The sequence below is a fragment of the Parasteatoda tepidariorum genome, chromosome 10, assembly GCF_982258835.1.
Source record: "Parasteatoda tepidariorum strain Cologne lab strain chromosome 10, Ptep-v5.0, whole genome shotgun sequence".
Lineage (NCBI taxonomy): Eukaryota > Metazoa > Arthropoda > Arachnida > Araneae > Theridiidae > Parasteatoda > Parasteatoda tepidariorum.
In genome coordinates this window covers 93889395-94136219 of record NC_141764.1, presented here as the reverse complement: position 1 = coordinate 94136219, position 246825 = coordinate 93889395, and the positions used below count along the sequence as shown (strand labels likewise).

At 30.0% G+C, this 246825-nt stretch overlaps 8 protein-coding genes across 10 annotated transcripts; 6 read left to right on the top strand and 2 right to left on the bottom strand.

Annotated features, from left to right (window-relative positions):
* Nucleotides 1–8117: 8117 nt before the first annotated feature.
* Nucleotides 8118–60525, bottom strand: LOC107454668 (cathepsin S). 2 transcript variants are annotated; one of them, XM_087153364.1, is made up of 9 exons: nucleotides 60387–60525; nucleotides 34264–34383; nucleotides 30433–30603; nucleotides 28034–28315; nucleotides 26523–26643; nucleotides 23367–23488; nucleotides 22272–22429; nucleotides 10979–11098; nucleotides 8118–8626 (listed from the first exon to the last, which is right to left on the bottom strand). In XM_087153364.1, the coding sequence occupies exons 1-9, from the start codon at nucleotides 60393–60395 to the stop codon at nucleotides 8254–8256; spliced, it is 1476 nt and encodes a 491-aa protein (XP_087009490.1). In that variant the 5' UTR covers nucleotides 60396–60525; the 3' UTR covers nucleotides 8118–8253. The 2 variants fall into 2 exon arrangements, with proteins under 2 accessions (XP_087009490.1, XP_087009491.1); XM_087153365.1 differs by lacking the exon at nucleotides 34264–34383.
* On the top strand, nucleotides 42011–67109 carry LOC107454671 (2-Hydroxyacid oxidase 1). The gene is made up of 11 exons (XM_016071943.5): nucleotides 42011–42151; nucleotides 45554–45739; nucleotides 48763–48809; nucleotides 51140–51271; nucleotides 52779–52930; nucleotides 57168–57429; nucleotides 58378–58496; nucleotides 60428–60519; nucleotides 63112–63279; nucleotides 65327–65396; nucleotides 66953–67109. The coding sequence occupies exons 2-11, from the start codon at nucleotides 45587–45589 to the stop codon at nucleotides 67012–67014; spliced, it is 1257 nt and encodes a 418-aa protein (XP_015927429.3). The 5' UTR covers nucleotides 42011–42151; nucleotides 45554–45586; the 3' UTR covers nucleotides 67015–67109.
* Nucleotides 67110–70570: 3461 nt separating this feature from the next.
* On the top strand, nucleotides 70571–96019 carry LOC107454672 (2-Hydroxyacid oxidase 1). Of its 2 annotated transcripts, XM_043048921.3 has the most exons (11): nucleotides 70571–70772; nucleotides 74905–75099; nucleotides 77144–77190; nucleotides 82850–82981; nucleotides 86281–86432; nucleotides 87344–87605; nucleotides 89333–89451; nucleotides 90685–90776; nucleotides 92699–92866; nucleotides 94800–94869; nucleotides 95871–96019. In XM_043048921.3, the coding sequence occupies exons 2-11, from the start codon at nucleotides 74989–74991 to the stop codon at nucleotides 95930–95932; spliced, it is 1215 nt and encodes a 404-aa protein (XP_042904855.2). In that variant the 5' UTR covers nucleotides 70571–70772; nucleotides 74905–74988; the 3' UTR covers nucleotides 95933–96019. The 2 variants fall into 2 exon arrangements, with proteins under 2 accessions (XP_042904855.2, XP_071040379.2); XM_071184278.2 differs by lacking the exon at nucleotides 74905–75099 and having other exon boundaries at nucleotides 70572–70772.
* An 8604-nt stretch (nucleotides 96020–104623) lies between these two features.
* On the top strand, nucleotides 104624–114402 carry Mdh2 (malate dehydrogenase 2). Its single transcript, XM_016071939.5, has 8 exons — nucleotides 104624–104757; nucleotides 106303–106497; nucleotides 109187–109354; nucleotides 111603–111728; nucleotides 112628–112804; nucleotides 112889–112939; nucleotides 113031–113132; nucleotides 114158–114402. Exons 1-8 carry the CDS (start codon nucleotides 104686–104688, stop codon nucleotides 114284–114286), a joined length of 1020 nt encoding a protein of 339 aa, XP_015927425.1. The 5' UTR covers nucleotides 104624–104685; the 3' UTR covers nucleotides 114287–114402.
* Nucleotides 114403–116272: 1870 nt separating this feature from the next.
* On the bottom strand, nucleotides 116273–140923 carry nmo (serine/threonine-protein kinase nemo). Its single transcript, XM_016071938.4, has 10 exons — nucleotides 140412–140923; nucleotides 135911–136040; nucleotides 133326–133381; nucleotides 128647–128753; nucleotides 126950–127035; nucleotides 124978–125187; nucleotides 123497–123685; nucleotides 120981–121179; nucleotides 119798–119894; nucleotides 116273–119169 (listed from the first exon to the last, which is right to left on the bottom strand). Exons 1-10 carry the CDS (start codon nucleotides 140582–140584, stop codon nucleotides 119115–119117), a joined length of 1302 nt encoding a protein of 433 aa, XP_015927424.1. The 5' UTR covers nucleotides 140585–140923; the 3' UTR covers nucleotides 116273–119114.
* A 36442-nt stretch (nucleotides 140924–177365) lies between these two features.
* Nucleotides 177366–182531, top strand: LOC147803088 (uncharacterized). The gene is made up of 4 exons (XM_087152889.1): nucleotides 177366–177620; nucleotides 178452–180981; nucleotides 181115–181155; nucleotides 181230–182531. The coding sequence occupies exons 1-4, from the start codon at nucleotides 177366–177368 to the stop codon at nucleotides 182529–182531; spliced, it is 4128 nt and encodes a 1375-aa protein (XP_087009015.1).
* Nucleotides 182532–236331: 53800 nt separating this feature from the next.
* LOC122270649 (major centromere autoantigen B-like) lies at nucleotides 236332–236775 on the top strand. The gene has a single exon (XM_043048917.1). It carries the CDS (start codon nucleotides 236332–236334, stop codon nucleotides 236773–236775), a length of 444 nt encoding a protein of 147 aa, XP_042904851.1.
* A 529-nt stretch (nucleotides 236776–237304) lies between these two features.
* LOC122270650 (uncharacterized) lies at nucleotides 237305–237784 on the top strand. The gene has a single exon (XM_043048919.3). It carries the CDS (start codon nucleotides 237305–237307, stop codon nucleotides 237782–237784), a length of 480 nt encoding a protein of 159 aa, XP_042904853.3.
* The last annotated feature ends 9041 nt before the right edge of the window (nucleotides 237785–246825 follow it).

The following is a 246825-nucleotide window of genomic DNA, read 5'->3' as shown; positions in this document are numbered from 1 at the left end:
TTGTTTTATTCTTCATTTTGAACTCTTATATATATATATATATATATATATATATATATATATATATATATATATATATATATATATATATATATATATATTATATATATCCGACCAAGATGGATACTATGTTGACCTAAACAGAGTAACTTTAACTATTAATTATATAATAATAATAGCCATGCATTATTGCATGCTTACTAAGGTTTTTTTTAATAGAATCTTTGGAGTGGGTTTTTTTGACCCTGTTAAAGATGTCAAGTCTTAACCTGTTTCTTCTCCTTTTTTTATAGATCGAAATATGTCTTATGTTCAGTCATTTGGCTTAGAATGAAAATAAAACAAGCATCAAACGAGTTAAGAGAACGCTCAATTACTGAAAAAACACTTCATGGCAAATTCTGCTTGAACCATATTCGTAATTTAAAATTTAAAGTAAAGGAAAAAAATTAGTTCAGATAAATTAAAAAAAGTGAACCATTGTGTTTCAAAAGCTGAAAATATCTTCTCGAAATCTCAAATTGTCAACGAATTATGTCAGGATTATTTCTACAACGGGAAAATCTTATTTAATCCTACCATAATTTGTTTGCTTTTTGAAATTAGGAAGAAGAAAAACATTTTCAGCATTTGAAGCTTCATATTTTTGATGATGCTTTAAATTGAGAATTAAACATCAATTTGCGCTTTTGACCTGAATTTAGATAAAAATGGATGGTATTGATATCCTTTATACGTTTTAGTGGTTGTAATAACTTGGATAAACCTGGAATCAGTATATTCTTTTTACTGTTTAATAATGGTTTAATAATGGTTCAAGTATCCTACAAAACCGAGAGAGACGTGGGTCGAATTCGTGTCTAACACGACTATTTGACATCGGCGTTAAAAAATTTGAAGGGATTTTAAAAGATTTAATTATTTCTTTGAACATGGAAATAAAACTATCTGGTGGTTATTAATAAGTGATATGTAAGCAAGGTTTGCAACTCTACAGATGTTTCCACCTCGCGTTATTTTGATGCTGTTGTTGTTGCCTATGCCCACTTGACCAACAGAAGCATTAAATCAAGTCCATGAACTCATCCAAAAAGCTCCCAAAGCTATTGCAGCAGGGTAGGAGAGCAGGTGGCTCTTTTGGCAGCCAATACACGATACGATGTGGCCAGAAGCAGACTGGTTCACATTGCACTTAGGGCAGGGTGGATAGACTTTAAGGCCCGCAGAGTGACGTTGGGATCGAGTGTGTCTGCTTCTAAATCTGACAAGCGCCGTTCGGACACGCCTATTGCTTGCCCTGATCAGAGCAAGACCAGGCCGGTCTCCCCCATACCAATCATGCACAGGAGCTTTTTCCATACAGGAACCAATATCTTGCCTAGTCCGGGTTGCTATTTCTGAGTAACCATTGATTACTCAGATTATTGATTAGATTACTCAGATTGATTGATTACTATCATTATTTTGATATAACTATTGTTAGCTCATCTTGTGCCTCAACTGAAAAAGTAAAAAGATAAGATGCAACAACATGATTTATGAATCGCTTTTCTAAATATATTAAAAATCTTACTGATACAAAATAGATATTTTTACTTAAAAAAAATAGTCTCTAAAACTCTAAAATGAATATTTTTTCCGACTTAGGGTCAAAATATCATGAAATTTTGAAGGGTACCTTTAAAAGTCTCTTCTAATCAATGTAAGGATTGATTTATTTTTAATGATGTCATCTGGGAGTTAGTCGGGGATTTTTTTTTTGATCGACGTGTTATGTTTGAATTTATGCAATAAATATTAAAAAAAAGTTAGAAATATTAATTAAAAAAAAGTCATTGTTTTATAATCCTCATCATTTTCCAGAAAGACTAAGCAAAACAATAGAAGGAAATACGAATATTACGTAGGCACTAATTTTAGACTAATTAACATAAAGTTTTATCTTCCTGTTCTGAGTTGTCAAATTTCATCAAAGATTTGAGGGAGAGATTAAATGAGAGTTATAAAAACGATGTTGCTTCACTCTGACGTATGACTTCATTGCATTGTCAACTTTTATATTTTATTATTTTTTTCATTCACGAAATTCGAAGTATCTTTGAATAACTTCGTTTCTACATTTGGGTAAATTTGTTTTTGTCAGAAATAAGGATTTTGAAGTTGGAAATTTTCAATAAAAATACTTATTAAAAATGAAAACTTATTGCTTTTTAATCCTCCTCACTTTTAGAAAGGCTAAACAAAACAATAAAAGGAAATATGAATATTAGGCATTAATACAGACATTAATTTTAGACCTTAATATTATTATAGACATAATAATTAACATAGACATTAATTTTAGACTGACTTTACATTAAGTAAAAAAAAATCACCTGCTCTAACTTCTCGAATTTCATCTAAAATTTGAACCAGATGCTAAATGAGAGTTAAAAAAACGATGTTGCTTCACTCTGACGTATGACTTCACATTGCAATATCAACTTTTACATTTTATTAATTTTTTCATGCATAAAAGTCGAGATATTTTTGTTTCGTCGACATTTAAGTAAGTTTGTTTTGTTCGAAATTGAAGTAGAGATCAATAAAGGTTTTTCAAATTTCTCTTCGAAAGTTAATAAGGATAAATACATACTTTGTAAAACTGTATCAAATTCCCACAAATCTTAATTATATAATGCGAAGAATTCATTTTCCACTTTTTTTAATGGTATTTTGCTGTAGAATGGTAACTTTTTGTTTAAAAAAAAGTATTCAAAACAACAACAAAAAAACGAGTAAATGGAAATCAAACAATTCAATTTTAATATAAAATATCAAGAGATAACCCTTTGACGTAGAATTTTTATTAAACATATTTTCTATACTTTTATCATTAATCTATATTAATTTTGGACAAAATAAGTAAAAAATATTATGTTATGAAATGAAGAGGTATAGTAATTTAATTTATTTGTGTTAAGTTTTTTTAAAAAAAAATTTATGTTTAACTTATCTTCCAATATTAACACTGTATATGCTGTTATAGATTTTGTATTAAAATTATATACTATAGTAAGATTGCATACTAATGATATGCTATGTTGCATACAAAAAGAAATTAAAACCCGAAAAAACTCAATTAAATCCAAAATGAAAACAATGAAATTCAAGAAAACCAACTTGGGTTGGTTTTTTTTTAAAAAAAAAAACGGGTTTTTTCAGCCCTCATAAACACCCACACACGATGATAAGCGAACAATGAATGAGTGATTTAATGAATGAGTGAATCAGCAAATAAATGAAATCAACAAACCTATAAATCAGTGAATAAATTTCTGCATCTATGATTCAGCAGAACAGTGGATGAGGAGGTTAACATACCATTGAACTATCTATGAATGAAAGGAATAAATATTTTGATAAACTGTGTTATTATGCTAATTATTCAATTCTTTGCTGATTCCTTGAATTAATCATTCATTGATTCGCTGATTGCTTCCTTGATTAAATTATTCGTTTTATCCCACACTTTAAACTCCATTTCATTTCTAATTTGTTTATTTTAATACACCATTATTCAATATTTAACTATTTTGTTATGCATGCACACTGTGAAAAATTCCGGATCAAATAGCTGTATGAAGTACCGGTACTTTGGGTGCATCATCCGTAAAATCCATTTTACCATAAAATACTATAAATTTTTCTGTAATATTCATTTAAACAGAGTGATTCAATGGTTTTTACGGTAGTTATTACTTCAAAAATGGCGGTATATTAGATTTTTTTTGTTGAGAAACATGTTCCACCAAAAATGGATTTTATAGAAAATAGTGCCTGCATACTGAGTGCCTGCACTTTTTACTATAATTTGCTCCGGAATTTTTTACTGTATAACCAGAGCAGGTTTTCACTAAAAGTTGCTGTAAGTTTCCGTAATAAAATTTCAATTCGGTTAAAATGTAATGCGTATTCTTACTATGTGAAAAAAGAAGGCGAAATAGATTCTCGAAGACTTGAACATTTAATTAGGCGTAAAAACAAAAATCAACTAGAACGAATTATATTCTAACGAATTCAATGTGCAGTACGGCACAGTACACAATTAACTTCGCGTTAATTAACATTGGAACTTACGAGGAGAAACTCAGCTCAACTTTAACACACCATTTTGCTTATAAGCAATTAGCTGACGCTGACGTTATATGTCACATGTGTAGGTATCTGTGATCATCTTCTTCGTGAAGTGCTAGCACCCAATTGACAAGTAAGAGGCCTGATTGCTAGTTTTACTGATTTCATTAAACTCTGTCCCGCAGTGGACTGATCGTTAAGACACGGCTCCCAGCAGATCACGGAAGTCAAGCATCACTGACTGCGGTCAGTGTGCGGGTGGGTGACCACTTGGATCAGTCTGCGTAGGGACCGAGGGTGTGCGGTATTGGTCCTCGTTAAACTGTTCTACCGTAAAGTGCTCGACTTCGCGTGCAGGTCGTTGGGCTACCGAAGCGGGGGTGCCATCACCTCTGCAGAGGATCAAAATTGTGATGGCATGTCTTCGGATCATCCTCAGGGATGTTTCCCAGACCATCGCCAATAGCCCCTTGTGCAGCTCTAGTGCGACGTAAATGAACAAATCAAATCAAATCATTAAAGTCTACATAGTTAGTTCTGAATATATTCAACAAAATTTGGAAATTCTTTTAAATTTTAAGCATTGTATGAAGAATAAAGACAATGTATTTATCTCAATACTGAGAATCATGAATTGAAGAAGCAAAATAAATTTTAAGACCTGAATGTGTATTTGAAAACATAACTCATATTTATTTAGACACGTGTTTCTCTAAAAATATTATCATACTTTTTTGTGGCAAATGATTTTTACTTTACTAGATTTCGTTGATTGTTTTTTTTTTTTTTTTAGCTTAATGAGTGACAAAAATTTTTAAATCTAAGTATAACAAATTCCGTTAAACCTATTATGATCGCATTGTAGAGTTGTAAACTTTATATTTATACCATAATTGCTTATTTTAAAAGATTATAATTGTACCCCCTCAAATCCTGCTAGCTGCCTCACCGTGGCGAGGGGGTGCCACTGGGCGGAATGGGCGAAGTACGTCGGGAGCTTAGCTCCTGGTAGGGCCACCCTAGGCGTGAAGACCATTCCATTATGCCCAGCTAATGCTAGCAGGTGAAACTATGGAGCTAAATCAGTCTTCTACCTTTGGTGCTCCAGGTCACTTTCGGCCAACAGAAGCTGTAACACTTTCCCCTGTACCATGAGTCTAGCTCACTGCATCGATTTTAAGATCGACGAGGTTTTTTCAAAACCTCATCTGTTTTTAGACTTTCTGGACATTTTTGGACTTATGGAATTGGTCTAATTAGGATGGACCTCTTGGGGATTAGAAACAACAACAACAAAAAGACCATAACTGTTTATTTTAAAATTTGTAGACGCCCGGTGGCTGAGTGGTAACGCTTCACGCACCATGGGGTCCTGGGTTCGATCCTCGATAAATGAGTACCAAGCATGCTTGGGAACTAAACACTGGGGGTTCCGTATTCAGCTGACCACCTGACCGGAACATCTGCTCCTGCATCCCTGAGCCCAAGCTCAAGGTAACTGAGATGGGCACAGTAGGCCTTGGCCCTCTGTGGGCTGTCGCGCCACTGAGTTTAGTTTTTTCTTAGAAATTTATAACAGTTATTGGAATTTAAATTTGGTTTTATCCAACAGAAAATGATATTCCCTATCCCAACTTCTGAATAGTAGCTGGGCGGAAATTTTCAGGCTACTATTTATAAAGCTCTCATTCAGTTCCACCAGAATAACTGCATTGGTTCAATCTTCCAGAATAACTGCATGTCCTTTTTTCCATCAGCAAATAGAAAACAAACCTTCTCTTAGAAAAATGCTGAAGAACTTGACAAAGCAATCTAGATCATCCGCAAATCTAAATTTGAAACAGGAAGCAAGCAACATTTCTAAAACGTTTTTTCATCAATGCTTTCCTTATCAACGAACTTCCAACATTATTTTGGTGAACTGGGATCTCTTGATTTCATAATCGCATAATACATATTACGAATGTATAATACGGTAAAATATTATTTTTTTTGTCTTTTTACAAATATTTTTTCAAATTGTTTTCGATATTTTTTCTTTAAAAAAAAAGAGATTCTACTGAGAGATCTACATTCTATATTGTCCCCTGCATAAGAAGGGATATCAAACATTTTTTTTTTCAAATTTAATGAACCGCAATAAAGAAGGAACGGAAACATGCAACATTGAAAAAATCTCCAGAGCAACTGAACGTGTTGTTCTACTTCTGCAGCCATACGTCTCAAATAATAACGCCCCTTATAAGTCGTTGTCATTCGAGAATCGTTCCTTCGAAATGACCTTGTCTACAAATTGTCGAAGAAAATAACAATGTCGATGAAACAACCTGTCGACGAAAGAATCTGTCGACGAAATGACCCTGTCGATGAAATGACCCTGTCGATGAAATGACCCTGTCGACGAAATAGCCTATCTACCAAATGATCCAGTTGATGCAATGATATGTCGATGAAGTGATTGTCGTTGAAATGAATTCGATCCGATTAAGTTTAAATAAGGACATTTCGATGATTCCAAGATTGGATGAAATTCATAAGTTATGCATAAAATTATAGTTCCTACCGTATAAGTACACCTATATTTGTCAAAATAAAGTTAATCTGTTGTGATTTTCAGTTTAGAAACCTTGTTATTTGTTCACTTTTTAATATTCAATAGTAAGTCTAAACTTTTGACCTGTACTATATGGGTCATTCTCGCGAAAACTGTCATTTTTTAGTTCATGAAATCCCAAAAAAGTAAAGTGAATAAAAAGCTCTGAAACTTTTTATATTAATGGAAATATGTAATGGCATTATAAAGAAAGTAATATACTTAATAAATTATACTTAATACTTAAATTAATTAATTAATTTCGCTATTTAAAAGGTGGGGGAATGACATTTTATTTTAATACATGTTTTTCTCTAAGTTACAGCTACTTCAAGTTTGAAAATGATAACATGCTAAGTATATATAATATTTATTGTAATTTAGTTTTATATATTTAATAGTTTTTACAGGTTTGGGAAATAAAATTGACTGGCACGATTGAACAAAAAAAAATTAATAATATTTTTCATCTTGAATCATTCCCTCACTTCAGCATCATTCCCTCACTTTATACACTAGTGAGGGAATGACAAATTTAATAAAATTTAAAAATAACAGTTAGGCCTAATTAATTTCTGAAATCAATCACATACAATTATATTGATGCAAGAAAGCAACACATAATTATCCACTTTCTCGATGAAGTTGTATTTTATTTTACTCTAAAAAACGACATGAGGGAATGACAAATGTAAAAACTTTTACCTGGTTTGATTCATTCAAATTTATTCCACAGCAAAGTTTCTTTAAGTTGAAGATGGATACATACTGCAATTTTGTTCTATGATGCCAGTTGTTAATTGCAAGAATTTTTATTAAAATATTTTTATTCTAAGAAGATTGCAAGTGATAAAAACATTGTTGTGAGGGAATGATGCGAAACACTAGGGACAAAGTTTAAAATAGTGCTGTGTTAATATTTTTATCAGAAATTAAATTTAAAATTGATTTTCTGAATTATATATTTCAATATTCTGAAATAAAAAACACGAATTTGTAAATTTTTTTTAACCTCAGAAACAATTTTTTTCTTTTTCTAAATCAATAGTGGGGACAAGTGAGGGAATGACATATTGGTATATTTTAATTACCTAAAATAAATAAAAAATAAAAATTTATAATTTCATTTTTATTCTTTTATTAACCTGCATTCTGAAGGACACTTTCCCTAAAAAAATTTTCCCGTAAGTTGTAAAACAAACATAAAATGTACTGGGGACATGAAAGTGACTGTTTTTGTGAGAATGACCCATACATGTAAACATTCTGCTTTATTTACATAAATGAGTAAAGTGCTTTATTACACAGTAGAGGGAAATTTCAGGTACGATTTTATAAAAATTGGAAGAAAAAAAAAGAGTTCCAAGTTTGTTTTTTTTTCTTTTTTTTAAATAAGAAAGGAAAAATAACACAAATAAAACAGTAATTTATTATGAATATTATATAACAGATCCATTATTACTTGGTATCATTCCTTCTTGGAAAAAAAATATGTTATGAAATCAGAAGTTTTGTTGCGATTATTTTGAGATGAGTATCGAACATCATCCTAGTATCATTGACAGGATGTTAGACACACCGGGAAGAAATGTGCTCTTTAATCTATCAAATAGATTTAAAAACTTAGAATTCGGTCGTCTTTTTGGTGACTTTGTAGTGGGTTTTGTGGTATATGTTGGTGACTCTGATGCAAATTTTTCATTGTTAGAGTATATTGGTCTTGGTTTTGTCGTATATGGTGTTGACTCCGACTCAGGTGAAGATATTTCAAAGGATGGAAAGGTTTCCTCAAAATTTGTAATCCAACCATCTTCTGGCGTTGGAATGATTGGAAGATAAGCAAGACTTGCAACACCACAGATGTTTCCATCTCTCTTTATTTTGATATAGCCATTGGCAGCCCATCTTTTCCCCCAACTAAAACAGTGAAAAATTAAATTTCAACAAAATTACTTTAAAATCTAAATATTTAAATATTCTAATGTTCTAAATATTTTAATATTCTAATGTTCTAAATATTTTAATATTCTAATGCTCTAAATATTTTAATATTCTAATGTTCAAAGTATTTTAATATTCTAATGTTCTAAATATTTTAATATTCTAATGTTCTAAATATTTTAATATTCTAATGTTCTAAATATTTTAATATTCTAATGTTCCAAAATATATATTTAAAAGAAATCGAATAATAATAAAATGACGAGTTTATCGCCTATAGCGTTCTAAAATTTGAACACTGGATGAAAGGGGCATATTTAACTCCAGATCCTGAAATTCGTTCAAACATTTCAGTTAGATCACTCTTGAGAAATGTTTTAAAATGGAATTTTCTCATTGGCTTAGAATTTCGCCCTTCAGGTAAAGTAAACTGCAGACGAAATTTTTTTTCAAATATTTTAATGAAAGAATCAGTGATGGTTTATATCTTATAGCCCTCATTAATAAGGAAGCTGTCTTCGCACGTTGTTTAATATCTAATTATCTTTTATTTGTGATGTCAGATGAACTGAAAGACTAATATGAACCTGGGTATATAAACGGCACTAAATTAGTATTTCTAAAATATATGTGCTCATTTTATTTATAGTTATACATTAAAAAGATGACTTTGTAAAACTAAATAACTAAAATCAATAGTTTTTTTTAAATAAATTATAAAATCGTAAAACAAAATGAATGGGTAAATAGTGCTAATTGTATTTAGAAGAAGCGTACAAATTTGTCAATCTACAAGTAACATCAATGATGCTTGATTAATTTCGGTAATAAGTACTTCTTGAACTAAAAAATAATCTTGAAAAAAATATGAAGCAAAATTAATTTAAAAAAGGTGAAAGTAATATAGAAGAAGCGAAAAAAATCTCCGTACTATTATTGACACCGATAATATTTATTAATTTGGTAAAAGTAAGCTATGTACTGTAAAGCAAGGTTAATGTAGAAAATTTATTTATTCGTTTAGAGGGACAGTAAAAAATCTCTATATAAACTATTACTTGCCACTGTGATGCTTTATTATTTTTTGTAAGAGTTTCAAGTTAAAGGGAAGAAATGAACTATGTACTTAAAAGCAAAATTAATGTATAAATGGTATTAATTCATCTGAGAGAAGAGCATTAAATCACAAAAATATGATTGACACCAATTATGTTTAACTAATTTTCGAAATAGATGCTAAATCAAATAAGAAAATAAAATTTATACTAGAGAGCAATATTAATAAAGAAATTGCTCTAATTCGTGTTGAAAAAACGTTGAAAACCGCTATACTATTTATTGACGCTAATGAAGTTTTATTAGTTCTAGTAATATGACCTACTGATATTACGGTAATTGGTGTAGTTTTGATTAGGGTACAAGTATACAAATAAGGGACGGCTTATTAAAATTGCATCAAAACTGTACAGTTTTAGTATAAATACTGGGAAAAGAGTTTTTTTTTACTGTTCCTCGAAAGGAATACGTGTCGGACAAAATTACTTGATTTTAGTAAATACATTAAGTTCAATATATTAAAAGCAATTAAAAATAATACTTCCAATGGAAAAACACGCTAAGCAGCATAAAATCAGAAAGGAATTGAAACAAAAGAAACAATGAAATATGAAAAAAATGAATAAATATGACAACCGAAACTGACGTCTTCAGGGGGTACCAGCTCCGGAAGTCATAAAGGCAAAACCTTTTCTATCGAGAGAGCAAGACAAAAGTCTTAAATTGCTCTCTCTCTCTCTGTACCCTGAAGGTTTTGCAAAAGTCCAAGACGACAATACAATACAAAATATAAAATACATGAAGCAAATACAGAAGAATAAAAACAAGACAAATATATAAGAAAAGTGCGCACAAAAGCTAAAAGCTAAGAGCAAAGTCTGAGAGACTCAAGTCTGTTTTAATAAAGAGAGTAAAAGCTTTTATCCCTAGAATTTTACACATGTTCTTATAGAACTCTTTTTCATGTTATAGTATTAAATTAGATACTTTTTGAATAATCAAAACCCATAATGTCTGCACAATTGGCGCATTTGTGCTTCATTCTAAACAAAAATTGAAAGCCTTTTTTTCCAATTTTTTGAAAGGTATTTCAATGTAAAATGATGTTTTTCTGCTTAATGCTTATTATGAAAAAAACTGCGATTAAGTTAAAATCAAAAACATAAATTTATATCTAAGATAACAAGGGTTAACTGGGTTGCACAAAGACAGTTTTTTAAAATATTTCCATATTATATTTCCATTAAGCGCTTTATTTATTATCTGTCTTACCTATTTTTGATTAGCCAATAACCAACACCATTTTCAGTTCCATAACCAACTAGAAGTCCAGTGTGAGTAAGGGGCCCATATAATTCGCTACAATATGGATCATCATAAACACCAACACCCCTAAAAGAATAAAATAAAAATCATAATCCAGTTAGATTAAAAAATCATAATTTCCGCCTAGGTAAGTAATTATACAAGTTATTTGCTTATAAGCAAAATCAGGGAAATCTATGAATTACCATGTAAAAATTTTAAAAAGATCTTTACATGGAAATTGAAATGGGAAATCTGTTGAAATTGCTTTAGGATATATTTTTGATGTTGCTTAGAAGGTAGAACAACTATCAAGGTTTTGTGTTTTTCCATCTTTGCGGCATTTGTATTTTTTCCACTCTTTTCTTTTAAGAAATGAAAATGAAATTAAAAACGCAGAAGAATTCGTCCATTCTAGTTCTGTCCTTGATAGCAGTGAAGGTGTAGAGGCGGATATTAAAAACAAAGCCATCCGTGCAAGAACATCTTTTAGAAACCTGGAATGGAGAAGTCAACGAAGCATTTAAGACTCAGCCAAAATAAGTATCTATAAAACAATGGTCATAGCAATTTTATTATATGGCTCTGAAACATGGTGCCTTTGAAAGTCAGGCATTCAAAATCTTGAGGATTAAAAAAAACTGCTTTCAAAAACTTTTCAAAATATTTTGGCTTGTTGAAATTGGAAGCAAAATAATATTAGAAAAAGCAAACCTAACTACAATAGAACAGGTAATCAATAAAAAAAGGCCGAAATAAACGGGACACATATTGAGAGTGCCAAGAGAAAAATTAGCGAATGTTTTTGTTTCTTGGGACCCTGACGGTAAAGAGAAAAGAAGAAGAGTAAAAAGGACTTGGCCGCGACAAATGAAAGTGGATTTTAAAATAGAAAAATTTTAAGTATTAGAGGTTTCCGGATCCCAAGCCAAAGCCTGGTGGCCAGATCCAAGTCACCGGACTCTGTCTAGTAACTACTCGCTCTCATTTTTAGAGATTTTCCTCTAGGCTGTAGTTCGCAATAATAATGCAAACTTTAATTTATTTTAACTGTTGCTTGAACAAAAAGACAGGAAAAGAATATTTATTTATTTATTTATTTAAGAAAACTTTAAACCGAAGAGCGAGTCGTTAAATGCCCCTGGTTTGGAAAATCGCGTTTGAGAATTCAACGGAGAAGTAGACTAAATGTTTGCGCCAAATTGTGGCAATCGAGAGTCAAGGCCTACCAGTAAGGTTGTGACGTCATCCACGAAAGTGCTAAGGAACGCGTTAATCAGATTTGTAATTTTTTTTGCTTTAGCTTTATTATTGGCAATAAAAAACTGCTAAGTTGTAAATTTTTAATTTTTTACTATTATGAAATTTAATTATTTAATGATTTATTATTTAACTATTATTAAATGCAAGTAATATTATTTGTTATGAAATAATATTATTTACATTACATAACAGAAAATGATTTTATAAGAAAAGTTTTCCTTTCACTTTCAAATCATGATTCATCAAAACTATTTTTAATATCAAAAGAATGAGCCTCATTCAAATGTGTCACTTCTTAGTTTTTAAAATCTAATGAAATATTGGATTTAATCTTGTATTCGAAAATAAGAAATGATGCATTTAAAATGGGATTACGTGACTAAGATTAAATAACACGTCGTTAGTTAATATCTAAAATAATATATTATATTATATTAGAAAAGAGACAAATAAAGAATTATTGGCATATTCATTAAATTGCCCTATTGAAGCAGGTTCTAAAAAATTCTTTTAGAACCAAATGAAAAATATTTAAATTCCAAGTGAAAATAATCTAAACGTAAACGCAATTATTTCAAATTAATGTCGCAGATAATTTAAGACTGTGGCAAAATAATTTTACAAAGTATTTTAAATCTGAATATTGTAAAACTTTATAATAATATTTATTATTTTCGAAAACTATTGGGAGCACAAATTAGTTCGGTCCGTTTTTAAAAGATGGCTCTGGCTGTTATGAATGTTTCATAGTGACAGCTGGTTTCGGTGGTTTCAGAGAGGTTAGACATCTGTCAATAATATTCAGTTCATATCGCTTTGAGTTTCATGCAAAAGCCCTGTTTTTTACTTTGTTGTATATGTCAAATTTTGTGGTAACCAAGGAGCATTTGCGGGAGGTTTTATGTTTCTGCTTTAATTGGAGAAAAAAAGTGCAGTTGAAGCGCATCGAATACTAGTAGAAGTTTATGGTGACAATGTTCTAATTGATAAATCATGTAGGGAATGGTTTCGACGTTTCCAGAACGATGAATGCTAAGTGAAGAATGGTGAATGGTGTTGTATACTATGAGCTGCTACAATCTGACGATTCCATTACGGGCGATCGGTATAAGCTACAACTGATTCGTTTGAACAGTGCATTACGAGAAAAATGGCCGGAGTACGAGAAAAGACATAACAAAGTTATTCTTCTGCCTGATAACGGTCTGCCTGATGCCGCAAAAGTCGTAAAAAATTATTTAAAAACGCTCAAGTGGAATATTTTACCGCACCCGCCATATTCGCTGGACATAGCTCCTTCTGATTACTGGTTGTTCCGACCGATGCAGTACAATTTGGCAAGTCACCGGTTCACTTCTTTTGCAGAAATCGAAAATTGGCTCCTAACTTAGATTCAAAAGACGAGACATTTTTTCTGGATGGAATTAGAAAATTGCCACAGAGGAGGGGAAAAGTAGTAGCCAGTGATAGACAATACTTTGATTAATCTGTTCATTCATTTTGTTCTGTAATAAATGCATTTTTGAGCACAAAAAAACGGACCGAACTAATTTGTACTCCCAATAATTAAGCTTTTGCTTTAATTTTTTCAGTCTTCAACCAGTATCAAATGTTAATTCGCAACAAAACACATCATTTGTCTCCTTCCGCAATCAAACAGGTTTAAATGTTTCATTTAACTGCCTCTCTCAACTGCGAATTGTAGTATTTCGTAAGTTTTTGTTTTCTAAAATATCAATTTGCAGCAAATAATACGTAAATTTTTTAATTTTCAACTTTGATAAAGATTAAAACAATTATATCATGGGCGTTATTTATGAAATACCCTGCATATATAAGTACAAGAAAAAAATCTTATAAAAGAAAATCTGGAATTCTTCCGAATCTAAAAAATGCAAATGGTTAATGCTCGATGATAAAGAGGTCAAAGTACCCTCAGAACAATTATTATTTTTCAAATAAAATTAAAACAATCATTTTTTCAGTTGCAAGACGTGCACATTTAAATAAAAAGACAAATAATTTCCAGGTGGCTCAGATTTGGCTCAAGTTTTGTCAATATGGCTCAGATTTCTTTGAAAATTCAAAAAATAGCTAAAGAATTCTCCAATTTTAAATTTTTAAAGCTGCAAGTTTCTAACACTAACTCGGATGTTAACTTGATAAATGTCGCGTTTAAGTTAATGTATCAATTTCTGTATGAGCTATTTTTTAGGGGGGGGGGGCTTTGCGAACTGAAACTTTCGGGCCATTTTTATAACAGCCTTTTCACAACTATATAGCATGTTTAAAATTTAGATAATAACAGATGTAAAGAATAGCATAACAAACGAAGTTGCTCAATGTCAGATATCTGTTAAGAACTACTGTCTTTCAAATGATATCCAAATAGCGTGTTACAACAGAGGATAGAGCGTTCCAGTGAAGTGACTGGGCTTAAATCCCAGTGATGGCTGGTCGAAACGAATCCTGCTTGCATTGACCACAGTGCTGACGCAAAATATCCTCAGACGGATCATGGGTCCTCTTTCCATCAGGCTAATTGTGGGAGGTTTTCCTCTTCATGTAACGCAAATTCTGGTTAGTTCCATCAAAAAATCCTCCACGAAGGCAAAATTTCTCCTAATACTTGATCCAGGAGTTCCCTTGTCTTCTAATTACAAGCCTACGGAGTTGAGCATGAGAAGTCGTAAAGCCAAAATTAGATCGGCTGTGCAACGACGGTTATAAAATAAGATAAAATAAAATAAAATGGCATGACGAGCCTAAGTAATAGCATTTTGTAATTAAACAAACCAATGAATTCACTTTGGAAGTGAACATAATTGTGTAAAACTGGAGGGCTTTATCAGCCCCTGCTGATCACTTGCTATGCCCCCTAATTGCTACGCAATTATTTTTTATTAGCTACATACTTAATTGTTTTATCGTATTTTATGTGGAATTTTTTACAGTGTTGACATAAAACAGTTGAAATTATTTACTTACATGAGTACTAAAAAAAATATTTTTTGCTTGTGCTTCCCACGTCCAAACATTTCCCTTAGGATTCTATTAAAGTTCCTGGTTTCTTAGAACAGGTCGACGTTACAAAACGTCAGCTTGAAGCGAGTGCTAACCCCTGATTGGTCATTTTGTGAGTTAGACAGCACACGTCATCGAACGCTCAGCTTGAACGACGACTGACGTCCGAATCAACTGCATTTGGATTACAACGTAACGTTAACGACCGAAGCAATGGCGGACAACATCCAACAGACCATTGAAATCAGCCAAGAATTTGATTTTAACATTAAACATAGCTTCTTCTTCCTCTTCCTCTTCATTTAGCTTAGCTATAATGTGTTTTTTCTTGGACAAAGTCATTATTTGTTCTCTAAAGTACTGTTCGTCAGTAACAAAATCAATACAAATTAAAAATAAATATTTGTTTACGTTATTAGCGCATGCGCAAAGTTAGATAATGTCTGAGTTGGACCAATTGCTCACTCCAACAAAACAGTATTTTGTTGGCATTAGCGGTACGTCAACTTCCCGCTGACGCCCAGAAAAGGCGCTTGTCTTAAAGAAACCAGGTCTAAAGAACTATAAGTGAACATAAATAATTTTGCTGAGTAACAATTTTTAAAATAACATTCAAAATTAAAGGCATGTTGTTAGAACATATTTGGTGAGTTTTACAACTGTCATTTAATATTTCCGATTGCCAAACAGGTTGATACTTATACAATTTTGCCCACGTCATCACACTGTGCGTGAAGCTGATCGTTCAGCTCTAAATCATTTTTCAAATCGCTTTAGCAGTAATTTATTCCAACATGTTGATGTAATGCACTGTCAGCAAAAATAAAAACGTATCACTCTTACAATTTTTGAACGGTTGGTTGAATTTTCATTCAGTAAAATGCTTTGTAATATCTCAAAATAGAAAATCTATCAAAATATTATAACAGTTACCTGTAACCGTGGCTGAATATGCTTATTTGGACTTCGAAAAAAAAGCACTTTTTCTGTAGAAACATACCTTTTTTTTCATCAAATATGGATTTATCATCCTCAAAAAAAGATTAAAAAAAAGCTGGCTTTTATAGTTTAACCCCTATAACGGTTCAAAAATTTGATCCTCTAATGTTACTTTAATGTGTCACGTATCTTTTGATATCTTTAGAATGATTGATTAAACTACAACGAAGATATGTAATATGATTGGGAATTTTAATAATTTTAATAATTTTTGTTAGATAAAAAAAATTTAAACTGTAAGGTATAAAAAATTTTATTTATTCAGAATTTTCATATTTTTTCTAGTCTAAATCTGAATTTTCATACCGTTTTATTCGATTTTATAGCCGTCATTGAACAATCGATCCAATTTTGGATTTGTGACTACTGGTGTTCAACCCCGTAGTCTTGTAATTTTGAACCCTATCCGGAAGATAAAGGAACTCCTGGATCAAATAATGGGAGGAATTTTTGATGGAACTAACCAGCATTGCGTTACATGGAGAGGAAAACCACGAAAACCTCCCATGCTTAGCCTACCGGCAAGAGAACTCTAACCCATGATTTTTCTGTCACTGAGGATATTTTACATCAGCAATGTGGTCGGTGCGAGCCGGGTGCGGAATTCTTATCGACCAGCCATCGCTGGGTTTCGAAGCCGGTTTACTTCAGTGAAAGGCGAAAGCTCTATCATACCATTTGATCAATAAAATTGCTTAAAAACTAATTTTAAAAAAATAATTATGAAATAGTTTTGAAATTACATCCTATTTTGAAATTACATGCCCAAAGTACAGTACGTCATATTAAACGTCATATGAGTTAACCAAAAAGTGAAATAATTAATCCTTTCCTTAATGATTTAAAAATGTGAATTTAAGAAGCGTCCATATTTTATAAATTTTGTAGTTAGAAAACTGGTAGATAGTCATATATTTTTTTTTCTTTCCTTCTTTAAATTATATGTTTTAGTTTTTAGAATGTACTTCTAAACGCCTTCATTAATAATAAAACAATACATTCATTAAAAAAAAAAAATTCTCTCCCCAATAGAGCTACTGCCTTTAAATTTTTGAGGATTACGCTTTCAGAACCTGCTTCAGGTAAAACTGTTCAAAGGTGGGATCATTGTATTTTTCACTAAAACATGGTTGTTATTTCGCAAACAACCATTTTATTTTAGTGTTTTAGAATAAATGCTAATAAAATATTGAAGAAAGTTCTGAAACGAAGCTAATTTCTTTTTATTTTTCTACGTAGCTGCTGACTGTCACTTTTGTTATTGAATATGATTTGAAAGGACTTTAAACTTCGGGATATATAGATTAATAAGACATATAACTAATCTGATAATTATATATTCATGTTTATAAATGATGACAAAAATGAATCAATTTCTGTCATATAGATAGTATTTAGTTACGCAAATACTAAAGAAAAACATCTTCTATGTGAATGTGCTAACATTGGAGACTATATGCTTTCTTTGTATGAAAAAGTTATTAACTACAATATTCAATCGTTTATAAATACTTTTAATAATTTCAAACGTAAGTGAAATGAGCCACGATGGCTCAGGGGATAGAACGTTCACCTTCCAATGAGGTGAACCGGGTTCGAATCCCGGCGATGGCTGCTCGATGCGAATTCCACATCAGTCTTGCACAGATCACAGTGCTGGCGTGAAATATCCTCAGTGCTAGACGGATCATGGGTTTAAGTCCCTATGCCGTCTTGCTAAGCATGGGAGGTTCTCGTGGTCTTAATCTCCATGTAACGCAAATGCTGGTTAGTTCCATCAAAAAGTCCTCCACGAAGGCAAAATTTCTCCCAATACTTGATCCATGAGTTCTCTTGTCTTTTGGATTGGGTTCAAAATTACAAGGCTACGGGGTTGAACATTAATGGTCGTAAACCAAAAAATTTTGTCGGCTGTTCAACGACGGTCATGAAATAAAATAAAAACGTAAACGAAAGGCTGGTATTGCTGAAAAAATCATTGAAAGTACAATGTAAAGAGTATTCACGCAAATATCATTTTATCATCTTAGTGCGCATGGTCAACTTATGAAGTTTTAGATCTGTTAAGAATTTAGCATTTTTAATATTAAAAATATAATTCTTACTCCACTATTTTTATAAGAAAGCAATTTAAAAATTTATTTAGAAAACGTTAGCATATCAGATATCATATTTTGTATTATTAATGTTTTAAATTTAAAATTACCACCTTTCGAGAGGATAATGCGGGGTTTAAATTTCCGTTTGTAGAACTTTAAAATAATAATCTCAAAATGAATACAGAAAAGCCACCCATAAAAACTAAAGTCACATTAATAAAATCTTTGAAGAAATTCTTGCTTCGAAAATGAGAGAAGTTAGCATTGACGATATTTTTTATTCAAATTATGTAACTGAACTCTTTATAAGGCCGTGGTAAGTATACTTATCACCAATTTCAAAAATCCATGATAAACTATTTAAACATTTTTAATTTGGATTTGCTTAGGACTTTAGCTCTGATGAAGTATGAAGTCCGCATGCCTGTTTTGGAAAACATATGATAAGTTTAAATAAGCATGATTTTTTTGCGGTTTGTAGTTTTAATAAAATTTATTAATAAAAAAAAGTCAGTAAATCCCTTATCTTTCTATAACACCTAATGGACCGTGATAAACATACTTATCAAAAAAATGGCGTTAAAATTTAAATCAATTTTATCTAATAAGCTGAATGAGTTTTCGTTTCTCATGCCAATTTTAATTCAAAAAATGTTTTTATTTACTTTTACTAGAAATAAATTGCCTATTGAAAGATTAAAACAATAATAAGATGAATTCCAATTATATTTCGTGCATTGGCACACACAATAATAATACAAGAACAATAAATACAAGAATAATAAATAGTAATAGATTTAATAAGGAAGATGCTCCCATTATAAAAGTCGTTTCATGTTTACATTTAAACTAGAAGAATATTAGTTTCTGTTTTAAATTAATAGCGATGAATGTGCACACGATTTCTTATGTGTATAAAAATTTATGGTAATGGTTAATAAAGTTCATGGTTAACCCATTGGTTAAAGGTTAGTGGGTTAATGCTTAATTAAAGTTTAGGGTTATGGTTTTAATATTTTATGGTAAATACAAATGATTTGCTCAACGCAGATAAATGTGAATAATAAATCATGCTAATATCACTAATAACTTTCCGTTAAAAATACCGTCTGTGATAAAAAGATGACTAAGCAGTAACGAGTCAGTAAAAAATCGGGAAAATAAAACTTTCTATATGCAATAATTATCTATTAAAGCTCTGTTTTGTTTTCTTTGCAATGGTGCAAAAAGTGATAAATAAAAGGAATGATAGTATATTGATGTGTATATAATAAGTAATTCTTTATTATGTAAGCTTTCACTTAATCTGTATAACTTAATAACAACATCATTCGAATTCAAAGCTTTGCAGTATTTACCTGTCTCTGTCCGCACATATTACATAATTTTGAGCTCTTTATTTAATATGATAAAAACCATGATGTTTTCATATTTTTTAATACTACGGACGCAGGAGCAACCCCTGTTAGGGTTAATTTCTGTCTTTAAAAGCATGCTAGTTTCAAGGCAAAGAGTAAACTGTGCAAACATCAATTTTTATTTTTTAATTCCTACGTTTTAAACGATTGGGAAGAAAAAAATTCTTTCGGTAACGGAATGTTTTGTTAATTGCAAGGTAAAATCGCTCCGTCCATTTGAATTAGAACAGCCAAGAAAGGAAGCAGTAAAATACTTTTCTCCTAGTTTTTCTTTATGGAAAGAAATCTTAATACATCTTTTTATTTATAATTTCATGCCAACTTTACTGGATTTAGCCAGTTTCTCCTGGTCTACTGGTTTAATAAAAATTCTCCTTGCTTTTATTCATGTTGAATTATTCCCAGAAATTAAATGAGTTTCCTAAAAAAATCCCTGTTGGAATAGAATTTTTACACAATTTATTGCTTACACAATTTATTGCTTGCTTGAATATTTAAATAAGTATTACTAATACATAATGCATTACTAATACTAACACTTAATGCAATAAGAATTACTAATATATATAATGCATAGAGCCTCATTTATAGTAATCATTTTAAAGTTTTTTTTTATTTTTTACTCTAACATTTTTAGTTTATTTTTATTCAGAACTCCCTTTTTAAATAAAATGAGTTAACACAATAAAAACATTTTAAATTCAAGTCCATTTAGTGTCAATCATAAATGGGAAATATTGCAGACCATTTGTAGTTATCAGTGTAAAAAATTTTATACTTTGACGTCAATAAAAATCCGTAAAATTCTTTCTACGTGAAATATTTAGTATATTATGCAACATTTAACATAAAATTTATGTTATTTCGTTAAAACTACTGGTTGGTAGCGGTGTAAATTTTTGTTTTTATCTGGGGTCAGATTTAAAATTGATAATTGATAACTTACGGTTAATTGATAACTCGTCGGTTAATCGTACGGTTAATTGATTACTTTACACAATGAACAGCCTAAAAATATTACCACTACTTTTTATTAATTTTAATTTTCTGTGATCAATATACTTATCCGCTTGTGTTCACAAGTTTAGGCAATGAATTACCAGCACGATTCCCAAGTGTTGCTTCACAAAAATCTATTTCTACCAATGCCAATTCTTAGAGACATTCCATTTTTATGTCCAGTGTTCATACGAAGTGTTCATTTGTCTTTGTAGGCCCCCGCCAAGATAGTTAGCATTTTATGAAGAAAAAAATTTATATGTTATTTTTGAACTCTGAATGGAATGGAATGGAAGCTGAAAAAGTTCGTTTTTCAATCAAAACAAGCATTCGTCACGGTTACAGATAACTTTTGTACACAATTTGAAAGATTTCTTTAAGATATTGCCATAACACTTAACAGAATGAAAATCCGTCCAACCGTTTAAGAGTTATAAGGGCAATCTGTTTTTATTTTTGCTGACTGTACAGTGCGCGAAATAAAAAACAGACCACCCTGAACTTATGATCTAATGATCGGACCTTTACGTTCTAGGATTCATTCTTATTGGCTCGAGGGGGGTGACTTCAAATATGCTAACTAATAAGTGAAGACGATATTTAAGTTATAAAATCAGACAAAAAAAAACACACTTTCTCTTAATAAACATACCTTTTTTTCAACGGATACGTATTTCTGACCCCAGAAATATAGGGGGTAGCCGCAATCTGGGAAATATGGTCTCAATAGTTAGGTCAGGAGAACGCTCCAAAATTTGGAATCCTTAATGTCAGTTTTACTTTTTGCACGTTTCGCTATATCTCGAGAACTTTTTCAGCGAATTGAAAACTTTTTGAGCACAATTATAAATTTCGTTTATCCAAAAATAATGCCACGAAAAAAAATAACTTTTAGAAAATATTTATTATTTTATATTATATTTTTAATATTAGTCAAAAACATTTTGAATTGTAAGGTATACAATTGTTTGCACCAGTTTGAGGAATATAATTTTACATGACAAAATATAAAAATTGAGGGAAATCTGTCGAATAGCTCCTGAGAAATTGAATTTTAAATATCTGACACTTTTGAATCCATCCTGAAGTTGTTTTGCTATTTATTTTATTACACAGATATATATATATATATATATATATATATATATATATATATATATATATATATATATATATATATATATATATATATATATATATATATATATATATATATATATATATATATATATATATATATATATATATATATATATCCATAGCTGCTACGACTACGATATGGGTTAAAAATATGGGATGGTAGCAGAGTACAAGAATAATAAATAGGTAATAGATTAAAGTTATTACCAGGTTACACTTTTTACTTTCAGTCACAATATTGCTTTTCTACAACTATTAGAAATAATTGCAGTTAAGAAACGTTTCGTTTTTGTACAATGGCTTAGGTATTTTACTTACTCAAAGTATTGAAAGGATGGTTGAGATGCATGAATAGTTACAGCCACTGGACCCATCGTATCAACCATTAGTTTCAGAACCTTTTGATTGTCTCTTGGGAGCACCATATAACCATCTATAGGTGAGACTAATTTTTTTCTCTTCTTACACCTTCTCGTCTAGAAAATTAACAAGCGTTCTGAAATATTTTCATGTGTAATGTAAGCTCATTAAATCATAATTTCAAATATGATCTTAAAATGAAGGTTTCTATTAGCCTCAAATAAGAAAAAAATTGTGGAAAAAATATTTTGAACTCTAATTTTGAGTATTTGAACATAATTTTCGGTGGAATTTTAATTTTTAAGAACAAAAAATTTCATGAAAATCTCAATGCTTGATGAAGTTTCCCAAAATTTTTTTAGTTCAGTAAACGTGCATTTGATGGTTTAATCTGTATCTTTTCAGTTTTTTTTTCTTTTCAAAAACACATAACTGAAATATAGTAGAACTGCGATTATTTCATCCGAATTTGTATATTGAGAGATTAACATTACGCTCATTATCCAATTATTTCGATTTCCTGATGTAAGTCTGGACCCAATTACTTTGAATAATCGAGGTTTTATTGTAATTCAAATATTTATATTTGAAATTGTTTGTCATTCAGTTTTCGTTAATTCAGTTTATTTTCTTTACCATCTGTCTAATTTGTAATGTAAAGAGAAACAATTCTTAACTAGTGAGAAATATTAGAGTTAACATGAAACATTATTAACTTAGTTCGTTGTCGCTCACCAATACCTATTAATCACAACGTTTCTAATTATTATATTGAATTTCAAGACTTTAAGTCACAACTTTCGTCAGAAATTTCTAATCATTAGGGGGACCGGAAAGTATTGTCATTTAGATACATTTGATATTTGTTATCAAGATTTTATTTTTAATCAATAATGTATTCACCTTCTTTAGCAACAACCTTTTAATGCCGGATCGAAAGTGAATCGAAATGGAATTAAAAAAATAAATTGGTTTTCAAGATTAACGAGTATTTAATACGCCAAAATGGCATTACTTTCCGAACCCCATAATACTTCATTGTAAATATAATACCCTTTTAGAGTAAGGATAATCTTCGTCCAATGCAACGCCACCATTCTTCATCACCCAATGTAAAGTGTTATTTATGTAACCTCCAAGGCAACCGAAATTTCCACGAGTGTCCCATTCCTCTTCTATAAATAAAAATAAAAATATACATATATATATATATCATTTTAGCAATCATCAATGCGTCACTGTTATTGTACAGAAATGATTGACTCAACGGAACTATGCACTATGTGACCGAGAAAAACAATAGAATAGGTGGTAGGAGCAGTGACCGAGAAAAACAATAGAATGGATGATAGGAGGAGTGACCGAGAAAAACAATAGAATAGGTGGTAGGAGGAGTGACCGAGAAAAACTCTAGAAAAGGTGATAGGAGGAGTGACCGAGAAAAACAATAGAATAGGTGGTAGGAGGAGTGACCGAAAAAACTCTAGAAAAGGTGAAAGGAGGAGTGACCGAGAAAAACAATAGAATAGGTCGTAAGAGGAGTGACCGAGAAAAACTCTAGAAAAGGTGAAAGGAGGAGTGACCGAGAAAAACTATAGAATAGGTGGCAGGAGGCGTGACCGAGAAAAACTGTAGAATATGTAGTAGGAGGAGTGACCGAGAAAAACTATAGAATAGGTGATAGGAGGAGTGACCGAGAAAAACAATAAAATAGGTGGTTGGAGGAGTGACCGAGAAAAACTATAGAATAGGTGATAGGAGGAGTGACCGAGAAAATCAATAAAATAGGTGGTAGGAGGAGTGACCGAGACAAAGTATAGAATAGGTGGTAGGAGGAGTGACAGGGAAAAACAATAGAACTGAGGTAGGAGAAGGAAGGAGTAAGGCACGTGAAATGCACAAATGTCTCAGACTGCAGTCGCTTATCATTTTCACAACTTTCATTCAATGTGTGAACATCATTGTTGTACAACATAAACGGTGTCACAGAGTTGAGACATTACATGACACCATGGATATCGTCAGTTAACGCATGGTATCGGTGTACGGAATCAAAGCATTCTAAAGCCGTACAAATCACCGCTGGCTGGCAAAATTCAGCAAATAAAGTAGAAACCACAGTCAAACTGAGATTTAGAAAGTTAGTCAGGTTCAACTGTAGCAAGTAGGCTCATAATATTCAACAAGATGCAGAAGGAAACTGGACATGCTCGTTGCCATGCTTGTATATGCATGACATGCAGTTGGAATGACATGCAGTTGTCTGTCGGTGATGCGTTAACACTCCCATAGAACGTTTGACCAAAGTTATCCAGGAACTCCCAGCTAATTGGCCGAAATACACTGACTTGGTTAGAAAGTATATTAGAATGATGTACTTATTTTCTTCTTTTTTTGTTATATGTATTTTGGCTTGGGCAAGGATTAATCTCACTCATTTCTATATTGCCAAAATTATTTAAAGTAAAGAAAAATTTATTCATCTTTAAAAAAAAGCTATTGAAATTTATACCGTAAGTTCCAGTTAACTTTAAAACTTAATTTAACTTGTCTTCAAAAGAGTCTTTTCAAAAAAGTTTCTTTTTCATTAAAAACAAAAACTTTTAGAATTTTTGTTTATCTGACATCAGCTGAGACTGCCATTATTATCATAAATTTAGGAAAAAATCACAAAAAATGATTATATGATAACTTATTATATGATACAATGATTATTTGATAACTTAAAAGGTTACGCAAAGAATTGAATGGAATTGACACATATTATAGTGCACATAATAACGTATAAAATAGAGTAAAAAGTATGAACTAGACTAGACAATTACAGAAAGTAGCGTGTTTATTAATTGAATAAATCAGATGTGTCTATTTGGAATAAAGAGGGTGCCTTCAATATGGAGTATAATCACTTCTAGCAGCAACACAAATCATACAGCGATGTACAATGCTTTCCAGTTTGTGGTTTACCAGTTTCCGTTGGAAGTGCGAGCCATTGTTCCTGCAAAGCTGTTGTAAGCGAGGCAAGGGTTTGAGGAGGAGGATTGAGAGCAAATACACATCTTCCTAAGACAACTTAAATATTCTTGATAGGAGTCATTTTGAGCTGGCTACTCCATCCGCTGAATTGTTTGCTGCTGAAGATAATCATTCTCGATGCGAGCTCTGTACAGTATTTCCTTATGGTCCTGTAGCACGAGATCTTCCCCTATTGCACGAGCATAAGGACGCTCATAAACATCAAGGATGTCATCTCTAAACACGTGTTCCAAGTGGAAAAACATGCAGGTCTATTCGTTCCCACCCCACACTCAGACACTGCCTGCTTGGTAGACATCTCTTTCACGGATGTTTAATGGATTATATCGGGTTCCAGGTTTTCCCCAAATCAAACACCTACTGTCACTGTGGAGGATAAACCTAGATTCATCTGAAAATTTGTGAAGAGAACAGCCCGCCTTTTCTCCGCCGTCCAGTGGACATGTTGCTGTGCCCACCTTGAACGTTTTATGTTATGGCGTGACGAGAGTGGCACACAAATAGCTGGTCTTCAAGGGAACAAACTAAGCTCGTGAAGCCTTCTGCACTCTCTATGCGTTCACACCAATCCATCGTTAGTTGCATTACGAGAGTGTCTGACCTGACTCGGATATGACATTCTATCCCTTTGATAAATATCGGTCATCTGCACTCATCGAATTATTGGTCATCTTTGGCTGAACCTTCCGTCTCCCGAACCTGTGGTTAGAAATTGTTGCTAGCGCTTATGAAACACATAAGGACGCACATTTAACCATTTGACAATTCCTATCACAATTTGTCCTGCGTCTAGTCTTCGAATAGATCTCCATCGAAGTTCTTTGGACAAAGGATACCTGCAGGTCATTGTTACAAATTGGTGACCTCAAATTTCTAATTTTAAAAGCATATTAAGATTCGCCGGGATTGCGATCAAATGTACAATTTTATGCTTAGTCCTTTTGACGTCATTCCCCTGCAGTGCCACTAATTTACATATTTCAGTTTTACTTAGCAACTCTTATTGGACAACACATCCGAATTATATTGGAATTGCATTATTTTTGGAAGAGTTACCGCTATTTTTGTAATTTTTCTTGATTCATGATAACCAGTGTATGAATTTATTCATTGATTAGTACTATATAATTAATACTTTTAAAATTAAATACAGAAAGTATAAAAATTGATTACTTCTTTTTGAACAATCAACTACCATTTGCACACTAAGTTCTTCTAGTTTCCCTTTTCTAAGTGCATAGCCTGCTTCTATAGCGTTGAGAGCTGAAAATGCGTAACATGATCCACATGATCCCTAAAAATATAAATAATTCAATTAAAAAAATGCATTTACTCATTTTATTATATAAAATTATTTGGATGAAAAACACATTTTTGTCCAAAATTTTAGGAAATATCGGGGGAAACGACAGTTCGAAATCCAATAAGAATATTAAACACATAATTTGATACCATGAAGTTCGTGGCCGTGAAAAACCGTAGTGAGTAATTTAAATAGTCTTTCACACATTTACCTGTATTTCTCAAATTTAGAATAAATTTTTATAATTCTTACAAAACATTTTCACATTTGGCTGCGCTAATTAATATTTATGCTGAAAAACACCAATTGCTATCGAAATCTGACGAATTACTTGCGCAGAGATCGGTTTCTGTGTTTTCCCAGGAAAAAAAAGCAGAGGAATAGGAAAACAATCATTAGAAACGCCTTCCCATTTTATCAGGAAATCGATCAGGTTTAGGGTCGGATAGCCTGGTGTGTAGGGCAATGGGCTCAAGTTCAAGCGGTCGTGAATTCGATCCCCGCCGGCCGAAGACTCCCGGTGTAGTAAAGGGCAACTGATGCACGTTACATTTGTCGAGCCGCAAAGTCCTCTGTGTTCCCAAAACAAATCATACCTCTGAGGGAACTGATCCAAGAATTCCCTTGTCTTCTGGATTGGGTTCAAAATTACGAGGCTACGGAGTTGAACATTAGTAGTCGTAAACCCGAAAATTGGGTCGGCTGTTCAACATCGGTTATAAAATAAAATAGCCTAAGTAAAAGCATTTTTGATACTTAAAAAAACCAATGAATTCGCTTTAGACGCAAACATAATTATGCAAAACTAGAGGGCTTCATCAGCCAGTGCCGATCACTTGCTATACCCCCCTAATTACTACGCAATTGATATTTTCATTCATACCTTCCTATTCGTTTCAGTCAATGACTTTAATATTAGTTTGCGAGCCCTAAATTGTGCACTCTATACTCACTCACATATTTTAAAAAGGTTCTAAAATATATATTTTAGGAAGTCAGGGAAAGAATACGCTGTCCTCTACAGATTACCTAAATCATATGTTGTTATTGACGTATGCCATTAAGGCAGAGGGGGTGAAATTGTTCTTGTTTTCCAGTGGCGCCATCTATGGCCAAGAATTCGACTTCTGCCACACTCATACGTCACACACCTGCTTATAGGGTGGACCCATTCATACATCCATTCCTTCATCCACAGATCGTAATTTTGACCTGAATCAAAGATTTATCAATCTCTCCAATTCAGTACCCCCAGAGGTATTGATTTGTTATGGGAACATGGAGGACTTGAAACTCGACAGATTTAACGTGCATCAGTCACCTGTTACATAAATCATATAGCTTCTATATTAGATTTTTCAGAAAACTTTGATCTTCTTACCTGGTATCGAACAGGCGATATAATACCAAAGTCCCTCCAATCAAAATCTCCCCAGTCTTTTAGTCTAACAGAATTGTTTTGGTAATCATTTACGTCGACTTCAATAGCTTCCTCCGTTATTTCATCTCCGTCTGTAGTAATTTTTATTACTTCTTTATATAAATCATCGATTTCTCCATTGCCTCGATTTACATACTTAAATAAGGAATGGCTGTCATCTGAATTATAACTATGTAAATCTGGTATTCTCAGCATTTGATGGGCACCCTGTTCTTCTTCAGTCTGTAAAAAAAAAGCAGAGCAAATTATTTATGAATGTAATTGGGTAAAAATATTAAGAAATCTAAATCTAAAAATCACGTTTTTCTTTATTTTTAAATTTTACACCTACTGTCCCTAGGTAAATTATTAGAGGCACTTTAAGATTCTATGTAAAATTTTAATTATCAGTTGATATTATACAGCTGTATAGTTTTTTCGCTGCTGAAACCAGTTTACACTTGCTTATGTTCGTGCATCAATTGGTTAACATTGTAATGTAACATGCTAAAAATAAATCTAATAGAAGTATATAAAAAAAATTACTGAATAAAAGACCATTACATGCACGTTCAAATATAAAAGTATTGGATATAAACTTGTACAAACATGTCATTTTTAAAACCCTACAGTGTGTCTAATAATTTGGTCTAATTATTATAATATAAAATAACTGATATAATAATTATTCTATATTTATATAATAATTATTCCATATTTATATAATATATCGACTAATTTAATGAATTGATACACGAACGAGCAAGCCTGTTTCAATCGCACAAAAGCAATAAAGCTGTTTAGTATACCCTTACAATTAAAATTTTACATAAAATGTTATAGTTAGTCTAATAATTTGGTCAGGGATACAATCTTATAGTTAGGTCTAATAATTTGGTAAAGGTTACCGTAACCATTTTAAATGGTTACGGTAACCTTTAATTTTTAAAACGAAAATGTTGAGAATTGTGTTGTTGACTTCATGTGATATTTTCTTTTTTAGAATATAATACTTCTACTAATTGTCAAATGCAAGTCACGATTGACTACTTACTTTTACTCCGATTCACCGGAAGCTGTACTTTCTTTAAGTTTTCCAGAAAAATGAAGAAAACATTTATGAGTAATTAGAAAATCCAAGCAACAAATACTATCCGTATCATTACCGTCCATTATAAAATCAAAATTTCTTTGTCTTGAAAAGTACTGAAATGGGCAAAAATCTCGTTTTAAACCTCAAGAAAAAATTTTTTTCCTCTAGAGCGCTTTCTTAATGTATTCAAATATCGCGCCACCATATACAATGCGAAAAAAAAAACGGACCACTCTGAATAACTTTTGATCTTATGATCAAATTTTTGCTTTCTAGGACTGAATCTTAAATGTTCGAGAGGGTCACTTCAAATATGCTAATGAATGAGTGCAGACGATATTTTAAGCTACAAAATCAAACACAAGATCATACTTTCTTTGAATAAACAAACATTTTTTTTCTATGGATACGGGTTGCCACAATCTGGAAAATCCATAGTTTGATCAAGAGAGTTATCCAAAGTTTTGACCTCTTAATGTTTATTTTATTTGTTGCGTATTTTGACATATCTCGAGAACGTTTTAAGCTAATGGAGAAATTTTTGCACACAGTTATAAATTTCGTTTATCGAAAGATAATGTCAATTATATCCAACATTACTCAACTGAACTCAAAATATTGTCAATGCTAATTTACTAGCATGATTTAGGCTAAACTTTCTAACTACTGAGATTGGTTCCTTGTAGGCAAAAATCCGATCATTCAATCAAAAATTCAGATCAGTTTCTCTTTATAATTCGGACAGTGTCGATAATTAACTATTTTTTTCTAAAACTTCCAAGAGATTAACCTTTCATCATATGTTTGTCCTTAACCATCTGAAGATATACATAAATTCATTTGTAACTTTGCGTTCAAGCAAGTTCTTTTTTAGAACTTTTCTCATTATGTGTGAGAACGCCACTATATCTAGAGTTCCAAAAATGACTGAAAATTTGACCTCAAAGAAAAATGGAAAACGAGAAATGAACATTTTCCTATGACATTCTTAGGAAAACAGAAAATTTTTAATCCAAACAAATTTTGTTACAAAATTCGTAAAGACGTGTTTTAATTTTGTTCTTTGACACCATTATGTGTAAATTTTGAATATTTAAAGGAAAACATTGTTTCATAGTTTTATCAGTTAGCTGTGCCACCTGTCGACGAGCTTTGTAACTAATAGTTACGAAGTTTACAAACAGTTTTAGATTGTTTGGTCAAATAGTTCTATGCTTCAATAAATGAATTCATTTCTGTAAACAAACTGAAGTTACTGTGTACTTACCATTGCAGACATAAAATTCACACCCAGCTTAAAATTATGTAGACTACGCTCATATTCTTCATTCCACTTTTTAACATACATCAAATTTTTCTCGTATTGTTCCTTTCTTTTGCTGTCAAATGTATTTAAGTTGACACCCAACTCCTCTTTGTATATTTCACTGTAGTTTGCCTTGAAAAAAAAAGGTATTTTTATTTATTTGTAGATGCATGGTATCATACATTTATAAAGGGTTGACTAGAACAATCAGGATGATTGTTATAGTCAACCCTGATTATTATTTTCAATGATTATTATTTTGTAATGCAACGCTATCTGTACTAGAAAACCACCAAAAGTGAAATTGTGCATGGAGATGTATTGATTTATGGTTACTAGATAAACTTCTTCGGGGAGCAGAGGAACACAAATGTGTCATGAATGCAGCAAAAGTGGGAAATCAAACGGGAGACATACCAACACGTTTTTTCCAAAAGTCAGCGATAAACTTTTAAATTGTGACTTTTACATAAACCAATTCTATACCGCCCACGGAGTGTTCGGAGAACAACAATCGAGATTTTTTCAGAAATCATCTAGCTGCAAATACTGCGGCAAAAGCCAAACGGTTCAACATCTAATTGCAGAATGTCCTAAATTCTCGACACTCCGGGGGAATCATATTAACATCAGGGAACCAATCGAAAAGTGGTGCAGAACAAAACAACAGCAACAAATCATTAGAGAAATTATTAAAAGCACACTAGAAGATACTATTACAATGGACGATCCGATGGACCCTATACACTTAGGTTGACTTGATGTCTCCCCTCAATACCTGAACTGCCAATCCACTTCTATTTTAACGCGTCATTCCCCTTTTATATTTTTCAAACTTGAGCATCCTGGGGGACTCCGTTGGTCTTCTGTTCTATTTCCTCATCACTAATTTTAATTCATCTTGTTGTTTTTACTCACTTGTATATTCGCTTTAAGCGTTTTTATCAACAAAAATAGACGGAAAAGGAAAAAAGAAGAAAGTTTTTTTTTTTTTATTGTATTCATATTTTTAATTGTCTTGTTTTATTTTAGATGTTTATATCTTGTAACCACTAATTATGTATTGTAACACATACTGTATTCTCTGTAAATTTGTTGGGGTCTTTAATACTATTGTAATTTGGCTCAGTATAAGGGTGGGCCGTCGGCTTTAAGCACTATATGGCGGCCCTTCCAGCTGTTGGCATATGACTCTTGTATTTTATGCACTTTTTGCTTTTTATGTTCTTTTCTGTTTTTACTTAGTTTTAATAAACATTTACCCGTATGCCCTGAATTGGGGCAGGTCGGGGTAAATATTTTCATGAATGCAAAAGTGTCATGAAATTCATCCAACTCTGTTTTCCTCTCTTTCGTTTGGAAACCTTTTAAATAGAAGCGTTTAGAAGCCCATTTCTTTCCACTTTCTAAACTCATAAGTGGAAGGAAAGTTTTAACTTTTCCAAATAAGATAAAGTTTGCATCTTCCATCGATTGTTTTTTCCCCAATGCCCCCCCCCCCGATTGACACTCATCATTCAGGTATCAGTAGGGCAGATTTGTTGTCCACTTTCTTAGGGGCGTCATATTAGGTGGACCAATGTTGCTCTCGTAGAGACAGAAAATCATCCTTACAAACATAAAAGAACATCCATGCCTTGTCCGGGATTCCAGCCCAGGATCGATCCGATCTGAGGTCAGCTCCCTGTCACTACGCAGTCTGTTTGGCATTTCATCGATTATTACAAAAACAGAATGTCAGAGATAGACTTAGAATTTTAACAATAGTCTTGTGGGAAATGGCGCTTACTAAAAACTATGTAATTTTTCGGATTTCCTAAGGGCTTATTGAGCAACCCTCTTATCACACAATTACAGTTTCTTGTCTTAAAATCAACCAAATATTTGAAAACACACACACACATATATATACATATATATACATATATATATATATATATATATATATATATATATATATATATAGAAACTATACTATATATATATATATATATATATATATATATATATATATATATATATATATATATATATATATATATATATATATATATATATATATATATATATATATATATATATATATATATATATATATATATATATATAAACTATACTCTAAAACGCTGTTCTTAAAAAGCGTTTCTGACTTATTCTAAGAGTTATCTAGATATAATGCTAATATAAAGTTACTACTAAATATTTCAGAATAATTTAGTTGTAGTATTTATACTAAAATTAGATAACCTAATAACTAGATAACCTAATTACGAGAGATACTTTTTCAGGGAGTAGGATATAACGAGATATATTTTTTCAGGGAGTAGGATATAACGAGATATACTTATTCAAGAAACAGGGATTGTGACGTAGAACAACTCTCGAGTCAATCACAATTTTTTATCTTCAACTCAAACAAATATTTGAAATCGGGTACATACAAGTATTGAATTTAGATTACGATGAAATGTCCGTTTCTAAAAAAAAAATGCTTTCGTTTTATTTTAAGAGTTTTCTATACCTGGCGCAAAATACTGCGTAAAGTTGTCTAGTTACAGTATTTGAAACTATAATTAGATAAACTAGAGATAAAACTTGTCTATATAACTCGAAAAATATACCATAACTTATTTTTTGTTCTATGCATATACATGCTTACATCATACTCAGAAAATGCTGTGTAGCCAGGTTTATATGTTGTATATCAATGTTAAACTTCCAGAATGTGCTTCTTGAAAGTTTTCAAAGTCTAAAGAGAATTGACTTCAGGAATCTCTTAAGCTTTATTATTTTAATCTATGATTAATTCACGAAAATTTAAGTCACTTGCCTTTATTCAATCCCTTTTTCTTATGAAGACATTTTCCTTTTTTTTTATAAACTTTCAAAACCGCAGTTAGAAATTTTAAAAGCTTTGGATTTATGACTAGCTAATTTTGACATAGCAACGTTAGTGTTTTGTGTGATAAAAGCATCTTGACGTGTGTGACACGTTCTTCCATCGAGAGTGGCTACATGTGGTTTCTAGCGAAAGGTCATTGTATTCCCTTCTCAATTGTTAAATGTTGTGATTGTTAATTTTGATAATTTCGGCTGAATGGCAAACAAATTATCTCGAACCCAAATTTTTTTGCAAGCTCCTTCGACTATATTTTAATTTAATATGCGATCTATAAAACCATTTAGGAAAGTCAGAATTTTTTAATAAAGAAAATCAAAGTTGTATTACATAATCAAATATGACCGTTAGTAAATATAACCAGAAAGAACATACAAAGCAAAAAGTCCCTATAAAAATTTACAACAAATTTGCACGCCACTGCCGTATGGTTCAACGTTTTTTCAACATTTTTATCAAACTACTTATTTTATCAAACTCTGTATTTTGTTTCATATATTGTATCATCATCAAATATAACCAGAAAGAATTTGCAGAGCGAAAAATCGACTTAAAAAATTTACATCAAATTTGTTCACTGGTGTCTTTATGGTTCAATGCTTTCCAATATCTTAACCAATGTACTTACTTGTATATATTTTTCATAAATTATAGCGTCATCAAATATGCTAGGAAAATTTTGTTCACCAAAAAGTCACCTTAAGAAATTGGCAAGTCATCAAATTTGCATGCGGGTGCCGTATGGTTCACATTTTCCCAATCAATGATCCTAATCAAATACGACCAGAAAGAACTTGCAGACCAGTAGGTCACCTTAAAAACTTTACATCACATTACCCAATAGTGTCTTTTTATGGTTCAATATTTACCAATATCTTAACCAAATTACTTACAACATAGTCAGGCCAGTAATAGGGAGAACCTGGTTCATCTATTTCCGGTATAGTAGAAGAAGCCTGTTTGAAATCAGCATAAATACAAAGAAAAAATAGGTAGACCGCGATCATGTCCTCCTGAGAAAAAAAACAATAAAAATGATTTTCACTTTCAAAATTTGCAGAGAGAGGGAAACTAGCGTAAACATGGGATTAGAGTGAAGATTTTTAAAATTTTTTTTGGTGGCACCAGTGTGTACAAAAGCAAGTTTTTACAAAAAAATTACTATGGAAAAACTGAAAATTTTTTTATTGAGAAATACAAACGCAAATCAGATATTTTAATTAACGAAATTGAAAGGGATTTGAAATAATTTAAAATAAAACAAAACGCATTGTAACTCAAAATGAGATGCAAAATACAGTTCAATATATTTTTAACTTTTGGACCTTAATATTAGATGAATTATAATAATTTTATGAATGTTAAATCGTAAAACGGAACAAAAGAAATGGAAGCAAATTTCAAAAACATTAAACAGTTTAAAAATCCACTTTCGTATTTTGTGTTTTGTAATAATATTAAATTAAAAATATCAAGATTAAAAAGTAGGAACTGCCAAAAAAAATTTTGAAAAATAACATGGATTGACCATGCAATCAGCACACAAAAAGCACGTTCAAAGTGATAAACGTCTGATTCGAAGATCGCAAATCGTAATATTTTATTTAATATTTTATAACCGTCGTTGAACAGACGACCCAATTTTTAAGGATTAGCGACTACAAAGGTTCAACTCCGTAGCCTTGTAATTTTGAACCTAATCCAGAAGACAAGGGAACTTCTGGATCGATTATTGGGAGAAATTTGTCTTCGTGGAAGACTTTTTTGATGGAGCTAACCAGGCATTTGCGTTACATGGAGAGGAAGACCACGAGAACCTCCCACGATTAGCCTGATGGCAAAGGGGACTCTAACACATGATCCATCTACCACGGAGGATATTTCACGTCAGCACTGTGGTCGGTGTCAGCCAGATGCGAAATTCATATCAACTGGGATTCGAACCCAGTTCGCCTCATTGGAAAGCGAATGCTCTATCCCCTGAGCCATCGCGGCTCAAGTCTTAATATTAGGCTTTTCGAAACCCAGTGGAGTAACCGCTGAAAAATTATTAAAAAAGAAGGCGAGAAAAAACTTTTAGATTTGCGATGAAATCGGCACAAAATAAAGCGTACATTTAAAAGCACGTTTCGAGTGACATATGAATAGATATTTAAAATATTGGGATTTTAAAAAAGTGTAGAAATTCGTTTACGGAATGCTGAAAAAACAAAACAAAAAATAGCTTGAGTTTACGATAAAATTGACACTAATAAAGCAAAGTAATTGTTATTTGCACAATTCGAAAGTCGCAGGACATAATAATATCGGATTAGAAAGAGTGAGATCTTAAGAAACACCTCGAAATTCAACAATAACGACCGAGAACGTGATCGAAAAACCACTTGGATTAACCATGAAACGGATTCAAAGAGCCTCAAAAGTGATAACTGACATTCGAAATTCACGTATCATAATTTTGTTGTATTGTTAATATTGGGATTTTTAAAGCTTATGAAATTTGTAGCTGTAAAAACCGAAAAAAGCGATCGTCAGACTACATTGATTTAGATTTGGCTCGTCAAAAACTTAAATGCGCAATTTTATAACTGTCGTTGAAGAGCCGACCCAATTTCGGGCTTACATCTACTAATGTTCAACTCCGTAGCCTTGATATTTTGAACTCGATCCAGAAGACAAGGGAACTCCTGGATCAAGTATTGGGAGAAATTTTCCTTTGTGAAGGATTTTTGATAGAACTAACCAGCATTTGCGTTACATGGAAAGAATAACTACGAAAACCTCCCTAAGTTAGCCTGACAGCAAGGGAACTTTAACCCACTGTTCGTCTACCGCAGAGGGTATTTTACGTCACTGTGGTCGATGTGGTCCAGGGTGCGGAATCCGTTTCAACCAGCCGTCGCTGGGATTCAAATCCAGTTCACCTCATTGGAAGCCGAACCCTCTATTCCCTTGGCCACCACGGCTCTAAATGTACAATTTAAAATTTCTGTTTTTCTTTTATATTAAAATTTCTTTTTTAGTATGTTCAGGTGCAAATGCGGGCCACGCATCAAAAACTGACGAGCTGCAGGTTGTGCACCCCTATATGTATTAGTTCTCGATCCCGCGTCCTCAAACTTCGTGCCCCCTCCACCCTCTCACTGGGGTTGAGCAACCACGGCTTTAAGTGCACAATTCAAAATTTTCGAGTATTTTTGTTCAATTTTCAGAAAGAAAAAGAAATGGAAAGTCTTTTTAAATATAATAATTTTATCGAATTGTTGAAATTCTATGATGTGCTCGCGTAAAACTATTTTTTCATTATAAAAAATTATTGACTATTTTTAAAATATTAGATGCTTTCCTGATTTCACTCCCTGAAAAGAAATTCTACAGATTTCTTTGATTTTTTTCAGTGTTTTGTTAAATAAAATTTCGGATGCTGAAAGAATAAAATTATGTAAACCATTTCTCAGTTTAATATCAGTGGGAAAAAAAAGTGAAAGAAAATTTACGAAAGTATGTCATTTGAATATTTTTAAATAATTTTCCACACTGTCAAAATTATTACAGAAAATGACTAATAAAAATTCAAACAGTAATTCCATTTTAATCTCGAATAAATCTTTAAATAAAGCTACTTTCTTGGAAATAAGTGACATATAATACACATTTTAAGATTAGACTTGTAAGGAAACAAATATTGTTTTTTAGTTAAATTTTCACTCAATTCAAATTTAAATATAATTTTACAACTATATATTGTATGTTTTTATAATAGAATTTCAGAACATGCGAAATTACTAATGACTGCAGTGAAAGGAGAGATGATTAGAATAATGACTTTTCATAAAACATGACTAACATGACTAATAAATAGAAATATAATTAAGATTTAATATCAATTTTTAAAATTTAATTTCATAAACACTTAATAGCAATTTTTCAATCCCTGTTCTAAACTCTTTAAGACTAAATATTTTTATATTAGAGCATCTATTTGTTTTTAAAATATTGAATGAGAATTGAGAATTTTTCTGTTATTCATTAAACAAGAGTTACTATTAAAATATAAAAACTCAGCTTTTTTTAAACTATAAAATATTTAACTTCAATCGTACTTATTGCTTGTAATCGATAAACAAAAATGATTGCATTGCAATAAAGGAAAAAGATTTTTCTGTTTTATGCAAAACTGCCTTCTTATAAAACGTGAATATGATAATTATCACAAAAAAGCTGAAAATTATCAATGGTAAAATAACTTTTAAATAAACTATTCTTACCTCTTATTCAACGAGTAAGTAATATATTTTTCGTCTCAACTCGCGTATTTTAAAGCTAACTTCCATACTGAAGGCCAAATAGTATATATAGTATAATAACAATACAAAAAAGAAAAATTAAGTTTTGCAGGAAACTTAGTGACTTTCGAAATGTATAACGTAATGTTTTACCATAGTTTCAACTTTTTCTTTTATACTTTAATTGAGAATATTACAAAAAAAATATTTATCGAACTTGGTGAAGAAGGATATATTCATTAATAGGATAAGAAACAATGCTCAGTAATATTCATTTCCGTTTTCTTTTTAGAATTATTTAAATAAATAAGGAAATGAGGGAAAGAAATAATGAATATAGATTTATGAAACCTCATACATGGAGAAAAAAGTTAATAACAAAAAATGAAGTTACTTTCGTTTTAAATTGTTTGTCGATATTCAGGCTCTATTTATTTATTTATTAATTCATTGATAATATAACTAACAGAATGAATATAGGGTAAACTAACCAGTGAAGGAACACTTAAGCTTCGCTTGCCTTTTAAAAAATCATATTAATTTCAAAATTCGTAATTTTAGTTAAATGACTGTTTCAACATATTTACTAATAATTGCAAATTTTGTAAAAAAATTGTAGAGAACTTACATAATATGGTTTTAAAGTTCTGGAGGTTCAAATAACAAGTAGTAAGAAGACCAAGTGAAGGAACAGCTCTTACCATTGACGGAACACAAAATTTCCCAGTAAAGGAACACAGAACTTCCCAGTAAAGGAACACTTAATTTTGGTTATTTTTTAATGCTCTTTATGAATTTGTATGCCATATAAATATCTAAAAACAAGCCTATTCTTGAAATTATAACATACAAATACTTGGAAAATGTTAACTTATTTTGTAATCATGAATTGAAAAGTAAAGTGTCAACATATTAACACATACTGTTCATTCACTGGGAAATCTATGCCCAGTAAAGGAACATGCCTGTTCCTTCACTGGTTAAAAGTTGTTTTTTGTATTTTTAACATACTTTTGATGCAAAACATCACTAAAAGTACAGGAAAATTAAAGTTTTTCTTTCATTTTCATTAACTTAGAAAAAAACCAGTAAAGGAACACTTGTTTTTTCACTGGTTTTTCATCGTTTGGTGATCCAGTGAATAAACACCCCCTTATCTCAGTACTTGATTATGATATGATGCTTAAAAAAATAAAACGTAACTTCAATAACTATATTTTGAATTCTTATTTTCACAGTGAGAAAAATAAAACTATTACATGCAATTAATTTCACCTCAAACATATAAATAGAAAATCTAGTTCAAGGAAACAGGGTGTTGCAGAGATAATAACAAATTTAAAAAATTTTCCAGAAAAGTCTACGTGACCAGGTAATCCAAAACATTGCTAGATGACTTCCTATTGTTTGGCAGTAAGCTATTTGTTACCAATCAATCTGAAGAAAAACTTTCAAATTCTTATTTTCAATCAATATATACGAAATGTTTCTTCACTGGGTATTGTTCCTTCACTGGTTGGTTTACCCTACTTAAGTTATATAGTTTATATCAGTAAATGCGTCAAGAATTCGATCTACTCTTTAGTTTATGTACATTTAAGATTCCTTTTATACTTCATTCTTTCTTAACTGTGAAAGTTAAGGGAAGGCAGTGAAAGTAAAGTTAATGAATGATAATCATTAACATTGAATGGTAACGGATATTGAATAACTTTCTTTTATTCACAGGTAAGACCCTATAGTTTTGCAAAGATGAGGAAAACTACATTATATACAATCATCCACACACCCGCCGAATATTCACTTTATTATTTAGCAAAACGCGTTCATTAACTAAATAAATATGTCTTAATAGGGCTTTTCCCACACCACATCTACTGTTTTTCTCCCAAATATAAGAATCCTTTCAGCAATTTATCCCTCACTGTCAAATTTAGTAGACTGTTATCAGCATTATCATACCTTATTATCATTATCATAGCCACCGAGAGTCAAAATCTATCAATAAGTTTGTGACGTCATCCCAGCGAGTACTAAGGAAAGCAAGAATCAGATTTGTTTTAAGAGAAAACTATAATAAGTAGTTCAACTATTTTAGTTTATTAACAAAGTAAAATGTTTTTGCTTTAGCTGATTTATTGGCACTTAAATGATTTTAGTTTTTCATTAGAATGGCTGAATATTACTTATCCCGTCAAAATGAATATGCAGGGTTAGTTGGTGTTATGAAACAATATTATTTGCATTTCATAGTAAAAAATGATTTCATAGGAAAAGTTTTCCTTTCACTTTTAAATCATGATTCATCAAAACTATTTTTAATATCAAAAGAATGATCCTTAATGAAATGTATCATTCCTTATTTTCTAATATGTAGAGAAATATTGGATTCAATAATATATTAGAAAATGAGAAATGATACTTTTCAATGAGAAGAAACGATTACGAGACTAAGAAAATTATGTTAAGTTAGAAAAGAGATAAATGAAGAATTATTGACACATTCATAAGATTTCCAATTTTAAATTTAGCTTTAAAGAATTCTTTCAGAACCATGCGAAGCACATTTAATTTTCAAGAGGAAATAATATGAACATAAACACTACAATTATTTACAAATATACGAAGAATATAAAATAAAAATGATTAATAATTTTGACGTTAAGATTGTAAATCTTTAAAATAGTACTTTTTATTTTCAAAAATAAATTAAAGTTTTTTTAATATTTTAATTCTGAACTGGCATGAAATGTTAATTCTCAGCAAAATATAATTTTTATTTCAAAAATTCTTGTTAAAAATGAAAACAAAAACGTGTTCTCATTTGAAGTCTTAAAGAATTTCTTAAGCTTGGAAAAAAACAAAAAAGTTATTGAAACGAAAGCAAGTGTCCATACAGGAACGCTAAAACCTGTTTGATTTAAGGTTAAAATATGAAAGTGTTTATAGTTTCTAATAAACATGTTTTATCTCTTCTGCGTCCTCTCACAATCAAACAGGTTTTTGAATTTTAATCTTTACATCTGATAAGGATTCATAATTGAACACGGAATCATCAGTATAAATATGGAATCATCTGTATATAACCATGAATCACTAGGATATCTATTTTCAATAGTTGATGAAGCTCTTGCCAGCACCTATAGTTCGTGAGCATGTTTCCTACACACCTCCTTGTCCAGATTTAGGGGCACAGTTCGCGTTCCATAATTTAAGGGCGAGGCTGAACAAAGGCCCCAGGACAAAATTATCTACCTCTTCCTCAAAGTGCAAAAATCTTATTTTCATGTGTTGTAAAAATTTTGAAGACCCTTCACATAAAATTGTAGTTTTTATATAGGTACAAAAAAATTCTCTGCAATTCTCTTTAAAAAATTAATACACTATACACATAAACACTATATTTTTTGTAAGAAATTTTAGTCGGGCCCCCTCTACCCGGGACAATTGTCCCTCTACCCCTCCTTGTTTAAGGGGCAAATGGGGCCACTGTGAATCTGTGGACTAAAGTAAACGTCTAAATCAGTGGCCGCAAAATGTGGATTATGGATTAAAAGTTGGAGATTAAGATAGATTGAAGATTAAAATAAGATTGGATGAATGACTATAGAACGTTATAAAAAGTTCTTCAGTGGAATGTTGGTGGTTTTTTCATACGAGAAAAGAACTTCACAGTTGGAAAAATTAATTTTGTTATTAATAATTAGACAATATTTCTTAGTATAACCACAAGTAGGATCATAGTTTCATAAACTCTGCATAGATAAACCTTTGAGACGAGCAATTAAGCATACTTATACAGAAGCTAGACAAAACACCACTTTAAAACTTTGAAACTACATATAAATAAGAAAATAAAAAAAATTCGACGTCTTGAAGTTTCAATAGTAATAGAGGTTATATAATCTTTCATATAAGCAGTTATTTCAACTATAGATATAAAAAGAAAGGTGCATTTATCTTTCTAATCCTAGTCAAGCCTCAACGAAAAACAAAACTCAACAATTTTACTTTTAAAGTTGCTCTTCAATTGTGAAAAACGTAAGCTAGGTTTTTTTCCATTTATAATTCAGTTATTTTTGGGTACTTTGAAGTTAAATCAGCCTTGAAATTTAAGAATGGTAAAACCTAATTTTTAGCTTTTAACGTCATTCCTTACCAAGCTAAAAATATATATCATATTAACTTTGTATGTCTGAGTTATTCAGTAATATTGGTAAGGTTGGTTCTTATCTGATTTAAAATAAGAAAGGATTTTTATCAGTAGATGACTCTATTAACATACGTGACTTTCAAAAACACATTTTTTGATGAAAAAAAACAATAATTTTAAAAGAAACAAAAAAGCAAGCTATAAAAGCAAAGTTGCATGATAAAACTTCCCACAGAAAATAGTTTACAATGTTTCAGGTTTTATAATCATTTATATGATTCTACATTTATTGTAGTTCCCGAAATTTAGACTTGTGTCGACAAAAATCCTTTATATTGGCAAGTGAGTAAATTTCTTGATTCGTTTATTTTTCCGCTGCTAAGGATATAAGTTTAAAATTCTTCTTGTATTTTATTTTATTTCATAACCGTCGTTAAACCACCAACACAATTTTTAAGGTTTACGACTGCCAATGTTCAACTCCGTAGCCTTGTAATTTTGAACCCAACCAAGAAGACAGTGTAACTCCTGGATCAAGTATTGGGAGAAATTTGCCTTCGTGGAGGACTTTTTTATGATACTAACCCGCATTTGCGTTACATGGAGAGGAAAACCACGAAACTCTCCCGCGGCTAGTATGACGGCAAGAGGACTGTAACCCATGATCCGTCCACCTATGAGGATATTTTACGTCGGCACTGTGATCGGTGCAAGTTGGGTGCGAAATTTGAATCGACCAGCAATCGCTGGGGTTCGAACCCGGTAAATCTCAATGGAAGGCGAACACTCTATCCCCTGAGCCATCACGACTCCTTCACGTGTTTTGTCTAACAAAGTTGTCTTTAAAATCTTAAACTCAATTCATTTATGGAATTTCCTCGATAGTAATGAAAAGTAAAAGTACTAGTCGCGTGTCTGTCTTAAACTCTAAAATTATTTTGAAATTTGGACAACGGGTGCTAAGGATATTTTAGCTCCGTATAATAAAACTCATTCAAAATCCTGAAGAATGGATATTCAGCTGGTGAGTAATAATGAATTTTAAACTTAGTATTAAAACTTAGCTTCTGAAGTAACTGAAATTTAAAAAAAAAGACTTTTAAATTTAAAATGTATTAAATGTATTATAATACATGAAAATTACATCACTAAGCCCACAAATTTATCAATTTCGTTGCAAATAAAATTTGGGAATATTTTTTTCTTTGTTTTTTTAGAGTAAGGTCAAAACTTAATTTAAATTAACAGTAGATTATACAATATGTATTCCTTCAAAATAGAAATTGATTATTAATTTCATTTACACGTACATACATCATCATAACAGATGTAGTTTACAGACGACTACACAAATTAAAGTATAGTAATAGTAAAATAGCTCACCATAAACATTGAAAAAATTGTGAAATTGTTGGCAATTTTCTGGGCTCGACTTTACGAAGGATTAATGTGCACTGCAAGAATATATATATATATATATATATATATATATATAAATATATATATATATATATATATATATTAAAAAATAATGTAAACGCACCGGATTACATAAGCGCACTTCAGGGTGCCTGTACATTTTACCGTAAAACCTATTTCTACCGAAATGTTTATTAAAATTTATTGAAACTGACACAGTGATTTTTACAGTCACATTTGTAGAATCACTAATTCACTAAATATTATTATTAAAATTACGGTATAAAATTTTAACGTACTTATTCAGTAATTTTTTGAAAGTGCAGTAATTATAGCACACAAATCTCCTTCAAGAAATAAATTTTGAATTATAATTTATTTAAAAAAAATTTCATAATAATAATAATTGTCTTATAAAGAAAAGAGTATGCTTATGATTCAGGACAGATATATTTAATTATATTTTATAGCCGGCGTTGAAAATCCGATCCAATTCTGAGTTTAAAATTGTTAATGTTCAACTTCAGAGTGTTGTAATCTTGAATTAAGCCACAATTCCGTTACATGGGGAGGAAAACCTTTTACTGTTTGACTGTTGGCAAGGGGATCCTAACCCACGATCCATCTATCTCTCAGGATATTTTTACGTCAGCACTGCTGTTGATACGCGCCAGGTGCAGAATTCGTACCAACAAGTCATTGCTGGGATTCGAACCTAGATCACGTCATTGGGACGCAAACACTCTATACCCTAAGCCAGCGGATCGTATAGATATATTATCAATGTTAAGATTATAATTAAGACAAAATAAAGATATATTTATTTTAAAAATACTTTTTTTAGCATTGGCTTTTCTGTCGAGTGTTTCCCGAAGTTTTTGCCGAAGTAAATAGCACCTTATAGCGAATATTATGCTATTTTTTATAAATGTTGTGAATTTGAAACACTGCTAGATTGATGAAATTTATGACTGCTAAGCTAAGTTTTGTCTCTATTTAGTAAAGCTCTCTATACTAATTATGAAAATGATGAAAAATGTTAATACAAAGGATATTTACAGTTTTCAAAGAAGAAAAGCTTTTGTGATCCAATTTTTTAATATTTTAAAAATAAATTCAACGTCTACTCGCATAAAAGTATGCTGAAATCGAAAATGATTTTATGGTTTTAATAATTTTTATATGGGCAGAAACATTTTTAAAAATTAGGGTCATTTAATGACGTTATATAATTTTTTAATATTGCATTTAAGCTATTTTTCTACCTGTTCACTGTAAATTCTGTTGAAAGAAAACCGCTTAAAGATAAATGCTGATATTTGTTAAAATTTTTAATCACGCTACAATTTTTTTTACGGATTTTCTTTGTTGATTTAAGCGGTTTAAAATTATTTTTCCCAAAACAGTTTTTTTTTCTGTTTTTTGTCCTAATCAAAAATGATTTAAAACTGCCCATTCAAATTTAAATTTTTTGCACGCTGTTTTGCTTACCATAAGACAACTTTATCTTATTTCTCGTATGTATCAGAAATTATGTATGGTTTTGAGGAGCGTATATATAAAGTGAGACTCGACTTCATTGTCGAATTGTTACTTGACCTCATAATTATCTGTATTTAGTTATAATTTTTCGGTAAGCTAAATCGAGAGACTTTTTAATAAGGGTCGTCCACCGTAGTTTTTAACGTTTTTATTCTTAAATATGATTTCAATAAGTAAGACCTTTAGGATAAAGACAATTTAAGATTTTCCTTCATGAACAAACAATAGACCTGCCGTGGCTCAAAAGACAGGGCGCTCGCCTTCGGTGACTGGATTCAAAACCCGGCGTTGACTGTTCTTTCGAATTCTGCTCTCGTCTCAGGGCCGACTTCAATGCTCGCATATTTTTTTTTTTTTTCTTGAAATAGCAGAGTTTGTATTTTAAAATAATTGTCTGTTTAAAAAAAGAGGCATCCGTTTTTTAAACAACATTATTTTTTATGTGAAATAAACGGTTTTATACTAACACACAAGCTGACAATTTTTTTCTATAAAAAAAATTTTTTTTTACGGTGTAACCCAGATATTGCTTTACGGTAATGGATTGTAAGCGTTTTGAATCTAAAGTATGACTTTTTTTTTATTTTAGTTAAAGAGCTTTTAAAAAAACCATAAATCCTCTCCTCTCCAAGAATACTATTTTGTTGCTACTGTATTAATATAAGTTTCGTAAAATTAAAAAATAAAATAAACGTAATAATTTTTATCTCTGTATCACTCTTCTCCTTTATTTTAATATCATTTTCCTTACCTTTTTTTTTATTTTTTTTATTTTAATTTCAGACCTGAAGCTAATATTTCAGAAATATCATAATTATGAAAGCTACTGAAAAGTTGGTATCAACTAATGCACTACTGATGTCTGTTTCTCTTTTCAAAATCCTATTAGTTAGTTTAAACTTCAAGTACCTATTCGCTTTTGAACCTAAAACCTTCTGCCAAAATACTGGAGTAGATATATGGAATTTTGTAAGTAAATACTGCCATATTACAATAAACTATGTAAGTAAATACTGAGAAATAAATTTGTGCCTGCTGCTCATTTTAAAGATCTAAATTGCTGACAATGGTAGTTAATAATACACAAGAAACTGGCCTCCCAAAACATGACGAAATTTTGAAAAATCAATTAAAAAATAATGGTTGCACAAAAAAATTAATGGTTTGCTGCTTTTTATCAGGAAACCAAAAATTTTTCTCACCAAGTCAAAAAAAGTAGTAACAAAGCTTGTCAACAGATGTCGCTGTTGCCTGAAAAAACTTTAAAACTATTGGACTATTCCAACTGAAATATTTGATTCGGCAATTTTGTATCCCAACTGAGTCACGTTGTTGCCGTTTCTTAGCTTTTCTTAGTAAGTAAGTAGCACCATCTGTTGTCAAAATAAGTAGTTAATTTAGATACGTAGTAAAAATAAATTACTGGTTTAATAAGCAGAATGCAGCAAACCATGCATTTTTATCTTTCTCCGTTCTCCTATGAGTGATATTTTTTATCATATCCTGGTTTGTAAGCAATATATCGATAAAGAAATCCTACACAGAGCTAGTTTAAGCACTTTTTATATAATTTTGGATACTCATTTTGTAATGAGGAGTTTATTGTTTGTAAAAGAGAACTCCATTTTAAGGCTATTCTGCTCAGTTTATTTACGTTTATCATATACTAAATGAAGGAACAATGAGGCGACCACGTACATGCATTCACGGACGTTAAAAAACTAAAACTTTATATTATATTTTTTATTTAAATAATTTTATCAACAAGAAAATGTACCTTAATTTTGATGATTAAAATTTAGCATCTTCTAATAAAATACTAGATATTAAAAATCTAATAATAAACAGCGCCATTGTGCTTGAAGCTCCATAAAAAAAAATTCCTTACGCCTTTAACAATAAAAACTTACTTTCCAAAAGTGTTTATCTAAAAATTTTAAAAAGAAACATTATGTTAAGGATCTATAACAATACCCATCTTTCCGTCTGAAATGTCAAAGTTGAAGTATAGTATGGCTTTGAGGTGCTTTTCCTCCTCTGAGGCGCAACTCTTCCAGAGTGTAAGTCTGGGACTGTCTACTGCTATGGTAACAAGCGAGAGCAGATTTCTAATGGGGGTGAACAGGGGAAAAAAGGTGTCGATTGGTTTACTCACGACGACCTACGCTAAGATTAAGACAAAACTATTCACCCCACACCCCTATTCGAAGTGACCTTTCCTCGTAACCATAGTACTCGCCACGACGCGAGACGGTTGTCTGGCGGAGTTCTCCTGAAAGCCGCACTATACTTTATCCTCTATGTACCCAGGAAACAATTTTAAGGGCGATTCTTGTTTTATTAATTATTGTAGTTCTAGTTCTACCTGATTTGATAATGTATTCCTTGTTTAGGAATTTTATTCTCAATAACGATATGATGGTCTTAATTCTCGAGAAATAAATAGCGGATCAAAAATTCTAAAATTACACAGATGAAAAGTTTTCAAAAGATGAATTTACTGATACCAAACTTAATCCCCTTAACCTCACTCGTTGAGGATTTCTTCAAATTCTTAGATTTTTTTTTTTTTTTTTTGAAGACTCACGGCTTCATGGATTTGGTATAGCCCCGCTATCCCAGATGGGATTGGAAACAACAACAATTCTTAAATTAATATTTATTGCACATTTGGATTTTCGGAAAAAAATGTCTACAATTACAGGCTGTTACAATTTGGTTTTCAGACAGGGCTTCAATACAAAATGAAAAGGGAATACAAAGGTTTATTAGAAATACATATCCGATTGAAAATATAAAATTCAGCATGCTCGATATTTTGACCTTCCTTGAAAGTCACCTTAGCCTCAAGTTCTTGCGTTTCATATCATTGAATGCATCTTTTGGAAAGATTTCACACAAGTGTAATTTAAGAACTTTAATACAATGCTTAGATATTCGACTGTTTCTATGCTTTTGGAACACCCTGTATATACTTAATACAGAAAGCAAGAGTAGTAAAAAAATCGTGTTTGGTGTCATCTAAGATTGAGTCCTGGGTTCATAGAGAAAAGTAAAGTCCTTTAACTTTGACATTTCAGAGTGGTAGATGGGTAATCTATTACTCGGCGCAAAAAAATTAACGAACCACCTTGAATAACTTTTGGTCTAATGATTGAAAAGTAAGTATCAGATCAAAAATTCTAAAACTACACTTGTGAAATTTTTGCAAAAGATGCATTCAATGATACCAAATGCATCTCCTGCCCAACTGCTATGTCAAATACACTGAGTTTTATTTTTATAACCAGATTAGTATTCCTAGAGATATCTCCATTGTAAGCCATTTGTATCCCATTTTGTGATTACAGCGCCATCTGTAAACAGATTTTAACCGCTTGTAATAGGTACTTTTTTTAGAAAAATCCAAATCTGCAATAAGTTTTAGTTTGAAATTTTAAAGCTTCCCCTAAGGGTGAGATTAAAAGACGAAGTTTGGTATCATGGAATACTTCGTTCAAAATTATTTCACAATTGCAATCTTAGATTCAATTGTGATAGATTCAATTGTGATCTTAGATTCAATTGTTGATACCATGCTTATTTCTCTTGTTATAATACCGTTATATCTTTATTGAAAATTGAATTTTCAAATCAGGGAAATAATGTCAATTCATATAAAACTAGTACTGCAGTAATAAATATCTCATAAATTTTACAGCGTTACTTGAACTCTAAAGCATAAAAACTACGGTTTCTGATTTATGCATATCAAAATAGTACTCTCATTATATATCCTAACCGTATAGCATTTTATAACAATAAATTTTTATACAATATATATTAACCTACAACTCTATTTAATTAGTCTTTGTTTATTTTTTTAAACTTCATATACATATCAAATGTTTCTAAAAACAAACGGTAATTCAAATAATATTATTACTTATATAATATTATATTCAAATAATATTATTAATAATATAACAACTAAATATTATTTCTCTCATCAGGTACCCTGTGATGAATTCTACCAACCAGAGAATTGCATTAAAGATGAGTAAGAACTTTTATTGTTAAACAAACAAAATAATTTCGGGTACTTTTCTGTTAGCCGGCGAAAAGAAATTCAATTTTTTTTTTAATTATTTTATTTTATTTTATTTTAGAAGGTTAAAGAATACCTGATTTTGTTATCTGCTTATTTATTTATTTATTGCACTTTTCGGTTCGCGGGGCACAAGGAAATTCAACTTCTTTTCATTTTATTTTATTTTATTTTATTTTATTTTATTTTATGTGTTAAAAAATAAATTAAATAAAATAAAACTTTAAGAAAATGTTGGCGGATGTCTATATTTTTTGAGGACTTCCTCTTGCACCCGACTATTAGAAAAATAATTTCTCCACTTTTATCACACAACTTGTCATCTGAGTTTTTCCTTAACTTTAACAGAGCAAAAATTCTATAACTACACTTGTGAAGTCTTTTCAAAACATGCATTTAATGTTTTTAAAGGTAATCCCTGCCCAACTACTGTATCAAATACACTAAGTTTTATTTTTCTTAACCAGATGCGTATTTCTCGAGATATCTCCCTTGTAAACCATTTGTATCCCATTTTTATTTTGTGATTACAGCGCCATCTGTAATCGCTTGTAATAAGTACTTTTTTTAAAAAAATCCATATCTGCAATAAATTTCAGTTTAAAATTTTGAAGCTTTGAAGTTGGTATAGTTAGTTTTTTCTGAGTGATTTCGGCAGCGTAACTCAGAAAAGCAACAAGGCTCCATGGAAACGAGAGCATGTCCATAACTAGTCAGCGATTACTAATAATATAGCATGACAAAATTTTGGGATGTAGTTGCTTTCTTTAGATAAATCACTTAATACATACTCATACTTCACTTTCAATGAAATGACTTTGAATTTAGAAATTTTCTACTTTAAAAATTTTTAGGGGCTTAAACTTGCACAATATTCATTTTTCGTAACCTACTTTAAAGTTCAAAATAATGGCTTTTAAAGCCCTTGCTTCAACCTTTGCACTTCATGAATGAAGTATGAAAAACCAGTGATCTCTTTAGATTTTGGAGATATATCGTCAAATATCGATAGTTTAAAATTATCGTGAAAATCATACGCAAAATATTTTTGTGCTATATCGGAAATCCGATAGTTATTATTGACAAACAATAAATATCGATAACAGATAATATCAATAAATATCGACAAACGATAATATCGAGAAATATCTTTAAATGATAATATCCTGAAATATCGCCAAGTGTTAATATCGTTAGTAAAACTCTTTTCGTGAAGAAGAAAAAAAAATTTCTTTCCTAGATCAGTGTTTCATAGTTTAAGGACTTTGGCGACTAAGCTGTTAAGCTCTGCTTTGCTTGACGCTTTTCCGCTTAGTGGAGCTGGAGGTAAAATGGGTGCATCAACGGATACATCTTTACGGAAATATTTTGACCAAAACAAAGAAAATTGTTGTATTAACGTGAATATTAGAAAATGAGCTATCGAAAAAAAGGAGACCACTCTACTTCTAATTGGTACCAAAATCTTCTGCTAAAAGTTACTTTTTGCAATATTTTGAAAGAAAAAAAAATTGAAAAGGAAAAATTATCAATGAAAATCTTTGCATATATAGATCTCACTTAATTAAATTATCATTACTTAATATTGTTATACTTAGACTCTTTTATTTTACTTTCACAAGTAATCGAAATTAACTCAAAAAAAGTCTTATTAATTATTCATTTGTCTATTTGTGCACAAGGTGTGTGGTTCTCAGTAAAGTACAAATACTTAGGTAGACTTGGTTCTTACAAGTCATACCAGCTGAAATTCAGAAAATCAGTAGGTTTATATAGTTTTTCCAACTCTATTTACCACACAGAAAATACCTGATGTAGCATTCATATCTAAAGTTATGGTCCTCAGTAAAAAAGACATTAAAGAATTTAGACTTAGTTCTTACACAACTTCTACTTAAAATCTCTGGTCACTTATAAAATGAAACCTTCTACCTGTATCAGACCTTGATAAAAAAGCTAAGTAACTCAAACATTTTTAACTATAGCCAATAAATCTGGTTCAATTAAATCAAGAACTGGGCAGAAATATAGCATCGTTCTTTTCTGTATGATATATAATGTGAGGAAGGTTCAACAACCGATTGTCTGATTTAATTTCAACATTTGTGACAAATTCTCAATTAACATTTTGTTAATCTAAACTTACACACTTTCTTGAATCAAGTATCCAGTGATTAGACTTTTCAGATGTTTGCCAACTCTTTCGTTCTCACAAAAATCAATCAAAATATTTTTATAATCTCCTTTGCAAATTATATAAAAAGACTTCTTCTTACTTTTAGGGCTGCTTTTACAACTCTGGAGGACTTCGACAGATGCAGTCCTTCCTACTTGTCAAAGTTAGGAAGAAATTATTACCTGGGAGCATCAGGACAAAGAGAAACATACATGGAAAATAAAAAATCTTATTTAAAGTAAGAAAAAATAATTATTAGCACTCGTCTGGTATTTTAAATCACTGTTCCAAAAGCTGTTTTTCGAACGCTCTATCGTCATATGAAATTATGCTTTTTTGCGAATAATATGCTATTTTCATAACTGCTGTGCGTTTGCAACAGTTACTCCTGGCTGTTAGGTTAAGTTTAGCCAAAGTAAAGTCAGTGCTGTCGATGCTTATTTTGAAAATGGCGCAAAATATCTGAAAAAACCCTTACTCTACAAGAGTGCACAAGTATTTACAGCAATCAGAAATAGTACATTCGATCCAAAGTAATTTAATGTTTGACCTAGATTCTTCAAATGTATACTAAAGAAAGCTTTTACGGAACTTTTAGTATATTTAGTTATTTTTCAAATTTCAAACCAATGTAATTTTATGTCAGTTTAGCATTTGATACCTTTCTTTGAAGCTACAGATAGCAGAGGGGAAGAAGAGTCCCTCGCGTCACCTCTGATTATGCAATCAGTCTAGCTAGTTGTTACGTATCTTTCTAATTTTGTATGTAGTTGTATATAGCTTTATTTCCTGTATATAGTTCGTCCCGATTTTGTTTTAAGCATCTCACTTTGTCTTACGATTGTACATTTTTTGTAATCATGTTAATTGCCGTATATAGTTGATTTGCTACTTTTTTTATATATATAGTTTTTTTGTTTGTGGTGTGGTGGCCGTCTTACGCTTGCGGCGACCAGTCTCGTGCTCCATCTTGCGAGTCCTAGAATCCAAATCCCACATCTCCTTTGCCCGTTGACGATGACGTACGTGTTCTCCTTCTCCGACGTCAAGCCATCCCTTTTTTTGTCACTCTCATTGCTGTGCAGGTACGAGCGCGCTCTTTGAGTCATCAGTATAGTGCGGCTTTCAGGAGAATTCCTCCCGACATCAGTCTCGCGTTATGGCGGGTACCATGGTTACGAGGGAAAGTCACTTCGTATTGGAGTGTGGGTGAATAGTTTTGTCGTGATCTTTGCATGGGTCAGCGTGAGTAAACCAATCGACACCTTCATTTCTCCATTTCACCCCCCATTAGAAATGTGCACTCACTTGTTACCATAGCAGCAGACAACCCCAGACTTTTACAGACAGCCGCACTATATCTTCCCAGGTGCCCCCTACAGGGACGGGATGAGGCTAAGCTACGTATATAGTTGGTACTTGTATTTCTCTTCATGTGTATTTTATCTAATCTGATTTTACTTCATTGCATTTTGCTTATTTTTGACGATGCCGACTACTCCAATTGGACGCCTTTTTCTTCACGACACTTCTGGTGTGATTTTCTTGATTTTCAAGATCACTTCTGACCTCACTATATCCCCTTTCCCTTTTTCCATTCTATTTCCTACGCATAATTCCATTTCATATTTTTTTACTTATAATTCTGGTGAATCGGTAGGTGCCGCCATCGGCAGCAGATTGTGTATACATCGCGAACTCGCATTAACATTTGATTGAATAATATTTTTTCATATTTTTTATAGGATCAAAATTATCCCTCAAGCACTTCGAGATGTAACTAAATTTAGCACAAAAGTCACCGTCTTGGGTACAGAAGTCGATTACCCAATTGGCTTCTCTCCTGTCGGTCTTCAAAAGTTAGCTCATCCTGATGGCGAATTGGCAACAATATCAGGTAATGAAATCTAAGAATCATAATAGAACCAAGGCAAAATTAATAGAATGTGGGAAAAAATTTATTTTTTCCAGCAATACAGAATATCAGAAAATAAGCTTTAATTAATACTGTGGCGTAACTACCACTAAGAATATTAAACATCAATTCACTGGTGTATAAGACATGCTAACTTGATTCAATCATGAGGTACCTTTTGATAGATGACAGTTGGCATTGTCGATAACTCCGCCTCCCACATTGGTGACCCGGACGTGATGTAACCACGCCTACCTTGGCAAAAAAACGCCCACTTTGATCTGGATACGCCTACATCGGCAGTAACGCCTACTTCTTTGGACGGTCCACATTGAACAGTTGACTTGCTACTTGTGACTGCATCATTATCCACCTCCTCACGCAGTTGCTACTCAGTCTCATCTCGATCACACACAACGTTGGTTTGCATACACTCGACTGCTAACGGCAACACAGGAGCGAGTACAACCGTGAAGTTAATACACCTCTCACATTCAGCACTCAAAAAAATACGGTGATCTTAATACAGCTCTCCCGGCTTCTCACAAAACAGCAATGAATCAACTAGTGGTATTCGTTCATCGAATTCAATCACAAATATAATTCTAGTGGGGGAGTACTGTAGCGTATCTACCACTACAAAATTACAACTACAATTCACTAGTATATAAGACATGTTAACTCGACTCTATGTCGGGGTACCTTTTCATAGATGACGGTTGACATGGTCTGTAACTACTCTCCCGGAGTAATGTGGCGTAACTACCACTAAGAATATTAAACATCAATTCACTGGTATATGAGACATGCTAACTTGATTCAATCATGAGGTACCTTTTGATAGATGACAGTTGGCATTGTCGATAACTCCGCCCCCCACAATACTATTTTATACAGAATTCCGATGTATGTCTTGATAGTTACATTACTTTATACTTTTTCTTGATATTTTTACTTGTTTTCTATTGTTGGGAATTATAAATCGACTATGTTAACCTTCATCTATCAAAAGGTACCTCGTGATAGAATCAAGTTAACATGTCTTATATGCTAGTGAATTGGTATTGAATATTTAAAGTGGTAGTTACGCCACATTACTCCCCTTCCAGACTTTTATCTGTGATAAAATTCGATAAACGATTACCACTAGTTCATTAATGCTGTTTATTTATTTATATCATTTTTGCTCATGATACTTTTATTCATTTTTTTTTGTTTACAGCATTTCACTAATTTTTTTTCTATATTGTTAATTACTGGGAGACTTTATTTACTTCACTGGATTTTATTTCTTCGAGCAGTATATTTTTTAAGCAAATCAACTGTTTAATGTGGATCATCCATCAATTTGGGCAAATTCATATCTTGTTCGCATGTCACCAATGTGGGGAATTATAAAGCGACTAAGTCAATCTTCATCTATCAAAAGGTACCTCGTGACAGAATCAAGTTAACATGTCTTATATACCAGTGAATTGGTATTTAATATTTATAGTGGTAGTTACGCCACAATATTCAAGTTACTTTCGATAACGTCATTTATTTAATGATTTTATTTAATTGAAAACACATCAATTCTTTTGAAAAACTGTTTTATTTTGACTTCTAATAAATTTTACATCAAGTTAATAAAGAAAATTATTAGCACAACGGTATTTAAATTTGGTTACCTCACAGATCTGCAACCTCTTAAATTCAGAAGGCAAGCTAATCTAGTGAAATATTACAATAAACTTTCCAGTTTAGACCAAGGCAATTTAACTGCTATTTACCTAAATAACTGGACCTGCAATCAAAGGCTAAAGAAAAACAGTCCTTTTAGTCATGTTAATTCACAGCTGTTAATCGCTGAAAATATTGAACCTCTTTATCTTCATAGCAATCTTAGTACTTGCTTGGATCTTTCCAATGTTAGTTTCCATGAAAGCCTCCCTACCATGCTTGACAAGAAGGACTGTGTGCCTGACTTCCTCAGACAATTGTCCCTGGAGATCATCAATAAAATCCCTCCAAACGACATCAAAATATTCTCTGATGGCAGTAAAATGGATAGACAGACTGGCAGTGGGGTATTTATTGAAACACCTCGAGAGAACTACACTCTTCATCAACGAAACCCCGATTTTTGCTCCGTCTTTCGAAGCGAACTAATTGCAATCGACAGGGGACTAGAGAAAATCTTGAGTGAAGGGCACCTTGGAAATACTTGGATACTATCTGACAGCCGTAGTTCAATTCAACACCTCAAAAATTGGGCCCTCATTGGAGATAAAACCAGTTTTTCGATCTTACAAAAAGTAAAGCTCATTTCCCAACAGCATGAGGTCCACTTTCAATGGATCCCGTCCCACGTCGATATCCACGGCAACGAGTTAGCTGACACTCTTGCAAAGAAGGGACTAGACCATCCAGTCCCCTCCACCTCAGAGCTTACATACCTTGAACTTTTTGCAAGGCAAAAGGCCCAGAACAAACAAAAGTGGCTGCTTCCACCTATTCACTATTGGTATAAGGCAAAAAGACCAGGACTCTCTCTATCTCTCCCTGGTGACAGGCAAACCAACACCTGCCTATCCCGACTGGCCAGTGGACACCTGAAAAGTCTCACTTTTTCTGCAAATCAAAAGATCTTTCCTCTTTGCCCTAAATGCCAACAAAACCAGGCATCACCTGAGCACATCTTGATCTGTTTAGGGCTGGACTGGAACGATATTCATTCCTCTCCCATTCTGCTTTCGGATTTTCTCAATATCAACGGATTCATTGATCTGGTCTGACCCCGTCAGACCAGATGGGAATTAGCAACAACAACAACAAATTTGGTTTAAGCGTGTGTAGAATATAGTATGCTGTCTTATTATTATTGTTATTATTATTTTAAATTTGAAAGAAATTTAGGGTAATTGCTTAAATTTTATTTGCTTTGATTTCCATCAAAGATAAATTTCTTAATGAATATTAACTAAATTTATGGATTTTTGAACTCAGAACACTTAGAAAAATTTAGTAAATTTTATATTTTTCTGCTAGATTAGGCGTACCTTACAGGTTATAAACAAATTTAATAAAATTATTCTCTAAACACTAATTGAGATCAGCAGATTTTATGTCACACTTAATCTGCACACTTCGCACTTCTTCACACTTCGCTCCCACCTTAAATGCTTGTTCTATAGCAGCGTTTTTTTTTCCTTCAAAAAATCAATTCTTTTCAACAACAAAAAAAATCAAGGAACATTTTGTTTACAAAATATACAATTCTTAAAGTTTTATAAAGGAAACATTTTATCATTATGTTACTAAACTTGTAATGAAATGAACGATCATCTGGATTTTAAAATAGTGATTTGTTTGTTCTCAAAAAAATAATCTAAAGAATGCGAAATAAGCAACTTAATAGAAAATGAAGATAAAATAACTCTCTTCGCTGACGACATTTATGACAGTTAAAATGGGGAACTGTTTTTATCTTTCTTGAATTAATTTTTTTTTTAAATTCAATATAAATGCTAGATCTCTCCCTCTCTCTAACAGTCCTGTAAAACGGGCTATGACGTATATGTATGGCAGAAGTTGAATTCTTGGCCATAGAAAGTGCCACTAGCAAACAAGAAGAAGCGCACCCCCGTCCTTAAAATAGGTTTGTCAGTATCGGCAAAAGGCATAAGACAACTAAAACAACTAAAGCCGCCATGGCTCTAGGGATAGAGAGTTCGCCTTCCAATGAGGTGAACCGGGTTCAAATCCCAGCGATGGTTGGTCGATACGAATTCCGCATCCGGCATGTACTGACCATAGTGCTGACATTAAATATCCTCAGTGTTAGACGGATTATGGGTTAGAGTCCCCTTGCCGTCAGGCTATCCGTGGGATGTTTTCGTGGTTTTCTTCTCCATGTAACGCAAATGCGGGTTAGTTCCATCAAAAAGCCCTCCACGAATGCAAATTTCTCCCAATACATGATCCAGGAGTCCCCTTGTCTTCTGGTTCAAAATTACAAGGCTACGTAGTTGAACATTAATAGTCGTAAGCCCAAACACTGGGTCGGTTACTCAACGACGGTCATAAAAAAAAAGAAAAAAAAAAAAAAACACTTAATTTAATACTACTACTGTCAAATATAATGCTTTGAAAACAAAATATGTTTATTTAACTAAAACTGAGTGCAATATTTATTATCTATTTTACTTTGGCTTATAATTAAAATTGTAATTTCTAGGTTTACAAAACTATAATGGTATCTTGATAATGAGTAGCTATGCCACGCATACCATTGAAGATGTTGCTGAAAGAGCCAATGGATCCTCTTTAACCATATGGATGCAGACTTACATCTTGAGGAATATCTCCCATACATTGGAAATTATACGGAGAGCTGAAAGGAGTGGTTTCAAAGCATTAGTCATCACTGCAGATGGAAATCTGAATCCTACAGAAACATGTGGTGCTAGGAATGGTCTGGTCCTTCCAGAGGGAGTCGAGTAATCAAAAAATTTTTAATATACATTTATAGATTAATTTATCTGCAGAAAAGCACACAAAAATTATTTGATTATCAAACATTAAAAAAACAATTCTGATAAAAGTTTGCTTTTATGAACGGATTTTTACGAATTGGAATGCAAATTAAATATTTGAAGGAACATGCCGTAATTTTTTTTAAATAAGTGCAGGTGATATTTCAAATGAAAAGGCAAGGCAAAGATACGTATTTCTACTAAGTCTATAAGCCTCTGTAAGGTGATAATACGTAAGTTACACCACTAGAGTCATCTATTACGAGTATCTAATAGAAATTTATTAATCATATACTAGCCTAGGTCTGTAGAAGCATAAGTTCCAGATTCCGAACATATTTGAAGCTGTATAGGAGCATTAACAATCTACGAGGGGATACACAGCACTTAATAGCTATACATCGAGTAACGGTATTTTGTTATAAATTTTAATAAAATAAAAAATTCCCTCAGAAGCCTGTTGTTGGCCAAATGGGTTTCGGCAGTTAAGGCTCTAAAATTCTGTGACCAGCGTTATAATGGCGGCACTAGGGCCAGCGTTGCACACCAGCAGCCTTTAAAGCCCAAAAAAGTTTGTGTCCATCGATTTGTAGCTGAATGGACTTCAAACTGTCGCCAGAGATTCAATCCCAGTTTTTAACAATGACAATTCAGTACTTTAACCTTTGGACCACCACATATCGCTCATCAATTTCAAGATTATTCAATCAGATATCCTCGAAAAAATTAGCAATTACTTTTCGTATTGAAGGTAATTTTCGTTGCAAATGGATTTTATTTTTAAAAAAATAATAATTAATTATATTTATTTTCAATGATACAAACTGAAATTCTATTATAGCTTCATAGTGTATAGATATTGTTTTACTTTTTATTATTTTTAGAAATTTTACATGCATTTTTATCTTATAGAGTGATTAATGTTGGCAAGGACTTTTTAACTGCTATGGCTCCAAATGCAACATTCGATGACATTGCATTCATCAAAAGTAGGACAAATCTACCAATTGTTGTTAAAGGAATTCTGTCAAGTGAGCAATTTCTTTAAATGTGTTTTCTAGCTAAAAAACAAACATAATCTAATAGACGTTTGTGTTAACATGAGAAATTAGTTACACTAATACTTTTTGTAAACAAGAGTCTCAAAGTTACACAACTACTTCATTCCCCTGCCCGTTGACATCTACTGTCCACACTAGTTTAGTCCAACGTCTTACTGAAATGTGTACTGGCGTGGTGAAAAAGCAAGATTTGCCGAAATCATAGTAACAGAAAGGGGGGGGGAGTCAACAAGTCTTGTAATATTGAGATGCCTCTTCTATTTATTAGGGGGACAGGAAAGTAATGTCATTTCGGAGCATTTGATATTTGTTATCAAGATTTCATTTTTAATAAATAATGTATTCACCCTAGTTAGCAACAATCTTTAAGACTCCCCGTGTAGTAAATGGTTACTGGTGCTCGTTAAATCTGTCAAGTCATAAAGTCATCCATGTTCCCATAACAAATTAATACCTCTGGGGGTGCATTTTGGAATGGGCCCACCCTATAAACGGGTGTGACGTATGGGTGGGGCAAAAGTAGAATTTTTGGCCTTCAGGCCATTGGAAAACAAGAACAATCGCACGCCCTTCTTCCGTTATAGCTGACGACAACAGCAACAACCTTTCAATGCCAGATCGAAAATGAATAAACATGGATTGAAAAAAAATTAATTGGTTTTTAAGACTAACGAATATTTAATGCGATGAAACGACATTACTTTCCGGTCCCTCCAATACAAAGATTATAGCTACCGAAAATCATATTTAAAGATCAAGAAAGAATCTAAAAAAGCACTTCAATTATGATACATTAAAAAACTGGGGGGGGGGGGAGTCACAGCATGTAACATATTTATAAAAATTTTGCTGTTGTCTAAAAAGTTGATTATTGTCAAAAATGACGCATGAGAAATTTTATTGTCAAAGATTCTGCGTGTTCCACAATCCTTAACGTATGTCTTTAAAATCAGTGGCAGAACTGACGCATGCACTTTACCGCTCTCAAATTAATATTCAAGCAAGGATAACACAGAAAAGCAATCGAAATTAAACGTATCTCTACTGTAAAGGCATGACTCATAATATAAAAACCAGTTTGGTTATCTCAAGAAAGGTCAAAATTTCCCTTAAATTTCATCGGATAATCAAATATCTGATTATTTCTTCAGTAATGATTCGTTTAATTTCGCCATCGCTTAAGTGTTTTCGGCTTTTAAATATTATTTATAAATAAATATTATTGTTATTAATTATAAATTAGTATTATTATATTTATAAATTAATATTATTATTAAATATTATTCGACGTTTAAATATTATGTGTATACTGTTCTAAAAATATTTTTTAAGAGCGAAAGTAGTAGATCCCCTTGTATATGTTATAAATGAAGCACGTAGTTGGAGGTATTAAAAGCTGCACACGCCGGGATAGCCTGGTTGGTAGGGCGCTGGGCCCATGTCTGAGAGTTCGTGGGTTCAAACCCCGGGGGCCGAAGACTCCCCATGTAGTAAAGTGACTGATGCACGTTAAATCTGTCGAGTCTCAAAAGTCCTTCATGTTCCCATAACAAATCAAAACCTCTGGGTGTACCGGATTGGAGATCGATCGTTCTCTGATTCTGGTCAAAATTACGATCTGTGGATGAATGAATGGATGTATGAATGGGTCCGCCCTATAAACAGGTGTGACGCATGGTGTGGCAGAAGTCGAATTCTTGGCCATAGATGGCGCCACTGAAAAACAAGAAACGCACCCTCTGTCTTAAATTTGCTCGGTTTCACCAAGCAGGCTTGCTAGTGTGGCAAGTGGCGTTAGAAACAACAACAAAAAAAAAGCTGTAGAGTTAATTTAGCACAATATTTTAAATTGCTACTTACCTTCTTCATTCATTAACTGCTTCAACATTTTTATACTGTAGCGAGAGATGCAATCAAAGCCATCCATGCGGGTGCTTCTGCTATATTGGTTTCGAACCATGGAGGTAGACAGATGGATTATTCTCCTGCCACGGTGAGAAATAAGTACATTTGCTGAAATTGTATCTTGTAAATGATCATTTATTTACTAAAAACTGACCTAAGTTTTAAGGGGGTAGTACACAGTAGAAGCCTGAAAAAGAAGGATTTTTTAATGAACTTTGCAGCTATTGTGACAAACTTGATACACATTTTTTTGAAAAATCTTATTTACACATTTTAATCTTCATTTTATCATGTCACAAATACAAAAATTTAGACAACTAGCGGTTATATAATATAATGTTTATTACATATTTTTCTTAAATTTTCCGTAACTTGCTGTGCTGATAAGTTGAAAATAATCTTACAAATTTTATTCCGTTCTGATTTTTTCTAATGAATGCAGTTTTCGTTGCACGTAGGATTCAGTAAAAAATAAATTTTTCACAAAGGGATGGAGTTTTGAAAAAAAAATTAAGAAGATGATATTAAATAATTTACATTTTCGAAAATTACTCAAAGTCAATCAACGCAATCTTGATATTTCTACCTGCAACTGGAACTATAGTTATAGTGACCACTTTATCAAAATTTTATAGTGAGCATTTTAACAAAATTTTTAGTAAATCTGCTGAAAGCTGTATTGAATAGAGATACAGCAAATCAGAGAAACATAGTATTTCGAATTTGAAAATGTGTGTTAATTTTGTAAATTTTCTTATGTTAAGAGGCTAAAAATCTTGGACGGACCCTAAATAAACAGTTTAATTAAAAAATTTGCAAGAAAGTTACGTAATTTGAGAAGAATTGGGAGGAGAAAAATTACACCTAATTTATTTCTTACGAAAGAATTGGTTTGGCGACATTTTTGCTCACTTGGCGATAATCTTGGAAACTTGGCAAATCGATAGTTCTGGAAAATTCGAATTTCGAAGTGATATGTGTAATATTTACGGAGTTATGCGAGAATTACCTAGAATCATGTCGAAATTACCGGGGTTTCCTCGCCATGGCTATATAAATAGAAGATAGCCACGTCAGAGAGAGAGAAGATTATTAGTCTACTTGATTCTATTACTATTAGTCTACTTTACTATTAGTCTTGCCTGTGTTAAAGATATGAAATGATTTAGCTCATTTTCCCTTATGAGGCTGCAAAGCTTGTGTTTCGTTGTGTACTATACACTGTTCTGTAATTGAGAGCTTGAAATAACTGTATTTTCTGAAAGATTCTGCAAGTAAATGTGCGGAGTCTTAACAATTGTTTTGCTCATCTCCAGTCAAAACGAACTCCTATGCCCGGTACATTTTTGGAAAACAGGGAAAGTAAAATTTAAATAAAAATAAAAATATTGGAAGTAAGTAAGTAGCAAGTAAGAACTTAGAAAGTAAGTAGGTTTGAAAAGTTATATTTCTGGAATTACTTTGTCGCTTTATTTCACAAAGTACTTTATATTTTTGTACGAAATATTTTATTGAAATTGGACTAAAGTGAAAATTTTCTTAACGGGATGCACAAAGAGTTTCTATTATTATTTACTTAATTTAGTTCAATTCGTCCTAACCATTAAGAAAACTTTGTTTATTGAAATTAGTTTTGAAAATTATTGAAAACCTACGACGGCTATGTGCATTCGAACATTCTTTTTTCAATATAGTTCGAAAATATTGAAGTTTGAACCCATCATTCCTCTTAATTGTATTATACCAAGCACTAGTGTTCATCTCAATTGGAGATGAATAATCAGTCCTTAAGACTAAAAATTTATTTGCAAAATCTTTCAGTATGTAACTACTTCAAACACTTAATTACAGCTTAAATAGCAGTGTAGTACACAACAAAACAAAGACTTTATAACCTCAGACCACTCAATGAACTAACTCTAGTCAGAACACAGCTTGGCGAGAAAATGCCGGAAATTTCGTCAAATCTCGAATAACTCCGTAAATATAACTCCTATTTGCCTTGAAACTCGAATTTTCCGGAACGACCATTTTGACCAAGTATCACCAAGTCGCAAATATAATCGCCAAGTCAACAAAAACATTTTCAAACGTCCTCTTTCCATAAGAAATACTTTAGGCCTTATTTTCGTTCTTAATTACGTTAAAAATTACCAGACTTTCTTACAAGTTTTCAAATTAAACTGTTTATTCAGGGTCCGTCTAAGATCCTTAGCCTCATAACGAAATATTTACAGAATTATATACAAATTTACAAAAGCGTAACAACAGATCCGAGTAAATAGCATGTTAAGTTTTGTAATTAATATGTTTCGGGATCAATAACAATACAATACCTTCACAACAACAACAAAAAAAAAAACAATTCCTTTTGAAAAAAATTCTGAAAAACATTTTTTATATTCTCCTCTTCCATTTGACTGTTTTTTAAGAACTTTTATTAAGATGAGGTATGGAATAAATTTTTAAGCTTGATCGTGTATGTAGCATAGATAAGCTAAGAACTAAAAAAATTAGCATGCACAGTTTTTATTATTGAATCGTAACTACAGCTAGTTAATTAATTTAATTATTTTAATTGCCTTTTTATTTATTCGCCTCCCATATAGCTTTATAAATATTTTTTTCGAATTTGATGTACAGTATTTAAATCATAGACTTTTGTCTTTTTTTTTTTCAGATCGATGTTTTACCTTTCATTGTTGACACTGTAAAAAAATATTATCCTCATATTGAAGTCTACGTAGATGGAGGCATACGAAATGGTTATGACATTTACAAGGCTCTTGCAAGGGGTGCAAAAATGGTTTTTCTGGGACGACCCATAGTATGGGGTTTAGCATATAATGTATGAAATTCCTTTTATTTATCATAAATATCTCTTACTTTCATAATAGGTTGTATGAAGAAAAAATATGTAGAATTCAAAATAATAAGATAGAAATTTGAAGCTGTGATCACATAGCCGAACATAGTGATCACGTAACCGAAACAAAAATACTTTGCTTCATTGCAAAATGTTACAGAATTGGCCTAAAGTATCATTTTTTGTGGTCACAAACGTATATTTCAATTATTTTGAAGCATAAGTTTAACTTTAAGTTCAGAAATGTAATGTTTATATGTAAGTAACAGTGGAAAATTACTTATGAAATGCAACTAATAACCCTTTCCTTCTCGCTCCCGTGAAAATGACGGGGTGAGGTTTCGCCCTCTATTTCTCGCTCCCGTGAAATTTCCGAGCTGGAGTGTTCAGTAGTAACGCGCCAATAAGAATAAAACTAATTCATTTCTTTCGCCTAGTAAGCATGTCATTTCTCATTTTACACACCAGGTGGCAGTACCAGGATATTTTTAAGGTAATTGTAGATAGTTAGTTTATTTTAAACTAGATGTCAGCACAAGATGTTTGGCTGTCAGAAAAAAATAGGCACTTTTACGACCGTTTTCGTGAAAATTAACCGATCGTTAAGGGGTTAAGTCTCCCGAAATCTAAATGAACACCTAGAATAAAGATTGGGTTGAAAATTGAATCATTCGTATCTATTAGTTATAGAAAACAAAGATTTTCATTGTAGAAAATAAAGAAGGCGAGGGAAAGTCGAAAATAGATATGATAGAATAGACAAATAATATGAAGAGGCAATAAACATAAGACATGATTTTATTTTTTAACACAATACACAATATGAATGTGGCGGAGCTTTTCTATTGTTTCGACTCCTGTATGTTTGTTTACGTCATAAGTAAGGCAATCACCGAAGCAATGAAAGAGGTTCAACCGGTTCTGTTACGTAATGATCTTTGCTTTGTGTCATATCGTAGACAGTGGTGTTGTGGCGTAATTTCATTTTTCCTCATAATACACAACTCAAGTCGATGAGAGCCTCTTGACTGTTTCATCTTGAATGTTTGTTTGCCTCACGAAAGGCCTCATAAGTTATGTCAATTCAGCGCCGACGAAATGAAACCGGTTGTGTTACGTAATGAGCTTTGCTTAGTGTATTTATGAGGACGAAAAAACCTCTTCCCAAGCTTTAGACCCGGTTTTTGGTTATATGCAGAGCTAAAGACTTGCTTTTGTGAGAAAAATATTTATATTTTTCTTTAAGCTGGGTTAAAAGTTAACTTGTAGTGAGGCTTTCAGGAGAACTCCTCCAGACACCCGTCTCGCGTCGTGGCAGGTACTATGGTTACGAGGAAAGGTCACAAATCAAAGAGGGGTGAGAGAATAGTTTTGTCTTCATCTCAGCGTTGGTCGTCGTGAGTAAACCAATCGACACCTTATTTTCTCCATTTCACCCCCATTAGAAATGTGTTCTAGCTTGTTACCACAGCAGCAGACAGCCCCAGACTTTCAGTCGGGAGGAGTTCTCCTGAAAGTCGCAACATCAATAATATAAAAGATTGACTAGTTAGCCGCTGCTAGGTAAGTTGAAAATTTGCAATGCGCCTTTATAAGCTTCAAAAAGATGTCCAGCAAGAAAATCAAGACTTTGCATTTGGAAGAAGCGTTGAGTGGCTTGCGTGACATTAACATTGCTTCTGTCGATATTCTTCAAAGCCACTAATAGGAATCACTAGTTACGAGAACAGGACTGTATGGAGGGTGGTCAATGCGCTGCCAATAATGTAATTTAGCATTACGGAATGTGGTCTCGCATTGTCATCCATCTGACATTGATTGTGATTGGCCAGCCTCTCACGTTTGGTGACATTCATATAATGACTCGAAAATATTTTGGAACGATTAAATTTTTACTTTCTTTATAAGTTGTATCTTTAAATTTAGATATTGACTCTTTGCAAAAATTTAACTCTTTTTATGGGATATTAAATTATTGCCCTCGAATATTCAATATTTATAATTCCGTCAAATTTCCTTTTCGTTTTAGGGCTCAAGTGGTGTCAGTCAAGTGGTGGATATTATAACAAGTGAATTTCAAGAAGTTATGACTGTGTCAGGTGACCAATTCCTTCTTCATTACATTAGCGGATTTTTACTTAATTAAGTTTGAGATAATTATTCTCTCGAATAATTTCGCGAAATATTACATTCATATTTCTTAGGTACAAGATATTAACGTGAAACAATGACGAGACATAAAAATTTTGAAACATAATTTCTTTCTTTTCATTTTAATGATAAATCATTGTTCGAAATTGTTTCGAATTATTGTTTTAAAAAAAAAACAGGTAATATAAGGTTTTTGATAACTTTGACTTCATCCAACTTATTTTAAGTCAATTTTCCAATAATATCATATTTATAAATAATTTTTAATCAACTCATATAAAATTTTACTTATTTTGGTATTGATTTAAGTTAAAGTTATAATCCCCACCTCTTCTTTATATTACTTATTAACATTAACAAATGATATTTAACCTACAACTGCATAAATTTCAAATTTCTTTAAATAAATATAGGGAATTAAAGATACGATTTTATTAAATAACTGAACCAAAACTTCTATAGACATTTTTTTCCAGAATAAATTTTTATACCAAAACACTGTTCAAATAATAAATAATACTCTTTCATCGAAGGAATACTAACAAGATATAAAATCCAATTTGAAGTAAAACTGAATTTAAAAGAATGCGATTATTATTACATTCCATTTTCAAACAAAACACTATTAGTTTACAGCGACAGTTAAAAAGTAGACAGTTAAAAAGCGAAACAGAAAAAAGGCTATGCTTACAACAAATTTTTTTTTATTTTTTCGTTTGATTCGGGTTTTTGAGTTTTCGAAATCAAACATTCCAACTTAGTTACCTGATTTTGACGATATTTTCTCAGTTGTTCTTATAGTTCAGGGGTGGCGAACCTTTATACACCAACGTGCCATTTTTTCTAAAAAAATTTTTAATGAAATCACAGACGTGCCGTCAAATAATTTTGACTTCATGGTTATTGGGAAAATAATAATACTAAATACTATCAACTCAAAACTCTTTATCTACATTGAAAAGAAAATACATTTTGCAATGTCTCAGTTATACGCGTAATTCTAAAGTAACATCAGTGGGACTTCTGTTCTTGCAGATTAAATGACAAATAACTTTTATTAGGTTGTAAGATATTAGTTTAAGCAGGACTGTTGATTTTTTTGTTAGTTAGTTATTGTTAGCTTGTTTTTTATGGTTATTATTTGTTTTTTTTTAAGCATTAATTGTTAATTTTTTTATTTATAATTGTTTATTATTTTGTTTGTTTTTTGTGAATTTTAATTTAATTGTTACATATGCTTCATAGTGTAATAACATTTGTGTAATAACAATTCATAGTACAATAACAATTGTGATCGGTGGTGTGCCCAAAATATTGTGTCGCGTGCCATTGGTTCGCCATCCCTGTTATAGTTCATTAATGAACCTTCTCATCCTCGCATTTTCATGGTTAATTCTTAAAAAAAAAAATGCTTTTAATATTTTAGAAAATGTATGTTTAGTCTTATTCTTATTATTTATTTTTATTATTATTGGTATTATTGTTTTTATTATGTTTCTTGCAGGTCACACACATCCTAGTCAAATTGTCAGAGACAGTATATTGCCTCCTTTCCCAACATTTTAGAGACGAAATCAGGCGCCAACATTTATAAATTCCTAAATAAATAAAAAAAAAACTTCTTTCTCATTTTTAAAGCAATAAAAGTTTACTGAAACTTTTGCGTTGGACTATATTTTATGTATTGTAGTGTAACTTTATTCTTTTAAGATTTAAAAAGTTCTCCTTTGAATTTTATAATTTTTAACAGCTATGCATGGACATGGAGTCTAGCCAACACCTCCTAGAAGAAGGAAGGCCTCAGCGCGGATCAATTTAGTAGTCCGATGTGAGGACGTTAACTGCGCAGTACATGAAAAATAAGAAATATGTCATAACGTTCGGGGTACTAAGCTGCGCAGTGGTTGAAAATACGAAATATGTCATTGCGTTTGGACTACTATAGTCTGTTCAACGTGAACTGATAGTGAAAGTAAACAAAGCGGCGTGCTATTTGGCGCAATACCGTTGTCAACTTGGCGTCGGAATAATGATAAATAGCGCCTATCAGTCAAGCAAAAATTCTACTTTCAAAAACCTATTGAATTCGAGGTTTACAAACTGTTTTTTTTTATAGGTTAAGTGGGTATATTTTTCTTAACAAAAGATTTTGTGAGACATATAAAAAAGTTCCAAGTTTCTTTTAGTGTAATTATTTTCGTTATACTTCCCTTAGAAAAATACAGATAACAGTTTAAAAATACAAATAAATGCAGTTCCTTCAAATATAAATCAATCGGTGAAACATTAAACTATTTTAAATATTATTTAACTTTTAATAAATTTTAAAAAAAATTGTAATTATGAAAATAAAGAGTATTTTTTCAACATATTATTTCATTTCTATGCGACTTTTACGATGGGATTATAAAAGTTATGTTTTGCATAGATATTTATGCAAAATATATTAAAACTAATTTAATCTAAAATTTAAAAAAATAAAAAATACATTAAAACTATTCTCAAAATAAAATTATGTGCTTACTGAAACAATTAGAAATGTATTTTTATGTACATATTTTAATTTTACTCTTTCTCATTTAATTTTAAGGTATCAAAAACCGAATATCGTTTTCGTTTTTCCATGAACGAAATTGCCCATTCAGCGAAGAAAACGTTGAAGTGGCAAACGTTGGCGATCAAACAGCAACCCTTATGTTTACTTCCACTATCAGTTCTCGTTGAATAGACTATAAAGGATATTTATGGTAACCCGTGCTGAGGCCTTCTCTTTTCTAGGAGGTGTTGGTCTAACAGGGAAACGCTAAAAGATATCAACAATAGCAGCATAAGTCGCAGGCAAAACTTTATTCAACTTTTATCTGATTTACTTAGAATAATTAAGCTATATTGAAATAAGAACTTAATAACTTCAGAATCGAGGAGTTCAATTCAGAACATGGCCGTTGGGATTCTTCTAGCATGAGCACTTTTGTTATTATTAATTTTTCAGTGAAAATATCTAATCCCAGCATTTATGAGATTACTCTGCGCTTATGGAAAGCCACTAAAATAACTATCACGAGATCACCCTATTCACATGATCTTAATTTTGTGACTTGCTTTCGTAAAATATTAATAAAAAGAAAATTTACTCACACAACCCAAAATCATCACTCTTGTTCAAATTGTCAATCAGGAGGAAATCATTACATATATCTAAACTAGACATAGTTTTCTTTCATTCCTTTTTAAATTTGCATAAAACTTTTGATTTAATTAGAAAATTTGATTTAATATTGTTCAATACCTGTCACGCTGTATAGCAATATAAAACCTTGATCATTTTATTTATTTATTTATTTATTATTTACTTATTTATTTACTTTTATTTATAATTACTTTTTTGCATGTAGGGTTTTTACACGCGCGTATGGATACACATTTTTACATATACGCGGCAATGCAAATACGTTACATATTTTACGACATTTTCTTAGTTTCAGTTTTTACTTTTAGTCAAACTGCACACTGAGGGAGCTAGCGAGATGCATACTAGAGGCGAATTCTTGTACCTTTGTATTACATGTATGCATAAGTTCCGCATTAATGCAAATTTATGATGATTTAACGCTTGCACGTTTTTTTCCCTTTTGCACCCTCTATCCTAGGCTTAGCGTAAATGAAATATTTGAGGGATCACATGGATTTATTTTCTATAATCATTAATCACTATTTTGTAAATAATTATAATATTGAAATATTATAATGTGCATAAATTAAACTAAATAATTACTTACTTTTGAGATCAACTAAAATGTTTAAATTCTGTTTCCTTGAGATAATTACGATCATATTGAAACAATGTTTCCAAAACAAAAACAAAAAAATTATTGAATTGTTTTTAAAATACAACTATTGTGTTATAAAGTGTTAAGAATAAAATTTTGTATTGTGCTGTTATAGATAAATTGCCTAAAATCATTTATTGTTCTTATGAAATAAAGTGTAGCGTTTTTGGAAAAGGATTTATATTAAGAAATAATTAAAAAACTTACCATACTAACTTTGGAAAATTTTTGAAAATCACGTTTCCCCCCGCCCACCACTTTCCCGAAACTATGCTTATGTCTTTAGCTTGCTATTAACATTCTTGCATGTACTTACGGAACAGAACTTTAAAAAACATCCACTGTTGTTCTTTTTATTTATTTAGAAATTAAGATATATATATTCTTTACCAATAAAGTCCTCCACAAAGGACTTTCTGATGGAATTAACCAGCATTTGTGTTACGTGAAGAAGACAAGGGCGAACACCTCTCATGGTTAGCCTGACGGTAAGGGGACTCTAATTCATGATTCGTCTACCACTGAGAATTTTTATGTCAGCATTGTGGTCAGTGCGAGTCCAGTGTCGAATTCGTATCGACCAGCCATTGATGGAACTCGAACCCGGGACACCTCATTCGGAGACAAGCACTCTATCCCCTGAGCCACCGGAGCTCAGTTGAACAGATTTCGTTTTATTTTGTTTTATAACCGTTGTTGAACTGCTGACCCAATTTAGAGTTTACAACCACCTACGTTCGATTCCGTAACCTTGTAATTTTGAGCAAAATATGGAAGACAAATTAACATAAAAAATTTATAATATTAGCTTTAATGTAAAAAAAGGAAGAAAAAACAGCTAATATTATGTACTTGGCAATAAGCCTTACTAAAAAACTAATTATTCCTTTTGGCAGCGAATTCAAATAATACCATTAGCCTGAGATATAAATTATTCAGTAATATTAAAGCTGGTATTTATCTTAATATTTATATTAAGAAAAGGATTTTTATCAATAGCTGAATCTTCCGTTTATGACTTTCGTACGTGACTTTCAAAAACATGTTTCCTGTTGAGAAAAAAAAATATTAAGAAAAAAAAGCACTATTAAGCTAAAAAAAAGAAAGTTTAATGATAAATATTTCTCTGAAAAAATAATTCGTGATCTATCAGTCTTTATTATCACTTATATGATTCTACAATTATAGTAGTTCACGAAATTTACACCTATTTCGACAAAATTCCTGATCATTTTGTCAGGTGAGTAAACCTTGTAATTCTTTCGTTTTTGCTGCAAAGCATATAAGTTTTTAGTTTCTTCGTGTATTTTGACTAACGCGCGATCTAAGGATATTTTTATATTCTTTAAATCAGTTCATTGGTTGAATTTCATCTCTAATAATGAAACAAAAATATTCTGTGTCTGTCTTGAAACTAGAACAGTTTTGAAATTTGGACAGAGAGCTCCCGATACTATTACACATTCAAACTCGTGAAGAACGGGTATTCAGCTAGTAAGTAATGCATTTTTAAATATAGCATTAAAAAAAAGCTTTTGAAGTAATAAGTAGAAAAAAATACGTTCAAAATCATTTAAATTCTAAGTGTAATTAGAAAGCAGGAAATTAAAATAAAAATTTTAAACCTACAAATTTACTAATATCGTTTCAAAGATAATTTGGCAATATGCATTTTTTCCCCAGAAAAACGTCAAAGTTTAATGCAGATTAACTGCAGCATCGAGAGCCATCCAGAAAAACTCTTAAAAGGACCTCAAAAATGGCCTTAAAATCATTTAATAATAAAAAATATCTATATTTAAATGAGAAAAGAAAAGAAAAATGAGAGAAAAAATACTTTTGAAATCATTTAAATGCTAAGTGTATTGAATGCAATTACAAGCTAGGAAATAGAAATTAAAATTTTGAGCCTGCAAATTTACTAATCATATTTCAAAGAGAATTCGGCAACGTACATTTTTCTTTTTAGAATAACGTCAAAGTTTAATGCAGATTAACAGCAGCATTGAGAACCATACAGTAAAATTCTTAAAGGGACCTTTTAGAAAATTGGTACACACGCATACCTGCCAACTTTTAATCCCTTCCATTATCATTTTTCCCAGTGGTATTAAAATGGAATTAAAACTTCAATTTTAAGCAAACAAATACGTTGCATTTGAAAAAACTTAAGTTGACAACCATGATAGTAACGCATATTAATATATGTGCTTCATTTTTGTAAGAATAGTGGTGATCAAAATCATTTAAAAATTAAGTTTATAAAAGTAAAAATAGTATATATTTACTACCACTTTAAATATGAAAATAAAATCTTCCGGAAAATCCGGAAGAGTTGGCAGGTATGCACACGCTCTCAGAAAAATAAAACCCTCACTTTTAACAATTCAGCAAGCCTTGAGCTGTTGATTTTGAAAATCATTTCTTCACAAAATCACGTGATTTGTGATGGAACGCGAACTCTCAAATATAGCACTAATGTAACTGAAATATAGCACTAGTTTACATAGTGCACTAATGTAATCTATAGTGCACACATATATATAGTGATAGGACTCCTACGTTATATGACTCATCAGTTTTATATTCATAAATTATGATACAAAACGAAAATATAGTCTTGAAAAGGAAGCTTGTAGAATTTTAGCAATGGTATTGATAATTATTTTTAGGATTGGGATATATTAAGGAAAATAAAATCATTCCTTTTAACACGGAAAATATCTAGATTAATTTTAACACCGTTCTTTTTGTTGGTTAGTATGTTTAAAACAGCCCATCGTGAAGGGAAGTTAGGGATTTTTTATTTACTTAAAAAATATATTTAGTAAATAATACAAAAACTTAAAACTTTCCAATATATCACAAGTGTGTTGTCTTTTTATTAGTCTCAATAGAAAACAAACGACAAGATAATGGAACATTTATTCCTTCGAATTGGCAAATGGTTACTAACTTTATTCAAACACTAACTGAATGCCAGTTCTTCGTACGGGATTAATAAAAAAATCAATTAATCAATACTGAACAACATTACAAAATAGTGCACAAAACTAAAAGGCATGCACCGACACAATTGAAGAACTTAGTGGAAGAACCAGGGTAGGTGACATTTTTAGGGGTATTTATGAATCAGTGAAAATTACAAAGTGAGCAGCGATGACTCAAGTGATAGATCGTTTGCCTTCCAATCAGGTGAACCGAGTTCGAATCCAGCGATGGCTGGTGGATACGATTTCCGCATCCGGCCTGTACCGACCACAGTGCTAAAGTGAAATATCCTCAGTGGAAGACGGATCATGGGTTAGAGTCCCTTTGGAGGTTCTCGGTATCTTCCTCTCCATGTAACGCAAATACGGGTTAGTTCCATCAAAAAGTCCTCCACGAAGGCAAAATTTCTCCCAATACTTGATCCAGGAGTTCGCTTGTCTTCTGGATTGGGTTCAAAATAGGCTATGGAGTTGAACATTAGTAGTCGTACGCCCAAAAAAGTTGGGTCGGCTGTTCAAACAACGGTTATAATATAAAATAAAAAAGTGATTGCATCAATATGGGTGTGTTTAATATAACATAATTGTTTTTGATTTCACTTTAATCTTAACTAACCCTCATTAGTTTTTAGTATGCTTGTAACTGCATTTATACATTATTACGTATAAACTGAATTTAGCATCACTTATCGTGATGATATTGTTCCCAGCCAACTCAACCATTTTTATTTTCTCCGGTACAATATACCGAATAAAAAAGATATCAACCTGAATAACTTTTGTTCTAATGATCGGATTTTCACGTACTAAGTGTCAATCATAATGGTTCTTTCAAATATGCTAATTAATTACTTCTAACTGTTAATTAAGTTATGAAATCAGACACAAAAACGCCTTTTCTCTGAATAAACATACATATTTGGATTTCTGATTCTCGAATTAGGGGGGGAGGGATAGCCGCAGACTAAAAATTGTGGTCTTAATAGTTTAGTCAGGAGAGCAGTTGAAAGTTTGGTCCCCTTAATGTTAATTTTACTTTTTGAGTTTTTGGTTTTATTTTTAAAACTATTAGCGCAATTTCAAAGAAATTACACACACCTATGAGACTCGTTTACCCAGAGATAATTTCAAGCCAAAAATTTTTTTTAATAATTATTTATTACTTTTTATTATTTAATTTAATACTGGATAAAAAAAAAATATTTAAATTTTGAGTCATAATTTTTTTTATACCATATTGATCTACAAATACTTCTATAGGGAAATTTAAAGTTTCAATAGTTTTTATTAAGTAGAGGAAAAATTAAAATTAATAAGTTTTAAAAAAATAATTTAGAGACAATGAAAACAATAGTTAAAGTTAGCGATTAATGCCTAAGTTTGGTAAAACTTTAAAGGAACTTGACTTACGCAAGCTCAGCTCTAGTTTCATTCATGATTTTTTATTGTTTTGATTCAATTTCGTTTTCTTTTCTTTCTTTCTTTTTAATTACAAAATACGATGTTCCTCTTTAAGTCGTCTGTTAATTTATACTTAATTTAGTAAAGAGATTTAAATAAAATTTATATTTAACGATTTCCCCCTATTGAGCCTGTATGAGCAATGGCCTCTTACGAGGTGTTCGACACCAAATGTTCATTACATACAGCTCTCGTCGCAATGTTATCTAGCTAAAAGGGTGGGAGGGACCTTCATTTACTATCTGAAACAATTCTTGCTGAGTTTGGAAGCGATTTTGATTGGCAAGTCGTGAAACACGTCTCCGGTCCCTTTCATGCAGGATCTTTTTGCGTCCACAATTCTGACGTCGTCTTTCGTGACCACGTGTATTACACCACTGCTTGTAGACACGTTGAACAGCCCGCATCAAAACCCCAACAAATCCAGCAAATTTCATTCACCGTATGACCCTGGGCACGGCCTAACACAATTGCCCCTTTTTGCCACCACATCCTTACACTTGCCCATATATATTTACACAAAATTTCCGCTTAAAACAAAAATATCTCACTGGTGGCTACTTGCCTTTGATCACGTTGAGGCAGTGAGCACGCAGTTGAGCCCGTCACTTGACCACGGCCTCATCTAACAAAACCTAACTATTCATCGGTGCTTGCGCACTAGGGTGACTAATTTTTTGTTCGGTGAGCTTATTTAACCCTATATAATATTTATCACTACATAATGCTTATCACTACATAATGCTTATCTCTATATAATATTGATGCCGGCCAGGTGGCCGAGCGGTTAGCGTGCCTGACTGCGAAGCCATAGGCTGCGGGTTCGAATCCAGCTCTGGGCATGGATGTTTGTCTCTCTCTTTGTGCTGTCCTCTGTTGTGTGTGTGTATGATGTGCGAATGTGGCCCACCCTATAAACGGGTTTGTGGCAGTGTGGCGTGGGCAATGTTGCTCGACTCCGTGACTTTGGTTCACAGGTGCCCACTGGGTAACACGAAATGAGCAACAATTCTGGCATAGTATAGGCAAAGATTCAAATTCAGTGCCTGCCATTGGAAAAAAATATTAATATCGTTTTCAGTATCCAATGTTCTAGTTTCTATGTTTATGTATATGTTATGCTTATATTCTGCTATTTTATGCTCAGTATTCTATGTTTAGTATTTTAATTTCAGACTTCAAGCTAACATTTTAGAAATATCATAATTTATGACAGGATTTGTGAAATTGAAAAGTTGATATCTACTAATATACTACAGATGCCTGTTTATCTTTTCAAAGTCTTATCAGTAATTTTAAACTTGGAGTACCTACTCGCTTTTGACCCTAAGGCCGATTGCAATAATGTTGGTGCAGATGTGTGGAATTATGTAAGTAATCAGGAATTTAAAACTCTGCCTGCTGCTCATTTTAAAATGCTGATAAATTTAATTAATCATGCACAAGATACTTGGTTTCTCAAAGGATAACGAATTTTTGAAAAATCAATAAAAAAAAAACGCTTGCAAAGAAAGTTTTTTCCTGTTTCTTTATCAGGAAACCAGAAAATTATTCTCAATAGGTTGAAAAAAATAAGATACAAAGCTTGTCATAAGATTTCTCAGTTGACTGCAAAACTGTCTGTCTAAAAAAATTATCAGACTGTTCCAAATGCAATGTTTGATTGGATTTGGCAAATTTGCGCATCCAACTGAGTCGCATTGTTGCTGCAAATGAATTGCTGCATGCTTTATTAAAAGCATTGCTTTTTTTTAGCTTTTTCTAATGAGTATCACCATCTACAGCTATAACAAGTACCTAATTGTTAAAATAAGTATGAATAAATAATTGGTTTAATGGGAAGAATGCATCAAACCATACATTTTTATCTTCTTGTGTTTTCCTTTAAAATATTTTTTTAAACGTCACCCATTTCGGGAATACCGAAATATATGGAGAAATATATAGAGAAGGAAGATGAAAAGAATTCCGAAATATATAGAGAAAGAAAATGATACTCAGACATAGATTAAACACTTCTTATATCATTTTGTGTACTCATGTTGTAAAAAGGAATTTGCTTTTTTTCGTTAAGTTTTAATACTAACTATAACTTTATTTCAATTTAATAGATCTATTGAAATTATTTAACTTTTAATAATTTCTTTCGCTTAGCAAAACATAACTCGTATGAGTGATGTTTAACAACCGGTGCAACAGCAGATGTAACCTATAGAGGGTGTTCAAAAAGTAGGGAGACACTCGAATTTCTAACGTTCAGATTAAAATTTTAAAATTACTCTTTTCAAAAAATGCAATAAATGATATAAACCGCAGCCATTTTATAACAGTCATAGAACAGTCGACTCAATTTTTGAGTTTACAACTACCAATGTTCAGCTCCGTAGCCTTGTCATTTTGAACCTAATACAGAAGAAAAGGGAACTCCTGGATTAAGTATTGGGAGAAATTTATTGTTATCATGAAATTTATAATATCGAGTATTGGATCATCGTGGTAGACTTCTTGATAGAACTAACCCACATTTGCATTACATGGGAAGGAACACCACGAAGACATTCCACCGTTAGCCCGACTCTAAGAAGACTATAATCTTTGATCCATCTACCACTAAGGATGTTTTACGTCAATACTATCGTTGGTTCGAGTCGAATGGGAAATTCGTATCGATCAGACTCCGCTGATACTCGAACTCAGGGTACTTCATTGGTAGATGACAGCTCTGTCCTCTGAGCCGCCACGGCTCTAAGCGCAACCATTTGAGGCTATGGTGACTTTCAAGAAAGGGATATATATTCGAAGTCGAGTATAGTGTCCTTAGATATGTTTTTCAAAATATTAAATACTCTGAACAGAATGTGTATTTCTAGAGTGCTATCTGAAAACCAAATTGCAAGAACCTGTAACTTTAATAACTTTTTGGAAAATCCATATCTGCAATAAATTTCAATTAAAGATTTTGAAGCCACCCAAAACTGTGAGATTAAGGTAATAATATCATCGGAAGCGTTTTGTGAAATATTTTAAACGTGTAGTTTTAGAATTCTGATCTGATATTTAGTCCTTGTGTTATATAACCGTCATATCTTTATTAAAAATAGAATTTCAAAACAGGGAAATATTGCCAAATCAGATAAATGAACTCCAATAATTAATATCGCATAATTTTTTCACCGAGACTCGATCTCTAAAGCACAGAAACTATTATTTCAGACAATTTGATAAATATCAAAATACCCTCTATTATATATCTTAACCCTATAGCATTTTGTAACAATCAATTTTTCAATCAATATGTTTTAAGCGACAACTAAAATTAATAAGTCGTTATACATTTTTTTAAACTTTATGTACACATTAAATATTTTTAAAATAAGTTGTAATTCATTATCTAATTATCATATCTCCTTTCAGGTACCCTGTGATTCATACTATCAACCAGACAATTGCTTTTCTGATGAGTAATGTTCTTTTAATTACCTTAACATTTTTCAAACAAGCTAAATAACTTCGCTACTTATAACTAGTCACCTGAGACGACCGGCAGGTTCCCCTACACGAAATCATAACTTCGCCGTTCCACATTATCTTCAGCCTTCATCAAGTCACCGCTTCGCGGCTTCACATTAATTCTGACGCATTTGGCAGCATTGTACAAATTCTATGGCATTGGTATTTTAGAAGCAAAAAGGAAGGGATGGGGTAAAAATCACGCACGTTCTTGTCGCCTTGGGTCTTCCTCTTTCTATTTCTCTACACGAACTCTCCACTTCAAGGCACCACATTGACCCTGCTGCCTTCGGTGGCATTTACATTAGCATGTTAGTAGACATTGATATGAATAGAAAGTAGGGGTAGTTTTGCTTTAAAATTATTTTTAATTCTACTTAAATGTTCTTTGCTTTAATATGTACGTGAAAACAAATACGGTTATCAGTGGAAGTATAATATAATGAGACCTGCTGATATATAATATAATATAACTTGAAACATATTTTCAGCCAAAAATATCAAAACACTTCTCTATTTAATCTGAATATACAGTGTTCATACTTACTGAAGGGTCCTAGTCATTATGATTTTTATGCTGATGGGACAAACAAGAAAAAAAATGAAGAAGGTTGAAATGAAAAGCATCAATGTCATTTTGTGGTAGATTTTCTAACCAGCATCCCTACATATACCCATTTTTTCTCACTTATTTTATTTAGGTAAGCAATAAAAATTAACGATGTTTTTTTCTATCTCTTGGTTAATAAATAGTTAAATTTTTAAAAATACTTCATTATTTATAAAGTTATGATTAATAAAATTGTTTTAGGAAAAAAAAGTAATTTTGTAACGAAAACGTTATCCAAGACAAAAAACAAGATATTAGCTACATTGAAATACAATGGTGGACAAAATTAAGAGATGGAAGACATTTTCCCAAATATCTCAAAAAATACTGAGTATAAATAAATGAAATTTGGTATGGATATAGCTTATTCCATGATAATGAAGTATGCAAAACAAAAATGAAAGTGCCATTCACTGGCAAAACCTATTGCCAAAAAATCCAATGTAGTCTGAACTTAAGGATAAAAGATGACAATAAAAGTCAGGCTTGTACAGTGTGTGTTGCCTCTAGTATGGTGTATGGTCTCCCCTGACAAACAGACAGCATGCACAACGAGTATGCATGCTGTTAATAAGGGAATTAAGGAGGACTTGTGGAAGACCCTCCCATTCTTCCACCAGAGCAATTTTTAACTCCAGAATGGTTCTGGGGGGAGGTTGGCGCATCGCAATTGCTCTCCGAAGAGCATCCCAAGCATGTTCAATAGGATTCAGGTCAGGGGATTTGGCTGGCCAATCCATTCGTTGAATATCCTCGCTTTTCAGATATTCATCAACCATGAGAGCCCTATGTGGTCGCGCATTGTCGTCCATAAAAATGAACTCAGGGCCAACAGCACACCTGAAAAGACACACATAGGGCTCTAGGACCTCCTGCCTGTACCTCTGGGCATTCACGGAACGATTGTCAAACACATGGAGCGGTGTGCAGGTATCTTGCATGTGCGAATGAATGTGCGAAAATGCTTTCCATCTCTTAATTTTGTCCACCAGTATATATCGCGATATGTCACGAAATATCGATATCTTCTGGCGATAGTCTGGTATGATTATGCGTGTATCTTTCCCTCTTCTTCCCACATAACACCAGAGCCCTCCCATGTAACACGAGAGCCGTTTTTCCTAGGGTTCGGAAATTCGGTGCATGGTTGTATTGGAGCTCCCAATTCTAAATATCGTTCAACACTTTAAAATATTCCGTTCGAGAGAGACGCTGGGGGAAAAAATGCCTCATTGATTTAACATTGGGCATTGCTGCTAACTAAATTGCAAATGATTCTGTTATTTATCTCAAGCATTTAAAATAAATTCTATCATTGTGAAGTAGCTGAAATATTAATGTTCTTTATGAAATGGATGGATATCTGTGTAATCTCGATATTTGGCTCGAAGCTCCACTGACCGATTAGTCTTCACTAGTATGAAATATAAGTAGAATGTCAATATTAAAGTCATATGCTGGTTTCTTTATAAAATATTTTTTTTTAGATTATTATTCTTTGTTTCTTTTTTACAACTGGTAAACTTTTACGAAAATAAGTTTACTACTCGCATATATACTTCTTTTCAAAATAGGATAAATTATTTGTAACTGAAACGCTTCCTCGGTTTGATCAAAAAAATTTAAGTTTATTTTTCCCTAACTAGATTTTTTTCCTAATCAACCTATATAAATTTGAGTTCTTGGTGCAATAGGTACAGTTTCATAAATTGTAAGCGAGAACCAATTGAAATTATGAGAAACAATAGGTTTGTTTATTTTTTTTCAACACAATCACACAGAAAGTAACTGATTCTTTATTTAATGCCCCTAGTATATGGTCCTCAGTAAAAAAGGCATTTAAAAATATTGTTAAGACTTGGTTCTTTCCCAAGTCTTTCAATTATAAACGTATTAAAAATGCTTGTCACTTATAAAGTGAGAACTTTCCACCTGTGTCGGACCTTGATGCAAAAACCAAGTAAGCCCAACATATTTTACTATAGACAATATAGCTGTTTCAATTGAATCAGGAACTGGGCAGAAATGTAGTATTGTCTTTTCCTGCTTGGTAAAGAGTCTGACAGAGGTCCTATAAACCGATTGTCTTACTTCCTTTTGGCTACTGTGACCATATATGGCAGTACTTTTACTTTCGTTACTTGTACCGCCGGTACAAGTAAAAAGTACGTACTTTTACTTGTACTTCGTTACTTTTTAAATTTAGTACTTTTACTTGTACTTTCGTTACTTTTTTAGGGAAAAAGTACAAGTATTTGTAACGGAAATGTCGAATGAAATCGTTACTTTTTTCTAAAACTCGGTAAGCTTTCTAAAAAAAAATATTATTAAAAAAAATGCTTATGTTTTTTTAATTTATGAAATTAATGTGCAATATATATGCATTCACAGCTAACTTCGTGTTTAAGTACCTTGACCTTTCAAAATTGTCATTCCTGAAAGGGAAAAGACGGCTCTTTTGAAGAAGAGCTTCATAGTAACATTATTAAAACAACAGTTTGTAAACCTTTAAACAAAGCTCTTTTAGATGGCGTGCGCGAAAGGTTTCGCGATGTGAAATCGCAGGACGATTTATTGTTTGCTGCAGGTCTGGTACCTTGAATCAAATTTAATTGGTTGAGAGAAAAAGCTAGGGAAGAGGCTGCAAAAAAATTGGAAAGAATTGTCCAAGCTGAACACCCTGCTATAACTAATAACTAGAGCCCGGATTTTGATGACCTAAAAAATCTCAACTAATGCCCTTAAAAAGTGCAAAAAATGCCCTTAAAAAGGGCGAAAAATGCCCTTAAAAATCCAAAAATTGCGCAAAAAATGCCTTAAATAAAGTAAAAATATTGAATTAAAAAAATGTTTTGCTCTTTAAAATTATTATGAGTCATTTAAAAAATATAACGCAATGCAATACTTGTTCTACGTTCATTAAAGTTTGAAAAATTTGTTTTATATCCTAAAATAACAAAAAAGGGAAATATATTGACACCAAAATATTTTTATTTTGTATAGAAACTTTAATTGATATAACAACTTCCTTCTCATAATATTACTAAATATCAGAATTACATTAGATTATTAAATGTTTTTTGATAACTTGAAATGTAAACGAGCGTCTCTTGTCTGAAAGTAAATTTTCATTCCTGCAGAAGCTTCTTTCAACGTCTACTGATGTTATAGGTGCGTACTTGAAAAAGACGGTCTCACTTACTGACAATTGTTCTTCAATTTGAAAAAAATTTGCTTCACCTGTTAATATTCTGTAGATTTTCTTCATTGTTTGGAAGCCAGTGTAATAATGAATATTGATAAAAAATAATAAAAATTGGAAAAAATTAAGAAAAAACTTTAAAAAATGCATTAAAATGCAAAATACGCCCCAAAATTTAAAGAAAAATGCCCTATAAATCTAAAAAAATGCTCTTAAAGACAAAAAATGTGTCCAAAAATGCAAAAAATGCAAAAAAATGCTAATGTCATCAAAATCCGGGCCTTACTAATAACGTAACAGAAAAAAACCCAGGGATTTTAAATTTTCTAAAGCTGAAAACATCATGCCAATCACCAGCGACAGAAGAATTTATGGCATATATGAGCTCAAATTTCGAAACCGAAAGCATATCAATTTTGAGTCGATATCCAATCGTAAAAAAATTATATGTGAAATATAATACTGCAGTACCTTGTAGTGCTCCCGTGGAGCGCTTATTCAGCGTGGCTAAGCACGTTCTGAGAAATTCTCGCAGCAGACTCAGTGACACCACTTTCGAAATGCAATTATTTCGCAAAATGAATAAAAATATTAATTAGCAAGTTATTTTCATTCATTTTCGAGTTTTATGCATTTATTTAATACATTTTAAATAAAAAATTTTGGATTTTGTTATTACGTTTTTTAATTTTCTTTTTGAACTCACTAATAATTCATTTTTGTCTTAATACATTTTTTACTAAATACATTTTTACCTAGTACATTTTTTACTAAAATTATGTTTATGCCCGACCTTGTCAAACAACGCCCAGTCAAATCTCTAAGAACTTCAGAACTATTTGTGCTATTGAAAAATATTATAATTACTATTTTAACTCTTGAAAACTCGAAGGTATTAATTAAGCCGCTGATACTAAAATTCGTTTACAAATTTTAATTATTCCGTTAGGCAGAAATGTTCGGAAAATGATTTTCTCGCATGACTTCAGCATTAGCCATTGTTACAAATAAAACTGTTGACTGTTCTGTTTCACATTATACTGCATATTCAATTATTTTTTACTAGCTCAAAGATCACAAAGCTATCTGAAACCCGTGTTTGCCTTGTTTATGTTTGTGCTTTTAAAACGAGTTTCTATAGAGTAAAACAATTTTAAATCAAGGGTAATTTAAATAAATAAAAATAAACTAAAAATTAAAATCAATAGATAAAATTTCTTTTTCGTGCAAATACATAAAAAGTTTGATATTAAAATTATATCTGATTTTAAAATTATATTATACGATTATATTATAAAGTTATATTATAATATTCTTCCGAATTTAGAAATAAATTAATGTCCATAACTTTCAAAATTAAAAATAATTAAATAAGTAACAACAATTTTGCAAAAACATTAAAGAACATAAAAATATTATTCAATAAAATTTTAGGTTACTTTGAATTTTCGATTTCCTAGAAATGTACTTTTAAATCGTTACTTTTTTGCTTAGTACTTGTACTTTTACTTGTACTTTTTACTCGTTACTTTTTAAAATAAGAACTTTTTACCTTTTACTCGTTACTTTTTTTAAAAATACTTGTACTTTTACTCGTTACTTTTTAAAAGTAACGTTGCCATATATGACTGTGACCAACAATTTGTGAATCTGAATATACCCAGTTTCTGGAGTCAAGTATCCAATCATTTTTACTCTTACTTCCTTTGCTAACTTTTTCATACTCTCAACAATGAATCTAAATATTTTTATAATCCTCTTTTTCAAATTATACAGAAAAGTTTATTTCTATTTTCAGTCTTGCTGTTGTAAATCTGGAGGAATTCGACAGATGCGGTCCTTCCTACATGCCAATCATAGGAAGGAATTATTACCTGGGATCATCAGGACAAAGAGAAACATTCAATGACAACAAAAGCGCTTTTAGAAAGTAACATTTTTTTATTAGTACTCATCAACATTATTATTATTATTATAAATCACTGAGCTCTATAGGTAACTGGTAACTGGAATGCTGATACAGAACAACCTGAACAGTGTAAGAGAATCCCGCCAAATTCACTAACTCTCTCTGAGGTTAGGCTTAGTTCTTACTTTAGCATTAATGTTAATGGGCACTCTTAAAAAATCTTTTTAAAATTACCGAATCATTTCAATTAAAAAAAAAAACAGATTTGTTAGGTTTTTATTTTTATTCATTGTATATTCTTTCTACTTATTGGCTACATTTCTGTTATTTTTATCGCCAAGAATCACGAGCATACCTACCTTAAATTGACGTTCAAAGATCGATAGTGCTGTATTTCTGTGTACCTTGGCTTCCTCTTATCCCAGTTCTTTGCCAAAAAGGTCTTTAATCTTACAACATTCCAGATACCTAGTTGAGATCCGCACGATAAACTAATATTATCAGAAACTATTTCCACTATACTTATTATGAACTATTATTTTCTACGTGCTTTTAACGTAGTTGGTTATCGTAGATTTTCAAAATTTCTATAAGCAAATTTCAGTTAACGAAGCTTAGTTAATGGTCATGACGAATCGAACTAAATCAATGAAATAAAATTTAAGAAAAACTCTTTATGCTATCCATTAAGAAAATTTTCAAATTAGTCCAAATAAAGTAGGGGAGAGTCGGGTAGCCCCGCTCACTTAAGGAGTATTGCTTATATTTCTGTATAATATTGAGTAATAATCAATATTTTTGTATGTTTCTATTGCTTGACCATATAATTAAATAATGCAAAGAGAATAAACCAAAAAAAGAATAGTTTAACTTAAAAAAATGGAAATTTAAAAAAACATGTTTTTCAGCTCTTTTCAAAATGCGTCGGGTAGCCCCGCCCAGTCACAAAAATTATGTTTTTTGGCTGTTTTTTCAGGAGTAAATGAAAGTGACCAATGTATTGACAATAGATAAACCTCATTTATCATTTTTATCAAAAAATTATTTTATTTATTACATATTTATGTACTTTAAGTGAATTCTATCATTTAATAACAATCATTTAATAACAACAATATTTGTTGTTAAAAATGCATATAATATTCAAATTTGAAGCAATAAAATAATAATCTTTGCAATCGTACATTTATCAACGAAATAAAATTGGGCGGTGATACCTGACATTCATGTGAGCGGGGCTACCCGAAATTCAATTTTTTTGTAAATTTGTAATTACTCGAACAATTTTTCAAAAATAAACTTCTTTCTTCGTGCAAATTAAACCTAAGACTACATACTTTAATGCTGTATGTATAGAAAAAATTATTTTATAAGTATTAAAATGAAGTTTAAACGACACATTCAACCAATTTTTCTTAACTTCATGAATACTGTATTCAACATATTTTCAAAACTATTGTTTACCATGTTAACAGCTGCATAAATACTTGAAACTTTGAAAATAATCTCTTTTTAATATAACAATTAATGTCCGATGGCACATTGACTTGAAAAAATATTCTATACATATGAAATTGACGTTGGACGGGGGTACCCGCTGGGCGGAGCTACCCGACTCTCCCCTATTTCATAGTAAAATAGAAAGTTCAAAATAAATCGAAAAGGTAGCTCTAGAAATATGATTTTTAAAACTAAAGCGTATTGTTATAACTACCACTATTTTTAATTTTTACTTTTAGTAAAACTGTTTATAAAACAGGCCACTTGTCCTTAGTATCTGTCATGCGCATACTACAATATATTTGTTTAATTAATAATAGCAGTATATAACCTATTTATTCTAAAATAGTAGTGTGTTAAGAATATTTCTCCTGAAATTTGTACTCTCAAGCATTCAGAAGTAGGGGAGAGTAGGGTCAATTGTAACATTTTTTACTTAACTATTTTTAACTAACAAAAAATCCAATATATTATTAGTATTAATTGACAGACGAATAAAGTAGACTATCCTCTACTAGAAAATAAATATATACCTTATTTTAAATGTTATTATATTAGTTATTAACAATTTTTGACAGTCGTGCAGTTGTTACAATTGTCCCCACTTACGGGGTCAATTGTAACAGTTCATAAATTCAACTAAAACATAGTCAATTATACATATTATCATAGTTGTGATATATTTTTTTATTGATCAAAATAGTAGTGATATTTTAGGAGGAAAAATAGTAAAAATAATTATGAGCAGAGACCTAAAGGGTTAAACTTTTAACTTTAAGGGGTTAAAAATTTTAATTTATGCTGTGAAAGGAAACAAATAAAATAATGCACATGCAACATAATGTGAATGATATAGGAAACTATTGGGGGTTCTTAAACAGTTAAGTAATGGTTTGTAAACATAAGATTATTTATTTTCAGCTGTTACAATCGCCCCTTTACTTATTGTTACAAACGTCCCCATGACCCCATTTCAGCTTCATTTGTTAAAAACAATGCTAGTTCATTAACAAAACTAATTTTTTTTATTGAAATGTTAATTAAGGTGTTCACTTACATATTCGGTTAATAATTTTTATTTGTTTAAATAAAATTACTTTGTTACAATATAATATTCTAATAACAAAAAAAGCACTTACGTAGCGTGAAAATATCTTTTGTGATGTAACTCTTTCAAAAGTACATAAAAATGGTTGCCAGCAGGTGTGTACATGTAGATTTATTAAATACACCTTGTGCGCCACCTAGGAATCAAATCTAGAACCCGACACTCGAAATTTTTGCTCTGTTACAATCGTACCCTGCTACAATTGACCCCACTCTCCCCTACCGATCAAAGCTAAACTTCTTCTAAGATACAACAAGCTGACTTTATTTTTGTTAAGCGTAGCAAAAAATATTTTTAAAAAAGATTTTTTAATCTTTTAAAGAATGGCATTTAGGTACCTTAAATTTTTTTAAACTAAGTACTATAGGGTATTATTTTCCAGTCAAATTGATTAGAAAAAATAACTCTGCAACGGGAAAAAAAACTTTAGAGCAGAACTGGAAAATTACAGAGGTATTAACTATATATATATATTAAAAAAATAATTTCTCTGTAAGAAAAAAGCTCAAGTATTTCCACTGCACCGAAGTAGTACATACTATCCAAGATTCAACGTACTCCCGTATGCTATTTTTGATTCAATTTCTGACAAAGATTATGTAAATTATTATACGAAAGAAAGCTTTTACTGTACTCCCAGCATATTATTTGAATTTCAAACCAATGCAATTTTATGTCAAATTAGCATTCGATTAAATAATATTTTTTACAGAATCAAAATTATTCCCAAAGTTCTTCGAGATGTATCCAAATATTGCACAAAAGTCACCGTCTTGGGTACAGAAATCGATTACCCAATAGGCTTCTCTCCTGTCGGTCTTCTAAAGTTAGCTCATCCCGAAGGTGATTTGGCACTGGTAGCAGGTAATAAAATCCTATAATATGAAAATTTCTACTCCAAGCATTTGTTTCATCTTTAAACTTTAGTTAAAAGCTACAATATTCAAAATTAGAGCAGCGATGAGTCAGGGGATAGAGCGTCCGCCTTTCAATGAGGCGAACCGAGTTCGAATCCCAGTCGATACGAATTCCGCATCCGGGACCACAGTGCTGACGTGAAAATATCCTCAGTGATAGATGGATCATGGGTTAGAGTCCCCTTGCCGCCAGGCTAACCATGGGAGGTTCTCGTGGTCTTCCTCTCCATGTAGCGCAATTGCGGGTTAGTTCCATCTAAAAGTCCTTCGCGAAGGTAAAATTTCTCCCAATACTCGATCGAGGAGTTCCCTTGTCTTCTGGATTGGGTTCAAAATTACAAGGCTACGGAGTTGAACATTAGTAGTCGTAAACCCATAAAATTGGGCCGGCTGTTCAACAACGGTTTTATGATAAAATATTCAAACTTACTAAATATTATCAACAAAAAAAACTCGAGTTGTTGCGAAAAGGTCTTCGGACTATTTCTAATAATAACTAATTTAATAATTTCTATGAAATTTTAAGTAAATTTTCCTATCTAAGTTTACACACGTTCTCTCTAAACTAATTCTCTTTTGGCATGAATTTAAAAATAAATATTTAGTGGTGTATAAATCATTATTGAAAAAATATAAACTATAAAATTTTCAGTGAATCCAGCTGCTGAAAATGAAATCACTCCAGTCAAATTTCATTAACTATATCCGGGCAAGCACTTTTAATTAAATACATCCATTTAATTTAAAAATACTATTAACGAATATAATGTTTTTAAAATAAAATACGTTTCTTTAACTAAAACTAAGTACAATATTATCTATTTCACTTTTGCCTTTACACAAAGTTTTAATTGCCAGGTCTAAGGAACTGGAACACTATCCTGATAATGAGTAGCTATGCCACGAATACTATTGAAGATGTTGCTGAAAGAGCAAAAGGATCTTCTCTGCAACTATGGATGCAGACTTACTTCTTTAAGAATTTCACCACTACAATGGACATTATAAACCGAGCTGAAAAGAATGGTTTCAAAGCATTAGTTGTCAGTGCGGATACAAATGTAAATCCTACAGAAACATGTGGTGCTAGGAGTGGTTTGGTGCTTCCACCGGATGTCGAGTATTCAAAGAACTTTTTAATACATTTATAGATTAATTTATATGCAGTGCACAAAAATTATTTGATTATCAAAGAATCATAAAAACACTCTGAATAACTTTCACACTTATGAATAAGTTTCCTGAAATTAGGATTGATTTAAATTTAATGGTGTGAAGAAAATATCTTAAATATTCTAAATAATTAGTTCAAACGATATTTTAAAAGTAAAGACAAGATACAAAAACGTATTTTCACTAGATCTACAAGCCGCTTTTTCTAGGATTACGGAATTTCGATTTTCGAAGTATGGGGCTGGGAGTAGTTTGAAAATGATAGTCCTAAGAATTAAGTCAATAAAATGGTTTTAAAAAAAAATTCAGACCCGTATTGGTAATCTGCTTTTTGCATGTTCTTCCTTTTCTCTGTGACGATTTATTATGCCAATACAAAAAATATTTGTATTAAATAATAATATTTAAAGATTATTCAATATAAAACATACACTCAATTGTACTTCGCTTCACGGTCTCTTGGATGAGATCAAAGTGCACATATAATTATAAGAAGATAATAATACACCATTAGTCATCTTTTCTTTAGAAAATAATTAAACATATCTCAGACTAGATTTCTAAACTCCTCTGTTTCAGATCCCGAACATATTTGAAACTGTGATGGTACATAAAGAATCCACATAGGAGCACAGTAGTTAATAACAATACATCGAGTAACAACATTAATTTTGATAAAGTAATGATTTCCCTCAGAGGCTTGTTGTGGGTCAAAGGGATTATGGCGATGATGGCAGTATGGCCAACATTGCGCACCGGCAGCCTTTTCTTCCCATAAACGCTAGTATCTATCGTTTTGAAGCTAGGTGGGCATCAACCGCTCTCCAGAGATTTAACCACAGTTCTTAACAGTGACACTGATTTTTGACAGTTCCTAACAGTGACACTTTTGATCACTGAGCCATCGCAGTTAAAAAAAATTTATTAAACGTTTGACGATTCAGCATACCATCTTTGCTCAAGCCATCAATTTTATTTTTCCTTGTATTGCTCTAATTTTAGCATTTGTACTGTACCAAAGCAAGGACCCGCAGTGGACTGATCGTTAAGACACGGTTCCCAGCAGATCACCACAGTCAAGCATCAGTGGCTGCAGTCAGTGTGCGGGTGGGTGACCACTTGGATAAGTCTGCGTAGGGACAGAGGGTGCGCGGTATTGGTCCTCGTTAAACTGTTCTACCGTAAATTGCTCGCCTTCGCGTCGGTGCCATACCCTCTGCAGAGGATCAAAATTGTGATGGCATGTCTTCGGATCATCTTCAGGGATGTTTCCCAGACCGCGGCCAATAGCTTATTGTGCAGCTCTAGTGCGACGTTGTTGAGCAACAACAACGTACTAAAGCAAGAACAGTATGATACACTCCAGCATAGAAAGATGCTATATCGGGACTATTTGGTCATCTAAATAATTATGATTTTATTATTAATCTTATGGTGTGAAAGGCTCCAGGTCTCTCCCACAATTCAATCTCTAATTATTCAATCGGATAACCTTAAAAAAATATCAATTCCTTTTTTTTCCTTTGAGGATAAACTTCTTTGCAAGTGGAATTAATTTTAAAAAACAATATTTATTTTAATTTTCATTTACATCTACATGAAATTCAATAATAGCCTCATAATGTATAAATATTGATTTTTCTTAGGAATTTTACATACACTTTTATCTCATAGGGTGATTAATGTTGGCCAAAATTATAAAACTGCTATAGCTTCAAATGCAACATTCAATGACATTGCATACATCAGAAGTAGGACAAGACTACCAATTGTAGCTAAAGGAATTTTGTCAGGTGTGACATTTTTAAAATGTATTTTTTAACGTAAAAAAACATATCCTGATGCATATTTTTGTGAAAATAGGAAATCAGTTATACTTGGTATACTCTTTGAAAATAAAATCGGAGTTTCAAAGTTACGTAACTACCTCCTTCTCCCTTCCGTTGCCATGGTTTCGTCAAATTCTTCTTTTTCTAGACGCAAATTTAGTCCAACTAACTAAAACATACTGGCGTGATGAAAAAGCAAGATTTGTGGAAACCATGGTAACAGGGGGGATGTAACCTTGAGACATCTATTCAATTTACAAATATAACTTCCGAAAATATGCTTGAAGAACAAGTACAGTGAGGCTTTGAGGAGAACTCCTCCAGACTGAAAGTCTGAGGCTGTCTGCTGCTATGGTAACAAGCGAGAGCACATTTATAATAGGGGTGAAATGGAGGAAAGAAAGTGTCGATTGGTTTTCTCACGACGACTTACGCTAAGATTAAGACAAAATTATTCACCCCACATCCCTATTCGAAGTGACCTTTCCTCGTAACCATAGTACCAGCCACGATGCGAGACGGGTGACTGGAGGAGTTCTCCTGAAAGGAGCACTATAGAAAGAACGGTTTTATGTCCATTATTTTTCAAAAATAGCGATAGGACCGCCATTTATTGCAGTAAATTTTGACAAATCAATAAAGTTAAAAATTGGTTCTCCTTGAAAGTTATTACACAGTGTTGGAGAAAAACGGCTCTTGTCTGTCTTAAAATTCCTTTTTTCGCTCAAAGTCAGCTTTTATGGATGTAAACCGGTCTTCTCCCTTGATCTTCATTTTCCCTTTTTAAAATTTACCATCAAATGAAACAATTTTATTGGTTGCACTTAATTTACAGAAAGGGGGTTAATTAAGCAAATATAAACTTAGTTTTTCTTCGTGAAGATATTTTGATTCAAGGAAATGTAAATAAATTGCCATATTGAAGAGTATTTATTTAGTGTTTCGTTACATTTCTCTATCGTTTATGCGTTTTCTACGCTTAAATACTATTTTGTGACCCCCTTAAGTGTATAACGTTTTATTTTTATTTTTTGAAAAAAATTCTAAAAATATATTTTGAGACATTCTTTATACTTTCTGTAAATGTCATAAACAACGCATGTAGTTGAAAGTATGAAAAACTATAGAATTAATTATGTTATAAATTGTTACATGCCTCTTTCATTCATTTACTGCTTCAACATTTTTATGCTGTAGCGAGTGATGCAATCAGAGCCATCCAGGCAGGTGCTTCTGCTATATTGGTGTCGAACCATGGAGGTAGACAGATGGATTATTCCCCTGCCACGGTGAGAAATAAGTACATTTGCTGATATTGTATCTTGTAAATGATCATTTATTTATCAAACATTGACACAAGTTTTAAGGGGGAACAACACAGTAGAAGCCTGTAAAAAAGAAGAATTTTTTAATGAATTATGCAACGATTGTGATAAACTTAATTTTATTCGTATTTTTAAGATCTTATTCTGCTCATTTCAATCTTCATATTATCAGTTACAAATGCAGAAATTTGAAAGAAAGAAGAAAACTATCGCTTATATAATAGGACGTGTATAACTTATTTTTTAAAATATCTGTAACTTTCTGTAACTTAATGTTCTAGATTGCCAAATTTGCTACTGCCAGCATTTCAAACAATGTGACTATCCATTCATTTCATTAATGCTGCAGATTATGAAATAAAAAGGTTCATGATAATATAATGATAAGCCACATTTTTAAATTATTCGGAAAACCGTTTTTTAAAAGAAAAAAAAATAATATAATTTCCCTGTAACTTGTAGTGTATTTACCACTACAAAAATATAATTCCAATTCACTAGTATATAAGACATGTTAACTCAATTCTACGGTGGGGTACCTTCTCATAGATGAAGGTTGTCATTGCCGATAACTACTATCCCTGCATTGGTGACCTTCAGACGTGATATGAACACGCCTTTCTTGACAGTAACGCCCACTTCGATTTGAACACGCCTACCTCGATGGATGGTCCACATTGAACAGTTGACTTGCTACTTGTGATTGTGACATTATCCACCTCCTCGCACTGTTATTACTCAGTCTCAATCGCACACAATGTCGGCCTGCATACACTCGACTTCTAATGGCAACACAAGAGCAACCACAACCGTGAACTTAATACAGCTCTCCCGGTCACTCACAAAACAGCAATGAATCAACTAATGGTATCCGTTCATCGAATTCTATCACAGATAAAATTCTGGTAGGAGAGTACTGCAGTGTATCTACCATTACAAAATTATAATTCCAATTCACTAGTATATAACACTTGATAACTCAATTCTATGGGGTACCTTTTCATAGATGAAGGTTTACATAGTCAATAACAACTCTCTCCACAAACTGATAAGTTTTTTCTCTACATTGTGCTGTTATCAAGTGGAAATTCTGGAAACAGTAAAAGTACCCATCTTGAAACAATACAAAAGAAAAAGTTCGACGTTAAAATATCCATTTAGATTACCTTTTAACTACATTTTCTTACGATACCCAATTTAGCATTGTTTTAAGTATGAAAATTATATCCAATGTAATTTAAAAAATCGTTAATTTAATAAATTTTTTTTACAGATTTTCTATATAGGTATACGATTTCCAAATTTTTAAAAGAATTTAATCGAGCAAAATGTGAATAATTAAGATAATAAACACCTGTATAATCAAAATGCATTGAATTAAGAGCATTTACTATCGAAATTAAACTTAATTAATTGTTATCAATTACTGTACTCCAAGCTAGATGCAATAAGAATTACAATAGCAATCCAAATTAGATGCAACAAAATTGCTTGCAAACTTACAAACCTTGTTCAATACTAAAGTTGTAGTAACAATTACAACTGTAAGTGTTATAGCAATAAATCGTTATTGAAAGATTTATAGAATTTAAAACTTTAACTAAAAATGAAGATATATATAAAATTAAGCATAGGAAAAACAGTATCTTCAGAAAATATTACTAAAACATGGCTTTGGATAAATTTTTAAGTTTGACCGCGTATTCAACATAGATAATAAATTAAAAATTAATGCACACAGTTTTTATTATTTAACCATACACCTAGTTATAGTAAGTTTAATTAGTTTGCTTTTCTACACATTTGCCTTTTCTACACTTAATAAAAATTCTTTTTATTTTGATATGCAATACTTGAATCATTGTCCTTTGACCTTTTTTTTTCAGATAGATGCTTTACCATTCATTGTAGACACAGTAAAAGAATATTACCCTCATATTGAAATCTACGTAGATGGAGGCATACGAAATGGTTATGATATTTATAAAGCTCTTGCAAGAGGTGCAAAAATGGTTTTTCTGGGACGACCTTCCATATGGGGCATAGCATTTAATGTATGAATATCATTTTAGTCAATATAAATGTCTACTGCTTTCATTATAGGGTGTATGAGAAAAAAAAAAGGAAAATTCAAAATAGTAAGACATAAAAAAAAAAATTGCGATGATCGCATAGTTAATAAGACTTAGCTTGATTGAGAAATGTTAAAGAATTGGCCTCAAGTGTTTTTTTTTTCCTTTCTTTTCTGTAGATAAAAAAATATGTTTCAATTTTTTGAAATTTAAATTTAACATAGTTAGGCTTAAAAATGTAAAGTTTAGAATGTAAAGAAGCAACAAAAAATCATGTAGAAAATGTAACTGTTAAGTCTCTCAGAATCTACATGAAAATGTAACTGTTAAGTCTCTCAGAATCTACATGAAAATGTAACTGTTAAGTCTCTCAGAATCTACATGAAAATGTAACTGTTAAGTCTCTCAGAATCTACATGAAAACGTAACAAGATTAGGCTGAAAATTGAACTATTCTTATCCGTATGGATAGTGTTTTCAACATTAGGGAACGCTGCAATCTCCATACCGCCTATACTTCCAGGTTACTGTTTCCAGTGTATTTGAAAGCCATTTTGCCCAAAACGTGATCATTGTGTTTTGAGATTCTTGCAAACGTGGTATTTGATTACTTATTGCTTGTGTTTACAATGCTAACACTACTTGTGTTAACAATACTAAAAATGCTGACACTAACGAAAGATGGTGCACAGCTTGCAACAAGAACAAATAGTAATAAACAAGTGGAAAGAGACCAAATAAGGTTTGCCAAAAAAGCGAGTTATTCAAAATCTAGCAACCATGTCACCTTTTTTAACAATATATCTATAACTAACTAAAACAAATTTTCACTTCAAACTCACCAGAATTACTTAATAACATTAATATCTTATGAAATACGGCGGATTTGAGCTCAGAAATTATCTAATTAACTTCTTCTATTGAAAACAAAATTATCCGTCTGAAAATATCGCCTAGCAGAATAAGCTGTAGTAAGCAGTTGCAAACTTTCTAGCCGGAACTAGAGCAGGTATAGAGCTCCAGATTGTTATTGTTTACATTTATATTGAAAATACCATCCATATATTAGTTATAGAAAGTAAAGATTTTCAACTAGATTCCTGGAGGTCTAAGGGGGGTTCGAAAATAAGTTTCATCAGGTGTACAAATTCACACAGAGTCGTATAGACAGAAAGACTAAATATCTAATAAGACATTGAAGATAAGGAGTAATTTTATTTTTCCACGTAATACACAACGCGAATGTGGGAGAGGCTCTTAACCGTTTCGTCTTAAATATTTGTTTGCCTCATAAAAGGCCTTTTAAGGCCTTCTGTCAATATTTTTCTTCAAAGCAGAAAGCAGATATAGTTTGTCTAAGCTAAGAACTCCTCCCACCACAAGGTCTGAGGCTATGGAAACAAGAATGGCGCATTTTAGGGAGGGTAGCTTCCCTCTAGGAATAACGCAATAGACCGAGGAAACAGATTCCCTACCTCTCGCTGACCCGGGCCGAAACCACTCCAAACCAGTGACACCGCACCCCTTCTTGAAATAGTCATACCTCGTTACCATAGACACTGCCACAGGTCTAGACGAATGTCTGGGGGAGTTCCTATTTTAAACAAACAGAAATCACTGGCTGCGAGAACAGCACTGTATGAGGATGGTCAACGTGATCTCGCACTGCCATCCATCTCACGTGTCGATGGTAAAGGGTTGGCTTTTCAAGTTTGACGAAATTAATTTGATTGACTCGAAAATATTTTGGAAAGATTGATTTCTTATTTTCGATTTAAATTACATCTTTGAAATTAGATATTGTCCCTTTGCAAAGAGTGAGCGCTTTTACCCTTATTGTGGACTTAAATTATCGCCTTGAATATTCAATGTTTATAATTGATAGCGGCAATTTAATTTTTTTTTTTCATTTTAGGGTTCAAGTGGCGTCAATCAAGTAATGGATATTATAACAAGTGAATTTCAGGAAGTTATGACTTTGTCAGGTGACACATTTCTCCTTCATTCATTATGATAGCGAATATCAGATGATTTTTTAGTCTTAAGTTTAATTAAGTTTAAGGCTAATAATCTCGCGAATAATTTCCTACAAATATTATACGATATTAATATGAAACAGTGAAGAAACACAAATATTTTGAAGCACATTCTCTTTCATTTCCTTTCTCTAATAAATAATCATTCAAATTTATTTTTAATTATTGTTTCCCCAAAACCCAGGTAATAGTTTTTAATAGCTTTGACTTCAAATGTCTAACTTATTTTAAAGTCAATTTTCTTATAAGCTATTATTATATTTATAAACGATTTTCAATCAACGCATTTCAAATTTTATTTATTTATTTAGTTTATTACTATTAGTGACTTAAGTTAAAGTTATAGTCTACACTCTTGATTATATTTCTCATTAACATTAATAAATATTGCTTAACCTACAACTGAATAAAGTTTAAATTTCTTTAAATATATATAGAAAATTATACTTGCAGTTTTATTAAACCACTAAGGAGAATCTGAACCGAAACTTCTACGTAATATTCTTATACAATTGCTTTCTTTATCCCAAAACACAAAGTGTCAAATTATAAATAATATTGTTGCATCGTAAGAATGCTAACAAAATGTCAAATCCCTTTTGCAGTGAAATTAAATTTAAAAAATATAAAAATATGATAATGTTCCTGTGTCAAGTAAAAACTATTCTTATGATATTTAAAGTCAAAACAAAAAAATAACTATACTTCCTTAAACATTTTTTTTTCCTTTGGTCAAAATCGGGCAAATCAAACTTAGGTTGGCTTTTCAAAATCGCCTCTTCCGACTTAGTTACCTGATTTTGACGAACTTTTCTCCGATGTTCTTATATAGTTAAACAATAGTAAAAGTTCTCATCTACGGATTTTCATAGTTGGAAAATTATTTATAATATTAATATTTTAGAAAACATGTTCTTTGTTATTATGTATTATTATTATGATTTTTGCAGGTCACACTGATCCTAATCAAATTACCAGAGACAGTTTATTGCCTCAGTTACCAACATTCTAGTGCCAAAATCAGGCGGCAGTATTGACAATTCCTAAATAAATAAATTATTCTTTAATTTTAAATCAATAAACTTTCACTAAAATTGTTGCATTTGACTTTATTTCATGTATAGAATACTTTATTTTGTTAGGCTTTGCAAATTTCTCCCTTGGGTTTTGTAGATTTCAGCAGCTGAACTGCTGCGTAGACGTAAAAAATGAACGTCTCGTGGGGAATCGTTAAAAGACATAAAAAATAGAAGCATAATTGTCACCATAGGGGATCGCAAACACAAAAGGTTATTCGATTTTTATCTAATATACTTGGAACACTAACATTATGTACGGGTACAATCATTGCGCTAGATGGTTTAAGTCAAGTTTTAACTGAATCAAATTATAGGATTCAGTTGAAACTTAGCTATTAAATGCAGGGCATGTTAAAGAAAAATTTCATTGACCATGAGCACTTTTGTTGTTAATCATTTTTCAGTGACAATATCAAAATGCAGCATTTATGAGATTACTCTGCGTTTATGGGAAGCCGCTAAAATAAGAATCACAAGACCACCCTATTCATCTGATATTAATCTTGTGGCTCACTTGTGGGAGAAGATATTAGGAAGATTTTCGCACTTTTAGGTTAACTTTTGTGCGCTTCCGTACGTAAGATTTGAAATAACTGCACATGTGTTTATTTCAGATGCTAAGTTTTTTTACCTTATCTTGACGTGGTTAACTTTGCAAAAACAAAGCTAAAGGCACGCTGTTCATAGCTTTTAAATGCTGTCTTTTTGCTGAAGCCTACCTTCGAACTAAGGACATGGACATGGAATTCAAATTTGAAGAAGTGTAATGAAGAAATTTATAAATGAATTGTGCGATATTACAACAGTTGGTTGATTTAAAAAAAATAATAATAATTTTATGGGTTTTTGTTTAGAATAGTATGGTTGTCTAATCGCACCAAGTCCGTAAGAAACTAAATGTATTTTCGTTACTTTTAAATTATAAATTATATTTATATTTTAAATTACAAAATTCAGTTGGGCGAAGTTTAATTTCCATAATATATTTTTCGGTTGTAAATACAAAGTTTGTTTGATTTTATTTAAAAGATAAGATATGCTCTATTTTCCCCTTTAAATTACTTGAAGCAAGAAACCTTACTCTGGTACAAAAGTGTCAATACCTATAGCGTTTGAATTACTATTATTAAAACTAATTTGGTATTTATTTTAACTTCTAATAGTTATGGACTTGGTTGTGCACAAAAAAAAATAAATATTTTCAGTATGGGATCGTCGTTATCAAAATATAAGAGTGATTATTTGGATCAAAAAGCATACTACACTGAAATTTATAGCTTCAAACTATATATAAGTATTAGCAAAAAGATTTTTTTTCCAATGCCCACCTGGAGAATGACCTAGGTCATACAGGTATCTGAAGGGCAGATTTGTTGGCCACTCTTTCAGGGGCTCCATATTAGGAAGGCCAACGTTCCTCTCACAGTAAGGACAGATAGTACAGAGAAGGAAAGAACATCCATGCCTTGCCCGGGATTCGAACCCAGAACCTTTCTGATGCAAGGATTAGCAAGAAGATGAAATATTTTACTCTCTATTATTTTGACTAGTGATAAAAACAATCCCATTTAAAGAATCTCTCTCTCTCTTTCACTCTCTCTCCCTCTCGCTCTCTCTCTTTTTCCCTCTCCCTCTCTCTCTCTCATTTTGAATTTATAGCTCTTTAAACATAGCAATGTTAATAATTGCTGTACATATTTAGAGAGTTTTTTAAAATATGCAAGGAGAACATGTTTCAAAAATATATGCCCTCCAGCTGAAAAAATGATCTAGGCACCTTAAGGGGACTTACTTTTGTGGCTACGGTTAGCATCGCCCAGACGGCTACGGTTACCATAGCTATAAAGAAATTTCATTATTCTAATCTTTAAATATCAATTTGCCACAAGTAATTAATATTTTTTTTTCCATCAAAACACCTAAACACTACATCCCTTATCATCTCGTTAGGACAGTGTTTCCAAACCACTATTATAATTCTTAGTAGTCTATGTGTTCTTCTAAAAATTTAATCCGCTAGTTTTCATCTTTTGCATCATTCTGCATAATTAGGGTGAGGAATCTGAGCACTTTTTTCATTGTTAATGAATGATGAGCACTATTTTACAATTAGTTTAAAATATTCTTATTATTTTTTTAAATATCACGTGACTTTGAAAATTTGTTTCAGATTTCACGCGTAGAAGAATACTCTGAATAAATATTAAATGGAAAATAGGAAATTCCATCTAAATGCTGATGCCATTTGTTAAATGCACAATGATTAAAATTTATTACAAAGAAAAAAAGAAGACATTACACACATAATGATATCAAGTGTTTATTTCTATTAAAAATTTAAAAGAAAAATTAGTTTGACAGATATTCAGCTAACGTCCGAGGATCAATTGAAGAGTAAAGGGTGGTTTGATTTTCATATAGACATGAATATCAGTTGGATAATAAAGTAGCACAGGTGTAGTACATAGATAATATAAAAATAGTAATAATAGTCATTGGAAATCCTTTACCATAAATGAAACCCGCATTAAGCTAAATTATTTAGAAGGAAGAATTTTCTACTAAAATCAAACAATCTGTTTGAGTATGTCAATCTCCAAAGAAAAATAGCCAAACTTTCAACTCCTACAAACAAAATATAATTTTATTTATGCTCATTTACTTAAATTTTAACATGCTGAAATTTATTAATATTAAATCATGTTAATAGTATTTAATATAAATATTATTCATTAACATTTGAATTATATTGATATTATAATTCAAATATTAATAAATGCTTATATTAGGTACTAATATATATGCAATATATAGCGAAATACTGTAAATTATGCTTAATTGTGAACCTAATGCAGAAATTAAATTTCTGAAATCTTCGGCGACAATTCTAAATAATAAGCTACATTCTTTTCGTGATCGGAACTTTCGAATACGCAATCTGGGGAGAAGACCTGTTCCATGTTTTAACCCTTCTCCTCCTCTTTTCAGTTGTATAGAAATGTACTGTGATATTTTCCAATTTCTTAATTTTTTCCGTAATTAAATATCACAAATATTTTTGAAGAACATCCACAAAGATTTCTTTTAGAAGTATGTTTAATGCAGTTTCCAGTTCCATATAGTTTCCTAACCTAAAAGTTTTTAATCTATTTGAAAATCACCGCAGAAACTAATGTACTTCCTTCATCTATGATTCTCTGCATGCTAAGATTGAAAGCAGGAGAAAACTTGCCATAGGTAGAGGGGTCTGCTCTACGTCACCTGTAGCTCATTTCGATTATAAATTTTGTTTTGGTTTTGTGATTAAATTTAAAACTATATTCCACTACATTAGCGTTCTAAAATGGTGGAGTTTTGCAAAACTTTTTACTTTCATTTACGTAAGTTTGATATTTTTTCGCGAGTGTATGCGTATTTCATCAGTTTTAACGCATGTGCGCTTGAAGTATGCATTCGTAAATACTTCAAATTTTGCGCATCGGAGTCATACGGATGTTAACTTAAATTTTCGAAATATACCTGTTTAGAAGTATTTTAGAAGACAGACTGGATTTCTTCTTTTATTCCACAATAAGAAAAAAATATAAATAAACAAGAAATAAAGGCAGGGAAAAAACACTCGTGGAAGAATGGTCTAAAGGTGGCGGAGAGCAGAGCAGGACTCTCTGTGGCAACACTTCGCATGCTTTCACCATTATCATGTGGAGAGTCATAGTCAGGGCTCGAAAAACAGCCCGTCCGCCCGTCCTCGGCGGTCAAAAATTCCCCGCGGACAACGAATTTCTCGAATCCGACGTCCGCGCGGACGGCCATTTTCCCGTTAATGTTCGTGCTACATTTTCAATTTTTGTTATCTTATAAGAGTCTACCGCCTCACTTCTAAAATGACCCTCTAATCTAGAAATACAGCAACATACTGCAGAGGTTGAAAGGGCTTTTCAGCAATAAACTTACAAAAAAACACATTACGTACTGGTCTTTAAACAAGAAGCGTTAAGCGCAATTATGAGCATCTACCTAAATGGAAAACCTCTATCAGATTTCAGTGCAGAAACCTCTATAAATCATAGACTTGATTGTGGAACTGTCAAACGTCATATTTTATTCATTTAAAAAAACGCAGCACCCTCGGATAAATTGACATTCCAGATAACTTAACCTTTGTCATTTAAATTATTTCATAAAAGAAATAAATTATTTCACAAAAGAAATACTATGTCACTATTAGTAACATAGTATTTCTTTTATTACTGTATAATGTAATCCTAGTAACTACTAATTCATTGTGAAATTTATATAAATGTTTGTAATAAATAAGAGAAAATTAAATTTTTATTTATTTAGAAGCTACGGGTTAGTTTCAAAGGAGGACGGGTACAATGTTGGACATGCCGTCCTCGAGGACGGGTAAAATTTCTGAGTTTTTTCGAGCCCTGGTCATAGTAGAAGAAAGTACTTTAGTTTCTGTTTTTATTTTCGAATTAGATTAAAAACTTTTTAGTTAGGAAACTATATGGAACTGAAAACTACATTGATCATAGATCGGAAAGAAAACGTCGTGGGAATTTCAAAAAATATTTTTGACAAGTAAAAGCTTAAAATATAATTTATTTATTTCAAATGGCAGAAGTGAACTGACATGTTAAAAAGCAAAAACACAGGAACAAAACAAAAAAGTAAAAAGTCATTTTCTCAGGAGCGCACTTGCTTCCCAATATCGCTCGGTAGACGACGACCCGCGGAGGGCCCTGCAGAACAAGATGTGGCTGCCATCGAAGACAGCTTGGCTCTTGCACAGAGAACAATATGGATTAGGTGCCAGCCCTAAACGAAGCAGGTGTGCGGCTAGGTAATCATGTCCGGTATATAGTCGAGACTGAGCCACCGCTTCGCGGCGTGGCCAGTCTGGAATGGTGTTCTGTTGAATATCTCTCCACACTTTGGTTTTTACCCTTTCTGATAATTGGTGATGGAAATCCCCATTGATTTTTGATATAACAATCCTTTTTAAAGTTGAAAAGGGGACTGGGCTACTAAGAGCCTTGAGAATTCTTGTGCTTCTCTTTAAAATACGTAATATATTAAGAAATTGGAAAATATCGTGTGTCAGTGGGTGACTAATCCCCTCACTGTCTAGCGGCAGCTAGACTTTATGAATGAGTCTATACACTCTCAAAAAATCCAGGGCAAGCAAAGGGGCCGTCGCGAAAGTCTCCTTAGAAATGTGAAGACAAGCCAGAAATTGCTCTGGGGACGCACTCTCCACTCAGCACAAACTGGGAAAACCCTGTTGTCATTGCAAAAGTAGCCACTCGATCCTCAGGTGGCCGCTGGCAAATCTCGACAGCACTGTCTGGTAGGCTCTATCGCAGTTTTCCTGCGATAGAGCCGACCAGACGGCGCTGTCGAGATTTGTGATGGAGCCCCAATACCAATGGAGCCCCCAGGACATCTCCGCCAATACCGATCATGGGATGGAGGGACCATAGAGTTGAAATAGTAGGTAGAGGAACCAAGTTTGCTTTACTCCTTCCGAAAAGACGCGCCATAGATAGCAAGCAAAGAGCAACAATCACGTGATGGAAAGAGTGCAATACTTGGCGCAGTATCACAAATGTTTACGCACAAAATGTTTTAAACAGCTTTATTTCGATATTACCGATGCGCAAATAATCGCAGCATTTGAAAGAGAGCAAAAAAATATTTTCGTTAATCACATTTCTTTAATATTATTAAATGGGTTTTTAAAACATAAGGAGCTTTTTTTTTTAACAAATAATTTTTAATTAAAGTACTGCCTTTATTAAAAAAAATTAAGTAGTTCTCGTCTTTACCCTTAACACTATTCCTTAAAAACTTATTCATTATATAAAAATAAAAAACGATATTTTGCACCACTTATATTTATTACTATATTCAGAAAAAAAAAATTGTAAATGTTTTTATTGCAAAGACCTATTTAATAAAAAAAATTAACAACATATATTGTAATAACTATTATTACATTTAACTATTGTTATTTTTTTTTAAAAAAAATAATAACTTCGATACAAAAATCACGATTTTTTAACGCTTACCAGGGCTTAAAATGTGAATTTGAAAATGTTGCCTTTCTTCTTTAATGAAACATAAGTTCATTTAAAAAATAAATTTTATCTTTACGTTTTAAAAGTTTTATCACTGTTAGATAAAGCAAATTGTAAAATTAAACAGATTGTCTGAAAAAAGTTCGATGCTTAGAAATAACGTTAATGTTGCAACACTTTTATCATTTTTATTTATGCTCACCAAGAGACTGCTCGAGAGGTAATATTAAATTTCGGGAAAAATAGCTTCGAGGAAAATAAAACCCGTTTTTAGTAGAACAGATTAGTTAGAAAACATATTTTTGATTAAATTTAATAACGTCTAGAATTTTATTCATTTATTGAATACATTAAATTATTTACAATATTAATTATTGTAATAAAGATTATTTACATTATTAATTTAGAATTTTGACTTCTTTTTTCCTGACACTTAAAATAGATATTTTCAAAAATTAACTACTGTTGCATTTTAACTTAATACTCAACAATTTGTCTAAATAGGAAATAAAATATTTATTCTAATATAAAAGTTTTCAGCGCCGAATAGAGAAAAATATAAGATTAAAAGTATTAAACTAATAAAAGAAAATAATAAAAGAGTTTAATTAGAAATTTTACTTTGTATTTCATGTACAATCTAATTCCATAAGTTACAAGGAAAATTGAATTGTACACGCAAAGTGACTAGTAGAAAAGCTTTCGAAATTTAAACGAAAAATTCTTAAATAAAAGAGAAAGCAATTAGAATTTTTACTTTGTACTAAATTGTAGATTGAAATAAAAAAACCATAATCATTTTATGGACATTAAGAAAATTACAATGCCCCTCCATAAAAAACGTAATTTTCTTAAAAATAGTAAGCGCATTTAAAACTACATCTTTCAGCCAGCTAGCAAATAAAATATATACAATCTATACAAAGGTAAAAACAGTTGAAAGTTTACAAGAAAGGTTCAGGATGTTAAATCTTTGCCCCACAGCCAGCTGTTAGCCTTGGCCGTCTGAACAATTTATTCCATACCAATCCATCACATGAGCTAATTTACTGCATTAATTTACTCCTATACAACTTAGCCACTTCTATGTTATGTTTTTTAAATTTGTTGCACTAAATCAAACTAATTCTACACTTTAATATACTAGTAAAATAAAGTATTTCCAATATAGCAACTATTTTTAAATAAAAAGAAGATAAACAAGTACTTAATGATTATTTTAAATGTACCTTAATTTATTTTCTAAATAGTACATAATTTGTATTCATTTTATGTATAGTAACAGAATTATACAATTTTATTAAAAATTAATAATCTGAATAGCTGAGACTACTATACACTATTTTATATTTAAATACTAAAAATATTTCATAGAATTTAATTATTCATCAAACATATAAGAATATACAAATAATTGGTTTTTTAAGCATTCCTATATAATTTAAAAAACACAATTTCTTATGTACCACATTTTTTATTTAAATATATAAATTTAAAGGAAACATTTCAGAACAAGATAAATATTGGGTTTTAGTAATCAAGAGGTAAAGATATACAAAATCTTCGGAATATACAGAAATGATATCGACATTTAAAGAGAACAAAACAAAACCGAAAGTTAACTGTTCCTTGGCGCTAAAGTATCTCGCCAAGGAAGCCAACAAAGCTTTGCAGCTATTTCAGCTAAAAATAGAGTATATATTGAAATATACTTAAACATTATAAGTTTAAAGTTTAAGAAACAATAAAAACTTATGTTAAATGCAAAAAAAGTGAGCAAAAACGATCGTAATTGATTATTAAAGCAAATAAAACATGATTATCAGAGCATGACTGAGTATCGGAAAAATTTTAAAATCAATTTTAAAATAGAAAAAGTGAAAAAAAATGTCGCCCTTTCTTGTAAAAAGTTATCGGACAGTCCCTAGAAAGCTTCTCCGTGCAGCAAAATGCTCAGGACTTTTGTACCATTCTTATTTCTGAATTAAAAAGACAGACAGTTAATTGCATCAGACGATCGCAATGCTAAACGAATGGACGGGAATCGAAGCGGTCTCAGTGAACGGCGAGTTTGGGCTACAGTCACGTGACTTTATCTTGTCCACGGGTCGGGGGTTATTCTACTCTCTCTACCCAGTATATCAACTCTATGGGAGGGACCCTCCAAGACTTTAAGTCATTGTTTTTCCTGGAGTAAAGCTCATCAAAAGTCAATGAGGCAACTGAATACAATGGCTCAACCGAGACCTGCTTTGCCTGGAATATATCGTAGTGCATTCAACTGAAAAGAGGAGAAGGGGAAGGTTCAAGACATGGATTCGGTCTTCTCCCCAGATGGCACATTCGAGCAATGCGATTGCCAATAAATAATAGAATTCATTACCTATTTTAGTGACATCTACCGGACTGATTGCAACGAAAGAATCGCTTATACGGTGCACATGCGGAGATAGTATTCGGTGAGAAGCAATCTTTATTGGAAAAGATTTGTATATCTTATTTCTACGCTGGCAACGGTTCTCACGTCCTATTTGATCCTGAGCTTTTGCTGATATTCTGTCTGGTTTCATTTTTCAAAATTTAAATTTAATAATTAAATAATGTTTTCCACTTTGACTAAAGCTGCTCCTGCTTGCAGTTTATTAACCCGCAGTTTTTCATCGTCAGCACAGGTATTATAACTTTAATAATTCTATTTTATGAATCATTAATTGAAAGACACATCGCCGGTGTGTGCATTTCTTGAGTGTATCGTGAAGTGCAATATTATTTTTTGATTGATGCATTGAAATATTGTTTGTTTTGCAATCCAGATTCAAATGAATCTTACATTTTCAAAAACTTTGCAGTTGGAGTTGTTGATGCTCCATATTTTACGTTTTTGAGACTGAGAGATAAAAGTCTTAAATGATCATCTTAATTAATAATCAATCTTCTTAAGATTTTCAAAACAATTTCATTTGCCCCCAATATTATTGTTATAGCTAATTTTAGCGTTTTATTAACTTCAAGTGGAAAATGTTTTTAAGCTGTTCCCTCCGTTTTGAAAACTCACCCCTGCAGTAGCTACTAAGTTTAGAACGAATCCATTGAAATGTATAATTAATAATTATCACCTGAATTACAAATTTATTAAGGTATCTGCTTTTTTTTCTTCAAATTGACAGAAATCACTGTTACCTGACGTTACCCCTTAAAAAGTATGCCTGGAGATTCTAAACATTGAATTCTTTTAAAATGCATTGATTTAAATCAATATTTAAATAGGCTGATTTTATTTATAAATCCTTAATATTTTGCATGAAAGAGCAGTTTATTTAGTTACTCATAACTTGCTTTTTGGAGTGTATTATTCAATAAAATTGATAATATTATAATGTTATAATTGATAATATTACCTATATAATGATATCATGATAAGGGGCCGTTCAAAAAGTACGTACACAAAAATGGAGAAATTTTGAACCCCTCCCCCCCCTTCAGGATGTACGTACTTTTTGAACGGCCCCTAATGTGAAAAATATGAAAAAATATTAATTTTTCTGATAATTGATAAAAGAAAATTGATTCTCTGTTTAAGTAATTGCACACTGGTGAAATTATCTGTGTTTTATAAGTTTAATTCTGATTACTATTTCAAATATATTTTTTACTGGATTATTCTCAACTCTTAAATTTTTAAAATTATTTCTTTTTCAGGGGGGATATTAATAAATTTTTTAAATCTGCATTTTTTTAAAAGATGCATCTTTAAATGTTTATTTTCTCATAATTTTCAGTTTAAATTATATAAAAATCTTACAAATTGTTTATCAGTTAATAATTATTTTTTTTTTAAATATTTATGTTCAGAGATTATTTCTTTGCATACCTGTTTCTTTTTTCAAAAAAAAAAAAAAAAAAATTTAAATTTAAAAAAATTTTGATAAACAGCTTAAAAGATTTTGTTCTGAAAATTACTAGAAAATGAGTATTTAAAGGTAATTTTTTTTTTTAAAGTGGTATTTATCTAAAAAAAATTTAAAACTTAAAAAATTATATTTATTATAAATAAATTATATTTATTTTCTCTTTAAATATAAATGCTCTATGAATTTCAAAGTTTGTGCATCTAAAAGAAAATTCTCAGATATCACATTCAGACTGATATTTTTGTGAGCTTTATTTCACTTTTTATGTTATAAGATTCATTTCAAATTTAATCTTTTTAATTTCAGAGGAATGCCAAAGTTGCTGTTCTTGGAGCCAGCGGCGGCATTGGCCAGCCCATGTCTTTGCTTATTAAACAGAGTCCATTAGTTTCTCATTTATCATTGTATGATATTGCTCATACACCAGGTGTTGCTGCAGATTTAAGTCACATAAATTCCAGGGCTAAGGTTACAGGTCACATGGGACCAGATCAATTAGCGGTATGTAATTTGCATATTGTTAGTTTTTTTTAAATGTTCAAAAGTTCTCTTTAGTAAAATTGACTAAAAATTAATTATAAACACTTCTATACCACAATTCTAATTGTGATTAATTATTTTTTCAATGTTTTTCCTGTGAAAGGTCAATGTAAACATTAGTATATTAAATTAGGAAACTGCCAATTAATGTTGTAAATTTATTCTATTAAACATCATCGTAAGTTTATTCCGTGTAAAAATCATTTTAAAATTCATAGTGAAATTTTTAAAAACAAAAAAAAAGCTTAATATATAACGATAAAAACTGCTCCCTATTTGAATTGTTATAAGTCTCTTCAAGAAGTAAAAATACTTCACATTCATTTCTTCTTATTCGTAGTCTATCTCTATTCCTTAGATAAATTTGTTTTTCAAATGAAAAAGATTATTTTACAAATCTAGATAATTATCTGTTTCATTGCAATTAACCCATTAACAGAATGTTGTTGCATAAGGGTACAATAATTTGAAATCAAAATATTCAATGTTTCTGTTGGAAATGTTTACAATGTAGAAAAGATAAACAATAATGGATGAGATAAACAATAATGAAAGATAAACAAAAATGAACGATTATAGAAGTTGATAAGCAGTACAAATAGGGAGCATAGACTCCTAGTTTATTAAGTGATTAAATTTTTTTTTTTTAATGCAGTGAAGCGGCAGTTCATTTTAGGTTCTTTTCACAGCATACGAAATTAGTTAAAAAAACGTTTTGGTAATGGTATAATTTTTTTTAAAGTTACAGTATAGGCTACGTTTTAAAATTTAACTATATTTTATTAATTGACTTATGAGTTATAATCCCAAAAGTTGATTATTAATTAATTAATTTTATTTTTTTAATTTGAAGTAATATTTTTTAATTTTCTTGTGCCTTTTCTTCATTATAAATGCCTCAGTTGATATGGGTATAGTACAGTTAACTAATAGTATTAAGTTTATTGTGCCATTCATAATGCTTATATTTAAATTATAATTATGATATATTTATTTAATCAAACTAAAATAATTTCTAGACTTGTAAAAAAAAAAAAAAAAAAAAGACTTTAATTGCATATTATCTTTCTTTGACTAGAATTTTTATTTCATTTTTCTCTTATAAGCAAAATATTTTAATTTTTTTTTTAGCTTAGATTCAGCTGCTATCTATTCAATCTTTTTCATCTCTTATACTTTCAGTATGCATATGTGTTATACTAAAAGCTAAGTTTTTGTATTAATAGACCCAGTTTTTTTTTTTTTTTTTTTTAAGAAAAATCATTTTTTTATTATTATTTTTATTAAAGAGAACTAACACAGTGTTTTGAAACTCGTGATCAAAAATTAGAGGAATGATAGAAAGCATCTAACAGTGTTCTTCCGTCCTTTGATGCTCCCTTTTTGTAAAAATAAGCCTTTTGTAACTTCCCTTTAAAAAACTTTTTTTTATTCATATTCCATTTAAATAAAATAAATTCACTGTTTAAATAATAATTACACACTGGTAAAATTATCTGAGTTTTTGTGTTTCATTCCAATTTCTCTTACAAATATTTCGTTTGTTAGTATTATTCTCACCTGGTTAAATTTTGATAAGTTTCTCTTTTTTTTGGAGACAATGTATTTATGAAATTTCAATACCTTTACCCATTAAAATACCTTTTTTTTTTTAAAAAAAAAAAAGAATGCTTTAGATGTTTATTGTCTCATTTTCAGTTTAAACTATAGGAAAAAGCAAAAGTTTTCAAATTGTTTATCATTTAATTATTTTTTAAAAATCTTCATATAATTTTTTTTTTTTTTTTGAAAAAACTTTAGCACAGTGATTGTCTTGAAATGACTAATTATTTTAACTTCAAATTTTTCTCTTAATTTGATAATGAGTTAGTATTTTTTGAAATACACATAAAATAGTATAAGAGGGTAATTTTAAAATTATTAGGGATCAAATTCAGTTGTTCCATAACAAAAAACATTTTATAAATTTTTAGGCTCTTGAGTGAGTCGAAACTCAAAATTTCCTTATATGTGAGGAAGCACCCTGCTCTTTTTTATTCCTAGGGAGAACTCTGCATCTAAACAAACAATCTTGCCATAATACATGGGCAGAAAGTAAGCTGCGAACCACTAGGTGGTACTGAATTAATTAGAAATAAATTAAATGATATGCACCACTTGCAATGTTACAGGTATAATGCTTTCTTTACCACAATTATTAGCAATTTATTTATTATTTACCCTTCATGCTGTTAATTAATTTAATCCCTGTATCCATTTGGTGTCTCATTCTTTCATGTGACAGTAACGGATACTTTCGAGTGATTCACTGCTCTCCGCCCTTGCATTGTATGGTGAAAATAGTTTACGCAGAGGTCTTCTATCCCCTTTCAATTTTTGCCCCTGAGTTTATATCACAACTATTATTTGTGTTTATTCTGTGCTTTATATTTATTTGTTTCTGCTTCTGTAAGAAAATTTACCTTCTTGAATGTTTAACTTCTAAGAGTTGTAAATTTTATTTTGTGAGAAAAGGCACTCTGATTTTTTCCAAAATGATATAACTGAATTAGGAGTTGTTTTTGTCTACTTATTGTTTTAAACCTAACCTTTTATTTATGGAAATAATTTGTAAAAGTGCCATACTCAATTAAAATTTTTTTTCTTTTAGGCATGTTTAGATAAATGTGACGTTGTAGTGATACCTGCTGGAGTTCCACGAAAACCTGGAATGACCCGTGATGATTTATTCAATACAAATGCATCTATAGTACGAGATTTGGCTGATGCTTGTGCTAAAGTATGTCCTAAAGCAATGGTTTGCATCATTGCCAACCCTGTAAGTACTTATTTTAGAATTTACATTATTGAGTATTCAAACTTTATTATTTTGCATATAAAACTTATTTTGTTTGACTACTTTACAGCTATATGCTGTTTATTTATGTCATTGTTTAGTTATTAAGAATTGCTGTGTATGCTTTTAAATATATTTGTACCCCAATGCTTTAAGTAACGGTATTGTTAAGTATGATATCCAGGGCTCTGTCTAGGTTTTTCTGAGAGGTACCTATTTTGTGAAAATTATATTAAAAAATCAACACAAAAATACTGATCTATCGTTTCTGACGAGACACAAAAATAACATTTTAAGAAAAAGTATTTTGTGAAACTACCGTTTTTCCTAAAGGTTGCATTTGTGAAGGTACCGCTAACGGTAGTAAATTTGGCTTGGACAAACCCCTGGTATCCATCTGACACTTTCTTAAATTTAAAAAAAAAAAAAAATTCACATTTTTTTAACTCTGTAAAAGGTTACAGGATAAATATGTCATATAACTTTGAAATTTTTAAATTTTATGTATAATTATATCTTAACTTAGTTATAACTTCACAATTATTGCTGTTTTATATAATAGTGTACTTTAAAACTCCCTTTATTTTAATGTTATGAATAGATGGTAGTAATTTTATTATCAACATTGTGCCTTAGATCAAGGGGGGAAAAATCAAAAGATCATCTGCACTTAAAAATAAATTTGAGTGATGAGAAATGTGTAATATAAAGAAAGATAATTCTAAAAGCATTTGCATGATATCAGTGAACTCTAAAAAATTTTGATTATATTTTTATTGTGCTAAGAATTTAAGAAGTTACAACTGTAAAAGTTTTCAACTTTAATCATAAGATAATTGACTTTAAATCATGAGTTTTAAAGTACGGTTTTTTCAACTGTTAGTCACTGAACCAGTTTTTTCTATTACAGAGTGTGTAGCGTTTTTAAAAAGTGTTTATTTTTGATTGACGTTTTTTAAAAGCTCTTAAAGGTGCTTTTTTTATTCGAGGTTTGTAAAAAGTGCTTAAATTTTTATCTTTAAAAAAAAATTCTTTGCAGTGTCGATTGTCATTCTAAGTTACAAAAAATTCATGATTTTCACAATTTTCTCTACAATATTTATCAGAAACTAGTTACTTTATCATGATAATGTAAAGTTTTTGAAAATGTTTTTGAATTTTACTGACTTTGTTTATTAATTAAGAACTTTAAACAATAGAAAAAAATAATTTTTAGTACTGAACAGATCCTAATTATGATTTTTTTTTTTTTTTGGAAAGGGATTAAAAATATTCCTTGAGTGCTTAAAAAGTACTTAAAAGGTACTTATTTTTTGTTGAGAAATTTGGCTGTGCACCTATAATTTACAATTCAATTTAGAAAGTTTTTCTTCTTAAATATGAAGGCTTTTTTTCTTCAGTTATGATAAAAGAAATAAAAATGATAAAGTTTTAAATTTTCAGTTCTTGCGAAATTTTACATTGAATTTAACGAAATTTTACATACGTAATGACAACTTTGATATAAGTAAATGATTAGAAAATCAAAGATTATTGTTTTTCTTTGATTTTCTAATATCAAAGTAGTCATTGCGTATGTAAAATTTTGTTTCATTTTGACCACTCCTTCTTGGTGCGCTAATTTTTTTGTCCATGAGTATATAAAATGTTTTTATCATGTTCTTTAAAAATATGAAAGAAAAACATAATTTCTGGAGCAAATTATCTTTTAAACTTCTGTGATTTCAGAATTTTTATTTTATCAATTTAAAGTTGTAGCTGAAGCAAACCAGTCATTTTCAACTTTTTTTATTCCGAAATGAGAACAGAAATATCAGCATAACATAATATTTCTTTCTTTTGCGATGAACGAGAAAAGTATCTTTACATTGTAATTCTCGGGGGGGTGAGAATTATTTGCTTTTGTATTTTTTTTATAGATATTTTATTGCTTTAACTATTTTTTACTCTGTTTTTTAAATTTAAAATCTATAAATATGACGATGCAGAGTATAACAGTTTTGGTTATACCTATCATTTCAATGAATATTATTGTAATGTTTTTTTAAATTTATTGTTGTGTTTTTGTCTGAGAAAATAGTAACTTCGTTAAGTCATGAAATTTTAAAATATAAAATGTAACAGATACCCTGTATATCATATCAGGGAGTATATTATGATTTAACCTGTGTATGCATATTTTAGTTTATGTTTAGATATGTTACAACATAATATTTTTACCTGTTTCTAGGTAAATTCGACTGTGCCCATCACTGCTGAAATTTTCAAGAAACATAATGTTTTTGATCCCAACAGGATTTTTGGTGTAACTACTTTAGATGTTGTCAGAGCAGATGCATTCATTGCAGAAGCCAAGGTATGGCCAATTTAATTTTTGAAAGTACCAGATATAAATTTATTTCTCTTGGGACATTAAACTTCAACCAACCGAACATAAACTGTGTAGGCATTCGAAGTTGTATTTCTTAAATTTTGTTATCAAAATTATATTATAAGATTATGAGAAAAATTAAATTAAATTTCATTAAAATCAATGTTTAAACTCCCAAATGGTAAAATTTTATTAAAAACCTGTTTGGGTGTCACATAAAATACATAAAGTTTGAGCGTAAAAAAAGAACAAATAAACTTTACCGCTCATTTACTAAAATGGCACTTAGCGGTTCTACCACTAAACTTTTCAAATAATAATGTGGAAGCCTGGCATTTTCATATTGCAAACAAGCAAAGGGAATTTTTTTTTTACATGCATTAGGGAAATTGTGTTAAGTGCATGGAGTTGTATAGTAATATATAAGCATATTTAGAAATTTTTTTTTTTTTGCCGTGTGAGCATATTTATAGAACAAAAGTGGATATTTTTGAAATTTTATTAAAAACACAAATAGTAAAAAGTTTTTTTCTATGAAATATTTTTGAATAATTTGGTTACTTTTAATTTTGAGCAAAAAAAAATTTTGACCTTTTGTTTTAAATAAACTAAAAAACCCAAAATCTTTTTGGGGAAGGCAGACAAAAAACTTTTCTAGTCTTGCTTCTTTGTTTTACTTGTTTTTATTTTTAAATTTATTCTAGGTTATTATTAGACTAAATCTATTGTTATTATATTCTATTAAGTATTATGTAAAATGATACTTGTGAGAAATAAGTACTCCTGCTTAAGTACGTTTTCCTAATAAATTTGATGAGATCTTGCTGATTTTTATAAATTAATATATAATTATTTTATGTTTTGACTTTTTTAATTCCATTAAGGGTCTTGATCCAGCTGAAGTAAATGTTCCAGTTGTTGGTGGACATGCTGGAATAACAATCATTCCTTTAATTTCTCAATGCAAGCCATCTGTTTCTTTTGAAGCTGACAAACTAGATGCTATTACAAAGAGAATTCAAGAAGCTGGTACTGAAGTTGTAAAAGCAAAAGCTGGAGCTGTAAGTTAATACCTTCAGTTACTCATTCAGATGTGCTAAATACTTTTGCATTTTTGTAATATTATCTCAATTCTATTTCAATAGGGTTCAGCTACTTTGTCAATGGCTTATGCTGGGGCACGATTCACTTTTTCAGTGAGTATTCTAAATCCAGTTTTTTCTCACTGTCCTGAAATTAATGTCTTGTCATATGGATAATAAATAAATATCTATTTCTTTCCTCCAGTTATTAAGTGCAATGAACGGAAAGCAAGGTGTCATTGAATGTGCTTATGTTAAATCTAGTGAAACTGATGCTCCATACTTCGCTACTCCCTTACATCTTGGGGTAAGATAAAGTAGTTTTTGTTGAACTAAATTTTTTTTAATCTTTCCATTTATTACAGCATTCAAACAAATGATCAATACAATACGATGATACTTACAATCAAATGATTTTTTTAAAAAAAATCATTGATTTAAATATATATATATATATATATATTGTTGATTTTAAAAGTTTAAAAAAAAAAGTGTTTTAAATTATTGATACTTTTATTATTTTCTTTTCTTAGTTTTAAAACTTATTTTAAAAAAATTGTTGCATTAATTAATTTTAGTTAACGAAATTACTTTCTTTCTCGGTGTGTGTTAAATTCCTACACATTTGAAATTACATTTTTAGAAATCTTGAGATTAAAAGTACAGATTAAATTAAACATTTAATGCTGTCTTAATATAGACTTGCATAGCTGTAGAAAGTAATTAATAAGTATGAATTTTTTTCAAAAAAAATAAAAAAAATACAAATGTTAATTAAAATTTTACCTTTTGATTGAAAAGGCATGGAATTAAAATCTACCTTATATTTTATTGGTGGAAAATGTATATTTTTGAAGCTTGAGGTTATATTAAAAAGAAATTACTCTAATGTGCCAAAAATAGAAGGAAAAAAAAAAAGGCTGATGAATCCAGATATTTTTTTCCTCATATACTGCCATTCTTCCCTTTTAAACTCTATTTAAAGCAGTAGAATTATTAACTGGTATTTTTTTCTCATATGTTTACAGTACCTTTGACATAATCAGATTTTCTATTAAGAAATTTTGTGAAAAAAAATTCCGATGAGTAAAATTTTTAACGAAAAGGCCAAATCTACTTGTTTACCAGAAACTCATCCACTTTCCTGGAAGTATTGAAAATGTGGCTTATTTTTACATGCCCCTTGCTATTTTAACAGTACCAAAAACTTGATAATGTTGTATGAAAGCTTTTTTTTTGTGTTACAATTGTATTGAGTTCTCAGTCAACTTACTAAAGTTTTTTATTTTTTTGTGCTTAAGTAGCCTCTGACTTGTAAAATTTTTCTTACAGAAAAATGGAATCGAAAAGAATTTAGGACTCGGAAAACTCTCGGCGTATGAAAAAGATTTAGTAGAAAAAGCTATCCCAGAATTAAAAGGAAATATCAAGAAAGGAGAAGACTTTGCCCACAAATCTTAAAACAGTTGACAGAAAATTAATAATGGAAGGTAGACCAACAATTTTTCTGTAAATAATTCAGTCTTCATATGCAATTTGTGAGTGAAATAATAGATTAAACTGATTTTTTAGACTTAGTTTTATTAAAATATGTTTACACCACATACACAGCTTAAAACAAAAAAAAAAAAAAAATTATGAATTAAACTAGATTGTCAAAAACAAATGACAGTTTCCCTGAAGAAGTTTTGAGCTAATCTACTTCAACATAAAATACATTTTTGTAATAATTGATGCCACAAACATTAAATAAATAGCAGCAGTTTAAACTAAAAAAAAAAAAAAAAACTACAATTAACCATATCAGAATGTTATGTAACAACAAACAAAAAGTTTAAATAAAACATTCAATAAACAAAGACATTGACAAGAAGCATATAACAAAACAGAACACATGACTAACATATGAAGAAAAAAAAATTAAAAGTCTGGTCAAAAAATGAGCTCAAGTGCAAGATTAAAAATAAAAATTATCCTCAAACCACATTTTCTTAACATTTAAATAGACTAATAAGCACAAGAAATTTTCTCATTGAAACCAGATTCTAATAATCCTCATTATATAGTTACAAGAATACTATTATCACAAGGGTTTTGTTTTAAATCAAGTTGAAATGTGCATGACAAAATGCACCTGTATTCCTGTTTATTGAGGTATTAACATTATGTACAGTAAATATCACTTTAACAAGTATTTACAAAAAGGTGAATTATTTTAGTGGCAGTGATGCTTTTTTACACATGAAACCCTTATACTTAACTCAGGCAATGCAAATAGACAATAGTGCATACATGACAGATCATGAAATGTATAGGAAAACAGACTACATGTTAGCCATACACAATGATATGCCACAAGCCTCAATCTAAAAAAAATGTGATCAAGACATTGAGAAAATTTAAAACACACATACATTTTTCTATCATAAATGACAGAGCCATTAATTACTAATTGATGTAACAGTGATTTAAAAAAAATAAAAATCTTTAATACCTCAGTCACCGTATGTTATTAAACACATTTGAAATTTGCTACATGATTGAATTTTTATAAATAACAGTAATTCCTGAACTATTATAAAAGAATTTAACTTATTTTGATGTATAAATAATTCATAGAGAGCTCATACAAATGATACAGTAAATTAATCTGAATTTTTTTTCTTCACTAAAACATTGTTTCAAAAACTTTTGAATGTGATAATTATTAAATAATTGTCATACAATACCGTTGAGTGATAGTTTTGACCTGAACAACATAACTGGCAAATTTTTCAACAGTAACAAATTTTCTCCAACTCACACAGCCCAGATATTAAAGCATTCCATACAAAAGATATAACTTGTCTTAATATAATGTATATTTTTAAAATATAATTTTGATAGTATTATATTTTAAATCATCTATGTTGGATGCTACACAGATCAAAGATTTATAAAGAATCATGCAACAGTTCCCTAGCAATAATTTTACCTTGGGTCCTATATTGTGATGTCGATATCTTGTAATATTGGTCCTATATAGGGCCTGCATAGAACCTAATAATGGACATTAAATATCAGGTGCATCTGACAATTCTATATAGGACCAATATTGGTTTGAAATTGGATGAATTGGAAAATTCTAAATAGGTCCAATATCTGAAAAATAACAGGTTTTTGAAACCTTATTGAGCCAAGATTCATGAATATTGGCCCAAGTTATTTTGCTGTAAGAGTGAGAACATATCCAGAACAATTCAACAAATGACTATGTTTGGATATTGCATATTTTTTAAATCTGTTAGGCATCAGAATCTTAGAATATTGATGAATATATTTTAGCATTAAATTATTCAGCTTCAGAAGTTGATATTAGATTCCATTCTATAAGTTGGTTTTATATTTCTTTATCAAACATATAGAGTTAAACTAACACAAATCTAAACAATGTCTTATAGCATCTAGTAAATTTCACAAAGTATAAGTTTAATAGCTAAATTGAGGCTGATGACAAGTACTACATCTGACGGAATTATCAGTTGCATATGAATAATACAAAGATGGGCAAGAGATGAACTTTACATAGAAAAATATTAATTGCCTTCGATGAAGTTTAAAATATTTCCAACTTGTCACACACAAGATAAAAACATTTGAAAACTAAAATGTATAGATAAGAGACACTAACAACTGCAGAACAAATACAAAACAAACATCTATAAGGCTACATTTCACAGCAACATATGTCGCTGTAAGAACATGAAGACAGTAAATGGAAAAAAAAATTATGTTAAAAACTAATTTTTCTATATTATAAGAATTTTTGAATAATCATTCTTATTTTTACCCAAGAGACCTAGCTTAAATCAGACAAGTGATTGTGCTTTGGGACCAAAAACAATTTGAAACTCAATAGATGGTGTTTTCAATAAGTAAATAAACTGCATCTAATTCAGTCAAGCCATTGTTAGCTTAATCAACAAGGCAATAATTTAAGTATAATTTAAAAATTGCAGATTTTTGTTTAATTGAAAAACAAATTCCTATTAGCAATTATACTCTCAATCATAAAAATATTTTATGTGTTTAAAAAGCAAACTGAAAGAATTAATAAAAATGTTTAAAAAAAGTAATTATTAAAAGAAAATCTTAATAAGATAGGGTTGCTTTATTTACTAACTGTTTCGAGATGCTGTATCTTGCTATACTTCTATTATTAATTTCATGCATATTCCTCAATATTACGGTTTATATTTTAGCTCTTAATGGTGGTGTAGCCTACATCTTTTTAAGCTTATATTTACCTTTAGAGTTAAAAAATTTCAACAAATAATGTAATACATTAGAATATATGCATGAACTCCAAGGTATAATAAGTTTACCACACTTTTGATTACAGAAACCACCATCCATATCTGTTTCATTTTACTTAGAACGTTTCAACACTGATAAGTCCTTCCAAAAAACATTTTTGCCTAAAGTTTCCAAACACAGGTTCTAGGCAAAAATAGGATTTTCAACATCATAATACAGTGCCCACCGTTATCACGTTGGTTGATTTCACAAACCGAAAACCTACTACACATTAGGAATAGGGGTATTTTCTTACATTACAAGTAGAAATATGCAATAACATTCATTAATGTAAAACTACAAAGTTTGATATCCAATAAAAAATCATATTTAAAGTTAATGTAACTATTATAATTAAATATGGTAGATTAAATTCAATGATTCCTTAATCCCAGTAAAACAATCCAAGCACTTATTTTTATTGGAAGGAAGTATTCTGTCCTCGATGCACACCCTGGCAGCATCTCGTTTTTCATGAAAATTATAAAGAGGAAGTGAAATAGCACCTCAGAGTACAAAAAGTTAAAAAAAAAATTCTATTAGTTGCAAGATTAAGGGAGTTAGATCAAGGAATAGATAAAATTTTATTTTACGTTTTGCAGTATTATTGTTCGTTCAAAATAAATTGAGGTGGCAGAAAATTTTTATAATTTATAAATATTTGCCTGATTGTGTTCGAGTAGCAGACAAATTTGAATTTATGAAGATAGTGCTGCCGATTTACTTCATAACCTGACCCTTCTACATTCTAACAAATTTTAAATCCAATCTTTCAATAAAAGCGGTGAAAAACAATAGTCCTTAAAGTAAATGTAAAATATTTTCCAGTTTTTCCCCCTCCCCCTAATACTAGATTGCTCAAAAATATGTAAGTCATTTTGACTGCTTTATAATTTCAATTAGAAAAACAATGATTGTTAATATTTACTAATAACTTGTTATATAACTGTAAATAATATAAAAAATTAATTTTAAACAAATTTCTTTACACATTAGTTATTCTTTCACAATTCAGTCATTTTGATATTTCAATGAGTGACCTAGAGTCTGATAAACCAAGAAACTTAAGTATCATCATATATAAATGTTTTTGTTCTGGATTAAAAAATCTGTGCTGGAAATTGATGATAAATTTACTAACCAGTAACTATACAAATCGGGGGCACTGCACCTGTTTTACAAGTTAAGCAGACAAGTAAAACACACCTCTCTTACCAATCAATGTTGTTGTTAGAGCTTCTATGAAATTACAATATCCTCCTTAACAAAAGTCACAAAATTAGAATTCTTCTAAAATTGTCCCAGTTTTTAAAATTTTAACAACTTCGCAGATTTTTCTAAATTCATGGAAAATCGCAATTATTTACTTTGTGCGCCGCTTTGCATAGGATTATCATCACAATAGGCTGTCCACAATTTAAGCTTTTAGCTCAATTAGTTGCTTTCTAGTACAACAAGCCAGTTTTTCATTAGGAGTATTTAACAGAAAAGCAATGCTTGATGTGGAAACAGCTGTGCATAATCTCTAAGTTAATAATTTAACATTTTAATGTTTTTAACACAAAGGAATAAAACAAAATTTCAAATCATTTAAAAATCAAGTATCGCATAAAAATAGTCCATATTTAAATCAATCTAAGTAAAATAACTACATATGATAAAATCTTATTTTAAAAAACTAATGTGAGTAAAAATCATTCAACATTCATATATATATATATTAAAAACAAATCATATCAATGTTTTCAGACGAGAAATACATTTCAACAATGCCTTGATTGGAAGATGAAAAGAAACAAAGGTTGTGCATAATATATGTCCTAAGAAATAAATAACACAATGGAAGATAATTCTTGAACACAATATTTTATAATTCTAGCATTTCCTTGTTATGATTGCATCACAGTAGTAGAAAATTGATTTGGCCTTAATTTATTTTCTTGCAACTAAGTCTTCAGTCCCACTGGTGGGGTGAGGGAGGCAGTTCAGAGGGCTGAGCAACAGTTGAGCTACAAATTATTAACAAAATAAAGGTTAAATATTGTGAAAAGTAATTTTAGTTTGAGAAAAAAAGTTTAACAGAAAAATGTCTTCACTATTACTTACATTTTTATAACAGTTTCTAAAACTCACTTACTATTTAACAGACTATCAATTTATGTGCAAAAAAATAGTGGTTATGTTCATTTTTAAAAACCAAAATAGAAAAATAATTTTTATAAAAAATATAATTGGTCTATTGACACAATAAAAAAAATTCAGCATAAGAAAAAAAACTTTTTTTTTAACAAAATTAATTTTAAAAAAATATACATATTTTCACTCTTCAAAAATGTTATGAGTAATTAAGTAGGCTCTTGAATTCATGGAAGAATAAGTCCTAGTTTCTTTCTTACACCACAAATCAGCTTTTTTTTTTTACCCCTCTCTTTTCTGCAGAGAAAGTTTTGAAATAGCTTCATTATCTGGATCTTTGATCATTAATTTTTTTAAGGATATTTGAGAAAACAGCTTATTTATGTTTGTAAATATAAATGACCTTAAGAATTATTTGCCAAATAGAACAAGTGTAAATAAGGGTTACATGCTTTTACCTATTCATCATATTTCTAATAATATTATAATGAAATTAATTACCTTGAAAAACTAGTAAAGGCTGCAGATTGAGGGTTGATACATAATGGAACTCTGGTAGCCCGCTGACAATGATCCGTTATGAATCTATAGAGCCTATCTGAATAAACAAAAACTTTTATTAAATACATATAAAACAAAACATTTTTGAAATAGTTAATCATTCGACTACTTTCAAACATATTTTCTTTTTTTTTTTAAAAATAATAAAAAAGCTCTGAGTATGATTTTTTTTATGAAAATATAAAACTAAATTGGTAGAATCATGATTCAAAAATTACTATCCATTACTATTATATTATACATTTAAAGTATCTCATTAAAAATGAATAACTGTTAAATTTCCCATAACAATGCCAATTCTGTATAATACAATGAGTATTTCATTTCATATTTTACCATACAGCGATTCCGTTGACACGTTACAATGCAACAATTATGCTAAAAGTCATAGAGGGAAACAAGTTCTGCAGCCTACCCTAAGATGCATAAATCCCCAGCACGAAAAAATAGCAAGCATGTGGATTTATCCTAGCAAATTTATAACCCAACTTTGAGAAGGTTCCTTAGAGCAATATCTTATGGGGAAATGTAGGGAAAAATTTGTAGTCATAATTTCTGTAAAAAGTGTGTTAAATCTTGTTGAGTTTTTTTTTTTTTTTTTTTTTTTTTTTTTTTTTTTTTTTAATTATCAAAATAGGTTTAAAAAATTTATTATTACATATTTTTCATATATATATTCATTTATTACATATCTCAAATCAGATGATGATTCTAAAAATAGCATGGTTTTAGAATCTTTTAACATTTTTTGTATTTGTTGTTTTGTATTTGTTTGTAACAAAATTTTCTTTTAACAAATTATACTACAATAATATCGTGTGAATTATAAAATTGAAAAATAATTTTAACTAAAGTAATCAGGTGACAAGGAATCAAAAATATTTCATGACTAAAAGATTTGTTAGTTCTTAAAGCCTACTTCAAAACAAACCTAGGGTAACTCGAATGATACAAATTTTCTTTCCTTCAATGCAAAAAGTAATGACAAAAAAAAAGAAGAATTTATGAATTACATTATGCTTGATATGTAAAAATCATTTTATTCAAATCCAATTTGACAATATAAAATAGGAAAAGATCTTAGATTAAAATATATTGAGCACAAATGTATTTAAAAACTAACCTTTAACTTGATCTACAGATTCTAGATTCCTTTCAAAAGAATCATCAAACAGTTGATTGGCAACAGGTTCAAAATCATCGGTGTAATGACGTCCCAGTGGCGTTGTGTAACAACATCTGCACATGCAGGAATGATATCGCAGTCGTCCTTCATCCAGATAAGCATGAGCGAGTGCATCAGCACATGAGATCCTCTTGTCCTGCGAGAGAGAAAAATTTATTTAGCACGATTTTCAGAAAATTATAAAACTAGGCAAATATATTTGTTTATACAAAGAATACTGAAAAGACAAAACCTATCTTGACATGACACTTATTTTCCAATCTTTGATTTGTCACAATAATGTTGTGAATAAGAATTACTATGTGAGACATAGATATTGAAAACACAAATTTCCCGTGGCAGAATCACATTGTCGCAGAATGTATGAGTTCTAGCAGCAAGATTTTTGAAAAGTAAAAAAATTTAGTTTTCTTTTCTACAGAAATTTACACGTAATATTTGAATAATGCATTTATATGATCAACTTTTGACATGCTCAATTTATGCTGATAGTATTGTAAATCGATGTAATGTTTCGATTGTATGTTCGGCAGTTTATTGATATTGATTTTCATGTGGTTTTTAAATACCCCGATATATTTCAAATGATATGGAAAATTCGAATCGTGCATTTGAGTATTTACTTTTTAAGGTAATACTTCTATCGCATTTTTGGCAGTTATTGCTATTGATATCTCAGTTGTTCTTAAATACGTTTTTTTAATATGATTATTATTATTACAACCAAAACTCGAAACGGAACACACACTTGAAGATTTCAATTCGTGTGACTTCCTCATCTATCTTTTTCTCGGCAATTACTATTACGAATTTCATGATGTTTTTATTTATTTATTCCGATGATTATTTACAGAATGTGAAGAAGGAAATAATTTGTGCTCCTCCCTTTTCAACAAAATGTGAGATTATCACCCATAATATTAAAATAAAAAATTATTACCTGTTCAATTTTAAAAAAAAATTGCATAGTTTTTTTGTAAACACAGGGCCTTTGTTATTTTAAATTAGTAACATATGTTATTTTTCAAAGTATCTGGCAGAAAGATATTAGTGCTGGAGAGTTTTGTTGCAGATAGATCGAAAAAATTCTACCACGGGGCTCATTTGCTAGATGTTGTTAAATACAAATCATGATATTAATGAGAGTCGCATATCATTTGAAACACAACTGAAAATATTTATCTTACAAATAAGGACAAAAAACAGCTGTTTAATCATTCAATTTCATATTGAAAAAGTAATCATGCAATATAAATTGACATAGAAAATTGATTTGATAAGATTGAATATATATATTTCACTTAGAAATTGTAACCAAAAAAACCATGTCATTATTTGAGTAGTTAATTTTCTGACATACAAATTGTACCATGGGCACAAAATATTCAGAATTCTAATGAGGTGTATACAGATCAAGGTTGAAAATCTACCTGGAAGAAACTTATTTTTTTCCGGATACTGTATAAAACTGGACAAAGAAGTATAAACTAAAAATGGCCACTTTACTTTGTTTAACTATGAGTATTATAAGAATAGTTTAAATTTATATAGTACCAGAAAATAACAGTTTTTAGCCCATTTTTTAAAAAGAAATAACCATCTCTTTTTATTTTTGTTTTATACAGAATTTTAAAATCCAATTATCATATTATTTAAGAATCAGTTGGAGTATTCATACTTAACAGTATTTGACAATAAAAAAAAATTTATACTATTATATGTAGGTGAATTTAATATGTAATTTGCAGTAGTGTATATCTTTAGGTTACAATTTACAACAAAGCATTAATTTAATTATGATATTTTGAACAATTCTTCATAAAATTAGGTTTTACTATACTCATTTACCTAAAATAATGAAGAACTACAGCTAATTTAATAAGGTATACAATTTTTTTTCCGATTGTTGTTTTTTAAACTAGATTACAATTATTAACTATTTACAAACTAGTTTTCATGTTTGATATTTATTTTCGAATAAATGTTTTTTCCATAGCTTTTACCACTGTGAAAGAAACTTCCCTGATGCCTTGATATATTTTATTTTGTATATACCTTTCACTCAATGTGTTCCATTTTTGTTTCAATAAACTTTTGAGTGCTCTATTTTATTGATATATTTTGCTTTGGCTATATTGATACAATATTAGAAAGCACTCTTTTTGGTGGATATAATCGTGTGAGCTGATGAAGAGATATCTTTTCGTTATTTTGTTTTCCGGTTTTTAATATTTCTTAAATAAAATTTTTTTCACTTATATTTTAAAAAATATATTATTTTAGCAATTTTTATTCTCCTCTTTTCATTAATCTTTAAAATTTTCCATGTTTTTCTGTATAAAAAGGAAGAAACATATAGAAAACAAACTAACTAGATATACTAGAAATAAAGTATCAAAAATTTAGTTTTGAATAGATTTATATCTATCTATATAAAGAATGTCAAAACTCACTGGATTAAAGAGCAGCATTTTGGTGATTAGGTGGACAGCTTCTGAACCAGCATGAGGTGATAAATGATACAGCTTACTCAGAGATGGCATTTTCGTTGGCTTACTGAGAATATGTACTTTAGCACCTTCACAGGCATATTTCATGTCTTCAAAATTAGGTGTGCCAAGAAGATCAGTTATAAGATCCAACTAAAGAATAGAACACAAATTAATATACATGCATACACAGTCTCTACAATTATAGTTGTACAGAACCTGGCCAATCTCAAACTATCCAAAACTCGAATTCATAAAACTTAAAGGAAGGGAAATAAAGCAATTTTTAAATTTCAATGTTTAAAATATAAACATTTAATGACCCAGCCATTTAATACATGTCTTTCGCTGAGGTTTAAAAAAATTAAAAATTCCTAGTAGCCAGACACAATTTGAAGGAAGCAGCAAAAAGTTTTTTTATTGAGTTTAACTAAAATACTAGGCTTTAGTTATTATATTTAGGCGATCATTATTTGTCCTTCACTTAGTCTATTCTACATTCAAGGGTGCCACTCTAAAAAAATTTCAAAACTGAAATTATTATTTGACCAAATAATACTATCTAGCAATGCTTACCAAACTTTCAGAAATTTGCCAAAATTTACCTTTCCTTGATAATAGCCTACATATTAAATCAATTATTTGATTATTTTTTCTAGCAAACAAAACGAAAATAACAGATAACCTTGTATATTTTTTTTCAACTATTACTGAACAACCTGAAACCATTCATAACCATATTTTTCACTTCAGTGTTACTTATTTTTTGTTCTAGCACTATAATTTCTTCTATTTTAAAAAAAAATAATCTTGATTTAACTTTAGCTAGCATGACAATAGGTTAGGGTGGAGGAAGCAAATTCGAACAGATTTAGATTCAGCAATATTACAAATTTAATTACACAAGTAGATGAAGTTCAATCAATCCCATTTGTCAAGATAAATAAAAGTCCTGGCATCATTACCATATCCATTACCATTAAGATATATATTTTTTATTTTAACCAAAAAAAATATAAATTTTTAATGAAAAAAAAAAAGAAAATTTAATTTAATTGATAGAATTTATTAGTCCATTGATTATTTTCAAGACTGATTTCAGTCCCCAGGATTGAAGAGTGGCACCCCTGTAACATTTTCTTACATTCCATGGGTTATAGAAGAGAATGTAGAAATATGTTACAATACTTTATTTAAGCATTGTAACACATTGCTCCATGGGTTGAATTAGACTTATGACATCTTGGGGTAGAAACATTGCATAGATCCAATCACAATTTAGTTTCTTCCCCTTTGGAAGAGAAGAGAAAAAGAAGAAATATGACTGAGAAGAGAAAAAGAATACAAATATAGAAACTACAATTATCATTGCATAGACATAAAAATGACATCAAAAATTATATCCTTCTTCAGACAATGATTAAATACAAGTAAACAAAATTTACCTGCTGTACAGGAGATTGTGCTTGAAATAATATTCGTCTACTCAAAAGTTCAGCAAAGATGCATCCCACTGACCACATATCTACAGCTGCAGTGTAATGTCTTGCTCCCATCAAAAGCTCGGGAGCTCGATAATATTGGGTAACTACTTCCAGCGTCAAGCTTCTATTTTTATCTTTCTCAACAACTCTTGCAAGTCCAAAATCACAAATCTTCCAAAAAAAATATATTATTATTATTAAACATTTATTGAAATAATAAACCTTACATAGTTTTTTTTTTTTTTTTTTTTTACTGAAGTGAAGTTATTTTTATTAATTTAACAGAAAACAAACGACAATAAAAAGAATAATTTACTTTAAGTGAGAAGTGTTTTATTATTTAAAATAAAATTTTAAGACCACAAAAAGAGGCTTACACCTATTTATATTGTTTTTTTAATACTATTATTAAAACAACCTCAAAAAGGGATATTGATTTTAAAAAAAGTAAAGTACAAAGAAAAATTTATTTTATAATTGTCAAAAAAGCATTAAATTGTAGTAAGTATACAAAAGTTGAGTGCAATCTGCTGAACAGTTTCTGAGTAAGAAGCTGTATATTTAAATTAATTTCTTAGGAACTAAGCAATCAACTTAGGTCAAATTTTGCCATTCAAAACTACATTTTTTACATTAATGTAAAAATCTGCATACCATACAATTCAAATTTTTTGATAGTTATAAAATAAGATAATAAAAATAATAAATAATTATCAAAAATTTATATTTCGAATAGAATTATTCTTGCAAAAAAGAAAGGGGTTTGGAGGTCAAGAAATCAAATCTGGCAAAAAGGTACATTTGTTCAGAAAATGTAACGTCGAAGTCTGGATTCCACAACTAAAAAAACCACCTACTCTAATAAGCATTTAGTTACGCTCTCCTACAACTAAGATTGAACCGAAATATGCGAAAATCTAATCATAAGATCAGAAACTATTTAGAGTGTAAATTTTTTTTTTGTTTTGCAAAATGTACAAATCCAAAATTTCAATAGTTTCATAATGTAAGAGTAAAGCAAACATAAATAAACATTGAACTTTAATTGCCAACTGACACAATACTAATTAATGTGAAATAATGAATAAAATAAGAATTTAACTACTTTTTATAACTCTATCAGCTAAAGAAGACTATGAACTTTCACATTCTGTTTAATTTGAATGTTTGTAACTTCTGTAATTTTAACTAGTCTTATTTGAAAAACTTTTAAATTACTGTAGCTCCCTTCAAATATTAAGCAATTTTCAAGTATCATTTAAAACAAAGTGAGCAAAAACTAAAAACAAACTGTGGAAACAATATTTTAAAGCTCTATCACATAATACGCTCTATAACATTGACGACCGGCGGCTGAGTGGTATCGCTTCGTGCTCTCTTGCCACAGGTCCTTCCTGGGTTCGATTCTCGGGCCAGGCAAGGTTGACTCATCCTTTCATCACTTCAGTAGGTCGATAAATGAGTACCAAGCATGCTTGGGAACTAAACACTGGGGGTTTCGCGTTTGGCTGACCACCTAACCGGAACATCTGCTCCTGCACCCCAGAGCCCAAGGTCAAGAAAACTGAGATGGGCACAGTAGGCTTTGGCCCTCTATGGGCTGTCGCGCCACTGAGTTTAGTTTAGCTTATCACATAATACACAATTTAGAAGGGCACAAAAGAAGTTCGAACTACAAAAATGTAAGCAATGTAATATACAAGATTATAGGTAGCAATGTAATATATAAATTTATAAATACATATAAAATAACTAACATATGATAGTAAGTATAATTCAGATAAATATTTACCAAATACATTTAAATAAAATATTAACTTGCACACTATTATATGTGTATGTTTCAAACAATGTATTAAAAAAATAACTAGCATAGGTCAATAAATGTTATTATCATCAGGATTCAATAAATTAAAGTCTTAAAATAGCTTACCTTCAAGACACAATTACTGTTAACTAAAAGATTTCCTGGCTTGATGTCTCGATGCAAAATATTCGATGAGTGGAGATATTTTAAACCTAATAAGAAAAAGTTTGAACTTAAAAAATATTTTCCAGAAATACTAAGTATTCTAAGGAAGCATTTAAGAATTGATTAAAATTCAGTATTAATTATAAAAAGAGATTCAATTTTTACAGTTTGCAAAGATTTCCATATTTTCTGAACACCATGAGGCAATATTAAAATGATAGACAAAGAAACGTGATAACATTTTAATTCATTAAGAAAAAAAGATAAATTTATGCTTCCAGCCCTTGAACAACATCTTCAACCTGTTTTTTCTATTTTATGTAAAGAATCATTTTTTGTTTTGAATCTTCCTCAACACAAAATAAATATCAATACATTTTTCTTCAAGTCATGATTAGAAAAAAAATGAGCTAAATCATTTTTAAATTAAAGACAAGATGTGAAAATTAATATGTCATAATAATGTAGTAAAACAATCTTATCCATAAAAATAACTATTGAAAAAGTAATAGAGATAATGACAGTGATTTACGTTAAAATCATTGCGAACTGAGCATGGTAAAATGTGACTAAATAAATGTCTTTTTTGTACCATTAAAAACGTTGGGACTTTAAAAACTAAGTGAGGGCCAGCAGATCTGACTATTTCAAAATAACATGCAAATTTATGATTAAATTTTGATGAATTGCATCAAAATGATTACTTAAATCCACAATTTAAAATTTATGTGTTAAAACACTTTTAAAAACACAACAGGATTTTAAAAACATGTCTAAGTGCATCATATAACTGCACCCTATAAACATCAAGTACATGTGAAATTATAATTTAATTATCAAATAAAAAAACAAAAATATTACTTAATAGTACAATTTGACAACCGTTTATCAAAATATAGTTTCAAAATAATGAGATTTCAAAAGCTATGAGGAAATTCATGATGTAACTGTCATTAAACACTAGTGAAAAATCCATGCAGGTCTAGATTTTTTCATAATTTTTTCGGTTATACTGTTGTCAACAATTGAAAGAACAACTTAAGAACTTAAAAGATTTCCAGAAAAGTGGCTCGGCTACCATTGCTAATAAAATACTATCAAAGCTTAAATACAATTTCAGAAAACTTGTAACAAAAATTTAATTTCATTGAAATTGTTAATTTTGTATAAGTTAATGAAGTGTGTTGAACAATTGAAGTATGTAGAAACAATATAACTGAAAAATTCTTCTAAAATTTACTTAACATCATGTTATATTTTTAAAATAAAAATATACACAGTATTTCAAGAACCTTAAATAGTATTATTAGGCTAGGAATGAAAATTAAGTGGTCTAGATATTCACTTAGTGATCAAGTTATTCATTTAGCAGTGCAAAATTTTAAAAATTCTAAACAAATCAACGCCTTTTAAACAATCTAAACAAAGGTTTATTATCCCATAATAATTGAAGATCAGTTGAGTAAATAAATTGAACATAGATATAAAAATACTTAGAACAAATAAATAAATGAGAAAAATAGGTCAGAACAAACAAAATTAACTAAAAATTATAAAATTTCAAACAAAGTCAATTTAGAAGAAACAAAAAATTTGTCACCATACTAGTGTCTACTCTTAATTGTTATAATAAAATAATTATTTTAATTACTGAATACCTCTTAGAAGTTGATATAAGAAGACTTTGATATGGTCTGCACTCAGAGGCTGGGGAGAAACTATGATCTTATGCAAATCACTTTGCATTAGTTCTGTAATCACATAGCTATTATATGTTAAAGAATATTCTGTTACTAAAATATAATAAACAAATAATGTTTCATCATTAATAGAGGATAGTTGTTTGTAGTAGATCTTCTGCAAGCGAAACTTTTTATAATGAGGATAAAAAATAGGGGAGACCTGTGTACCAAGGGCCACCCCACTCAAATTAAATAATATTTAATTCTAAGTTTTCTTACTCAGTTGGGTGAGTGGTAACACCAATTACTATTTTGGTAGCCATTTTGAAATTTTAGAGGAGAAAGCTGTGGCAAGTTATAAGTGGAAAAGTGTTTTATAAGGTCTGAAGTAAAATTTTGGAGCTCATCACTTTTATTGTTTTACAAAGGTAAGTCAAATACTTTTCTTTGAATTCTAGTACATAATTTTGTTTGTATCATTAAGTACAAAATGAGATATGAAATAAGTCCCCTCTCCATGTGTGTTTTTCAGTAGAAGACATTTTGTATGAAAGTACCTAGTCTTGTACCTAGGGCCACATAGTTGCCTTGTACCTAGGGCTATGGCCCTAGGTACAACTGCAATTATATTCTTTATATTGCTATTTTATTGAAAAGTTTTCTTAATAAATGGAGGAAAATGGCTTAATTATCTGAACCATTTTGATTTAGTCAAGCTTTTTTTTTTTTGGATGTTATTTAAGTGGGAGGGTGTATATTTTGCTTTGGAACTTTTAATGCCCTTCACTTATAAAAGATAAGTTTGCTATTATATTATTCAGGATTATTAATTTGTTTATGTAAATTTGAGAATTTATTAAAAAAAAATTTTTTTTTTTATATTTAATAGAAGCAAAAGTATAATTCTAAATAAGGTTTCTACGATATTTTAATCATATTCTTTATGTTGTTATTTTATTGAGAAGTTATTGTAATAAATGGAGGAAAATGGCTTTAATTATCTGAACCATTTTGATTTAGTCAAACTTTTTGTTATTGCATGTTATGTAAGTGAGAGGGTATATATTTTGCTTTGGAACTTTTAATGTGCTTGACTTATAAAACATAAGTTTGCTATTATTATTATTCAGGATTATTAATTTGTTTATTTAAATATGAGAATTTATTAATATATAGGATATATTTATAAAAGCAAAAGTATAATTCTAAATAAGGTTTCTATGAAATTTTAATTAAATTTTCAACCTTTATACCATTTGCAAATTTCTAATTTATCAGTATTCCTCTTCGTGAGTACTAATTACAAATTCCTAATTATGTTTTTAGATGCCTAGAGATCCTGATGGAATAAAGAGGTCAAAACCTAATGCAGATAATGTAAGTGCGGCTGTAAAAGCAGTTTTGAAGGATGGAGTTCCAGTTCGGACTGCAGCACGACAGTTTGGAGTAGCCAGAACAACTCTGCAGAGACATATTGATTTTTGTAGGAAGAATAATTCTGAAAATACAGAATTAAATTGTGCATATTCTAACCGATGTGCTGTTTGGACAGTGTTCTCTAAAGATGAAGAGAATGCCCTCATTCAGTACCTTCTCGTTGCATGCAATATGCATTACGGGTTGTCAAAACAACAGGTTAAAAAGCTTGCTTTTGAGTATGCAACCGCCAATAGAAAAAAATATCCGAAGTCCTGGGATGCAAATAGTGAAGCTGGTGATCAATGGTACTTTGATTTTATGAAAAGAAATAATAAGGTTATTTCACTAAGAAAACCCCAAGCCACGAGTTTAGCAAGAGCCACCAGCTTCAATAAAACAAATGTCGATTTTTTTTTTTGCAAAGTATCAGGAGGTGTTTTCAAAATACAAGTTTTTGCCTGAATGCATCTATAATGTGGACGAAACAGGCATTACGACAGTTCACACACCAAGTAAAGTTATAGCCCCAAAAGGCAAGAAACAGGTTGGCAGCATGACTTCTGGTGAACGAGGAATTAATATAACTATTATTTGCAGTGTAAATGCAATAGGAAATTCCGTCCCTCCTATGATGATTTTCCCAAGAGTGAACTTTAAAAATCACATGCTGAAAGGTTCACCTCCAGGAACCGTGGGGGCAGCACACATTAGTGGTTGGTCAAATGCTAAAACATTTGTTGAATTTTTAAAGCATTTTATTCACCACGTTAAATGTTCAGCAGATCATCAAGTATTGTTATTCTTAGACAACCACGAAAGCCATGTCAGTATTGAAGCAATCACTTTGGCTAAACAACATGGCATAGTTATGCTTACCTTTCCTCCACATACCAGCCATAAGCTTCAACCATTGGACAGAGGTGTGTTTGGTCCCTTTAAAAAATACAACAGTACAGCGTGTAGTAATTGGATGCTGACAAATCCTGGGAAAACTATCACCATATATGACGTAGCGGAGAATGTTGGCAAATCCTACCCTTTGGCTTTTACTCCTGTAAACATTCTAGCGGGATTTCGTGTGTCTGGTATATGGCCAGTAAATGAAAACATATTCACTGATGATGAATATTTCAGTTCATATGTTATAGACAGACCAGATCCTTCCTTAAATTACCAAAATAATCATTTTCCTAAAGAAGAAAGTGAATCAACAATGATGGAATTTGATGTTTCTGTATCAAACTCAGTTTTATGTCCTGCAGAAATTTCAGCGCCTTCGACATCAAACTCTATTTCAAGTGCTGCTGAATTTTGTGAGCTACCTACATGCAGCTCTACTTCCTGTGTCACGCCTGAACAGGTACGACCTTTCCCAAAAGCAAAACCCCGTACATCCAAAAGAGGCGGTCGAAAACCAGGGAGATGTAGAATCCTGACAGACACTCCAGAAAAAAAAGAACTTGAAGAACAAATTGCGATTAGAATGGCCAAAAGAAAAAGAAAAACTGTGAAAAAACCAGTGTTTCAAATTGCGGAAACTTCATCCGAAGAATTATCAGACATTGTAGATTCTTCTGATTCCACTGATGATGCAAGTTCTACAGTAGCTGATATAAGTGATACTATTGAAAAAGGGGATTTTTGTTTAACAAGATTACAAGGCAAAAAGAATGAACATTTTTATGTGGCAGAAATAATAGATGTTAAAGAGGAACAATATAGTGTTAAATACCTGAAAAAAATCGCACATTCAAATAAGTTTCTCTATAATAAAGATGTTATTTATGAAATTGATAACACAAATATTGTATTCAAATTGCCCAAACCAAAATCTGTTGCTGCTTCAGAGCGACAATGTATGCAGCTCATGTTTGGAATCAGTTTTTCAAATTATAATGTTGAATAATTTATGCAAGTACTTGTAATTCACTAATAATTTGGTGTATTGCAATTTAAACTGTTATTATACAATAAATCAATGTATCACTTGATATTGTTTCTTTTAGAAAATTCATGTGTGTATTTTTTTCTATTGATTATGGAGTGAAACCCAACTTTCAGGGAATGGCCCTAGGTACAATGACCTAGGGTCCTAGGTACAATGAGTTCTTGTACCTAGGGCCATTTGTGAAGTTTTTTAAAAAACCTTCTATTTGACAGAATTTATTATTTTAAGTATTTATATTAATCCCAATCGGAAGCAGTAAGTATAATATGATGTGTGTGTATCAATTTCACAATTTTAAACAAATCCGTGGCTCTGTTTTTATGAATTGAAAAAAGGTGGCCCTAGGTACACAGGTCTCCCCTACTAATTGGATTACCTCAACTACAAAGGAATAACACATTAATTTACTGTCACATACTTTGAGAAAGAGTCTGAATTCCAGTATTATTGTAATTATTATTCTGAAAAATAACTTATTTAATAACATTTAAAGAACATTTCAATTTTAATGTAACAATGATTAGAAATTGATCAAAGATATCTTCTATAGTAAGTTAATATTCACATAAATATATCTAATAAATTAAATGTATGTAACTTAAACAATTTGCCTGGTTTATATGAAACAATTAACTCTATTTAACTTCTTTAGGAGAAAGAGTAATTTTTATAATCATTTCTAATGCCAAAGAAAATTACTCATTAAATAATCAAAACTTACATTTAAGATAATGATTTTGTGTTTACCATAATGTAAACAAGACTGCCAATCACTACACTTTTTGCAAAATATTTTAAAGAGTGGTAGATAATTAAAAACTAGATTTCAGAATTTTTTTAAAAAACAAAGAATAATGCATTAAAGCAAACTTAGATACAACTAAAAGAAATTTTCCCCAAAAAAAACATAGAAAGTTGGCAGTTCTGAGTGAATATTGTTGCTAGAATAAAGAAATACTGTATTCAACACCTTTTTTATCTTCAAACTGTAGTCAGATAGTGCTTATATGTGCACAGTGAAATATAGCAAATTTATATTTAAATTTGTGAAATTGAAAAACTTTCTTATTTTTATTAGTTTATAATTTGTTAAATAAAATCTTACTCAAAATGAAATTTTTTATTTCCTCTTGATTTTAAATAACTAATTCATTTATTAAATGCCAATATTTGGTTTTACTATGTTTAAACTATGTTTTATCTCAACATTACTATGTTTTAAAACAACAACCAATTATAAATGCTTATAAAAAGGCTAATTAAAAACAAAAATTCTAATAAAGGATACATTTCTTGGAAAAATTCTATGTGGGGAGGTTGTAAGAGATCAAGAGCCGACAGAACCTGAAAAATAAAGTTCTTTTTTAATAAAATAAAATCATCATTTTTGATAGCAATTTAAAAACCTTGTTAGTGAAAATGAATAGAAAGGTAACAAATCAAATATACAAAAAACTAATGATCACATCTAATTAGTAAGAAATTTAAATCAGAAAATGATATAAACAAGAAAAAAAACATGAAAAACTAGTTTAAATTATATTTGAGGAACAAATAAAAATTACTTTCATTAACATTCTTTACTCTCCTTTTAAATGAAGAAATTGTACAGTTACTTTGAAATTATTGTACAATTACTTTGCTATTAAGATTTGATAATTTAATAAAAAATTATTAACCACCTGGGAAACCAGAACAATCTGCTTAAGTAGTGTAAAAAAAAAATTTTTTTTTTAATAATGGCAAGCACTGAACTTTTGCTCTTCCCCTTAGAAGATGCCAGAAGTGTTGCTCATTTATCATTACCCAGTGGACACCTGTGAACAAAAGTCACCGAAGCGAGCAACATTATCCAATAACAATTAAAGAATACACTAATAATTGAATGCTTTGTATACATGCAAAACAGCAAATAATCAAAATTCCTTTTAACACATTGTTAGCACTAAAAATGTAACTTTGCATTCTTACTTATAAATTTTACTTACTAAGGAGGTCAGAAACACCAGAATTAAAACTTTACTTTTTGGATATTTACTGCAGCTTTCTGTTAAAAAACCCACACTTAATATAAGCATAAGAGAATTACACAAATAAGTCAAGACAAAATTAATAAATATGCAATTCTCTCAATCACTTAGTCTTAGAATGAGCATATCAATAAAATAGTGTATCAGTAGTCACCAATTCAGTGAACTTAAAAAATGAGTGGCTTGATACATTAGCAAATCAGCAAATGAGCATGCCAACAAATGAGAAAATCGAGAAGTTAAGAAAATACTTAATGAGCAACTGGATACTGAAAGAGTGAGTCAGCTGGTCACTAAATCAAATCATAGATAAGTGAACCACAAAAAATAATAAATAAAAAATCAGTGATTCTAAGAAATGCTGATTTATTTATTCTAGAATTGGCTATATCATTGATTCAGTAATTTGATTAACCAATGCTTATACATCAAAGCTTGATTCTGGAGTTGATTGAATTTATGATTTAGTAATTTGTTTATTACCTTATTTCACCTTTTTTTTTATTCTTTAATTAATATTTATGACACTGATTTATTGATTAGCTTATTTATTCAACTCACCTATAAGCATTGTCACTAAAAAAAAACGCCCAGTGACATCTCTAACTTATAAGAAAAAGACATTATAATGCAAACTTTAAATATGTATATTTATATTAACATATTTATTTTAATAAATTACAGGGTATCTGCTACATTTTAGATTTTCAAATTCATGACTTTCCATGAATAATTCCAATAATTTTTCATGACTTACAGAAGTTACTATTTTCTCTGACAAAAACAGAACAATATATTTAAAAAAGCATTATAATAAAATTAATTGAAATGATAGGTATAACCAAAACTGTTACACTCTGCATCTTCATTGACTTCAAACATAAAAATGACAGTAAAGAAAGAGCTGGAGCAATAAAATAGCTAAAAAAATATTCAAAAGCAAATAACTAAATACAGTCAGATATATGTAGTTATTTAAACCTGTTTTATTTCATCTTAAAAGTATAATATAAAAAGCCTAAACCAGAATTTTAAATTGATAAAATAAAAAAATGATAAAAAAATTCTGATATCATGGAAGTTTAAAAAATGATTCGCTCCAGAAATGATGTTTGTTCTTTCATTATTTTAAAGATTTAAAGAACTCTATAATTTTTAAAGAACAGGATAAAAACATTTTGTATATTTAATATGACTATGAGTCGAGATTTTGTTACAAATTCAGATATTCGGTACACTGTGAAATTGGGTTGGGGGTAGATTCCATTTTAAAAATTAGATTTCTCAGCAACCTAAATCCATCATTTTTTTTAAAAAAAATAGTTAAAATCATGACATTTCATGACAAATTTTGTTCAATACCGAAATCCATGACGGTATGCAGATACCTCATAATTATTGATAAAAAGCAACAAAAAAAAAATTTTTTTTAAAATATCAGTCAATTTATTTGTCAAATTAAGATAATCATTTGTTTACAAAAAGCAAAAACTTTTGTTCAACCTAAAATAAAGAATGAAAAAAAAAACACAATCCAATGTAACACAATTATTTGAGCAGTAGGGAAAGGCGGAGAAAGTAAAAAAAACAAACAAATTTAACTTTTACACGGAATTATCAAACAAAATACAAACAAAATACTTTTTCCGACAACTCAATTACACAACACTGAACATGCTTAAAAACAAACATTAACATCACTCATACACACAGCTGCTTAAAAAACATATACAATGAGATAGCATTTTAAAATGTAACTCCAAACAAAATGAGATATTAATATAATTTCTACCATATAAGCATCTTAATGCAAGCAAAGTCAATATTTAGAAAACATACTTACATTTTCATGTTTGAAGAAACACAACATTTTAATCTCCCGATAGACACGTTTACTGGATACAAGATTTTGGAAAACATTAGGCATTTTCTTTAATGCCACTAACTTTCCATTACGAGGATCCGTCACGGACCTAAAGTGATGACAGAATATTAATATAAAAATAATAAAAAATTCATTTAATTAATATGATTCAATATTTTTAAAAAAAAATTACCATCATACATTTTAGTATATTTAAACTCCGAGGTTGTCACAGAAACAATAGTGAAACTTCTTCTCACAGCATTCATAATATGACATTGACCTTTTTTTTTTAAACACAAACTGTAGATATTACTGTCTTTTCCTTACATCTTTTACATTGGTTTTTATACACTTTATCAGTATATAGCAGAATAAAGGACTTAAAACTGCTATGTTAGCAAAAACTGATATTTTTAACTGCAGGGATATTCTATGAATTATTTGTTCTTAATGCAATTTTTAAATAGTGCTGAAACGTAAAAACTATACAACGCAAATCATAATATATACAGACTGAATGAAATTTGAAAAAATTAGAGGCTTCTCAGGATGTTGCATAGTAATAGAATTAAATTTTAAAAATAGTACAAAGCATGCAAAGTTAGACTAAAATACACACAGATCTAATGAAGGAGCGGAACCAACTGAACTGAAAGCAAATAAAATATCATCAACAAATCATTTATAATGGTTCTAAAAAAGTAAAGCTTTCTTCTAGAAGTTTCTCTCTAAAAAAACATATGTAAACACTAAACTAGAGATGCACAACCTGCGGCCTCTCGACTGTTGATGTGCGGCCCATGAGAGCTTCTTAACACAATTTTTCTTTCAAACTAATTTCAAAACTTTCGAATTGCAAATTTGAGTTATGATTTTCTGATGAATCCAATTTGTGTGCATTCTATTATAAATGTATGTTGTTTCTCTTTTCGAAGGTTATTGCTATGAAAATCTGTAAGATTTAAATAATAAATATATATATTTAATACGATATTATGATGCGTATGTTTCTAATTTGAGTAATAACTTTTTGACTTGCATGATTCTTGCCGATTTTAATATAAATCGAAGTGATGTTCCTAGTGTTTTTTTCGCATTTATAACAGCCAATGTACATGTGGTTGTCAAAACTCAGATATATTTATAATGATGTTAAACCTCGTGAACTTAATTGCACATTTAATTTGTCACTTTTTGACGTGCTTCACTTTGAATTTGACATGAATTTGAAAATCCTGCATTTTCTTTACATTACTATTACGACCCGCGAGTTTCAAATTGCACATTTAAATAATCACTTTTTGAAGTGCTTTGATTTTGGCGATTTCATTGAAAATCCAAGTTATTTTTCAATCATTGTTGTGGACAATTTCTGCGATGCATTCCTACCTGGATTAAAAATTATGAACTTTATTAAGTAAAAAAATAAGGTAAAATAAATTTACTTTACACATTAATATATGATATTATCAGGTGTTTTTGTCTGAAAATTTGAAAATAGCCTTCAATAATTTAGAACTACTTATTAATAAAACCTTCATAAAGCTTAGCAATTATCAGTAATCAGAATAACACAAAATTTGACATTTTTGGAGAAGTCTCTGCATCTGATTCATGAAATCATACATTATTATTTATCCAGTATTAAGTAAGCTTCTTTTCTGGGAAGATTTCCGTATCCTGATATGTGGCAGAATAATTGCCAAGTCTTGGAAACTTCCGGGCAACGGCCCACAAGAAACTAAAAAAAAAAACATCACAGAAAAGGGCCAACTCGAAAGGTATAGGTAACTTGTAACCACCCAAGGGCTAACATCTAAATGTTTTTTTTTAAAAAAATTGCAAGTTTTAAAATCTATTTGGCACCTTGGCGATTGTAGTTGGCGCGACAGATCACGATACGGAAATATCCCCTCTTTTCTGATAGCCACAGTTTTTTACTTACCGCAGAACGTTACTGAGTTTTTGTTTTTTTGAAAAACAAAAATTTTTTTTCGACAGAAATTTACACATAACATTTGAATCATACATTTAGATGATCACACTTGGACACATTCAATTTACACCGATAATATAATAGATCAATGTAATGTTTCTATTGTATTTTCGGGAGTTAATTGATATTAATTTTCACATGGATTTTAAATATCCCGATATATTTCAAACAATAAGGAAAATTCGAATTATGCATTTGAGTATTTGCTTTTTAAGACAATAATTCCATTGATAAGACATTAATTCTATTGACATTAAGACAATAATTCTATTGATTTCTCCATAGTTTTAAATCCGATATATTCATACCTTTATTACAACAACTTAATCTCGAAACGAAACACACATTTGAGGAGTCCGATTAACATGATGTCATTGTTAATCTTTTTTCAGCAATTACTACTACGGATTTAATGATTTTTTTTATTTCTTTTTACTGTGATGATTACTTACTGAATGCGAAGAAGAAAATAATTTATGCATTCCCCCTCCAACAAAATTGGAATATCACCCATAATATTAGAGTAAAAAATTATTACATGTACGATTAAATAAATTATATAGTTTTTTTTTTCTTGTAAACACAGCGCTTTCATTATTTTAAATTAGCAACATATATGTGCATTATTATTAAAGGTATCTTGCATAAAGATATTGGTGCTAGAGAGTTTTGTCTCAGAAAGCTCGAAAAAAATTCCGCCACAAGGAACATGTTTTGAAATATTGTTGTTGTTAATTTACGTCGCACTAGAGCTGCACAATGGGCTATTGGCGACGGTCTGGGAAACATCCCAGAAGATGATCCGAAGACATGCCATCACAATTTTGATCCTCTGCGGAGGGGATATGAAATAAATTGAGCAGTATTAATAAAAATTATTTTAATCATTGGCAAGATTTAGTCTAACCTATAAATAGAAAGATTTTTAATAAGACTAATTAAAGATAAAAGGTAGATGGGCAATTTCATGGTGATTGACATTACATTTTGATAGGTTATTTTTAAAACACTATTAAATATTTAATAATATCTATTCTTTTTAAAAAATCATGCGAGATATTTTTCAGCAACCTAATAGTATGATGCGTATAAGAAAAAGGGATAAAAAAAATATATAACTTTCCTTAAATATAAACTATGACTAAAGTTACATTAAAAAGTCATGGTAGGTATATTTATTTTGAAATTCTCCTTCCATAAGCAATAAAGAGTTTAGCTTAAATGAAAAAAAAAAAAAACTTAAAATTAACAGGAAACATTGAAAGTAGGTATGAAATTATATATATAAAATCAGGGTGTGTAGCCAAATTATTCAACGAAAAATAAGCACCTTTTAAGCACTAAAAAAATATTTTTAAGCACTTTAATAAAAACTAAGCAAGGCTTTAAAGTTTTTCACAATTGACGGTTTTATCTTGTTTTAATCGTCATGTCAAAAAAAAAAATTTAGCATTGTTTCTGATAATTATCATAACTCATGAAATTTTGAATCATGTAAAACAAATGGCATTTTCATACGTTATGGACTGACAATAAGCCGAAACAGATTTGGGTGGAATTAATTGTGAAAACGTTGAATAGAACAATGTGAAATGTTACAAATACAAACTATATTCAGTCAACTTTGTTTTATTATTACAAAATACTTACAAACTAATATTTTTTTCTCAAAGCCAAAAAAATTAATAAAAAGCTAAACAAATTTTTAATGGTGGGAAGAAATTAATTATTTATTTTTTTGTTATATTGTCTTTTGTATAATGGAATTGGCCAGTACAAGTTAATAATTATCCGAAACGATCAGTAATAAGTTCCAATATTTCACATTGGCTTTATGTTAGTAGCTAAAACAAGATATTTATGCTGCTTTGCTTCTTAATCATATTTAAAACACATAGTATTTATTTGAAGAGGTGGGAAAATCGCATTTCCTAAATTTTCTGTAGACCCACATACCTAGTTAATATAAAAAAAATTTAAAAAAAATGGATATTTATCTTGTAATTATTTTTAGGAAAAGAAATATCACAAAATTGGTAAATGTTTAATAACTGATAAGTCCTATTAGTAGGCATAGAGTGATAAACTTCACACTTAAAATGATCACTTTATTAATCTTTAAATGTTTGAAGACAAAGATCAAAAATTTAGAAAGAAAAATGCGGAGTTTTATTCAATATATCGATCAGCTTAGTTGGTCACTTTTAAAAAAAGGATTATACTATTTAAAGTTAAGTAGATAAATAAGCATAATAAAAATATGTCATAGAATTGTGTATGAAACAATGGTTCAATGTTTACAAACACGGAAATAACATAACATAAACTATTCAACAAAGAATAAAGTATCAAGATTGTTAAGTGTTTTAGAATAATTAGTTCCTTTAACTAATATTCTGATGACCCACGTAACTGCAGGTGTTTTACAGATCGCTTGTTCAGGGGCGATCGAACCCAAACAAAGGAATTGAAGTAACTTACCAAACCACTCCAAAAGCACCGTAGCCTATGGGCCTGTCATGTTTGGCATCTTGTGAGTTTACGGCCGTTGTCGTATAAAACGTCTGAGCAGCTAAAATATTATGCTGCTGTGATGAAGAATTGACAGTTTGGAAAGCCCTCATTTGAGAAGCTCGAGATCCCACAAGCGCCATGCAGTATTCCAAATCAAAGTCCTTAAAAAACTTGAAATTCTCAGGTCGCCAAATCACCCCCAGCGTTCATTTTAAAGTTACACTTTCTTGGCGTCCCTCACATTTTGATTTTCACAAATTATACATTGGATTGACACACTATTAGATAGCGCGAACAGATAAACAACAAAACACAAAGGATAGTGAAGCGACATTGCACATACACACGCCAGCCGCAGAAACCAAGGAATTCCCACTACTCTCAGAGCTGTAGCTCTACGCCCCACATCCAGTCAACGCTCCAACATCTGTGGTCTTTGGCCTCGGAGTCGAGTTGAGTTGTTCTCCCTGATAAAAATGAGAACAAAGGAAGCTTCGCTTTAGAAACGAAAAGAAAAAAAACGAAACTACTGCAGTTTTTACAAATTTAAATATGATAATACAATTTAGAAAGTTTAAAAAAAAGACTGAGAAGTTTAAAAAGAAAAACCTAATAATTCTTTTTCTTTACATATTTATTTTAAAATCGAACTCTCGGCGATGTTTTTTTTTTCTTTCTCATCTAATTGCGACTTTCTTAATTTTTTTCCTTCCTTCTTTTTTTTTCTTTTTTTTCTTCAAAACATCCTTTTTTTTTTCGCTGTAAAATGTGTGATTGAGATGGTTCCTATTATGAATCATCGGCAAAATAGAAAATTATATAAAATTAAATGATTAAATGATCGTATTTTCCTACTTGCTGCATTAAAGTTGCTTTCTTCACATGGATCAATGAACTTTTATAGTGTTAATTATAAATGTAAATATGCTATAAAAGAATAAATATACACTAAAAATATTTTTTAGGAAGCATAATTTATTCTCGGCTAATGATATGGATATGGTGTGGCACTGTCAAAAATTCAAAGTGGAAACAATAAAGAAATAAAATAAATGGTCATTTAGTTCCTATTATTACTAACCACATTTTAAAACTAAAACCCTTAATTTAGAAAGGTTTCATAGGCACACAATTGAAAAATGCGTTTACACAAATTATATAATTTCACTTTTAAGCTGAAGTTCAAATTTCCCAGATCGTAACCAATAGCCCATTGGGCAGCTTTAATAGTGCAGTTTAAATAAAGTAACGATTCACAAATACGAATTTTTATTGATATTATAATTGTTTAAAATAATTTTATCAAAATTTTGAGTTTTAGCATGGTGCAATGTATGACAGATGTTTAATCTGCTGATAATCATGACGTAAAAAAAATCTCATGCCTTATTATTTAAGCATTTTATTTTCTTAGGCAAAATACAAATATATAAGAATCAAAATTTCAACCTAACTATATCATTAATTCAGCGGATCATAAAAATTAAACCTTAAAAGAAAAAAAAATTCAATTATTTTTTAAGATATTTTATGAGACTAAAGTTTAAGAGCTACACTGATGTAGGAGAGGCAGAATACTGAAAATAGTTTATTTGGTTTACAAAAATATATACGTTCGCTCATTTGCGGGCGGATAAAACCTAAAAGTGACTGGCCTTGCAAATTGCATCGTCTTTACTGGCGACGGTTAGCGTAGTTGAGAAGCGGGGGAACAATTAAATGATAGATTTCGTTTAGCAAAAAAAATATATCTATATATATTTGATTACTGTTAAAACAATTTACTTTCATTCTCTCTCTTTTTTTTTAATTTAAAAATGTAAAATAAATCTAAGCAATGTGTTAAACAAAAGATGAAAATAAAATTATTTATAAATAGCAATTAACGAATTTATTTATTTATTGAACACAGACAGGCTTCAATTTTTAAAAAAATATTAAAAAGACAGTTACCACCAACAGCACTTGGTTTGAAGCTACTCTAAAAACCTAAAAATTATATACAGGGTGTTCCAAAATTATCTTTACATCACCTGACTTGAAATTGATTACAGACTGGAAGTGCTTAGGGCCACCAATGGTGCGCATGTTAAAGTGTACTAGTAATACATGCAAAAGACAGAATATAAATATCTTGTTTATTTTCGAAGTTATGAATTTTTGAAGTTGTAAAGAGAATTTTGGATCACCCTGTAAGTAAGAGAAATCTAATAAATGCCGCGAATGTCATGAATGTGAAAATGTCGTTCAGCTATACGACCAGTATCATTTATTGATAAACAGGTCGAAATATCTTGAGTTGAGCAGGAGATGAAGGGAGGTTCGGTATGTATAATTTAAAATTGATCAATACTATTTCCTAATTCGTAATCGTAATAAAATTATTGACATAGAGGTACTTCGTGATCGTGGTTTCGCTTAAACCTAAGGAAGGCAAATACTAATAACACTGAGGGACTTTGAACACTAAGCTAACCTTAAATAATAATAATGATTTATGCAAATTTAAAATTGTATAATTTAAAATTGATCAAATGTATAATTTAAAATTGATCAATACTATTTCCAAATTCGTAATCGCATTAAAATTACTGACATAGAGGTACTTCGTGATCGTGGTTTCGCCTAAACATAAACAAGGTAAATACTGATACTTGATACCACTGAGGGATTTTGAACACTGAGTTAACCATAAAAAATAATAATAATGATTTATGCATTTATGCAAATTTAAAATTGTATAATTTAAAATTGTTCAAATGTATAATTTAAAGTTGATCAAATGTATAATTTAAAATTGATCAATACTGTTTCAAAATTCGTAATCGCATTAAAATTATTGACATAGAGGTACTTCGTGATCGCGGTTTCGCATAAACCTAAAGAAGGCAAATACTAATAATACTGAGGGACTTTGAACACTAAGCTAACCTTAAAAAATAATAATAATGATTTATGCATTTATGCAAATTTAAAATTGATCAAATGTATAATTTAAAATTGATCAATACTATTTCAAAATTCGTAATCGCATTAAAATTATTGACATAGAGGTACTTCGTGATCGCGGTTTCGCATAAACCTAAAGAAGGCAAATACTAATAATACTGAGGGACTTTGAACACTAAGCTAACCTTAAAAAATAATAATAATGATTTATGCATTTATGCAAATTTAAAATTGATCAAATGTATAATTTAAAATTGATCAATACTATTTCAAAATTCGTAATCGCATTAAAATTATTAACATAGAGGTACTTCGTGATCGCGGTTTCGCATAAACCTAAAGAAGGCAAATACTAATAATACTGAGGGACTTTGAACACTAAGCTAACCTTAAAAAATAATAATAATGATTTATGCATTTATGCAAATTTAAAATTGATCAAATGTATAATTTAAAATTGATCAATACTATTTCAAAATTCGTAATCGCATTAAAATTATTGACATAGAGGTACTTCGTGATCGCGGTTTCGCATAAACCTAAAGAAGGCAAATACTAATAATACTGAGGGACTTTGAACACTAAGCTAACCTTAAAAAATAATAATAATGATTTATGCATTTATGCAAATTTAAAATTGATCAAATGTATAATTTAAAATTGATCAATACTATTTCAAAATTCGTAATCGCATTAAAATTATTGACATAGAGGTACTTCGTGATCGCGGTTTCGCATAAACCTAAAGAAGGCAAATACTAATAATACTGAGGGACTTTGAACACTAAGCTAACCTTAAAAAATAATAATAATGATTTATGCATTTATGCAAATTTAAAATTGATCAAATGTATAATTTAAAATTGATCAATACTATTTCAAAATTCGTAATCGCATTAAAATTATTGACATAGAGGTACTTCGTGATCGCGGTTTCGCATAAACCTAAAGAAGGCAAATACTAATAATACTGAGGGACTTTGAACACTAAGCTAACCTTAAAAAATAATAATAATGATTTATGCATTTATGCAAATTTAAAATTGATCAAATGTATAATTTAAAATTGATCAATACTATTTCAAAATTCGTAATCGCATTAAAATTATTGACATAGAGGTACTTCGTGATCGCGGTTTCGCATAAACCTAAAGAAGGCAAATACTAATAATACTGAGGGACTTTGAACACTAAGCTAACCTTAAAAAATAATAATAATGATTTATGCATTTATGCAAATTTAAAATTGATCAAATGTATAATTTAAAATTGATCAATACTATTTCAAAATTCGTAATCGCATTAAAATTATTGACATAGAGGTACTTCGTGATCGCGGTTTCGCATAAACCTAAAGAAGGCAAATACTAATAATACTGAGGGACTTTGAACACTAAGCTAACCTTAAAAAATAATAATAATGTTTCATGCATAATTTAATATTGATCAAATGTATCATTTAAAATTTTATAATTTAAAATTGATCTATACTATTTCCAAATTCGTAATCGCAATAAAATTATTGACATAGAGGTAGGTTACATAGAGGTACTAATAACACTGAGGGACTTAGAACACTAAGTTAACCTTAAAAAAATAATAATAATGATTTATGCAATTATGCAAATTTGTACACATTTAAGGAATTTGTGCATATTTAAGGATGATTTCATGGTATCAAAACTTTCTTAATTTAACACATTTTTAGAATGTTTTTCTTTTGTTTAATTCTTTATAACATATTTACATTTATAATTAACACTAGGGTGACGTTCACTGATCCATGCACTGACTGCAACTTTAATGTAGCACGTAGGAAAATCCGATCATTAAATCATTCAGTTTTCTATAATTTTATATTTTGATGATGATTAATAATAAAAACAAACTCGATCACGCATTGAGAAAAGAAGGAAGGAAAAAAAAATGAAATTAAAAAAGTCGCATTTAGATACGGAAGAATTTGTTCTATTTTATTTAAATTTGCAAACACTGCAGCTTCATTTTTTTTTTTTTTTTTTTTTTGTCAAGATTTTGGATGGTTATTTTTTGGGGCTCAGAGTGTAAAATAGTTAATTTTATTCCTAATTAATATGTTTTTCAAAATTAGCGTATGCAAAATTAGCATACGCATTTAAGTTCAAAGAAATTAAAGACTGTCTTTCGTAGACTTCCGTCATCTTATGCAATTATTCTTTTTTTTGCGAATAATATGCTATTTTCATAACTGCTGTTAGTTTACAACTGTTGCTTATGACTGCATGGTCAGGCTTAGCCTATCTGTGGCCATTGCTCTCTCTATGTTTATTCTGAAAACGACGCAAAATGAAAATATGGAGAAAAGTCACAGTTTTGTGAAAATGGAAAGCTTTTGTGGTCTAATTTTTTAATATTTTAAAACTTGATGACGTTGTCTCAATCCGGGCGACACTGAAAATGGCGCCCTTAAAGTTAATTTTGCAAAAGAAATATTTTTAAAAAAATCCTTGAATTCTCTTGCTGGTGTAGTCATAACGCTGTTAAGTTATGCTTTTTTTTATTTTAAATTACAATATTTCTATTAGAGGATTATAAAATCTACATCAGTCCTAAATTTTGATTTGGAAAACATGCTAACAAGGTTAAAATTACAATTAATGCATTCAAGGTTGAAAAAGAAAGCCGTTAGTTTAATTAATGAGAACATTATCTGAAGTATTCTAGAATTAATATTCAATATAGATAATATTTTTAATGAATCAGGTATAAACATTAAAAACTTACAGGTTTATAGGTATTTTTATGCATTATTACGCATTTTATGCATTTTTATGCATTAAACTTATTCATTTATCCAACTATTCACTGAAATGTCCTTCAATGATTCGCCTATAAACAAATTCACTGCTATTTATTGCTGACTCGGATTAGTTCACCGATTCATTTATCCACTAATAGATATCCTTTCATTCTTACTTTATTCACTCCCTGTACTTAAAATTGTTCAGGATGACAGTTTTCAGGACGCAATGTCAAGCGTATTAGTAATAAATTGTTTATGAAATATAGTATCTGAAAAATAACCGTTTGAAATAAATTAAAAATGACTTTGTATAAAACACATTATTAAAAGGACAGCCAGTCGTCATAGTAATATTAAATGAATATTCCTATCAAATAACATTTGGAAAAAAATAAGTGCTATTTACTCAGACTAATATTTGTATATAAAACCATATGTAAAAATAAATAAATAAAAACCTACTTGCAACGCTAAATACAACAATAAACGTTTAGATACATCACATGATTAAGAAGTTATCAAGCCAGCTATTGGCAAATATTTTTTAGAAAAAAACATGATTTGCTTCAAAAATCTTTTAATAATTATTTAAAATATATATCAAACAACAAAATAAGTAAAATATTGTAAAAGTGTATATATGTTTCCTGTTAACTTAAAACTTACTAAAATCTCGATAATTATCTTTGGAAATAAACCTTTTGGTCTTTTTTCCGAATTGTCCCAATTTCTCAAAAATTTCGCTGAGATTTGGGATGAAAAACTTAAATTTAAATTACGTTTTAAGACGAAATTGAAGTACGTTCTTCATAAAATATTAAGATTTGTATCAGAAAATTCTTATTAGATTATTAGACTACGTTTGACACATAGGCTCAATTGACACAAATTTGAGCTCATGGTCATTCTCTAAGGTCACTCCTCCCTTTTGAGAATATTGGCTTGTTTGTTGGATTTACCTGAACCATGAATCTCTACAGAAAGGAAAATCCCTGGAAAATACGTAACTCATTCTATTCAATGTCGAACGAGTGGTTTTTCTGCTGCACACTCTTCTTCCCTTCTTTAATAAAACTTTTACTTAGAAAACTTTAACCATAAAAAAATTAATCTCAGAATAAATAATTAATAAAAAATAATCTATTAATATATTTTTAAAGCAAACAGTTCTTTAAAAGAAGAAGGAAATAAATAATTTACTGAACAGTAAATTTGGGTCTTGTTCGTCACCCGCCCCCCTTACCTGGCGTTCCGGGCGATCACCCCTTGCCTGACCCTGCTTTTTCCAATTTTGTATTATTTGACTTCTTAAAAATTTGTTGAGAATAAGGAAGTGATTTTGATAATTCTCATCTACGTGGGAAAATGTCACCAAATTGGCGATTTTTTAAAAAAGTTCAATAGCTTTTAAAAGATATGAGTTATATGTCCGTTTTAAAGCCCAGATAACTCTTTATGTCAAGATGTTATATGTACTTTAAAATTATGGCTTTACTTCAGGTTTAAGGCACTTAAACTGTATTTTTTTTTCTTTGACGAAAGAGATTCGAGAAATCATGTTAAGGAGATATAAGTTTGATGGATTTCTCCTAAATTGCCTATTTAGCGTAAAAAGAGGATTTTTTTTCTTTTAATTAACATGACAGCGTCTTTGTAAGCATCCTCATTTATAATGATTTTGTACCTCATTTAGCAGTAAACAAATCTTTTTGGATAAATTGCAGTTTTGAGAGATTAGTTAGAGACATTAATATTTTTTTATTATTATTATTCTTAAAAAAAATTTCATTATCATTATTTATAAGCATTTTTTTTTTTTTTTTGATTTCTTAATTTCGTAACAACAAGAAATATTCGAAGAGAAGAAATGAAAAGAACAAATGGACGAGGAAATTGCGTAATTTAGTCTAAAGATAAAAGAAAATCATGCTATTTTTGCCCTCTTGCCAAAAAAGCTCATCTAAAAAAAAAAAAAAAAAAAAAATAAATGATAGGGTTAAACAAATAACGAAAGAAGTGACAAAAAAAAATAGATGAAAATTATAGTTTTAAGAAACTGCTTCAATTTTTCTCAAACAAATAAAATAAAATGAATAATGATTTGTTGCAAATTTTTTTGCAAAACAAATACAAAACGATTTCTTTTGAAAATAATTAGATCATCCCTTATCACAAGACTTCTGTCTAATTCTTATATTTTTGTTTGATATTTTTTATAAATATTCTTTTGTTTAGCAAATTTTTCTTAACGTGATTTGCACAGAAATATTTTTAAAAAATTCTAATGGGATTTTTGTAATTAATTGCTGAAAATACAATTCAAATTCTTCAATTAAATAGTAATAATATAAAATAAAATAAAAAGTTCTAAAATATTATGCATTCATTAAATTTATTCAGTCAAATTCTATTTTAATCCTTTGACGCAGAATTTTTATTAAAGATATTTTTTATACTTCTATTCATTATTTAGTATTAATAAGTGAAAAATATTATCTTAAGCATTTTAATAATTTATGGTTATAAAATACAGCATGAAACACCGGTGTCTTTTTCTGTATTAAAGGTAAAATCTTGCTAACAGGGCTCATTTCCAAGCAATAATTTGCCAAATTTGCACTTATTTTCAGTTACTTAGATCTAAGAAAAACAGTTAGTCATCATTAAAACTTCTTTAATTTATAAAATCAATTATTGATAACTCTTTGGATATAAGTAAAAAAAACTTTTTTTTAAGCTACTTTTTCTTGAATTTTATATTTTAGCGCAAATATAATTGCGATAATCTAACGATTTTTTTTTATTAACTACTAAACTGTTTTTTGTAATTAAAAGATACTGAAAGTTTTACTAGTAATTAGAATGTCAGGAAATAATATATTAATGGATTATGAGTATTTCATTTGCGTCGAAGGGTTCAGGTGTTTGGAAACATGTTCTTGAAAAAAGCAAACCTTTGATTTATTAGTGAAATTTAACCTAAGACGAAATAAAAATCTAAAATTCCTGTTTTCAGTCTTCGGTTGATGAAATCAGTTCGATAGTCGCTTGTGAGCAAACCGAAACGTTTAAAAATAAATTAAATATTTAAATATTAAAGCAATCCAGCCGGAATTTTAAAAGTCTATGGTGTTCTGAGAAGGATTAGTCTGTGTGAGCTGTTTAGAATAAATGACGCACCAAAATCAACTCTTAATTTTATGATTGGATTTTTACGTAATAAAAGGCAATTTTAGATCAAGATTATTAAATAAAGTATCATAATTTTATCTGTTTGTTAAATTAAGCGTTTTTACAATTTATTCCAGTTACAGTAAGTAATTAATTTTCATAAATAGATAATTAATGTGATGAAGGGGATATGTTTATCATTTATTTATTTTTTATATGAGTCATTCGTGTTTGATATTAAGCTAAATAAAGTGCTAAAGTGGCAATAGTTTCAAAAATTTTATCATAATAAAACTCAAACATATAATTCATTCACAATATCACAATCTTTCATTCAGACACCCACCATGCATTGTAGGCGTTTAAAAGAGTAGTTATGGTCATAGCATACTTTTTTTTCCCCAACAAAAGAAAATAACGAATGACCCGATTACGAAGTAGGTACATTTTTCTCCCTTTACGAAACTTCGATAAAAACTCGAAATGGTAGTGGTTGAAAGTCGAAAAAGCAGAAAAATCCCTGCTTCTTTTTTTCATTTATTTGTTCATTTGAATCACTGAAGAAGGTGTTTTGGAAGACAGATGTTGGCGACGAAAAATCCGGAATCCGTAAGGGCATTCTACAAGATCCCCCCTTACCCGTTTACCAACAACAATTTTTGGGCCCCCTCCCCTGACAGGTGTGCTGTAAACGCTCACCGGCTGGCTTCTTACTCTACATTACATGATAAAATAGCGTGTGACAAATAGAAAAGCAGACGATTTAAAAATTTTACTTATAATTGAAAAATTGTTCCACTATAAAATCGTTTGCAAAATTATTTATATGATAGAAAATAAATTGCAATTAGCAATAAAAAATAAATTGCAATAAATGAATAAAACGAAGCTTTCCTCATTTCCCTCTCTTCAATTTACCACCAATGAAGAAGAAAGATGAAAATATGTACCTATTAGAGGCCCCTCTTTATGTTGAAATTCGAAAGTTTCTTCTTAACATTTTTATAACGTTTCGAATTTAGCTCAAACGATTTCAACAGATTTTTTTAAAATTTATATTTTGTTGTTCAAAACTTGGAATACACTTATCGAATTGGGGAAAAAAATTACGATAGCAGCTTTACTTATTAAATCAATAAATAGCAATAAGTATACTAGTATTTTCAGCTACTTCCTATTTATTCCAAGCAATTGCTGCTAGAAAAAATGGTTTTAGTGCATAGAAATGTAAAGCATTTGTTTATCACTGATAATAATGTAAAAATAAATAAAATAGTTTGCTGATCTTATAGTTGTCTTGGGAAATAAGCAGTGAGATTTTTTTTGGAAGAATGGAAAAAAATACTTTAAATACTTTAAAATACTTTTTCACTTTATTTGCATTTTTTGAAACATTAGATCCCTTTAAATAAATGTAATTGAGTTAATTTAAATTCTAAAGTAATGATCAAATTACATAAAAAAGCAAATTAAAAGGAATGGACAAAATAAAATTAAAAATGTTCTCCGGTTTGCTCGAGCTTTTTTAGCATTCTTAAAATAAATTTTAAATTCTCAGAATTCTTTTAGCTTTTATCCAAATCAAAATTAATCAAAAGTAAATATTTTCGTTAAACACTATAAACTTAAGGCAGTAACGTTGGCAAAATACGATTGAATTTTTTTTTATTTTTCCTTGAGTGATGTCGATAAAAACTAATAATTAATAATTAACATCAATGAAACTATGTGAATCAATTCATATAAATATCAGCAATTACTAGTTGTTAAATAAAATGAAATAAAAGCAAAATGGAATGGGGAAAAAATATAAAAATGTGATCTTCTATTATATAATAAATTATCGTATTTCGAAACAGGGCTATTGCTATTACTTTCGAAAACTTAGCATGTCAGGAATATTTTGAAAATTTAAAAGTTTATTCGGCTAGACAGAAAATATATCAATTAATTTTAGTTAGAAATGTCTAGACAAACTCGGGAGTACGGATAAAAATAAATTTCGCCCTTGAAAATATTGAGTCCATATCGTTTTTCTTTTCTTTTTGTTTTTCTTTCCTTTTTTAAATTATTAGGGTCATTTTGTGAAATCCCCTTTTCTATGAAATTCCTCTTTTAAGAAATCATGAAACTCTTCATTTTTTTACTTAGACAGAAATTTATTATAAGAATTTTCTAAAAACTTTTTCGTTAAATAAAGATGCATAGATTTTGAAATTTAGATTTCTATATACTATATAACGCCAGAAAGTAAAAGGATAGTTTTTTTTTCTGAATTTTTCCTAATTATTTGAGACTCTCATTCGTGATTTTTATTTACATAGTTATATACTTTGAGAAATAAAAAGGAAATTTATATAAAAATAATTTAATATATTTTCCATAAATAAGCAAAAGTCTTATGTAAAACTTATTTCAATCTTCCGTACTCTGAATTTTAAAAATTAACTAATTTAAATTAATTCTTTAAATCTAGTATGTAAGTATATTTTTTGCATTATTAACGACAATAGTCTTGAGAAAATTCATGGTAGCACAGTTCTCAACTGACTTAAAAAAAATATTTTCTTGTTTGTAGTTTTTTTTAATTTTATTTTTATTTATTTTTCTTTTAATTTTACTGTTTTAATTGATAAAAAAATATTACATGATATTATTTATCATTAATTTCAATCATTATTATCTTTAATTTTATTTTAATTGAAATTAAATGTTTCAATTAAATGGTGCATTGATAATGATTAAATAATGATTGTAATCATCAATGGTTATGGTATCAAATTTTTAGTTTTTTACCTTGTACACTCCTATTATTAACCTCTTGCACTATTCAGAATAAGGCTGAAATTCAGAATAAGCCTTGCCTAACTTATGCACTCGAATGTTCGCGAAAAGAGCCTAAGACAAGAGAGACAGACAGAGGATTAGAGGATAAGAGATTAGGAGACAAGATATTAAATACCTATTTATATAAAGAAAGATAAGAACCCATTCAGACGTTCTTGTTTAGCCCGAGATTAAGACCACGAGTACGGCTCGTGATATTCATGTTTAATATGAATTAAACAACGAACCTGACTCGTGATATTCAAGTTTGGCCTAAAGTTTTCATCACGAGTCAGACTCATGAAAATAGTGCAAGGCATTAAGCATAAAATGTCCAAAAAGGAGCATTTATTTATTTTTTACATTAATTACGTTACACTTTCCCCACAAATTAGGCACATAAAATGTAATTTGAGCTAAGAAAATTGTATAGAAAATAAATTATTTCTATTGAAAAATAATTCTTCGTAATACGTGAATAAGTAAAAATGTAATTACAGACAATTTAAGTTATTTAATATTTTACTCTTTAAAATTCAGAAATGTTTATTGAAAAACCGATTTCCATTTTCAAAAGGTGGAACTGGTAAACAGTTTCCTATTCATGTGATTTTGTTCTATATAGTTATTTTTTTTTTTTTAAATATTCCCTCTTCATTGCTACCGCCAATTCGCCAAACAGGATTAAGCATTTATCTGATGAAGGGTTACTTCATTGTTTGCTTCCTGAAATGATTGGAAACCGGCTCTAAAATTGACGTGGTTTTGAGCCAGCGAAAATACTTTCTCTTTTTATTCTTAATTTTTCCCATCTTAGAAAACTTAAGCTTCTTCATTAAAAAATCCTACGGTAACTCCGAATGATTTATTTCAAATAATTCATTTTTACTTTAAAAAGTGTTTATCTTTTATTATTTGAAACAATTAAGATTCAAAATTTGATATTTAGTACTTGGAGTGATATTTCCAAGACGAATAAGACATTAGTCTTGGAAATATCATTTCTGAGACTAATATCTTAAAAAAGATAAAAATGTAGAAACTGCTAATAAGTCTGAATTGTTACATTTACTATGTCAGATGCGATCGTTTATTGAAAGATGCAAACCTAAAACTTGTATTTTTTTCCCATAAAAAGGTGTAAAGTTAAAAATAAAGAAAATTAGAAAAAGGCATGGGCAAAAGTGACTCCCTGAAATTAAGTAACACACGATGATATCATTGTCAATAATTATCCCGGTATAGTATTTATCCTTTACCGCTATCGGTAATAGTGGGGATACTATCGAAGTGGAAAATTATCGTACATTCGATATTTCGTGCAAAACATGATATTTACTATACATGGTAAATTTGTAAAGTAAAATATCGTTATCGTGATGTTTAAAACATAATGATACGATGCATCTATGTACATCACAGCTCTAGGTATAATCCAAATTCGCGCCCCGAATCTTCACTTTAATCATTGGCCCATATTGGATTTGCGGCTAAGAATGTCAAGGAAGCCAAAAGTCAAGGAAACTCCTGGATCAAACAGGGAGACAAACTCGCTATCGTAAAAGTCTTTTTGAAGGAACTAACTGGCTTTTGTGTCATATAAAGGTAAAAACCACAAAAACTTCCGTCTGATAGTCCAAAAGACAAGGACATTTTAACATATTATCTGTCTAACACTGGCGATGTTTGATGTCAACAGTGTGTTCAGTGCGAACTGTCAGTTTATCAATCAACAATCCAACGTCGGGATTCAAACCTAGCAGGCGGAAGCTTTATCTCACGAGACTTTTTGGTTATCGCTTTAACCATAGTATAGTCTTGAAATACTTAATCCATATTTCATTTAATTTCGAATACATGGTAAATATGCATGGCCTCTTTATCTAACTATACGGCTTAGTACCTTTCATTAATCCATACTTCATTGTCTTTCAAATGCACGACAAATCTGCATGACTTAATTATCTAATTATATGGCTTAGCACCTTTCATTAATACATACTTCATTGTCCTTCGAATACATGAAAAATCTGCATGACTTATTTATCTAACTATATGGCTTAGTACCTTTCATTAATCCATACTTCATTGTCCTTCGAATACATGGCAAATATGCATGGCCTCTTTATCTAACTATATGGCTTAGTACCTTTCATTAATCCATACTTCATTGTCGTTCGAATACATGGCAAATACGCATGGCCTCTTTAACTAACTATATGGCTTAGTACCTTTCATTAATCCATACTTCATTGTAGTTCGAATGCATGGTAAATCTGCATGACTTATTTATCTAGCTATATGGCTTAGCACCTTTTACTAATACTACATGCTTTATTGCCTTTCGCATAACTCTGCATGGCCTCTTGATCTTGACAGAAATATGGCTTAGCATTTTACAATTCAAATGCTAGGCCATAAGAATGTGACCCAGCATCTAATCTATATGGTTCAGCGTTTTCAACTAAATAGCACAGAAAAGATTTGAGTTTATCAAGCAACAAGATAGCGAATAATTAAAACAACTATTATTATTTATTTATTATCAATAATTTGTGCCATTTGCATAAAATGTTGTATGAAGAAAAAAAACAATAAGTTAGGTTTAAAGGTGAAAAAGTATAACCACTCACTTCCAGCTACCCTGACAGCATCCGTGGCAACTGTTTTATTTGGTCACTAATCAGTGACCACTTTGTCTATCTTTCTCCAATCTCTTATTTTAAATCTTTTATATTTGCTCTAATAAAGTAAGCTATTTTCTTAATTAAATACGTGCCATGGTGGCTCAGAGGATGGAGCATTTGACCCCCACTGAGATGACCCAGGTTTGAATCCCAGTGGTTACTGTTTAATACGAATTCTACTCCTGGCTAGCACTGACCACCTTGCTGACGTAAAATATCCTCAGTTGTCGACGGATCATGGGTTAGAATCCAATTACCGTGGGTTTAACCGTGGATGGTTTTCATGATTTTTCTTTCCATGTTACGCAAATGCAGCTTAGTTTCATCAAAACGTACTCCAAAAATGCTAGTTGGTTCCAATGCTTGATTCAGGAGTTCCCTTGTCTTCTGGGTTGAGTTAAAAAATTTCAAGCCTATTGAGTTGAACATTGATAGTAGTCTTAAGTCCAGAATTGGGTCCGCTGTTCAATACCGGTTATAAAATAAAATCAAATAAATTTATTACGATTTTATACATATCTTTAGTTTAGTTTAAAACGAATTCAAATGTACTAAATTTTGTGCTTTTTGCTTCATTGGTTTTGGAAGTAAAATTAACTTTATGACCGTGTAATAGTTGACTCTTTTTCCCTTTTAGCAAATTAATATTTAATCTCAGCCATGCGTAAAAGAGTGAGAATTGTAAGCACGTAATTCAGATCGAAATCATAAATCACTTGATTATTGAGGAAATTATAATTAATAAATAGGCTATTTTTGGATATTCTGAATTACGTGTCTACAATAGTTTCCTCAGTAATAAAAAGATTAGATTTCATTTAAATAGTTTAGATCTTTTAAAGAAACATAACTAAATTAAAACACTCATTTATTTTGTTACGATATGTAATGTATTGAACTTAAACATTAGTTTTGAAAGAACTCTATCCCTATAATAGCACTAAAAGAAATTTTGAGTTACTTTTAAAAATTCGTTAAAAAAAGATTTTAAAAAGTAATTCTCATTATTATTATTATGAATTAGTTTACGAAATCAGACACAAAAGTTCATTTTTCCCAGAATTAATGATTTTTTTCCCAATGAATTCAACATTAAATATGATAATTAGTTAGTGTTTTGTGAATTAATTTACGAAATCAGACAAAAAAATTTACTTTTCTCTTAATTAGTAAATTTGTTTTTTGAGCATTCAGACTTTCTTTAGACCATCAAATAATGGGATTATCTACAATCTTACATTTTGTGATTGATTCCAATTTTAAACGTATGGACTCGGAAACATTTATCAAACAGCTTTATTCAATATTATTCTTGTGCAAAATTCTTTCATTCCTGTAGAGATTAATGTATTCGTCATTAATTCGTCATATTATTATGCAAGATTAATGTAATGTATTGTAAATACATTCGTCGTAATAAGACAAATGCATTTAAGCAAAATTATTTTTCTAACATTATGCTAATTTGTTTGTGCTTTATGAATTAGTTTACGAAATCAGATAAAAAAAATTTATTTTAGAACCATTGTTGAACAGCCGACTCGAATTAGGGTTTGCGTCTAAAATGTTCAGCTCCGTAGCCTTGTAATTTTGAACCCAATACAGATGACAAGGGAACTCCTGGATCAAGAAGTGGGAGAAATTTGCCTTCGTGGAGGACTTTTTGATGGAACTAACCCGTATTTGCGTTACATGAGGAAGAATACGAGAATCTCCCACGGTTAGCCTGTCGGTAAGGGAACTCTAACCCATGATTTACATTATGTTAAATATTTATGTTTAAATATTGCATATAAACTTGTGCAAAGCATGCAATTATTAAAACACTACAGTACATCTAGTAATTTGGTCCAATTATTATAATATATTAATATAATACCTGATATAATAAATATTTTATATTTATATAATATATCTCCTAATTTATCTAATTGTCGAATTTATATTATATATCGTCTAATTTCACCTATTTATACGCGAAAGTAAACAAGTACAAACGGGTTTCAGTTTTGTAAAAACAATTAAGCTGTATAGTTAATAACATTAAGCGTCTAATAATTTGGCCAGGGATATATATATATATATATATATATATATATATATATATATATATATATATATATATATATATATATATATATATATATATATATATACACGGCTCAAACTAAACTTCATTAAAAAATAGAGAAAATAGGAAAAATATGCTAATGCAATCTATTTGTTTTTACACACATTTATTTTTACAACACAGTAAATGCTACGCACAACCTTTAGTAAGATTTATAGCGTGGCCCCTACCTCTTTTGAAATAATTATTTTTAGCTTATAATCTCGCAAAAAATGGTCACTAATCAATCAAATGTATCGCCAGTAAATTTTTCTTTCAAAATAAGTTTTATTAATGATAAAAGAATCTTAAATAAGTTTATATTTTTAAAAGCTCACTTTTTCTGATTTTAATACTTTTTATTTTTTAATACCTTTCTTCCAAATGTATTGACATAACTATTGTGGTTTCCAGAACTTCACATTTACTTCTAATAATTAAAACCTTGTTATTGCCTAAATAAATCACTCTTTTCGATTAGAATAGTTTTTGTCTTCTTCTTCCATTTGTGTAATTGCTTTCGTTTGTTAAAATCTTTTTTGGCGAGGCTGTAAATAATACTTTTATTCTTGTAATATGTTATATTCTCTGTAAATGGAAAGTTTAGAGCTTTGTGATTTCGCAAAAGCTGATTTATAACTACCTTTATCTAAAACATAATTTTTTTTAAATTTATTTTATCTCTGTCATTGAATTCGATTTATATTCATTACCTTCACAAGTTGTAACATTACTATCGACATAATTTTTTTAATTTTTTAAACTATGAAAATCTGCTTTTAGTTATTATTTTGATTGTCTTTATTAAATTTTATTTAAGGTGATATGCCAAAGAGAGAGAAATGAAAATTTTTTAAACAATATATAATTTTTCTAACAACACTTATTAAAAAAGCCTGAAAAATACTTTATTTATAAAAAATTGCATTAGTATTTCACATTGCGCTTTTCAAATCAATAATAAATAACTGAATGCATTAAGAAAGAAATATGTTTCCCTAATAATTATTTTCAACGTTTATAAGAGTTTTTCTTATAGCAATATAAAAACTAATTTTTATCCAGGCTAGATTCATCTCTAAGACTGCGAACTCGACTGTAAAAGTAAATAAAATCTAATAAATCTAATAATCATAAAATCTAATTTAATATTATTAAATATAAAACGATGAAAAAATTTCTCTTATCTTATTAAATATAAAATAAAGTTTAAAAGTCAGAATAAAGTGGTCTTTTAAAATACGTATGCAATTGTTTTTATTTGCATTAATTATGAATTTGAAGTTAATTTAGGATTCAGTAGCCGAAAAAAATTGGGAACCGTAACCTTCTGCTGTAAGTAGGGAAAATGAGATCCATTCCATCAATGACTACTTTTAGCTTTGTGTGTCGGAGCATAATCCTGTTGGAAAATCCATTTTTAGTTTCAAAAGAACTTTTGAAATAAATAAAAAAAAAATACGTAACATCGTTCAAAGCGAGTTGATGATGAAGTTTTTATTTATTTTTCTTTTGAATCAATATTTACGAACTTCTCTATTAAAAACAAATGAAAAAATAGGAATTGAAAAAAAAAACTAATAAAATCGTTAATATAATTTTATTTAAAGCCTTATTCGATTAATAGCTATTTAATTCGATCAAGTTATTTTATCAAATAAGGAAAATTTTGTGACGGAACAAATTACTTTTGTAACGAGCGTTTAACTTCAACCGAAACTGTAGCTCTTTAACTTCTGCTGCCAGAGACTTTTCAGTTGTTCACGGGATGATGCCCGTCAGAGTAGAACCCATCGATTTTTTCCCCTACCTTCTAATTTCTCCTTCCTTTCCGTAAATATTTACGTGTGTCATTTTTTATTTTATTTGTTTATTGTTTTAAGCTTTCATCAAATAGATATTTCTTGTTGCAAACTGTTTGCTTAATTCTTTCTTATAACTATTTCTGTTTATTTTCTCTTCTACCACGAAGGTAAACTACCTCAGGTCACCTTTTACTTAAATCAATTATTACGAATTTCACTATCAAATAACTGAAAAATAAGAAAAAAGATAACAATAGGAAAACGAATTAGATTTTAAAATATATAACCCTATTTGAGATATAATTAAAAAAGAAAAGTAAAGATATCCAACAGCAACCAATAGTCAGCCAAGGGAGGGGAGATCAAAGCTTGATAATTTCTTTTGACTTCGGCCAAAAGTCGAAAATTAAATTTTCAACTGAAACATGGGTAGGCAGTTTTAATATAGCCCAAATTAAGTATTCAAATCATTCCAAACATTATAATTTACTTTTTCGACGAGAGTAAAATGTAATAAAAAATATGTAAAAAAATTTTTTAAATGTAACTTTCAAATTTTTATTTCTGAAATATATATAGGAATTTCACCATACTGTTATATTTTTATCAGAGTAATTAGTCTAAAATTATTGTACAATTTCTCAATTTGTTGGATTAGTTAATACTCTAGACAAACTTGTAGTTTATATCTTATCATTTGACATTTTACAATGTTTGAATGACTTTCGAAACTTAGTTCCAAAAAGTTCCACGAGGTAATTAGCTAAACTTTTTGTTATTGTCTTCCTTGATGCTTCTTTTTTCGAAAAAACCTGCCCCATTTTGCCCGTATTGCAAAGGGGGACTAAATATATTGGCATTATTTTGTTATAATACTTCGGAAATATAATTTGCTTTTCCTTTTTAATATAAAATTACGAAAATTATTACATTTTCATTGCTATATTTAATTATTTAAACGTACTATATTATTATTTTTACTTTTGTTCGCCATATTTCAGCCGCCATTTTGGTTTTTTGGGTATTTTTAGTGTATTTCAAAATTTCAACTATCAATTCAATTTACCTGCACATAAAAACCCCTAAATAAAACCCCCCAAATTTTGAAACAAATTTTATCGAAGTACTAATTTTGGCCACGAAACCTTGAATGCTGGCCCACTGTGTAATGGTAGTTATGTTGTCAACATTGCGTATTGACCGCTTTTACTTATCAGACAAGCTGGTAACCATTGATTTGAAGCTGGCTTAAATTCCAACTTAAGACGACTGTAGAATCTGGTTACTTCACTTATTTTTACTGGCTGTTTAATTTTCTGAAGCTACTTAATAAGGGAAAGTTTTTAAACTATAATGAGAACAAATTATTCACATTTCAATCGATCATGACGCATATCGCAATCAAATAAAAAACTAACACTGAAAAAACTAATTTCATAATTAATTTTTTTTTTTTAAATATTAGTTTGAAAAAGAACTTTTTCTATCGGTTTTGAAATCCAAGCAATTAAATAGATATTCAAACTTCATTCATTTTTTTAAGGAAAGTGAAACAAATGAGGTTAAAATAATTTTTTGATTTTGGATCTTACAAAAGCTTTGTTTACTTATACAAAAAATTATATAAAATTGAGTTCAAGTTGAGACATTGGGCCAAAATAAAAAAAAAATGAATTAAAAAAAAGTGAAGGATTAGTTTTGCATGATTAACCCAAGAATTTAGCTGCTGAACGTAACGCTGAAAACTCGGTAACCGGAACATTCAGAAAAGGCTTACTTGACCCCAAAAAATTCGACGAGAAAGACCCCGAAAAAAAAAGTTCCAAAACGAGATTTTTGAATGCGGAATATAATAAAGAGGGTAGTCAACAATTCTAGTTGAGAAGGACGGATTTCAAGGATTCTTCATAGTTAGAGGGCTGAACCTATAATATCTTTTTCTTTATTTATTAAAAAATTATTATTAGGAAGATTTAAGTGTAGGTTTTATTGTGGGCATTATTTATTTGTTACATGAATCACTTTAAACGTCATTAAAGTTTTTCTTCTAAATAGTTCTAAATAGGTCAGCTATATAGCTTAGACACTATAAGAAGAACGATTAATGCGAACTAGTCATTAAAAAGAAGGTTATTAGTATATAAGAATTTTTGTGTGAGTTGGAAATAAATAGATAATTTATTAACAAGTGGTTTCGAACAATTGTTTTCATTCACTTGGTAATAGTTAAAGGTAATAATTTAATTTTTTTTTACCCTTTGAAGCAGAATTTTTATTAAGCATATTTCATACTTTTTTTTTATTATTTTGTATTAATTTAGGTCAATATAAGTTAAAAACATTATATTTCGCATTTTCGCAATTTATGGTTATGAAATACAGCATCATACACCGGTGTCTCTTTACGCGTTAAAGGTAAAATTTTCCAAATACGGCTCACATCCAAACAATACCTTTTCAAATTTGCACTTATTTGCAGTTATTTACATTCAAGTAAAAAACAGTTATGCATCATGGAATTTCTTTAATTACACAAAATAAATTATTGGTGAATTTTAGTATAGGAAAGAAAACAAAAACAGCAAATTTTTTTTCTTCTTTTTTTGGATTTTATATTTTAGTACAAATATAATTCCGATAATCTAACAGATTGTTTTAGTAACTATTAGACAGTTTCTGATAATTCAAAAATATCGAAATATATTTTTGCTTATAATTAGAAAACCAGAAAAAAAAATTTATAAAAGGGATACCGGTGTCGCATCTGAGTCAAAGGGTGAAGGTGTTTGGAAACATGTTCTCTAACAAAGCAAACAATTGATCATTCATCATGAATCACATTAATCCCGATAAACATTAGAGGGCATACCTATACGTATAGTATTAAGCAGTAAACACAAAAAGTGAGAGAAAGCCTGAAATTAAAATATTCTGTGCCGTGCAGTAATGAAGATAGCAATCTGGGTTCCTATTGAGCTTTTCTCAAAACATACGTAAGTGAATAAGGGAGATGCGAAGTGAAAGTGCTATATCTCCTAATTATGAAGGAACACATTTAATGTGCATCATACATTAAAGCAATACATCTATATACGATCCTACTCATACGATCATACGATCCTACTAATTTATAAGGTTCTGTTTCAGAGCAAAAAATTTATATAGATTTTTTATAATCATAGAAAAAGTTATACTTAAAAATAAATAAAACACCGTTACAACTTATTGCAAATTTGAAACTTTTAAAAAAATGAAATAAGACGAAACAAACTGAAAGTGTAATGATTAGGGCTAGGATGTTGATGAACAAAAATTCTTAAATAATTTCTAAAAAAGGACCATAAAATAAAAAAAAATTACCCCCCAAAACTTAATTTTTTCAGATATAAATATCAATTTAATAAAATATAAGGTAATAATTAAAAATATTTATGTACCTTATAAATAACATGAAGTAGTTTATAAATGACATGAAGTGTAAAGAATGTCTGATAAAGATAAATATGAATTTATTTATTTTTAGTTACAATCTTCAAGTGCTTTAGAATTGCAAAATATTATTAAATGTCTTTCTGTACTTTTAAAATTGAAAGATTGTACAAAAGCAAATTTTTATATCTTGAAATAAAAATTGTAAAACCTTAACATTTGTTATTAAAGATCATTTGAAATAACAAATTTCAATGCAAAATTTACACTAATTTATAAATAAAGCAAAATTATTGTAAAATAAAAATTATCTTTCAAAATTTATAAACAATGATTAAAAAAGAAAAAAAAATCTGAAAAACAAAATAAATCATGAAAGTACCTTATAAAAGGAAGAAAAAAACTAAAAATGCGAAAATAATAAATAATTTATCATCAACAGCCTTGCCCTGGTAATAATTATTTTTTACTTCGCCTTTTTAGCTTTTAAGCCTTTACGTCACAGCTAAATATTAATAAAGTTCAAAGCAGAGTTCAATCGATTTCTTCCACTAACGGATTTTAAATACATCTTCGAATTCATTTTCCTTATCTAATTCATAAATGCACAATAAATGAAATGAATTCATTAAATCTCCTTCAACAAGACATATTTATGCCGAATCACTTTTGGGCTACATAAAAATTAAAAAACAGTGAATTAAAAATAACAGATCAAGTTGTTCTTAAAGCAAATTGAGGCTGTGTTTTCATTTCGTTCTGACGGTTATTACACTAACGGCCTAATTTTAACAACACGCGTCTTTTAGGGCATCACATCTTTCATCAAAACACACATAAAAATATTTTTCTATTTTAATTCAGCTTTTAGATGAAACAATGCATATTTATTTGCTGTCAAAGCAAGGCCGAATTTACGTATAAGCTAAATAAGCTGTAGCTTGGGGCCCCGTGATGACAAGGGCCCCTGATCCTACTTCCCCCCCCCCTCTTTTTTTAAAGTTTTAATCGGAGCTGGGGCCCTCAGAAGCCCAAAATGCACTTTTTTTTCTTTTTTACATTGTCGGACATAATAAATATAAATAAATGGCTGAATAAAACAAAAACTTCGTTGTCTTTAGTAGGGAACATATCATCTTTCAAGCAATTTGAGTATTAGTAAATTATTTAAAAAAAAATTTTTTTTAGTTTAAAAGGTAAAAAAGTTTTTTTTTGCTCCATCATTCGATCATCAGACTATTTAATATCTGTTTCTAAGGATCAGAATTCCCTTTTATTTTACTTTAAAATTGTACAAATAATATATTTAATGCTTTCATGTGATATGCAGCAGTTTTAAATAGCAATTTAAAATATCTAAAAAAGAACAGAAATTGTCAGTTCAAAAAAAAAATATTAACTAATACTTTTGAATAAGAATTTAAATAACTACATACGTTTGTGTTGCTATCTCATTCTATATAAACTGCTGTTTGTAGAAAATGCAACACCATGAAAGAATCATCAGAATCAAATGAAATTTAATGCAGAAACGACTTGTACTGATACAAATAAATGATGAAATTTTCAAAACAAAAGAAACAAATTAAGCGTCCGAAATCAGTATTTGGTGCAGCCACCACGCGCTGCAATAAGTGCTGCTATACGACGTGGCATGGAGTCAAACAGATGTTGAATATCTGCTTGAGGAAGAGAATTCCATATCGCTTGTATGCGCAACCAAAGTTCGTCTTTGGAAACTGCAGGACGCGGATCACGAGTGAGACGCCGACCAACCATATCCCACACGTGCTCAATAGGCGACATATCCGGCGAATAAGCAGGCCAAGGAAGAAGTTGCATGCGTTGTGCTGAACAGAAGTCTCTAACAGTCCGCGCAACATGTGGGCGTGCATTATCCTGCTGAAAGATAGCTCCAGGGATGCCTTGAAGGAAAGGAACGACTTCGGGCTGTAGCACTTCACGGACGTATCTGTTGCTATTGAGATTACCCTCAATTCGTATCAAATTGGATCGTCCATGATACGAAATCGCACCCCAGACCATAACTCCGGGTGTTCGACCACTATGTCGTTCAATAATACACTCAGGAAGGCAGCGTTGACCGGCATAACGTCTAACACGAACACGGCCATCATGGGTCCACAAATTGAAGCGTGATTCATCTGAAAAGACAACTTGGTGCCAATCAGCTCGCCAGTCTCTGTGCTCAAGAGCCCACTGCCGACGCAGCCGTCGATGATCCGCCGTGAGGGGAATCCTGTATAATGGCACCCTTGCACGCAATCCACGGCGCAGCAGACGACGACGAATTGACGAAGCCGACAATTGTACACCTGTAGCAGTAGACCAATGTGCTGCCAGCTGCCTGGAGGAAGCTGTGCGATCATTCACCGCCATGCGGAGCAGGTGTCGATCATCGCGCTCTGACGTCACCTTCTGTCGTCCAGTGCCTGTTTTTCGAGTTGTTCGGTGCTCGTCGGTCCACTGCTTCCAAACTCGCATCACTGTGGAACTGTTCCGCTGCATACGAGCTGCTATTGCGCGATAGGAAAATCCTCCTTCTCGAAGGCCGATTATCCTCCCTCGTTCAAACTCCGTAAGTTGCTTGAATTTCTTATTCTTCCGTCGTGGAGGCATACTCAGGTCTCACTAAACGTTTGCCACTAGCAAATAATCATAGACTATTTTCAACGTCCCGCTACAGCACTTTATTTATACGCTTTCAGCATCAATTCAGAGGGCGCTGCGCGCGCCACGCACGCGCGATGGCTCTGAAACTTTATTAATTTGCATAATATCCTATAATTGACATTTGCTGCGAATTTCATTTGATTCTGATGATTCCTTCATGGTGTTGCATTTTCTACAAACAGCAGTTTAGCATTATTTAGAGTAGGCAGTTGCGTGTGGGTGTGATGGTGACGTAATAAAAGGGGCATACAAAAAAAGCAAATTTCATTTCATTTAAAATCCTCAATATTATATTTTTAAACACCTCGAAAATGTAGTAAAAGAGATATACAAATTAACGGTCGCAAACAAATTAATATTAAGTAAGAACGAAACAAAAATTATATCGAAATATGCTGAATCACTAATGAGACCGGGATGAAAGACATCGAAACCTATTTGATTAAATAGTATAACTAGAAGGTGTTTCTAAAATTCTGAAATCTATCAGGCTTTAATTTTTTTTTCTGTCACAAACTTTATCTATAATTAAAAATAATAAATTCGTTAGATTTCAATATTGGTTCGGTTTTTTCGTTGATTAAATGTGATATTTGTCTTTTAAAACATTTCATTCTATAATAAGATACTTATTCTGCAATTGTAATTATCTAAAACTAATTGCTAATTGATATAAAGCTTTAGTGTGTTCCATTGATATGTTGAATGCTCGTTTTGGCTGGATGTCCGGGACAGTTGCTCTTTCACATCCTAGCCACTATACACGGTCAAGAGCAGAGCTGATACTTTAAACCCCTATGACATTTATTCTCTCTGATATTTAATAGACCCTTTAATAAATCCTTAAAAATATAAGCCAAAAATTTACATAAATAATGAAAAAAAAATTTCTTGCACTAAAATTTAACAAATGTACTTAAAATAATTTAAAAAAAAGCAAAAATAGTGAAGAAATATTTTCAATATAAACATCAATTAAATAATATCAGCTTACGAAATGTTCCTTTTATTTTTACAAACAGCATTAATATAATGGCCCTCACCTGCTCCAGGGACTGCTGGATTGGGTTCAAAATGACAAGGCTACGGAGTTGAATATTAGTAGTCGTAAACTCGAAATAGGGTCCGCTGTGCAATGACTGTTATAAAATAAACTAATAAATTTGGCCGGGATAGCCTGGTTGATAGGGCGTTGGACTTGTGTTCGTGAGAATGGGAGTTTGAATCCAGCAGGCAGAAGAATACCCATGCATAAAATAGTGACTGGTGCATGCTAAATCTGTCGGGGTCACAAAGTCCTCCAAGTTCTCAAAACAAAGAAATACCTCTGGGTACAAATCTAGCAGTTCCCTTGTCTTCCGGATTGGGTTCAAAATTATAAGGCCACGGAGTTGAATAATAGTAGTCGTAAACTCGAAATTGGGTCGGCTGTGCAATGACTGTTATGAAATAAACTAATAAATTTGACCGGGATAGCATGGTAGATAGGGCGTAAATCCAAAATTAAGTCGGTTGTTCAACGGTGGTTATAAAAAAAAATAAAACTAATAATCAAATTGTATTTTCTTGTTTTCTTTCTAACTCTTTACATATTTTCTACGCACATTCAAAATGTCATGTTTCTAAGTCTTATTATAGATTTTGTAACGCAAAGAAAAAACAATTGAGAAAAAAATTCGCAAAAAAAATCATTAAAAATTGCAAATAAAATATATTCAAAATGAATCTATATAAAAAAAAACTCTGTTAAATATAGAGTGGCCCAGCACGCCAAATTTTTACTCTGTGCTTAAAATGTGTTTCTTTTGTAACTTTTCCCCCTCGTTCAAAAGACATATGTGCAATAAAAGAAAGGTTCTACATAATAGTCTCATCGCAATTAATATATTTAACAGTAAAGTAATATTATCAAATTTTTAAATAATATAATGTTAATACTCAACAATAAAAAATAGTGACAGTTATTTTAGGTGTATAGAAATGGAATTGAACTTATAAGGGCCCCATCATTTTCAGTAGCTTAGGGCCCCACCAAGCTTAAATCCGGCCCTGTGTCAAAGTGATTTTACAATATCACGACTTAGGCATCATTAGTTAAATATTTTAACAAAAGACTGAAAAACCTCTTTTTAAGTTTACTTAGCAGTAAAATATGCTTTTATATTTTCAAAAAAGTACATTCGTTTGCCTACCCATATTATTACTCATTTAAAAAATGGGTGTTCTAAGTTTCTCATGTTCGCACACTTATCGACTACATCAACTTCAATACCATCATAACAAATAAAGAGTTGTAAGCATCAAAAAAAATCCGGCTAACATAAGTAATAATAAAAAAGCAGCACAACAAGATCAAATAAACAAATTAAATAAAGCAGACGATAATTTTGGAACTTCATAGTTTTTTTCCCAGACTAAGCTTTTTTAATTTTATTTTCACCTGCAGGCATCTTTAATGTATTTACATAATAATAATTTAAAGCATTTTTATATTTTTTTTATTATTGACTTATAATTACTATCTTGACGATGATTTTAATACAATTATGAATACTGAAAAAGGAAGGTTATGTCTTGAAAAATACGGATGTAGGCAGGATTTGGAAACCAATCCGACGACAAACATCAATTGAAACAGTTTTTGCAACCTGTGATTTGAAATGTTGTGGCGTTTATCGGAGTCAATCCAGAAAAAAAAAAGCATTTTACTAATGGGAAACCAGTAATCGTAATAAAGCGACCATAATTTTTTCCCTCTTAACCCTTAGACGCAGAATTTTTATTAAACGATTTTTCATACTTTTTTTTCATAATTTTGTATAAATTTAGGTCAAAATAAGTGAAAAATATTATATTTAGAATTTTAAGAATTTATAGTTAGATGAAATATAGCATGAAACACCGGTGTTTCCTTTTTCTGAGTGAAAGATAAAATCTTTCTAACACGGCTTACTTCTAAATAATAATTTTTTCAAATGTGCACTTTTTTGCAGTTATTAAGAGAAACAGTTATTTTTAACAGTTATTAAAATTTTTGAAAATGAAGAGAAGAAGAAATTTCCAAACTATTTTTCTTCTTCTTGGATTTTACATTTTAGTACAAATATAAATCCGATTGTCTAGTTAATTTTTTTCGTTGCTATTTTTATAACTCAACTGTTACACTTATTACTGTTTTTATAACTCAAAAGTACCAAAATATTTTTTTGCTTGTAATTAGAAAGCCAGAACTAAATATATAAAGGGGACACCGGTGTCCCATCTCCGTCAAAGGGTTAAATTTGTTTCCTTCTTTTTTTAAGTAATTAAAAGATAAACATTTCATGATTCATTAATTGATCAGCTCTAAAGTTGCCTTGGTTGGACCAGTCTAATCATCCTCTAATATTTGTTTAACACTACGAAAAAATAACTGATGGCTTTGTTGTCTTTAGACCAAATGTTTATGCAGCGAAGTGAAGTTATTATGGATATTCGCCTGAGAAAGATTTATTAATAAGTATCTCAGTTAAAAGCACTACTATGAATGAAAAAAAGAAACTTTTATATTGTTTGTATATACCACTTGAGGAAAAAAACAATAAAAGAAAATGAATTGTTTAAAATGCCTTAATTAGTTCTGCATTTATGTGTGTGGGTAAATTTAAATTTTAGTAAAAAAAAAATTGCCTTAATTATATTTTGAAAAATTGGTTATCTAATATCGGAGCTTGGGGAAGAACCACACCATTGACACAATTTAAGCATGATTTTCACAATTTATGCATATTTTTTCTTACCTTAAAAGGATCAAGTTAATTATGCTGCGCATTGAAAAAATGTGCACCAAAAAAAGAATCTGTATTGATTCAATTAGTGAAATAATTTTTTTTATTATTGTATCATAAAAAATCTATTCGTTCTTTAATCATCAGGCAATACTTAAATTAATATTATGCGTTTACATTTTGTATGGAGATTTAATTTTATTTCATTTTATTTGATGTGATTTGCTGAAAAGTGAATAAAAGAAAGTAATTAATTTAATATGAACTAATAGTTTAAAATTCTCATTTCAAAATCGAAATAATGCTATAGAAATTCAATGTGAAATTACTTAATCATGAAGGATTTAATGATTTCTCTCATGAAAGTTTTTTTTAGCAATTGATAAATATTTAATGAAGAAATATTTATGTATTTTATTAATGCGTTAAAATTTGTTATTGATATTAATCATTTATAAATGGCAACATTGGTGTAATTTTGATTCATATCAATAACGATAGCTTTATTTGTTTCAAGCATTATCATAGAGGAATAATCTTAATTCACAGTAAAATTAAATTTTAAAAAATTGAATGTAAAATTAAATAATGATAAATTCATCGAGTGAAAAATTTTCTTTTCATCGTTATTTTAAAATAAACTTTGAATAAATTAAGAAAAAAATCACCTAAATTTAAAAAAAAAAATTTATATTGTGAAATAATAAACATCTACTTGACAACTAGAGCTTTGAGTTTACGTAATTCCGAATGCTCATGAATTGGATTGTTCAATCAAATGACAAGAAATTTCAAATGTTTTTTTTTTTCTTCCAATAACTACAAAAAGCAGCTGCGCATGGAAATTCGCTCGAACTTAACAAGTGGGAAAAGATGAGATGCTAATTCTGAGCTCAATTATTCTATTCTGATCCTAGAGATTCGTCATCCCTTGGCTCCGTGCTCAAGGGGTATTTTCAACTAACAGGTGGGATCAAAATGGAATCAGAGGATGCTGAGTTCAGCACTCGCTTAACGAAATTAACTTCGATTTCCGGGAGTATCGTCTGAAAAAAGGTTTCAGACAGCATTTCTTTTAACTCGGTTTCATTCAACTATTATCGACTTTGCTTCTGGAAATGAGTCAAGAACTGCGTTTAATAAATTATATTTCCATAGGAATCATATTGGAAAATAGAGAGTAAAGAAAAGAATTATTCTACTAATTCCATTTTTAATATTTACTGTACTTAAAGAATAAATAAAATTGATACAACTTCATCAAATCCATTTTATAACTTTTAAAAAACTTTATTTTCAAAGACATTTATTATCCTATACCAGGGTGCTCTGCCCCTCCCCCCACTCGCTTCGCTCCCTAAACCCCATAATTTCTACTCAGTAAACAATATATCTTGGCAATAAACAAATTGCTACATTCAATTCTAATAATATCAAATTGAAAATTAGTAAACTGAAAGATCAAAATGCTTTATTGCATTTGCACAGATTTAGTTTCCGTTTCTGTTGGGATGAAATTTAAGCTTAATCAATTTTATATAATCGCAACCTCATCTATGATTTTGCTTTTTAAATTCCTTTGCAATTTTCGGTTTCGATAAAAATTCGTTAAACTAATTAGCAACAGTGAGAAAAGTTAATACTAAAAATGTTTTACGATTTCTTATCCATTGTGTTTAAGTGCACTTGACACAGTTTTACACAAAGCTTATAAAGTAAATATAGCTTATATACTGCTCAATAATTGTAGGGCGAATAATAAATTTAGATAGCGATTTAAATGTGTATCATAAAATGTGGGAGGATGTTATTTAGTAATAAACATCGCTAACATTTTTAAGCCTTTAATATGGAATAATAATCATTTTACGGAATTTATTTGTCCTTACATAAAATTGTTATATTTATATGTTTTATTGACTTTATTCTAGACCAGGGGTTTCCAACTTATATGAGGCCGGGGGCCACAATTAAAAACACAAATCAAATGGCGGGCCGCAACTTTATCAAAATTTTATGTACGACGCTTTCATTTTTGAAGGAGCATTAAATATTACTGTCATATTTTTACCAAGTTGCACAAAACAAAACTATTGAATTACAAATTAAAATAAGAAGTAGATTTTTAAAAATATCAAACTGCATATTAAATGATTCGGGCTACAATAACCTTAATGTGCAGCTATGTATTAAACAATTTATGTGCAACAGATATCTAGTTGTTAAGACATAAAACTTACATAGTAGTACACAAAATGTTCAATGAGAAAATTGAGGTTTGTCTGCTGCAACCACCAGAGAATAGATATTTACATTTCAAATTTAAAACTTACAAATGTGTGTGCAAATATTTTCGCCGAAATTAAGTGGTTTCAAAAAGTTAATACTGAGAATTTCTTCGAGAAAATTTCTGATACACACATGGTAAATTAAATTCACAAGATACAACAAAAAAAATGAAATAAAAAAGAGCAACATTCACGATTAATTTTGTATTTGAATAAATATTTTCTTGAATGCAAAACCTGAGAAATAAATATTTTTGCACCGCTGGTATGTAAAATTTCACAGAAACGAAGAAATTAGGTTTTTATTAACGAGAAAAGTATTTTAAATTCATACAGATTTTTTACGAAAATTGTTCCCAAAAAAATAACAACTAATATATTTCAGTTCGCGGGCCATAAAAAAAGGCTTCGCGGGCCGGATGCGGCCCCCGGGCCGCCAGTTGGAAACCGCTGTTCTAGACTCTGTGTCGTGTTCTTAACTGTAGGAGACAGCATTTGTAGAATTTTGTTTCAACTTTCGGTAAAAAACTCGCCCCTATTGATTTTTTTTCAGTTTTAGTCATTATTTAACATATTTTTTAATATAATTCTATTACTATTTTTGACATATTTTTTTAATATAATTGTGCAATATAATTCGCCCCTATTGATTTTTTTCCAGTTTTAGTCATTATTTGACATATTGTTTAATGTGATTATATTTGTTTTCGATGAAGAAAAATTCGTAGGTAGGCTTTTTTTAGGACAGATGGTGTATAAACAAAATAATCTTTCTTTTTTTAAAAAAAAGAACATATCGACAGCAAAGGGAAAAAAAGCATGCAACGAAAAAGAAGGCACCATGAAAGTTAGCGAGAGGAGAGAGCAGAAGGAGGAGTTTCCTAGACTTTTAAAATAATCTTAAAACATAAGTTCCGTAATAGGTATAACCAGTAATAAATACTAAAATAATTGCAAAACTTTTTTTCTAATATCTTTTATTTAACTAAAATACAGTTTAAAATATAATTCTCACATACGAATCTTGCAAAAGACTTTGTTTATACATGATTGAAATTATGTCGTTAATTAAATTAAATACAATCACAAATTATTTTATTTGTGAGAAAGAACTGAAAATTATAAAAAGGAAAAGATGAATTAAAAGAATTACATTTTACACCACACTTCACTTGCGCCAAAAAAGAAATTATACAGCTTTCCTGATTTCTGAAATATGCTGCATATTCATTGAATTTCTATTACTCTTACCTTATTTTTACGTTCTTGCCAGAGTCGTTTGAAAGTTATTTTAATTATTTTGTTTTCTTTTTTCAAGTTTGCCAGAAGAGATAAACTAATTAGTTCCACAAAGTGTTCGATTGTGCAAAAGGCTTGTGCGCTTTTTCAAAATCTCTCATAGAGCTATTGATTTTTTTCCCTTCAAATAAAAAGTAACATTATTTTGTCTTCTATGTTTAAAGTATATAAAAAGCCAATTTGCTTAAGTATGCTATATGATTCCTATTTTCAATAAGAAATGTGTTACTATCAGCATTCATATATTTCACAACTTACAATATTGTATTTTGTGCAAAATATATTTAAGGTTGAGCAATATGCAACATAAAAAAGAAAAGGATATAAGAAGAGTTAAAAATATTGAAGTAAAACTAAAGAATGTTTTGAAGTGAATTTTATATTATTTATCACTAATCACTTTTAATATTTTTGCCTAAAAAATTGTTTTATTTGTCTCATTTTAAAATAATATTGTTATTTTGTAAGCATATAGGAGTGATAAAAATATTGAAGTGAATATAAAAAATGAATTGATGTAATGTTTGTGAAATTTGCAATTTGTGCAATTAGTTGTGTGCAATTTTAATTTATGTAGCGCAGATCTCAAAATGCGTTCTCTTTCGTACCATTTATCGTATCATCCAAAAATTGTTTTACTTTCTCATTTTAAAATGTTATTGTTATTTTTTTACCTATATAGGAGTGCATCAAGACCATTTTTGTGTTGCATAATTTTGAATAGGAAAAATTTGAAAGCAGACTGTTTTCTTAAGAAAAATAAGAGAGCAAAACACTTTTTTATTTATCAATAAAGCAACAGATTTGATAAAAGCACAGTTTTGGACAGTTTTATTCATATTTTTCTTAAAAAGAAAAAAAAATTGAACATTTTTTTTTAAATTAATTTTTCTTCCAATTATATTTTAAAATTTGTCATACTTAACTTGTCAAAATATGTCAAAAACAAATCATCCTATCGGCGAATTTTTGTACTACGAACTTTCTTTATAGTTATTCTAAACGGTCATTACGATCTTGCTTAGAATTCAAAAACAGCAATTTGAAAATTAACAAATTAAAAATGATTTAAAATGGCATTTAAATATAACTCACCTTAATAAAGTATTAATAAAACTTTTTATTAAAATGAAGCACGCGAGTACTTATTTGGTGGCATTTATATTTAATGGCTCAGAAGCCAGATGCGACTAAACAGTCATAAATATGTGATAAAAATCTTTCGTTATTCATGATTTGAAAAACGATCCAAATCGACATAAAAATGCGAAGATTTTTTCTTAGAAGATTTTTTTCTTAAGTTACAAATGGCCGTTAGGAATCTTATGGGATATAAAACTTCATTCAAAAACAAGCATTAAAGATTTTAACGAACGAAAATATTTCCTCAATCAAATTTATCCATTGATTTACCTTATGAATGGTATAAGGCGTATTAAGTATAAAATAAAAGTACGCAAGGGCTTTTATTAAATGTTGGGCTGATTTAAGTTTAATAGCATAATATCCGGATGCAGTTTCACTGCACCAGACTCTTAGTTTTAAACTTGAAGTACAAGCTAGCAATTGAAATTAAATGATGCTATAAACTATGTCTGACACCAAAGAGAGAAGCTAAGCACGGAGATGCATGAAGCTAAAAAAAGAATGAATTTAACGAAAGTGCTTCGGAGGCATGTTCCGTATTTACCCCAAGAAAATAAATCTCCGAAAAACATTATTTTAGGATAAGTTTTATATAAACTGAATAACAATTAAATCATTCAAAATTAGTTGCCCTTTGAAATCTCTTTCTTTACAGAAAATCTTTTGGTAAAGCTTGTTCATTGTGAGACTAAACATCAGCTTTCAGAAAATTTTCATTTCAATTTAAAATACAATAAAATAAAATAAAAGTAATGTAACAGAAATTCGAAATCTTTATTTGATTCATTTTAAATAAAAACAAAATAAAAGCAAAAATTAAAGGTGTCGACTCCCTTTCAAAAAATTGATTCCACCTATTAAGTCCTGTTAAAAACATTGACAGAAACAGGTTGATGAGAATAAGGAAAAAAAAAATCCATTTCAAGGTTATAAGCAATAAGAAAATTAATTATGATAACGAGGTGGAATGAAATAAAGATATCCAGGGTTTTGAATTCTAATTAGGCTTGATGAAAAAAAGAAGCATGCAGCTTTTGATGTCATTGAAAATAATTTGTCTCTTTTTTTGAAGATAACTACAAAAAATGACTTCAAATTACTCAACAGTCTGAAATATGTTACGTAACATTAATTTATAATCAAACGGTTGTGACCATATTTGTTTACTACTTATTGAAAATGATAAAAAAATAATTTTATTGAGAGAAATTTATATTTGTTTACCCAGAGAAGAGAGGGGGAAACGACAACATGTATCCAATCAATTATTAAGTTTTCTAAAATTTTAAATCTAGAACAAGATTACAAGTATAATTTTTATTAAAAAAAATTATTTATGAGGTAAATACTTGGCTTAAACGTAATATTACATGAAGTATTAAATTTAATTTTAAAACAAATTTAACAATGGCATTTTAGGTCATTAAAATTTGAAAGTTTTTAATATTTAGGAAAGTGTAGAAAAATTTTGTTGAAGGTAATAAATTTTTGCAAAAAAAAATTTGCATGCATTTACATAAAAATGAATTTAAAATAAATGAAAAAATATATTTTTGTCCATTTTACTCTTCTTTTTAAAAAACTAAACCTTATAAAACCGAGAAGCTACTTGTCCTCGGGCACAATCCAGTGGTCTTTAACGACTCGCTGTTTTTTTTTTTTTTTTTTTTTTTGAGACATTTTTTTTGGCTTTTATTTCTTTTAAAATTTGCTACCTGAACCAAAAAAAGAGATCCACAATCAAGATTTTTCTTTTCATTTAAGGAAATTTCAAACAGATGAGTGGGTCGTTAATGGCCGCTAGATTAGAAAATCGCTCCAATCCAATTTGTTATAAGTTAGATTGGACAGTTATATAAGATATTAAATATATGAATTAAGATAGCATATAAATGGTGATTTCTGTTACGCATTACTAAACTTTCACTCGAAATTAAAAATTTCAAATCTATAAAAATTTGTCACTGTTATCACATATTTAGTAAAAACATTTCAGTCAAATTAAAAAAAACCCTCAGGTCTCCAGAAATTGGCATAGATGTGTATTTCTTGGGTCAAAATCGTAAATTTGAAATTTTTTTAAAAGAATAAATAGGAAACAAAATTAGAATTCAAATTCGAATTGTAAAAATTATAATGCGAAGTAACAGCAAAAAAATAGTGATGAAATGTAACATGCAGGTTTTTTCAAACTCTATATGAAAACCTTAAAATAACCAGGAATTTACACAAATAATTTAACTAAAAAATTAAATGCAAAATATGCGTGTTTCTTTCAGAAAATTAAGGGTTTCGGTTTCCTGTAGTTTCCAGGAGACTTCAGGGTTACTATTTTATTGTAATTATTTTTACTGTTACTTTACATTCAAAATTTTAAATTTTTAAAACTTGTAAACTAAAATTTTCTTTGTATTTATGCTTTAAACTATTTTAAAGTTTAAATTTTTTACCTCAAAAAATTAATTATACTTTAATTCAGTTCAATTAAATTGTACTTTAATTACACTTTAAACCTATTTCAGGAGACCTTAATATTTTTCATTTTGAGAAATTGTGTATATATGTGACCATAGGCAATTTGAGAATGAGTTGAAACTTTGAAAAAAAAATTTGTTATAGACCTGTTGAATAACAATATCCTTACAAATTGCTTTTGTAAAGGAATAGGATAGATAAGTATGATTTTTCTTCTTAATCAGTTTAAATTAATATTTAAGAATTTTTTTAGAAATTGAACTGTCAAAATAACAAATTGAAAACTATTTTAAGTTTCTGATTTTACATGAGTGTTGTGTTAAAACTGTCATAAAGGAAATAGTTTAATATTAAATAACCAAAATAGTTTAATAATAATAGTTTAATGAAGGAATTAGTTAGATTTTACATGAGTGTTGTGTTAAAACTGTCATAAAGGAAATAGTTTAATATTAAATGACCTAAATAGTTTAATAATAATAGTTTAATAAAGGAATTAGTTAGATTTTACATGAGTGTTGTGTTAAAACTGTCATAAAGGAAAGGAACTAATATTCATTGATTGAATGCGTTAAACTAAAGGAATTAGTTTAACGCATTCAATCAAGTAAAATCAAAAAATTAACCTTGCTTTTTTATGAAAAAGACAATTTAATGTAATATTTTTTTAAAAAACTTATTCTTAAGCTGTAACTTTCTTTTAATCAGTAATTTAAATTGTTCCTTTGTCCATAGATAGTAATGGGATATAGCTATAGGTTCTTAAAATTTATTAAGGCCCATGAATCTGTTCTAAAAACTTTCCAGATTTTAAACCGAGACTCAAATATATAGAAAAACTCTTTGAAAAGTCAATATAATTTTTTATGTTTATGAGCACACAGTCAAGATGAAAAATTTCTTAAATTAAAATTATACTTAATTATGTGAAGAAAAATTTCGTAAAACATTTCCTATTTTTTTTAAAAATAGATTCCAATTCATGGTTATTAAGTTTGCGGTGCGGTACAGGATGTTCTTCCAGTAGAAATATTGAGAAAAAATACATAATCTAAAAAATGAACTCTCAAAAATTTTAAACTTAGAAAATCTTTAAAAATTAGTATTTTTTTTATTAACAATGAATTTTGTTCCTATAATTTTAAACTAATTTAATTAAACAAAATTGAAATTTTTTTTTAAACTTATGGATTTTTGAATGATTTCAATCCCAAAGCAGTTCATAATACAATTTATCTTATTGATATTAATAATAACTGTTCAATATCTCAGAAATATAGCGCCAACTTAGCATCTTTGTCTCAGCATCCTCGCCACCGTTTGTTGTAACCCTAATCAGTTGAAAATTAGTTGTTGATCTTATAGCATGAGCGTGCTCGTAGCACCAATCACAATAAAAATCTTTAATACAGTCCATTTCATTTGTTATCAAACGAACCAGCGTAGAAATCAATTATTTAGTATCGAACATTAGTGATCCGTAAAAACCGGAGATGGAAAAAGAAAAACTAAATAGATCGAAGCGTGCCGTCAAAGGTACCATAACAAAGCTAGAAACATACATTGACCAGACGAAGGAACATAACCATACTGAATTAGAGGTCAAGCTGAAGCGTGTGGAACAATTGTATAAAAAAGTTGATGAATTAAAGGAGCATTATTATGGGCTAAAAGACATAACTGACCCTGAGGTAACTGAAGTAGAAACGGACTTGGAGGGAACAGTAGACAGACTCGAAGCTCTGGAGGTAAGAATTAAAGATATTCTTAACTCTTTGATAATTAAACCTTCAATAATTAATTGTGAAAATGAAATATCTCAGGCTGATTCGAAAACAAAACTAGAAATCAAACTACCCGAGATACCACTACCGGTATTTCATGGTAAATTTGACGAATGGCCCAATTTTAAATTGCAATTTGATAACATTATAACTAAAAACAATGATTTAAATGACTCTCAAAAACTGCATTATTTGAAAGCGTCATTGCTGGGCGACGCTAAACGTCTCGAAACTGTTGACGATTCTTTTGAATCACTTTTAAAAGCATTAGAAAATAGATTTGAGAATAAACGTCTCCTGACTGAGACTTACATAAATCAAATTTTGGAAATTGAAAAACTTACAAATGAATCAGCTGGAGATATTAGAAACATGGTAGATATTTTAAAGAAAAATATCAGAGCTTTGAAGCTTCTAAATTTTGATCGTAATAATTTATCTGACATACTTTTGCTTAACATCATTTTGAAAAAGGTAGATCGAGAAACTAGAAAACAATATGAACAAACGATCGCATCAAATGAAATACCAGAACTGGATAACTTTTTAGAATTTTTAGAAAAAAGAAGCCAAATTCTTGATAGTATTAGTCGAACAGCTTCTTCTTCAATTTATAAACATAAGCAAGCTGTTAATAAGAGTAAATCTTTCCTGAATTCGAATAATAATCCTAACTCTTGTGTAATCTGTAAATTACCGCACATGATTTATAAGTGCAATACTTTTCAAAATATGAAGGTTTCGGATAGATTTAATGAAATAAAACGATTAAATTTGTGTATTAATTGCTTAAAGAATAATCACAAAGTTAAAGACTGTAAATCGAATAATTCTTGCTTCGTTTGCAAAAAACGCCATAATACATTACTGCATATTTATGAGATTTCGTCCCCGCCTCCTACCTCCTCAGTTTCTACGATGCCAGGCGCCGATCAAGCATCTGTCTCGCAAGTGCATGATTCATTCCCACAAGAACATTCGAACACTTTTTCTAATTATTTAGTATCAAAAAAGAAACAAAATATTCTCTTGCCTACTGCAGTTGTTTATATTAGAAATGAATTGGGAGACTATTATCCATGCAGAGCGATTTTGGATTCCGCTTCTCATCTTTCTTTCTGTAAACAAAAATTAGCTAATAACTTAATGTTGAAAAAGGAAAAAATAAATGCTTCTGTTTCTGGATTGAGCGATATTTCGGTAAATATCAAACAAAAGGTAACCACTGCAATTAAAAACAATAGTGGGAGTTTCTCAACATCTTTAGAATTTTTAATTGTTCCTTCGATCACAAATTTAACGATAATTAATCCGATTGAAGTATCAAATATAAAGATTCCATCGGACATTAATTTGGCTGATCCAGAGTTTAACACACAAAAAGAAGTAGAATTAATTATAGGTTGCGAGCTCTTTTTTGAAATTTTAAAGCCAAATCAGCTTCGATCGCCATGTAGTAATTGGTTGTTTCAAGAAACTGTTTTTGGTTACATAGTCGTAGGGAGCTCCGATAATAGTACAAATAGAGCATATTGTGGATTAACGCTTAGTTCAGATCTAAATTCGGAAAGCCTTGATAAACAGCTACAAGCATTTTGGAATATAGAAACTGTTGAGGAGCCCTCTGTTGAACATAGTGTCGAATTTGAGTTATGCGAAACTCAATATAAAAATACTCATTATCGAAATCAGGAAGGCCGTTACACAGTACAGTTGCCTTTGAAGGAGGATCCCTCTTCGCTCGGTGATTCTAAAGCCGTTGCCGAAATGCGTTTAAATCAGTTATGGAAAAAACTCTCAAAAGATGAGGAGTTGCAATCACTTTACAAATCATTCTTAATGGAATATGCTGACTTGCAGCATATGCAATTAGTTGTAGAACCTCTTGATAAAACAACTTCGTATTTTTTACCTCATCATGGTGTACTTCGCCCAGATAGTAAAACCACTAAGTTGAGGGTGGTATTTAATGCTTCCTCTAAAACGACATCCGGTCTTTCTTTAAATGATATTTTGTACAAGGGCGGTACTATACAACAAGATTTATTTTCAATACTTTTGCGATTCAGGCAACATGTATATGTGTTCACTACTGACATTTCTAAAATGTTTAGGCAAATTTTGATTCACCCTGATCATCGAAATTTACAGTTGATATTATGGAAAAACAGCGTGAATGACCCAGTGCAAACCTTCAAACTTAACACTGTTACATACGGAACTTCTTGTGCACTCTACTTAGCAACCAGAACTATTAAACAACTAGCCATTGATGAGGGTGATAGTTTTCCCTTAGCCGCTGCTGTAATAATTAGAGACACTTATATGGATGACATTTTGTCAGGTGGTTCAGACTTTCAAGAATTTCAATTACTACAAGAACAGTTAGTAGACCTGTTTAAAAAGGCGGGTATGAGCTTACACAAGTGGTGCACTAACACTTCAAAAATTCCTAATTCCATACCATTAGAAGACCAAGCCTATGATTTCTCTTGTGAGCCACCTAATACCATTAAATCCCTTGGGGTTATCTGGAACCCAAATTTAGATTATTTTACTTTCAAGGTTGATGTAAATATGCATGACTCATACACCAAACGAAAGGTCTTATCCACCATCTCACGCTTGTTCGACCCCCTTGGATTCCTTGGTCCCATACTAACCAAGGCTAAATTGTTTCTCCAGAAACTCTGGATACTCAGATTGAAATGGGATGAACCGCTTCCAGATTCAATGGCTAAGGACTGGCAGTGTTTTGTTTCTACTCTACCTGCCATTGAAAACATGCAAATTCCTCGTCACGTGGGGGAGAAGAGGGGAATCCTGATTCACGGCTTCTCCGATGCATCAGCCGTTGCGTATGGAGCAGTTCTGTACATGCAATCAATTTCGGGAGAAACATCATATACGAGACTTTTGTGCAGCAAGTCCCGCGTTTCACCAGTAAAGCCTATCACGATCCCTCGCTTAGAATTGTGTGCCAGTGTTTTATTGGCACAGCTTTTGAACAAGGTTCTGAAGTCTCTAACCTTGCCCATTCAACAAATAATGTTGTGGACAGATTCTACAATTGTGTTGGCATGGCTTCAACGGTCACCTGATCAACTCAAGACTTTTATCAGCAATCGAGTTAAAGTAATACAAGAACTCACTAAGAACTGTCATTGGAATCACGTTGCATCTGATAAAAATCCTGCAGATGTCCTCTCTCGTGGTCTGAATGCTTCGGAAATTGCTTCCCATGAACTGTGGTGGTTTGGACCAGATTTTTTGAAAGAAGAACTGAATATTGTTCCAATAGAATTTGAAAAACTCTCTTCGGACAGTGAATTTTTACAGGAACTCAAACCCCCTGCCAAAATACTTTTAACTTCTTATAAACTGGACTTAATTGACAATATTTTAAATCGTAGCAATAATTATACTAAAATTTTGAATGTTTTAAGTTATGCTTTCAGATTCATATTCAACTGTAGAAATCCAAGTAGCAAAAGATTTGGTAAGTTATCCTCTAATGAACTAAAGGACACGGAATCCTTTTTAGTTAGAAATGTACAAGCATCTGCTTTTAAGGAGGAAATAGAGGCCATTTCCAAGGGCAAGGTTTTTTCAGGTAAGAGTAAACTTAACTCTTTAAATCTTTTCCTTGATGGTCATCAAATTGTCCGAGTCGGTGGTCGTTTGCATAATGCTGCTCTGGATTATTCTCAAAAGCATCCAGCTATACTTTCTGCAGACCATCCTTTCACTAAATTGTTAATGACTCATTTGCATATCAAAAATCTCCATTTAGGACCTCAAGCGTTGTTATATTGCACTAGAGAAAGGTTTTGGCCACTTCGTGGTCGATCGATAGCTAGGAAAATTGTACATAAATGCATAGTTTGTTTTAAACATAAACCCCTTGTTTCAAATCAACTTATGGGAACCTTGCCTCGAGAAAGAGTAAACCCTAATTATCCTTTTTTGCATTCTGGTGTTGATTATTGCGGCCCTTTCCAAATTAAATATAAACACCAGAGAAAGGGGAATTTCCAACGGATTTATGTTGCAATATTTGTGTGTTTAGCCTCGAAGGCGATTCACTTAGAAGTTGTTTCCGATTTAACAACCGATGCTTTTCTTGCTACTTTAAAGCGTTTTGTAGCTAGGCGTGGCAAATGTGCTACGATATCATCTGATAATGCAAAAAACTTTGTTGGGGCTAGTAGGGAATTGCAGCGATTGCAGAATTTAACTAGATTTCCTGACGATAAACTAGCATCCTATTTGGCATCTGAAGGGATAGTTTGGAATTTTATTCCTCCCAGAGCTCCAAATTTCGGGGGCCTCAGGGAGGCAGGGGTCAAATCCTTTAAGTTTTACTTGAAACGAGCTACAGGAAATCTAATATTAACATTTGAAGAATTCCTTACAATAACAGCACAAGTCGAAGGAATCCTAAATTCTCGGCCATTAACACCTTTGTCAGATGATATTGATGACCTGGATGTTCTGACACCAGGGCATTTTTTGGTTGGAAGATCTATAACTGCCATAGCTGAACCAAGTTTGTTGGATAAATCGGAAACCCGACTTTCTCGATGGCAAAGGTTGACAAAAATTGTTCAATACATTTGGACTAAGTGGTCTCGCGACTATTTGAACAATTTGCAACAAAGAACAAAATGGAAGGTAGAGAAAACAAACATAATTTTAAATGCGATGGTTTTAATAAAGGAGGATAATCTTCCTGTAAATCAGTGGGTCTTGGGACGAATTTTAAAACTATTTCCTGGAACGGATGGAAAGGTTAGAGTAGCGGAGATTAAAACGAGCAAGGGAATTGTTAAACGTAGCATTAATAAATTGTGTATTTTGCCATTGGACAATTAAAAAAGATGTGTGTTAATTTTCTCATAATGTGTACCTACAGCATTTATTCAATCTTTGTAAATTTTATATTGGAATATGTTTATGTACCATTGTTATGCTAATTTGTATGTTTATTGAATATAATTCAACGGCGGGTGGATGTTCAATATCTCAGAAATATAGCGCCAACTTGGCATCTTTGTCTCAGCATCCTCGCCACCGTTTGTTGTAACCCTAATCAGTTGAAAATTAGTTGTTGATCTTATAGCATGAGCGTGCTCGTAGCACCAATCACAATAAAAATCTTTAATACAGTCCATTTCATTTGTTATCAAACGAACCAGCGTAGAAATCAATTATTTAGTATCGAACAATAACAACTTAGAAAATCTTTAGAAATTATTATTCTTTTACTAACAACGAATTTTGTTCTTATAATTCTAAATTAATTTAATTAAACAAAATTGAGAAAATATTTTAAACTTATGGATTTTTGAATGATTTGAATCTCATAGCAGTTCATAATACAATTTATATGAAATGATAATGAGCATCCTGAAATAAGAAAAGAAAAAAACTAAAAATAATACCATTCTAAGGAAACAGATAAGTAAACGGTCTTAAAAATTTAAGTTAACTACGGATTTGATATCTTTAAAATAATCGGTAACTACATAGCTGTGGAATCTGATAATACGAACGGATTCGTTTTTCTTGTTATTCATTCCAGCGTAAAATTTGACACACAGAGAACAAGGGAAATGTCGTGATAACTCAAATGCGACCTGTGGGCCATCCTTTTTAACTTCTATCTTCCGGGCTCTTAACTGTAACTTGAAGAATGAATATTCTCAGAACATCTTTCCTCATTTAAATCAATGGATAAGCCGGCCGACCTAAACCGAAGCGGTTCTTTCAGAAATGAAATTTTATGGTTTTTTGATCAACCTTCGAACATTAAGTTCCGTTTATAGTTTTTTTCCCTTCCTTCTACGAACAAGGAAGCGTAGAATTTTTTTTAGAATATAGGACAGTAGAATCACGGGCAATTGAGTAAAGAATGGGACAGAGTGGTTAAAAATGTTATTAATGAAATGTTCGGATTTGAGTAGTTTACATGCTTTTTTTTTTCTCCCTCGATTACGTTCTTCCCAGATAATTAAACGAACTGAACGAAGATTCGAATTAGTCATGCTACTCTGTTATACTTTTGAGAAAGAGTATGTTATGAAAAGGCTCCAGATGTATTTAAGAGTGAGTAATAGTTGCATATTTCCCACTGAATGAGCTCAAAGCTGGGGTGGGCCCGCAAGCAACACGATTAGAAATGTTTGTTTGTTTTTTCCAACTAAATAAACGCAATTTGAAATGTACAATCTTGTACATTCGGACCCTCACCGGTGTATGTCGACAATCACATATATGCTTTGGTGAATGTCCGAAATATTTATTACATTCGATTTGATACGAATTTATTCGTGGATATAATTACATTTATTCGATATTTTAACCCTACACTGATGTTTTTTTAAGGTTAAGTGCCACTGCCCGGTATACCCTACACTGATGTTTTTTTAAGGTCAAGGGCCATTGCCCTGTATATATTTGCCAGATACTCCAAACACTAATGTTTCTTCTAATTTATCGTCAGTAAGTATTAAAACATAGAATAAATTTAAATATATCAAACAAATATAATAATATTAACGAATAAATTAATATAAAATTGGATATAACAAATATTTCGGACATTCACCATAGCGACTACGTGAATGTTGACATTCACCGGTGAATGTCAACATTCTCCAGATTTCGGTGTTTCACCGTAACACACACACACACACAGATATATATATATATATATATATATATATATATATATATATATATATATATATATATATATATATATATATATATATATATATATATATATATATATATATCGAGACACTGAGTTCTCTTTTCCTTATTTAATGTTAGCTTAACCTAGAAACACTTTTTAGTATTTATATGGATTTAATTTTTTTTTTAAAGAAAAAAATTGGCTGAGTTGATATTTATCTGAAAAGATTTTGATGCCAAATTCTAAAACGTTTTTTTTTTAAATTTTACTTTTTGAAAACAGATTCACTAGTTTGCCGATTTCCAGATTCCCTATGTAGCTTTCTTTCTTCCATATTTCTTTTCTTTATTTATTCACTCGCCAAATCAAGAATCAATCATAATAGCGGCTATCACAGCGATGTGTTATCTTCATAAAAAAAAATACATTAAGTGAAATGGCTGCTAAATGACGAATCCTTGTTTACAAAATTTATTTAGCTTTAACCTGTGAAAGGGTATCAATGTCATGCAAATTAAATTTTAATATTGTCAGGATAAAGTAAATTTTGATACGAACCGATTCAGAAATTCTAATATTCGATTTAATTTATCTGATAAAAAGTAGTATTAACTCAATTTCTTCTTCTTTTTTTTTTTAAATTTTACGTCACATCTTTTTTTAGTAATGTTATGCTTTTATTGATAACTATTAGAAATATATTAACCAAAATAAATAATAGTATAAATCTAGTTTATAAATACTTTTAGATGATATAAATTTTTCAATCCAAAATTCATTAAGTAGTGCAAAACTGAACTTTATTTAATAAAGTTCAATGATTTGAATTACAATTGCTTCTTAGCGTTTACAACAATCTAAATTACCTTAAAACTTAATTTTGAAACTTAAACTGTAACTACGAATAAAGTTTATAAAAGTAAAAGTTAATTTAATTCACAGGAATTGAAATTGCTTGCAGCTAAGTTGCTTGACAACTGTTGCCATGCGACTGAAGAAACTGGACATAAGATAATTAATAATACATAGAATTCTAAAGAGAAGCCAATGAACTATCATAATGAAAATAAAGAAAACACTGAAAATAATTACTGAAACAATCAGTGTAGTGAAGAACATTGTTTTGTATCCGTTAGGGGAGGTTACTTTTCATTCGAATTCCTACGTGGTAAAGTGCTTGAGAACATACCGGAAATTATGTTCTAATCCAGCGGTTTCCAATTTTTCCCCCCTAAAACGTACCATTTTCAAGTCTTGAAAATTTAACGAACTACGTCAGTCAATAGTCTTTCAAAATTTAATAAATAAATGGCTTATTTTTTATTAATATTATAAAACGTACTGAATTTATATATACCTGTATATAGATGAATAAAATATTTATCGCAATATAAATAGTTAAACTAATTAACCAAATAATGTAATGATAAAAAAATAAATAAAGAATAAGTTAAATTAGTAAAAATGAATAAGTAATTGGTAAAAAGAGAATAAACATCGAAAGATCACGAGAAATATTTTTGCATGTTCAATTTCAGTTAAAATTGATTTTGCATTGTTTAAAAATATATTTTTAGGGATTTGTTTGTATTTTTGATGTGTTACAACTAAAGTTTGAAAGTCGTTAATTCGTACATTACATAGTTAATCAGCAGATTAACTAGGATAATCCTTTTAAGTGAGGAATCAAGAGTTTTCGGTGATTTACATTAGAATGTATTGATTGTTTAATTGTATTAACTTGATTTTTTTTTTTGACAGCGAAAAATAAATGAATAGTGTTTGGTTAGATTAAGCATACAGAAATAATTCTCTGGTTCGAGCAAAGATCTTATTTTCAGGTCATTTAGGCAGATAACCAAAGTAATTTCAGAAGTGAAAAAAAAAAATTTTTTTTCGACACGCACAGATCCCCCTAAATTAGTTAGATAATCTGTAAATTGGCTGATTTCTACACTTTAGTGGTAACCAATATACCAAAAGTGAAGATCTATAATTCGACGAAGATAAGTTGACGACGTAAAAGGTATTGGAATATCTCAAAGCTAATACAAAATATCCAATCTGCTACAACTTGAGTGTCTACAGATTTTTCTTCACATAATCTTAGCTTTGTTATGCCTTTACTTAAATTCGTCTAAGCAACTATGCGGGGAGAGTTGTTATCGACAATGTCAACCTTCATCCATGAAAAGGTACCCCAACATAGAATTGAGTTAGCATGTCTTATATACTAGTGAGTTGGAATTATATTTTTGTAGTGGTAGATACACTACAGTGCTCCCCCGCCAGAATTATATCTGTGATAGAATTCGATGAACGGATACCACTAGTAGATTCATTGCTGCTCTGTGACAAGCCGGGAGAACTGTATTAAGATCACCGTACTTTTTGAATGCTAGTCGTGAGAGGTGTATTAAATTCATGGTCGTTCCTATGTAGCCTTAAGCAGTCGAGTGAATATGTTTTGTATGTTGTTATGAATATGTTGACTGAGAAGCAACAGCGTAAGGTGGTGGATAATGTCGCAGTCACAATTAGCAAGTCAACTGTTCAATGTGAGCAATCCATCGAAGTAGGAGTGTTCGAATCGAAGTGGGAGTTTCTGCCAAGAAAAGGCATGTTCAGATCACGTCCGGGTCACCAAAGTCGGGAGAGTTGTTATCGATTATATTTTTGTAGTGGTAGATACACTACGAACTATTTTTAGTGCTGTAAGGGCATGCAATGAGAGAGCGATAGGAAAGTGAGTAACTTATGAGGAGCAGATTCCTATACTTTTGCATAAATATGCGCACATGGTCCTATTCTAATCCTAATTTAAAAATAATGCAAAAGTAGTATCCTAATGCAAAAGTATTGGAATTCGCCACCTGTATGCCTCGCTTTTTTTACCGCTTCCTTAGTCAGTGTGTTTCCTGCCATAGACGTTCTTTGCTATTTCATGTAATAATACTACCCCTACATAATTATGTCTTGCTTTTACAGAACAAAATTGATAGAAAAAGTACAGCATCAATTTCACGGGTTTTAGCTTCTTTTTTTTTTCTTCGTAGTTAAGAATGTTCATTTGAATTAAAAATTCCTTCTTTATTACTTCTCTATCTCTTAATTCATTACTTTCTAGAACAGAGATTGCTTATTTTACATTAGGTAGATTTCCCAATAGAAGCGTGTAATAAAAATGACATCATGAACTATCATGATTTCTAAGAATAGGCTTGCAAGTTCTAAGAATGAAATTCAAATGAAAATTGCGTAAATGGATGTTAAATTATTTTTTATTTACAGATTTATGATTATTAAGGAAAGTGTAATAAAATTTTCAAAAACTATTCTGTTCACAAAAATTTTATACAAACTTTAAAAGTGACTACGGACATTCCGATTTACTATATGACATGCTTAATGGTGCTGGGAGCAAAAAAAAAAAAAAAAAAAAAGAAAAGAAAAAGAAAAAAAAAAGAAAAAGGAAATTCTGAAAAACTTGCTGAAAAGATATTTTCGAATTTTGAGTTAGGTGATAGTTTCGGGATAATTTGCGTAAATTATTGACGCAGAAAAATGAGTCCTAAAAGTTGCGATCATTGAGATAAGGTGACCCAGAACAGAGCATACTAATTTTTTTCGTCTATGGAATCCTAAATAATCGACTTCCTTTTGGCGAAACCTCAAACTGTAAAAATGAAATTCACTAGCACTTTTGAACCCAACCCAGAAGGCAAGGAAACTCCTTTATCGAGCATCAGAACAAATTAACTTTCAGATGAAACTAACTAGAATTCGAGTTACATGAAGAGGAAAACCACGAAAACCTCCAACGGCTACCCAGAGGCGATTCCACAAGGAGGCCCAACAAGGAGATTCCAATCCATGATCCCTCTTTCCCTGAGGATATTTTACATCAACACTATTGGTCTGCGAGCTGGAAGCAGAATTCGTATCAACCAGCCACAGCTGGGATTCGAATCTGAGTCAAATCATAGGAAGGCGACCGCTCGTCCCCTGAGTCATAGCGTTTCTAGTAGTCATTATTATGGAAAGTGAGATTTATAACATTAAAACCTGTTTGGTCATCAAGAGAAATTGTGAATAGGGGATGTGAATTATTAAAAGCGCTGCCAAGTTTAGGCAGGCAATCAAACTGGTTTACTTACAAGTGATTCTACAGAGCTCAATAGCAACTTATGTTCTTTCTCATTTATTATCTTACGACCTTTGATGCGTATTTTTCTCATTACTTGTTGGTGATTTAAAAATTGCATATAAAGGGCAGCTCTTATGGGGCAGCATGTATGCACTGGAAAATATAATAACTAGAAAACGTTGCTGTGTTTAATAATGTCTTCATGATATTTTTTTTCAATATAAATCTAACAATAAACAAATTAGTTGGAAAAGTGGCTAAGTAAATTTTTTGTTTTATTTAGAATAACAATAACTTCTTAAAAAACTTCTTACTTAATCACTTAGTGCAATAAAAAACAATTAAAGCATTTTTAAACAAAAAGTTTAGCGTTCTCCTAAAATATTACATAATTTTAAAAGCTATAAATCGCCGAAACCTGTAATTGAGCTGCTTATTTTTTAAAATTTTGTTTAAAAGTAATACTTAAATAATTTCAATCCGATTAGCGAAGCATTTTCATTTATTTACATATTTTACTAATTTACTTATTCTTCTTTTATGTAATTCTGTTTCAATTCATATGAAATTTAAGGAAAATTATTATGTAACGTAACTTACTTAAATTCATTCAATTGAATCAGATGATTCGATTTTGAATCAAGTGAAACAAGTTTTGTAATTTGTTGTCAAAAATAATTTGTTTTCGTTAGTGATTTTACCGCAAAACTTAAATCGTTTGCTTTCTGGTGGGTTAAAGCTATCTTTGTAGCCTTCAATGTTCCTTTCTTTCGACGCCTTGATCATCTTCTCAATGCCAAAATGGCTTAGTCGGGATTTGCAAGGCCAAACATACACGATATCTGTGCAGTCGCTCACCTGCGACATGAATTACAACTTCCAACAATCAATAAACAACCAAAAATAATATTAATAAAAAGTAAATAAATAAAAAATATCAAGTAGGAAATAGTGGTTTTTCTCGTCAAACGATTTTTCCGACTCTTGAAGCTTCAATGGCAGTCAAATGTCTTCTGGGTAATTTTTTTTATTCTGTGTCGCTAAATTTTTTATCTTGAATCTTTTTTTTTTTGCTTATTTATTATTTTTTTTATCTTAGCTTCCAGACGATAGTTTTTTCTGTGAAAAAGTAGGGATTTATAATTGTTGAAAGTATTTTTAACTAAAAAGCATCCGCAAGAATAATTCTGGTTTTACTTCTTTTTTTTCCCCTGTCTCATCCAGTTTTTATTTGAGTTCAAGGACTCAAAAGGGAGATCAACCAGTCAAAGAAAAAAACAATTACTTATACAGTTGGAATTAAGCACAGATCAGATGATTAAACACTGTGTTAATATTTTTTTCTCTCCAAAATTTACACTTTATTAAAAGAGTAAATTATTATTTTACAATAATAATTATTATTATATTATTATAATTATATAATTATTGTTATATAATTATAACTACTATATTGTTATTATATAATTATTACTATTATATTATTATTATATGATTATTATTATTATTAATTCCTAATAATTATTGTATAATTATTATCATTGCATAATTATTATTATTATATAATTATTATTGTTATATAGTTGTTATTGTTATATAATTATTATAATTACTTAATTTATCATTATTTTATATATCATTATATTACAATTAATTACAAAACTATCAAAACATAGGAAATAATCATTAATTATTAATTGGATCAAATATGAGACTTGAGCATTGTAATATTTTGTAACTGAAATCCTTTATTTTGTACCCTTCGAATTAAAAATAAAATTTAAATTTGATATTTATTGAAACTATAATAATATGCGTAGATTTAAATATTCCTAGTCCCGCAGTGGACTCATCGTTAAGACACGGTTCCCAGCAGATCACCGAAGTCAAGCATCACTGGCTACGGTCAGTGTGCGGGTGGGTGACCACTTTTATCAGCCTGCGTGGGGACCGAGGGTGTGTGGTATGGGTCCTCGTTAAACTGTTGTACCGTAAAGTGCTCGATTTCGCGTGCAAGTCGTCGGGCTCCCGAAGCGGGGGGTGCCATCCCCTCTGCAGTGGATCAAAATTGTGATGGCATGTCTTCGGATCATCTTCAGGGATGTTTCCCAGACCGTCGCCAATAGCCCATTGTGCAGCTCTATTGCGACGTAAATGAACAACAACAACAATAAATATTCCTAAAAATATTTTTTTATGTTTTCAAGTTAATTGGTATGAAGAAGTGAATAATCTTATAAATTTAAAACCATTGCATTTTATTACAGAAGACAAAATTTTATACTTTCGCTTACTTTAATAAAAATTTAATACTATTAACTGCGCCTAAAATTTAAAAATAATCGAAAACCTATTTTAAAAAGTAATTTTTATTGCTTATCGGAGACATTATCAATTGAAAACATTTTCTGATTTGAAATGAAACGGAGCTAGGGCAAAACAGTATAAATGTATTTTTAGAAGAACAGAAAGTCAGTTTAAAAGACATTTTATAACTTGATCACATGGGCAGGCATAACCGAGCGTTTAGTTCGTATAATCAGACCCAAGATCCGTGAAGACGTTTTTAACCGCTGGCGCAGTCCTGCTTTTTTGCATCCTTTTTTTTATTTATCGAATAAATTTTCATCCCGAAAATCCAAATTTATCTGAAGTAAATTTGAAACGCAGCTTTATCAATGGAACTTGTTAAAGTTGATGAAAGAACCAAGAGGTAATGGGTTCGAATACACTCAGTTTTTCTCAAGAGAAAAGAAAACCCAAAACAAAATAAGTTGTGCCCAATTGTAAGAATGCAAACGATGTATCGTCATAAACAGTTTATGTCGAGTTCTCATTACAACAGATTTAATATTTATTTCAGTATGAAAACTCTTTATTTAAATAGAATATAGTTTGAAAAATTTGATTTAAGCGTTTCAGTATGAGCGTTTATGTTTATTACGTTTAAAAGTGTTAGTGATCAAGTTATCAACATTTAAAAAACATACATGTCTCTTATCAGTTTTTTGTACTGTTAAAAAAATAAATATTCATCACAGGATAATCAAATAAAAATATTTTCTCATTCGAAATAACACGGAGAGAGGGCAGCACAGTATAAAAATGTGTTAGAGAACTTTTGAACCTTTATTTAAGAAACAAGACACAGCAACTTATTCTGAGCAGGCATAGCCGAGCGGTTACTTCGTTTAAACAGATTGGTAATCGGTAATAATCCGTAAAGCCGCTGGCGCAGTCCTGCTTTTTGAAACCTTTCTTTTAATTCTTTTAAGAATTTTCCTAACGCGAATCAAAATATGCTCGAAGTGAAATTAGAAACACTGATGTATCAACGAAACTAATTAAGTTCTTATAAGAACCATGAGGTCGTGGGTTCGAATACAGTTAATCTCAAGTGGAAAAAAAAACAAATCAGAATATTTGTGCCAGTTAGAAAACTTCTCTCTGCAACTTATTATGTAATTTCTATTAATATGAGAAATATTAACTTGTAAGAAAAAAAATGCGTATCATAATAAAAGCTGCAATAAATTTAAAGTTGTGAAGTACTTAATCGTTGTTTTCATCAAAACCATTTTTACAGTTAAAAATATGAAATTTTTAACTATTTTCCATTTTCACGAAAATATTTAAATGATGCACGTTTAATGTACGTAATATCTGCTAATAATTAAGCAGGTATTATATACTGTAACTAATTTCCGTCGTTAAAAAATAAAATTCTTGCTTTTAAATTTGTACAGGTTCTCTTTTTAACAGTTACTACAACTAAAAGTAATAATAATGTAATGCGCAGTTAAGTATTATACTTAATAAAAAAAAAAAAAGAATAAATGTTTATAAACATTTATAAAAGATAAAAACTTTGGCGTCGTTTTTTACAAAATAAGCAATGATTTCAAGCGGATATTCAAATCAGTTAAATGAAGATTATTCATACAGTGACTCATATATTCAAAGATAGCATATTTCCTTTATCTAAAAATACACTGGTAAGTAAATTATCGCTTTGTTGCATTGGCAGGTAAATAACGCTCACAATAAAATTATCTCATTTATACTTCTACTTTTTTTTCCTGATATGTTTTTTTATCGCTAAATTACTTAGTCCAATTCAAGAGTTTGAATATATTTATAGTTTGAATATATTATTTGGGTGAAATCGTTTTAAATATCGTTTAAATATAGTTTTAAATATCGTATCGAAAAAATATCGTTTGGGTGACTTAAAAGGTTCTGCCTTTTAATCAATTGAAATAAACTATCACAATTTTATTAGTATCAAGATCAAGTTTCCTTTTAAACTATGGATATGCGTGCCACAATAAGACTGGGTGGAGCAATGGCACGTGAAGACATTTTGTAAATTTAAAAAATTTCGTCGCTTTATAGAACTTTGTTAAAATCCATATAAACCACTTAAATTATGCTAAATTTTGAAAAATTTATACCAATGAGCATTTTTTTTTATTTTACATGATCTGACTATCATATATTGTTGTATTTTTGAATCAAAGTACGTAAAATTATTTTATCGATTGTGAACTTAATAAAAAAAATATCGTAAGAGATTAACTGATATGCCCAAATTTTGTCATCGAGAGCGTATTTTTGTTTGCAATAGTCAAAACTAATATAAATATAGTATAACTAATATAAATGACTTAATAGAAAAACTACAAAACTAATATAACCTAATATAAAATAGTCAAAACTAATATGAATGACTTGATAGAAAAACTACAAATTCAAATGCTACAATGATTAACAATAAATTCCAAGTTTGTTCAATAGTTTTCTTTTTTCATATTATTTTTATTCGGCAAAATTGGAAGTGGTGCAATTTTTTCTTTAAAAAGTGGCACCAAAAAATGGCTTTAAAACATTTAAAACATTTAAATGACATTGGCCACTCTTGTTTTTAATGAAAAAATATATTAAATATTAGCAATCAAAAAGAAAGAAATTCTTCTAGTTTGAAAATAGTTCGATAAAAGCGGGCCTTCAATTATATGCGGAAAATTTTATATCGCTAAAAAAATTTGAACGTGGTTGAACCTACGTTAGGATATATCTTTGTTGTGTTAGGAAAAAAGTGGTATTATATCTTTGGCAAGTAAATTATGCATGCAACAAAAATTATTCCATGTATACTTCTACTTTTCCCAGACATTTTTATTTTATCGCCTAATTACTAAATCTAATACAGGTGGTTGAATATATTCATTGCCAAAATATCGTTTGGTTGACAGAAAAAAAAAAAAAAAGATCTGTGTGACGAAGTGAAATAATATCAAGAAAATATAATAGAACTATTTGTGGAGTAGTAAGGTGAGCAATAAGCAATATGTCCAATTGTTATTAGCCCAGAAGAAAACTTCTTTCACCACTCAATATAGATGGAACTTACAGTAAAAAAGAATATGTATTTGTAACTGCATTCTCTAAAGTTATTGAGAAAAAAAAAAAGAAAAATCTTAAAGTATTAATAATTATTAACTATTTTAACTTTTTGTCAATATTTGAGCCCAGACTTTAAAATGATGTTAAAAATATAATTTGCGAAATATTTGAAATTAGAATATATTCTAGGAATATTCCTGCTGTATTATTCATATCACATTTTTTAAAGCTCAGTATGTTTTGAAGCTCAGTGATAGATATATATTTAGTAAAACTTATAATTGATTGTGTCTGAATATAGTTGGACATCACTTAGATATTTAATTTTCATGCGAAATTAATAAACAGTAAAGGGGGATAGTAATCAAAAAGAATTAACAGTGGGGATAAAAAAAGATGTAATGTTTCTAAATGATTTTTTTCTCCTTGGAAAATATATACTTTTTTTTAACTAATTGGCTATTCGGTTTTTTTGAAATACTTTTGTTCATTGAAATAAATTAAATTTTCAGAAGTAATTCTTATTACTTCAGAAAATTCTCAAAGGCATTTTTTAAGCGCTCAAAGAAGGCACCCATTTTCAGGACTTCCAGACGTGAATGAATAGAAACAAAGGTGATTTGAAATAAAAATGTAAAGTTGCCAACAAAAAATGGAAGAAAAAAACTATTTAAAAAAATAAATAAATAAACAGTAGCCGAGCGAGAAAAAAAAAAGAAAAGAAAAATGGTTTTCATCATGTCCTGTGAAAAATAAGTTTCATTCTTGTTTCATGTTCTGTTTTTCATCTTTTTTTTCTCTTTTTCTCGGCTACTGTGGTTTCTTCTAGTTTTGCTTTTTCACCTTTTTTATCCCAGCCGATCACCGAAGTCAAGCATCAATGTCTGCGGTCAGTGTGCGGGTGGGTGACCACTTGGATTAGTCTGCGTAGGGACCGAGGGTGTGCGGTATTGGTCCTCGTTAAACTGTTCTACCGTAAAGTGCTCGACTTCTCGTGCAGGTCGTCGGGCTGCCAAAGCGGGGGTACCACCCCCTCTGCAGAGGATCAAAATTGTGATGGCATGTCTTCGGACCATCCTCAGGGATGCTTCCCGGATCGTCGCCATTAGCCCATTGTGCAGCTCTAGTGCGACGTAAATGAACAACAACAACAACTCACCTTTTCCGTTTGTCGTTGATAACTTTACTTTTTTATTCCAAATCACTTTTACTACTTCTCATTCACGTCTAGCAAATCTTGGAAATGGGCACCTATTTTTTTGAAAATGGGCCTACTTTTTTTTTTAGCCTTGAAAATCGGCACTTATTTTTTGTGCCCCTGAAACATGTCAATTGTTGAGACCAATTTGCAACTTTTTAAAGGGCATGAAGTTTTTAATCGAGTAATATCTTACTTACCCTTTCAGTTTCTTGGTATTATTTTTTAACAGTATGCTGTTATAAGAACAGGTTTTTTTTTCTTCCTTCTACCGCGTACGAAATATAAAATTAAAAACGAAGCAAAGAAAAATTATCTCGTAGTCGACTTGTAGTCAAAAATATTCTCAAAAAAAGAGTGATTTCGTAAGATGGTTGAAGAGGGTAAATTGTTTCGAAAACAGCCGTATAGAAACGATATTTATATCACACTTACTTTTCCGTACAACTGCTATTACTAAAACCTACAATAATGAAAGAGACACTTTTAGTTTGTGAATTTTTTCTCTAAATTTCTCAAGCAATACTCAGAGGATCATTTTGAACTTCAGAGTAGTTTAGTTCATGCGATTTTTCAAGCTTAGCAATAAAATTTAAAGGTTTAAGGGACTGACTATAATATGATAATGAAAGAAAACAAGTTTTTTTTAACACCCTATTATGCCATGAAATCGGCCAATAGGTTTGTAATTTGTATTGATTACTTTGATTTTTATTTGTAACGACTGCATAAAATTTCTTAAGACGAGCTTAAATATTTATAGAGATAGAGAAATTTTCATTAAAAAAAACTAATTTTTTTTTTATCTTACGTTTTTTTTTGTTGCTATAATGTTAAAAATTTTCAGTAAAATGAAACAAAATATCTAGAGCAACTTAAAATTAAATACAAAAATTTTGTTTTAAAATTTGAAAAAGATTTGCTTAAAACTACGCAAGATATGAGTGTTTAAGGTAGTTCTTTTGTGTTGCGCATGTGCAAAAAATTTTTTTAATATTTTTTTTCTTTCTGTAATTTTGTAGTGATACGTATTCAACTAATGGAAAAAGTCTGTTTTAAATATTAAAAACATCATAAGTTTCGAGCAATTTTTTATGCATTTTCTAAAATAAACTCAAAATGATCAGTGATTTTCCAGAAATTTTATTTTGTAGCATTGTAAATGACACTACCTTACAACCGGACGGCAAGAATAAAATAATATTTGTAGAAAACACTGATCATTATGAGAACTACTTTAAATACTTATATCTGGCGTAGTTTTAAGCGAACTTTTATAAACACAGAGAAGAAAAATAAAATAAAATAAAATAGGAAATCTTTTAATGGAAAAATGGAAAAATTTTCATCAGGAGGTATCGTTGTATTATATTACATATTTTTATATGTATATAACATGTTTATATATATATTATAGAATCTGTTTAAAAGTAAGAAAAAGACAGTAAAATCACTTATGTTTCTTATATTGAAAAGTATTTATGATAAAGTTGTAAATATTTGAAGTTATGCCTGTGGTTTATCGGAATTTGATAAACAAAAACTTTATTAGAATGATCAAATGAAAACATTTTCTCATTTAAAATGAAGCGGAGAGAGGGCAGCACAGTATAAATGTATTATTGGAAGAACAGAAAGTTAATTTAAAAGAACATTTAATTAGATAATGGCATGGGCAGGCATAGCCGAGCGGTTACTTCGTATAATCAGACCTAAAATCCGTGAAGACATTTCCAACCGCTGGCGCAGTCTTGCTTTTTAGCACCCTTTTTTTAATATATTGAATTAAATTTTCATAATGAAAATCCAAATTTGTCTGAAGTGAAATTTGAAACGAAGCTTTATCAATGGAATTTGTTAAAATGAGGGAAAGAACCCTGAGGTTGTGGGTTCGAATACACTCCGTTTCTCATGGTTAAAAAAAAAATCAAAATAGATATGCCTAATTATGAGAATGTAAAAGATGCATTGCCTGATTATTTGAACAATTATTTGAACTGGACATATAACTATTTGTTCAGTTTTCATTACTTCAGATTTACTTGAATATAAAAACTTTTTATTCATTTAGAATATAGTTTGAAAAATTTGAGTTAAGCGTTTATGTTTCTTACATTGAAAGTGCTAGTGATCAAATTATCAAAATTTAAAAATGCATACACGTCTCTCATCGTTTTTTTTTTCCTTTTTATTATTATTAAAAAGAATCGGGATCATAAAATAAAAATATTTTCTCATTCAAAATAGCACAGAGGGAGGGCAGCACAGTATAAAAATATGTTGCAAAACTTTTATTTAAAAAGTAACATAGAGCTTAACTGAAAGAGTAGGCATAGCCGAGCGGTTACTTCGTATAATCAGACCGCAGATCCGTGAAAACGCTTTCAACCGCTGGCGCAGTCCTGCTTTTAGCTACCTTACTTTTGATTTTTTTAAAGAATTTTCAAGACGTAAAACCAAACTTTCTCGAAGTGAAATTAGAAACAAGGGTGTATGTATGGAACTTATTAGATTCATGTAAGAACCATGTGGTTGTGGGTTCGAATACACTCTGGCATAAGAGGAGAAAAAAATAAAAATATTTGTGCCCAGTTGGAAAACTTCTGCAGTTGGAACTGTCTGCAACTTATAATGTAATTTCTACTAATTTCTCCTCATACTTAAATGATATGGAGACTCTCAAGATTTAGCCCGTAATTTTAATTTGGAATAGATTTTACATATTTTACTTGCTCTATATTCTAATAAACTATTTTCTTACGAAATAGAAGAGGTTTTACATTCAAATAAATATTAAAGATGAGGTATTGAGAGTTTATGCGATTCTTTTACCTAATGACGAGTTCTCAATACTTCAGCTTTAATATTTATTTAAATATGAAACTTCATATTTAATTAGAATGAAGTTTGAAAAATTTGATTTAAAATAAAAGGTTTAGAATAGTTTAATAAGTTTGAGTCAGAATATAGAGGTTTAGAATAGAAAATTTAATTTATTTAAAAACTCATTTGATAAATGTTATTGTATTTCGTGTAATATAAGTTATAAGAAAAGTATAGAACTAAATATGGCCCTATGCAGGCCGTAGGAAAGTTAAAATTTTACTTTGCTTCTTCATTGTTTGTCAATTTGATAGGTTTTTATTTAAAAATTTCTATTTGTTTGAAATTAATTGCAATTTTTAAATGCTTTTTGTACAAATTTTTTCACTTCTTTTGCTTTACCTTATATTTTATTTTGATGCTCAAAAACTGAAGTGCTTCCGTGTTAAGCGAACGTGCGTTAGCTACTTCAAAAAGTCCTCCATGAAGGCAAATTTCTCCCAGTACATGATCCAGGAGTTCTCTTGTCTTGTGGATTAGGCTCAAAATTACAAAGCTATGGAGATGAACATCGGTGGTCATAAACTCAAAAATTGGGAAGGCTGTTCAACGACGGTTATAAAAAAATAAAAAACAGTGATTCCTAAACTTCCAAAAGCTAAACTACTACCTTGCCTTAGCTTTTATACCTTCTTCCTATTTTATTTTATTTTATTTTATAACTGTCGTTGAACAGCTGACCCAATTTTGGGTTTAATACCACTAATGTTCAACTCCATAGCCTAGTAATTTTGAACCAATCCAGAAGACAAGGAAACTCCTGGATCAGTGCCCCCAGAGGTATGATTTATTATGGAAGAGGGAGGTTTTGAAAAATGCAAAATAATTAAAAAAATTGAGTTTAAAATACAATAAATAAACTCGAGTAAGAAACTCGTATAAAATTTAACACAACGACGCACTGCCATCATAGCACAGGGAAACGTTAAATGTCTTTCACTAAATTTTCGGGGAAAAAAAAAATTTAAACTTAGGAAATTTTTTTTTCTGAATGAACTATTTAATTTGAAAAGTTCTTAAAAAGACTTAAAATTATAAAAAAAAAATTGAAAGTAAATTGACAAATAAAAAAATAAAAAAACGCGTTGCTTTTAGCACCTTGTTTACATAAATTATAAACATATTTAATATTTACTATTTCTCTTAAATTTCTTTTTATTGCGTGCTTTAAAATTATGCTTCCAAATGAACATGTAAACACTGGAGAGTTATAAACACTTAAGTTTAAGAAATTAAATTTCCCTCGGAGATTAAAATCATACGCTTATATGATTCTAGGCAATAGTTTGTGGAAGTCGAAACTAATACTAACAACCTGGAAATGTCAAAAAATAACTCGTTTAATTATTTTTATTTTTAAATTTTATTTTTCTCAAAATTTTGTTTAAAGAATTACAAATTGACAATTTTTAATCAAATTAGCGAAATTTTAAAGAATACAATATAAAACAGGTAGTTTAAATTTCAAATAACAACAGGAGTGGCCAAGATCAAGATACGTATGATACTTCTGTTAAAATGAGCGTTTTGTGGTATGTGAGGAAAGTACAATAGACGAAACTTTTTTAAAAGAATAAATACTTATTATTTTTAAAAAATCATTTTTAAAGTATATTGCAGTAAGACTAAGTACTATCCGCAGAAAAGCGACTACAGATCTGATATTTGACCATTTTGACTTCAAAACTTAACGAAATTTATTTTTTTTTTCAAATATCCTATTTATTCAAAAGTTATTGCTATTTTAAATGTTTTTTTCTCATCTTTAAATAGCAGTTTTTTATCCTTTGTTATAGACAGAATTAAGTGCTATCTATGAAAATATTAATTTATTCTTTGTAATATTTCATCCCTTAGATGGCAGCACGAACAATAACTTGTTTCGTGCTTTCTACAATAAAATTAAATCAAGATTTTCTAAAAATAATTCAATTTATAATTAAGATTTTCTAAAAATAATTCAATTTATAATGTTTGACATTTAGCCTGTGAGATAAAAAAGTATGAACTTATTATCTCAGTGTTTCTACTTTTAACAAATCAAGTAATGTAGCAATTAAATGACTGAAATGCTAGAAAATTCTTTTAAAGAAAAATTCTTTTTTCAGTGCTGAAGCTTATAAATCAATAGTACAAAATCATAAATTGAGAATCATAAACTTTATTAATTTAATTTTACAGTTACGTCCTGTTCAACACTAAGCTTTCCCTATTTGAAAATTGAACTATAAAAAAAGCTTTATTGCTAATCAAATCCTTTATGCACGCTAAATTTGATAAAATGTTAAAAATTGAATTCTCAAAAATATTTTATATCTAATTTCTGTCTAATTATTGGGCACTTATTGGTTAGAAAGGTCAAGTGATGCTGGCTGCTGTCAAAAATATCGATATTTAAAAAAAGTATCTCGATATTTTTCTACTTTAAATAATTTATATTATTCATACAATAATATAAATTTAATTAATATTTATAGTAATATTTTAACTACCTACCCAAGCAAAATTTATCGACGCCGCCTATTATTATGTATAACAATCAGGAAAATAGCATGTATAATATCGCGAATTAATAGGTTAAATGTGGTAAGACCAGGTAGCTAAAATTCGAAGTCTGTTATAGATAAACTGCTTGATATAGAAACTGTCAGATTAGAACATATCTGAGATTCATCTCTTAATTGAGCACAAAATATCATCCCTAACAATTCATAGATGTGCTATTGTTTGCATGAATAAATTTTTATTTATCACAAATCAACACAAAATCAAAATTTTGGGTATCAGAGTATTTTCAGAGAGTATAGTGAATTAATAATAAAAAACTGATATTCAATTATTAATTTGAGAATTTGTAATAGTTAATATTATAGTAAAAAATACCTTGCGGGTAAAATTAGTTTTTTTTAAATATTTTTTTTTTGTGCTTATCTGAAAAATGCATAATACTATTAAATTAATTAAATCTTGCTTAAAATAATTACATAGAAATATATTACATAGGAAGTACGTAAAAGTCCACAGTGTAACTTGCATTACAAATGCATTACATTTTGAAAATATTTTATTGAAAAGCACTGTTTTAATTTAACATTTATTATTTTATTAAAGTTAGTTTTTAAAGCATATTTCACAATATTGAAAGTTAAATCGGCCACTTACACATTAAATAAAAAAAATAAATAAATGTGATTAATGAACAAAATAAATAATTCCATGCATCTGTTAATGTTTAAAAGATAAAAATGTATCTCATATCTTATAAGAGCAAAGTTAAATTAAAAATATTTATGCATAAGACAAACTACTCGAATGTATGGTTTTTGCTATTTTCCTGCATAACTCAAATAACATGGTACAGTAATTTTTCATACTTTTATGAGAAGACTTCAGAAACTTTAAAACGGGGATTATTGGTAGTGGCTGATGGCGGCTTGAATACGTAGAAAGTAAAAAAATAAAAAATTGATGGATAAAGCATTAAAAAATTTAATACTTTTTTACTTTATTTATTTACTTATTCATTTTTTTGTTTACAACTAAGGCTAATTGTAAATCAATATCCCGTCTTTCATTATTTGCTGCAAATGTTCATGCCATAATAACTTTTCACTTTCTATAACCGATCAGAAAAAAATTTAATAACCTAAAAAATCGTACTCCTTCGGTTAATTCAAATTCATAGTTACACAATAATCGAAAAAATCATCGTCATAATAAGGACTGGGTGCCTCCCCATACTAGGATTTTATTCGGATTTAGGAAATCATTTTACAACCGGTTCAGAAAATGGTGTCGGAGGCTGATTTTTATGTAAAGAAAGGATATTAATTAAACGAAAGTAATTATTAATAAAATATTTTCTCTTTCAAAATTAATAGAATGGATGGCAGCATGAACTGAATGTGCTAAAAATTTAATTAATAATAATAAATAATGCTCTTCTCGCTGGGCAGGCATAGCCGAACGGTTACTTCGCAAAGCTGACCTGTAATCTGAAATAACCGATTAAACCGCTGGCGCTGTCCTGCTTTTGCAATTCTTGTCTTCATTTCAGAATTAATTTTTTTAATCTAAATAAAATATTAGTCAAAAATGAAGTTCTTAACAAAGCTTCAATTTCTTAAACTACGAACACAATGCTTGAAAAGGTCTGATATTATAAAGTAATCGGTTCGAATCCCCGCAGTGCCAACAGAAAAGGCAAAGTATTTCTTGTTAATTTTCTTAAATTCAATTCTGAAAAATTAAACCGAATTTCCTTCCTTGCTGAAAATGTTTATAATTTAGAACTTTTCATATTCTTTAGAAACTCTGAGAAAAGGTAATGATTAAAACAGTCAGACTTCTCCATCTAAATCAAATTCATGATCACAAAATGATAAAAAAGGGAGACAGGGGGGATGGTTGTCTCCATAATTGGATACAATATATTCGTCCTCATTTGGTCATTTACGAATCAGCAGTTTTCGCTCAAAACGATGACATTTAATAAAGAAGAATTGTGGCGTAACTACCACTATAAATATTGAATATCAGTTCACTAGTATATAAGACATGTTAGCTTGATTCTATCTTGGAGTACATTTTGATAAATGAAAGTTGACATAATCGATAAATAAATCTCCTTTAGAATATCAGCCTCATAAAAAAAATTTCTTTTTCAAACTTAAATTAAAGAGATGGCAGCACAATCCGATTATTGTATCATCAGAAAATTAAAAATTTTATTAAAAAACAACAATCAACGCTTGTTTTTCTGGGCAGGCATAGCCGAGCGGTTACTTCGTATAGCAGACCGCGAATCCGTGAAATTGTTTCCAACCGCTGGTGCCGTCCTGCCTTTTGCAAACATTATTGATATATTTCATTAATTTTGTAGCAAAAATTTGTCTCGAATAAAATTTTTACCTAGCTTTTATAGCCACTACACAGAGGGAACAAGATGTCATGGGTTCGAATCCAGTCACCACCACGAGAAGAGAAAAATCCAATATTTTTGTTTAGGCAAAAGTTAAATTCCCCCAATTTGTGCTGAAAGAACTATACTCTGATTTATGGTTATTTTCTCCTTCTGATTCAAATAACAGATTGGCAGAAATATCTGTCAAATTCGAATGGATTAATTTCAAAAAATATTTCTTTTTTTATATTCTCATATCGTGTTAATTTAGATCATTCTAAATATTAGTTACAATTTACTATTTGTAAAATATTAGTTCCAATTTACTTTAAAAAACAGATATTTTTTTAAATCCTAAATTTATGATAATTTCTTTTCCGTGGTCATTGCGGCCTGAACTCTCAATTTAAATAAAGAGTTTTAATAATTTATTGATTATAGCTTGTTCAAATAGTTCAATAAATTTGTGTTAGAATCAAAAGGTTCATTAAAAAAATTAATCCTTGACGATTAATCGTGAAGTTTCGTAAAACAAAACCCAGAAATAGAATGCAATGATTGATTTTAAAAAAGGCAAGTTTTTTAAGGCTGCAGTTGTGGTTGTTTCAAGTATAAAGATTTAAATATTTTATTAATTTATAAAAATTTCATATGAAGTACAAATTATATAAGTTATAACAAAAGTATAGAATAATAAAATAGCTTATTCGAATATTTCGACTAAATATTTATTTCATTAAGTTCAATTTAAAATTGCCATGCTGTTAATAAATACAGAGTGTTTAGTGTTTGTCTAAATATTAAAATTATAAATATTAATATTAAGTTGGATGCCTCTGTTCTGTATTAACCATGGAACTTACAGACAACTGCAACCATGATTACAACCATAAAAATTAAAATTGATAATTTTTTGATAATTTCAATTCTTTATTTTCGATTTCTAATTCAATTTTAAATCAATTTCATTTTGATTTAATTATTTGTAAACATCGAATAATTTTATTCAATTTTGCACCAATTAAATTTAGTCCATTAATTTTAATTCTTAAAGAAATTAGGTCTTACATAGCAAATTATTGGTGAGGAAGTTGTTTTTCTAAAAAGCCATTTTTTTGTTTGTTCAAAAAACCAGAAATTAATATCGAGTTTATATTTGTGTTTAAATAATTTAAGAATTTGTCATAAGGAATTCTTTTAAACAAACAAATAACGTAACTGTAAAGCATACATGAGAGAAAAAAAAGTGAAAATATATTTTAGTACTTCAAAATGACAATAGATAACAGCGCCAGCGTCAGGCTCACAAATATTCGAATCAAATTTTATCTTGTTTTTAGGCTCTGAAATGTTCCCTTGACCGGGCGGGCTTGGCCGAGTGGTTACTTCGCTTAAAAAATATGAAATACTTTCGAAATATGTTGACGACTGGACCGGAATTGGCCTGAAGCTAAACCACTGGCGCTGTCCCGCTTTTTATAATTCAAAATTAAAATTTATGTAAAGATAAAACACTCATCATAATTTATTTTTTTTAAAAAATAGTTTTTTTTATTAGATTCTTGTTGATTAGAATGGTAGTGAGTTCGATCCTCAACGGTGTCAAAATTCATAAACATTATACAGTACACTCCCGATTATCCGTGCGAGGATTATCCGGTTTACGGATTATCCGTGCTCATTCCGGAGTTACACAAAAAATTTAACGAGAAACATTTTTACGATTAAAAAAATTTGATTCATGAAGTTATAACACTAACAAATTTTTAGAAGCAATATTCGTTATTGGATTGCAGTATATGGAATACCAGCAGCATGGTTAAAGGTTACGTTATTACGATCGTGGAGAAAGATCATACCGCTTGATGAACAATCTTCTTTAGATAATCAAGAAAAATATGTATTCTTGAACAAGCAAAAGAAATCTAAGGTTTCGAAATTTTTGATGAAGAAAATTTAGAGTGAGCCGGTCTTCCTGTATTTGACAGATGACATCGTTGCTTGTTAAATCAAACAGTGATGATAGTAACTGATGCAGAAGATGTAGTAAATGAGGGAAATACAATTTCTCATTCTGCTGCTCTGTGGAAACTTTATTAGATTATACGGGAGGATTTGACATTACTGCGGTTTGTAAAATATGTGTCAATATATGGCAAAGTCGCATTAAAAATTTTTTTAAGCAGCAAAACGTTAAAAGGAAAATTCCTAATTTGATGTTATACAACGTGCAAGTGTCAGTAATTTTTATATTTTTTGTACTGGTATTGATTTTTTCGTTAATAAAAAGAAGTTTTCGGATTATCCGTGTTTTTCGATTGTCCGTGCGACCTGTCCCGGTGATTAACCCGGATAATCGGGAGTGCACTGTATTTATTATACTTATCAGTTTTAATATTTAAATTTTTACTTTTATATATATTTTTTGTTTGCTTGATTTGAATTTTTCTGTTTTATTATCGCAACGATATATTAAAAAAACAAAACAAATATATTAAAAAATCGAACTATATTAAAAAATGAACTATATTAAAAAATCGTAAAGCTCTAGGCGCTGCTATTATGGGTGTTCGAACTAATATTTCATTTTATTTCGTTGCGCAAAAACAAGATGGTTTAACAACATGAAATTACTAAGGTTGGAAGAAAAAGTCGACGGAATAAAAAAATGACATTTGATTATTTGTTCGAGAATTATTAACTGCTAAACGTGTTTGAATAATACTCTACATGTCACTATATAGACATCATGGTGCAACTACAGAATTGAAATTTAACACGGTGAAAGGGCCATATTTTTTTGAAATTAACACAGCGTTTTTCGGGAAATTCTAATTTGTTCAAAAGTTATTGCAATTTTAAGTGCTTTTTTGCTAATTTTTCCTCATTTTTTTTTACTTGACGTTACATTTTGCTTTGCTGCTTACAATCTAAATTACTTAGAAGCTAGAAATTACAAAGGTATGTAAGGAACAAGGAATAGAATTTTAAAAAAATAGTGCGTGGAATCCCTCCGCGCGTAAGAAGAAGTGAAACTACGTAATGTGGAAATGAAAATAGGAATTGGTAGAAATTGATTTTTAGTGAAATCATATTGTTTCTTTAATTCTTTAAGACAAACTTTATTAACAATGCTTGCAATTCACAATTGCTCGCATCTTTTAATTATCATTTTCGAGTGGAGAAATATCCAAATCTATAACATTTACAATGGGATTATGAAAACTAAAGTAAGATACGAAATGTTTGAGTTCTATTTTTTCAATATTTCTTGCAAAAACTGCATCAATGGTAGTTACCCCTTTAGTTGTTGGATCATTTCTACCATTTATCATTTCCAATCCAAATTTGTCTTTAAGGAAGGTTAATAATGTTTCAGCTTCAGGTAATTAGAAATTCACATTAAAATCTCCTGCAAGGATCACAGGCCGCTCAGAATAATCAATTTCTTCACCAGTAACGTCTGCCACAGCTTGCGAACCTGCAGTGGATAACGGCAAAAAAGATTTTGCAAGAAATAATTTAATATCCCTCATGGCTGCATTTGGTGAAATATAAAAGGCAATTAGAAAAGAGAAAACCTAACAATCAATTGATATTCACAAGAGATGTACCTTGACATAACCTTAAATCCGTCGCATTGTCCGTGGGATTGTTTTCACTCATTTTTTACAATTGTTATCCACTAAGTTTGAAAATAAAAAATACTACCATATTAAATTATATGTGTATCTAATCAAACTAAAATATTTATAGAAAACAATACTTTTATGACTTTTATTATTTTTATGCTAGTAAGAACCAAAACAATATGGAAATGAATGAGGGAAAACTGGATCCTACCACGTGATTTCCCAGCCAATAAAAATGCAGTATTAAACGTTAAAAGCAACCTTGTTGGAAGTCGCATAAGAAGTATAACTTCAAAAATGGAATAAAAAAAAATTTATAAAAAAATAGAATAAAAAATAGAATAAAAAAATGGAATAAAAAATATCAATGAAAAAAATATATAATTCGATTATTAGTTGGGAATTATTTACTGTTAAACTTGTAGTAAATAAAAACCATGTTATTGGATCTACTATCCGCTGAAATGCAACTACAGATCTGATATTTGACGCACTGACAGGACCATTTTGAATTAAAAACTTAACGAAATTTTTTTTTTCGAATATCCTATTTATTCAAAAGTTATTGCTATATTAAGTGTTTTTTTCTCTTTCTCTAAATAACAGTTTTGTATCCATTGTTATAGACAGATTTAATTGCTATCTACGAAAATATTAATTTATTCTTAGTAATATTTCCTCCTTTAGATGGCAGCACAAACAATAACTTCTTTCGTGCTTTCTACAATAAAATTAAATCAAGATTTTCTAAAAATAATTCAATTTATAATGTTTGACTTTTAACCTGTGAGATAAAAAAGTATGAGCTTATTATCTCAGTGTTTCTACTTTTAACAAATCAAGTAATGTAGCAATTAAATGACTGAAATGTTAGAATATTTGAAAATTGAACTATAAAAAAAGCTTTATTGCTAATCAAATCCTTTACACATGCTGCCTTTGATGTAATGTTAAGAAATTGAATTCTCAAAAATATTTTCTATCAGATTTATGTCTAATTATTGGGTACTTATTGGTCAGAAAGGTCAAGTGATGCTGGCAGCTGTCCCGAGTTTCGTTAACACATTGGCTCTTATAATTGATAAATGCTAAATTTTAATACCGCAATACAGTCAAAAATATCGATATTTGAAAAATGTATCTCGATATTTTTCTACTTTAAATAATTTATATTATTCTTACAATAATATAAATTTTATATTATTATGCATAATTTTCACGAATATAGCATGTATAATATCGAGATTTAATCGGGTAAATGTACATTTACCCGACCCAGGTAGCTAAGATTCGAAGTCTGTTAAGTTATAGCTAAACTGTTTGATATAGAAACTGTCAGATTAGTACATATCTGAGATTCATCGCTTAATTGAGGACAAAATATCATCCCTAACAAGTCGTAAATGTACTATTCTTTGCATGAAAAAAAATTTTTTTTTATCGCAAATCATCACAAAATCAAAATTGTGTGTACAGAGAGTATAGTGAATTAATAATAAAAAAACTGACATTTAATTATTAGTTTGAGAATTTGTAACTGTTAATATTATAGTAAAAAATACCTTGCGGGTATAATGAGTTTTTTTTAAATATTTTTTTTGTGCTTATCTGAAAAATGCATAATACTATTAAATTAATTAAATCTTGCTTAAAATAATTACAAAGAAATATATTACATAGGAAGTACGTAAAAGCCCACAGTGTAACTTGCATTACAAATGTATTACATTTTGAAAATATTTTATTGAAGGGCACTGTTTTATTTTCACATTTACTATTTTATTAATGTCAGTTTCTTAAGCATATTGCAGAATATTGAAGGTTAAATCCGTCACTTGCACATTAAATGAAAAAATAAATGTGATTAATAATTAAAATAAATAATTTCATGCATCTGTTAATGTTTAAAGGATTAAAATATATCTCATATCTTATAAGAGCAAAGTTAAATTCAAAATATTTATGCATAAGGAAAACTGCTCAAATGTATGGTGTTTGTTATTTCCTTCATGACTCAAATAAAACGGAACAGTAATTGTACATACTTTTATGAGAAGGCTTCAGAAACTCAATTTTAGCTAAAACGGGCATTATTTTGAAGTGGCGGATGACGGCTTGAATACGTAGAAAGTAAAAAATAAAAACAATTGATGGATAAAGCATTAAAAAATTTCATACTTTTTTAGTTTATTTATTTACTTATTCATTTTTTTGCTTATAATTACGGTTAATTGAAAATCAATATCCCGTATTTCATTCTTTGTAGCAAATGTTCATGCCACTATAACTTTTCACTTTCTATAACGGATCAAAAAAAATTTCATGTTTTAAAAAGTCGTACTTAATCGGTTAATTCGAATTCATGGTTACACAATAATCGAAAAAATCATCGTCACAGTAAGGACTGGGTGCCTCCCCATACTAGGATTTTATTCGGATTTAGGAAATCATTTTACAACCGGTTCAGCAAATGGTGTCTGATTTTTATATAAAGAAAGGATATTAATTAAACGAAGGTAATTATTTATAAAATATTTTCTCTTTCAAATTTAATCGAACAGATGGCAGCATAATCTAAATGCGTCATAAGATAAGTAAAAATTTCATTAATAATAATAAATAATTCTCATCTCGCTGGGCAGGCGTAGCCGAACGGTTACTTCGCAAAGCTGACCTGGAATCTGAAATACCGATTAAACCGCTGGCGCTGTCCTGCTTTTGCAATTCTTGTCTTCATTTTTGAATTAATTTTTTAATCTAAATAAAATATGAGTCAACAATGAAGTTCTTAACAAAGCTTTAATTTCTTAAACTACGAACACAATGTTTGAAAAAGGTCTGAAATTATGAGGTAATCGGTTCGAATCCCCGCAGTGTCAACAGAAATTGCAAAGTATTTTTAATAATTTGCTAACTTAAATTCAATTGTGAAAAATTAAACCCAATTTCCCTCCTTACTAAAAATGTTTATATTTTATAACTTTTCATATTCTCTAGAAACACCTCATGTTGAAATGCTTTATTTTTGCACCACCACTGCACCATACGAATGGCGAGGAGAGTTCTTTTTATAGACAGGCTATAGATCGCCTCTGTGGGGGATGATTTGGTAGCAGTTCCCGAACGGGAAATGTTTTAAAACTCTTGAAATGGAGTAATTTCTTTTCCTTTCTTTTAGAATTAAGACAAAAAAAATTAAAAAATTATTGTATGCAAAAATTATCGATTTAATTATACAAAACACATTTTTCGAAAAATTGTTATATTAGAAAGGCCTGCTGTTCTTCATCTTAGATGGGGGGGGGGTGACTAAGGTCCCTCTACCACCCCCCCTGTTCCATGATTCATGTTTAAGAGCAACGTTAAATTCAAAATACTTATGCATAAGGAAAACTACTCGTATATATGCTTTTTTTTCCCCCTTTCATAACAGAAATTACATGGTACAGTTGTAATTCTAACATTAACTTGAATTCAATTGTGAAAAAATTAAACCCAATTTCCCTCATTGCTAAAAGTGTTTATATTTTCGAACTTTTCATATTCTCTAGAAACTTAGAAAAAAGGTAATGATTAAAACAGTCAGACTTCTCAATCTAAATCAAATTCATGACCACAAAATGATAAAAAAAGGGAGACACGAGATGTTTGCCTCCTTAATTGGAGACAATATATTCGGCTTTATTTGGTTATTTATGAATCAGCTTTTTTCGTTCAGAAAAACCGTGACATTTAATGGATAAGAATAACTGCTAAATAAAAATACTTTCTTTCTGAAATTTAAATGAGAGAGATGGCAGCACAATCTGAATATTGCGTTATCAGAAAATTAAAGATTTTATTAAAAATAACAATTAACGTTTGTTCCGCTGGGCAGGCATAGCCGAGCGGTTACTTCGTATAGCAGACCGCAAATCAGTGAAATCATTTCCGACCGTTGGTGCTGTCCTGCCCTTTGCTAACATTATTGATATATTTAATTTATTTTTGTAGCAAAAAATTTTCTGGAATAAAATTTTTACCTACCTTTTATAGCCACTACTCAGTGGGAACAAGATGTCACGGGTTCGAAACCAATCAGCACCACGAGAAAAGAAAAATCCAATATTTTTGTTTAAGCAAAAGTTAAATTCATCCGATTTAAAACTTCACTTCGTGTTGTGGTATGTGAGAAAAGTACGATCGACAGAAGTTTTTTTAAAGGATATAAATAAAGGATAATAAAGGATTTTATGTATTTGAAACATAAAATTTTTTGCAGAAATGAAAATGTTTGATTGATGTTTATTTTTTAAAGTTATATAGCTATAAAAATATTAATTTATTCTTTGCAATATTTCACTCATTAGATGTTAGCACGAACAATAATCTGCTTCTTGCTTTCTACAAATAACATTAAACCATGGTTTTCTTAAAATAATATAATTTATGTTTGATATTTAAGAGTGAGAGATGAAAATTATGAACTTAGATCATTTCAGTGTTTCTATTTTTAACCAATAAAAAAAGTGTAGCGATTAAACGACTGACTGAAATTATAGAAAATTATCGTAAAAAAATTCCTTTTTCAGTGCTGAAGCTTACAAATGAAGTGTAAAGTCATAAATTGAGAATCATAAACTGAATTTATTTTATTTTTAAGCTAAGTCATGTTTAACACTAAGCTTTCCCTATTTGAAAATGAAATAAAAAAAGCTTCATTGTTAACCAAATTGCTTTATATATGCTGCCATTGATATAAAGCTAGAGAATTGAATTTTTAAAAGTAATTTATATCTGATTTATTTGATACCTACTGGTTATAATGGTCAAGTGTTGCTGACTCCTGTTTTGAATTGTCGCCAACATTGGCCCTTATAATTGAAGTTCTGAATTTTATTACTGCAACAGATTGACAAAAAATATCGATATTTAAAAAAAATATCGCAATATTTTTGAATTTGAAATCGTTTATATTATTCTTATAATCTTCAATATTTTCATTACCCAAGTAAAAATTGTCGATGCTCCTTATCATTATGTATAATATTTCACTAAAATATCACTATTAAATTGGGTAAAGGGGATCAAACAGGGTAGGCAAGATTCGAAGCCTGTTGTAACTAAACTGTTTGATATAGAAACTGTCAGATTAGAACATCCCGGAGATATTCATTGCTTAATTGTGTACAATATATCATTCCTGACAAGTTATAGATGTGCTATAGACAAGATTAAAATTTTGTGTACAGAGAGTACAGTGAAGTAATAATAATAATAATAATTAAAAAAAAACTGAAATTTAATAATTAGGTTGAGAATTTGCAACGGTTAATATTGTAGTAGAAAAATACCATCCGGATTACATGAGTTTTGCTTTTAAATATTTTTTTGGTGCTTATCTGAAAAAATGCATAATACGATTAAATCAATTCTACATTGCTTTAGTCTTGCTTAAAACAATTACATAAAAAATATGTAGATGAAAATGTGCGAAACTACAGCATGTAACTCGTATAACAAATGAATTGCATGTTTAAAATATTTTATTGAAATTTTTATTTTAACATTTATTATTTTATTAATGTGTGTACAGTACATGTTATGTGCGTACACGATAATGATTGATGGACAAATATACAATAAGTAACACAACGTCAAGTCATAAGTCTAATTTGCACTGTGATACTTCAAAGTAATATATGATTTAAATAAAATACCGTAGAAATGAGAAGAGCGTTTGCGAGTACAGAGGATTCACGCATTTATTAATTTTTTGAATGGTTATTTCGCACTCCTGTTCGTATCATAGTCTCAAAAAATCAAAACTTTCCCAACATGTTTCAAAACATCAATGACTTCTACTTTTTTAACAAACTTGTTTAATAAATAACTCTTTTAAAAACAATTACAATGTGATTAAGTTCTGTTAAACGGTGAGATGGTACAGTATTAGCACGATTTTTAAATTTGTCACCGACACCAAAATGATGCTTTATTACTTTTGTAAACACCTCATGTTGAAATGCTTTATTTTTGCACCACCACTGCACCAGACGAATGGCGAGGAGAATTTTTTTTTATCGATAGGCTATAGATCGCCTCTGTGGAGGATGATTTGGTAGCGATTCCCGCCCAGGAAAAGTTTCAAAACTCTTGACATAGAGTAATTTCTTTTCTTTTCTTTTAGAACTAAGACGAAAAAAATAATTAAAAATTTTTGTGTAAAAAATTATCAATTTCATTATACGAAAAATATTTATTGAAAAATTTTTATATTTGAAAAGGCTGCTGCTATTCATCTTAAAGGGGGGAGGGGGGTGACGAAGACCCCTCTATCACCCCCCGGTTTTATGCTTCCTGTTTAAGAGCAACGTTAAATTCAAAACACTTATGCATAAGGAAATAAATCGTATATATGCTTTTCTTTTTTGTTTTCTTTCATAACTGAAATAACATGGTACAGTTGTAATTCTAACAGTTCATAGTTCGAAATTCTACATACTTTTATGAGAGGGCTTCAGAAAATCGGTTTTAGCCAAAACTGTGTTCATTTGGTAGTGGCCGATGGCGGTTAGAATACATAGAAAGTTAGAATACATAGAAAGTCAAGAAATCCAAGGGTAAAACAATAAACAATTAAATATTTTAACCTTTTTTTAATTTCTTTTCCCGTTTACAATTATGGTTAATTGTAAATCAATAATCCGTGTTTCATTCTTTGCTGCAAATGTTCATGCCATATTAACTTTTCACTTTCTATAAAGGATCAAAAAAATGTCATAGTTTAAAAAGTCGTACTTCCGCTTTTATTTCAAATTCATGGTCACACAAAAATCGAAAAATCCTAGTCACAGTAAGGATAGGATTCTTCCCTATAAGAGGATTTTATTCGGATTTAGGAAATCATTTTACAACTGGTACAGCAAATGGTGTCGGAGGCTGATTTTTATATAAAGGAAGGGTATTAATTAAAAGAAAGTAATTATTAATAAAATATTTTCTCTTTCAAATTAAATCGAACAGATGGCAGCATAATCTAAATGCGTCATAAGATAAGTAAAAATTTCATTAATAATAATAAATAATGCTCATTTCGCTGGGCAGGCATAGCCGAACGGTTACTTCGCAAAGCTGACCTGGAATCCGAAATACCGATTAAACCGCTGGCGCTGTCCTGCTTTTGCAATTCTTGTCTTCATTTTTGAATTAATTTTTTAATCTGAATAAAATATGAGTCAACAGTGAAGTTCTTAACAAAGCTTTAATTTCTTAAACTACGAACACAATGTTAGAAAAGGTATGAAATTATGAGGTATTCGGTTCGAATCCCCGCAGTGACAACAAAAAAGACAAAGTATTTTTTAATAATTTGCTAACTTAAATTCAATTGTGAAAAATTAAATCCAATTTCCCTTCTTACTAAAAATGTTTATATTTTATAACTTTTCATATTCTCTAGAAACACCTCATGTTGAAATGCTTAATTTTTGCACCACCACTGCACCAGACGAATGGCGAGGAGAGTTCTTTTTATAGATAGGCTATAGATCACCTCTGTGGGGGATGATTTGGTAGCAGTTCCCGCCCAGGAAATGTTTTAAAACTCTTGAAAGAGAGCAATTTCTTTTATTTTCTTTTTGAATTGAGACAAAAAAAATTATAAATTATTGTAGGCAAAAATTATCGATTTAATTATACAAAACACATTTTTCGAAAAATTGTTATATTAGAAAGGCCTGCTGTTATTCATCTTAGATGGGGGGGGGGTTACTAAGGTCCCTCTACCCCCCCCCCTGTTCCATGATTCATGTTTAAGAGCAACGTTAAATTCAAAATACTCATGCATAAGGAAAACTACTCCTATATATGCTTTTTTTTCTCTCTTTCATAACAGAAATTACATGGTACAGTTGTAATTCTAACAGTAACTTGAATTCAATTGTGAAAAAATTAAACCCAATTTCCCTCCTTACTAAAAATGTTTATATTTTCGAACTTTTCATATTCTCTAGAAACTTAGAAAAAAGGTAATGATTAAAACAGTCAGACCTCTCCATCTAAATCAAATTCATGACCACAAAATGATAAAAAAAGGAGATACGAGGTGTTTGCTTCCTTAATAGGAGACAATATATTCGGCTTTATTTGGTTATTTATGATTCAGCATTTTTCGTTCAGAAAAACCGTGACATTTAATAAATAAGTATAACTGCTAAATAAAAATATTTTCTTTTTGAAATTTAAATGAGAAAGATGGCAGCACAATCTGAATATTGCGTTATCAGAAAATTAAAGATTTTATTAAAAATAACAATTAACGTTTGTTCCACTGGGCAGGCATAGCCGAGCGGTTACTTCGTATAGCAGACCGCAAATCCGTGAAATCATTTCCGACCGTTGGTGCCGTCCTGCCTTTTGCAAACATTATTGATTATTTAATTTATTTTTGTAACAAAAGTTTTTCTCGAATAAAATTTTTACCTACCTTTTATAGCCACTACTCAGTGGGAACAAGATGTCATGGGTTCGAATCCAATCAGCACCACGAGAAAAGAAAAATCCAATAATTTTGTTTAAGCAAAAGTTAAATTCCTCCGATTTAAAACTTCACTTCGTGTTGTGGTATGTGAGGAAAGTACAATCGACAGAAGTTTTTTAAAAGGATATAAATAAATTTTTTTGTTATCATTTTTAGAGTATTCTGCTATATCTTCAAAATTATTTACTAATTTTTGAAATTGTGGTTCCTTGTTATCATTTTATTTTTAATGGAGATTCTTAAAAGTAAGCAAAAAATAATTTGTTATGGATTCGGCAAGGTATACAAAATAATAAGTTTAACACATATTTTAGGTGATTAAAGAATCATAGGATACACATTTGATATTATATAAAACATTTAAAATAAGTGTTTAGTTTCTGTAAACAATGAATTAAGTTTGTTTAAATTTCCCTTTTACTTTAATATGAATAAATGGAATAAATTTTTGTATTTAAAATATTATTATAATTTTTTGTATTTGAAACACAAAATTTTTTACGGAAATGCAAATGTTTGATTGATTTTTATTTTTTAAAGTTAAATAGCTATAAAAATATTGATTTATTCTTTGCAATATTTCATTCATGAGATGTTAGCACGAGCAATAATATGCTTCTTGCTTTCTACAAATAACATTAAACCATGGTTTTCTGAAAATAATATAATTTATGTTTGATATTTAAGCATTCAAGTTGAAAAATGATGAAATTATATCATTTCAGTGTTTCTATTTTTAACAAATAAAAAAAGTGTAGCGGTTAAACGACTGCCTGAAATTGTAGAAAATTATCATAAAAAAAATTCCTTTTTAAGTGCTGAAGCGTATAAATGAAGTGTGAAGACATGAATTGAGAATCATAAACTGAATTTATTTTATTTTAAAGTTAAGTCATGTTTCACACTAAGCTTTCCCTATTTGAAAAAAGCTTCATTGTTAACCAAATGCTTTATATATGCCGCCATTGATATAATGCTAGAGAATTGAATTCTCAAAAGTATTTTATATCTGATTTATTTGATACCTACTGGTTATAATGGTCAAGTGTTGCTGACTCCTGTTTGGAGTTGTCGCCAACATTGGCCCTTATAATTGAAGTTTTGAATTTTATTACTGCAACACATTGACAAAAAATATCGATATTTAAAAAAAATATCGCAATATTTTTGAATTTTAAATCGTTTATATTATTCTTATAATCTTCAATATTTTCACTACCCAAGTAAAATTTGTCGATGCTCCCTATCATTATGTATAATATTCACTAGAATATCACTATTAAATTCGGTAAATGGGATCAAACAGGGTAGGCAAGATTCGAAGCCTGTTGTAACTAAACTGTTTGATATAGAAACTGTCAGATTAGAACATCCCGGAGATATTCATTGCTTAATTGTGTACAATATATCATTCCTGACAAGTTATAGATGTGCTATAGACAAGATTAAAATTTTGTGAACAGAGAGTACAGTGAAGTAATAATAATAATAATAATTAAAAAAAAACTGAAATTTAATAATTAGGTTGAGAATTTGCAACGGTTAATATTGTAGTAGAAAAATACCATCCGGATTACATGAGTTTTGCTTTTAAATATTTTTTTGGTGCTTATCTGAAAAAATGCATAATACGATTAAATCAATTCTACATTGCTTTAGTCTTGCTTAAAACAATTACATAAAAAATATGTAGATGAAAATGTGCGAAACTACAGCATGTAACTCGTATAACAAATGAATTGCATGTTTAAAATATTTTATTGAAATTTTTATTTTAACATTTATTATTTTATTAATGTGTGTACAGTACATGTTATGTGCGTACACGATAATGATTGATGGACAAATATACAATAAGTAACACAACGTCAAGTCATAAGTCTAATTTGCACTGTGATACTTCAAAGTAATATATGATTTAAATAAAATACCGTAGAAATGAGAAGAGCGTTTGCGAGTACAGAGGATTCACGCATTTATTAATTTTTTGAATGGTTATTTCGCACTCCTGTTCGTATCATAGTCTCAAAAAATCAAAACTTTCCCAACATGTTTCAAAACATCAATGACTTCTACTTTTTTAACAAACTTGTTTAATAAATAACTCTTTTAAAAACAATTACAATGTGATTAAGTTCTGTTAAACGGTGAGATGGTACAGTATTAGCACGATTTTTAAATTTGTCACCGACACCAAAATGATGCTTTATTACTTTTGTAAACACCTCATGTTGAAATGCTTTATTTTTGCACCACCACTGCACCAGACGAATGGCGAGGAGAATTTTTTTTTATCGATAGGCTATAGATCGCCTCTGTGGAGGATGATTTGGTAGCGATTCCCGCCCAGGAAAAGTTTCAAAACTCTTGACATAGAGTAATTTCTTTTCTTTTCTTTTAGAACTAAGACGAAAAAAATAATTAAAAATTTTTGTGTAAAAAATTATCAATTTCATTATACGAAAAATATTTATTGAAAAATTTTTATATTTGAAAAGGCTGCTGCTATTCATCTTAAAGGGGGGAGGGGGGTGACGAAGACCCCTCTATCACCCCCCGGTTTTATGCTTCCTGTTTAAGAGCAACGTTAAATTCAAAACACTTATGCATAAGGAAATAAATCGTATATATGCTTTTCTTTTTTGTTTTCTTTCATAACTGAAATAACATGGTACAGTTGTAATTCTAACAGTTCATAGTTCGAAATTCTACATACTTTTATGAGAGGGCTTCAGAAAATCGGTTTTAGCCAAAACTGTGTTCATTTGGTAGTGGCCGATGGCGGTTAGAATACATAGAAAGTTAGAATACATAGAAAGTCAAGAAATCCAAGGGTAAAACAATAAACAATTAAATATTTTAACCTTTTTTTAATTTCTTTTCCCGTTTACAATTATGGTTAATTGTAAATCAATAATCCGTGTTTCATTCTTTGCTGCAAATGTTCATGCCATATTAACTTTTCACTTTCTATAAAGGATCAAAAAAATGTCATAGTTTAAAAAGTCGTACTTCCGCTTTTATTTCAAATTCATGGTCACACAAAAATCGAAAAATCCTAGTCACAGTAAGGATAGGATTCTTCCCTATAAGAGGATTTTATTCGGATTTAGGAAATCATTTTACAACTGGTACAGCAAATGGTGTCGGAGGCTGATTTTTATATAAAGGAAGGGTATTAATTAAAAGAAAGTAATTATTAATAAAATATTTTCTCTTTCAAATTAAATCGAACAGATGGCAGCATAATCTAAATGCGTCATAAGATAAGTAAAAATTTCATTAATAATAATAAATAATGCTCATTTCGCTGGGCAGGCATAGCCGAACGGTTACTTCGCAAAGCTGACCTGGAATCCGAAATACCGATTAAACCGCTGGCGCTGTCCTGCTTTTGCAATTCTTGTCTTCATTTTTGAATTAATTTTTTAATCTGAATAAAATATGAGTCAACAGTGAAGTTCTTAACAAAGCTTTAATTTCTTAAACTACGAACACAATGTTAGAAAAGGTATGAAATTATGAGGTATTCGGTTCGAATCCCCGCAGTGACAACAAAAAAGACAAAGTATTTTTTAATAATTTGCTAACTTAAATTCAATTGTGAAAAATTAAATCCAATTTCCCTTCTTACTAAAAATGTTTATATTTTATAACTTTTCATATTCTCTAGAAACACCTCATGTTGAAATGCTTAATTTTTGCACCACCACTGCACCAGACGAATGGCGAGGAGAGTTCTTTTTATAGATAGGCTATAGATCACCTCTGTGGGGGATGATTTGGTAGCAGTTCCCGCCCAGGAAATGTTTTAAAACTCTTGAAAGAGAGCAATTTCTTTTATTTTCTTTTTGAATTGAGACAAAAAAAATTATAAATTATTGTAGGCAAAAATTATCGATTTAATTATACAAAACACATTTTTCGAAAAATTGTTATATTAGAAAGGCCTGCTGTTATTCATCTTAGATGGGGGGGGGGTTACTAAGGTCCCTCTACCCCCCCCCCTGTTCCATGATTCATGTTTAAGAGCAACGTTAAATTCAAAATACTCATGCATAAGGAAAACTACTCCTATATATGCTTTTTTTTCTCTCTTTCATAACAGAAATTACATGGTACAGTTGTAATTCTAACAGTAACTTGAATTCAATTGTGAAAAAATTAAACCCAATTTCCCTCCTTACTAAAAATGTTTATATTTTCGAACTTTTCATATTCTCTAGAAACTTAGAAAAAAGGTAATGATTAAAACAGTCAGACCTCTCCATCTAAATCAAATTCATGACCACAAAATGATAAAAAAAGGAGATACGAGGTGTTTGCTTCCTTAATAGGAGACAATATATTCGGCTTTATTTGGTTATTTATGATTCAGCATTTTTCGTTCAGAAAAACCGTGACATTTAATAAATAAGTATAACTGCTAAATAAAAATATTTTCTTTTTGAAATTTAAATGAGAAAGATGGCAGCACAATCTGAATATTGCGTTATCAGAAAATTAAAGATTTTATTAAAAATAACAATTAACGTTTGTTCCACTGGGCAGGCATAGCCGAGCGGTTACTTCGTATAGCAGACCGCAAATCCGTGAAATCATTTCCGACCGTTGGTGCCGTCCTGCCTTTTGCAAACATTATTGATTATTTAATTTATTTTTGTAACAAAAGTTTTTCTCGAATAAAATTTTTACCTACCTTTTATAGCCACTACTCAGTGGGAACAAGATGTCATGGGTTCGAATCCAATCAGCACCACGAGAAAAGAAAAATCCAATAATTTTGTTTAAGCAAAAGTTAAATTCCTCCGATTTAAAACTTCACTTCGTGTTGTGGTATGTGAGGAAAGTACAATCGACAGAAGTTTTTTAAAAGGATATAAATAAATTTTTTTGTTATCATTTTTAGAGTATTCTGCTATATCTTCAAAATTATTTACTAATTTTTGAAATTGTGGTTCCTTGTTATCATTTTATTTTTAATGGAGATTCTTAAAAGTAAGCAAAAAATAATTTGTTATGGATTCGGCAAGGTATACAAAATAATAAGTTTAACACATATTTTAGGTGATTAAAGAATCATAGGATACACATTTGATATTATATAAAACATTTAAAATAAGTGTTTAGTTTCTGTAAACAATGAATTAAGTTTGTTTAAATTTCCCTTTTACTTTAATATGAATAAATGGAATAAATTTTTGTATTTAAAATATTATTATAATTTTTTGTATTTGAAACACAAAATTTTTTACGGAAATGCAAATGTTTGATTGATTTTTATTTTTTAAAGTTAAATAGCTATAAAAATATTGATTTATTCTTTGCAATATTTCATTCATGAGATGTTAGCACGAGCAATAATATGCTTCTTGCTTTCTACAAATAACATTAAACCATGGTTTTCTGAAAATAATATAATTTATGTTTGATATTTAAGCATTCAAGTTGAAAAATGATGAAATTATATCATTTCAGTGTTTCTATTTTTAACAAATAAAAAAAGTGTAGCGGTTAAACGACTGCCTGAAATTGTAGAAAATTATCATAAAAAAAATTCCTTTTTAAGTGCTGAAGCGTATAAATGAAGTGTGAAGACATGAATTGAGAATCATAAACTGAATTTATTTTATTTTAAAGTTAAGTCATGTTTCACACTAAGCTTTCCCTATTTGAAAAAAGCTTCATTGTTAACCAAATGCTTTATATATGCCGCCATTGATATAATGCTAGAGAATTGAATTCTCAAAAGTATTTTATATCTGATTTATTTGATACCTACTGGTTATAATGGTCAAGTGTTGCTGACTCCTGTTTGGAGTTGTCGCCAACATTGGCCCTTATAATTGAAGTTTTGAATTTTATTACTGCAACACATTGACAAAAAATATCGATATTTAAAAAAAATATCGCAATATTTTTGAATTTTAAATCGTTTATATTATTCTTATAATCTTCAATATTTTCACTACCCAAGTAAAATTTGTCGATGCTCCCTATCATTATGTATAATATTCACTAGAATATCACTATTAAATTCGGTAAATGGGATCAAACAGGGTAGGCAAGATTCGAAGCCTGTTGTAACTAAACTGTTTGATATAGAAACTGTCAGATTAGAACATCCCGGAGATATTCATTGCTTAATTGTGTACAATATATCATTCCTGACAAGTTATAGATGTGCTATAGACAAGATTAAAATTTTGTGAACAGAGAGTACAGTGAAGTAATAATAATAATAATAATTAAAAAAAAACTGAAATTTAATAATTAGGTTGAGAATTTGCAACGGTTAATATTGTAGTAGAAAAATACCATCCGGATTACATGAGTTTTTTTTTAAATATATTTTTTTGTGCTTATCTGAAAAAATGCATAATACTATTTAATCAATTCTAAATTGCTTTAGTCTTGCTTAAAACAATTACATAAAAAATATATAGATGAAAATGTGCGAAACTTCACCATGTAACTCGTATAACAAATGTATTGCATTTTTAAAATATTTTATTGAAATTTTTATTTTAACATTTATTATTTTGTTAATGTGTGTACATGTAATGTGCGTACATGATAATGATTGATGGAAACAATGTCAAGTCATAAGTCTAATTTGCGTTGTGATTCTTCAAAGTAATACATGATTTAAATACCGTAGAAATGAGAAGAGCGTTTGCGAGTACAGAGGATTATATCTTCATGCATTTATTCATTTTTTGAATGGTTATTTCACACTCCTGTACCTATCCTAGTCTCCAAAATCAAAACTTTCCAAGCATGTTTTAAAACATCAATGACTTCTATTTTTTTTAACAAACTTGTTTAATTAATAACTCTTTTATAAACAATTACAATATGATGAAGTTCTGTGAAACGGTGAGATGGAACAGTATTGGCACGATTTTTAAATTGGTCACCGACACCAAAATGATGCTTTATTACTTTTGTAAACACCTCATGTTGAAATGCTTTATTTTTGCACCACCACTGCACCAGACGAATGGCGAGGAGAGTTCTTTTTATAGATAGGCTATAGATCGCCTCTGTGGGGGATGATTTGGTAGCAGTTCCCGCCCAGGAAAAGTTTCAAAACTCTTGACATAGAGTAATTTCTTTTCTTTTCTTTTAGAACTAAGACGAAAAAAATAATTAAAAATTTTTGTGTAAAAAATTATCAATTTCATTATACGAAAAATATTTATTGAAAAATTTTTATATTTGAAAAGGCTGCTGCTATTCATCTTAAAGGGGGGAGGGGGGTGACGAAGACCCCTCTATCACCCCCCGGTTTTATGCTTCCTGTTTAAGAGCAACGTTAAATTCAAAACACTTATGCATAAGGAAATAAATCGTATATATGCTTTTCTTTTTTGTTTTCTTTCATAACTGAAATAACATGGTACAGTTGTAATTCTAACAGTTCATAGTTCGAAATTCTACATACTTTTATGAGAGGGCTTCAGAAAATCGGTTTTAGCCAAAACTGTGTTCATTTGGTAGTGGCCGATGGCGGTTAGAATACATAGAAAGTTAGAATACATAGAAAGTCAAGAAATCCAAGGGTAAAACAATAAACAATTAAATATTTTAACCTTTTTTTAATTTCTTTTCCCGTTTACAATTATGGTTAATTGTAAATCAATAATCCGTGTTTCATTCTTTGCTGCAAATGTTCATGCCATATTAACTTTTCACTTTCTATAAAGGATCAAAAAAATGTCATAGTTTAAAAAGTCGTACATCCGCTTTTATTTCAAATTCATGGTCACACAAAAATCGAAAAATCCTAGTCACAGTAAGGATAGGATTCTTCCCTATAAGAGGATTTTATTCGGATTTAGGAAATCATTTTACAACTGGTACAGCAAATGGTGTCGGAGGCTGATTTTTATATAAAGGAAGGGTATTAATTAAAAGAAAGTAATTATTAATAAAATATTTTCTCTTTCAAATTAAATCGAACAGATGGCAGCATAATCTAAATGCGTCATAAGATAAGTAAAAATTTCATTAATAATAATAAATAACGCTCATTTCGCTGGGCAGGCGTAGCCGAACGGTTACTTCGCAAAGCTGACCTGGAATCCGAAATACCGATTAAACCGCTGGCGCTGTCCTGCTTTTGCAATTCTTGTCTTCATTTTTGAATTAATTTTTTAATCTGAATAAAATATGAGTCAACAGTGAAGTTCTTAACAAAGCTTTAATTTCTTAAACTACGAACACAATGTTAGAAAAGGTATGAAATTATGAGGTATTCGGTTCGAATCCCCGCAGTGACAACAAAAAAGACAAAGTATTTTTTAATAATTTGCTAACTTAAATTCAATTGTGAAAAATTAAATCCAATTTCCCTTCTTACTAAAAATGTTTATATTTTATAACTTTTCATATTCTCTAGAAACACCTCATGTTGAAATGCTTAATTTTTGCACCACCACTGCACCAGACGAATGGCGAGGAGAGTTCTTTTTATAGATAGGCTATAGATCACCTCTGTGGGGGATGATTTGGTAGCAGTTCCCGCCCAGGAAATGTTTTAAAACTCTTGAAAGAGAGCAATTTCTTTTATTTTCTTTTTGAATTGAGACAAAAAAAATTATAAATTATTGTAGGCAAAAATTATCGATTTAATTATACAAAACACATTTTTCGAAAAATTGTTATATTAGAAAGGCCTGCTGTTATTCATCTTAGATGGGGGGGGGGGTTACTAAGGTACCTCTACCCCCCCCCCCTGTTCCATGATTCATGTTTAAGAGCAACGTTAAATTCAAAATACTCATGCATAAGGAAAACTACTCCTATATATGCTTTTTATTCTCTCTTTCATAACAGAAATTACATGGTACAGTTGTAATTCTAACAGTAATTTGAATTCAATTGTGAAAAAATTAAACCCAATTTCCCTCCTTACTAAAAATGTTTATATTTTCGAACTTTTCATATTCTCTAGAAACTTAGAAAAAAGGTAATGATTAAAACAGTCAGACCTCTCCATCTAAATCAAATTCATGACCACAAAATGATAAAAAAAGGAGATACGAGGTGTTTGCTTCCTTAATAGGAGACAATATATTCGGCTTTATTTGGTTATTTATGATTCAGCATTTTTCGTTCAGAAAAACCGTGACATTTAATAAATAAGTATAACTGCTAAATAAAAATATTTTCTTTTTGAAATTTAAATGAGAAAGATGGCAGCACAATCTGAATATTGCGTTATCAGAAAATTAAAGATTTTATTAAAAATAACAATTAACGTTTGTTCCACTGGGCAGGCATAGCCGAGCGGTTACTTCGTATAGCAGACCGCAAATCCGTGAAATCATTTCCGACCGTTGGTGCCGTCCTGCCTTTTGCAAACATTATTGATATATTTAATTTATTTTTGTAACAAAAGTTTTTCTCGAATAAAATTTTTACCTACCTTTTATAGCCACTACTCAGTGGGAACAAGATGTCATGGGTTCGAATCCAATCAGCACCACGAGAAAAGAAAAATCCAATAATTTTGTTTAAGCAAAAGTTAAATTCCTCCGATTTAAAACTTCACTTCGTGTTGTGGTATGTGAGGAAAGTACAATCGACAGAAGTTTTTTAAAAGGATATAAATAAATTTTTTTGTTATCATTTTTAGAGTATTCTGCTATATCTTCAAAATTATTTACTAATTTTTGAAATTGTGGTTCCTTGTTATCATTTTATTTTTAATGGAGATTCTTAAAAGTAAGCAAAAAATAATTTGTTATGGATTCGGCAAGGTATACAAAATAATAAGTTTAACACATATTTTAGGTGATTAAAGAATCATAGGATACACATTTGATATTATATAAAACATTTAAAATAAGTGTTTAGTTTCTGTAAACAATGAATTAAGTTTGTTTAAATTTCCCTTTTACTTTAATATGAATAAATGGAATAAATGTTTGTATTTAAAGTATTATTATAATTTTGTGTATTTAAAACACAAATTTTTTACGGAAATGCAAATGCTTGATTGATTTTTATTTTTTAAAGTTAAATAGCTATAAAAATATTAATTTATTCTTTGCAATATTTCATTCATTGGATGTTAGCACGAACAATAATCTGCTTCTTGCTTTCTACAAATAACATTAAACCATGATTTTCTGAAAATAATATAATTTATGTTTGATATTTAAGCGTGCGAGATGAAAAATGATGAACTTAGATCATTTCAGTGTTTCTATTTTTAACCAATAAAAAAAGTGTAGCGATTAAACGACTGACTGAAATTGTAGAAAATTATCATAAAAAAAATTCCTTTTTAAGTGCTGAAGCGTATAAATGAAGTGTGAAGACATGAATTGAGAATCATAAACTGAATTTATTTTATTTTAAAGTTAAGTCATGCTTCACACTAAGCTTTCCCTATTTGAAAAAAGCTTCATTGTTAACCAAATGCTTTATATATGCCGCCATTGATATAATGCTAGAGAATTGAATTCTCAAAAGTATTTTATATCTGATTTATTTGATACATACTGGTTATAATGGTCAAGTGTCGCTGACTCCTGTTTCGAGTTGTCGCCTGCATTGGCCCTTATAAATGAAGTTCTGAATTTTATTACTGCAATACATTGACAAAAAATATTGATATTTAAAAAAAATATCGCAATATTTTTTCATTTTAAATCGTTTATATTATTCTTACGATCTTCAATATTGTCATTACCCAAGTAAAATTTGTCGATACTCCCTATCATTATGTATAACATTCACTGGTATATCACTATTAAATTGGGTAAATGGGATCAAACAGGGTAGGCAAGATTCAAAGCCTGTTGTAACTAAACTGTTTGATATAGAAACTGTCAGATTAGAACATCCCGGAGATATTCATTGCTTAATTGTGTACAATATATCATTCCTGACAACTTATAGATGTGCTATAGACAAGATTAAAATTTTGTGTACAGAGAGTACAGTGAAGTAATAATAATAATAATAATTTAAAAAAAACTGAAATTTAATAATTAGGTTGAGAATTTGCAACGGTTAATATTGTAGTAGAAAAATACCATCCGGATTACATGAGTTTTTTTTAAAAATATTTTTCTGTGCTTATCTGAAAAAATGCATCAATTAAATCAATTCTAAATTGCTTTAGTCTTGCTTAAAGCAATTGCATAAAAAATATATAGATGAAAATGTGTGAAACTTCACCATGTAATTCGTATAACAAATGTAATGCATTTTTAAAATATTTTATTGAAATTTTTATTTTAACATTTATTATTTTATTAATGTGTGTACAGTACATGTTATGTGCGTACACGATAATGATTGATGGACAAATATACAATAAGTAACACAACGTCAAGTCATAAGTCTAATTTGCACTGTGATACTTCAAAGTAATATATGATTTAAATAAAATACCGTAGAAATGAGAAGAGCGTTTGCGAGTACAGAGGATTCACGCATTTATTAATTTTTTGAATGGTTATTTCGCACTCCTGTTCGTATCATAGTCTCAAAAAATCAAAACTTTCCCAACATGTTTCAAAACATCAATGACTTCTACTTTTTTAACAAACTTGTTTAATAAATAACTCTTTTAAAAACAACTACAATGTGATTAAGTTCTGTTAAACGGTGAGATGGTACAGTATTAGCACGATTTTTAAATTTGTCACCGACGCTAAAATTATGCTTTATTACTTTTGTAAACACCTCATGTTGAAATGCTTTATTTTTGCACCACCACTGCACCAGACGAATGGCGAGGAGAATTCTTTTTATAGATAGGCTATAGATCGCCTCTGTGGGGGATGATTTGGTAGCAGTTCCCGCCCAGGATATGTTTTAAAACTCTTGAAATAGAGTAATTTCTTTTCCTTTGTTTTAGAATTAGGACAAAAAAAATTATAAATTTTTGTATACAAAAATTATCAATTTAATCATACGAAAAATATTTATTGAAAAATTTTTATATTAGAAAGGGCTGCTGCTATTCATCTTAAATGGGGGGGGGGGGTGACTAAGACCCCTCTACTACCTCCCGGTTTCATGGTTCATGTTTCACAGCAACGTTAAATTCAAAATATTTATGCATAAGGAAAACTACTCGTATATACGTTTTTTTGTTGTTGTTTTCTTTCATAACTGAAATAACATGGTACAGTTGTAATTCTAACAGTTCATAGTTCGAAATTCTACATACTTTTATGAGAGGGCTTCAGAAAATCGGTTTTAGCCAAAACTGTGATTATTTGGTTGTGGCGGATGGCGGTTAGAATACATAGAAAGTCAAGAAGAAATCCAAGGGTAAAACAATAAAAAATTAAATATTTTAACCTTTTTTTAAATTTCATTTCCGGTTTCAAGTATGGTTCATTGTAAATCAGTAATCCGTATTTCATTCTTTGCTGCAAATGTTAATGCCATATTAACTTTTCACTCTCTATAAAGGATAAAAAAAAGTTCATATTTTAAAAAGTCGTATTTCCTCTTTTATTTCAAATTCATGGTTACATAAAAATCGAAAAATCCTCGTCACAGTAAGGACTGGTTGCTTCCCTATACGAGGATTTTATTCGGATTTAGGAAATCATTTTACAACCGGTTCAGCAAATGGTGTCGGAGGTTGATTTTTATATAAAGAAAGGATATTAATTAAACGAGAGTAATTACTAATAAAATATTTTCTCTTTTAAATTTAATCGAACAGATGGCAGCATAATCTAAATGCGTCATAAGATAAGTAAAAATTTCATTAATAATAATAAATAACGCTCATTTCGCTGGGCAGGCGCAGCCGAACGGTTACTTCGCAAAGCTGACCTGGAATCCGAAATACCGATTAAACCGCTGGCGCTGTCCTGCTTTTGCAATTCTTGTCTTCATTTTTGAATTAATTTTTTAATCTAAATAAAATATGAGTCATCAATGAAGTTCTTATCAAAGCTTTAATTTCTTGAACTACGAGCACAATGTTTGAAAAGGTCTGAAATTATAAGGTAATCGGTTCGAATCCCCGCATTATCAACAAAAAAGTCAGAGTATTTTTGTTAATTTGCTATCTTGAATTCAATTGTAAAAAAGTAAACCCAATTTCCCTCCTTACTAAAAATGTTTATATTTTAGAACTTTTCATATTCTCTAGAAACTTAGAAAAAAGGCATTGATTAAAACAGTCACACTTTTGAATCTTAATCAAATTCATGACCACATAATGATTAAAAAAAAAGGACACGGAGGGGGTCGTTGTCTTCATAATTGGAGAAAATATATTCGGCTTCATTTGATCATTTATGAATCAGCATTTTTCGCTCAGAACCATCACATTTAATAAAGAAGAATTGAGGCGTAACTACCACTATAAATATTGAATACCAATTCACTAGTATATAAGACATATTAACTTTATTCCATCTTGAGGAGCCATTTGATAGATGAAGGTTGACATAGTCGATAAATAAATACCCTTCAATGGTGACCCGGACGTGATAAGAACTTGCCAATATTGATGGATGATTTGCTTTAATATATACTTCTCAAAGAAAAAAATCCGGTGAAGTAAATAACGTTCCCCGGCCAATAAACAATATTAAGAAAAAAAATATATGTGAAATGCTCTAAACAACAAAAAAGAAAGAACAAAAAAAAGAAATAAAAAATAAAAGAAAATGAACGAAATTTTCTAAACAAGAAAAAAAATGAAGAAAAAAATATAATGAGCAAAATTGATATAAATAAACAGCATGAATCAATTAGTAGTATCCGTTCATCGAATTCTATGACAGAAGAAATTCTGGAAGGGGAGTAATGTGGCGTAACTACCACTATAAATATTGAATACCAATTCACTAGTATATATAAGACATGTTAACTTGATTCTATCTTTAGGTACCTTTTGATCGATGAAGGTTGACATAGTCGATAAATAAATACCCTTCAGAATAACTGCTAAATAAAAATATTTTCCTTTTCAAATTTAAATAAAAGAGATGGCAGCACAGTCTGATTATTGTGTCATCAGAAAAGTAAAAATTTCATTAAAAAATAACAATTAACGTTTGTTCTACTGGGCAGGCATAGCCGAGCGGTTACTTCGTATAGCAGACCGCGAATCAGTGAAATCGTTTCCAACCGTTGCGTTGGTGCAGTCCTGCCTTTTGCAAACATTATTGATATATTTAATTAATTTTTGCAACAAAAATTTGTCTCGAATAAAATTTTTACCCAGATTTTATTGCCACTACTGAGTGGGAACAAGATGTCATGGGTTCGAATCCAATCAGCACCACGAAAAAAGGAAAATTCCCCTTATTTTTGTTTAGGCAAAAGCTAAATTCACCCTATTTGTGCTAAAAGAATTATACTCTGATATATGGTACGTTTTTCCTTCTGATTTAAATAACAGATTGGCAGAAAAATCTGTTAAGTTCGAATGGATTAATTTTAATAAATATTTTTTTTAATTCTCAAATCGTGTTAATTTAGATCAGGGGTTTCCAATTTACTTGAGGCCGGGGACTACAATTAAAAACACAAATTAAATGGTGGGCCGCAACTTTATCAAAATTTTTTGTAGGACCCTTATATGTTTGAAGGAACATTAAATATTACTGTAAGATTTTTATCAAGTTGTACGAAACAAAAGTATTGAATTACAAATTAAAATAAGAAGTAGATTCTTAAAAATATTTAATTGTTATTAATAATATTTTCAAAAATATTAAATAAATAATAAAAATTCGGGCTACAATAACTTTAATGTGCACCTATGTATTAAACAATTAATGTGCAATAGATAACTAATTGTTAAGATATAAAACTTTAAAAAGGTAACTTACATAGTAGCAAACAAAAAGTTCAATGAGAAAATTGAGGTTTGTCTGCTGCAACCACCAGAGAATAGATATTTACATTTTAAATTTAAAATTTACAAATGTGTGTGTAAATATTTTGATCCTAAATGAGTGGTTTCAAAAAGTTAAATCGGAGAATTTCTTCGAGAAAATTTCTGATACGCACACGCTAAATTATATTCACAAAATACAAAACAATGAAATAAAAAAGAGCAACATACACGATTATTTTTGTATTTGAATAAATATTTCCTTGGCTGCAAAACCTGAGAAATAAATTTTTTTGGTATGTTAAATTTCATATAAACGAAGAAATTAGGTTTTTATTAACGAGAAAAGTATTTTAAACCCATATAGATTTTTTACGAAAATTGTCCGCAAAAAATGACAACTAATATATTTTAGTTCGCGGGCCACCAAAAAAAAAGGCTTCGCTGGCCGGATGCGGCCCATGGCGGCCAGTTGGAAACCCTTGATTTAGATAATTTTAAATATTAGTTGCAATTTACTATTTGTAAAATATTAGTTCTAATTTACTTTGAAATACAGATATTATTTTAAATCCTAAATTTATGATAATTTCTTGTCCGTGTTCATTGCGGCCTGACCTCTTCATTTAAATAACGCGCTTTAATAATTTATTGAATAAAGCTCGTTCAAATAGTTCAATAAATTTGAGTTAGAATCAAAAGGTTGATTAAAAAAATTAATCCTTGACGATTAATCGTGAAGTTTCGTAAAACAAAACCCAGAAATAGTATGTAATGATTGATTTGAAAAAAAAAGGCAGCTTTTTAAGGCAGCAGTTGTGGTTGCTTCAAGTATAAAGATTTAAAAATGTTATTAATTTATAAAAATTTCATATGAAGTACAAATTATATAAGTTATAAAAAAAGTATAGAATAGTAAAATAGCTTATTTGATTATTTCGACTGTATATTTATTTCATTAAGTTCAATTAGAAATTGCCATGCTGTTAATAAATGCAGGGTGCTGATTGTTTGTCTAAATATTAAGCTCGAAGATCGATACCTCTGTTCTGTATTAACCATCGAACTTACAGGCAACTGCAACCATAAAAATTAAAATTGATAATTTTTTTGTATATTATATCATTTCATAGAATTAAATTCTTGAAGGAATACGTTTTAGTATTTTTTGACGTACTTCTTAACTAAAACCATTTAAAAAAATAATATTCTCAATTCATAACTAAAACATTGCATATTTCGCATGTTTTAAGAATATCTCATATCCTGGTAATTTTTAATATATGAGATTGTAATTAAGTACCATGTAATAATCTGATTATTACACAAAAATTATTCTGGTTTTTGCCCCCCTTTTTTCGTGGACAACAGTTTTATATAGATTTAAACATAGAATAACTTCATTCCATTTTGATTTAATTATTTCAATTTCAATTGTTTTATTTTCGATTTCAAATCAATTTTAAATCAATTTTAATTTTGATTTAATTAATTGTAAACATCGAATAATTTCATTCAATTTTGCATCAATTAAATTTAGTCCATTAATTTTAATTCTTAAAGAAATTAGGTCTTACATAGCAAATTATTGGTCATAAAGTTGTTTTTCTACATAGCCATTTTTTTGTTTGTTTAAAAAACCAGAAATTAATATCGAGTTTATATTTGTGTTTTAGTAATTTAAGAATTTGTTATAGAGAATTCTTTTAAACAAACAAATAACATAACTGTAAAGCATACACGAGAAAAAAAGTAAAAAAGGGAAAATATATTTTAGTACTTCAAAATGAAAATAGATAGCAGCACAAGCGTCAAACCTACAAAAATTTGATTAAAATTTTATCTTATTTTTATGCTCTGAAATGTTCCCTTGAACGGGTGGGCTTGGCCGAGTGGTTACTTCGCTTATTAACTATATAATACCTTCGAAAACGTGTTGACGACTGGACCGGAACTGGACTAAACCACTGGCGCTGTCCCGCTTTTTATAATTCAAATTAAAATTTATGTAAAGATAAAACACTCATCATAATTTTTTACTAAAAATTGTTTTTTTCATTAGATTTTTGTTGGTTAGAATGGTAGTGAGTTCGATCCTCAACGGTGTCAAAATTCATAAATATTATACTTATCAGTTTTAATATTTAAATTTTTACTTTTATACATATTTTTTGTTTGTTTGATTTGAATTTTTTTGTTTTATTATAACAACGATATATTAAAAAAAACATATATATTAGAAAATCGAACTATATTAAAAAATGAACTATATAAAAAAATTGTAAAAGCTCTAGACGCTGCTATTATGGGTGTTTAAACTAACATTTCAGTTTATTTCGTTGCGCAAAAACAAGAAATAAAATTAAAAAAAAAAAAAAAAAAATTGAATTGAAAATTTGAATGAAAAAATTAAATAAAAAAATTGAATAAGAAATAGAATAAAAAAATGGAATTAAAATATCAATGAAAAAAAAATAATTCAATTATTAGTTGAGAATTATTTACTGTTAAACTTGTAGTAAATAGAAGCCAGTTATTCGATCTACCATCCGCAGAAATGCAACTGCAGACCTGATACTTGACGCACTGAATCGACCATTTTGAATTATAAACTTAACGAGAATTTTTTTCTCAAATATCCTATCCATTCAAAAGTTATTGCAATTTTAAGTGTATTTTTTTTCTTTAAATAATAGTTTTTTATTCATTGTTATAAAAATATTTACCTTTCTCGTGATTTTTATGAGTTCGCGCTTCGCCTAATGTCAAAAGCAGCAAAAATAACTAAATATATAAAATAAAATAATAAATTAAAAATTAATTAATAAAAAATAAGAGATATTAGACGCTGCCAGACATATATCTTAATATTCGAACTTTTTAAAAATATTAAGACTTGATCCAGGAGTTGCCTTGTCTTCTGGATTGGGTTCAAAATTACTAGGCTACAGAGTTGAACATGGGTAGTCATAAGCCCGAAAATGGGTCGGCTGCTCAACGACGGTTATACAGTAAAATAAAATCTGCATTCCTAAGTTTAAATTTTCTCTATATTAAATTATTTTTTGTTATCCTTTTATTTCGTTACTATAAATATATTAATAAAATATGTAAACCGAAAACTATAATAATTACATATTTTATGTACAAAATGATCTTTCTAAGAAATTTCTTTTTATAAGATCTCGGGGGAAGAGCAGTTTACGTGCATGAAAGCTGATTTTGTGCACAAACGAATGAAAACGAATTTGCGCACTAAGAAAGACCATTTTTTCTACAGCACGGTTTATTTTCACTTTGCAATTATTTTCGGGGGAAATTGGTTTGCCATGCTATGGATTTGCAAAACCCAGTAGTCCTCAAAACAGATAGCAATCTTATCGTAATTTTTGTAAACAGTTCTAACCCCCTTGATCCTCAATGATGAAAGGGAATGTAATGCCTCCTCGTTTATTTATTTTTTATTTATTTAAAAAATGGAATAATACATAAAAGCGGATTATTTCATCCACAAATATACATTGACGTTAAATTTATTTTAAGTTCACAAATTATATCAATATTAAGCACAAATAAGCATTAATTGAATTATATCCCACAAAATAGTGCTTCCAATATTGTATTTATATCGCCAAAGCAAAACATAAATAGGAAATAGAACTTATGAAGCAAATATATATCCAAACATAAATTCAAATCTTAATTGAAATAAATAAAACAGGAGGTAACCAAAATAAACATAACTACATTAATTCAAATTCAAATTGGAACAGCGCACAAGGCAGCTAAAACCAAATTCAAATCTTATAAACAAGTAATAATATAAATTTACTCAAAAAAATATAAATATAATTAAAAGAAAATTAAATAAAGTTGTGCGTTTACAGAGCAGCACTTCATCAGGGGACACACTGTCTGTAAACACACAGGAGCCTTTCTGTTGTTAGTGGCAAAGCCAAAACTAACAGTGCCCCGAGGCCCCTAATGAAAATTCAAGCAAAAAGAATATATATATATATATATATATATATATATATATATATATATATATATATATATATATATATATATATATATATATATATATATATATATATATATATATATATATATATATATATATATATATATATATATATATATGATATATATATATATATATATATATATATATATATATATATATATATATATATATATATATATATATATATATATATATATATATATACAGTGGTGGCCAAAAGTGTGGACACTTTTTGAAAGTTTCATGTTTTTCAACTTTGTGAGCTTGTAGAATATATTAATTTTCACTTAAATGCAAACGTTTATATATCAAATTGAAGGTAATTTAATGTAGAATTCAATAATAAATACAGTATTGCAATATCTGTATTACAAAAAAAGTTATGCAACAAATAGTCAGATCTTAGATTTGCATTTTTTTAAGGTGATACTTACACAATCAATACTTAGTAGGATAACCCTAATTTTTTAAGACAGCTTCACATCGTCTTTTTATCGAGTGAACGAGTGTTTGGAGTTCATCTTTCGTAATCACATGGTGCCAAGAATCAATTATAGCTTCAATAAGTTGGATGGACGTTTTTTCTGTACAAAAATTTTCGAACGTCTACACAAATTTTCAATTGGATTGAGATCAGGGCTGTTTCCCGGCCATGGTAATATATCTATGCCTTTATTTTGAAAGCATGCTTTGCATACTTTTGCTGTGTGGCATGGAGCTGAATCCTGCTGAAAAATAAATGGTGCGTTGTAGGGGAAGAGATCCCTGATGGACGGTATCAATTTTGGTTTCAGGACAGTTTCGATGTATTTCTTGGCATTCAGGCTGCCATAACAGGCCGAAAAAAATGCACAAGTGCTACTACCGATAAAAAAATTAAATGGCTATGCCTTCCAGATAGAAAAATGTCATCAGATGCCATTAGATGTGAAATGAATGTAGCTGGTATAGCAGTAAGTTCAAGAACAATAAAAAGATGGATATCAGGATTTGGACTACAAGCTAGAATTCCAAGGAAAAAAACCATATTTAAGTCAAAAGCAACGCAAAAAACGAGTTAAGTCGGCAAAAGAACACATTAAATGGTCAAAAAATCAATGGAAGCAAGTAATCTGGAGTAATGAGAGTAAAATATCGCTCTCTGGAAGTGATGGTAGAAAATACGTGTGACGTAGAGTAGGTTAAGCGCTTCATCATGATTGCATTGAAGCAACAACAAAAAATCCAACAAATGTCATGATTTGGGCATGTATATCTGCAGATGGTGTGGGCCAAACTCAAGTGATTGATGGCATCCTGAATGCCAAAAAATACATCGAAACTGCCCTGAAACCAAAATTGATACCTTCAAACAGGGATCTCTTCCCCAACAACGCACCATTTACTTTTCAGCAGGATTCAGCTCCATGCCACACAGCAAAAGTATGCAAAGCATGCTTTCAAAATAAAGGCATAGATATATTATCATGGCCCGGAAACAGCTCTGATCTCAATAAAATTGAAAATTTGTGGCGACGTTTGAAAATTCTTGTACGAAAAAAACGCCCATCCAATAAAAGACAACTTATTGAATCTATAATTGATTCTTGGCACCATGTGATTACGAAAGATGAACTCCAAACACTCGTTCACTCGATGAAAAAACGCTGTGAAGCTGTCTTAAAAAATAAGGGTTATCCTACTAAGTATTGATTGTGTAAGTATCACTTTAAAAAAAATGCAAATCTAAGATAGATCTGACTATTTGTTGCATAACCTTTTTTGTAATACAGATATTGCAATACTGTATTTATTATTAAATTCTACATTAAATTACCTTCAATTTGATATATAAACGTTTGTATTTAAGTGAAAATTAATATATTCTACAAGCACAAAAAGTTGAAAAACATGAAACTTTCAAAAAGTGTCACACTTTTGGCCACCACTGTATATATATATATATATATATATATATATATATATATATATATATATATTGAAAATTTGTGGCGTATATATATATGTATATATATATATTTGTGGCGTATATATATGTATATATATATGTATTTGTGGTATATATATATATATATATATATATATACAATATATACAGTGGAACTCCGATTTTACGTTGTCCGTTTCGTACGTTATCTCACTTCTTACGTCATTTTCTGCTGATCCGTGAAAATTGCCTATACCGATAATGTTAAAAAATCCCGGATTTTGCGTTACCCCTTTTATGAAAATCCCGCTTGATGCGTTTTGCTACATACAGAAATTATTATTTTTTTTAATTCTATTTGAAATGGTTTTATACTCATTTTTCCGTGCTAGCATAACAAATGAGATTTTCAGTCGGTTTTGCTTGAGTTTGAAAGCTATAGCATTTTTTCTCATTTTCGAAACCTCAGTCATCGTTTTCTTTTCTCGAAAGAAGATGTCGAAACGAAAATGCTTTTCTCTGGCCGAAAAGGCTGAAATCATCGAAAAAGCTAAAGAATTTCATGGCACTAAAGTTGATCTTGCTAAATCTTTGAGTGTTGCTTATTCAACTTTGGAAATGATTTTAAAGCAAGAAGCTTCAGTAGAACTAAACGCTGAAAAACTCGGAAAATATGCCAAAAAGAGAAAAACCCTTAAAACATCTCCGTATGATGAGTTAGAAAACATTTTAATGAACTGGTTCAAGGAAGCCAGAGCAGCAAGGATTCCTATAAATGGATCCATCCTGAGAGTAAAGGTGCTTGAAATTGCTGAAAGGCTTAAACTCCAAGGCTTCAGTGCATCAAATGGCTGGATCGATCAATTAAAAAAAAGGAAAAATTTATGCTTCAAATCTATCTGTTGCGAATCCGATAGTGTGGATATGACAATTGCGTAACAGTGGAAAGAAGAAACTCTGCCAAATTTATTAAAGGGCTATAATCCAAGTGACATATTTAATGCGGACGAAACGGGACTGATTTTCAACCTATTGCCAAACAAGACATTGACAATTGAAGGTGACAATTGGAGGAAAGCTTTCAAAAATGCGCTTTACTATTTTGCTCTGTGCAAATGCCGATGGAAGCCAAAAGTTAACGCCTCTTGTGATCGGTAGAGCAGAGAAACCACGGTGTTTCAAAAATATCAAAAGTTTTCCTACCGATTACACTTCAAACAAAAAAGCATGGATGACGCAAGCATTATTTAAAAATTTACTTCGAAAACTGGATAAGAAAATGAATTTTCAAAAGCGCAACATAATTTTATTCCTAGACCAATGCACTGCTCATTTAAACCTTAAATTGAAAAACGTGCGAATAGAGTTTTTTCCAGCTAACTGTACGAGCAAACTTCAACCACTGGATTTAGGAATTATACGATCATTTAAAGAGAGTTGCCGGAAGCAACTGGTTAGAAAATCTCTAATGTTTCTTGATTCTGGTGACTTTCATGATGCTTCTAAGGCAAAAATTAATGTTCTTGAGGCTCTTAATTTGATATCTTCAGCTTGGGACAGTGTCGACCGAAAGTGCATAATCAATGGATTCAATAAAGCAGGATTTTCAATATCGGAGGAGGAGAGCGCTGTTGTTTTGGAAGGAGAACAAGAAGGTAGCGTGTCTGTAGTTGAGGACCTTCCGGAAGTCGATGATGCCTACATCGACTGTGACACAGATATCATTACTTCAGAAATCCTTTTCATAAGTGATTTGATGCCTGATTCCGACGATAGTGCTGATGACGATGAAATAACAGAAGACGTGCCAACAGCTTATCAAGCGATACAAAGCATAAAAACTCTAAAACAATTTTTACTTCCAAATGTAAATCAAGAAGCAAATTTGCAAAAACTTGTTAGTATTGAGCGAGCCGTATACGAAATTGTAGCTAGACTTTATTTATAAAAAATTGGGCACCTGGGCAAATTGTAGCTAGAAACGAAAAAAAGATTACTAATTTCTTCCATTGATTTAACTGGTAGGTGTCAATTTTTAAAAATATGCATAGATTTTTCTTAACTCCTATTTTACGTTATTCCGCTTCGAGCGTTTTTTATCCCTAGTCCGACAGATCCATAGCACGCGCGGCAGAGCCTAACTCAAATCATTGTTGATCGGGTAGACTATATTTGAGGGATATTTGATAGTTTAGATTTTAGCGTTATTTTTAAATGTTCAATGGTATATGTAATTTCAGAGGTCCGTTAGTTCTAAGTAGGTAAGGTTACTTTTGCTTCTGGTCAATAAGATCGAAGGTATGTGGTCAGTCATAAAAAAAAGCTTTTTATGACTGTCAAAAAAATGTCACCGCCAGTCCGGTACCACAGACGCCATTTTCGATTTGTATTTCGCCGAATTTATGAGGCAATGGAGGCACGCGGATGGGTTTATTAATTTTGCTTATATTGGGTTCATTAAAATTTTATATAGTTTTGGTTCATGTTTTTTTGAAATTTTCCAATGTTTTATTGAAATATCATTATGTTTTGGCCGCCATTCTTGTTACGACGGTGCTCCGAGTAAACAGAAATGGCGCCAAACATAAGTCGCCAATTTCGCCAAGGGGCACCCTCAAGTATGTTTTTACCTTGTTGATCTATTGTAGTGATTCTGAACCTTTTTTTGTGACGGCACACTTTTAACAATTTCGAAATTTGACGGCACACAATGAAAGAAAAGTAGTTTAAAAGTTGTTTACTTACCTATAATACACTGTGTTAAATAGTTAATTGATAGTAATTTTGAATGTGAAATAAAATACTTAAAAATATGGCAAATAAATTAAAACATGTAATATTAATAAGTTGATGCTAAGTAATATTTCAAAAGCAATTACCAATGCAAGTAATAGCCCAATTAGCTTCAATACTGTCAACTGACAAAATATTTTAGTTTCAATCAGACAAAAAGCAAATTATATAATAAAAACATATGTAACTGAAATTCGACAAATTAAATTAAGCAATATAATTTTTTTTGTCATACTGAATACTAATAAAAAAACAAATATAAAATGAAATAATTATGTTATCAATGATCAATAAACAATTTTGTCTGAATTGTTATAAGAAAATAAGATGAAAACAATAAAATTAAAAATTATTTACAATAGATCTCTGAATATACACAAAACCTAGCTATGTACATTTTTCATTGATTTTCCTTTTCACATCAATCATTCTGTGTACCAATGATTTCCACTTTTACGCATTATTTAAGAAATATCTGAAACAAATATGGACTGTTAATTAATATTTCTGGCTGAACGATTTTTTGAAAGTAAGTAAAAACAAATGAGTATTTTAAAGTAAACTCTAATCAATATATTTCAGACATTCAATACAGAATAAAAATCGCAACAATCAACAAGATTTAGCTGGTAAGTTTAGTTGTAACTTTTCTGCAGGCAGCTTTATTAAAAATTATTTCCTTTTCACACGCATGCGTTCTCAATTTTGATTGGCTATGTGTTATCCTTCCACTCTCTTCTTATATTATATTCTTATATATATATATATATATATATATATATATATATATATATATATATATATATATATATATATATATATATATATATATATATATATATATATATATATATATATATATATATATATATATATATATATATACTAGGAGGCTCCGCCCCCTGCTCGCTAACGCTCGCCAATCCCCGAGAATTGCTACGCAATCCTATGTGGTTCACGCCGTGAACCATGGCTCGCTGCGCTCGCTCGCCAATGAACACAATGTTCTAGCACAAAGACATAATATATTATCATCAAAGACATAGTATTTTATCATCAAAGACATAGTATTTTATCATCAAAGACATAGTATTGTACTTATGTAGAAGAATTCTACCAATGTTCTTATCGGCTTTTAAAAAAGTATATTAGCTATTTAGATTGTACATGGTGAAAAAATCAAAACATTAGCTAAATAAGAAACATATTAGCAAAATAAATTATCAAATATTGCTTCACTAATATTCTGCATTTTAAAGCGTGAAAATTCAATGCATAAATAAACGCGAAATATAAAAAAATTCAATGCATTCAATACAAACACTTAAACGTTTTTTAGACGTTTAGGTAGCTCCCAGTAGAAAAATATCAATTCAACAGTAGCCTTTTAAAGCATTCTCACTTCAATTAATTAATTAATTCCTAATTGAGTTTAAATTAAATATTGTCATGTTTTTAGTGCATGAATCTGAATTGAACAACCTCATAATGCTCACTCTGGTTATTGTTATCTGGTTGCTCACTACGTGCTCTTGCGCGCCGAAACCTAACAATTAAAAATGAAAACTGTTGCTAGCGCGAGAAAAGAAATATCGGTTTTATTGATACATGCATATATACGTACGTTTTATATAATATATATATATATATATATAATTTCAAGTAATAAGTTACAATTTGGTAAAAACAAATAAAAATTAAATAAATAGATTTAATTGAAAAAAAATATCTAGGTTGCTAAATTAATGCATAGCATCTTTGAATTTACTGACATTGTAAACATCAAGTTATCGTAAATTTGTCTTTCATGAAAAAAAAAGCAGTAAATAAAAAAAGTTACTAGTTACATTGTATGCTTAAACACGCAGCCAAAAATAGCAAGGGATTTATTTATTGAAAACCTTTTTTGCTACACAACCTTTTTTATTACCACACTTTTTTTTGCAATATAGTCAAGCGAAAAAAAATCTCATAAAGGTAAAAAGAAGAATAGAATATTTTTGTTCCTAAAAGCGTGACTTTTATAATCAATGAACAATTCATGTCATAAAAAAATTAGAGCAACCGCAAAACAATTCTTTTCATGTGAAATTCAAATTACAATGTCATTATCATTGAAATTTAAAAATTCAAATAGCTATAAAGGAGAAAGTCCTATATTGGTAAAGAATTTAATATTTAAATAGTTGAATAATAATTGTTAACAATTCTATTTCCTCACACATTTGCAATAATTGCCGTAAACGTAGTTAAGGTAACAGAGAACGATATCAGAAATGCATTTGAAAAAGCAAGAGTTGTTTCGAATGGTTGAACAAGCAATAGAACAATGAGAATTTGCATTATTGAATGTCTTACAATACAAGTATAGAATTCAAACACGGCTGTCATGTTTTTCAAATATTGGAAAAACAATCAAGCTTATTGTGGATATTTTCATCAGAATTGGATTGAGTTGTTTTTTTGTTATTTCTAAAATGCTGTTTGAAAAATACTCATAGTTCGTAAAAGATACATAGAAATAGCTAATTTATATTGCTACTTTACATAGGCTATAATTTTTAAATGAAGCTTTATTGAAGTTATACTTCTTATGCGACTTCCAACAAGGTTGCGTTAAACGTTTAACGCTACATTTTTATTGGCCGGGACATCACGTGGTAGGATCCAGTTTTCCCTCATTCATTTCCATATTGTTTTGGTTCTCACTAGCATAAAAATAATAATAAAAGTCATAAAAGTATTGTTTTTCTATAAATATTTTTTTAGTTTGTTTTGATACACATATAATTTAATAGGGTAGCATTTTTTATTTTCAAATTTAGTGGATAACAATTGTAAAAAATGAGCGAAAACAGTCCCATGGACAATGCGACGGATTTATAAGGTTATGTCAAGGTACGTCTCTTGTCAATATCAATTGATTGTTAGGTTTTCTCTCCTGAAGTTACATTATGACGCATTCACATACATTATTAATACAAATACATTTTCCAGTGGTAGACGATGAGGCAACCACAAGCACATCCACTGGTTCAAGAGGTCCACAAGAGAAAATTGCGCAATATTACCGTGATTACAGAGCACGGAAGCGAGCGGAGCAGGAAAAAGAGTCGTTGAATAGAACTAGTGATCCTTCTTCGACTGCTGATTCTTCTACAATTAACGTCGCAGATTGTGAAGTTTAACTTCTTCCGAGCGGAGGGACTCCACGCACTATTTTTTTTTACATAAAAAAAAAAAAAAAAAAAAAAATAGCGTGCAAAATAGATAACAAAATTCAAGGAAATGCAGAACAAAACACAGAATGTAATACATAAAACGAGCAGCGAATTCACGAATCCCATTATCCTCTACTTACATTTTTATTCATTGTTCAAAAAAAATGTATATTGAGAATGTTGCGTCGCACTATATAATAATGTTATATATGTTGCATCGCACTCACAACTTACGTAACACATTAACGCACTATTCATACTAAACAATTTTATCATGCCAAAAAATTTTTTTTTTCCAATATATTTTTGGACGGGTGTTAACTAGTTTTAATGAGGAAGATACCTAAGTTTTTAATAATTTTAAATCCAGATGTGGCAACCATTCAACTATATTATTTGTTATCATCTTAAAAATACTGAAGGAGAAAAGAAAGAAAATTAAACTGAATCCTAATATATATTACTGTTTTATATTTATAAGAAAGCACGTTTTAAGTAAAAACTAACTGTAAGGTTTATTTTATATAAATTGATGTATTTAATCTTGTTATAAAGTATTAAATAACAAAAAGTAGAACAATTTTTTTTTTCGTAAGAAATATGAAGTCCTATCGACTCCTGAGAGAATGTTTTGTGGGAAGAAAAAAATATATAAAAATATATAAAAATACCTCCAATCACCTTTCACGATAATTCATTTAATATGATTTATGGCTTCAATATTTTCGTTCAGAAATTGCATGTTTTGTAATAAATGAAATATATCCTCGAGGAATTTTTCGTTATTTCAGAGGTTGCACACACTTGAAAGGTTTTAGAAAGTTAAGCTTTTTTTGTGCTACAATTTTAATACTGTTTTACAACTTATATGTAGTTTGTATAAGACTTCATAATGTAGCCGGAAGTAAAGGAATGAATTATTTTTTTTCAAAGCTTTGGAAACGGAAGTAAATAAGTTTTTTGGTAAGATATTACTTAAAAACAACACATAATGTCTAATGTATGTTTCATAAATAACTTTAACTTTTTTAAAAACATCACAAATTATATGAATTGATTCATTGTTTCAAAATAATAGCTTTTAATTTAGATTTTAAAATTCTTCAATCCTTAGTTAAGAAAGCATACACATTGGAGGCAAAAAACTAAATTGTTCAAGTGAATAAAACAAATAAAACAATTTTAAAACTAGACGAATACTGGGTAACAATTTTTATTTGTTTTCTTTTAGATGAGACTTTTTAGAAGATCATTGGGTATTTTCCAATCCCCGATTTCAAATCTGCAATCGGCTTCTCTCTCCAAACTATTGTTTTTTTTTTTTTTTAATTTTAAATGATATTTTCAGTCCATTATTTTTTTAATTTTATTTTATAACCGTCGTTAAACAGCCGACCCAATTTTATGGGTTTACGACTACTAATGTTCAACTCCGTAGCCTTGTAATTTCGAACCCAATTCAGAAGACAAGGAAACTTTTGGATCGAGTATTGGGAGAAATTTGCCTTCGTGGAGGACTTTTTGAAGGAGCTAACCCGCATTTGCGTTACATGGAGAGGAAGACCACGAGAACCTCCCAAAGTTAGCCTGACCGCAAGGGGACGCTAACCCATTATCGGTCTACCACTGAGGATACTTCACGTCAACACTGTGGTTGGTGCAAGCCGGATGCGGAATTCGTATCGACAGGGATTCGAACCCGGTTCGCCTCATTGGAAGGCGAACGCTCTATCCCCTGAGCCATCGCGGCTCTCCATTATTTTTTGTCGAAATGTTAAATATAACAGGGGTCGTTATATATAACAGGGTAACATATAACAAGTTTAAAAATGATATATATAACAGGGGGGGGGGCATAAATAATGCGAAAAACTCCATTGGGAGTCAAGGCACAGCATCAGAATTAAAATTGCACTGGAACCCATTCTCGGAAGAGTCATCATACGCGGCTAGGGGAGCTTCAATATCATAAACTGTTTCGTGTGCATCGGAATAGGTAAGGACATGCAAGTGACCCTAGACGCGTTCGATGGCGTTTCCGGGTTTGGGTTCCTATGCAGTTTTAATCATGATGATATGCCCTAACCTCCTCAGAAGTTTGTCTCGACATGTGCGCGACTCCTTCTGTAGCTTTAGGACAGAACTGATTTCAGATTTAAATTCCCACATCTGACTTAAGCCAAACGAAGTATTTGTATAAATGCAACAAAAAATTTGTTCCCCACAGTAATTGACGAGGAGGCGAGATTAAAATTATCAAATCTGTTTTCTGAGTAACTGTTTCTCTTAGATCTAAATGATTGCAAATAAGTGCAAATTTGAATTATCATTGTTTGGAAGTCTGCCATGTTTGGAAGATTTTAGCTTTAACGCAGAAATAGTCACTGGTGTTTCAAGCTGTATTTAATAATCATAAATTATTAAGTTGTTGAATATAATATTTTTTCAATTTTTTTGCATAAATTAATATAAAATATGAAAAAAGAATAAGAAATATGCTTAAAAAAATCTACCTGAAAGGGTTAAAAGAAGAGTTTTGGTTTGTTAAATTGCAAATGAGAATTGGCCATAATTAAGATTAAAATTAGAAAAAAAAATTGATCGAGGTCTAGTTTGTATAGTTTCAAAATTAATTGATTATTAGTAATGATATTTAGCTAAAGTTGATTATTTGTAACATTTAATTAAGAAACATTGTAAATTAGGTTTTAAAATACTATTATTAATTTGCTAAAAAGTTGTCGTAAATTTTTATTGATTTGCTTTTTTTTCTCTTTTTGATAATTATGTATAAATTTTTTTCGTTGCCTTTAATGAAATGAGACCGATTACAGTTGTCACAGACAATTTCTTTGAAAAAGCAGAGAAATGCTTTTTATTTCTTTTTTAAAGATGGGTTAAACATCTATTAAAAAAGATCCATTAAGAGGCTAGAAGATTTTCAGGAAATTGTGTGAAATCTTTGTGCAGTTTGTTATTACGTTTGCGATAAAGTGTTTATTAACGCAAGTTTTCTTTTTATACATTTGTTATTACCTATATTATAATTTATATTATTATTTATATTGTATTTAATTTCGCTGGACTTCATTTTTGTCAAATGTCTAGGGAATTAGTTTATATTCAATTTCTAGGGTACTACATATAAACCTTACAGAGAAGTTAAGCCAAAATAACAGCGAAATTATAACTTAAGTTATAATTTAATGTCATTATTTTTCAGCCGTGTTTTTGTTAAAGATGTGTTAATCTGCTTAAAAATATCTACTATTTATTCTTCATGAAGTTTTGAAAGAGATTGTTTTGAATCAGTTAACAATTTCCTTCTAACATTGTGATAAAGTGTATCTTAATGCAATTTTTTTTGTGTGTGTGTCTGATATTATAACAATATTGCTTAAACAACAATATCATTAGACTACGTTTATGTAGAATGTATGGGTTTATATTCAATTCTAAAGATCTATACATAAATTCCTCTGCAGAATTAAGCCATGTAGTTATAACTTAAAGCAAAATAATTAGGGATATTGGCCATTTGTAAGAATTTATTCATTCCTTATTTGATTTATAATTTCTTTCTTCATTCCTTCTCACTCTTAATTAGTATCTTCTAATAAATAATGCACGCCAAAAAATCGAAAGATCATCTTTTAGAACTATTTTGCATAGAAATCATCTGGTATAAATAAGTTGTTATTTTGCAGTAATGCTTTTTCTTCTTTTTTTTCCGGTCATATCTTGGTTAAAAATGTGCTTGAAATATACATCAATATCCACATGAAGCTTTCAAACATATTGTTTTAAATCACTTTACAATTTTATTCTAACATTGTAATAAAGTTTATTTTAATGCAAGTTTTTTTAAATCTATATCTGATATTATAACAATATTGCTTACACAATAATTAATATCATTTTATTCTGAGGGAATTAGCTTATACCTATTCAATTTCAACGATCTACATATTAACTTCGCAGAAGAACTAAGCCAAAATAACGAAACTAACTGGAAAAAAAAAATCTTGGAAAACTATCGTAGTGTATGTTGAAGATATTTCTGGTAAAAAAAAAACACAATTCTGGTTAATAAAATCAAAATATATGGTATTTAAACCATTCATTTGGTAATTTTTCTGTTCATATGGTAATTGTTTACCAGAAATTCTGTTTTTTCAAATTATAGTTCTTATAAACGCAAATTTAGTTAAAAATATAAAATTAAAAAGTACATTTAACCGAATAAATTTTTTTTATCCCATGCTCTAAGGTATCATTATAAAATCACCGAGCTTTGCCAAATTTACCAGATTTTATCACATAGTATAAAACTATATTTCATTGCTAATTTTACAAAATAATTAACAAAGCGCTTCGGTGAAAATTACCGAGTTTCATAATGTTCCCATAAAAGCCGGAAACATGGTAAGTTTTACTACATTCTGGTATTTTTGATCATAAATTTTTTCTCAGCGCAATGTAACTTAAGTTATCGTCAAATTTAAGTCGTTATTTTGCGGTCAAATTTTTCTGCTGTCATATTTTTAATTAAAGATATGTTAGAAATCTTCTTAAATACCAAATGGATGCATAAAGTGTTTAAAGAGATTGTTTCAAGTCATTTTACAATTTCATTCTAACATTTTGATAAAGCAAGTCTTTCTTTTGTACAGCTGATGCTATCCCCAATATATTTCATATCGTTAGAATTCCTTCATGTTGCATGTCCAGGGAATTTGTTTATATTCAATTTCAAACGCAATACGCATAAACCTTACGGAAAAGTCAAGCAGAAAGAACGATGAAACCATAACTTACACTTAGTACAAAAGGTTTTCTAAGTATGATTTGAACTGAGTCCCAATGCAACGATTCATGTCCACTTAGTTGTTGGAAACCCTGAGGTCTCTTGAGGTTCCGGTAGCATTTCTCAAAATGATTCATGCGGTGAAATAAATGGAATACATGGTCTTAA

Bases quoted from the DNA above. Each gene is read 5' to 3' on its own strand.
- LOC107454671 (XM_016071943.5), top strand. From the start codon at position 45,587: ATGAAAGCTACTGAAAAGTTGGTATCAACTAATGCACTACTGATGTCT. The intron at 48,810-51,139 runs GTAAGAACTTTT...TCTTACTTTTAG, and splicing joins GAGAATTGCATTAAAGATGA to GGCTGCTTTTACAACTCTGG. The intron at 65,397-66,952 runs GTGACCAATTCC...TGTTTCTTGCAG, and splicing joins AGAAGTTATGACTGTGTCAG to GTCACACACATCCTAGTCAA.
- LOC107454668 (XM_087153364.1), bottom strand. The intron at 26,644-28,033 runs GTAAGAAGATCA...TTATATTTTTAG, and splicing joins TATCGCCTGTTCGATACCAG to GGATCATGTGGATCATGTTA. The intron at 23,489-26,522 runs GTAATCAATTTT...TTTTATTTATAG, and splicing joins AGTTGATTGTTCAAAAAGAA to AAGAGGAATGGGACACTCGT.
- LOC107454672 (XM_043048921.3), top strand. From the start codon at position 74,989: ATGCCTGTTTATCTTTTCAAAGTCTTATCAGTAATTTTAAACTTGGAG. The intron at 75,100-77,143 runs GTAAGTAATCAG...ATCTCCTTTCAG, and splicing joins GTGCAGATGTGTGGAATTAT to GTACCCTGTGATTCATACTA. The intron at 89,452-90,684 runs GTGTGACATTTT...TTTATGCTGTAG, and splicing joins AGCTAAAGGAATTTTGTCAG to CGAGTGATGCAATCAGAGCC.
- Mdh2 (XM_016071939.5), top strand. From the start codon at position 104,686: ATGTTTTCCACTTTGACTAAAGCTGCTCCTGCTTGCAGTTTATTAACC. The intron at 104,758-106,302 runs GTATTATAACTT...TTTTAATTTCAG, and splicing joins GTTTTTCATCGTCAGCACAG to AGGAATGCCAAAGTTGCTGT. The intron at 113,133-114,157 runs GTAAGATAAAGT...TTTTTCTTACAG, and splicing joins CTACTCCCTTACATCTTGGG to AAAAATGGAATCGAAAAGAA.
- nmo (XM_016071938.4), bottom strand. From the start codon at position 140,584: ATGGCGCTTGTGGGATCTCGAGCTTCTCAAATGAGGGCTTTCCAAACT. The intron at 133,382-135,910 runs GTAAGTATGTTT...TTTATTTTTCAG, and splicing joins GTTTCTTCAAACATGAAAAT to GTTCTGTCGGCTCTTGATCT. The intron at 119,170-119,797 runs GTAATTAATTTC...AATAATTTGTAG, and splicing joins GCCTTTACTAGTTTTTCAAG to CTCAACTGTTGCTCAGCCCT.
- LOC147803088 (XM_087152889.1), top strand. From the start codon at position 177,366: ATGGAAAAAGAAAAACTAAATAGATCGAAGCGTGCCGTCAAAGGTACC. The intron at 177,621-178,451 runs GTAAGAATTAAA...AATTGCTTAAAG, and splicing joins ACAGACTCGAAGCTCTGGAG to AATAATCACAAAGTTAAAGA. The intron at 180,982-181,114 runs GTGAATTTTTAC...TTATGCTTTCAG, and splicing joins TGAAAAACTCTCTTCGGACA to ATTCATATTCAACTGTAGAA.
- LOC122270649 (XM_043048917.1), top strand. From the start codon at position 236,332: ATGTCGAAACGAAAATGCTTTTCTCTGGCCGAAAAGGCTGAAATCATC.
- LOC122270650 (XM_043048919.3), top strand. From the start codon at position 237,305: ATGTTTCTTGATTCTGGTGACTTTCATGATGCTTCTAAGGCAAAAATT.